The sequence below is a fragment of the Callospermophilus lateralis genome, chromosome 13, assembly GCF_048772815.1.
Source record: "Callospermophilus lateralis isolate mCalLat2 chromosome 13, mCalLat2.hap1, whole genome shotgun sequence".
Lineage (NCBI taxonomy): Eukaryota > Metazoa > Chordata > Mammalia > Rodentia > Sciuridae > Callospermophilus > Callospermophilus lateralis.
The window spans coordinates 107,378,461-107,646,867 of record NC_135317.1 but is presented as its reverse complement, the minus strand read 5'-3'; the positions used below and the strand labels follow the sequence as shown (position 1 = coordinate 107,646,867).

Genomic DNA, 268,407 nt, shown 5'->3' with positions numbered 1-268,407 from the left:
AACAACAAACATGGAAACTGGCCCCAAACCTTTCCTTAAGATGGGCTGAGTGTGCAAATTTACAACTGTCCTGGAAACCCTGGGAGAAGGGCAAGCTGGCCTCTCACACAAAGGGCTGGGCTGAGGAAGGAGCCCAGGCTCTGAAAAGTGACCACGGCGCAAACTTCAAACTCCAAGTGAGAGGGGACGTGAGGCACCCCAGGAGCCACAGCAAAGGAACTCTAAAGAAGAGGCCTCAGACGGTTGAAAGAATCTCAGGTGCAATCTACTACAAGTGAATGGAGCTGGGCCAGTGGCACTCACCTGTGATCCCAGCAGCTCCGGAGGAGGCTGAGGCAGGAGGATCAAGTTTCAAGGCTAGCCTCAGCAATTTAGCGAAGCCCTAAGCAACTCAGTGATATTCTGTCTCACGTTGGCATTCGGCGAACCCTCGAGTCAGCGCGTCATTGTTTTAGAGGGTACAGTGTCAGTCTTGAATTGCTGCTTTGCTGCTTTCAAGAGGTCATGAGCTGGGCAGAGGGGGTGCTGGAAATCAAGGAGTGACAGAATTCAGCGTCGGAGGGCCCACCTAAGCACAGGCCATTACAGATGATGCCAGTCCTGACCTGCATGTGCTTCCCTGCTGTGGAGACGAAGGCCTGGGGCACGTCAGCCATCTGCCAGGAACAGGTGGGTCCCATGGTCCGCTCTTGTCTGACTCCACACTCCCTGGGGTGTCTCCCCCAGTCACCCTCCTCCAGAGAGAGACTTGCAGGCCCAGGGTCAGGAGTACCTGGTCACCTTGGCAGACATAATCTCAGTGTGTCTGAATAGACGGGCCTCCTTGTTTTTACATCCTTATTTTATGAGCTTCATAAGTGCAGGTCAGTGTCACTGAGCCTGATCACCCCTAGGACCCTGGGAAGATTGATTTTCACAGCATTGGTGCATCAGGACCAGACCCGTGGGTTCTGCACCTTTATTTACGTTTCCATAATCTACAAAAGCGTAGTGGAGGGAGACGCTACATTTAAAGGGGGACCTCAAAAGTGTGGGCACAGAGAGTAAAGTTGTGTGTGTGTGTGTTAGTAGTGATAGCCTAGGTGTCCAAGGCCTCGACCACCTGCAGCTCTGAGGCAGGTCAGTTAGCAGATTGTGCACAGCCAACATCTGGAGGATACAAGCTCAGTTCCTGCCATCCATGAACTGTGCGTGAGCAAAAACGACATGGAAGCCATTGGGCAGGAAAGTCTGGAACCGAGAACTCACCGCAGCCACCCTGATGGCTCGAGATGCCCACCACATGTGACTTCCCGCCTGGCTCTAAGTTCAGCACCGGAGATGGCGTGAGACCCCTGGAGCCACACAGCCTCTCCGAGATGGATGTGGCTTTCCAACACGCCAGTCAACCTGTGTGCTGAAGACCCCTGCCACACGGAGAAGCAAGACTCCTCCCGAGGAGAGCTTATCCTGCCTTTGGTGAGCACCCCCTCAGATGAAGGATCAGAGCCATTGTTTAACTGCTCAGTCTCAGCTCCCATCAGGACGGGAAGACCCATCTGTGCCTCCTCTGGCTCCTTCAGTCTAGTTTCTGGCTCTGGCTCATTTCTTACTAATTATTTCAGACTTTCTTTTTCTCAGGCAGCTCACACCTGCTGAGCAGGAGACTCCCCTCCCTGCTCCTCCACTGCAGCCAGAGCTCGGCAGGCCTGGCTCTCCTGCAGCCCTGCCGGCCTCCCTGCTGCTGTCCCTAGCTGGGACGTTCTGTGCAAAGCCAGGGTGAGGGGGTCCTCTTTTCTCCTGTGTGTCACTCTGCCTCTTGTTTCTGAAACGTTCTCAGACACAGGAACGCAGGCTCAGGACAAGGGAGTGACCGTGCAGAACTGGAACGTAGCGGCTCAGGGTGCAGCAGAATCCAGAAGTGATGCTGAAGCAGCCAGAGACAGACCTTAAGCACCCTGGTGGTGATGGGCCTTGGTTACCCTGACCTGTCCTGCTCAATCTGGAGGGGTTTGAAATTGGGGGTTACATGGGTCCACATGGAAAACAGGTTATTCCCATAAACAGAAAAAATTGTGGCATTCAAACCATCATTATAACAAAAGAAGACATTAATTTATTTATTTCAATGCTAATGGTAAAGTATACAAACTGCCACCAGGTCAGAGGTCCCAATAGCGTGGCTACGATCACCCTCAATTGTATTGCTGTCGGGCTGGGCTGGGGCTCAGAGGTGGAGCACTGGGCTCTATGCTCAGCACCACATACAAAAATAACAAAATAAAATCATCTTGCATCTCCATCAAGTCACCAGTGGACATGGAGAGACAGGTACGGGGAGAGACATTAGAGAGGACTGGACCCAAGTGCTACCCTGAGTGGGCGGGTCAGGAAAGGGCTTCCTCTCCTGCTCCCCCTGCCCCACACCTGGAGAACAGGAGCTCAGTGGGGCTCAGTCCCACATGGGCCTGTCCCAGGGGCCATTTCCAGCATCGAGGACTGACGTGTCACCTCTCCCTCTCTCGTCCTGGGTCTGAATGGTCGCGTCGTATGTCCGCATGCTCTCCAGGGCTTCCCACCCACCTGATAAGTCCTGGCCCACTTGGGCTTCACCTTGTAAACCTAAAGCGTCTCCCCCGATTCTGTGCCACGGCTTCGGGAAGCAGAGACCCTCTGAGCTGCCTGGAATCTCTCCTCCCGGCATCACTCCAGACGGAACCTTGGAGGACATCTGAGCCCTGCAGGAGGCCCCAGTCCCCCTTCTGCAGCCTCCTCTAATCTATTTCCTGTTCCAGTGAAATCTTCCTTTTACTCCACGTCTCTGCCTCCCTCTCAGTCTCACCTTTCCTTCAAACTAAGTTAGGAGACGGACTCTGCTATTTATGGTTGACCTTATCCGGTGCTTTGTACGGATGTATGCCAAAGGATTCCTCTCCACCCTTGCCACTGGATTTTAAAATTAATTTTAAAAGAGAACGAACGCGGTTTCTGAGGCTGTCCTTCCTTGAAGGACATCTTTTATTCCCTCTGCAGAGTGTGAACTGGGGACTGGACCACAGAAGAGAATCTCTCTCTGCCTCTGTTCTGCTTTACTCCTGGGGGTGTTTGGGGGATGGGTGGCTTGATGCAGAACTAATTGAGGGGAGCCTCCTCCTCCTTTGCCGGAGCTCAGCGCAGAGCACCATCGGGTTGCAGGGTCTCCTGAACCAGCAGCGGCTCCACACCAACACGTCGCCTCAGGCCAAGCCTGCCACCTTGACGGGCACCTTTGTCGGAGTCTAGCACCCTGTGCGCACTGTGATACCCTGTCCTCAGGGACTGAGGAGAACACGGAGGCTCGCCCCCACCACACACACACACACACACACACACACACACACACACACTCAGAATCTGACAGGAGAGGGCCTTCCAGAAGTTGACCCTTGCATTGCTGCCCAAGCTGGACCTCTTCCTTGAGGACAGAGCACAAAGGAGAGAGGTATCTGACAGTTCTCCTCTGAGTTTAGGGCCGGCTGGTCCCCACCCGGCTCTGGCAGGGGCCTAGGACCAGGGCAGAGGGAAGCGGCCCAAGGAGAGCAGCCGGCTGGAGGGTGCGGGAGGAAAGCGAGCCTTCACTCCCCTGCTTAGAGCCCACGAGGGAGCAGTGGACGGTGCTGGTCTCCAGGTTCCGTTGGGGACCCCCATGCCCTACAGGCAAGGACAGGGCCTGGACTGCCTGGGTCTGACCCAAGGACCTTTGTTGACAGGTGGAGGTCCTGGCAGTGTCCGCGGGAACCCACACTCCTGTCACCGGAGGCTGGCCTGTGGTGTGTGACCTGCGCTCAGCTGGTCACCACTCGGGCCTCCCTCCTCCCCTTCTCCCCAATCTCACGTAGTGGGTCAAGGCCGGGAGGGAATCACTCCAACAACCTGCCACACAGCTCACAAGATGGAGGCAGACCACTCGTGGTCACGGACCTCTGATTCTGCCTGATGGCCCTGGCCATTCAGGATGCAGGCAAGGTACCCACACTCAGAAGACCCCCCCGGAAGCCACCACTGTGAAACATGTGACAGGCTGAATAGTGGTATCCGACTGAATTTTTAAAAGAGATACTTTAGCTGGAGTCCAACCACCCAGTGCTCTTACTTAATTAGGACTGTAAACTGCAAAGAAAAGAAAAAACAAAAAATAACATAAATGTTAAAAATAATAACTACTCATTGTGTCTCTTTATATAATATTTACCCCAACCCTAAGGAAACTGCAAGGGTCAAAGAGGGTAAATAACCAGGCTGAGGACAGACCGCCTTCTACAAGTGGCAGGTCAAAATCAAGGTCACAGGTGTGCTGGACTGATCTTGCTTATTTTCAAATTATCATTCTTTTCTAGAGTTTTACATTATTCATTTGTTTTTATGTGGTGCTAAAGATCTGAGCCCCAGCCCAGCCCTATTATTACTAATGATCCTAGCTCCAGGGGTGGGTAAGAACTTCTCCTCCACTCCGGTGGTTATCAGAGCTGACCACATATTTTCAGATGACCACCCCTGGACAAGGAGGAGGACCACTTCCTGCCCCAGCTGGGAGGACAGAGACACTGTGTTAATTCAGGCCAGTGTGTTGAGTGGAAGAGATGGTACCACCTGAGTCGCCTGGTGGCACCTTGGTCACTGATGGACACCCTGCAGCTCTTCCAAACTGCTGCAGACCCAGCTCCCTTAGCGCAAGTCCTGAAGAGGGTGGCGCTGAGCCCAGCCAGATGCGCCGGTGCCTGAGGTCCGCGGGCCTCTGCTGCCTGAGAGGGGCCCTGCTGGAAAGTGCATCCTGTCCCCCCTGAAGTGGGTGCAACTGACCTTTTTGCAAGTGGAAGATCTAGTCTTACCACCTGGGGGTGGGGAAGAGCCCATCAGTTCCAGCTCTGCCCCTGGGGGAGGAGCGGCAGAGCACAGCCACACCATGAAAACGGGAGTAAGAGGAGTCCTGGAGGCCTTGCAGAGGGGACAGGCGGCTGACCTTCGCCTGGGCTGTCTCTTCACCTGCAAACCCTCAGGGCGTGGGCCTCTGTCCTGCTCTGAGGAGGCCGTGGCCGCCCCTGCCTCCAACACCAGGTGCCCTACGGCAACCCTCCCACCCCAACCCAAGGCCGCTGGGTCCTCTAGCCGGCTCTCCCTCCTCCCTTTAGATCTCCGGCCCTGGAGGCCGTTAGACACTGGGAGGTGGTCCTGGATTCCGCTGCGGTGACCATGCTCTGGCACCCAGCCAGATTGGTGGGGGGAGGATGCTTCTGTTGGGGCCTCACCCTACCTGCCCCCACCCTGCTCCCCAGGAACAAGGCAGGAGGCCCTGCCTCTTAAACCCAGCAGGTGGGTCCACTCACACTCGCTACCCCCAGGCTGGATCAGGCCCGCCATGAGGACGTGGCTGGGGCAGGCAGGACTCTGAGAGCGGCCACAGGAGAGCTCAGCGGTGCCCTTCTCTCTCGCTTACCCCCTCGGTCCTCTCTGTGCTACTCAGAGTGCTGACTGGCACCAAGCTGAGTGCTGGTTTGCACCAGCAGAGCAGTCAACATTCCCTCCTCCATCACCAAAGCCTCACTACAAAACAGCAAGCCCAGCACCGTCCACAGCAGCGGCAGGATGAAGTGGGTCTGCAGAAAGCGCCTCATCTCAGTAATCCAGGCCTCGGGAGGCTGCCGGCTTCGTCACGCATTCCTACCTATTCTGGGCCTCGTGGATGAATCCCACGCCGGCTTCCTTCCTGCTTTGACTTTTGATGTTCAAAGACAGCTTTTGGAATTTATAAAACCTTCCCACTCTCTGGCACTCTGTCCAAGACTATTGTTTCAGCCTTGAGCTAAAACAACCCACTCGACAGCTCACGCCAACTCTTTTGTTCCCACCTATAGCTGCCCTGATCCCGGGAGTGGATTCTAGAAATCACTGCCGAGGCTGGTGGGGAGGGGGCTCATTCCACCTTTGCTCTGTTGGCTTTTAGCTGTATTTCCTGTTCCCTGGTTAGAACAGTGGTTTTTAAAATAGGGATTTACTCTATAAATGAGAATTCATTCTTTACGCATTCAGATTAAAACTGCCAGTTGGAATCTGCTCCCCTGACCAATACAATGATCAAAAAGTTGCCTGATGAATGTGATATTCATCAAGAGTGTGTGGTGACGTGAACAATGCTTTGTACAACAGGAACTGAAAGCAGTGGGTTACAATTGGGTTACAGTGTGTTGTCCCTTTAAACATGACGACGATGACCATCTGGCTATGCTTGGGCAAAAGGAATGGAAATAAATGTATCTATTTACATTTTGAATTTGTGCCATTCTTTAAGAGAAGGTAATTTTGATTTTTTACAGTGGGTGCTCTTCCCTGTTGACCTTCGACCTGGGCACTGGGTTCTTGGTCACATTTGCCTTTTGTTGTTCTTTAGGCTCATCTTCCCAGATTGTTTTCTAAGAATTTTTTTCTGCAAAGTTTTAATAACTTCCTTCCCTGGTCCCATCTCTTGCAGCCTCAGCACCCGTACGTCCTGCACGTCCAGGGAAACGTCCTGCCGGGATGCCTGGTGTTGAGGCCCCATGAGAGTGTACCTCCGGTCAGCATGAGCGGCTCGCGCTGCTCTGTGTGTCCGGTGCAGTGTGTGGACATTTACCCGTCACTGTGGAGGACGGCAAGCCATTCCAAATCCCTTAAACTGGAGATGAAGGGCCAAGAATTAAATGACCGGTGGGACAGACCCTCAGACCCTTGGTTCACATTCAGTTATCAGGGTCGAGAATTATTTTGCAGCTTTTCTTGGGGGAGGAGGAGCCTGGGGATTGAGCTGGGGGCCGTGCCCATGCTAGACCACGCTCCACCTGGAGCCACTCGCCAGCCCTTCCTGGGGCTTTATTGAAATAGAGCTCACGTAGCATGAAGTGCACCTGCTTAAGGGTGCGATTCTGTGGTTCTTGAATGTATGCCCAAGGTTGTTCCGCTGTCAGCGCCAGCTGATTGCAGTCCATTATCACCCTAACCCTAACCCTAACCTCACACCCACCAGCAGTTGTGCCCATTTCTCTCCCCTCCTAGGGCCTGGCAACTATTGATCTACTCTGAATGAATTTGCATACTTTGGGTATCTCATACAAGTTTACTCATGACATCTGCTGTCATATGTGACTAGCATCTCAGCAAGATGAATGGGCAGAAGGAGAGATTTGGGGGAAACAAGAAATCTATTTTTCTGTTCTTGCAGAAAGAATCTCGTGCAAAACCAGAACGTGGTTCACGTTTTCCCTGTGCCCACCCTTCTCTGTGCACTGCCCTGGCTTGGCACCAGGTCCCAGTGCACACTACAGAGCAGGCCAGCGAGGAGCAGGGGTGCCTCACCCTCCTCCCTCAGCCGGCCTGCCCCACCCACCCTGCCGGTCTTCCTTGCTGCAGACACCAGTCAGCAGGGAGCAAGAGGCCTCAGGCCAGCGGGCAGTTAAGCTGATTACAAGTCAGTGCGGTTGCTCCTGCTGCCGGGCTGCTGCAGGCACAGAGGACAGGAGAGAGCGGGTGGCCTGGGAAGCCAGCCCCTCTGCCGATGTAGCCTGGCTTTTATGTTGTGCTGTTAACAAACATGTTCTCAACACATTCCTCCAACCAGTGGCAGGGCTCGGGAAATTGCTGTGCCTTTCCTGGTTGCTGAAGCCAAATAAAAATCAAATTAAAGTTTAATTCACCTCATAATTTCCTCGTGGCAGCTCTGCCTGGCAGCCCTGAGGCAGAGCCAGCTCCTCCTCCTCAGCCCAGGGGCCCAGGGGTCAGCTGCTCCCCTGACCTCCCCGGGCTCCAGGGTGGGTGGTGTGTGCAGCTGGGGAAGGGCTGCACACAGGCCGAGAAGAAAGCCTCTGGAAACCGCTGGACACCGGGAGACCCTCCTTCTTCTCTGCCCAGGGTCTCCCTGGCAATGGGGGAGGGCTGGCAGGCATTCCAGCTATGTGACCTGGCCACCCCTAGGGCCTCTGAGGGGTGCGGCTGCCTCCCACCTCCTGGCTCCCTTGTCCCAGGGCAGAGTCTGGTGGGGTGGGGGCAGGGGGCCGTTAGCGTTCAGCGCCTGTGGGCTGGTTCGACCCTCACGCACAGGAAGAGTGAAGGAACAAGAGACGTCCTTCCAGGGTTCTTTTTAAGCAGCCCCCATTCCTCCTTGACCTCCTTCCTCCTCCCTGTCACACACAGTACCGAGGACTTCCAGGACACTCCAGCCCGAGGACACTCCCGGATGGCGGGGCACAGAGCCTGCCCTACGGACGCACCCGCGACCTCTTCATCTAAACCAGACTCAACAGAAGGGCGGGATCCCAGGGGCCCGAGGTGGCTGAAGAGCCACCTGCCCCAGGAAGAGCCACTGCAGGGCCGGGAGGAGGCCGGGAGAAGTGGCCCTGCCCAGCACTCAGCCAATTTCAGTGCCTGGGAAACAGACTCACGCCCAGAGCAGAGAGCAGAGGCCCATGGTGAGCAGCCGCAGGCCGAGCAGGCCGTGGCCGTGGACTGCACCGCGCGATGCGCAGAAGCTGCAGCAGGGGCAGGTGCAGAGGTGCCGGGAGGGCGCCACAGAGGAAGTGTCCACGGGCCAGGCCGACACTCAGTCTGGCTCGTGGCGCCACACGCGAGAGAGCCTGTCCATCTGTCTCCACCGTGAGGAAGACCAGGGTTCCCCTCCCGACGGTGCCCTCGAAGACAACATTTGTGGCAATGGTGGTCTCTGGGCCCTGAAAGACAGTCCTCTCTCCCTTTTCTTTTTCTTTTCCCTGTTTCTGTCCTGGACTGTCCCCCCCGCCCCCCCCCCCCACACACACATGGGATGGAACTCAGGGCCTGGCACATGTGGCCAATCTCGCCACCACTGAGCCACATGCCCGCGCTCTTCTTTGGCGGACGAGAGTCCCCTTTTACAGGCCAGGGCCTGACCCTTGCACGTCTTCCTGCGCACCGCACCGTTAAGAAAGGGACGGGGAAGTGGTGCCGCTGGTGGGACGCGGTGTTCAGGAACTGGGCCAGCTCAAGGGCTCCTACTTCTCCCCTCCCCGCGGTGGCCGAGCAGGGCGGAGGATGCTGATGTGACCCACGCCCAGGGGGCTCCCTGGCAACCCTGGGGCGTGCTCGGCAGGTGCTCCAGGTGGAGAAACCTGCTCCCGGGTACCCCTCCTGCCCTCCCGGCCCCGCTGCCCGCGTTCCTCAGAGGTGGCAGCAAGTGCTGACACAACGTGGCATCCCCGGTGAAGAGCCGAGAGCTGCTCTGCAGGCAGCCCAGAGACAGCAGGTCGCAGGCACAGGAGGCTCCCAGTAGGGTGGTAGACCACAGTAGGGTGGTGGGCGTCTCTCAAGGGACAGGTTTCCTCTTCCGCCCTTCTCCCCCACCTCTTCTAAAACTTAGCCTGTTCTGGACAGAATCAGTTTGCTCCAGAATACTGTTCAGAAAGACTGATGAATGGAGAGGAGAACAATAGAAAGGAAAAGGGGGAAAGGAGGGAGAGAGATGGGTGAAGCAGGAGGAGTGTGAAGATGAGTAACTGGAGAGCAAAGAGGTTTTTTTTTTGTTTGGTTTTTAATAATAGTGCTGACTTACTGGGGTTGTGAGATGGACTCCTGCCTCAGGACCTTTACATATGTCACCTCTGCAGCAATCTCCCTCTATCCCTCAAATACCCGCCCTGCACAGCGGTCCTGGGCTCCCCAGGTGAGTCCACCTGGCCAGCATTCTCCCAGGGCTTCCCCGGTTCTGCTCTTCTTCATAGCAGTTATTACCCCCACCACAGCCTCCATTAAGGAGTGAAACCTTCGCCAGCCCAGGGAGGTTCTGAGTCTCATGCCTGCTGCAGCAGGTGTCTGACACTGTGCCCAGCAAACCGCAGGCGATGGTGGGCATCGCTGCGCACATGGCCGGATGGATGGGAGGAATGGGAAGTCCAGCTGAAGCAGGACTCAGCACGCCCTCCTTCCTCACCGGGCCTCATGGCATCTCAGGGAAGAAAGAGAATCAGAGTCTTTATCGCACGGGAGGAATCGCTTCCGTTCGCCAGCAGTCGGAGCGGGCCTCCTTCCCAAGGGGGCTCCCATCAGCAGGCACCGGCTCAGGCAGGGAGAAGCAGCCGCGCTCCTGGGCACCCTCCGAGCAAGTGGCTTGCTGCTCCCTGCTCCCTGGGGACTTGGAGTCAGGCTGGCGGGAAGACAGGTGCGCTAAACCAGCTTGGAGGAGGGCGCCGGGGACCTCCCTGTGTGCAGTCTTCACTGGGGGTTCAGGGGCACGGAGAGAGAGGGCCGAGCGGGCAGGAGGCAGGGCCCACAGGCACGAGGAGTCGGCAGGCCGCGCTGACCAGAACCCAGGCCCCCACCGCCCATCAGGCCCGGGGCGCCCAGCCCCTGCTCCAGGTGTGAAGACACGCGGGAGACGGACGGCAGCTATCAGGATGTCCCTGAATCTCCCAGGGACTCCAGCACACAGGGTTTCCATGGTGACTAGGTTTGACCCACAATCTTGACGGGAGGGCAGTTGGGAGCGAGGAACCTCCTGAAGAGACCCCCCAGCGCTCCCCTAGGGCTGGGGGTTGGCACCGCCGCTTTAAGCCACCAGGTAGGGGATCAGAGGAGCTGAGAAGAGGAGCCCAAGCAGGCGGGTGTGGGGAGATGGAGGAGGGAGAGGCCAGGGGAATCCAGCTGGTGGTCGGTTGGGAAGTGACCCCCGATCCACACCTCCAGTGACCCTTCACGGTTTGCTGGGATTTCCTACCAGCACAGAGCACATGGCATGATAGGACTCGCCCTTCTCTCTGCCAGGCACCGACATGGAGCTGAGCACCTCGCCATTTCCTGAGAGCCTAAGTGTCCCTTGTTCTGAGCCCCAGTGGGTCTCATGCCATTGTCATCCTAGTCTAAAGGAGGCCCCGATGGCTTCAGGGTGGGACCACCTGAGGTCAGAAGGCTGGGTCTCTGAGCCAGGAGGAGGGGCTGGAGCGTGGTGGCTTCCTGGGCTAAGGATTCAATAAGTGATGTGAAAACAAAGCCTGAAGCCCCGCGGAGCTCGTGGCGCTGTAGCGCCATGTAGCCCAGCTGCATGGAGACGGGCTCCGACGCTCTCCACCAGGGCTCCAAGACCTCGCCCCGTCTCTTCGTGTGGCCGTCCCCTCTGTGCCCTTTCTAATAAAACCACAACCTCAAGAACAGCACGTTGCTGCATTCTGAGTCGTTGTAGCAAATTATGTCACCCAGGGGGCTCAGTCGGTCAGAAGTGCAGGTGGCCAAGGGACCCCTGAACTCAGTGCCTGGCGTCTTAAGGGGAACTGTGCCTTTTAACTAGCGGGGTCTGTGCTACCTCACGGTGGTCGGTGCCAGGATTCGGTTGCGGTGCGCCAGGGGGAGTCCCTGCCCTGCTTACAGGTGTCGCTCCTGGGAGGCCTCCCGGCTGCTCTGGAACTAGCTGTTCCTCTGTCCTTCCACTGCATTGCGTTAACATCTCTGTGACAGCACACCCGAATTTCTGTACACATACGATTTTTTCTGTTAAGAGGTCTGTTTTCCTCTGCCACCTGGACCCTCAGGAGCAGGACAGTGTCTTTCTCCTCTCAGTGTCCCCAGTGCCCACGCCATCTCTGGCCCACAGGAGGCATCAGTTCATGTCAGAAGAGCTATATGTTAACCAGCGTTCCACCGCTGTAACACGGCACCCCAGGTAATCAGATTAAAGCGAGGAAAGGTTTGTTTTGACTCTGTTCTGAGGGTCTCAGTCCACAGTTCTTGGTCCTGTTACTTCTGGACCACTCGGGAGGCAGCACACCACGGTGGAGCTCATGGCAGAGGAAGCTGCTCACCTTGTGGCAGGAATGAAAGAAAGGAGGGGAGGGGCCAGTGTCCCCTTCAAAGACACACCCTCACGTCACCAGAAGACTTCTAGGGGGCCCTCCTTTAGGGGCTCCAGCCTCTCCCCATAGTGCCACAGGCTAGTGTCCAGGTAGTGTCCAGGCTTCAACACGTGGGCCTGGGGGTGCTCCTCAAAATCATAGCAGCTGATGAAACACGGAAAATACATTTTTAAGTGCCATGAGCCCAGAATGATTAACTAATGACAGAAAAGTGGTTTTCCTGTGACAACTATTTTTTTTAACAAAAACTATCTATCATTTGTTTGTAAATAAGAAAACAAATGAATGAATAAAAAATGAATAAATTTTTACTTGTGATCACAAGCCCATCCCCAAAATTCCCTCTGTGAAAAGAGCTTGTGGGTCATGGCCACCCAGGGTTCACGGAACCACCCGCAGAAGTAAAGGTACAGTGGAGGAAGTAAAGGTACAGTGGAGGAAGTGAAGGTAAAAAGTGAGGAAGTGAAGGTACAGGGAGAGGAAGTGAAGGTGCAGTGAGAGGAAGTGAAGGTAAAAAGTGAGGAAGGGAAGTGAAGGTACAGGGAGAGGAAGTGAAGGTGCAGTGAGAGAAAATGAAGGTGCAGTGAGAGGAAGTGAAGGTATAGGGAGAGGAAGTGAAGGTGCGGTGGGAGGAAGTGAAGGTGCAGTGAGAGGAAGCAAAGGTATAGGGAGAGGAAGTGAAGGTATAGGGAGAGGAAGTAAAGGTGCAGTGAGAGAAAATGAAGGTGCAGTGAGAGGAAGTGAAGGTATAGGGAGAGGAAGCGAAGGTATAGGGAGAGGAAGTGAAGGTATAGGGAGAGGAAGTAAAGGTGCAGTGAGAGAAAATGAAGGTGCAGTGAGAGGAAGTGAAGGTGCAGTGAGAGGAAGTGGAGGTGCAGTGAGAGGAAGTGAAGGTACAGGGAGAGGAAGTGAAGGTGCAGTGAGAGGAAGTGAAGGTAAAAAGTGAGGAAGTGAAGGTACAGGGAGAGGAAGTGAAGGTGCAGTGAGAGAAAATGAAGGTGCAGTGAGAGGAAGTGAAGGTATAGGGAGAAGAAGTGAAGGTGCGGTGGGAGGAAGTGAAGGTGCAGTGAGAGGAAGCGAAGGTATAGGGAGAGGAAGTGAAGGTATAGGGAGAGGAAGTGAAGGTGCAGTGAGAGAAAATGAAGGTGCAGTGAGAGGAAGTGAAGGTACAATGAGAGGAAGTGAAGGTACAATGAGAGGAAGTGAAGGTGCAGTGAGAGGAAGTGAAGGTATAGGGAGAGGAAGTGAAGGTGCGGTGGGAGGAAGTGAAGGTGCAGTGGGAGGAAGTGAAGGTGCAGTGGGAGGAAGTGAAGGTGCAGTGGGAGGAAATGAAGGTGCGGGGGGAGGATGTGAATGTGCGGTGAGAGGAAGTGAAGGTGCAGGGAGAGGAAGTGAAGGTACAGGGAGAGGAAGTGAAGATGCGTGGGAGGAAGTGAAGGTGCTGTGGGAGGAAGTGAAGGTGCGGTGGGAGGAAGTGAAGGTGCAGTGGGAGGAAGTGAAGGGTCGTGAGAGGAAGTGAAGGTGCGGTGGGAGGAAGTGAAGGTGCAGTGAGAGGAAGTGAAGGTGCTGTTAGAGTCTGTAAACAAAATGTTTGAGTCTGTAAACAAGTCTGGATGGCGCCCGACATTTTGCCAGAGGGAGTGGTTTGTGAAGTAACACCAGCGAGCCATTAAGTGTGGAGATTCCTTATTGGTTGACTGCTGTATCTAGTTTATGTTAATTGGATAAGCTGTGTGGAATGTATATATATCCCTCCTGTCCTACAGTAAATGGCTCCCACTCCTGCTGTATCAATGTACACAAGTTGCTCCTCACCCCCAGGTTAGTTTGCTGCAGCTGGACTGCGGCAGGTGCAGTGGGAGGAAAGCTCAGGGAAGATCAAGGCCACCTCTGATCCTCAGTGCTCATGCGGGTACTGAACCCGACAAGAGAAAACTGAATGGTCCCAGGGAATTTCCTGTGCCTGTCCACAGCCCACTGCCCAGCAGAAAATGCCACCCCCCCAGGAAAGTGACAGGCCTTTCTGTCAGTTCTGACCAGCAGCTGCGCCCAGGTCCGCAGCACAGTCCAGCCCCCTGACCCCGACCCTGCCCTGCCCTCTGCAGGGCCTCCCTCCCGCCCCTCCTTCATCCTCCTTCAGAGGCCTCCTGGGAGCCTCTGTCATCCTGTCTACAAGGGGACGGTGTGAGGACAGAGAGGGACAGGCTGGAGCACAGGGAGCACAGGCTGGACACTCAGTGTGGGCTTTTTCAACAGTGTCCAGCTCCCTGAGAGGAGGAGGAGGAGCCTGGCCCCACAGGGAAGGCCGGATTTGCCGATGACTAATGCAATTACCCCTTTGGAATTTAGCTTAAGAAATGAAAGAAATAGACCCGAGGTCACGGGTTTCAACTTTGTTTTTTAAGTCCCCAATCCTCTCCTGGTCAAGAGTGGGAAAAGGAGGGACAGGGAGTGGGCGGGGAGGGAGTCAGGACAAGCCCAGGGCCAGCTGGGGTGCCAACCTGGGTCCCCAGACTTATGCTGCCGAGAGGTACAAGTGGTGGGAAGGCGCTGGACGTCAGGGGACTAGCGGGCGAGTGTCCGCTGCAGAGGAAGGCGGAGTTGGCACGGTGGGAGGAGGACAGCTCTCACCTGAAGAGGACCCTGCTTGGGAAGGCCTGAGGGGCCTGGAGAGGCCACCCAAAGCTCCTCAGCTGCTGGCGAGGTCCCTATCAACCAAGGTTCCTCACTGTGCTGCGTCTCCCTGGCCTGTCATGGTGAGCCCCCCCACCTGGTGGCACGCTCACCATGGGGAGGGCAAGATAGGGGGTCTGATTTAGGTTCTTCCACCAGCTACTTCTGTGGCTCCCCTCGGTCCTGGGAGCTTCATCTAAGGCTAGAGGGTGGGGAGGAGGACCCATACAGCCCACCAGCGCTTTTCAGACCTTAAAAATCTGAGAAACTGTCACAGCCAAAGGGCCCAAGGAGGACATGGCAGCTAATATGGTGAGGTATCCTGCATAGGATCCCGGACAAAAAGAGGGTCATTGGGGAACAGGAAGTCTGAATAGGGTGGACTTCTGTTAATAAAACCCATCAGGATTAGCTCGTTAATTGTAAGATGTCAGTAATGGGAAACTGGAGCTCTGGACTACTTAAAAATGTCCAGCTGAGGTATTGGCACTCTGAAACAGGCAGTTTTCTAAACACTGTGAGTCGCTGGTAGCGTGGCCTCCAAGATGAGGACATTTTCTCCGCAAAGAGTGCAGTAAGATACATGTTTTCATTCTCTCTCTCTCTCCCTTGCTCCCATTCTCTTCCCCTGTGTATAAGCAGGTAACTTTTCTGTAATAAACCACATAAAATATTTTTGCAATGAAGCAGTCCAGTTGGCCCTCTATATCCATACCTTCCATATCCATGGATTCAATCAACTGTGGGTCAAAAATGTTGGAGAAAGAATTGCAACTGCACTGAATGTGTACAGACAAGTCATTATTCCATAATGCGGTTTATGTAATTATTTATGTAGCATTTACACTGAATTAGGTATTCAAGCCGTCCAGAGATGAGGGAAAGTCTATGGGAGGATTGTGCAGGTTATATGCAAGTACTGCACCATGCTGCCTAACAGACCTGTGCATCCTCGGATTTGGGTATCTGGGGGCGGGGGGGGGGGGGTCTGGAACCAGCCGTCCTGGAGACCAACAGACTCTGTATAACAAATTATGTATTAGACGCTATTTGGAGGAAGAGAGGAGGTCGACAAGCGTTTGACAATCATTTCATGGGTCCCCTTAGCGAAGCCGTGTGTAATGACATGTGGTCGGCCTGGCTCTGTTTGGCCCAGGTGTTCGGGGAGATAATGAAATAAACAAGCCTGCAGGGAGAGCAGCTGTGGCATGGTGGAGCGCTGACATGGAGCCCGCGGTGATGAGACAGCCGGGTGACCTCAGCTCAGAGGACCCCACACCACGGGCAGAGCCCAACTGCCAGGTCGGTCGCGCCCTGCAGGGGGACAGGCTCTCGAAGCCTCGCAGGGCTGTTCCCTGTATGACAGCAGCAGTGACGGCAGAGCAAGCCGTTCCGGGTCCAGGGCACCGTCACCTGCCCAGGTCTACCCTGAGTGCACTCGCCTGGTCCTCCCCTCTGACCCATGAGGCTGACACTGCCCTTACGGCCATTCCAGAGACGAGGGGACGGAGGCACTGAGAGGGTCACCGCTGGCCCATGAACGCCAGCAGGTGAGTGGTGGGCCCAGGCCGGAGTCAGCGGCCAGCGCCAGAGTGTGTGCCCTGAGCTCCCGGCAGCTGCCTCCCCCAGTGACCGGCTGTTGTTTTGGAGGAACGCAGGGGCCAGCAGGTGAGGGGGTGAAAACTCTGGGTCTCCTAGACCTCAGGGTGGGGGGGCGCTGACTGAGACTGGGGTCCTCGGCATCTGGTGGGAGGTGGCCTGGTGGGAGGAGCAGTCCCAAGGGGGTTCCCTAGGACCATCAGCTGGGGCTGCCCATACCTTCTCTGGGAGATGTGAACCACAGACACGCCCTCCTCGCCCTGCGGCCGGGGAGGTCCCCCATGGGGGCGCTGGTCCTGCGAGCAGTTGCCCTCTGCAAGGTCCCACCCCCTGACACTGTCCCGCGGGGGGTTAGGATTTCGACATGTGAGGGGGGCGGACACACATACACACGCCGTCCATAATGGCCCGCCTGCCGGCCCTCCACTTCCTCCTCACGTGTGAAGTGCAGGTATCCTTTTCCACCACCCCAAAGTCTCAACTGACCCAGCAGCTGCCCTAAAATCCCAAGTTCAGCTGAACGGGACCTGAATCAGGTACGAGGAGGCCAAAGTTCCTTCCAGCTGGATCCCGTGAGGCCAACAAGCCACGTGCTTCCGAAATGCCGAAATGCCTGGTTGGACGGCAGTCTGAGACGGCTGGTTGAGCACAGGGTTTGCACTCACACCGTCGTGTTCAGGGGTCGGTCTGCCACCCCCTTAGTGTTCCCACGGTTGTGTGTCCGGCTTCCATTTGTCCAGTCCTGGGACCTCAGAAGGGCAGGTCATCCATTCCCACCAACTTGCAGGTAGGACTACCTTGTGTCCCTGAGAGAAGGAGGTGGTCTCTACAGCTGTCCCTCCAAACTGCTGGAGCCGGGGGCTGGTGGGCGACGCTGTGGTTTGTAGGTGGCCTTCTCCTCTTCCCCCGGGGATGGTGGGGAGCAGGGAGGGGTGCGGATCTCTCCTGCCTCCTCCCGCCCCAGGTCTTCATCCCTTGACTTGATCGCCTCCATGCCCTCCCATGGGTGGGAGGACTTCCACACGTGAGCCCGGGACACACGCACGCAGCCCGTGACAGGGATGATCCGTCGTGGATTGTTTCCTAGGAAAGGACCAGAGACCCAGCACCTCTGAGTCACTCCCAGGGGCCAGGGTGACCCAGCTCCAGCCTGTCAGGAGGCAGTGCTCCCTCCTGTCCTCTCTGTCCTCCCAGAGTGACACTGCCTGGCCTCTCTCCAGGTTCTGGGACACGAGGCGCCGGGATCTGGCAGTGCCCATTGCATCTCACGAATCAACTTGAGACCAGCTCTGCAGTGGGGCTCACGCACTGGCTCCTGCTTGGCCTCCCTCCGTTAGGAACTGACACACGTTCTAGGCACCGTCTCGAGAGATCATGTAAGCAACGACTCCTAAGCTGGGAAACACATACGACTTTGCATATGAGTTTGAACTCCCCCCCCCTTCCTCCAGTTGGCCCCTTTCCTAAGAGGATACAACTAGCAGTTGAGTCAATAAAATCTGGATTTTTGCGAGCTCATACCTAAACTGTTCCCCAGCACGACAGGTGGCTATTAGCAGTCACTGAGCTGTACCCACCCAGTCTGGAAAGCACCTTCCTTTTCTGACCTCACCAGCCAGGAAGGATGACTGTTGGTAGCTATTTATGGCCCTAGTGTAAGAGCAAAATAAACAGACAACCCTCAAACCACCTGCACCCCTCAGATCACACAGCCCCCTTTCTCAGACACAAAGGCCTGCTGGAGGGGAGCACGGGGCGGGCTCAGCACTGGACCATGCAATCTGCAGCTCTCGTCCTCTGGACTCACCACACTTACACATCGGACCTCTCCCTGCCTCTAGTAATTCCCCATTAACATTTGCCTCTAAGTAGAATAAAGCCAGTTTGAATTTAATGTGGAATATGGACACTCTACAATGGCGTCAGACAGGACAGGCGGGGTTATATGGCAGTAACAAAACCTCAGAGCCTCAGGGCTCACGACCATGAAGATTTATTTCCTGCCCACATACCACATCCACCTCAGGTGGTGGCTGCACCCCATGCTGCCTTTACTCGGGACCCAAACTGATCCTGATGGCTGGTGTCATAGGAGACGGGGAAGAGAGCTCAGCCACCTGCTGGCTCTTAGTGCACCCACATTGTGGGAGACAGCCCACATCACTACTGTACTGGCCACCCATTGCCACGTAGCAAATCACCCCAGGACCCCAAAACAATGACCACGCATCATCTCACAGGTTCTGGGTCTGAGGCTGCACCATCAGAAGGCTGGCCTGGGCCGGCTGGTGGGGGCTCCGACTGGCCCTCAGTTGGTCTCCCCGTGCAGCTCTCCATGAAGTGGCTTTAGGATCCCCAGTGCAACAGATGCCCTTCCCAGGCCAGATGGTTTAGAGAGAAAGGCAGAGGCCTTTCACAACCTGTCTGCAAGCACAGTGTCCCTTCTGCCATGTTCTATTGGCCACAAGAACCATCCCTGCCTCCGCACAGAAGAGGACTGCCCAAGGCATGGACACCACAAAGTCAGGGTCACTAGGGAGTATTTGGCTGCCTCATTCACTGTTCTGTGGTGGACAAGCTCCACGTCAGCAGGATGGCGCTGCCCAACCCTTCCAGGGGAGCAGCAGCAGGACTCAGCCAGCTGAGACGCCCTCTGCCATAATGGCCCACAGATGGCCTTCTCTCCTTAGCCCATCACTAACCCACGGCTTGTTCCTGCTGCTTGTCAAAGCTCCTGCCTCTGGCAGCAGTACGGCCTGCTCCTGCTCAGCTTTCCAAAGTGAGCTGAGGGGCCACTGCTGGGAGTGCCTTGGAAATGGCAATCAGAGCCGCCTGAGGACAGAGAAGGCCGAAGGTCCTGGGTGTGATGACTCTAAGACACCTCTGGTGAGCCACATCTTGGGAAGTGTGGACAGGCCAGCTAAATCTGTGCGGGACACAAGAGCCTCAGGACTTAGGGGAGCTAGAAATGGGTGTACTGGCCAGGAGCTGGTCACGGGGGCTATAGGGGGAGGACCTCAGAGTCCAGGGCGGAGAAAGTCGGCAAGGATGTAGGCCGAGAAGGCCAGGTGAGCTGCTGTCCACCCTTGAGTCCAGGGTCCAATGGCCAGTCCCATAGAGACCTCAGTTCTGAGGTAAGTTCCTGTCTCGGGACCCCATTGCCCTTGATCTTCTAGATACCTCCCATTCACATTCAGTTCAACTCAGCCATCTTCAGCAAAACCAAGAGTGTGAGTTACCATTCTGCGAAATTCCGTCGGCCCCGGGTGCTCGGTGAGTGTTCTTGATTGCTAACTATTGCCGCCCGCCGTAATAGTCAATATGCCGACATGTGTGACTTCTGTGTAACTTCTCAGTATTACCAGGATCTGGGATCTGGGGCCTGCGTTTCCCTCAGCAACCCAAACAGGCGACCTCACCCGTGAAAGGAAACCGAGGAAGCGAATTAAAGATGGCCTCTAAAATTTCTGGCCTGTCTGTTGAGAGGTGGAGCTGATTTCTCCTCCCGCTGCGTCAGGAAAACCTGGCTGCTTTTATATACAGAGGAGGGAGGCGTGAAGCCTTGCTAGTTTGGACCTGGCCATCAAGAGGACTGTCAACTTCTATCTCGGGATTCTGATGGCGAACTCTGCAACTCCACCAGATTCACCATGTGGAGAGGGAGATTCACCAAGAGGACCTGGAGAGGGAGAGGGGCCCAGCTGAGCCCTCCTCGCCAGCCGTCTCCCCCAAGCGGCCAGGGTAGGGACAGAGCCACCTGGGAGCCCCCAGAGTAGCCCAGCCAGCGTCTGGATCCTACCACATGACAGCTTTCACCCACACAGAAACCCAGTCGAGTCCCTCGAGAGTGCCTGGCCTGTGGGAGTGGGCTGTGGCCTTTTAAAAATGGAGGTCAGATCCACACAGCATGAAGCCAGCCATCTGAGAGTGTTTCATTCAGGGCACTTCACTCTGTCACAACACCGTGCAACTGCTTCCTTCATCTGGCTCTGAAATTTTTCCATCACCCCAAAGGAAGCCCCAGGCCACTAGGCATGGCTCCTGAGCCACCCTCTCCCCAGGCAGCCAGCAACTGCTTTCTCTCTGTGTGGATTTACCTGTTCTGCACGTTTCCTACGATATGTGACCTTCTGTGGTGGCTTCTTGCACTTAATGTGGTTTTTGAGGCTCATCCACGCAGTGTCATGGGTCAGCACTTCAACAGCTGTGTTTTGAACTGACTTTCAGTTGTTCAATCCACAGCTGCAGACTCACAAGAGCACATGGTTTGAGAGTTAAAGCTGTTTACAAAGCTTTCCTGACCAGGAGCCACAGCCGGGCCTCTCAGAACCTCCTCCCATGAGCGCCCTTAGCTTGTGTTTCCACATGACTCGCTTCTTTCAAAAGTGATATAAAGGAGTCAGGAGGCATGTGCAGGTGGGAAGTGATCTTGCCTGTCTATGTGATAATTGCTTCAAAGAAATTACCAGATCTAAACCCGAATGACCCCTGCCTTGTCCGCACAGCCCACAGACTCCAGGTGTGCACATCCGAAAACACAGTGCTTATTTATGTGTTGAAAATCACCTTAGCGTCCGAAGCTGCCTTTCCTGAGGCCCTCTGGATGCTCTAAGTAAGAGGACTGTAATGACAAAGTATGATCATTGTCAAATAGCCCCGGGTCAGGGCTCTACCCACTGGCCAATTCTGCCACCCTACAGAGAAGCTGCATGGAGCTGTCCCAGTAGTAACGCTCCCGCGTGACTGTGTCAGGGGAAATCACAGGCCAGCAACAGGCTGGGGATTGCCATGTCCTCCTGTTCCCAACCTGATTCAATTCGAGAGGACAAGGTAGCTTGCTGGGAAACTCTGGGACTGTGACTGGACAAGCCAACTTGGACACTGAGATCTCCACTTGATGCCTGTTAACAGCTGAGCAACTGCTGCCCGCCATGATTCAGGCGTGGGCCTTTCCTGAAGGGCAGTTCCCATCTGGTTCTCAGCCAGGTTGGCTCTCGAGGATCATGTGGGGAGCTTGGAATTCGTCCCCAGGAGCCACCAGGGAAGACCCTGATGGCTCAGGTCTGGGGCACCTAGAGATGTGTACTTTTCCCGAAGCTCCCCGGGTGGTCTTGGTGCACAGCCAGGACCAGCAGACACTGGTTCCGATGAACATGGGTTCAAGTCAGTCAATCAAAACCACATGCCAAGGCATCTGGGTTTCCGAAGGGCGGGCGGGGCCGGGTGTCTGTCACACAGAGAAGTGAGGGTAGCTACAACGCGTGCTTAGCGAGAATGCTGCTCTGGGCTGGGAAGGAGATACCAGGGACAGGGCTGTGGTTCGGACATGAGGCATCCTGGCAAAGCTCCTCGGAGGTGAGATGGTAGGACGGGGAAAGCCGACACCTGATCAGTCCACCCAGTTTGAATGGCGGACTGGGTGGTAACTGCAGGCAGGTGGGGTGAGGCTGGAGGGGGTGGTCACCGGGGACTGCATTTGGGGTTTGATTTCCCTGGCACCTGGCCTGCTTTCTTTCCGCCCTGACCACCATGAGCAGAGCAGAGCTCTTCCACCTCGCCCTTCAGCCAAGATGTTCTGCCTCACCTCGGGCCAAGGGCAATGAGTGGATGCACCAAGGACAGAACCCCTGAGACCATTAGCCTAATGAGCTTTACCTGGTCTAAATCGTTCTGCTTGGGTATTTTAGTCACAGCACAAAAGTGGACTTGAGACAGATAGTGCCTGAGTGACTGGAACTGAAACTGGAGCAGAGAGGCGGCTTATTATAAGGAAGCAGGAGCGTCTTTCAGCAGCCACGTCCAGGTTAACGTCCAGGAGTAACAGACCAGGGAGAAAAAGCTAGACGGAAAAAGTCGGCTGTCAGCACTCACCTGTGTCTCTTTCTCCCCCTTTCTGTTTTGTGTTTGTTGCTTGTAGCCTGTTCTCCCACATTTTATTGTCCCTGTCCCCTGGCTGGAGCAGGCAGAGGTGACACACTGGTATTCCGCAGTGGACATGGCTGCAACTGTGCTTGCTGTGGATGACATGGTTTTTTTCTTTTCTTTGCAGTGCCAGAGATCAAACCCAGGGTCTGGAGCATTCTAGGCAGGCACTGTATGTTTGGGCTATCTCTCCAGCTCCATTAATTATTTTATAATGTAAAATAACTTCAACATTGTCAAATTGTGTGGTTTTAAATAAAAACGTGAATCTCGGTCTCTGTAAACATCAGGAAGCCCGGTGAATGGGGCTCAGCTGTAGCACGGGCTGGAGGGAGTGACGGCCATCTCTTTGTAGCCTGCCACTGCCCTCGGCATGACACCGTCTCAGTCACTGTGGGCAGCTGTGCCAAGAACGCCAGACACCACGGCTCAGACACGACCTGCATTTCCCAGGGGCCTGGAGGCAGCCGTCCAGGAGCCAGCATGGGCAGGTTCTGGAGAGGGCTCTTCCTGGTTCCCTCACCCAGGGAGGGAGGAAACGGGCTCTTCCGGCCTCTCCTTTGAAGGACTCTAATCCTACAATGAGGCTCCACCCCCAAGAAAGTGCCCCCTCCTAATGCCTTCCATTGGTGGGCAGGACTTCAGCACATGAATTTGGGGAGGACACAGACGTCCCGCCCACCACAGCAGCACCCCACCTGACATCTCGGGTCAATGTGTTTTCCCCAGCCGCTGTGCTGTGGGTTACCGTCCACTCTCCCTCGTTTTGTGACAAAGTTGGCCCTCATGGACCTTTGAAAGGCAGCGCCTCTGAATTTCCTAAGTGCAGGTTCTAAGCACCCCAGGAGAAGTCTTCGGCCACCCAGCAGTGATGGCCATCTGCCTTTCTCCCAGCAGCAGGGCCGCAGTGACACTCCTGTGGCTCAGGATGACTCAGGTCAGGGTGGGAGCAGATGTTTTAAGGGATGAGGACAAGCTTGTCAAGGAAACCACACAGGGAGGGAGGGGATGCCAGGAGGCTTGTGTGCCTGCCACCAGCCGTTCCTGGCTGTCACCTCCCATGGCTCCTCTGGGCATAGATCAGCTCCCAGGAGCAGACCATGGCCACTCACAGAGTGGTCATCAGAATGTGCAGGTGTGGCTGAGTCGGTAGACAGGGCAGAGAGCTCCGCGGGTCTTTGCTTGTCTCCGATAGATGCTACAGCATAATCCCACAGGGCACAGCGGCTTCTTCTGCCACCAACTGTGGCCTCTGGGGCTGTGTGGACCTTGGGCCTGCACCTCGCTTTCTGTAGGCTTGGCTTCCTGATCTATCCCAAGTACCTGGAAGATACCAGAGCCACAAACATGCCCCACGCTCCTCTGGTGAATGCCGGATCCACCAGAGGCTTCGTTGGTGCAGGGAGTGCCCCTCAGAATTACCCCAGGGTTGGAAAAGCATGTGTTCCTGGCCACATCTTGGGACCACTGAAGCAGACGTTCCAGGAGTAGGCCAAGGAGGCTGCGTTCTGAAGCATCCTAGGAGGTTGGCGAATAAGAGTTAAAACAACAACAAACCTCTAAGATACATTCCCAGTCTCTGGGATAACTGCTGAGGTAGGAACATAGGTAGAGGAAAAAAAAAAAGATTAATCAAAAAAAAGGGAAAGAAAAACCAATTTTGAAGATTTTCAAGCAAGTATTTTCAGCTTTAGACTATGTACTTAGCACAAGCTAAATTGCTGCAAATCAGATTTAAAATATATCTGAAAACAACTTCCACTATTTTCATGGTGAATCATCAACCAGCCACTCTATAACTTGTAAAACTTCATTTTTGGCTGAATGTTTCATTACAACGATTTCCTTAAACTGTCCACTTGGTCAACAAGGGTGGGTGTTGACTGTTCTCTCAAACGACCTTTGCACAGGGGAATAAAACACTAGGTAGATATGAATAGATACGAAGAGCAAAAACCGAGTCTACAATGTTGTTTGTGCAGTGACAACAGCAAAAGCCCCGCTCTGGGGTGGGTATCCTGCCCACAGAGCCCATTTCTAAATGACTCAAGTGAACCAGGAGGAAACTCAAGCTGGTCACTGAGCCTGGCTTAGCCTCCCAAGGTCACTGGAGTTAAGTGACCTAGATGGAGTTCTACAGCACACCATGCAGTTCCTTCTCAACACAGCCCAGGAAGTGGACATGCTCCACCTGTTATGGGCAACCATCGCTGAGCATGGGGAGGACTGTGTGTCACTTGCAGAAAACGTCACCTTGCCTCCTTGAGGGTGGGTGACCTCAGGTACAGGCAGGAAGCTAAGGAGCTGCTGAGCACTAGAGTTTGGGATGCAAGGCCCAGGATCAAACCCAAAGGTGGTGAGCAGGACCCTGACAGCAGGTGAACTGGGTCAGGGCAGTGGACACAGACCTCCTAAAGGATCAAAAGTAGGCATGGGAAATTCTTACTGCCCTCTGCTTCCCTCATATTCCATGAACGTGTGAACTGGCTGGAACTCTAACTCTGGAAAACACTGGGCTAGGAGAGGGTGCCAGGCCTGGGGTGTGTCTGGAAGTTGAAGCCATCCCATCTCAGGGGCTTCACACTGGGAGCCTCATCTTGAATTCCCAGGTGGCAGGTCCTTCTGTGCATTTTTTTTTATATATATATGGACAGCTTTCTAGGGTGCATCTGATCAGAATGCATTACAATTCTTATTGCACATATAGAGAACAATTTTTCGTATCTCTGGTTATATACAAAGTATGTTCACACCGATTCATGTCTTCGTACCTGTACTTTGGATAATAATGTCCATCACATTCCACCATCATTAATAACCCTGTGCCCTCTCCCTTCCCTTCCCACCTCTCTGCCCTATCAAGAGTTCATCTATTCCTCCCATGCTCCCCATCCCTATCCCACTATGAATCAGCCTCCTTATATCAAAGAAAAACTTGGCATTTGGTTTTTTGGGGATTGGCCAACTGCACTTAGCATTATCTTCTCTAACTCCATCTATTTACCTGCAAATGCCATGATTTTATTCTCTTTTATTGCTGAGTAATATTCCATTGTGTATATATGCCACATTTTCTTTATCCATTCATCTACTGAAGGGCATCTAGGTTGGCTCCACAGTTTAGCTGTTGTGAATTGTGCTGCTATAAACACTGATGTGGCTGTGTCCCTGTAGTATGCTGTTTTTAAGTCCTTTGGGTGTAGACCAAGGAGTGGGATAGCTGGGTCAGATGGTGGCTCCATTCCCAGTTTTCCAAGGACTCTCCCCACTGATTGCCATATGGCTGCACCAGTTTGCCCTTCTGTGCATTCTTTATCTTCCAGCTTCAGTTGGTCCCTTTCCTCTTTGTAGACCTGATTTCTTCCATCTGGATTCTCCTGGCTTATCCATTTGGGGAGCTTGGACAATTTCTAGGGTGCATATAGATCATCAGGAAGAACTTGTTAAACATGAAAAGTCCGGGGACCCCTCCCCTAGAGACGAGGCTGGGGGAGGGGTGAAATGGGCAGGTAATGAGCACCCAGATGCTGGGAGCCATCAGCCAAGTAGATATGACAAATTCCTTGCCAGCTTACTCCCATGCTGTCTAGTGGAAGGACTTCTGAAAGGTGACCTTGCTCAAGGACCAGGGCAGGATCCGTGTTTAGGGTGTTCCCCCTTTAGAATAGGGCAGTTTAGCATAATAGGAGATTAGGGTGTTCCCCCTTTAGAATAGGGCAGTTTAGCATAATAGGAGATTAGGGTGTTCCCCCTTTAGAATAGGGCGTATCCTGCTGCTGAGTTCCTCTTGAGTGCTTAGGGTCAGACAGTATATTTTTGGGAGACAGAAGCCCATGCGGAGTGGATTTGGGCAGAGAACGTGGATTCCCCCAGAGCGTGTTTGTAGACGGCCGGTGTGAGTTCGGGAATAAAGAATTGCTGTTTGAATCTACAAGCTGTGTGGAGACTCGTGATTTGTGCCCAGCCAGAGACTGCGGCATTTGGGAATGGAAGCCCCCGGGTTATTTTGCCCAGCCAGCCAGGCTGCGGCACCCAGGATTCTAACCAAGTGCCCTGGGCTGCCTCCAAGACCCCAAGGCCCTCCTACTGCTGGACTCAGACATCTGCTGGCCTCTCTGACACTGGAGGGGGACTAGGCAGGACTTGTTGGAGGACACTGAGTGGCCCCTCCTGCCCTCCCTCCCCTTCTTGCTCCTCCTCCAGTGACTTCAATCTGACTGTCTGGAGCCACTGGACCTCTGAGGCCAGAGTCCTTTCTCCTCCAACCTCCTCTTCCCCAGGTGGAGCCAGACCCAGACCAACGAGTGAGAGCCTGACACCAAATCTCCAATTAAAGGAATGGAAGGTAGGTGATCTGGTGGCCCAGGTGACTTCAGAGAGTTAACTGCTCTGACCCAAATAGGAACTGTGTGTTTAGTAATTAAAAAGAAAAAAAATGCCTTAAGTATTTGCTTCCTGCAGGTAATTCGAGTGTGACATTGAGAAGGAAAGGCAGATTAGCATAAGAAAGCCAGCACTGGCAGACCAGCACTGGGGCAAGGAGATCAGAGAGGGACTCACAGGCATACACGTGTGAAAGGGGGTTAGAGAAACAGAGCACTTCACGTTCATAGGCCCGGGCGGCTGATATCGCTCAATGCCTTAAGTGTGGTGAGAGAGCACCTAGACCTATTGTTAAGTCAAAAGCAAAGTGCAGAACCAGACGGATGGATGATAGACAGATGTTAGATGACAGATGACAGATTCGTGTCCACACAGAGTCAGCATCTGTGTAAAAAAGTACACCAACTCACAGGTGCCCATAGATGATGACCTGTCCTCAGAAGGCAGAGATGATGCCCAGGAGTCCCTCACTCTGCCCCTGCCCCAGCACAGCGCCCGGCCCACAGTGGTACTGGGCTTTGATGACCGTTCCCAGGCAGGAAGAGATGCTTCCCTTAGAGCGGACCTGTCTCCCCACACCACCAATGTCTGCAGACAGGGCTTCGGCCTACACAGCCCTCGGGGCCAGTTAGGCAAGTGCTGGCCGCTGGGCAGAGGGAGCCACCAGGAAGCCCACAGCTTGGTGGCAGAGCAGCCTCTGTGAGGCCGCGAGGTACCTCCCTGGGAAGCAGGATGCTCCCCGCCGGCCCTGCTCTCCCTGAATGGCGCCTCTGGAAACCACACCCCTGGATGGCCACAGATGTCCTCCGCTCCCTTCTGGTCTCCATCTCCTTCCCTGGTCATTTACTCCCCGACACCTCCTCCCCAGGGCCCCGGGACCTCTCCTCCATCCCTCTTGCACCCCGCCCTGGTCTCCCCTAGAGAGGTCTTCCTTCCCGTTCCCCAGCCTCACCTCCCGGGTGCAGCAGGGCACAGGTAACGCAGTTCCCCAGGCTCCCGCTGTCCCTTGCCCAGGAAGGGTTTGCTTGTGCCACTTACAGAAAATACACCGAGACTCAGCAAGCTTAGGTAACTCGACTGAGGTCACGCAGCTCTTAAAGAGCAAAGCCAGTGATTTGATCCAAATTTAGGCAACTTCAAGCATGAAATTCTGACTTCTGCTTCTGGCTAGGCTCCAGTGACAGCGACCTGGTTTTATCCATCTGCCTGAAACAACCACCACAAGGAAGAGACGAAGCAAGTGTGCAGGACCCTGGATGTCGGTACCGCAAGAGAGCGCCCGCTGCCAGCCCTGAGGGCATCTGCAGGCCGGCTCAGGTGGGTGGCTGAGGACACAGCTAGGAGTCTGGGGTCACAAGCAGCCAGGTCAAAGGGCAGGCTATCAGGAGGGAGAAGGTGCACAGGAAGAGAATCCCAGGGGTCCGCTGTAGTCAGAATCCTGACGGAAGGAACCATCTAAAGGGAGTAGAGGGAAATTAGAGGAACTGCGCTGAATTGTGCGGTATTTCCATCAATCTGACAAACTTCTAATCCATGGGGCACTGGGCTGAGCTCTTGGGAAGTCTTTGCCTGGGTAGTGAGGAACACTTGGCCCTGCGCTGAATACTACCCTGGACCCACTTAACAAATCATAAAAGTGAGAGCCGGGGCTGGGGATGTGGCTCAAGCGGTAGTGGGCTCGCCTGGCATGCGTGCAGCCCGGGTTCGATCCTCAGCACCACATACAGACAAAGATGTTGTGTCCGCCAAATACTAAAAAATACTAAAGATAAATATTAAAATTTTCTCTCTCTCTCTCTCCCTCTCTCTCACTCTTTCTTTAAAAAAAAAAAAAAAAAGTGAGAGCCGGAAAGACTGAACTACTTCCAAATAACCGTGTCTGGGTGTAAAGCTCAAGGTTTATTATAATACAAAAATCTCTATCACCCACAAGATGTCACTCACCATGCCTGGCATCACATCAAAGACTGCTGGTCAGGCAAAGAGGCCAGAAGACGTGACGCAGGCTGCAGCAGGTGGAGAGGCCTTGGAAACCCGCTGGGGGGTGCGGGGGTCGTGGCAGAGGCCAGCTGCCTCTGTTTCCGTCCAGGAGAGATTTACTTCCTGTGTTAGTCAGCGTGCGTCACTGTGACCAGTGACCGAAATACCTGACCAGGACAGCTGAGAGGAGGAAAGGGTTACTGTGGCTCGTGGTTTCAGAGCTCAGTCCATGGCTGGCCAGCTCCGTGGCTCTGCCCCAGGTGAGGTGGCCCACCATAGCAGAAGGCCGTAGCAGGGGAGAGCGGCCCAGATCCTGGGGGTTAAGAGACAGAGGGAAGCCAGGGAGGGGCCCAGTGACCGCCTCCCCAGCCACAGCCCACCTGCCCTCAGTTACCACCAGTCAGTCCACTCAAACTCCGACAGGCTGACCAGTGAAGGCTCGCGCAGGCCAGTCATTCCTCCTCCCGCATTAACGGAGGAGCTGCTGGGGACACCTCCCATCCAAACACCCAGGGAGGGTCTCAAGCCCCCAGAAGCCCGGGAGAGACAGCCATCCAGAGCCCCCATGATCAGTCTAGAGGGGAAAGCCGAGCAAAACCCAAACCAGAAATGCAAGGGAATATCTCCCTAGAAATACAGGTTTGTATGACTTGTAGGGTAGAAGCAGAATCAATACCTAACCCATCACCGTAAGCACTGTACGTGTAGAAACTTACAAAATGATTACTTTTAATTTATTTTGACCCCATGCTTGTTTGGGACAGTCAGGTATCTTGGTGAAGATATTTGCCCAATAGCCCCTTTTGGGCCTCTGGAAATGTGCTGAATGTATTACAAGCTGGCCTTGGATGCATCACCCTATCTTATTACCTCGATTATGTTGAAGAAAAAATGACCCTCTTCCAACTTGTAGCCCACTAGGGCTGTCAGGCCTTTCTTCTTCCCCTGTCTGCTGGCCTAAAAGGGAGTGGTTACCCCTTTGTTCAACAGACTCTTTTCCTCCCCATTTCTAGAACACAATACTGCCTCCTATGCAAACTTTCACAAACAGCTCTATCCAATTATCCTCTGAAAAAGTAATGAGCATACTGAAAGTTCATCTAACTTGTTGATGAAGATATTAGATGGCTAGAATTAAGTTTTGTGGGACGGTCCTCAACATTAAACCCCTTTGAAGATGACCTCAGACCACCTGGGTAGGATCTGAGCTAGTCTACCCAATAATTCCAAACCAGTGAGTTGTGGACCTTCAAGAGGAGGGCCAGGAAGTTATTTCTAGTTTTCTGTGTATCTACCACTATTTGTAGATTTTTGTAAACATGTTTCATTTCACATGGGTATTTCTACATTAAAAATGGGTCTCGAGGCTGTTAAAAGCAATAAATCACTACTCCACCTAAAATTGGTACTAAATTCATATTACATTTTGGTGATTATGAATTTTCTCAATCAATAGATAGCCTATAAAGTACATTTGTTATTTTGTAAAAATCCTTTAGCAAAATTGCTCCTTACTACAGTTCATAAGGTCCCCAAACTTGGAACTACCTGAGTATAGGTTAGTTAAGTCATTGCTGCATATAATACAATTTTTTTTTCTGAAGCTGGCTTTGAACTCCTCCTGCCTCAGCTTCCTGAGCCGCTGGGATTATAGGTGTGTGCCACTGTATTCTGCTTTTTTTTTTTTTTTTTTTAATTTACAAAAAACTTGTAAAATATCTAGGTGGTGAACTGTTGTTTTACTTTCTTCTTTAATTTTAGTAGATTTTTTCAATGTTAGAATATGATATTTTTAAAGTTGGAGTTTCTACATATAAAAATATTGAGTAAAGTTTGTAGACACCAAATCTTCCTAGATTGGCTATTATGAAAACTCAATGAAATTCCAACCTTCATTGCACATCTACTTCCTGTCCTTGATGACATCACCTGTCACGGAATCCCGCAGGATCTGGGCAGGGGTCTCTCTCCCCTCTGGCCTGCTTCCTGGGGACTCCTACAGCAGACAGACCCCTCCACCCACGGCTCCTCTGTGGAATTCAGCCCTCCGTGGTTCCAAGGCTGGGGAAGTGCATCTTGAGCTCTCAGGTGGTGGAGCTGGCCGGGCAGTGTGACCCTTTCAACGGCAGTTTTTTCAGCTCTGTGTTGTTTTGGTCATGCTATTTGATTTAAAAAAAAAAAAAATTGTAGAAAATAGAACATTGGTGCTTTCTACTTATTGGATTATTATGATTATTATGATCATTCACATAGACTTTTCCATCTCTGTTTCTTCCAAATAAAGCCACAATAAAGAATTTAAAAGGTATAAAACAAAAACAGGGAAAGAAAATGGAAGCCAAGAGGACTCCAGTTGTTGACCCACTTTGGAAGAGGCACTGTGAATGGGTGCATGGTTTCTGACTTAGCAGGAAAGAATTCCTTAAAGGAACACCTTGTGGTTCAGAAACAGAACTGAGATCAAGAGGAAAGGAGGGTGGAGCATCGGGTGACGGCCGTGTAGGGCCAGTGAGACCGAGTCCTGCTCTGCCTGTGTGGCTCTGGGGTGCCTCCTCGCCCCACCACGGAGGGCACTGCTGCCTGAGGTGGCAGCAGAGAACTCTGGGTTCAGAAACCTGCCATGCTAAATGTCGGGGAGGCTCGATACTGAACCCCGGTTAACTGGAGGTCAGTGACAGAGGGTCAGGACCCCCTCCTCGCGATTCAGTTCCAGATGCTGCCAGGTAGGTACGGGCTGGGTTGCCTGCACTCCCCGAGAGATGGGAAGAGTCCGCACTGGAGAAATCAGCCTCCGACACGTGGGCTTCCCAGTACCTAGCAGTTTCCTGTCGTCAGTTCACCAACCATGCCTGCCATGCACAGAAATCTTCCCCTGGGTTTAATGCCGCATTCAAATATGAACGACTGAAAGATATTGGAGACTATCCTCTGACTTTAAAAGCAAAAAGTAGAAATTTCAAGAAAAAGGATGTAGAAGAAAGATGACGCAAGAAGAAGTAAATCTCAAGAAGGTATCAATCATATTTTTAAAGAGACAGAAAGATACTGCACCTGTCAAGTAAGAATATAATGTTATGGAAAAAGAACGTGTAGAAAATGAGAAAGTGCTTAATAATAAAACAACGGACGCGCAGCATCCAAAGCTGAAAGTCGAGCTGGAAAGTGGGAAGATCAGTTTGAGGAAATATCTCTCAAAGAGAATAAAATTACAAACAAATAAAAACTAGAAAAAACAAAGATAAAAAAAATTAATCTCTAGGTACAAAAAAAAAAAAAATCAGAAACAAAAAGAAGAAACAGTGGAGAGGAAATTCTCGGCGAAATAATAAAAGAGAACTTCCCAACTGCAGGGAGAAAGACCTGGAGGTCTGGGGCAGATTCAAGGCGTCTCACATGGGCCTCTCGGATCCAGGACTGGAAGCTCAACGGCACCGACCAGGGCAAAGACTGCCAGAGTCTGAGGGATCTTGGTTTCCAAGCAGGATCTCCAGACCCAGCAACATGATTAGGTCAAAAAGCAGGATCCAGACTGATATGATCTCAAAATGAAAGCAAATGCAGAACCACTTCCTGTGCACTTTTCCTCAGCAGTTCCTGGTGAGCCAGTGTCCAGTGCAGGCCGGCAGGAGGAGAGGGCTGGGAGGAAGGGCTGGGCCAGGGAGCAGAAGGTCAGGCTGCCACAGGCAGAAGAGTGTCCACCTGAAGGGGAGCGAGTGACAGCTGCGGGAACTAAGCAGAGAGGACAATAAAATGGGGTCAAGCAAAGCGTGGTTGGCAGGTGGCCAGATGGGCTGCTGTAGGAGACTGGGGCTTGGCCTTCACCAGGGGAAGTAAGTGAGCAATGCTCAGGTGGAAACCTGGAAAGTGCGCGGTACCGCTTATGTATAAATACAGGAGTGAACGCGGGAGGTGGCCGCAGGCTTACAGGCCTGTGGGGGGAGCAGGCGCTGGAATGGGCACAGGCGAGGTAGTGGGGATGTTTCTAAATTCTTAAAGCTATAGTGCCACTGAGTATCCATCCGTCTACGTGTGTGTGTTTATTCTGATAAATACAAAAAGGTTTTAAGGGCTGGAGAAGGGAGGATGCAAGTGCTTTTGTCAGGGATAGGAAGCCAAGTTCTCACTAAGTGAACAGATGAAGGGGAGAACCACCCTGTACTTTAGGGTCAGGCTTCAGCCTAAACCAGATGTCACTGGGCTTACCGTCGTCAACTATGTTTTGAATTTTAAAGGACAAGAAAGCGTGTATCAAAATAAAATGCTTGAAGATTGTGTCTAAAAAGCAGGGTGAAGTCACAGTCTTTACGATGTTTTTAATACCCAGAAACCCCCTTGTCCACACAGCCCACTGCGAGTGCAGTCCGGGCACAGCTTTAGGGTGCACGTGTGTGTCGGGCACACCTGCAGCCAGCAGCTCATCGGTCCCTTTTTAGTGGCAGATGGCTTCTTCTTTTCACTTTTCAAAGACCCTTCATGAAGACAGCATTCTGATGCAGTTCTACGATGTGGGGGCCCTCATAATGGTTCGTCATTGGGTGTGTACAGCGAAGACTCTCCTTTTGGGTGGCAGGGCCTATGGTACACTTCCAGATTAGGGGAACCCTTCTTTCTCAAACTTCCCGGTGCTCCTCAGCCTCCACCATCACAGCTGCTCCAGCTGCTGGACGGCTGGGTGGTGGCCAGCTCCGGGCCCTGTTCCCATGGCCTGCCCTCCTCCTACCCCAGCACATGCCTTCAGCACTGTGCACTGGCCACCTTAGAGAAGTCCGAAGAGTGAACATCAGCTGTGCATGGTCTGCTAGTCACACTGTGCCCCCCCCGCCCCGTGTTGACCAACAACCGAGCTTCTCCTCGCTGTACCCTGGTCCCCAGCAGGCCATTTCCATCTCAGTTGAGAACAGACGAGGAGGAACAAAGCAAAACACCCCGCGGAAGGCTTGCATGGCACAGAAGTGGGCTAAGCTCGAGCCCTAGAACAGCCCTGCCGAGGGAGGGGTGGGGCAGAGCAGCAGGGAGTCGGGCACTGGGGCTGCCAGGAGATGGCAGGAGGACAGGGAAGTGGCCGTCGCCGGGCCGTTCTCTCGTGAGTTCTTTTATAGCCAGCATTGCACGAGGGCAGGTTTTAGGAGGCTTTTCTGATGAGGCGGGAGAGACCTGTTGTCCTCCCTGCAGTGTGAGTGAGCACCTGCCAGAGCTGGGTGTCTTCCCCCACATTCATGTCAGGGAGGACAGAGCCGAAGGCCGTTCATGATCTCCTGAGCTCTCAGAAATTGCCCAGAAATGTGTCTCTTTCTGTCTGAAAACTGAAAAGTCTCTTCACAAGTACCGAGATCTGGTTCACCTCCCTGGGAACCCTCCTGCCTCCAGTGAGAAGTCCCTCAAAGATACTAAAAGGTCTCATGCAACCCAGCCTTTGGCCCCATGCCACCAGGTGCCTTGTGCACGATGAGCACACAGCGTACGCAGCAGTGAATTGAGATGCTGCGGGGGTTGGAATATGGCTTGTCCCTCCGAACACATGGGCTGGAACTGGAGCCTCAAACTGGGACTGGGCCGTGAAGGGATCAGTGCCTTTCTCGCAGGACTGGGTGAACTCTCACAGGAATGGGACTGGTCATTAGCGCAACAACAGGCGGTCCCAAAGCACGGCCCCTGTGCTGTGTCTTCTGCACCCGCCCATCTCCCTCTGCCGGCGAGTGCGGCCGAGCCCCTGTGGTCCCTGGCTGGCCTTGTGCTCCCAGAACAGCTTCTGGAACTGTGAGCCAGAACAAGCTGATCCCCTTCATTAATCACCCAGTCTCAGATGTCCCACTACAGCAAGAGGGTGGCCAGGACCGATGCGTCCTGGGGAGACGCCCTTGAATGTCTGAAGGTCATTGCTTTCCAGGGTGGGAATCAGGAGTCAGCCAGCCTTCTCCCCGGCCGAGATCCAGAGGTCCAGGTAAAGGGGGGGTTTCCAGAGCTTTTAAATGAACTATATCTAGTAATAAGTTTTCTTCCCCATTAAGTTTAGCTAGAGATCATTTTAAATCAAAACTAGGATTTCAGAGGCATTCGCGATATAGGAAGTATCACAGGCCAATAGCCCTATCTTAGGCGGTTGAGAGCAGATTTCTACAGCGTGCTCCTATTTTCCTAAACACAAGATCAGCTTCCTCTGTCTGGAATGCCAGGCCCTGTCCCCTGATGCACCTCGTGGGCATCTGCTTATCTGCTGAAAGGCAGCAGGGGGGTCGCTCCTCCTTCACTGCCCACCTCCCGGTAAGCCAGCTAGTCACTGCCCCTCTCCTCCGGGCACTGGAACGTATTCCAGTGTTGTCCTTGAGTCACCAAGTAGAAGTTTATTGTTTGTTTTGTAAAATCTTTAAGGGTAGGGATTATGTCATGTTTGTTTATTTTTAGCTCCCTTTGAGCTATTTATATCTTAAGTGTTGGTTGGGTTGAATTGAATGGTAATAGAGAATGTTTTCTTATGGATTAAATTACATGAAGTTTTGCAAATATATAAAATGACTTCATGTTTAGTCATACTTTTAACAGACTGCTTTTATTAAAAAGATAAAATTACACAGACTTGGCTGACCTGGAATGTGGGGGACATGGGGCCCTATGCATCCGAGCTGCCTGGTACCAGCAGTTTGGATTTCTCTAACTTGACAGTGAGGTACTCATTGGCATTTGAAAGAAATGTCAAATTAATTTCAGTTGCCACTGGGGAGTGATTCACTTCCAACAGGTGTGTTCTAAACCCAGTACTATTTTCCTAGCTGATTTGGTATTATACCTTCTAGTTTAATACCTTGGGGTGTTATTTGGCCTTTATCACACAAACACTGAAGAACTCCCTTTTTTAAAAAAAAATTTTTTTTGTTTTATTTGTTCTTTTTAGTTACACATGACAGTAGGGTATGTTTTGACATATTTATAAAAACATGGATTATAGCTTATTCTAATTAGGATCCCAGTCTTGTGGTTACACATGATGTGGAGTTTCACTGGTTGTGTGTTCACATATGAACATAAGAAAGTGATGCCCCATTTATTCTACTGACTCTTCTATTCCTATTCCTCCCTCCCTTCCCTGCATTCCCCTTTTTCTAATCCAATGAACTTCTGTTCCCCTCCCCCTTGTTGTGTGTTAGCATCTACATATCAGGGAGAAGATTCAACCTTTGGTTTTGGGGGACTGACTTATTTCACTTAGCACGATAGTCTCCAAAACCATCCATTTATTGGCAAATGTCATAAAGTCATTCTTCATGGCTGAGTAATACTCCATTGGGTGTGTATACCACATTTTCTTTATCCATTCATCTTTGTGGCTCAGCGGTAGAGTGCTTGCCTAGCACAGGCGGGACCGGGGTTCGATTCTCAGCACCACATAAAAATAAAGGCATTATGTTGGGTTCATCTACCTAAAAAATAAATAAAATAAAAATAAAAACTTTTTTTTTTTAAAAAAAAGGGCACCTAGGCTTGTTCCATTGGTTAACTATTATGAACTGAGCTGCTATAAACACTGATGCGGCTGTATCACTGTAGTATGCTGATTTTAACTCCTTTGGATATAAACCAAGGAGTGGGATAACCAGGTCAAATGGTGGTTCTGTTTTTAGTTTTTTGAGGAATCTCCACACTGCTTTCCAGAGTGATTGCACCAGTTTTCAGTCCACCACCAGAGTGTACCCTTTCCTCCACACTCAACACCATTTATTGTTACTTGTGTTCTTGATTGTTGCCATTCTGACCCGAGTAAGATGGAATCTCAGTGTGGTTTTAATTTGATTTCTCTAATTGCTAGAGATGTTGAACATTTTTTCATGTATTTTTGACCATTCATATTTCTTCTTCTGTGAAGTGCTTATTCAGTTCTTTGCTCATTTATTGATTGGGTTATTTTTTTTTTAAGTGAACAACTCACTTTAAAAATGCCATATTAAAAAACACTTATTATAAGTACTTGCTAATTAAAGAATTAGATTCTCCTAGAGTAGAACTTAGATTTTTAGAGAAACTAAGAGGACATTAGGAGGGAATTGAAAGAGCTAAAGTGATAGGGTTAACCGGGCGAGGGTGGCGAGCACCGCGGGTGGGCCTGCTGTCTCCCAGCAGCTCATCCACTCGTGTGCTTGACCCACGTGAAGCTCCCCAGACACCGCAGAGGTCATAGCACACAGCAGGACCCAAAAAAGTGCTGGAAAGGATGTCCCAGCAGCTTGAAGAAGTCAAGTTCCTTTAGGAACTCAGCTTAATGCTGTCAGGTTGCCGAGAAATAAAACAGTGACTGCAGTGTCTCGGAAGGATGGCTGACCTAAAGTTTAACGCAGTCTCCTGTGAACTGGACTCGCTCTGGCATTGTCTCCCTGAGTGTGCATACCACAAACAACCCAATCTACCAAGAAGCCCAGGTTCATCGAGATGTGTGTGCACCACTTCAGATCTGAGCGTGTGTTCATGAGCTGTACTCTACAAAAACAGGCAATGAGAGGTGGCTTCCAAGATCCGAGGCAGAGAACTGGCTGTAGGCTTTGTCTGGACCGGGGAGCCATCAGCATGGAAACAGGAGTGACTCTGTGCCTCGTAGGTCTGCGGGGCAACAAGCAAGCCTTATCGCATGAGCTGTGGCTTCTGCTGCCCCAGGCTTGTAGGCTCAGAGAGAGGGGTCCACGCATGGAAGGCACACGGCGCCAGAGGAGCACTCAGGATGCCCGCCACACAGACTCCAGGCCCAGGGACGGGCTCTCACCTTGGGCAGGGCGACTGGAGGAGGGGTGGTGAGGGGCCACACCATAAGGGTCACACAGGGAGGAGGGAATGTGCATGGTGTTGGAGAACGATTTATAGACCTGTTTTGCCTATGTGGAGAGTTAGCACAGAACAGACGTTCCAAAGCACAGAACAGAGGTTCCAGTGCCTGATTTGGGGCTGTAGAATATGTGTTGTTTGACATCAGAATCTGGATTCCTGATATTCTCTTAAAGATCTGAAAGCCTGGCAGCAAAGGGCCTGCCCATGTGGTAGGCAAGACTCCCTTGCAGCTGACTCACCTGAGACCTGAGCACCCTCTTGGACGCAGGCTCCACCTGGCCCATTTGCTCCTTCACTTCCTCTGTAAGTATTTGGGTTAGTCAGCTTTGGCTAGGTTCTGCCATGGTAACAAGGACTCTCCAAATCCTAGAGGCTCATGACTAAGTACAAAGTTTTATTTCTCTCTCATTGCATGTCTTCTACAGTCAGTTGTGGCTACGCGCCCTGAGTCCTCCGGGTTCTGGGATCCCGGCAGAAGGAGCAGCCCCTACCTGGGATATAGACTCATGGTGGGGCAGGGCAAGTGTGGGCAATGGCAGGAAAGAGAGTGGTCTTAAACCTTTGCTCAAGGCAGCATAGGTCGCTTCCTCGAGAATACGTGTGGCCAAGCTGGGCACGTGCAGACCCTGGGTGCCAATGATGGGAAAATAGAACCCTACCTACTCCAGGAAGGTTCAGGCTAATGGGGAACGCAGGACACAGTCTTCGACCGTATTTGAAGGTGTTCCTTTCTGACCAGAACACCTTCTGGAGAGAGGCAGGAGTGAGAGCTGGAGGGTCCAGAGTGAAAACGCGAAGCTCGTGGCCAACAGCGGTTTCCACGTGCACAGACAAACAAAGAAAAAGCCCCAAGCAAGGCCTGCGTCCAGGAGCAGGGCTGTCACATTGCCCTCCGAGAAGCACGCAGCTGAACTGACAGAAGCTGACAGATGAGGCGGGAAGGGCTAGACCCTTCTGCTCCTGTCTTTATTTACAGCAAAGGACAGAACACTTTATCACCTTGGAAACAACTCACAAAGGCAGAGTGTGCAAAGCTGTAGGAAACCCACTGCACCCTTGGTGACTGGGGCTAAGTGGTGGGGTGGGGCATCCTGCCACTGGGCTGCATCCTGGGTATTGTGTAGGGAGGCAGGTGGCTCCAGCAGGACAAGAGCCGCCTGGCCTTTGATGGCCCCGCTGACTATACAATATGTTCCTCCTTGTCCTTTGTATTCACAGAACACATCGCCCACCAAGGAGAGCGTGGCCACCGCGTCCGACCCTCCAACCTATACCGGGGACCGGGGACCGGGGACAGGCGTTCTCTGCCGCAAGCCCTTCTTTACTCTCTGCTGCCAGTGGTCGCGCAGTGAGAGCTGCTCCGAGTGAGCCGGAACAACCTGGCCTGTTTTGCTCTCATTCCCAAGGTCGTTTTGTGTCACTGCTTGCAGATGTGTAGTTCCTAATCCTCTTCTGCCTTTTTATACTGATTTGCATACAAACCACAGGAGAAAGTTCTTTGAGAAGCTGACCCGGCTTCTGCCATGGGCTGGAGATTCTAAATTCACTAAAAGACTGGCCACGACCATGCTGCGCCAGCCTGAAGCCCGGAGGTGATTTCTCAGGTCGTGTCCACACCCACTGGCACTGTCCAAACGGTTGTTGGCCTTTATGATAGTGCGTTGAGCTCCTTAGAGGGCCCAGAGATGAGTGAACCAGGCGACCACAGGCCGCTGAAGATGGCCAGCCTGTCTCTCCTGTCTGTGCTGTACTCCCACACCTGAGGCCTTTCCTAATGACTGTTCCTGAATTTTATTTACATTTTACTGTAGAAAATATTTAATTTTGTGCCAGATTAAACTTTACTGAGCTCAAAACTTCATAGTCAATTCCAGTATCTTTGAATACTAAACTTCAGAGCACTAACCTGTGTCCCTGTGCAATGTGGTTTAATGGCAATGACAACAGGTTGAAGGAAACCTGAGTTTTGCTTATGTGACCATAGACAAAGCGTTTATTCATTAGTAAAGAGGACAGCAGGCATTGGACAGTTGTACCATTAGTCCCAGCTCCCTTGTCATGGCAGACATGACTAATCAACCATAGCCCCGATTCTTACTGATTCTGGAATAATCCTCGGAGTTCTCTTCAGTACAGAATTACAATCTGAGAGTTGGCACTGAACTTGGAACCTGCGATGAGCCTAGGTATAGGCATACAGAGAGAAGGTGTGAAAGTGTGTTGCAAGCTGTTCTACATTGCACTAGTTTACTACTATTGTGTTAGCTGGTGTTGCCGTCACAGGAATCTGCAGAGTGTGTTCAGACTCCAAGGGTGTTGATGGTGACTTACATCCTGCCAAGACCACCTGTGACTGTTATTCTAACAGTATGTGTAAAGAGATTTGGCTCCTGGTATTTTTAAGTAAGCATGTTCTATGAAAGCAGCTTCAAAATCCAGGCTACAGACCACCTTTGACAGCCTGGGAGGCTCTGCAGGGACACATAGTGCCTTGGACTTGAAGCCTAGGCTACACCTCCACTATGTGAATGTCGGCACGTCACTCAACCTTTCTGAGCCTTAGTGTCCATGTCTATGAGGTGGACTGTATAACCAACCTTCTCTTAGGTGTTTTAAAATTTTTAAATGTGTAAAATACAAAGCAAAACCCCTGAGAGATAAGCTGTGCTCTATAAAAGTTAGTTTCTGTAGCTGAAAAAGTAGTTTATGATGAGCACTCCAAGGCTTTTGATTTACTTTCTTTTTTTATTAAAAGATTTGTAGGGGCTGAGGCTGTAGCTCAGTGGTAGAGCTCTTGCTTAGTATGTATGAGGCACCAGGTTCGATTCTCAGCACCGCATACAAATAAATAAATTAAATAAAGGTCCAGTAATATCTAAAAACAATAAAAAAAAAAAACGTTTTATAAACCTTTATGGTCAGAAAACACTCTCAGTCAGGTTTGTTTTGTTTTGTGCAGAAGACTTTGCCCTTTCTCAAGCTACCGTCTTCTTTCTAACCAAAGCAAGTGCTGAGTCTGAGCCCTCCCTCCACCACGTTTGCCTCCTTTTCCAACTTTTTTTTTTTTTTCAGTGCTGGGATTGAACCTAGGGCCTGGTACATGCTAGGCAAGCACTCTACCGCTGAGCTACGTTCCCCTCTGTGATTTCTTTTACTTATAACAATTACAAATATTCAAAAGGTGCTAATGCTGTGTAGATGGTATCTAATGAGGAAAAATGCTGTGACTCAAAAGAACATACTTCTTACTCTGTGCCAGAATCTGAATTGTGATGATGCATGCACTGTATTGGGTCATGAAGATGACATTTTTGCAAAGCTGGCTGGGAATGTATATGGGACACCTCTCTGAGTGTCAGGGCTCTGAGCAGCTCAGAAAACTTCTGATGCTCAATGCAAATACTTCTATTTCTATACCAAAGATTAGAATTTCTTTGGAAGCTATTAACTTGAGCAGCTTCCACCCCATCACTATTCTTGACTTATCTGCTTCCTCTATGCCAAGTTTATCATCATTGACGGTTTCTGATTTAAGATGACTTATGATTTTTCAACTTTATGATGCTACAACAGTTGTACACATTCAGTACAAAACACACCTTGAATTTTGAGTTTTGATCTTTCCTCTGGCTAGTGATAAGTGGCAGGATATTCTCTGGACGCTGGGCAGTGGCAGCAAACCGCAGCTCACAGCCAGCCACATGATCTCCCTGTGTCTCAGTTCCAGCCCAACTCAATCATGATCACTGCAGTATAGCCAGCCCAGGGTCCCATCCAATGAGCTATTCCAGAGACCTAGAGGAAGCCAGATCCATCAGCACACTTGGTAATGGGTCCATAGTCAGTGAACATCAAGGGGACCATTATCTCAGCACCTGCCCCACAGATCAAACTCCTAGAGAGAACAATCCCCTCAGGCACAAGATAGCACCTGTACCCCTAGAGACCCTGGGAATAGGCCTGCCAACTATGGTCTGCTGTCACCACATGACCTGGATTAAACCCCACTCAATTGTGATCCCATGGGCGAGTCTGTTAGCCCAGAGACTAAAGGGAAAGCTGTACTTGCAGAAAACAATCTTTAAAGACCGAGAGAAGGGCATGCTCCTTCAAATGCACAGAAACCAATGCAAGGCTACATGCATAATGAAAAATCACACAACCATGAGACCACCAAAAGAAACTCAAAACTCCAATCACCGACTACAAAGAAATGGAGATAAACAAATCACCCAAAAAAGAATTCAAAATAAATATCTTAAAGAAGTTCAATGAAATGCAAGATGACACAGATAAATAACTAGATAAAATCAGGAAAACAATGAATTAACAAAATTAGAAGTTTAATAAAAAAGGTGATATCATAAAAAGGAATAATACAGAAACCCTGAAGCTGGAGAATATAATGGCAGAACAGAAAAATTCAATAGAGAGTTTCAATAGTAGACTCATCATGCTGCCAGACGGGAACCGAACCGTAAAACAGCTGGAAGACAGTAGAGGGGACCCTCCACAACACCTGGAAGACAGTAGAGGGGAATTCTGCACTACACCGGCTTAGGCAAGCATTCCATTTCTTATCTCTCTTCTTCTCTTTTCAACAAAAGGACAGGCAAGGGGGATGCATTGAGCTAAAAAGTCTGCAGTTTGCAAACCCTATGTCTGATAAGGGCTAACAGACACATAGGGAACTCCAACAACTCAACAGCAAGAGAAATAATCCAACTGAAAAATAAGCAAAGACCCTAAACAGACTGTTCTCAAAAGAAGACATACAAATGGTCAACAGATAGATATGAAAAAAATGTTTATCATCACTAATAATCAGGGACATGCAGAGAAAAATCACAGTGAGATATCACCTCACATGTTGGCTTGGCTGCTATCAAAAAGACAAAACATATTGGTGGGGTGTGGCTGGGCAAGAGCTCTTGTGTGCAGTTTGGTGAATGTAAATTAATATAACCATTATTGAAAACGGTATGGGGTTTCCTTAGAACTCTAGAGGTAGAATTGCCATAGGACCCAACAATCCCTCTCTGGTTATACATTTATTCACGATAGCTAAGATAGGGAAGCAATCTGAGTGTCCGTCAGCAGATCAAGAAAACAGTGAATAAAGATACACAGTTGAAAACTGTTGCCTGTGACATGGATGAATGTAAAGACACTATGCTGAATGAAATATGCCAGACCAAAGACAAATACTGCATGGTCTCATTTATGTGAGGACTTTAAAGAGTTGAACTCACATAAGTAGAGAGTAGAGGCCAGAGCTGGGCAGTGGGTGTGGACAGGGAGAAGGTAGATTCTGACCAAGGGAACAAGGTGGCCTAAGGCTGTAGTGGTCTACTGCACAGAGAGTGACTGTAACAAACAGAAACACACTGTGTATTTCAAATTGTTAAAAGAGTAGGTTTAAAACATTTTGCCACAATAAAATAAGTATGTGGGGTGACAGATATATTAATTGGTCTGATTTAATCAGTCCACACTGTAAATATAAGTCAAAGCATTACATTGTTCCCTATAAATACACATAATTATATTTGTTAATTAAAAGTAAAAATGATCTTTAAAACAAGGGCCCACAACTGATCTGTGACACTGACTGTGAGGAAATCCTCATTGCAAAGCAGGGGACACCAGGTAGTTGTTTCAACAAGTCCTGCTGGGGCTATGACATCCATCCATGTGGGAAAGACTTGAAGGCTGACTCCCGCTTCACATGTCAAAACCCAGTTCTAGGGGGATGCTTGATGCCAAGGTGACAGATAAAATAGCAACACTCCACAAAAGGACACTGGAAGACATCTGTACACTCTTCCCTCAAAGAGCAAGCACTGAGCAACTCCAGAGAGGCGGGGAGGCTGAAGCCCACAGGCGTGCTCCTCTTGAGAAGAATGCAAAACTAATTTTTAAAAACACTGGTATTTTTTAAAATCAATGCTCCATGTAATTCTGGTATTTTTTTGCCCCCAAGAACTTAAAAATACCCATTATAGTACTTGATGTTCTAGAATGATCTCAGCCAGATTCAGTTGAGTCTGTCTGCTAAGCCCTGGCTGGTAGCTTCAAGAACCTGTGCTTCTTGCTGTGAAGGGGAGGGGCACTTGAGGAGGGGATAAGAGGGAAAAGAATTAAAAATGGTGTCTGTTCCTTAGGTTGGCCTGAAGACAAAGTAGTTTTCTTCAAGTACTTGGTAGGACTTGAGGCATGAACAGTGATGTTTCTGGAACACAGTGATGGTGGATGCCCTCTCCCACTTCAGCTAGATATCCAGATCACAAGGGTCTGGGGCTGGAGGCTGTGTGGCTTTGGAGGAAGCTTTCTCCTGGCCGGCAGGGTCACAGTGGAATATGAAAGGACAATGTTGGAAGGGGTGTGCCTTTGCCCTGCCATGATGGGGACAGTGCTGAGAACAGAACTTTTGGATTATTTTTTTAAAATTTTTATGTGGTGCTTAGGATCGAACCCAGTGCCTCATGCATGGTAGGTGAGCACTCTACCTCTGAGCCACAACCCAGCCCCCTTTTGGATTATTGACAGAAATTTAACTTCATTTGTATCCAGAGGCTGGTGGGACCGTGAGACATCTGGAGTACTTGGTATCAACATGGTTTTCATGGCCCTTTATTTTAAACTAAAGAAAGGGAATTGGATCATAATATAGAACACCTTTCCTTGTTTTACATGATGAGGAAATGGAATACTGTAAGTCAGTCGGTTTTCTAGATAACCAAAACGGTCTTTTAGATTTGGAATGTTGTAATCTTTCTAATGGAGGAGTGAGGTAAGAGGGGAAAGAATTAAAAATGGTGTCTGTTCCTTAGTGTTTTTTTATTTAATTTTTTAATTTTTATGGAGGGTCTACCAAAATACACTGCGTGCTGTTTTACTAACTTCATTAGTAAAGGGGAAAAATGATTTTGATCATTCCTGGTGGGTCTCCAGGGACCTGAGGCCAGCCTGGCAGCCCCACTGGATGGTCCTGGACTACCACTTGGAGCCACGCCCTGGCTTTGGCCCTTTTACTCTCTTCCATGGTTGTGAATACATTCTTCTTACTTCTCTTAGGGAGGTGGTTCCTTGGCGTCTACATTACCCTCATCACACTTTTAATCGGACATTTTATCTGCTTTGGATTTAGTAATCATGTGACTCTTGTGAAAATCCTAGTTAAAAAAAAAGTATAACAAGCAAACAAAAAAATCCAGGGGTTTATCTTTTTAATTTATTTTTTTGGGGTGGTGGTGCTGGGGATTGAACCCAAGGCTTTGTACATGTAAGGTAAGCACTCTATGAACTGAGCTATATGCTTAGCCAGCGTTTTAACTTTTGGCAGAGAGTTGGCAGGGTTTGCCTATGAGTGAAGTACAAATTCTTAAGTTTTTTTTTTTTTTTTAAATCTGCCTGGAAGTATTTAAACTCAAGTTTTGGCTGGGCATAGTGGTACACAACTATAATCCCAGCAACTCAGGAGTCTGAGGCAGGAGGTTTGAAAGTTTGAGGTCAGCCTCAGCAACTTAGCAAGACCCTATCTCAAAATAAAAAATAAAAAAGGATCAGGGATGTAGCCCAGGGTAAAGTGCCCCCGGGTTCAATTCCCAGTACAAACAACATCAATAACAGCAAAAAAACTTAACTTTTGGTCTTGGCTGTACCTCAGATAGAAGCTACTGGATGGGGGACTTCAGAGACACAGTTTTTGGTATACATATAATTGGGATGCTATGAAGAGGGGAAGAGATGGTTGGATCTATACACATCACTCCCATCAACATTAGCCTATTCATTTTACAGAAATTGTAGTTAATATTCTGAATTAATTAGATTGTATAATCAGTTTCAAAAGCATAATGCGGTGATGTATAAAATTTAATAATGCATAAAACTTGTTATGGAAATTTAAAGTTTTAGGGCCTAGATGGAATTCAAACATGAATTTTGTATGAAGAAATGAAACAAAATAGTTTTGTTAGAATAATTTGCTTTATTACAAAGGAAAATGTCTTCAGCATCATTTAAATACTGTATCATTCATCACATGCAATACTTCCCAGCAAGCTAATTTGAGGAGGACTCCAGGCTCAATAAATACCCAAAGGGTATATCACTGCCACCCCCCTCCGCCTGCCTTCCTTTGGAAGATCAGCAGCAAAACCAGATTTCCTAAAATAAACATTATCATATTCAGAGAAGACTGGAAATCATGAATGATGTGAGCAACTTCCCTAGGCTATGACAGGAAGCCTGCATATGTAATCTTTGTTGCGAATAAACATCTTCAATTTCTAGTATTATATCATCCAATTCCAGGAAAACATTATCATAATATGAAATAGATGAGTAAGTAAATAGCAATCAGAACTCTCTGGCAATGACAAGGACTGGACTTTCCCTCTCCTAGGTTGGGGCAGCTGCCTGCGGGAGGCGAGCTAATGCAAGTGGTACTGTGTTGAGATTTCAGTCCTAGCGACTCAGGCAAGTTACCGATTCTCTGAACTTCAGTCCCTCAGACCACCATGCACTGAAATGATCCTTCTGGCCCAAGGATGGCTAAAAGTGAAGCGAAAGTGTTACATTTACCACCTCCTCCCGCTATATTCCCTCTACTAACACCTGCTGGTCCTTCTTCTAGCCATGACGCTTTTCTTGTGCATTTTCTTCGTGAGGGGAACGTCAGCCACCCAATCAGAAAGCTAGTGGTGGTCCAAGGGTTCTGTTTACTAGCTCTTATCTACTCCTCACCTGCACTGGTGTAAGTTAGGAGTCAAAGGCACCTGCTCTGAGCTCCCCTGACAGCATGTACTTCGTTCATAGTGTGTACTTCATCCATCCTGGTGACTACCAATAGACTACAATGGTCTTGGGGAGAGGTCTTGTAGTTTCTCTCTCTGGAAAGAGAAGAACAAAAGCCCATAACTAGCCCGCTGCTACTTTTGGTTGGTGCTGCTGGTCCCTCTCCCACAAGCACTGCAATCCCGTTTGTCAGAATAGTCAGAGTTCCCCCTTTTGTGTGTTCAACTCTGTCAAAGGGGAATCAGAGCTCCCCTGTCCTCCAAGTGTCAAAGGAGACCTTGTGGACAGGCTGAAATCCATCAGGTGTGCCCCAGTACAGGAACCATCTAGCATGTCCTGACGAAGTACCACAAAACAGAGGTGCCTGTTTTGTCTAGTCACAACACACAACGTGCTACCTATTTTTAATATCATCCCTGCAACTAGAGCTACTTCTCCATAGGACTCCACAGATGAAGGCTTATGGGACTCTGAGCTGGTAGTTTAGCCTCAGGACAGACATGAAGCTCGAATCCTAGTCACCTATTTTTTTAAGAGACCAAAATGGATCCGGAGGCATGGTCAAGTTGGCAGCACCAGGATCACTTGGAGTAGATTTAATCCCAGTACATTCCTCTGGTCTTCAAGAGCACACACTTTCCATTTCTTTCCCTGCCAGATATGTCCAGACATGGCTGCACACTAGTGGTACACACAGTTCAGGCTCAATCTGGACACACTGATTTGATTATAATGATAGGGGATGGGTACCATGGTTAGTTTGTAGTTTTGGTGAAGTAATAACAGTACGTATAATTTCTTTTGTATTATAAACGTCTATGCTTGTGATTTTACTGATCTCTCTTCATAATGGGCAATTTTTATTTTATATTTTTCTAGGTAGGTTGTTAGTTTCATATAATTCATAATTGTTAGAGTCTCTTGATGCTTCAGTTTTTTGTTACAATGAATTTTTATTCCTTTTTGCCTTTAATTGTGTCTTTTCTGACAATAATATTACTGAACTAGCTTTCTTTAAAAAAATTTTAACATTTATATATATATATATACACACACACACACACACACACACACACACATATACTTTTAGTTGTAGGTGGACACAATACCTTTATTTTATTTATTTATATGTGGTGGTAAGGATCAAACCCAGGGCCTCACACATGCTAGACAAGCGCTCTACCGCAGACCACAACCCCAGCCCCTGAAATAGCTTTTTTATAAAGGAAATCATTGATGTTTTCTTCTAGAAGTTTTACTTTTATTTTTCATTTTTAAACCACTGGGAACTAATCCTGGTATAGATTTTAGGTACGAAACCAATTTTAAAATTGGATAAATTGCTTTAATATGAATTGAATATAATTTACTATTTATTAGTATTTAATTTTAATAAAATATTTGCTATGTGATATTAACATTTACACACATTACTTTGAAATATATATTGTTATCCCTGCATACATACATATGTTTTGAACTCTCTCTCATTTGCTGTTTCCTAGTTCTGTGGTCACCTCCATTCTACCTCCCAGATCTCAGGATGGAGGTTGGGGGTCAGGGAGGTGGTTTCACACACTTGCTGTTGCAAGGCTGTGTCTCTGTCCTCCTGCTTGTTCTCCTCTCAACTTCCTGTGAAGCTGCAGCCCCAGGCAGCACTTAGGCAGAGGCTTTACTCAGCCTCTGTTTACAAAGGCTCTTGGGAGTATGCAGTGACACCAGTCACTGTCACAGTGCACCAGGCTATGTTTATAAATACGCCTGTCCACCAAGAGATAACTGGTTGAGTAAAGCATGCTGGACACAGGGAATCACACAGAGCCACAGAAAAAGAATGATAAAGATCTCCATGTCTGGATGAGGAGGAATCTCTCGCAGGTACCGTTAAGTGAAAACACAAGATACAAAGCAGTGTGTAAGTTGCACTAGCTTTTTAAGAAAGGGAGCAAAAGGAGAGTCTATATGTAGATATACATGTATTTTTCCTATTTTGCAAGAAAAAAAAGTTGCAAGGAGAGGTGTTGGAAGGATACATAACAAGCTAATAAAAAGAATTTCCCAAAGAGGAGAGGAAGTGGGGAACATGAAACATGAAACTTCTCTGTACCATAAAATGTTGCAGTTCTGATTTTTATGTAAGACATATCTATTAAGGGGCTGGGATGTAGCTCAGTGGTAGAGTGATTGCCTAGCATATAGAAAGCCCTAGGTTCAACCCCCAGCATCACTACAAAAAAATGAATCTATTAAAATAAATGAAATTATAGAGAGAACCTACCAATTACAAAAGATGTGTGTGGTGCATGTGTGTGTGAAAGAGAAAGAGATGGGGCAGTGACTGGCATCTTTCCGTTCCTTAGTAGCACACCACCTGCTCTGAGCTGCAGAGTAGCAGCCCCAAAGCAACAGACCTGTGCATGGTTTGCACTGGTGTGTTCTGCCTAGCTTGTGGAAATTATTATTTCAGACTTCTTCTTTTTAGTTTTCTCTTTATCTATTTTACCCATCATTGCTGTGTATTTGAAGCAGAGGACTATATGGATGTGTGAACCTGTCCTAATGGAAATCACCATTTTAACCTAAATATTGAAAAGCCTTTAAATGTCTCTTTTCCTGCATTAAAAAAACAACAACAACAAAAACCCACCAGTACACTAAGAATTATTAAACATTTCCCAGTTGATAGAAAATGTTAGAAGGATATTTCTAAATCTTCTCAGAATAAAATACAATATTTCATAGAATTAAAAATATCACTGGTTATAAGATCTTCTATTATTTTATTTACTATTAAAAATACTGCCAAATAGACTATGACAATTACCTTCTTATACAACACATGTTGACTTCAGATATCAAAATATGTGAAAAGTGCATCTTACAGTAGATAAAATATAGGATTATAGATGCTGCTTGAAAGATTATAAGGTTGAATTAAATGTATATTGATTTTAGAATATTACAAAAATCCAAAGAAAATGTTGTGCCTAGAGCAATGCCAGGTACAGGTGACTGATGCTTGTGGATAAATGGAGACTTTTACATGGCATTGGATGGTTACTATAATACAGATGGAAGAATGCAAGAAAGTCTGTTTTAAAAGAGATACTAAGCATAGACTATGTCCAGGCCCTGTACTATAATATTAAAGATAAAGAGATTTTTTAAAATAATGAGGTTAGAGCCCAGTCCTTGCATGGTTTATACCCTAGTAAGAGAGATAAATGTAGCATCATCTGACAATCAGAGAAGAGATAAGACCAACGCTGCAGATTTAGGAGTCACCTTCAGAGAGAGAAGCTGACAACAAATAAGCTTGTCTGCCCCACGAACAGAGGGGCAAGAACAGGTCCCTGGAGAGTACTATGTTAGATGGGAAGAAGAGGATCCAGTGAGGAAAATCAAGAAGTGGTTAGAGAGATAAGAGGAGAGACTGGAGAGCAATCTGTCATTGAGGACAGAGGCAGAGATGGCTTTAAGAAGGAAGGAACCATCGGCATTGTCAAATTGCTGAGATGGGCCAAGATGAAGAGTGAAGATGTCATCAGATCTGGCAGCTGGGAGGTCATCAGTGACTTCCAGTAAAGTAATTTCAGGAAAATGATTGGAGCAGTTGTCAGACTGTCGTGGTTGATGAATAAATGCAGGGAGAGTTTATCTGGAAAAAGCTTATGAGGAAGGATAGGAAGCAGCAGGAAAGGAGAGGAAGAGCAGAAATGGAATCAATAAATGCAGAGAAAAAAAGGGGCACCTCAACACCTGGAGACAAAGTGAAGGACTGAACCTGCAGGTGCAGGAGGAAGGCAGGGTGGGAGGCAGCTGGGCAGGCACCAAGACAGGGAGCAGGGAGGAAAGGCAGTCTGGCTCAATCCCTAGCTCTGTCTCTTACTGTGTGAACCTAGGTAGGCTACTTAACCTCTGCCGTTCAGATGTTAGAGAAGAACCCTCAGAAAGAAGATTCCAAAAACACTCCTATAGTAAATATGGTGCATTTCTAAGAGTTCTTCTTATTATTTTAATGTAGGCTGATGACATAAGTCCAAAGCATGATTCTAGGAAAGACTCTTAGGAGGAAACAAAATTTCTAGTGCATGGCTTTATGACAGTTTGGCTTTTAAGAGTATCTAGAGGTGAAATAGCAAATGGATTTCATGCTGCATGCCAATGCTGATGAGGTGCCAATGGCTGCCTGAAGCTCTGGTTGGAAAAGAATGATGTTTGAGCAAGATTCTAGGCTCAGCCCAAGGAAGGGTTATGGATTAAAGTTGGCCAGGGGCTTTGAAGGTATAGTAGCAAGAGCAGTGTCACGCATTTGCTGACCCTGAACTAGAGGAGAAAATGGCTATGTACCTATTCAGACAGTTCTCCATAAATGTTATTGAGCTTTCTGAGGAGTACTGAATTATAAAGATTCCCGTGTACATTCTCTGAGAAGTAGAAATATTTTACATTGTCCATTAAGGATACAACACAAATTACAGCACTTCGGTACAGTAAGTAGGTTTGACATCCTTTTATGAACGTTAAGACATGCGACCAGTACATATTCATTAATAGACTTGTCTACCTGCTTAAGAACTATGGAAAGCTGGGTGCAGTGGTGCATGCCTGTAATCCCAGCAGCTCAGGAAGCTGAGACAGGAGGATTGCGAGTTCAAAGCCAGCCTTAGAACATCGAGGCATTAAATAACTCAGTGAGACCTGATCTCTAAATAAAATACAAAAAAAAAAAAAAAATAGGGCTGGGGATGTGGCTTAGTGATTGAGTGCAGGAGTTCCATCCCTGGTACCAAAACAAACAAATAAAATGGAAATATCTGAGATATGTCCAAATCTTCCTTGGAAAAATTTCTGGGTTCACTTTACATTCACAAAAAGGAGATTGAGGTCCCAATACTTCATATCTAAAAAAATGGTCATGACCATTTTATTTTGAAAACTTGTAAAATTTACTTTCTTTAATGATGTATAGCATAAGCATCTTCGATCAATGAAATCTCTTGGGTGAAAAAAACCTATAAACTTCAAAATAAATAAATAAAAAGAAATTTCTTGGGTGAATCTTCCCATACAGTAATTTATTTTCCCTTCCCTCTCTCTGTCTCACATACAAATACACACACACACACACACACACTTTTAAAAACAGTGATACCAAAACATGGTAAAGCAAAGCCTTTCTGGTTGCAGAGGAGGAAGAAGGCTTTTCATGTAAGCCAACCCTGAATGCTTCATGGAACATGGCTTGAAAGCCTTTGCTGCAAAATTTAGTGGCTTCCCTAGGCCACTAAACAAATTGTTAAAGTAGAATGTTAATTTTTCTGAACAGGTGAACTGTTGAGGATGTTCATAAAAAATGGTAGTTTTTGTCCCCTGAGGCAATGACAATCATTGAAATACATTTCCTGGAGTCTCTAACAAAAGCATGTGGCAGCACTGAGTGAAGTTCAGTACAAGGAGGCTACCAGTTTCAATCCCAAGCTTCTCCTGAAGCTGTGAAGACCCCATCTGCTTGCTGTTCCTAACATGGTATGAAGATGGCATCTTGAAGATAGCACTGCATATAAAAATGATGCCAGAATTTTGATCTTTGTATCTGCATTCTACACAGCAGGAAAGGGAAAAAAAAAAAAAAAAAGGAAACAAATTTGCTTCTTTTAGGAAATCTCCTGGAAAACCCACCCAATAATATAATAGCCAAAAATTAACACAAGGCCATATCTAGCTGCAAGGGAGCCTTGCATGATGCCCATTGGTAAGACAGAGTGAATCATTCACAATGATACAGGAATGTCTCAGCAGAATTGACCACCCCTCTTCATTTTGCATGTGTTATGTATATTCACTTTAGGTGTATCACAGTCAAGATGCAGAACTGCACTACCTGCCAAAACCTCTCTTGTGCCTATTCCTTACATTTATACCTTTCCCTGTCACTACCCACTGGCAACCACTGATCTGTTTTCCTTCATTATAGTTTTGCTATTTCATTGACATCACATATGGAATCAGATTATGTAACCTTTTGAGACTGGTTTCTTTCACTCAATATAATGGCTTTGAGATTCATTTAGCTTGTTGAATATACAAACAGGTTATTCCTGTTTGTTGTTGAACAGTATCCCAGGATACAAATGTACCAGTTTTATTCATTCATCTTTGAAGGACATTTGGATTATTTCTGATTTTTGGCAATTATAAGAGTTGCTATTTGTGTGCATGTTTTTGTGTGAATGTTTAGTTCTCATTCATGCATACATTTTTATTTTCAGCTTACACACAGGTCGTTAGTGTATTTTCTCCCCACTGTGAACTAAATACACCTCCAGATTTTGCCTGATCCATAGCAAACAGCATAGTACAATGGTTAAGAGTACTGTTCCTTGCCTATGCTTAAATTTCCACTCTGTTATTTAATAGTGATATAACATTAACATAAAAATGATAATTTTTAATCATATCACCTGAGGCAATGATTATCATTGAACTACATTTCCTGGAGATTTTTAAAAATGCATGTTGCAGCACCAAGAGTTCAGTTCAGTACAAGGAGGCTACCAGTTCCAATCCCAAGTTTCTCCTCAGCCTGTGAAGACTGTTACTTGACATCTCTATCCCTCAATTCCTGCCTCCTGGAAAACTGGGACGAGCAGAGTTCCTGTCTTCCAGAGAGTGTTGACAACCCTATGCTTGCTGAGGTCAAGGCAGTGTTTCAACATTTTCCTATCCTTACTACCTAGTAAAGTTCATGGCAGAATATAAGACGCTCCTAAAGTTTTTGTGATTACAAGACTTCAGCAGTTTTAAAAATCCTTATATAACTGTTTAAGTACTATTATGTGTTCGTTTGTGAGCACCTAAGCAGCCCAGGAGATTCTCTAGGCAGTTTGAAACATTTTTTTCATTAAGATAAACATGAAACATGGACATAACTATTTTAAACAATTTTCTCACAGAAAATTTTCCTTAAAATTCACTCCATTAAGATTTCCTTTTATGGAAATGAAATAGTAAAGACTGAAGAGCACATTCACTAGCTTCAGTGCCTTTCTGATGTCACAGTAATTTACTTTCTGAATCAAAGAGTGCAATTAAGATTAAATAGAAGCTATGGATTTAAATAAGGGCATGCGAGTTCTCGGAGGGAATTTCAGGTTCGCTGCCCTGAGGAAGGGCTCTGTACTTGTGTGGACACGACCGCTGACCCTGAGCAGGCCCCCGGTCTGGTCTCAGGACCCCTCTGGCCTGGTTCCCAACAGCCGGCGGTCCCACCGCTTGGCTTCCTAACAGCCGGCGGTCCCACCGCTTGGCTTCCGCGCTCCTGCGCGTCCCCTCGGGCTGAACCACCAGGACCAGTTTCAACCCACAGAGTGGCCGTCAGGGACAGAGCCCTGGGCTCCAGCGTCAGCAGCTGAACCCGGTGCGCGGCTGGCGGTGGCCTGGCCGTTAGGACGACCGCTCTCCCCCGAGGCCCTGCGAGTGGCGGTGGAGACCCTAGTCACCTCTGCAGGACACGTCACCCCTGCAGGACACTTCAGGGCGGGCCTTTTTTTTTTCACCACGAACTACTTTTCTCATTCCTCTTGAGAGAGAACTTGAAAACCCCGGGAGTTTATACTTAAGAAGTCATTAGACAATCGGCCCGAGCCCAGGGCTACCGGCCTCGCAGTCCCGACTCCTCAGGAAGCCAGGGCTACGCCGGAGACCGCCCCTGGGCTGCCCACTACGCGAGGCGCGGCGAGGCCAAGTCCACGGCTCTGGTCAGGCCGTCCCGTCGCGCCAAGAGGCAGGCGACCTGCACGGGAGCCCGCGAGGAAGTGCGGCGAGGCCCCGGGGCCCGAGTGGACGCGGGAGGCGACGCGGCCGGCAGGTGCCTCGGCCCGCGGCGGGCCCTTCCGCCTACCTGCCCGCGGGGCCGGAAGTCACCTAGCGGGCCCGCGGCCCCGGCTTTGTTAGCGCGTCAACCGCGCGGAAAGCGACCGCTGGGCTTCCTGCCCGCCTCTCACAGCGCCGCCGGGGAAGGCGGAGCGAGGCGGGAGAGCCGTAAGAAGATACCGGCGCTCTACACTACACTTTTCGCTGGGGCCGCGCTTCAGGAGGGCGGCAAGGGAAGAAGCGCATGCGCTAGCTGCTTCTCAGGCGCGTGGAGGAAGTCACGCATGCGTAGAGCGGTCGCCAAAAATATGGAACGCCAGGGTGACTGGCAGGTTGAGTGCGCTTTAGGGGTGGTGGAGGCCGTGGCAGTCTGGACGCGCGTGCGCAGAACGCGCGAGAGGGTGGAGCTCCGCCAGGGGGCCGGCGGGGAGTAGTGCCGGCCTCGCGCGCCCCCTGGCGCGAGCCCGGGGAGCCGCGAGCGCGGGCGGGGCGAGGCGGCGCGGACGGGGGAGGGGCGCGGAGCGAGGGAGGGCTCATCGACCGGGCGATTTTGGTTAAAATATTCAAAATGGCGGACGGAGGAGCAGCGAGTCAAGATGAGAGTTCAGCGGCGGCGGCGGCAGCAGCAGGTAATCATTACGGCATTTTACATATTCATATTCATACTCGGCCCGGCTCCCGCGGCCCCCCCGCGACTTAGCATAATTTATTAGTACTCAGGATTATTATAATTAACGGCGGGGAGCTGGGGGGCCGGAGCGCGAGCCCCCGCCGGGCGCCGAGCGGAGGGCAGCGGCGGGCGAGGTGGCGGCGGGACCGGGCAGGGGCTGCGGCCCGCGCCCTCCGCCCTCCGCCCGCCGGCCGCTCCCCACTCCCCGCGCCCGGCGGGCCGGGCCGCCCGGAGGACAATGCGGGCGGGCGCTCCCGGGGTTCGCGGCCGCGGGCGCGGGCGGCGGGGGCGTGGAGGGCGCGGGCGGCGGGCACAATGCCGCGGGCGGCGGACCGGGCGGCGGGGCCGGAGTGCCCAGCTCGGGGTCCGCGTGCGGGTTCCGGCCCGGCCCGGCCTCGGCGGGAGCGTCGCCAGGCCGCGCGGCCCGGGGACGCGGGTGGCGGGGCGCCCACGCTGCCTGGGGGGCGCGGGCCGGTGCGGGGCGCGGAGCGGGGCGCGGAGCGGAGCGGGGCGCGGAGCGGGGCGCGGGCCCGGTGCGGAGGCCTCCGCGCCCGCCGCCGCCAGCCGCGCTCATTTGAATAATGTCTAATTCGGGGAGGTTTATATTATTGAAATGGCCGCCCGGCTTTCCCCGCCTCTCATGTTTAGTAATTCAGACCTTTAATAACAGCCACTCACAGCCCAACGCCGTGTTTATATTCTCTCTTCGCCCATGTGCTCGTGCGGTTCGATATGGCTCTCGCTCCGCGGCAGCCCACGGGCTCCGAGCAGCCGGCCGCGCGGGCCTCGCGCCCGCCCGCCCCCCGCGACCCGCCGCCCCGCGACCCGCGCCAGCCCGCCCCGCGGGCCTGCGGAGCCCCGGCCGCCGCCGCCGCCTGCGCCTCACCCTCGGGGGCCGCGGGGACGGGCCCCCGCCGGGCCTCGGACTCGGGCCGGGAGCGTGGACCCAGCGCCGGCCCCTGCGAGCGGGGGAGCCCGGCGCCCCCGAGGTCCCGGCGCGCAGCTCCCGGAGCCGGCGGCCGCGCTCCCGTGCCCGCCGCGGCGCTGAGCCCCGCGAGGCCGACGCCCGCTCGGCGCTCGTCCCCCGCAGGTCGGCGGGCAGGGAGCCGGGGAGTGCCGCGGTGGGGAGCGCGTCTGCCGCCCTGAGCGACCCTCGGCTCCGCACGCCCGCCCCGCGGCGTCAAGTTGTCAGAGTATCTCGCGTTTCCGTGATTTAGGAGAGTTGGCCCGGGAAGGGCAGATCCACTTTCCCTGTGCACAGGAAACGGGGGTCGTGATTGTTGGTCTTTCCCGGGTAAACTCTGTGTAGACGTGTGTGTGTGTGAGTGTGTGGGTTCTTAAGGTGAGTGTTCAGGGAATGGTGTTTAACATCAAACCCTCCATCACAGTAGGCCACTGAAGAGTGGTGGTAGCCAGATACTTTGTGGGACAGTAGGCTTTAGTTTAACTTGTAACAAAATCTTAAGATTTGATCGACTGAAGGATTAAAGGCAAGCTAACTTAAAATAACCCGTGCTCTCCATCCCGCCCCCCGCCCTTCCAGTAGGTAGGCCCTGAATGCATCAGGGGAGGAAATAACTAGTTTTCTGGAGAATATTCAGGTGAATGACCGCCTTAGAGACCTGAAGCAGGAGGTCTGATGAACAAAAAGCAGTAATATGGTTTTATGCCTTAAATAGCATATGTTTTGCACCCGAGTCCCAAGATGTGGTCAGACTGATGATGTCATTGGACAGAGGACAAGGTGCAGTTACTTTGATTTATTGTCCTGAGGTGAAGTGTAGCAATGAAGCCTCCTCATAGGGAAACCATTTATCTTGGGATAGTTTCCTTTATAGCTGCAATTTAACCACTACTGAGGCTGTAGATATTTTATCCAGGATGATAAAATACACATTGCATTTTACAATTTCAGGTAACACATTAAGTTTCATTGTTAAGATATTTTTAATGTAGAAAAAGGATGGGTGTTGTTAACTAGCCTTATACTGTGATTAGCTTTCCACGCTATAGTAAAAATTCATTTCTTCTCAAGAGAAGAGCATGGATTTTAAATAAGGATAATTATAAAAGTGATTCATATACATGCTTATTTTAGATGGGTTTGTTGTGCTTCCTCAAATTTTTATAAGAAGCTGTGTTTCTTAATCAGAGTAATGTCCAGATTTATGGAGGTGCCATTTATTTTAGAGTTTATTTGAATGCATTGAGCTGAATTCAAGAGAATGAGAGCAGTATATTGTTTTAGGTTGAAGTTAGTGTTTAAAATAAGGTGGACGACCTACAGGAAAGTATGTGCTTTAAAATTTTTGAAAACGTAATTAGAATTATTTTTTAATTTCTCTTAATTAGTCTGGATAAATTTGGGCCTTTTGTTTTGATTGATGATTTTTTAAATAGTTCTATTGCAAGGTAATGATTCCACTTTATGATTTTTGATGTATTAGTAGATTCTCAGGCATTTTTCATCATGTTTTTAACTAATGTATCTTATAGTAATGACTAAAACTGCTGTGGGAATGTGATCAAATTGCTGTGCTTTATTCCTCACCCTGCTTGTGGGCCAAGTGTGGTAGGGTATTTTGGTTGCTGGTGAACCCTTCCGAGCTCCTGCATGGCTGCCTGTCTTCTTTTACAGGCATCTAGAGTGCATCTCACCAGAAAGCCCACCCGTGATTCTTTGTCAGCTTGCCCACCTTGTTAATTGTAATAGTGCAAATCTTGAGTATTTGTATGACCGCTGATCAAATGTAGTTAATTTCCAAAGGACTGTCCTGCTTCCAAGCTACTAAAAGTACTTTTTAACCTCTTTCCCCAAAATAACTTTTTAAATTTCTTTCATTTTGTCATAGTCAAAAACACCAGTAGTCAGGGAAAACACAAACTGTGGCTGTTACTTAGGTGTAAATGATGTTGCGTTCAGTCACAGTTTTAATTTGTTATTCTCTGCATCAGTGTATAGCAAAGAGCAGAAGAAATAAAATGTACTCATTACTGCCTAGGTTGAAGTAATTGTTAATATGTCACTCATCTGGTTAGTGGCTTTTGGAATAATTTCAGGGTTCAGAGTGTCAAATTACTCTCATCAAGCCTCCAGAGATATTTAAGAGAACCTTGAATATCTTAGGTTGGTAGTTCTAAAATGATAAAACTAGATTTTAAAAATTTTTTGAATAAGTTTTTTGTTGTTAAAAAAAGAAGTAGTTGAAATGTTTCTTGAATCTGTATTGCTTGATTTTTGAATCTAGTTGTGTGTGTTTTTAAAATTGATCACTCACTTTCATGAAGTGTTGTTTTTATGGTTGGAGAACTATAGATGTGATATGGCGATCACCTTACTATTTTTTTGTTTTGTTTTTATATTGAAAACCAACAGCCCTACGTTTTGCATTTTAGTCTTCTTTTAAGCACTACTAAAAATAATGGTGTGCAACTGCCGTAACTTGCGTTTACACATCAGTGCTGGTTCAGTGACATGGTTTTGTTGATTAGTATAAAGATGTGTTTCTCCTAAAGGAGGTGCTGCTTTTAGAATTATTCAGATAATTATTGTTTACAGAACAAAACAGGTCATGGACAAAACCTGCCCCTTCCTGGTCACCATGTGCTTGTTTTCTATATCTTCTTCAATGCCAAATGCCTGAACAGGCATTTATTCCTTCAAGGAAATCTAATCTTAGGGTTAGTGTTAAAAGTTGTGGATTTTATTCAGTAACACATCTACTTTGAGTTGTTGTATCCTTTGTGAATGGATCTTTCCCTTTTTGGGGGGAGACCCTTTGGGCCAGAATTTTGCTTAATTTTTGTCTTTGTTATGTTGCCTAAATAGTATAAATGTCTTTGGGGGTGGTTAAAAGAGTTGATAATTAAAGTTCACAAAGAATAGTAGATTCCTTATATATTTTCTTTTGAGAAAAGAAATATACTGTTTATTATTCATCTGAGATATCAGGTGCACTTTTAAAAATTTAAACTCTCTAAACATCTCAATAGATAGCATCTTACTAATTTGGTGGCAGCAAAAGAAACAGTACCAAAGACAAATATTTTGAAAAACATTTACAAAAATACATTGCACAAAGTCCTATCTGCATCTTTAAAAATAAATTAATATTAAGATGTCTTCTCCCCAACTCCCTAATTTAGTTTTATATAGGAAATTTGACTTATGTATATAACCTATAATATAGGAAACATCTGTACACATTTCACCCAATCGAGCTACACAGAAGTAGTTTCCTTATATATCTCTTGCTGAATGTTTTTGCACATTGTTGTTATAATCTTTATGAATAAAGATGACTGAGTAACTGAAGTTTTAAATTGATTTTATTTTGTGCTGAAGTATTTCTGTGTTCTAGACTGACAATGAGCTTTTATACACTCTTGATCAGTAATAGCAATGGCAAAAAAATAGCATGTGGAGCCATTGCCTGGCTTACTGATCTATTCACGGTGTAGAAGTTGGAATATGAAAATTTTCTTGGGTTTCACAAGTGTGGTTTGAAGAAGCTCTTAATATGCCGTGTGTGTAGTTGACAAGATTCTGTGTGTTTCACTGTAGGATGTTAATTCATTGAGTGATGATAGGATATCTTACAGAGCTTTTCTGCGGGACCTTCCCCTATTTAAGCAGACAAAAGTTTTCAGTTTTGCTCAAATTTTGTGACAGGACTAGTAATTGAGCAGAAGAAGAATCAGCAAACTAGTTTTGCTTGTCTTTTGAAGTTCTGTCCAGGAAACTATAGATATTTAGAGAGGATACATTATATTAATTGAAAAAAAATGTGAAAAGTACAAAACTAAGCTTAATATGAGTGTTTATGTCAGCTTTATATAGCCTGCAGTACTGAAAATCATATCAAGTACAGTTTAATTTGTCACATAATTCATAATTCTCTGTAATTTTATTGTCTTAGGTTAGAACTGTAGAAATAGTGTATAAAATTAAATGAATGAAATAACAAATTATGGTAGGATTTATTTTTTTCCCCCTAGTGAGCATTGTCTGTGCAATAGAAAATATAAACTGGAATGGCTGGGAAGGAAATGTGTTACATGTTTTCAGACTCATTTGCTTTAACATGTGATGTGGTGTAAGTATTGGAGTTGTCCTGATGGCTGTGTGCATGCACTGAAAAAGTGACTTGGGTGTCTTCATGTTTAGTGCAGTTGTTTTAATGGTCTGCTTGATGAAAAAAAGTTGCTTCTTTTTGCTGATTTATACTGCAACAAGGTGTTATCTTTAAAAATAGGTGTCTTAAATAATTTTTAGCTTAAAAAATGACCTGCTGTATATGTGGTCCTGTGTCTGTTATTTTGGGGATAACAAGTAAATATAAGTCTGTGAAGAGATTGGTTTATTTATTTAAGCAAGGGAAATTTAAGAACAATGTATATATTGCATATTAAAACATGTGGTAGTGAAAATCAGAGAAGAAACGGGCATGTCCGAGTTGGAACCAACCAGAGCATCCGTAGTAGCCTGTTATGGCCTGAAGGCAGGGTAGATAGAATCTGTAGTAAAGCTTTGCTTCACCCAGGACGGTGTTCTTACCCTGGTGTGGTAACTGACCTGCTGACCTGCCTTCATTGCTGAACTGTTCTGACAGATAAGAACACAGGACTTTGGGCTCCCTCCCACCTCCCTCCCTCTCCTCTCCTTTTTTCTTGTGTGGAGAGCCTAGTGTCTCCATGGAGCCGCACAGGTGCGCCCTGCTGACTCTCCAGCCTCCATCTCTCCCTTTCCTACATTCCTGCTGCTCAGAGTGGCCTTATGTAGAAGGTGAGACTTGAGCTGAGCAAAATGAATTTAGAGGAGTGGGAAAATGGAAGGTTGCTGCAGAGAGACTGTGCTCAGAGGCCAGCAGGTGCTGTCCCTGCAGGGGTGCTGGAGAGTCCTGAAATAAAGCCTGGGGAGATAGAAGTTTTGTGTTAGGATTAACAAGGGGTCTCTGGGAGCCACGTGTGGGTTACAAGTGCTGCCAGGGATGCAGACATCATGGAACAGTGACAGGACCACTGACACTCTGTGAGGGCTGTGAGGAGACTGTCCAATTACATGACTTGGTAGAACAGCGTTTTGTCATAGGAACTGTTTTATTTCTGACCACTGGGTTTGTTTTTAGTCTTGTAGACATAGAATTGTCTAATTGACTTTGTTTCTTTTTCAAATCAAATACAGTATTTAGGCCAAATTTTTCACCTGAAAGGAAGCTAATCCACATGCAGTTGTGGTATGCATTTTTCTTAGTCTCATTCCCAGTTCCATTTTATGATCTTACATTTGTTTTGTATTTCTTTTATTACTTCCATCTTTAAACTCTTGTTATTTTGTGTTTTATTGGGGCTAACTTACCTCTTTTCTGAGCAAGAGAACTATAAATAAAATTACCATAACTGTGACATAATGATAATGTCTGTATTTTTATAGTGCCCTAAAATTTATGACAGCACTCATTTTACATTACCTCAGTTAGACTTTTCAGGCAAGCATTATTATGCCCATTTTAGAGTGGAGTAAAATAATGTTTAGATTAAGTGACTTTCCCAAGATCTTATCCTGTAATAAGCACTAAGTATATTGGAAAGTAAGTAGCCAGGCTTTTGGACTAGCTGTTACCTGGGCTGTATATTGGAGAGTGGAGGAAGGCAGGTTGGGGCATTTCTGTACAGAGCACTGAGTACTCTGCCCTGGTGGAAGAGTTTGCTTTCATTTGCTAGGCAGTAGGGAGTGTTGAAGTCTTTTGTTTTTGTTCTGGACAATGCTGCGCCAAAGCGCTTATTTTAAAGTGTTTAACAGCTAGGCTAGTTAGAGACAAAGAAAATATTAAAGTTTTGAGCTTTGGTTATCCAGAGAAGAATAGTGCTGTGAACAGATAGTTGTAAGGAAGTTGGGAAAGGGTGCTTTTTGGGGAGCAAGGTAGGAATTTCGTTTTAAATGTGTTGTTTGAGACACGATTGGATGGATCTTACTAGGTTTTAAGTTCCTTGTGAAAATTGAAAATTTTTTAGTAAATTAAATGTGATAAGCATATGAGTACTAACTAGGGAGATATTTTGTTCATGCTGCTGCTGCTGTGTGGACTGAGCATTTTATTAAGTTCTAGACATCTTATTTTGACTCTGGTATTGACTTCTACAGTTATTTCCCCCAATAATAAGGTGTTCACAATACCAGTGTAGAAGGGATGCTGTGGGGAGTAGCCAACTGATGGCAGAAGCATTTTTAAAGTACCATAATAGTTCTTCTTACATGAGCACAAGAGTAAAATTAGCAGTTTTATTACTTGTGCTGCTGTAGAGGAGAAGCTTAGAGGCTGATGGAGCTTATACATTTCTGCTTGCAGCCAGCAGCCCGAGGAAAGGGGTGCACCCTCTTAGTGCTTTTCTGAAAACTGTGCAGTGTAAGCATTGCTTTGAAACAAATACAAACTCATCCTTGAGTTCAGGCTTTTCCTGCATTCTTAACCTTTTACTGCTTCCCTTACGGAACACAGCTCAATGATTCTGCTAAGGAAATCCCATCACGGACCCACCTCAAATACAGCATTTCTTTGATCAGATTTTATTCTTAGAAGATTCCCTAAAACTTCAAGACCTGCTTCAGGAGGGTGACTGTGTAATATTTTGAGGTTTTCCTGGGACCTTCTTCCTATGCTCCTCCAAGCTTGTCCCAATTTGAGACCTGTGACATGGCAGTATACCCACGTTTTGGCCTGGCTGTAATGTTTGGGGGCTCTGCTGTAATGTTTGGGATGTTCTGAGAATCTTTACTTGCACTACCGCTGTCCACCTTCCTGTGGAATGCTGGGTGTGAAAAGGGCACTGGGATTTGAGAGACCTGGTTTCTGTATCATTAATTAGTTGCATAGCTTTGGGACATTACTCTATGGATTTAAAAAAAAATCGCATTTGTAAATTTAGGAGCTTGTCACGCTATTTATTTATTTGTTTATTTTATTTTTGGTGGTGCAGGGGATGAGCCCAGGGCTTGCTTGCTGCCACTGAACTACATCCCCAGCCCCAGTATCAGACTTCAAGAAAAAGTAGAGCTTTTTTGATTGAAGTCCAGGGTAGGAGCAGGGGCAGTGTCCTTTCTGCACTTTTACATAGTAGCCCTGCCCTTTACAAGATCCTGAGGATTCCTGTAGAGCAGGGTTTGAAAATTTTCTTATTTATCTTTTTTTTTTTTTTTTTTTTTTGTGGGGGAGATGGTACCAGGGATTGAACTCAGGGGCACTCAACCACTAAGCCACATCCCCATCCTTTTTTTGTATTTTATTTAGAGATAGGGTCTCACTGAGTTGCTTAGCACCTTGCTTTTGCTGAGGCTGACTTTGAACTCATGATCCTCCTTACTCAACCTCCTGAGCTACTGGGATTACAGGTGTACACCACCGGTCCCAGCTTTATTGTTTATTTTAAGGTACCTATTTATCCACATTCTATCTCTGCAAATAGCTAATTTTTTCAAGCCTGGCTCCTGTCCTAACTCTGAATTTACTTCATTTGTGTTCATTTAGCTAATTCAGCATTTCATTATACACAGCCTTATTTTCTTCTCTGGTTAATTATATAAGTAAATCTTGTCTCAAGAACCTTGAGAGCAGAAACCTGCTTCTAGAGACAAAATAGGCATTTAGCACATAATGCTTGATTGATTAAATTAGTGGTTTTTAATCTTTGTCAGGATAAGAATCACCCTTGGAACTTTTTCAGCATAAAACTTGTTTTTACCTGAGTGTATTAATAGAATAATGGTCTTCACACCCATATTCTATAAGGCTTCTCAGGTGATTTGGTTGTATAAATGATTACTTATCATATTTTAAGCATAGAATGCCTTGAACAGTAACTCAGTGGCAGACCACTTTCCTAGTATTCTCAGAGGGTCTGCGTTGGACCCCTCAAACCCCACCCACCCACCAACTCCATGATGGAAAGCAGACTGAGAACTAGGGACCTGTTTCCTTTTCTGTTTTGAGCACTATCTAGCTTTCTGATCCTGAACAAATTGCTTACCTTTTCTGATCCATAGAATTTTTATTGATAACGCTGAGTTGGATTAGATAAGTAGATCTCATACATTTTTTCTTTCTAAAAATATTTATTTCTCTCTCCGTTTAAGCTATGGAATTCTACAAAAACATCTTTGGGATGAAAACCAGTAAGGACAACAGATATGTATGTCTGTGAGCATCTTGGCTTTCACTTTGGTACCATTTTAATGTGGAATATGATAAATTTGATGCTGTTTTAGCAATGCAGCCAAATTATATGTGATGGGTAGTACTGAAAGGTGGGATTTAGATTTTAAGCTTGAAATGTCCTGTTAGGAAGAGAATGAATAAGGGCATAAGCTTATCAAGACAATAAATAGTATTCCATAGTATGAGCTAGGCGGTAATTACCCAGTTTGATATGGTTCTTCTGCTCTCATTTAGTTTAACAGCTATTCACAGAGCTGCTTTCACTCCTTGCCAGGAACCCAGGCCTGGAGATAAGAGTAATGAGTAATGCAGATATGTTTCTGCTCTCCCAAAGCTTGCAGCTGTTGGGGAAGTCACACTGACCCTGCTCATGGTTTAGTCAATCAACTCTAGGAGGTCCAGAGTAGAATGCTCTGGGGTCCCCAGGTAGGGACCCTAATCTGGACAGGAGGTTCTGGGAAAGGCTTGCTGAGGAGGTGCTGGTATCCTGAGCAAGAATACTAGTAGGCGTATATGAGTCCAAGTCTGGGAGTGGGAGGTGTGATTGAAAGCCCTGAGAAGGAGGTAAAAACACGTTAGTGAAAATGCAGTGCTTTCAGGGAACTGAGTGAAGTTCAGCATAGTTGGTTCAGGAAGAGTGAGATTTACCTGAAAAGCTGAGCATGATTTTCAAATTACAAGGCTCTTTTCAAGTTCTTTATACTTTTTTTGTAACCAAATCAATAATCAAAATTTGTGTCAAGAGATTCTGTGCCTTCCAGCAAATGCATTATTTCTAGTGACAATGGTAGTGATATTTACCACGTTTTTGTGCCAGCTAATGTACCACTTTATACAGATTCATAGTAATCACTACAGCCCCATCTTTCCTGTGAAGGAGCTAAGGTTTAAAGAGGCTAAGTGGCCTACTTCAGCTCGGTAATCTGTCTTGGTAAGTGTTGACTTTCTCCTTCTTGCAGTAGGCAGGAAAATTACCATGCTCTTGACCATTCTCTTCGTTAACTTCTGCTTCAGCCAGGTTGAATGATGAAGAAATGTATCAGGTAGAGTGGGGGCTTGAAGAGTTTCTGCTATAGGATTTACATTTTTAAAATTTGTTCTTTTAAATATACATGCAGTAGAGTGTAATTTGATATATTATGCATACCTGGAGTATAATTTATTGTAATTAGGATCCTGTTCTTGTGGTTGAACGTGATGTGGAGTTACACTGGTTGTGTATTCATAAATGAATATAGGAAAGTTATGTCCAGTTCATTCTACTGTCTTTCCTATTCCCATTCATCCCTCCCTACCTTTCATTTCCCTTTGTTTAATCCAGTGAATTTCAGTAAGATTTACATTTTTATCTGCTTTTTTAAAATTTATTTTTTAGTTGTAGTTGAACACAATATCTTTATTTTATTTATTTATTTTTATGTGGTGCTGAGGATAGAACCCAGGATCTCCCACATACTAGGCTAGCACTCTACCACTGAGCCACAACCCCAGCCCCTTTATCTACTTTTTTTTGAGGTGATGCTCAGTGCTCTAGCACAGTTCTCAAGTCCAGATTGTGTGGTATAGAATCAGCTGTGCATCTTTATCTCTTGAAGTTTGGAGAATGGACAGTTGATTTCCATATCTGTTGTTTGCTTAGCTTTCAGACATTTGCTGTTAAGATGTAAATTACTTGTCCTGGTAACTCATAAATTCTGAACATTTGGATTTTTAGTAAGAATTATTTATATATTAGGCTAAAACTAAATACAGATGTGAACATCCAGATCCTTTTCTTTTAGGCCGTCATTTATACACACATATATATTTGGTGATCCAATTAGTGAGATAGGAAATTAGGGCATAAATGGTTATAATAGCTGATCATTTTTAATAAATTTTATTTTATCTTTATGTGGTGCTGAGGATCGAATCCAATGCCTCACGTGTGCTAGGCTAGCATTTTACCACGGAGCCAGAACCCCAGCCCCAGTTACATGTCATTTTAACAAGTTTGAAATATTTTAATGTTTCTCAAATGGGTTATGACATAAAATACAGTCAAATCATGCAAAAAAAAACAAAAACCAAAACGTCGATATGTTTACTACTTTCCTATCTCCCCATCCCATCAAATTGTAATTGAACATATGGTTTTCAGGAGAAGAAGCGTGACCATTGTTCCTGGGAAGCTGGCCATTTAGTAGTATTTGTTCTCAGTCACATACAACCTGTTTAATTCCACCTGCCTTCCCCTGTTTAGTGATTATTCTTCTTGTCTCTGAACTTTTTCCTTTATACCTCCCCCTTGGAGTGCTGCTTCATGTGCTTGGTCAAGGAGAATGCTGTTTGGGTAGACTGAAAGATACATGTACTTGATGCCAGTCAGTGTTGGTTAGAAAGGAATTGGTAAAAAATCCTCTGATGTTGTGAGGGACCTCTTAAAATCATTGTAGTCTGAGGAAATAAATTAACAATTTTACGAGTGTTGCTGGAAGAAATCGTGGTATAATTTCAGGGGATGTAGACTTCTTTAATTTGCTGGGTGCAGCTTTAAGGTTGACTTTCTCCTTTTTTCCCCTTATATTTCATTTGGTGGAATGTCGTCTTCTATTGGCACAAGGACGTTGGTTATTGAATTATTACTTGATCAGTAGCTGATCAAGTTAGAATCTTTTCCTAATTAGAAAAGCCCCATGAGGTTAGTAGAGGAGGAAGTTTTACCTTGTCTTATAAAACTTGGCAGTGTTGATGTTTCTGCAGGCTTTCTTTTTTTCAGGAACTTACCTACATCTTTTACTTAACAGTTTTCACAAACATCTTTCCATGTTTTAATCTTGTCGTTTTTAATGATTGCACAGTATTCAGTTGTTTTGAACTGTCTGCCAGTCTGTTGACTTGATCCCTTTTACTGCACATTAGTTTTTTCCTTACTGTGTTATAAATGCCCACGTACAATGTTTAACTTTTAAAGACAAATTCTCAGGAATGGAATTTCAAGACTAAAGAATTGCCAGAAGACAAAATTGTAATTAATTTAAAGATTGAATTTGTTTTTGTTTGCAATTTTAGAGTCAGGAAACATTCTTTAAAATAGAATGATTCCTTCAATGACCTGAGCAGAGGAGCTTGATTTTATATGTAGGAAAGGACTTTAAAAGGCAGAAATAGGGAACAAGAAGCAGATTGGTTAGTATGAAGTTATTTTCCTCATAGGGTTAAAACAGGGAACTTCCTTTTCATGTTGGCTCAGATACTAAGGCTCCTTCTGGTTACTGTGCATCTCCTGTTTAATGGGAAATGGATTGTTTCAGAGTTAGTATAAGGAACTACACACATTCGCATTTGATGTGGTCTGCAGGGCCCTCGTTCAGACAGGAGGCTAGTGCAACACACTGGCCTGTCATGAGCTTTGTATCACAGGACCATGCATTTAACATTTTTGTACATTTATCAGGCTTTGAGAGTGGCACGGAGTAGTTATATATTTACAGTCCTTGACAGTGTCAGTGTCTCTAGTCTCCAGTGCTGTTAGTTGTCTGTCTTCTTATTGTTTCCTAAGTTGGTAGGCAAGACTCAGCACTGCACGCTGCTTTGGTTTTCATGCTTTTGCTGTAGGTTGGACATCTTGTTACATTTTAATTTCTTTTTCTGTATATTATTTGAATGTAGGACAGTGTTTTATTTTTCTCTTGTTGTACTGCACTGGTTCTGGCCCTTTCAGAATAGTTTTAGATTTCCCCAAAGTTAATGACTTCTTAAATATTCTTCTTCCTTAAATACCTCTCCCTGCCCCACCTACTAATAATTTCTGTGCCTTTTTCAAGCAGCAACTTAGGCAGGAAGGTCGAGCTGGGGTCACTGCGCCCTTTGTCATCAATCTTCCTTGCAAGCCATTTGTTCTGGAGGGGTGGGATGTAGGGTCTGGGTAGGATGGGTCAGCCGTGGCACTGGGCCCTACACTCCACCGGAAAGTGTTTCTTCTAGGCAAGGAGAACTAGAGTGAACATAATGTTTCACTCTGCTTATTCAGAGATTTGGGAGGGAGGGGTGAAGGAAGAATGAAAGGATGGTTTCCGAGGTCTAGTCCAGCCCATATGTCTCCTGCAAGACCAACTCTGGAGTCCCTTCAGTGCTGGGCCGACTGCAGTCTCACCTGGCAAGCTCCTGCTTCTCTGGGACTCCGGGGACAACCCCTTTAAGGAAGTGGAGAGGGAAGGTTTTAAGTGCTGAGTGGAGATGGCTCAGCAGTGATAATGTGTGAATTGTGGTTAGCTTACAGCAGGGACAGGGCTGGAAAGTTCCTTGGTGGTGGAGAGAGGTGACAGTGACCTTAAAGGAAAGAGATCCAGAGTGCTGTGGAGAGAGAATAAAATCTACTCAGGCTGCCTGCCGAGGAGGGGTGTTCGGAAAACTGAGGGGCAGTTTGTCTGCAGAGGCTTTTTCCTAATATTCCGTGGAGGGGCAGAGAGCTAAGAAACAGATTACAGCCAGTCTGCTTTGTTTCCTTGGTTGGAACCCTTTTGGCCAATTTTATCAAGTAACTTTTGTGTTTTCTTTAGCAAATGTCATTGTGTTGTTTCTGCCATTTTGAATGATGTCTGTGGAATAGTAAATGTTTATAAATATCATATGTAACCTTGACTAAGTTTCTAGTCATTTTATACTACTGTTGGTCTAATTTCTATAAATAAAAAGTTATTTGATCTTTCCTTCCCTTTCTTTCCATAATTCTTCTTCCTCTATTTCCCTAGTTGAGAGTTGACTTTTTTTTTTTTTTTTTTTTCAATCTATATACTGTATTCTGGAAATCCCTACTTTCCCTTGACTTTGAATATGACTTTTTCCCCCCTGACCCCTTAATTAAATCTTTTCTTAGATATGTATTAAACATTATCCATTTATTTGTTCATTTTGTTTTTTCCTTGAAACTTAAGTTGGCTTATAGAAATTCATGAACTATAGCAACAAAGAAAAATAATATAAAATATAAAAATATTCAATAAGAAACCTAATATAAAAATCCAACATTTATTTCTAATGGTACAGATTTCTCTAGTAGATTTCATATCTAGTAGATGAAGCAGAAAAGGACACCTGGTGAATTTATGTTTATAAAATTTAAGAACTTTTGTTTTAAAGAAAATCAGCAATTTCTGACACTAAAATTAGAAGGAGATTTTATGAACAGTGTGATAAGCAGTGGTGGGATACTTTTAAAATAGTCGGATAAGCAGTAGTTTTGCTATGGATACCTGAACAGATTTCCTCCCGCCTTGCAGAGCGCCTTCAGATGTCGGCAGGGAGGCAGTGGGTTACTGGTGAGGGCTGCTCAAACCTTCTGACTTAAAAGGAGAAAGGTTTGGAGTAATTAGGATGGAGACACTGCATATTCTTTAGGCATCTTCCATAAATACTTGCTTTGTTCACAGTACCAGGCAGTGTCGGCTAATAAGGAGTGTTTTTCAGAGTGAATACTGGGTTACACTGAGTTCTGAATCGTGTGTATGTTGAAGGTAGAGACAAGATGACCAATGGGGAGATTCATTTTGTTCACTGAGGTGGCATCTCAAAGAGTGATACAGCATCTGCAGGCTCTTTGGCAGGCCTGGTCTCGGAAACTTGGTTTTATCAGCATAGTTTTGGGGACTCAAGTTCAAGGGAACTGACTCTTGCTAACCAGATACATGGTAGACAGAAACAATGCCTGTTGTGCTAATCTATTATGAGAAATACCGTTGTGAAGTAGAGTAGATTAGAATTCTTATCTATTCGCAGTACATTATCTTGGTTTCTTTTTTTCCCCTTTTTGGTGCTGAGGGTTGAACCAAGGGCCTTGTGTATGTGAGGCAAGCACTCTGCCAACTGAGCCATATCCTCAGTGCATTATCTTGTTTTGGAATAAGCTAAATTATAATCAGATGAGTGGCTTGATGACTCTCTTGGACATGGACCTTAATGCTGTAGTCTAATTGTTAGGGTGCACCTCTCAGGCTGACTGGGGTGTACTCTCTCTGGGCTTCCCTTTTTCCTTTCCTGTTCCTTTTTCTTTTTGCAGTGCTTGGGGGTCGAACCCAGCCTTGCACTTGCTAAGAAAGCTTCTATCACTGAGCTATATCCACAGCTCCCCTTTTCTGTTCTTAATCCAGGCACACTCTCCCCTAAAAACCTTCTGTTTATTACTGTCAGAAAAAAAGCACTAGATTAAATAGTCCACTTTTAAATAAGGAGATGAGGTTGAAATTAGATTCTGGATTATTTGTGACTCTCCACTCCTGTGTTCCTGTTTCCCATGCTCTCAGGTGTAATTTACTCCTAGGTATAAGTGTGATGCCTACCTTGTATAGTTTTTGCTGCTTTACTAGAGCAAGATAACATATCTAAAAGTGCTGTCCGGAGGCAACAATTCAAGTGTAATTTTCGGTCACCCTACAATTGTACATACACATGGTAAACTGTGCTGGTGCCTTAATGGTTCTATTTTGGCACTGTAGACAAATTTGATACACTCACTCCCACTTTTTTATTTTTATTCCAGCAGGTGCAGGGAATGCTACCACTCAACATTCCACTCAACAACAATATACTTTGAAAAGTGATCACCTTAATGCAGACATGAAAGTTTTCTGTTAGCATTAAACCAGAGTTTAGGAGCCTGGAATGGATTAGAAGTGACATTAGGTAGGACCAGGTGGTGTTGTGACAGGACAGTTGGCTATCCATTTTGGGGGAAAAATTGTAGTCAGAGCACACCTTTTACCAAATACAGAAGTTAATTGTGGAGAGATTAGATATTTCACTGTTTGAAGGAAAACTTAGAGAAATACTAGGACAAGAGAAGGAATGATTTTTATTTAGTTTGGGCATGGAAAAACTTTTTTTTTTTTTTTTGAGTAATTAGGATGGAGACACTGCATATTCTTTACATATGACACCCAGCTCAACTGCCATAAAAGGAAACAATTTAACTGTGTAAAATATTAAAGCTTCTGTTAGCTAAAAAAACAAAACAGAACAAAACCCCACTACACATAAAATTGTTAATATAATATTTGGTAAGAAAAATATTAGCCTGTGTGAAAGAGGATTAATTTATCTTAATAAGTGCTCTTAATTATCAGTGATAAATGACAGATGCCTCCATATAAAAATGGCCATGGTGTGTGACAGGCATTTCAGGGAAAACAAGGACTGTGAACATGCTGGCCATGATTCAGAACTTTAGAAAGACCCTTATATTAGGTGTTAAGCCAAAGGGTGCAGACAGTGGGTAGAATGTGTATTTTGCTGGGATAGTGGAGAAATTAAAAATATTAAGGAAAGAATGGTGTTGGAAGGAATACTGGCTGTAACTTAGAGGTAATTGAATGCTTTTTTATGACCTTTTGAGTAATTTCATTACTTTGTAGGTAATATTTAAAATCATAAAATAGTTAAATAGAGAAGGAATTTTGCCATTCCTGATTTAACATGCAGTATAATAGCCAATTGAACTTAAACCTTACTTAATTCCTTACGTTTGCAGGAATTATTGATTTCTTCCAAGATCACTTGTTTCCTAGAGTCATGGAAGTCTTCTGCTGTTTTCATTCGCTTTTTCATATGCTTTCCACAAACACCTTTAGTAAATGCTTCTGCTGTCCTAATGAAGTTTCTGTTTTGCAGTGGCTTGAAGCCCTTCCCTAGAATTTTTATTGTTCCTTCTGTGGGGATATCTGTTTTGATTCAGAACTTCTGGAACTTGAGCTTGGGGACTCCTTGTTCTGTAATGAAATTGTCCCCCAAAATTCTCAGCTAGGAGGTAGCAGCTGGCTGGCTCCCCTTTGCTCATCTGCTGCTCATTGGCCAGTGTAAAGCAGGGACCCGGCAGAACCATGTCTTTGGTGGTAACCTATTTGTCTAATTATACACGATTCCAAATTGTCTGTAGAATCTTTTTTTTTTTTTTTTTAATAACAGATGAAATAACTAGAAACATTTGTTTAAAAAGGAAAAAATCAGAACTCTTGATTGCTGGTCATGGATGAGCATGCCTGTAATCCCAGTACCTCAGAAGGCTAAGCAGGAGGATCGCAAGTTTTAGGCCAGCCTCAGCAATTTTAGCTAGGCCCTGAGCAACTTAGGGAGACCCTAGCTTAAAAAATACATTTGAAAATGGACTGGGGATGGTAAAGTGGTAAAGTGCTTCTGGTACTGAAAATAAAAATTAAAACAACAACAGCAACAAACAACTCTGTTCTAGCTGCTGCTAGGCTGTAAAGAATGAGGTCAGCAAAAGTCATTTGAGCATATAAAGTGATACTGTTATGAATTTGAAAGCAAAGTTGGCTATGGATAAATAATTTGACACAAGGCTGTGGCTTGAGCTAAAATGAATCAGCAAACTAATCAACATGTACCTTCAGTTGGCAGTACTATTTTAAGGTGGAATGGTTCTGGATAATGTGGAATAACAAGATATCTAGTTTGTTTTTAACCCTGTGTGTGTGTTTATTGAATAATACTAGCCATGGGCCTGGGGTGTAGCTCATTGGTAGAGCGCTTGCCTAGCATACATAAGGTCCTGTGTTTGATACCCAGCACTGCAAATACATGAGTAATTAAAGCCACAATAATTGACAGCATGCCAAGCACTATTCTAAATGTTCTATGTGAATTACCTTATTTCATTGTCACATCCACTGTGTGAGGTGGGCATTATTATTTTATAGATCTGGAAACAGGCATAAGGAAGGTGTGTAATTTTCCAAAAGTTAATGTAACTAGAACCATAACTAGCACCATGAGGAAGAACATGGTGGAGTTAACTTAAAATAATTTAAGGCTATTGATTCCAGTTTCCATGCTAACTTTGTTGATTCACATGTTACATTGGTTAAGGAAGATATTCATAGCAGAAATTTTTTTGTTATTATTTTTTTCAGATTTTGGAAATTTAAGTTACCTATTGGATGGTGAAATATTTTGAGATAATTATGCTTCTAAATGCTGCTTGCTCTCCTACTTTTATAAAATAATTGTGGACTTTAATTATAGATGGATTAAGCATTGGTTTTAATAACTTAAGAGTTTGCAAGGCTGCAACAGTTGTTTAGTCTGCCAGTGACTCAAAGTAAACACCCCAGGTAAAGGTTTGAGCACGATGGGCAGTGGTAGAAGAGGACCACAAGCAGGTGGTCCCTTCGGCAGGGACCAGTTTGTGTTATAGACCTCATAAAAGACTCCTTTGCTCTTAGTGTCTCTGAAAAGCTGTTAAAGCTGGTACATGAACAGCATCTGGTATAAGAAACCCAGATCACAGAGACTCCAAGATGAGCTTTCTCATCATGGCAGTGTGTTGAAGCAGTGACTGACATTTCTCGCAGGGTGACAGCAAAAGCTGTTTGAGCAGATGAAGTGATGCTATCAGGAATTTGAAAGCAAAGTTGGCTGTGGATACCTAAGTGGACAACAGTCTGTGGCTTGAGAACCTAGATAACTGACTGTATTTTGTCCTGAGATGGACAAGAGGAGCAAGAATATTCTTTCTTCCACACATAAGTAAACTACTTGTTTACCGTTTTTGAAAAATGAGCCCAAATCAGAAGTCATAATTCAACTTTTTATATAAACACATTGGGAAATGTTATTTGTTTTTACTAGCAAAGTAACCAGTGAAGGAACTTTGCTGTACAATGATGCTTTGGATATAGGAAAGTGAATGATATCTTCTTTTGCGTAGGATAAATATTCTACCTGTACATTGTAGGCAGGATGCAGAAACCTGTGTCAATAACGTGATATAAACAGACGTCTATTCTCTCCATGTTCCTTAATTTTGCAAAGTGAACTCTTTTTGGCTCATTAAAATTTTGAGGAATTATCTTTTAGTTGGTTCTTTAGTGCCACTCTGAAACTTTATGTTCATTTCTTTCAACTGTCATCAAATGTTTCAGTGCCTACTGTGTGTTAGGATCTGTTTAAGAAACTTAAGAAAATCTAGACCCTGAGAAGTTATCTGTAAAAGTGCTTCCTCCCATAACTGTGGTCAGAATTAAAGGAGAGGATGTGTAATAAGACTGCTGAGTGCATTACTGGAACACTGAAATCTGCCAGTTTATAGTAGCTGTTATTTTCATACCTTTTCATAACTTCGAACCCTCATGGTAAAAAAGCAAGTACGAACAGGTGCTACAACTTTTAATGTATCATACAAATTTACAAACATAAAAAGCAAATAATGCCTTTATTTTTAAAAGCTTATTTGATTTTAAGATACTGTACCTAGATAAGCAATAAATTGTAGAAGACTAAATGAATTTACTTATCAGAAATATCACTACCATATTTAAAGTTACATGTTGTTCTCATTCCATGCATACTAGATTTTGTTTAATTTCCCTCTTAAGTTCTCCAGTTGCAGGTTGTTATTAGAACTCCTTGAGGGGAGAAGCTAAGTACTATTCATTTTAGCATAGTGTTTAGCTCATAGTGCACACTGATTAAATATTTCCTAGACTGTTTTCTTGAAGCAAATTAGTTTTAGAATCGACTGCTTTCATTATAACATGTCTTGTGTAATTGGTACTGTGACCCCCACTGCAGACATGCTGCTAAACATGTGTAATTGGTACTGTGACCACCACTGCAGACATGCTGCTGGACATGTGTAATCAGTACTGTGACCACCACTGCAGACATGCTGCTGGACATGTGTAATCGGTACTGTGACCACCACTGCAGATATGCTGTTAAACATAGCAGACCCAGAACTTAGCAGCCATTACCTACAGCCGTTTGTTCTTTTGCCCTCTAATCTACATCTTGCCTCCATCACTGACCCAAGCAGAATGTCCCCATGTCTGCCATGCTCTAAATCATATTGCTAGGCTCCTACTCATTCTGAGAATCCTGAGAAAACAAAGGTCCTCTTGTAGTAGGGCTTACAGAGTTAGTTGGAGGGCTGGGGTAGTGTGAGACCAGGTTCTGGATCTCTGGAACTGGGAATACATCTTAGGTTGGAGAGAGTCTCTGTGGGTCAGGAACGTGGGCAAGGCCTAGTTGGGTCCTTTGCTTCAGGCCCCTCATAAGGCAGCAGTTGAAGCTTCAGCTGAGTGGAGACCTGTGTCTAAGCTCACTCACTTGGTGGTTGGCTCTGTCTGATAGACTGAGGTCCTTAGTTCCTTCCTGATGGATGGCGAAAGGCTGCTCTCAGTTCCTTGCCATGTGGCTTTCTCCGTCCTGCTTCATCAGAGCGTGTACATGAAGAGCCCAAGAGCATACTCGCAGGAAGGAGCACTAGCAAATGGAAATCATAGCTCTGCTACAAAATCACAGAGGTGACATCCATTTTGCAGTTTTGTTGAAGGAAAATTACTTGATCCACCCCACACTCAAGGCATAGATAACAGGGGTTGAGAGTACCTGGAAGGAGGACTATCTTAGAAATCTGCTTAACACAGGATTGTCAAATAATATATAAGAGCCTAAAAGAGCCCTGAAACCCAAAAGTTAAGAGACCTGCTTATCTGGATGTATATTCAGCTGGAGGAATATGAAGGGAGGTGATCCCTTCCTTGAGAAGTTTTTCTCCAGGGCAAGGTGGTGGGTGGGCCATGGAAGCCCATGCACAGAGGGTGACAAGGAAGGCTCCCCCTTTTCTAGAGGGAAGGATCTGTATGTTACATAGCTGTCTTCTAGCAACATCTTTCAGAAAATAACACAAACATGACAGGAAAAATAGTGAATGTTAGAAAAACTAAAGTTTCTGGAGCTTACCATTGTCATGAGATTGCGATAGTAGTGGGATGTTGGAACACCTGGTTGACAGAGGAGGACAGAGAGTATCTAAGTGATGTTTGCATTACTTGTAGGGTACAAGCCAAAATGTTTGGTTTCCTGTCCAGCTTTCCAGAAGTTTCCACTGCCAGTTTTGCCACCGTCTGCTTGTTTGATCTTAATTTCTTTGGGCTAAAATTTCTTCATCTGCAGAATACAGCCATGGATTAAGCGATGAAGACAATTCTATACAGCTTCAAATTTTTTTTAGAGAGCTTGAGTTCAGATGGGAAGGAAATAAAAAGGTGAACTTATGTTAAGGATAATTTAAGGCAAACTTTTAGAAATGCACCTGAAATTTCTTAATGACTTCCCTGTCATCTCTCCTTTATCTTTTCTTATTATCTGGTTTTCCTCTCCTGTAGAACCCACTATAGAATAAAGGCAGTGAGGTTATTAACTTTACAGTCTTTATTAAGTATCCTGTATTATGAAATACACTTATCAGAACTCAAGTCAAAAGTCACTGTGTCCAAATTTTCTTTAGCTTTAATCCCTGAAGTTGAGAGAGAGGTTAGGCCTTGGGAGAGAAGAGTAGGAGCACCTTCTTGCAAAGCAGAAACAATACAGGCTTTTTCTTTTCTTTTGAAGATGATTGTGTAAGTTACCTTATAGGAAACTGTAGAACCCAACTGTAAAAGTGAGGGAATTTTGAGTAGTAGTTTTTAGAATAGTTGGTAAAATGTTTCAGATAACAAATTCTAGTAGGCCATTATATGACTCAAATAATTTCAATTTCAAAATATGACACATTTTCTAAGAAGCTATGATAAGATTTTATTATAAAATTGTCTATATCAGCTATTCTGACTGAATAAGAAGCTATTTTTCATACCTTTTCCTTTCTAAAAAGTCCAGACAAAATAATACTTTAAAAAATTTTTGCCAACAAATATAAAAATATAAGCAAAGTGAGCTGGGTGCTGTGGCACAAGCTTATAATCCCAGTGGCTCTGGTGGCTGAAGCAGAGACAGGAGGATCGCAAGTTCAAGGCCAGCTTCAGCAACTTAGCAAGACACTGTCTCAAAAAATGGAGTTGGGGAGGTGAGCAGGGTTTTATTAAGCACCCCTGGATTCAATCCCTAGTAACAAAAAACAAAACAAAACACTCCTTTCTCCTTCACTTTAAAAAGTTAAATTTCTTAAACAATGTTTAAGAAAAATGCATCTATTTGATGGAAGGAGTAATACTGTTTTTAAGAAATTGACAAAATAAAACAATATGCTGGCCTGGTCACTTGTGTCTTACTGAGCACTTCCCCAGTCCTCACCGCCGTCTATGAGCATAGGTATTTTTGTACTACTGTTTTTATACATGAGGAAACAGGTTTGGAGAGCTGAAATAACTCATCTGAGATGACCCCGCTATAGGTGGTAGAGCTGGGGCACAGACCCTGAGCTCCCAGCTCCTTGCCTATGCCTCCCCACTGAGAATTGGTTATTGTATTTTATTTAGAGACAGGGTCTCACTGAGTTGCTTAGTGCCTCACCACTGCTGAGGATGGCTTTGAACTCGTGATCCTCCTGCCTCAGCCTCCTGAGCCACTGGGATTCCAGGCATGTACCACTGCACCTGGCTAAGCTAATTTTTTAAAGTACACCCTTTCAAAGGTACATAGGAAGATATATATAAAAGCCACACTATATTTCTGTGTTTCCTTTCCTTTTCCTGTAAGTTAGAAAGATATGCTTTACTTAGGTTACTGACCAACAACAGAATTCCTACCCCAAAGTTAGTAAAACAAATACAAAAAATAGGGCTGGGGATGTGGCTCAGTGGTTGAGTTCAATCCTGAGTTCAATCCCTAGTACACCAAAAAAGAAAAAAAAAAAAAAAAGAAAGAAAAGTTGGCTTAAACAAAAAATGCAAGTAAAATGCCATTTAGTTTTGAATGTTGTTTAAATTTTGCTGTCTGTAATTTTTTTAGGGTTACATGTGGAGGGAAGTCAGCCAAGGACACTACTCAGTTTCTGATTGGGAGGGAGGGAAAGTATCAACTGCTGGTGATAGGGTGATGTGTGGATTGTGAAGAGGTGTAGTTACCAGTTACTATTTTCCTTTACACTGTAAAAAAACAGCTTTACTCCTTTTAGTTGTTTGTCAGATTTTGGAATGGTTTAGTTATGAGAATAATGTGTGCATATTTTGAATTTAAGAAACACTGGGAAATTGTAATTTTTTGGATGTGCAGTGCTCTTTAAGAACTTGGTAAGTAGTGTGTTTTTTAAGTTTTAGCTATAGTATAGTAATAAATGACAGATAAGATGTTAAGTTTGTAGATCAACTCAAAGGATGAATTTGTTTTTCTTGGTGCTTTTCAAGAAAGCATAAATCAGTCATCAAAGGCTACAGTGACTGGTTAATTCATTTATTTGACATTTATGGTCTAAAATCCATCAGGTGCCATGTTACACTGATTTATAAACATTACTTCACTTATTTTTAATAGTTCCCTGAACTATAATCAGAAAGCTTCAATCCTGGAAGAAATCGGTTCAGTTGAGGGGAGGGACTTGGGGACAGCTAAGTCCACTTAAAGTCACAGTAGCCTGTGAACACACGGTTGAAGGGTGTAGACCCAGTGTGCCTGGAAGAGGCTCACTCAGCCCAGGTGACTAGGAAGGGAGGAAGAGCCAGGGAAGAGTTTTGAGGAAGATAGAAGTTAGGTTGGGATCAGAGCCTTGGGAGCATCAGTAAAATGAATCCACATATATAAACTAGGTTTTTTTGTTGGGATTCTAAAAGCAAAATCAATACTTTATTGTAGTAGCTTCAGAATTGTTTTCCTCAAGATAAGTAAGGATTTAAAAATGGTACAACATTTTCATATAATAGTGAATTGTTGTGTGTGTGTGTGTGTGTGTGTGTGTGTGAGAGAGAGAGAGAGAGAGAGAGAGAGAGAGGTATTATATGAGCAGATCATGGGTTATTAGTCTTAAACCTGAATCCATTTATACTATAATAAATAACATCTAATATTTATCAAATTCATGTATTTATTTTCTTGAGAAAAATATACTGAGAAATATACTTAACCACTAAGTTTGGAGAGGCATTTTCAAAATATTAATGGGGAAGTTTTATTTTCTTTTATGATTTCTATATTGAGTTCTAGGGAAAATGGCCTTTTTCCATTCAAGGGTTGAACTTGGAACCTCGCCTGGGACAGATCTGAGCTGGTTGGACTGGCTATGGGTATGTTAATCCACTTTGCAAAACCCTCTGTGTTGGGTTTTGCAAAGTGGGTTAAAACACTCGTTTTTTCATCACTGAATAGATGGTATAGCAGCATCACAGTGGATAATGTGATAAGACAGTTCAGTTCTGTTTCCAGTTTGCTCTAAATGTCTTGATTATTTAAATCAATGTATTTCTTTTCTGAGGTTTGGCAGTTTTCTCCATGTTTTAAAATGTGTTTTCTTACCTCTTATGAAAGAATCTCTCTGGAAGTTTCTACAAATGAAGGTCAGCCTATTTGCTATTAAGATTATCTGAATAGATCTCTGTAGATAGTATGTTTTAGAACCAAAAACTCAAGGTTTTTTGTGTTATGTCTTTGCAAAAGAGAAGCACAGTCTCTCTGCAGTCTATCTGTAGAATATGCCTACAAAACAGCAGTCAAGAGTAACAGACATATTTAAAGAATTCAAGCACATTTTCCAAAGCCCTATCCAAAATCTTGTTCTTACACAGTTGTTCATATTGAAGTCCATTCAGGAGTCACTAATAGCAAGGGTTTGTAGGGGGACTTAAAGACTCCAATTCTGTCTTTAATGTTAATTTTTTCTTACTGAAAATGAGCCCCATGTTATACTCCATTGTTGATAATATGAAAAATACAAACCAAATTACTATGTTCTGAATAATTATGCAGTTGTTGCAGCTTTTATTATAGTTTTTTTTTACTTTGTTGTTAACTTCACATTAAAGAATGTTCATAACTGAGCCACAAGTGGCAAAATAAATCAAAGTAGTTCTGATTATTAAAAATACTTTTAAATTTCTTTAATCATGATGTTCAGTGTGATAGTTTCTTGCTTGTAGCTGAATCAGATTGACATGTATAACTGGTCTGTGACTTCTGATCTCCTGTGTGATGACAGGAGGAAAAGCGTGCATCCCTCTAGGATGGAGGGTCTGGTTCCTGTGCCCAGGACATGCTGGCTGGCATTTTGCCAGAAGCTTTGGGTATTGACTGATTTATGTGTACATCTAACTAAGTTTACATAATTTAATTGGGCCTTTGGGTTTTTAAAAAATATCTTGTTTTATTGCACCACGGTGTTCATTACAATGCGTATTTTAAAATCTGGTGACCCAAAGAGCACTTTATGATGAATTTCCTAATGAAATGCTTATGAAACTTGGACAAACTTGATTATCAAGGGACAGGTTCACTTAGGAGAACAGAGTTTTATTTCAAAGCAAAGCCTACAGTTATTACATTTAATGGTTTGAATTACTATGTTTTTATTTTTCATCAGCCCAAGAATTTGTACTTGAGGGTTAGGAATAGAAACAAAACTTCTAGCCTCTGTGGATTCTATAATGATTTACTAAACAACTCTTTTGTCGAACAAATTACCATTTTTCCCACTATCCTTTTTCATTCTCTTATTTCTCTAGTTTTATTTTTTTCCAGTGTGAAATTTGGTAAAGTTAGTAAAGTTTTTTTTTTCTTATTTTTGGAGACTCACAAAATTGCTCAAACTCACAACCCTCCAACTTCAGAATCCCAAGTAACTGGGATTACAGGGATCTGCTACTACTCTTGGCAAGAATTTTTTATTTTAAAGAAATAGAGTTCATCTTAGGCTTTTTTGGTTGTTGTTTTTTGTTTTGTTTTCCCTCTTTCTTTAACTTGGTATCAGGTTGCCACTCACTGGGTTGACTGAGGGAAAGTTTTTGTCTTTACTGTGATTAGCCAACTAACCTACCTTCCCTGTTCCCTCCCTCCCTCTTTGCTTTTCTGATGCAACTAGGGGGAAAAAAAAAAAAGGCAACTTCAGGAACATTCAGACTCTAGCTGCATGTAGGAATTTTTATCAGTTTAGTTTTTTCTTTTTCCATATTTTTCATTGGTCTGTTATAGTTGTACCTAATGGTGGGATTCATTGTTATATTTTAGGACATGCACACATGGAATTATTTGGCCAATATCTTTCCCCAGTATTTCCCCTTTCCCTTCCCTTCTCCCTCCCCTGGGTCTCTTTCCTCTACTCTACTGATCTCCCTTGGATTTTCATGAGACCCTCCTCCTCTTTCTTTTCCTTTTTCCTTCCTTCCACATAGGAGAGAGAACTTAGGACCCCTGACCTTGTGTGTTTGGCTTATTTTGCTTAACAGTGTCCTCAAATTCCATCCATTTTCCTGCAGATGAATAATGCCATTCTTTATGGCTGAGTAAAACTTCATTGTGTATATCTGCATTTCTTCATCCACTCATCCATTGATAGACAGTTGGCTGGTTCCATAGTTTGGCTGCTGTCACTTGTGCTGCTCTGAACCTGGGTAGGCAGTATCACTGGAGTGTGGCTGACTTGAATTCTTCAGGGTACATAGGAGCTGTGGTGCAGCTGCTCGTCATAGGGTGGTTCTGTGCCTAGTCTTTGAGGAACCTTCACACTGACTTGCACAGTGGTTGTACCAACTTACAGTCCCACAACAGTGTAAAAGTTATTGTTTGTATTCTTGACAGTCTGATTTATCTGTTTAGTTTTATAAAAAAATATTTAGTTGTTGATGGACCTTTATTTATTTATTTATATGTGGTGCTGAGGATTGAACCCAGTGCCTCACACATGCTAGGCAAGCTCTACCACTGAGCCACAACCCCAGCCCGTCTGTTTAGTTTTGAAATAGAATGCAGAATGGAACTTCTTCTGATTTGGTTAGGTCCTTGCACAAAACATTTCAGACTTATGTATTATATTGTGAAATCATTTGCTTCAGTGACACTTTTTATTTTTTAAAACCTGTTCACACATTATTCAGTTTTTGAAGAGTCTTTTGATCATGCTTTTTCAAACCAGGAAAATGCCTTAGTATTGTTTTTAAAAATTTAATCAGGATAGTAATCTGGCTTAAAGGTTTTGATGGAATACAAGTGAAGCATTCGGCAACCTCATTCTGGGTGATGTATGTTTGTTTGAGTGTTGTGCCAGTGTGCTTGAGCTGCAGTGTTCATTTCTCAGCTTCCTGAGGGCAGCCATGTGCCTCTGGTTTCACTTTACTAGTCCAACAGAACTAGTGTCTGACTCTGAAGATGGGCAGAAAATGCTTAAATTGAATTTTGGTGTCAGAAAAATGGTGTTTCTTTGTGTATTGCCCAACTTTGATTCATGCTATAATTGTGTTTCACATGTATCTTGATTCTTGGCATGCGGCATATGAAGAAGGCAATATTTGTTTTATTATGCCTTGGTAAAAAGCAGCCTGATCCTTAACCATTGAAGAACTTGAAGTTAAAGTCAGGAGCATTATCATCCCTGGCTTCAGCAAATTAACCTATGGATAATGTACAGCTTTTGGTTATCAGAGAAGATGTGATTCAGGTAATTTTTTAAAAAAATCTGTCTCCTCCCCTACTTGTCACCTAATGAATAATTTAAAAAAATTAACTGGGATGCCCATTGTTAGGTCGGTGGTGGCAACTTGGTGGTAAGTTGCTGCCACCGACCTAACACCCATGGTTCATTTTCTTTTCTTAGGTGATTTTTTATGACTATAATTCATAATAATATGAATCTTTAAGCAGGTTATGATTGGTTAGCATTTTTACCTAGAAAATGAAGTTAGGTAACTTGAATCACCCTGAAGCTTTTTTTTTCATAGTGTACAGGTCTGGTTTTTCATCTAGGAGATTCTGGTTTGGTAGGTTTGATATTCTGTGAGCCCAGGCATCTGTATTTTTATAGAAGTTTTAAAATTATTTTGATTCATGCTTGCTTCTGAGAACCACAGGAATAGGGCAAATCTGTGAATAGAAAAATGCTGTGAGAGATCATAGTAAGTCCTTCCTTATTCATGGCCACCTTCAGTCTGAAAATATTAAGTAGAAAATTACAGAAATATTCATTAAAATTGCATGTTAATCTGAGTAGCAGAATGGAATCTTGTGTCATCTTGTTGCATCCTGCTCAGGATGTGAATCATCCTTTGTCCGATGTGTCCACTCTGTATATACTACCCTTACCTTGGTTACTTAGTAGTCATGGACTATCTGGTATCAGAGTGCTTGTATTCAGTACTTACTTGTCTTAATAATGGCCCCAAAGAGCAAGAATGGTGATTCTGTCAGTTTGCTAATGCCTTAGAGAAGCAGCAAAATGCTTCAAATGAAAAAGTAAAATTTATTGATTTAAGGAAAGAAAAATTGTTTTCTGAGATTGCTAAGATCTACAATAACAAAAGACATTTTGAGAAATCACATTAGCATAAATTTTACTACACTGTATTATGGTGGGGGGATGACCAGAATCTCATTAAGGGGTTCTTCTTTCTGCCCAGGATAATCCAAGCTACCCTAAAACTTAGAATCTCAAGTAATTAATAAATAACAAAGCACAAATATTCAGAAATATGTTCACAAAAAGTGAAGCCCCTGATAGATCTAATCCATTGGGTTCTGGAACTAGACAAAGGGAAAATGGCTCAGGTGGTTTATTTAAGGGGCTACATCAAAGGCAGGGATAAGGTTTCAAGGGCGGAATCCTGCTTGATGTCTTGCAGTCAGCAGCTTGATTGACATCTTGGCAGTCATACCCATCTCAGGTGCTGTATGGGCCACGGCAGAGCGGGACAGAGATTCACATTGTCCCTGGGCAGTTGACCAGTGGAAATATCCATTGGACATTCCTAGACACCAGATGTCTCTATCCACAAGGCTTCCACGTGTGGTGACCCACATGCAACCCATGGACTGCCCCTGACACTGTATTGTTATAATTGTTTTATTTTACTATTAGTTGTTTTTCTCTGTGCCCGATTTTAAGTCAAACTTTACCACAGGTAGATATGTAGGGCAGATAATATAGTTTGTATAGGATTTGGTTGGTACATCTACTCTTTCAGGCATCCTCTGGGGCTCTTTGAACATATCCCCTGCCCATATGGGAGGCTACTGTGTAGGTACAAAAAGAATCCTTCTGGGAATCCAGGGAAGATTTCATAAGAGTAGAAACAGCTGAATCTAATTCTGTCAGATCTTTGAGTAGGGGGACCTCTTGAATCCAGAGATTATCACAAGTGAATTCCATTCCAGAGAGTGATTTGAAGAAAAGAATGGAGATATGAAACTGCTTACTGAGTTTTGGAAATTACAGGTAATTGGCATGATTCAACTATAGGGTAAGGGTGGTTGGAAATACAGTTGTTTTTATGCTGCCAAAGGCAAGGAGACCTTAATGAACATGGAAGAGGGAGAATAATAGGAGACTTGAACATCTACTCTTATGACAGAAAGGTCACAGGTGACAGAATAGAGCATAAGTTGTAATGGTGCGAGGAGATTGGAGGCAGGGAGAGGGCTGGAAGTTGATCAGAATGATCCAGGCAGGAGTGAGGCAGAGGTTCTCTGCTCATGGTAGAGTACTGGCCCCTGGCTGATCCCCAGCACCACCCCCCCTCCCCCGCCAAAAAAAAAAAAAAAAAGAAAGAAAGAAAAAGAAAACAACAACAAGAACAACAAACCAAAACAGAACCATTGTTTTCACTAGGGGCGTCACAGTTGGGAAGAAGCAGAGCAGAAAAAAACAAGCAAGGAGGGGGTCTTTTAGCACTGGAGACAGATTACTTTTGAAGATGAGGAAGACAGTGATTTCTCACCCACATGAAGTGCATGGGAGATTTGCCAAACATAAGATGAGGTTTCCAGGGGTTGATTAGGTTTTAAAAGAAAATAATGGGGTCTGGGGATGCAGCTGGTAGGAACAGTGCCCCAGTGCAGGGGTGGTCTTTGGTGAGAGAATGGGAGCCTATCATGCTCTTGCCGCAGGGTTGCTCCCTTTAGGTCTTGCTTACTAGCGGTCCCAGATCACCTGTTGGTTCTGGTGGTCACAGCTGGTCATTGTGTGCTGTGGGATGAAGCATCCGCATTGTAATTAAGCCTTGGGGTCATGAAAGGCAGGAGTGGTGCAGTCACCTGGCCACCACGAGAGGGGAAGCTGGAGGATAAAGTCAATATAAGGAGAAACGGGCAGAGAATTGTGTGCACCTGTGGCTCTGGGAACGCGCTTCACTGTCTGGCATGTGCTCTGCTTGACTTCCAGTTACGACTTTTGCCTAGTTTGCATTGGGGTTTTCTGTCCTTTGAAATAAATTGATAGGTTTCTGATATAGAAATGAAGATTGTTGTTTGAGAGAGGAGAATAGATGGTGAACACAACATAAATCTTTACATGAATAATTTGTGGGGATATTCACACCAAATAACCTTGAGCTCCGTGCCCAAGGTTGGGTGAACCTGCCGTAAGCATGCATCTGCCAGTGACAGCTGAGACTAGAATTAGATCTCACATTTCAGCTCAGTGATGTTGTACCATGAGTCTCACTTAGGCCAACAGAAAGTTGAGAAATGATGGTCTTTGGATAAACTAAGTGCCTGTGTATTCAAGGATTTGTTGTTTTTATATTTGTGAAACTCTTAGGGACATAGCAGCACAGTGACTTTGTAGCTCTGAAGAGGCCAAGTGAATTTCTTTAGTACGTTAGGGTCTGGGTGCACTGGTTATAGCTATACAGATCTTTGTTTTGAGGTAGTCATAATTCTGAGTTGCTTTAGGGAGAGACACACTTATTATAAAGCAGTGAAATTCTGCCTGGGTGTGGCAGTCCCTCTGCATTTTCTGGATGTGCTTGTGGAAAATGTTTCCCTAGGACCTTTAATTTTGTTCCTAAATTTATAACAGAGCCACTTCCCAATGCTCTCTATTGTTCAGGGTACTTCTGGTGATAAGCTTGTTGTTGAGTTGTATGGGGAAGCTGAAGACTGCATCCTGCAGGGGATCATTTATTGATTTGTACAAGAATATGTATTGCTGAGGAATCGTGTCTTATTTGGGGCATCAAATGGTCTTTCACTTTAAAATCTGACATTGACAGTACTTTTTCTTTGATTTAAACAGGGTAGCAAATGTTTCTGTAAGCATGAAAAAAGATAAAGACAACTTCTTAAGGTATTGGCTCTATTTTATTTGCTTTATGAAAAATAAAAAAGGCTATAGTAACATTATATCTATCTATGAGCATGATTAGGCATTTGGCCTGAGCTAGTTATTTTTTTATAATTTTTTCTCCTTAGAAAAATCTTTTGAGCCCTAAAATTGATTTTCAGTTGAAAATGTTGGAAATATTCAAGGCTTAGAATATACAGTAGCTTCAGATCGGACGACATTCTCTGAGAAGTGAAATAAAAGGTTTTTTTTGTTTTTGTTTTTTGGCATTACAGGTATTGTTGCACTACTGTGCAAGGCCCCCATCAGGGATGTCATGTAGAACAGAAGAGAAAACAGATGTCCATACATTTTTAATTAATAGAATTCAAGATGCAATAGAAATTGAGTAAGAAATTTTGTGATTAAGTCTACTAATGACAAGTGTAGGATTATTTTGGAGAGATAACATTTCTCTTAATTGGTGTCTGATGTTGTTCTCCGTCATCGAGTCTGTTGCGAATGTTCTTCTGTAAGAACTGCTCTTATTTGTGGACTCCACACACCAGGTTTTGCCCACCTTGTCATTTTGGTTGCTGCCCAGTTGATACCTGAGGGGCTGTTGATACCTGAGGGCCTGTCCTTATTCTAGGTGCTGGGGCAACAGTGACACAGCGCAAACTCCTGCTCTTGTTGGCTAGTGTCAAGTACCAAGTAGAAAGTGAAGTATGGAAGTGGCTCGAGGGATGTAGAGTGCTGGAGGATTGCAGTTTTAGTTTGGTGGTCGTTTGGTTGGCTACAGGGAAGGCCTCAACTAAGGAGAGCACCCTCTTGGAGGATGTTCTCCTTTCTCCATACCCTGAGGGTGACCACCCTCCTTCATACATGTGTAAGATGTCTCTAACTATGTTCAATAATAAAGCAACTCTTCATGTGCTTTTCGGTTTTTGTGGGCTTTTTTATTTGTTTGTTTTTTAATTTAATTTGGTGTGATTCCGGGACCCCCACTTGCCCTTTTGTATGCTTGGCCTTGATCAACCCCACGCACATTACCACCCCTCTCCTCCTTTATGTACTTTTTGAATTGCCAGTTAGTACATTTTGCCCTTGGATTGTTTTATCTCATTGATTTGTAGGAATGCTTTGGATTCCAATACTTCCTTGGTTACATGTGTTCTAAAAATTTCCCCAAGTCTGTGGTTTGCCTTTGTTTTCAAATAGACTCTTAATGGAAAAAATTTTTTATTTTAATACTGTTGGATGTACCATCCTTTCTTTTATGATTGGTGTGTCTTACTGAAGAAATTGTTGTGTTCCCATGTTCCAGGTTTCCTTATGTTTTAAGTTTTAAATTTTACTTTTTTTGCACTGTGATTATTAATTGATGGTTATTAATCTACTTGGAATTGAGTTTGTGAAGGGTGTTAGGTGGGGAACTAAAAAAGGTGTAAGTATTTCAGTTTTCTCAGCATGATTTGTCAAGGTTTCCCCCTTTCCTCAGCCTTCCTGCAGTGCCAGTTTTGTCATATATTGAGTTCCCATGCACACATGTGTTGTACTTTCTTTTAATGATAATTTCATATGTCTAGCAATAGATCCAATTTTCCCTTTTGAAGCTGGCACCTTTTGTTTACTGTTGTGTTACTGCCTGAGTAGTCCTGACTAAATTAGTGCCCTTAATTACTTTGGATAATAATCATAGGAAGCAGTCTTTTGGTTGCCCACTGTTTGCTAGATTAATATACTTGGTGTTTTAATACACAAATTCATTTGATTTTCACCATAGTACTGAGTTAGCTGTTCGATTCTCCGTTTAGCCACATCCCCAGCTAAACTGGGGTAGTGAACGGAGAATCAAACAGCTAACTCAGTACTCAGTTTAGCTAAACTGGGGTATCGAACCCAGGCTGGCTGCTCTAGGCTCTCCACTGCTTCTCATTTGATGAGTTTAAAAGACTTCTCTGACTTGAAGCATTTGAGCAGGAGTGAGAGCAGCCCCAGTCAGCCATAACCTAGATTTGTCCAGTTGCTAATACTGTTAGGCAGAGGCCATAGGGACTCTTCACAGCTCGTTTTAGAATAATTTAATTGGGTTTTCTAATAGCCAAATTGTGAGCCAGCCTGTGTCCATCACTGGATGAGTAGATAAAGAAAATGTGATGTATATACAACATGAAGTTTTATTCATCCATAAAGAATGAAATTATGTAATTTTTAGGAAAATGGATAGAACTTTAGAGCATTATTAATGAGATAAATGAAACTCAGAAAGCCAAGGGTCGTATTTTTTCTCTCACACAGGGGAGCTATAGAGAAAAGATTGAGGGGGAAGTTGGGGGAGTAGGGTCTCATGAAATCAGAAGGGAGATCAGTAGAGTGAAGGGGAGGGAAAGGAGAGGCTCTGGGGAGCCAAATTGTTAGTAATGTGCATAGATCTTAACTTACTAAAATCTTCTCCATGTCTTTAAAATTACAAGTAAGTTTTCTAAAATGGTCATCATTGAGCCTGGCCCTGTCAGAGCATGTAAAGAAAATATGGGAAATGATTTTGTGTTTTGGAAAATGTTGTATTTTGGGGTTTATGGACTTTTCATGTGTGCACTAGAACCAGACTCCCATGTGCAGACAGTGGTAACAATGACCATGAACTTTATAAGTTGGGGATATGGTGCTTTGAGTGGTTTTTGTTTTGTTTTTAAAGTAAGATATAGGAATGGGTATGACTGTGGAATTACCTGGGAGCACACTGGGCTTATCTTGCCTTCTTGTTCTCTGGCCCAGTCCTTCTAAGCATTCTCCTTTGAGGCTAGCCAGCTTTCCCTGCACTTGTTGTCTGTTCCAGCTTTTGAAATTCATACTCAACTTAGAATTTGGTTATTTGATATAGCACTTTTATTATTTTTTCTGATTGCTTTGGAAATAAGTCTTTTGTTCCTAGGACAGGGATAGTATGGGGGGTTGCTTTTTTAATGTGGTGTGGTTTGCTTGGGTTGGGTTGGGTTGTTTTGTTTCTGTTATTGTGATACTGGGGCTCGAACCCTGTGGTTTGTACATAATGGGCAGGTGCTGTACCACTGAGCTACACTGCCAACCTGGGATAATTTTTTTAAAATAACTAACATTTTAATATATATATATATATTAGTTTTAGGTAGACACAATATCTTTATTTTGTTTTTATGTGGTGCTGAGAATCGAACCCAGTGCCTCACTCATGCTAGGCAAACTTGCTACCACTTGAGCCACATCCCCAGCCGTGGGATAATTTTTTTAATACTTACTTTTAATCATCTCTGCTGTTTCTTAGCTCATAGAATAGCCAATGAGAGTGCTGATACTTGCTTAGTAAAAGTCAGCTTTTAATGTGGCTCAGTGAGGAAGACCAGGGTGATAATGGCAAATTTTATTTTTGACTTAAGATTTTTGACCGTATTATTCAAGTACATACTTTTTACAAAGAGCTCCAAGAAATAAAAGGTGAATCAGAAACAGGTTCTGCCTTTGAAGGGAATATGTTCTTAGAACACTTTGTAAAGGACAAATAACAGTTGTTTGGCCTTGTATGTACATGCCCCATCTTAGTTTTGCAAAAAGAGGGCGTTAGAGGTTGTTTGCAAGGTTATTGGGGAGATCAGATGTATAAGGAAAGAGTCATTCAAGTTTTAATGTGGTGAATTTCAAAGCCCCAGGGATTTGAGAGCACATTTTGTACTTGAGGTGAGCTGGGGAAAGTTCTGAGAATGGTGGTAGCAACTGAGCTGGGCCCTAAAGGGGGAACGGTGGCTTTTGACAGGGGACTTCTGAATGGAGGGTGGGATTGCATTTCAAAAGGAAGAAACAATCTGAAGCAAGGTCTGATAAAAGGAGAAAAACTGGCTATGATGGGAGCAAAAGTAGTTTCCATTTGGCTGGAATTTAGGGGAGTACAAATAAGTTGGGGCCAGTTTGTGTAGGGTCTTAAATTATCAGGCTGAGGTGTTTGGACTTAATTCAGTGGACAGTGGGGAGCCACTGAAGTTTTTTGAGTAATATAATCTAAGCCATGCTTTTGGAAGGTTGATCTGGTATCATGTCAGTAATGAAATAACAAAAAAATGAAAGTATTTTCCATTGTTGGATTACTTTTGCTTTCTGTGTAAGCAGCTAAAATAATGTGAGCTTAATTTAGTTATCAAATAACACTAAGAATCTTCACTAATGAGTATGTATGAAAAAATCATTTATGTTTTCATATCCAACTAGTCTGAAAATTAGTTGAGGCTTTATTCACCTGTTGGTTCTAGTTCTAATTTTTGCATTCATCCTCTTCTTGTGAATTATACACCACAGATAATCTTCCAAAAATATGATTTCTTCTGAATGTTGTATTGTACTGCTGGAAAAGCCTTAAATACTGTTCTTTTTGACTGCTAAATAAAATCCAGGTATTATAACCCAGCAAAAGAGACCCATCCATGTTTGTTTCTCCTGCTCACACAAATTGTTAGTAAGATTGCTTGTGATTTTCCACTTCTTTGTCTCATGTACTCTATAGCTCTTGTGACCATCACAGATGCAGAGAGGAGAAAAACATTGCGTGACAAGAGCAGATTCTGGCAGAGCAAGTACAAAAGTTCTATCATTGTTCAAGTATCTTTTGTACTTGCTGTGTACCAGGTATTGTGCCAGATCAGGGGGATATGTAGGGCCTACAGTCTAAAGAGAGAAACGTTATCAAGGAATAGTGCTTTGGAGCCCTTTGAGAGAGTATAATGGGGGAAGGAGTGAAGCTCATTTGGAATGGTTTGTCAGGAGGGTCTTGTGGAGGAAGTGAATTTTAAACTCAGAATTGAGATTCAAGATCATGCTGGCAAGGCAAAGAGCAGAGAGAACAGTGTTTTTCCAGGCCCCTCAGGGGGAAGAGAATTCGGGAGTATTTGATGACCTGGAAGATCATTGTGGCCAGAATGTATTTTGATTACTGGGGATTAAAATGAAGCTAGAAGAGTAAGAGGTCAGATCATAATAACCTTTAGACCATATTGGATTTTGCATTTTACATAAAGTACATTGGGAAAAAAATGGCATTGGAGAGCTTTTGAATTGAAGATCGACACTATCCAACATCAATCATAGACTGACAGTCTAACCACTTACCAACATCTCCACTATGCCTACCTGAGTCTAAATCTATGAGTTAACTAGTCCCTGCTTCCACCCTTGCAGCCCTGCAGCCTATTCTCAACATAGCTCTGTTTTATTTGAAAATGTTTGAGCATGGCTCCCTTCTCTTTCTGATCTTCTATGGGTTTCCCATTTCATTCAGAGTAAAAGTGAGAAGTATGCTCTCCCCTCAGGCACTTGTTTATGTTTTACCTGGGATGGTTTTTCTGTAAATATACATGTGTTTCACTTCTAGCCTCGTTCTGGTCTTTATACAACTGGGGAATCCATCCCTGGCTGCTGTTTAACACCACATCCCACCTCTGCCTATCTTTTCCTACTTCTTTTTGCACCAAAATGCTTACTGCCCTCTGCTGTAACACTTCATTCTAGAACATAAGTTTCACTAAGTGAAGGATTTTGTCAAAGTTGTGTGTGTTCATGTAGAGTGCTGCATATTACAGGCAGTCAGTAAATATTAGTTGAGTGAATTACTGTACTAATAGAGTATGGCTTGGCAGTCTAGAATGTAAGCTGGGAGACAAAAGCTTCTGAATCTAGAGGAAAGATGATGGTGGAGGATTCAAGGTGTATATTGGAGATGGATTCAACAGGATCGTTCATAATAACAACTCAGGTTTTTGCACAGATTCAGTGTTTCTTACACTAAACTGCTGGGAAACATCAGTGTTAGCTAGTAATTAGTCATCATTTGGTTTGTGTCTATTGGATGTTGCTGTGTTCTCTGATGGCTCCAGAGCATGGTGAAGGCTAGTAAGAAGTTGATACTATTTTAACTATTTAAAATATTCAGATCTCAATCTTTATTTATTTTTTTAAATGTGGTGCTGGGGATCAAACTCAGGGCCTCATGTATGCTACGCAAGAGCTCTCCCACCCTTGTACACTTTTAAAGTGGAGCATAGTGTGCAGTTGTAAAATGTGTGTGATGGTTAATTTAAGCACCCTAGGGTGGTGGGTCTCAACTGGGCATGAACTTGCCTATCCCACCCCTTTGCTCCCCAGGGAACATTTGGCAACATCTGGAGACATTTTTTGTTGTCACAAATTGTATATTGATGCTAGTAGCACCTGGTGATTAGATGCTTAATACCCTAAGTGTACAAGTTAGCCCTCCTCCCTTCCCCCAACAGAATCATCTGATCCAAAATGTCAGTAGTGCTGAGTCGAGAAACCATGTTTTAGGAATTAAATTCTGGCTTCATCTTAGGTCAGTGCTAAATCATGATGCTGCAATCCATAGACTTGCATGGTGTCTAGATAATAAGAAATTATATACCTGGTCTTCCTTAACTTTTACAAACATACCATAACTGATCCACTGTTGTGTACATGCACATAAATCCACTTGAAAGTTCTACTTTCAGAATGTGGGAAGGTGTTCATTCATATGGTCTGGCTGTCTTGACAGTTGTCTTTGGGTCTCACAGCAGAATTTCTGTCTCTTCTTTGTGCAACACTGTCTGCTGAGGGTGGATTTTTGTTATCTGAAAGCATTGTGATGAGTAAGTGATTGGGAAATAATTCCAGGATGAAATTGAAATATGACTGCCAAATAATATTTGGTTGTAAAGGTAGTTTAAAATTATTACTTCTTTTACAAAGTTTTTTTCAGTAAATATTGAGAATAAGTGTCATATTCTCGGTTTCAAAGAAAATTTATGTAGATGTTCTATAATGATTTATCAGATGTCACTGTTTAAAAAAGATTGCTATTGTCTTGGGTCTGGGGAAACACTCTTGCATCATTATTAGGAAGTTAGATGGCACAAATTTTGAAGAACATTTATATATTAAATTTTAAGTATTTTTCCCTCTCACTTAGGAATTCTTCCCCTAGCTATTTGTTGACAGAAAAATTTTCACCAGTAAGAAAAGATATACCTACAGTGCTCTTTCTAGAAGCTTTGTTTATAAAGTGGAAAAAATAGAAATAATTCAGTACCTCCAAGAGCACTTTGGTTACAAGCAATGCTGTGTACTCCCCCAAATTGAAATGTTTGTATACTGATAGAAAAGAAGATAAAATATATTAAATGGATGAAAATGGAGTTCCAAAAGAAAAAGGGCCACAAAAACTAATATGCATATTATAAAACACACAAAATCACACATGTAAAACATGTATAAAAGAGAGACCTGGAGAAATGCCAAGTCAGTGGAGTAGGGCAAATGTCCATATTTCACACTTGGTTGATTGTTTTATGATGAGTGTGTGTTTAAAGCCATGGGTCAGTCACTTACTTTACAGCCCAATGTTTTAAAAAAAATTGTTTTGAAACAGCCTTTTGTATTAATACATAACAGCTAATAATAACTTTTCCGTGGATCTTTTTTAATTATATGCTTGAATACTTAAAGTTGGCCTGAGATTCCTAGGGCTTTGTCTTCCATCAGAAGTTATTTGATATATATACATATATATATTATTATTATTATTATTATTTTTTTAATTCTTGACTTCAAAGTCCTTACAGTTTAATTAATTTGTCTTAAATCTTGGGCTTTGAAATGTATTGTAGCATGCATGCCTGTATTCATCCTGCAGGTGGCGCAGGTGGTTTCACGATGTTTCTTCTGTCTCTTGATCACTTGTTAAAATTCCCCTAAGCTAGGAAATCATTTATTTACTGGTTCTGCTTGTAGAATGCTTATCATTCATGTAGCTGTTGAAAAGTAAAACTGTTTTATTACTAATATTTCAAAAGCACGCGTAGCAGAAAAAATACATCAAGTTCTCAGTACATAATAATGTTGTACCTTATTAATTTTATATTTGTTATCATCTCTGGGAAAACTTAATCTATTTTAACACTGAATTACTTTCCAACTCCTTTAAAATTCCAAAACTTCATCAAAACTGGCAGTAGAACTGATTTTTTCCATTAGATTCTGTTTGAAGTGCTTCCTTTTCCCGTCTCTTTGTGTGTCTGACTTCCCCCTTTTCCCTTCCTTTCTCTCAGTCTGTCAAGTTCAAGAGCAGCTCAGATGCCATGAATTAAGTGAAGCACAAAAGGGGAAAAGGAGACCCTTTTGAAGAACAAAGGCCTCCCATTGGGCTGCCATGTTCTTTTTTGACCAAAAGCGCACCCTGCGTGGTTTCCATTGTTGTCCACATGCCCTGCACATAAGGTAAATACAGCAGATCCTCATTACCTCACGTTTTCCTCCTCTTCCTCCAGTGCCACACACATCCAGTGAAGCTCTAGGTCTTTGATGTTTTTAGGCATTCTTGTACAGTTGCTTTAACTCCTGTAAAAAAACAACAGGGTAGATATGGAAGTGGAGAGCAGTGTATACTAAGTTAAACCCTGCAAGGAGGGAAATTAGCTGTTAGAGAAAGTGTAACCCAAGAATGCAAGGTAGGTGGAGGAAGCTGGAGACTCTGCTGTGATCATGCTCTGTGCATTTTTTTTTTTTAACCCCCTCTCCTTGTAGTTGTAGATGGATAGCATGCCTTTATTTTATTTATTTTTATGTGGTGCTAAGGATTGAACCCAGTGCCTCACACATGCCAGGCAACTGCCCTACCACTGAGCCACAACCCCAGGCCAGAAAGAGCTTCTTACTTCCCATAAATGTGGAGTAGCTGATGACTGGAGGTTTAGACTGTGATTTTGCTTATTTTTATTCTTTGAATCAATAAGTGGCTTGTAATAGGTTGGGAGTGGCAAAGAGATGGAAAGAGTAATAAGAAGAGAAGAAACATTTTTAAAGTGTTATTTTAAAATCAAAAAGACTTTCAATATACTACAGAACAAGAGTTGAATTTCTGGCAACAGGTGTCTTTTTTGTTTTGATCTAATATTGAACTAGTGGTGGGCAATACATGACTTGATATTCAGTGACCATCTTGAATGCTTCCTGAGCCCTGATCTGCCCTTTTAGGATCATAGAGTTCTATAATGATATTCAGTGAGGGTTAAAAGAACATTAAAGAATCAATGAGATAATTCCTTGCAGAAAGTGTAGTAGTAACAGTTTATTTTGAAAATTCCATATTCTTACTCTTCTCCCCTACATGGCATTCAAATAAAAATATGTAGCACATTTGACTTTTTTTTTTTTTTTTGTAATTTTAAGGATTTCTTTTAACATTGAATGTTTTGACTTCTCATGAACCCTGAAAGTTGCCATTCCTCGGTTTCATGGTTTTGGAGCTACAGTAGCCTGCAAGAATCCTTTGGTTTGTACACTGGGCAGCATAACAAAAGACAGAGCTTCTTGTTTTGTAGTGTGTAGGAAATTGCCATTCCTGTGGTCTGTGCAAGATATTGTAAAGATATGACCAGGAGGCTCAGGAGACAGACAAGCTTGGGGTTCTGGTCTTTTCTGCTTTTGCTTTTGCTCAGATGTTGGCTTGTTTTTCTGGTTTTGCTCCTTGGGATGGCATCTGATAATAGGAGAATTTGCCATTAGGTTGAAATAGCCAGAAACAGTTTTAATACAGGTGCATTTAAACTCTTGCTTTACAGATGGGACAGTTGCAGAGTGACAACTGTGCTCTCCCCCCCCTCCCCCAAAAAAAAAGCAGCCTAGGTTTTCCTAAGACTAGGATTGTTTACCATTAATATGTTTGCTTTTTCTGTTCTTGTATTTGCTCAGGAAAAAAATGCTTTTTCTAGTGAATAGTTTTATTTTTTTCTGCAAAATGCCAACATAGTGAATATTACTCCCCTTCCCACCCTTTTTTTGTCTGATAATTTCTAACTCAGCTTCCTTGAGTATATTACCACTCAATAGGATTTTGAAAACTCAAACGATAGAACTCAAGCTAACTCCCTGTTCTAAGTCTTCTTTAGAGCATGGGAGATAAACAGAAGAGCAGTTTGGAAAAGTTTAAGTACTTAGATTTACACAGGCAAATTTTGTTCCATTTGAGCTGTGTATGTTGAGATGCAGAGTCTTTCTTAAAAAGTATTAGGACTTCTCAAATTTATAACCTGGGCATTTTTTGTTTTTGTTTTTGGTGCTGGGAATTGAACTCAGGGGCACTCAACCACTGAGCCACATCCCCAGCCCTATTTTGCATTTTATTTAGACACAGGGCCTCACTGAGTTGCTTAGCACCTCGCTGTTGCTGAGGTTGGCTTTGAACTTATGATCCTCTTGTCTCAGCCTCCCCAGTTGCTGGGATTACAGGCGTGCACCACCATGCCTGGCATAACTTGGGCATTTTAAGATGCAGAAAGAAGTCGCATCTGGGCTTGTTCTTTAGGACGTGGCTTCTCTTTCTCTTGGTCTCTGGCCTGTATCTGCTATGCTTCACTGTCCTGCTGAGAAGTGGGGCAGTTGTTGGGAAGACACCTGGAAGCACTCCTGGGCTTCTGCATCAAAACCTAGTGTAACCTCTGTTACCATTTCTGACTTGCCAGGTTGGGGGAGCAGTGTATGGATAAGGATTTGAATTTACAGTCCATTTTTTCTGATTCCTCTTTCTTCCTCCCTTTAATTGGCTTTACATGCTTAATACTGTAAACTAGAGCTTCAGAAATGTTAGAATGAAAGAAATGATGGGGTGTGGCAAAGGTAGAACAGTCAGTTAGAGGTTAGTGTTTTAATTTTCCTTGCCTTCCTTCACCTCCTAAATAACCAAGCCTGAACCAGCAGTGTGTGGTTTGTGATTTGTTTCTACACGAAAAAGCAAAGGTATTAAGCTTCTGATTTATTCTCAGTGACCACCAGCTGCTAACTAAATTTGTGACCTCCCCTCAGCTACATTTTCTTATTTCTTATGATATGGGGAACTAAAAAGGTTGATAATTTCCTGACTTCCTTGTGGCTTCTGTACCCACTTTATAAGGCATATTTTATGTTGAACTCTTTTTGACTACTCTGCATTAGTTGTGTACCTTTTTCTTCAGTTATAATGTCTAGCATGTAACATTTTACTGTTAATCCATTGCTTTTAAGTCGTCGCCCCCCCCCCCCCCCCCCCCCCCCCCGTTGCTTTAGGTAAGGTTTAGGTGCTTAATGTAATGTAGTGTTTGTGGTCAGAGACTGGAACTCTGAAAAAATCTGTGTGACCACACACCTAATAACAGAAATCAGTTGGGTTATTTTAAATAGTTCCTTTTCCTAATTTCTTCCTTTCCTCTCCTTTTTTTTCCTTCTAGGTCTTTGTGGAATTTATTCTTTCTGATAAATTTGTGTAGGAGAGAGAGATGATACTATTCAAGAGGCAAGTTTCATTTTAAATAGGTAGTTACCCATTCATTTTATGCCACTGTCTTTGTTTCTGATGAGTTTGCTGTGTAATTGGTCTGTATTCTGCCCTGGAAACCAGAAGTCTACCCATTATTCTGCATTTTAACCCAGTTAGTACCTTTGGTAGGCTTGAGTCTTTGGGTCCAACTGTGTTACCCAAAGGGTTGGGAGTTTAGTACTTATTTTGTCATTTGTTGATATATTCCATTTTCTGGACAAACCATGACTTACCATAAAGTTATGCTTTCTTACAACTCTAGTTCTTTAAAGAATTCTGGTCACTTTTTATAATGCTTCCATGCTTTTCTTTACGGTCCTTTCCTGATTTCCACCTGGGGCACCCTTCCAATCATGCATGTCCTGACTTTAGTTGAATTATGATGAGACCATCAGAAGCAGATACTTTGTGGCTTATTTTAAATCTTCATTGTGGCTATAAATTATATTATTCTAAGACCCAATGGCTATGAAATCTCCCTACTCACTTTTTCCCCCCAAAAAAGTTGGAAGATGGGGCTGAATACTATTTCTGATTCAACTGTTCCAATTTTTCCATTCCCACTTTAAAATGTAAGTGTTGCCTGAGCCTAACTATGCCAATAGGGTTACAGGATCTTTATTATTATTTTTTTGATTATTTTAAGACATTGATGGACCTTTATTCATTTGTTTATATGCAGTGCTGAGAATCGAACCCAGTGTCTCACACATGCTAAGCAAGTGCTCTACCACTGAGCCACAACCCCAGCCTAGGATCTTTATATTTGAGTCACCTGGCAGAGCTCTGAAAGTTTAGGACAAGAACATCTTTCTTGAATTCTTTTATAGGAATGGTGGGTTTAAATTCTGTCATTTCCTTTCCTCCACAAAGAAAGGATGGAATTAAGAATAATGTTGGTTAGCCGGTTAGCTGGGAATGGGGGTGCATACCTGTAATCCCATCTACTTGAGAGGCTGAAGCAGGAGGATCTCAAGTTGCCTTAGCAAATTAATTAAAAAAAAAAAAAAGATTGGGGGGAGGCTGGGGTTGTAGCTCAGTGGTAGAGCGCTTGCCTAGCATGTGCGAGGTACTGGGTTCGATCCTCAGCACCACATAAAAATAAATAAAAATATTGTGTCCAACTACAACAACAACAACAACAAATTTAAAAAAAAAATAAAAAAGACTGGGAATATAGGTTAGTTGGTGGAGTGCTTGCCTAACACGTGTGAGGCTCAATTTCATTCTCAGCATTATAAAAATGATGATGGCGGTTGGTTAAATAACACACGAAGAACTGTTAAACCCTGAGGAAGACTGATTTGGGAAACACGACCTCTGTCTTCTGTTCTGAATTCCTGTACAAGAATACCTTATTGCCCTACAAGTGGTCCGCAGAGACTGCTTTAGATGGACCCTATCTAGCAACTTAAGATTCTATAACAGATGGTGGTTTGGCCACATAACATCCAGAAATTAGTGACATAGGAGCAGAGCATTTCTCTTATAATAGAGAACTAATCTTGTATGAGAAGAGTTCAGTTTTTCAGGAAATTCTTTTCTGTTGGAACCATTGACATACTGTGTGAAAGAAACCATTTAAGTCTTCTATGCAAGTAAAGATATTTTACCACTACCACTACCCCGACAATGTTGAGGGCCACGGCTGAGTCGGGATGACGCATGGCATTTTTGCCAGAAGTAGTGGTTGAGAGATGATGCCAGCGAGCCATTAAGATGATGACTTTTTAGTTCTCTAGGGAGTTCCCGTTGAGTTCCAGTTGGGGAGGTGCCGGAGGAGGGATTTTCCGGTTGGTGGTTACTGGAGGAGCCACGTGGCGTTTGGGAGAGTTCCCGGGGAGCGTGTGTGGAGTGTGCTGGTGGAGTTCAGAAATAAAGTTTGTCCTGCTTGAGTGGCTCGAGATTTGTGCCCAGCCAGACTGCGGCACGACAAATATGTATATCCAGTGTTAAAACTGAGAACAGAAAGAACAGAAAATATTCAGGAAAAAGCAAAATGTTTGAAACACTACATGGTACTCCATTAACATGTAGTATTTTTTTTTATTTATAACAGTTAAAAATAAATTGAATTTAAATTTTTAAAAAATGAGATGTTTTTGGTTCTACTTTGTAATCCAGTAAAGGATGGAAAAGTAAAGGCAGAAATCAGTAAAGAATGGAGAGGGGTGAGGCTGCATAGTTAGAACACATGTCACTCTTCACTCTTTATTGTTAGATTCCATAGAGGAGAGGGAAAGAGTGCCCAGGAAGGAAGTGTGGACCAGAATAAGGAGGGGTGAACAGGGCTTGTCCCGTTCTGCTCTGGGAGCTGTGAAATGGCTTAGTGTTCCTAGGTAGATTCTTACTAATAGAAATCCAAAGGGCATGGTTCAGACCATCTCTTTTTGAAACTGTCCTCTCATTGGAAATGGTGACCTCATGCTCTCTTAGCTTCCTTTCACCCCTCTAGTAACTCCTTTGTTCTCCTAGATGTTGGCCCACATTCAGTGACTCAAGAGGCTGAGGCATGAGGATCACAAGCTCAGACCAGCCTCAGTAATTTAGCAAGATCTTGTCTCAAAATAAAAGGTCTGGGGATGTAGCTTAGTGATTAAGTGCTCTGGGTTCAATTACCAGTAAGGGGGCGGGGAGAAAAAAGAAAGATGTTGACATGGAAGGCTCAGTTGTACACCTGCATTTCTTTTCATTCTACAATGTAGCATTCATACCCATCCCTGTGGCCTCCTCCTTCACTGATGCAGCTGCCTGGATAGTCCTGAGTCCTGCATTCCACCAATTAACATTTCGGTTGTGAGTCATTCCTCTGCCCTCTCCCTCAGAGGTTCCCAGGTCTATGTCCTCTGCTGTCGTAGTGTAAATGATCATCTTCCTCTTGGAGCACAGTAGCAACCCTCATAATCTTCCTTTAATTTCTTTCTCACTGAAGCTCTGCTAATACATTTGTAGAAAGTATAAACTTAATTGTGTTTTTCTCCTACTTAAAGTTATTTCCCGCTGCCTTTAGGCTAAGAAATATACTCCCCAGGCCTGCGGCACTGCCCTCCCCTACTCCGTCCCTGCCCCTCCTCTGCCCCATCTGCCCTGGAGCCACTTAGGTCTTAGTTCACATTCTCATAGCTGCTGTGCTCTGACCCTCCATATCTCTTTGCCTAGCCTATTCCCATTTATTCTTCACATCTCTACACAAAGATGGTTTCTTGATGTATGGTTTCTTTATAGCATTTATCATAATTTGTCATTGTATATTCTGTGATGAGACTGAGAACTGAAGGGGATGGACCCCTCTGTTTTACTCACTGTTGTATTACCTGCACCTGGCGTAAGGTAGGCCGTTTATAAATAGTGGTTAAATATCCAGAGCCTGTCCTTTCTGTGGACTCAAGGTATCCGTCACTGGTCCATGCTTAGGCACAGCATAATCTTTGTAGGCCTCAGAGGTCATTGTGATGTTTATCCTTTAATACAGGTTTAGGAGATTAGGTAGGCCAGCCAGGTCCTGGGCTGGAGTTGAGTCTGTTCAGATTGTCTGGGAAGCCCATTTTCCTGTTCTTATTTGCCCCTGCCAGGAAGACAGGTGACTTGTAGGGATTTTGCTCTAGATTAGTGAACATTCAAGCACTTACAGTGTACCAGGCTTTTGGCAGACTTTATTTGGCTACCCGCTGCATGTATCTTTCTATGATAATGGAATTTAAAGTGATTTTAAATGTAGATTTGGTTTTCAATTTTTCTATTTCACATAGGTAATATGTATGTGTGTTGAGTGTGTTTATTATTTTAAGACACTTTACAAATAAAATGAACACTTGATTTTTTTTCACTTGACTGCAAATTAATGAGAATATATAATGATGCACGTTAAAGGTTCCCAAATTCTGTTGGGAAAAGGTTGCTGTCCCCTGTTCTTCTTCCTCCTGATTGTATTATCATGGCAGTGTTTAATGGTTACAATTTTATGTAGAATACTTCCTAGGTGTGTGGTAGGTGATGGTGTGTGACTGATAAGATATAGTGATTTACAAAAAAAAAAAAAAAAAAAAAAAGAAATTCATCAGTTCTTCAAATGTTTCACAAACATAATGCAACTGACTTCTACTCTGGGTTGCAGATGAGAGCCTCTGCAAGTTGTTAAATGTCGATTTGTGCTGAATTGCTTCCTTTCTTGTAGGCCTTGTGCCCCATGACCTACCCTTGCAACCCAGATAAATGTGCGTGGTTTTCACAAGAGCTTGGGGAATACTTTAAAGATGAGAAGAGATGCGACAGAGCAGGGGAGGAATGCAATTCATAGAGAGGGAATTGCAGCGTTTGGGAGGGAACAGGATAGATGTTGATGGACCAGGTGAGTCTGAGACTGAGCAGAAGGCTGATCCGTCCAGAGTGGTGGAGAGTGCTGATTAGTGGGGACTGGAAATGCAGGACTTGGATTCTGAGTTGGCAAAGTGGTTTGTACTGAAAGCATATTGTAAACTTGGAGTATTGGAAATACAGCTTCTGTTGGACTGAAGATAGGATGTGGCAAAGATGCCATGAGTTTGACTCCAGTTGGTTTTATATATTTTTTAAAGATTTTATAACTGATAAGTAGGGTTTTTTTGTTTGCTTTCTTTTTTCTTTTAGCTTTTACAAGTAGTCTGTTCATGTAGAAAATAAGCCCGCCCCGTTCCTATTAGTGAGCATGCTTCCAGGCTCTTGGCATTGAGGTTTTATAGTCACTGTGCCAGCATCATCAGCCAGAAGCACTTGAAGGCACACACAGTGCCAGGAAAGTCACTAAAGGGACAGTCAGCATTGACAGTAGGGTTTCATAGGATCTGACCCTTGCCTCATGTAAAGGTGAAGATCAAGGCATATAGCAAATCATTGTTTCTTCTCTTCTCTTTTGAAATGATTTTAACTTGGGCTTCTATGAACCTTTGACCTTTCTTCCCTTTTCACTGAGAGTTTCCTTTGCATGGTCTTTAAGCAGTCCCACCCCCTCCTCTGACTTTTTCCCCCCAGTCCCTTTTTTTCCAGCTTTTGCTTTCTAACACTCCCTGAAATTAATTGTGCTAAATTCAGCTTCTATTTCAAGCAGTCCTCAACCAAAGGCATTTATTGAGTGTCCATATGTACTTGCTACTGTGCTGTGTTGCTCCAATAAAAAAGGAACAAATGACACTCACATCTATGAAGTGCCTTTTAAAATCCAGGTAACAGTATGCAAATCAAAATTTCCAAGGCGTTCATAGAAATAGTTTCTTGTTGTTCTGTCCCATTACCTCTCCCCTCAAACGAAATGTTTTAAATGCCTTAACATTACATCACCACGGAGGAGGGGTGACATGCTTTGTCTTCATTTTGGCTGGGTTTAGATGAAGAAATATAAGATACAGAGTTCTGCAGAAATCCATTTTGTAGACAAGTCTTAACTTGAAGTAAATATAAAGTATTTGGTAATGCTATATCATCAGTTGTTAAATGCCTGAGAATGACTGAGTATGGAAAAATAGCATAAGAACTATAGTGTGCAAGTTTAAAATAAGGCATCAGTGAGAAAATAACCTAGTTTATATTTATAGGATAATGGATTTCAAGCAGTTATTGAAGAGAATTCAAAAGTCATTGTCATTTATTATTTGAAGGTTGATATACTGTTCACTAGAAGACTAGTTCTGGATTTTAAGAGAAAGTTCATGGAAACAAAGTATGTTTCTGTCCTTGTCTGAAATGAACTCTGTGTGCTGTATGTAAAATTTATCATAGTGTTTGAATCATTTCTTTACCAAAAGGAAAATCCAGAAATGGGATGATTAAGGGTCAGAGAGTTAGACTTTCAAGCTGAATCTTTTGAAGACTTGCCATGTTTAAGCATTCATTCAACCAGTATTCACCAAGGAGCAGCTGTGTCCTAGGTCCTGTGCTGCTGTGCTGACACACAGAACGATGCCTCTATCCAAGCAAGTGCTGGCTTCGCATGCGCCATGTCTCAGCTTTTTTTCCTATTGCTTTTATAGGAAAAACGAAAGAACAGGACATGCAGAGCAAGCAAAACCTTGAAATTGTATATCATCTCAGGTTTTAAATTGAGTAGGTAGAAGAGATGCAGTTGTTTACTTACATTTAGAGGCAGGAGGTATTGGGGTTTAGAATGAGTTCTTGAGCCAACTGGGCTTAAGTCCTGGCACCTTGATTCTCTGGATCTCTATTTTCTGTAAATTGTTTGTTAGTTTTTTGTTTTTTACTATAATGTATGCAAAGTGCTTGGAATAGCTATTGGGCCCAATAAATGGGTTGAAGAATCAAGTTGAAGAATGCTGGAACTTCTTACAGACTTAAAGTTGAACAAATGAAGGTTATTAGAAGAGCCCCACAGTTAACCAGCATGTCATTAGGCAAATTCACTAGCAAGTTAGAGCTCCAATTTAGTGAAGATGGACATAAATGTAAATGTTCATCCTTGTGGAATACTAGGATGTCATTGTGCTGCTTGAGATTGTTTTTGGAGGAAGCTTTGGGAGAGTTGTTTAACTAACAAAAAGTTGGTCTGCTGAAAGTGGAAGAATATTCTGGGAGTCAGAAAGAATGAGGAACTTTCAAGGTAGGAAAGGGAAGCAGAGAAGAGGTGTTAGGCAAGTTTGTGTCTAGAGCAGTGTTCTCAGCCAATAGTGGTTTTGCCCCTGGAGACTTGGCACTGTCTGGAGACATTTTTTGCTTTTTGAAACAGGGTCTCACTATGATGCCAGGCTGGTGGTGATCCTTCTAGCTTATCCTCATAAGTCACTGAGACTAACAGTGCCCAGCTTTGAGGACAATTTTTGATTGCTGCCCTTGTGGAGAAGAAAGGTACTAGTGGCATCTAAGGCTGTGCCACTTCTTAGCACAAAGTAGCAGAAACCTGCATTTATAATATTATCTCTACCCCAACATTCCCCAACAGTCAGATATAAGTACAGATTTAGTTCAGGGTTATCTAGTTCATCATCATGCACACAAGCCAGCCGCCCTGCTCCTTGCCTTTCACCTTTATAAAGAAGCCATCCTTCTCTAAGCTGCCCTGCTGGAGGGGAAACAGGTGAGAACATAGCTGAGATTAGAGAGAGCAGCAGATGCCTAACAGCAGCCCTGCCTCTTGCAGCCCTCCCCACCCCACTCCACCCCTCCTTTTATTTTTGGGTGCTGGACATTGAAGCCAAGAGTATTCTACATCTGAGATACAGCCCCAGCCGTTTTTAAAATTTTTATTTGGATACAGGGTCTTGCTGAATTGCTGAGACTGACCTAGAACTTGGATTTTCCTGCTTCAGCCTCCCCAGTTACGAGATTACGGGTATGCACCTCTGTGCCCTGCTTTAGGTGCTCTTTGTGTATCGGGCAAGGTAACTGATGAATAAAAGAGTGAAAAAGGAAACCAAGCCTAAAGAAATGGGATCTCAGTTTTCAACAGTGCAGGTTTAAGAGAGTTGTGATATGGTGGGAATGATGGATAGAAGTGACGATTTCCAGTGAAATGGAGGATTGTCGAGAGTGTGGCCTCCTCCTGGAGTGAGTCACTGTGTGAAGAGTTGTGTGCTCAGGAGTAGCACAGTGGTCTCTCTTCTGCCCTGTAGAGCCCAGCTGTTTTCCTGGCAGTGCCTATCTCCTGGGTGGCCCCAGCCTTACGCCTGCAGCCCTCTAGCTGTCTTCACTGTGCTAGCATTTTAATTTGTCCCTAAGACTGTTCACATTCATCTCTTCCCTTTGTTGTGGTTGCTGTTTTCACACTTGCCCCTCTGATCTATTCATTTTGTTAGGTAAACTACAAAAAAAAAAAAATTATTTTTGTTATGTCTTGCTTAAAACCACATGGCTGTAAGGATAGAATTTAAATTTTAAGTTGAAGTTGGAACTTTACAAGAGGAACTGGGTAATGTGGTGCTTGCCTGGCTTTCTGACCTTGTTCCTACTGCTGACTTGCTTGTCTTGTCACTGTGATTGTATACTGCCATTTGCTGTTCCCCACACTTGTCCTGTGTGTCACACCTCTTTCCTTCCCATGTCCTGCTTTTCAAATGCCTCCCTACCTCATGTTCTTGGTCTCACTTGTTTCTGCTTCTTTTGGGACCTGACCTTCTTGTCTGACACAGATGTTGAGCCTCTTTGCGCTTTAGCCTCTTAGCAAATAGAATTTCGTGATGGGAATGGTTCTTACATTTTTAAGGCACTGTTAAAAAAAGAAGGGCAAGGTGACTATGTGGCAGTATGAAGTTCACTGGAATCCAAAACAGTCCCTTTCTCATCTGGTGACATGGAACTAGATTACTCTTTGTGGGTGGGGTTGTTTTAGGGTCCTGTGTCTGTCTTTTGTGTTTCAAAGTTGGACTGAAGACCTGTGTTCAGATGGCTGGTTGTACCACATGGTAGAAGATAAAAACATGCTGGTTTCTGGAGTTTGTGATAGTGACAAGTTGAAGAAGTAGTCTTTCACGTGTTGTGAAGGAGAGGGCTCCCTGCTCTGGGTATACTTGCCCTTGGGGTAGACAGTAGTAGCACACACTTGAATTTTGGCTGGCCTGTGCACCGGCTATGAAGTCTCCCATGTAAGCTGTCAGTGAGCTACTCATAAGGTCCTTGCCAGAGCACTTCATTCTCTAACTGCTCTATTTTGTATTTATGGAACAATTTCTCTTCCACTATTTTTATTTCCTTAATTAATGATTTCAACTTTCTATCTGCTCTAAATGATGTTCATCTTAAAGCCAATGTCCAAATTTGTAACGGATGATGGTGTTTTTCGTATTAACTGAAAGTTGGTTGGGTGTTTCTAATCTGGACAACCGTGGAGTGTTCAAGACAGTGCTTTGACCTCACAAGTGGGTCAGTTGCGTTCCTGGTGGTAGACTGGAGGAGGAAGCCGTCTTTCTGGCTCCCCTATGTGGCTCCTAGACAGGCTCTGCTGCATCTCCTGCTGTCCTGACTGCATTTTCACCTGAATTGTCATGTTAAACTTGGCACTCTTTCCACTGCTATTTGACAGAATAATAATGATCAAGTCTTAAAATCCATTTCTACATTATTTTTCAGTAATTTGAAAATATGCCACTCTACTCACTCTGCCCTTCCCCCGTGAATGGTCTAAGAAGCTTTTTAAAAACTGCTCTTTGTAACTAGATCCATTTTTAATATACATGGTCTTTGCCTTTCCATCTTCTGATCTTGAGGCATGATATACAGTTAAGTCATCATGTGGTTAAAAAAAAAATTACCCTACTACTGGAAACAAATTATTGGTGGAGACTCAGAAGGGCAGCATTTTGAAAGTTCATCCAGTTAGTCTTTGCATTCGTGTAAAATGAGGCTGAAACTCAGTCCAAAGAGAGAGATGGTCAGTTTCATTTCTAAATAACTTGACTTTGTATTTGAAATATCTTCCTCTGTATTTTCCTGTTTCCCCTTAATTACAGAACTTTTTTGTATCATATCAGGTTCTTGTATTTAACATCAGTATCATCATTCCTGCCTAAATAATTCTTACTTATTTTCAACCTTTCCTGTAATTTTCCCTGTTGAATTTAGTTTTAGGATCCTTTCTGGTTTATCTTAGATCTTTATTATCTAAAGCAGAAAAACTTCTTATTGTAATGAGGTAATAAAAATGACTTCACAGCATTACATCCCCTTAGTTAACTTTTTTGTTAAGTGAAAGTATTTGTTCAGGAACAGGGGTAATCCCAGCAACTCATGAGGCTGAGGCAGGAGGATTGCAAGTTTGAGGCTAGTCTCTGCAATTTAATGAGGCCGGAAGCAACATAGTGAAACCCAGTCTCAAAATAAAAAAATAAAAAGTGCTGGAGTTGTGCCTCAGTGGTAAGGCTCCCCAAGGTTCAATACCCAGTACTTTTAAAAAAGAGAAAAAAAAAAATTGGTCAGATTAAAATTTTTTTAATATTTTATTTTTTAGTTGTAGTTGGACCCAATACCTTTATTTTATTTATTCTCTTTATGTGTGCTGAGGATCAAACTCAGGGCCTTGCACTTGCTAGGCGAGTGCTCTACTGCTGAGCCACAACCCCAGCCTTCAGATAAAATTTTTTAATCAATAAAAAGAAATTTACAAAACCTTTTTTTGTGTCTCTCCAAAAAATAGAAACAAAAAAGATAGAAGTGTATATGGTGAATATTAACCATTTGGTGTGGCCTAAAAGTTCTTTTTTTATGAACACAATATATGTGTAGTTGTAGTTACAAATGGAATAACTATCCAGCATATTCCAAGCACTGTCAAATAAAATATAGGGACTATTTGCATTTTAATGATAAGTACCATGAAGAATGATTTTTGAAAAATTATAGGCTAGAAACGTTGGTACAGATCTGCAAGTATATGACTAAATTGATATGCAAGAATTAAAAGAATAGTTGAAACTAAAATCTATAACTTAATAACTGATTATGCACTAAAAATAGGACCAGATTTTGGAAATTCTGGCTTGTACATAACAAGCATGTATAATAGAACTTTTGCAGAGTTGACAAACATCATGTGGCAGTCACAGTTATTAGCAGGAAACGGAAATAAATAATCCATAGTAAACTCTGGTAACTTCTAAGTTTTGAACACAAAATTAATCACTCTTGATAACTTGCATATTTGCTGTTGATAGGTTGCTTTCTGCCTCAGGTTATTGAAAATGACTTAAACACAAAGGTATTATTTGGCTCCTGTGATTGAGAGATCTGATGCTTCATAGCAATAGGAGGACTGTCTTGACTCTGCTCTTGGTTGTTTTCCTCGTGGTTGCAAGATAACTGCCAGCAGCAGTCAGGAAACAAGCTTCCTCATTCATGTTGAGAGAAAGGAGAGCAACCGCACGGTGCAGTTTTAAAACTGAGGGGTGCTATCCCAGAAAAGTGGCAGGGGCTCTTTTTTTGCCTAGATAGTTACTCCTGAACCAGGCTCTTCCCTTGAGCTGAGGTCATTTTCTACATGCCCTTGTTCTTACTCAGGAAGAGTTAGAGTGGCAGCCAACATGTCCTGCTGGGTTGTGGCAACAGAACTAACATTTTTGGATCAGTTCTCTAACATTGCTAGTGGCACAAAGACTGCATTAGCAATTTCTGCCATAATAAAGAAGTGGGCTAAGTGTGGACCCTAAAGAACACTGACACTTAACAGAGGTGGAGAGGTAGGAGCCTGTGAATCTGTTTTGTGTTTATTCTGATGCTGCTGCTGCTTTTAGATGATAGTGATCACCCAGGATTCGTTTCTTTTGCATTTCTTTTTCCAAGAGTAGAGTAAATGCTGGCAGCACATTAAGCTTAAAAATCAAGAGTTGTATTTATTTATTCCTTAAGTTAAAAAGGCTCCTTAAATATTTAGATAAAACTGAACCTGTGATACAACCATTTCCTAATTTAAGAAAACAAATATACACTTTTTCTATTTCCTACTTTGTTTGTAAAACCAAGAATCTGACCTTTGAGAGATTTTCATCATTATTTCTTATCATAAAACAGATTACAAGATAACTCAGGGAATAAGTAAGTAAACACTTCCTTTGAATTTTTTTTGGGGGGGTCTTTTTGTTTCGTTCTATTTTTCTTGTATGTCTGGTTTTCAGTTTCACTGAATGTCTATCACAGTGTTGGTGATTACAGTGTCAGGACCTTGTGCATGCTGGGGGCAAGTGTTCTACCACTAAGCTATACCCTTCTTCAAGTATGTATGTATACATACACACACACACACACACACACACACACACACACACTCTCCCCCACCCCCTGTAGTACTGGGGATTGAACCCAGGGATACTCTACCACTGAGCTACATCCCCACCTCTGGCCTTGAATTTACAATCCTCCTGCCTCTGCCTCCTGAGTTGCTAGAATTACAGATGAGCACCACCTGCCAAATATAATTTCAAAAGTATATTCTCCAAATGTAACGCCAAAAGCATTTAGCTGTCTACTTAATTGTGAGCTTCAGAAAACTATTCATTTGGGTTGAATTAATCAATTTTAATCAATTGATTTTAACAAAATCAAATATGCCATATTTGATTTATCTAGTGTTTTTTTTTTTTTTTGCTCTTAAATTTGTGTGTCTTTGGTCACTTTAATGTCACTAGCTGAGCTGTTCTTTGAAATGTTTGCTGCCCATTAGAAATATGGAAAGAAAAGAAAAGTGGAAGAAGTTTGTAATTGAAGTTAAAGGAAGAACGAAAGGTGTGTTTTGTAATCCATAAAGGCTGTATCTCATGAGTTAGATACTAAAGTGTGTCCTTGCATGTTTTAAGGAATTCTTAGAATTAGTGAAGGGTGTTAAAATCTATTACTCAGACTTCATACTCACCCCTCCATGTGTTTATTGTCTTTCTGCCCTGTGAATGAAGGCTGGCCTCAGTGATCGGGCATGGGTTGTGAATGGAGGTGGATTGAGGTCCTACTTGAACAGATGCTTGGTTCCCCTGATGTGTAGGAAGGAGGATGTGCTGACCACTGCTAATCTCTGGACATCTTTTACTCAGAGAGGGGTACTAGCCCGACTCCATTCAGGAGGCTAGTGAATTCTTTGCATTTTATTTTGTTTGCATCCTCAGTTCCCCTGAGGAATGGGCTAAACATTGTCCTTCTCTGGAGTCAGACACTGCAAACCAGTAATTCTCACACTTGAATGTGCATTTGGTTTTTAAAACACAGATTTCGGGAACCTTTATCTTCAGGGTTTCTACTTCATTATATCCAGGGGAGGGCTGGAATTTGTGTTTCTAGTTAAGTCTCTGAGTTGATGGTGCTGCTTCTGACCCTGGTGCTGCCTTTTGAGAATCACTGTCATTGAAGCATCTAATTAAAAAAAATTCTTTTTAAATAAAACCAAGGAATAGTCATATCAAGGTCACATAAGAAACAAATATACTGTGTTTACTACTATCTAGAGCAGACTTCATATTATTTCTCCCTCTCCAGACGTTGCTTATTGCATTAAGTGACCCTTGGGGAGTACTTGCTTAAAGTTCTGTTTCTTTAGTCAGAATCATTACTAAGTTTGATGACTGGCATCTTGTAACTTTTTACAGATCTATTACTTACTGCAGCTAGGCCGAAAGACTCTTTTGGACTAGCAGAAAATGCTTTGCTTTATTTTGCTTGATATTTCTAGCAAAGAATTTTTTCCTGTGCGTTGTATTTGTTCTTTACTAAGAGACTTTGCTCAGGGAGTGTTGAAACGTCTTAAACCAACCAGGGCCTTCTCAGCTGTGCTGTCCCTGTGGGAACTCAGTGGGGACTAGCAGGATTATTGTTGTAAGAACCACACCTGGCTTATTTGCATCCAATTTAAGTTGGGGGGAATTTCAAAAAGGAGACAGCCAGAAAGAGCTTGTCCTTTTGCAACCATATATTGGGAGGGAGGTGGGATTTCCTTATTCATCACAGGGCTTCTCTGGGGTAGTAGATATGTAGTAGAGTGTAAATTTGTGTTGTGTATGTAAATGTTTCAGTGTCTTGCTCCCCTTTTCTTAAATTGTTATTTTGTTTTGCTTGTGTTTTAAACTTTAAAGCTTTTTTGTTTTTATTGTTATAAAGAATTTAAAGTACATAAGAACTTAAAGTACAAAAAACAGATCAGAATTTTTCAAGAGAGATATAATAAAATTTTAGAAACTTTTGACCACTATAAGAGACTTACAGCAGATTTTTATGTTGATCCCTGCTTTCCAGTATTATAACCCACTGTAATCCCCTTCTCACAAAAATTCCTTTTTAAGAAGTTTATTCTCACTAAACAACCTAAAAGTTCCATTAAATTTTACACTTAGAAAAATTAGGAAGCTACGTACTTTTTTGAGTTTCTAGCTACACAGCATTCTCATGTCTAAATAGGACAGTGCTGTAGGAGAAAACTTTGAAAAACATTTCTAATCTAACTCAACATTATAGAAGAACATAATTAAATTTCAGTCTTTGTGATTCAAGTTTGAGGCACTTTATCACATGAAAAAAGTTTCGCTCAGTTTAGCGCAGCCCAGTCCCTTTGCCTTCAATTCTCTCCCTCTAGTAGATGTCAGCAGACCTTCTCCGAGTCATTTTAGCCATCTGGACCTTAGCACCACTATCCACAAAAGGGGAATAATATCACCCAACTCACGGAGATTTTGTAAGAAGCAAATGACATGGCACATGTGAAAATATCCTAAAAATATACACTCAGGTCTCAAATATATAAAACTGCGTGGGACTTTTTTGTGTGTGTGTGTGGGGTGGAGTGGGGTGGTGTCAGATTGCTGCTTGTTCAAGTATGGCCTAGTGAAAAGGTAATTAAAGCAGCTACATCTAATGTTAAGACTCTTGCCTCAGTAAATTTGATTGAATGTTCTGGGGGAAAAACAAAAGAGAATTTGAACTATTTACACATTTGATTTTGTTTACATCATTGAACCTACCTGTTAGCTCTGAGTTTCATGAAAGTAGGAAATGACCTAATGTATAGGGAAAAAAGGCCTGGACTGGTTGTATGACTGCTGAGTTTGGTTATGTAAGATTTAGATCATTTCCCCTAACTAGTTTTACCACTCAGACAGTTATACTAATTTTATACTAGTTATTCTAGTGATACTAATTCAAAAGTAGATATATAGTACAGGTGTATGGCACCAGTACTGGAGTACAGGTGTAGAGCCGGTGCATATGCCAGTTGCTGTCTTGGTGGAGGCTGTTGAGCTCCCAGCTGGTCAGGGTTCTGAGACTTCCTGATAAGGGTTTGAAGGTGACTTTCTACATCAGTGTTTGCCGAGTGTTGACCTTTCCCTTCTTCTAAGCAGAAACTATAATCCTGTATTTTTTCCCCAGAATACTTTACAATGATAGCATTAGTCTATCTATACCTGTCATATTATATGTATATAAAGCCAATTAAAGTAGGTTCTTATAAATTTGGGAGAGAGACTGCTAGGATTAGAAGTTAGTTTGTTTGTTATTAGTAAAATGTGTCCTTTAAAGAATAGTGCCCATACAAGAAGCACCCATTTACTCTGTGTGCCTTTAGCAAGGGCCAGCACTGGTGTCTCTGCTCTGTGAGGGTGGAATGGGCCCAGGACAGGTGCCTCTTAAGGGAGCCGAGTGTCTCTTTGGGTCCTCAGTGTTCCCCCTGTGCATAGTGCCCCCCCCCCTTAAAGTGAGAGGTTATTTTATGCAGCTCACTCAGTTCTGCCTTTGTTCTCTTTGTATTCATAGACTGGAAAAGTAAGGAAGAGCTTTCCTTCCTTTTTATTACCAAACTACTCTCAGTTTTCAATGAATCAGTTCAAAGAAAGAATGTAGTCTTTCTGTTCCTCATAAATATTTTCTGCTAAATAAAGCTGTTAATTTGGTAGCTACTGATAAATCCAGGTGCTGATAATGATGATTGCCTTTTAGTTTGTGGAATGACTATTAAAATGACTTATCAAGTTTTTCTTTTCATTTTTATCTCTGAAATTTGTTTGCTATTTGCTGTTATGATGGAGTGGTGCTTGGGATGCCTATGGCTTAGTCAATAGTGGAAAAGGGTCTGGGGGTTGGTTCCTAGTAGACTAAGTTCAAAGCCCATTACTGAACTGTGAGCCTTTTCGGTTTTGGAATTAAAGTTTGTCCAGTGTTAAATCCAGTTCATTATGAAATCATTTCTTCTCTCAATTCACTTGTGAGAAAACCTAAACATTTTAGAAATAGTCATGAGGTAGTGCTGAGAAACTATTTTTCTGTAATGATTTTAACTAGAGGAATTATTAGCTGTTTTTATAATGTGATTTAAGATTAAGTCTTAACTCCCCTTTAAAAAATCCTTATAAGTGCCTGTGTGTTACAAAGATGTTTAAACTAGAATAAATTAACCTGAACAGGTCCAAAAGGAAATTTAGTGTGACTCATCTCTTGGCTCTGTGTTTTTACCTTTTTTTTTTTCCTTTCTTGGTAGCGGGGATTGAACTCAAGGGCACTCAACCACTGAGCCACATCCCCAGATCTATTTTGTATTTTATTTAGAGACAGGGTCTCATTGAGTTGCTTAGAGCCTTGCTGTTGCTGAGGCTGGCTTTGAACTCACAATCTTCCTGCCTCAGTCTCCCAAGCTGCTGGGATTACAGGCATGTGCCACTGTGCCTGGCTTGTTATTACTTTTTGTAGTTGATCACCAATGATTATTTTCTTAAAACATTTTTTAAAATGGATCTTTCAAAATTAGCTGAGATATATTTAATGAAAAATTTAGATATTGCGGCAAAAAATATCATTCAGAAATTAATACAACATTTCAAATGTCTAACTGGCTCTGGGATAAATAAAGGCTTATTAATGAAAACTAGCAATGCAAGTATAAAGAAAATCCCATTTCCCTTATTAGTAAAATGCTTAAGTTTGCCAAACTCAGGAGACTTTTTACCTTCAAACCAGACTTGACCCCCATATTTCCCCATGCCTTGCCTTGCTCCATTGAATTACCACTGCCATCTGGCTGGTGGGCGCTCCCAGGAAATAGGCAGTGTGACACTGAAAATATATCTTTTAATAGCTCATGTCACTTAAGTGTTTTATTCCTGGTTTCAGTTTAGTACAGGGGGAAAAATCAAGTCAAACTCATTTTCTAATATAGTCTTAAATCTGGGAGATTTTATTTAAAATTAACTGAGTTTCTAAGATATTTAATAGAATTTGGGGGTATAATAGTTTCTGAGCTTTGCTTCTTTCTTCAGATAACAAATGTGATGACATCAACTATGAAAAGTTGTTCCAGGCCCAGTGCTTAGATCTGAGTCAATGTGTGGACTCTTCTGTAGCTCTTGTGCTGTCTGTGAGCACTGTGCACGTTGTTGCAGGTGCACTCTGATAATAGAGCACTCATGTTAAGAACCCTGGTATTGCCAGTGTCAACATCTGTCTTCCCTTGTGATCAGGATTTCTTAGGAATGGGGAAGGCAAAGCTACATAGGACAATAAAACCAGCACTAGCTGAGTTTGTTGACCAGTTTATTTTTTCTTTGCTAATTTTAAAATAATTGCAGACTTAACAGGAAAGTTGGAAGAATAGTGTTGTGCCTTCTGTGCAGTTGCTGTGACTTCACTCTTCTCCCATCTAGAAGATGGTTCTCAGCCTGCTGGCTTCCAGGACCTGAGCTTTGGAGGAGTGCAATCTATAGGTGCAGCGTTTGGGATCATCCTGTGTTTGGAGGCAGGTGCTGCTAGCTGGTAGGTGTCCCAGAAATGGCCTGTATCCTCATCACACCCTTCCAGTGGTGCATCAGTTGGATTTACCTTGCCCTGTTAGCTAGCTTTGATCCCTTGGTTAAGGTACGGTTTGCTGGCTCCTCCATGGTGAAGTTAACTGAAGTATTTTGTAGGGCAAGTGTAAATTTTCATCATCCAGTTTTCACCCACTAGATTAGCATCTGTTGTTTCTTGACTGAACTAATTATTATTATGGTTTGTTTTTTTTAAGTTGTAGATGGACACAGTACCTTTATTTTAGTTATTTATGTGGTGTTGAGGATCAACCCAGTGCCCCATGCATGGAAGGCAAGCGATCTGCCACTGAGCCACAACCCCAGCCCTTATGGTAGTTTTCAAATGTCAATTTTCTAATTTTAGTTTTTTTCTATATTGTTTGGCATTCTGTAAGAAAACCTTTCTATCCATCCATCCATCCATCCATCTATCCATCCATCCATCCATCCATGTCAGCATAGACTCATGAGTTCCTGCAAGTAAGTATTATGGTTATAATTCATTCATCATTATTTTTATTTATTTTTGTTCTGGTTATCCAAAATCTGATTAGAAACCCTTTATGCTGGCTTCTGTGTCTTTTCCATGTATTATCATATTTTCTCCCTTTATTTTTTAAAGCACTTCAACTAGTAGTTTCTTTGAATGGAGAAAGTGATTTCTCATATTGGAGATTCATTTATAGTCACCACAGGGCACAGCTGTTCTCAGGTCCTCAGAGGACAGCCAGAGAATGGCTATGTGGCTATGTGTGAGTCTCTTTATTTCTTATCTGTATACTTTAAAAAAAAACATGAGTTCATACCAGAACATGTATTTCCAACTCAGTATTGTAGAGTCCATTCTAGTTTTTTTCTGCTTTCAGGGTTTTAATTCTCTTCTCCAGCACTGATAAACTTAAGTCATGTTGTCTTAACACATTTACTTACTAGATTAATCTTTGAATCTAGGCAATATCCTGGTAAGAACAATGAGGACCTTTTAATGTTTTGTAAGTTGATTCTGGTCCAAGTTACCTTAGCTCTGAATTCTTTTCATAGGACATTATTTATGAAAGAAATATACCAAAGTATAAGATGAATTCCAAAAAGCTCAAGTAGTTATTATATGTGTAAAGATAATTTATAGAAGGACATTTTCTTACTAGGGAACTACCTAAAATTGATTACTTTAGCATTATTAAAGAAATAAAAATTTCCTTTAGTAATTAAAGCAGTCAAAAAGAATATAGAGAAAAATTAACTCCCAAACTATTAGAAGGAGATAAAAGAAGACTAAAGAAAATGCCTCTAATATAAACCAGGGAAGAAGGGCAAAGGGAACAGCAACAACAACAAAAAAATAAGGCAAAATAAAAACTATAAAGTTTTTTATAAGATGACAAAAGGCCAGCTGTATCAATAATCACAAAGGAAATTATGGGCTAAAGAAGCCTAGTAACAGCACATGTTCAGGTTGGATTCTTTAAAAGACATACCTAAAACCAAGTGACATAGAAATGATGGTTAATAAACCTACAAAAATATACCAGGCAACATCGGAAGGAAGCCTGGTGTAGCAGGAAGTTCTGAAGCCGGCGGGGGGGGGGGGGGGGGGTGGAGAACAAGGATAAAATAGGTTCACTTTAAAGTGAAGAAGGAGCAGTCTATTAACAGCCCTTGCCAAAAAAATAGAACTAAAAATATTTATAGCAAATCCCAGTTATTCCAAAGAACTATTGATGAATTATTTGTTCCAGTGGGGAGTTTTTGTTTTTGTTTTGGGGTGCTAGGGATTGAACCTAGGGCTTCATACATGTTAACTATACATTCTATCACTAAGCTACATCCCCAGCTCATGGAGAATTTTAATGATCTGTTCTCTACAAATAAGTACATGTGCTCAATTTACAATGGGGTTATTTCCCAGTAAATCCATCGGAAGTTGCAAATATCATAGGTTGAAATGCACTTAAGATGTTTTACTGAATTACCATCATGGCGTGGCCTAGCTTACCTTCAGTGTGCTTGAACACTTAGAGTAGACAACATTTGAGCAAAATCATCTAACAGAAAGCCTTTAATAAAGTGTTGAGCATTCATGCAGTTTATCAAAGGTGTACTGAAAATTAAAAACCCAAACAGTTATATGAGTTCCTTTTTGCACCATTGTTAAGTCAAAAATCATAAATGGTTTAATTTGTTGATCACCTTAGAATAATATCATTAACTTTGTCCTTAAAAAAACATAATAGCATTTTTTTGTGTATATATGTGGAACATTTTAGAAACATTGAGCTCAAGTATTTCATAAATCTTAGCAAGTTCTTAAAAAGTGATAAACTACATTGCTTTATCACAGGTCATTAAAATAAAATGGCAACAATACAAGGAGCTCAAGGGAAAAATGTACTCTTAGGTATCTCATGGAAAAATAATGGTCATTATTAAAAATGTACAAGTGAGTGACAAAGGAAAACTGTCTGGACCATAGCTAAAAATGATTTTTGGAGAGAAATTTTTGGCCTTAAGTGTAGTCATTACAAAACAGAACCCCTGAAATTAAATAAATACAGTTCTTTTAATAATTTTCTATGATTTATATTGACTCAAGAAGCAATTAAAAATTTGAATAAATAATAATCATGAAAGGAAGTGAGGTGTGTCAAGAGAAATTCTCCTTCCATCCCTGGGAGCCATCAGCCCTGTATCAAGGGAGGCACCAGAATCAACTGTATCCTTGGGCCAGTTATAATAATCCTTCAAGATGCAGACAGTACTTTCCCTGCAGGAACAGAAGGGAAACTACCCAGGTTGTTTTAAGGGACTAGGGTCACTATGGTAGCTCACTGAAAAAAGGACAAAATAATTTCAGTCCACAGCTAGCTGTGTTGATAAGAAAAGTGAATTCAAGGAGGCAGGCAGGACTCTGCCTCTGGAAGGGGAGTGAGGCTGTTGAGAGGCACAGTCCACATCCCTGGATACTGTGCATAGGCAAATGTAAGACTTAAGAGCTGGAGAGTAATAGAGACTTGGGGACCCAAGGAGCAGCTCACTTGCACTCCCAGGTCTTGGTTGGTTGGTTTGTTTCGAACATCCCAGGCTTGGGGTGGGGTGCAGGGCTCAGCAAAAGCTGTTTTTTTCTCCAACCAGAGGAGGAGGAGAGGTGCAGCCTTGTAGCAAGGTAGAAAACCTTAATAGTCACTTGTCAGGTCAAATGCCATATAGTAGAACTGCAGCTCCTCTATCAGCACAGGCCCAGTGGCGAGCCTGCACCTGACCTCAATAGGCTGTTCCATGGGGCCCCAGCCCTCCTGTTAGGGTGCAGCCAGGGAAGACACAGCAGGGAGCTAATGAAACCCCCAGGTGCTAGATAATTTGGGAAGCCTGAACTTCATCTTTTCTTCCCTGGGGTACAGTAGGAGGAGGTCTAGAGGAGAGTTAGGACATCTCCATCTCCCTGACGCACAGAGACCATGTGGGAGCACTAATGAGACATGCCTGTCCTTCCCAGCCAGGACAACTGTCAGTGGAGTCCTGGCAGGACACCAGAACTTCCACCCTTGCCTGCTCCTAACAAGGGATTCCTTCCCCTTCCCTTAGTGTACTGGGAGACAGGGTGGGGAACCTGGAATACTACTCCAACCTGGATGGAACCAGGTGCTTCCTCTCCTGCCAGCTGGATTGGTGGTGGTGTTAAGAGGATGATTACAATAGTAGACTTAGAATCCGAAATCCAATTATATGCAAAATCTGCATTTTAATTGATAATTGCTTGTTTTATCGAGAACCCAGAAAAATCTCAACTTGAATGAGAAAACTCATCAGTAGATACCACCTACACAGAAATGTTGGATAATCTGACAAGGATTTTAAAGCAGCTATCAAAAAATGCTTTCCTGAGTAATTATGAGCACATTGAAACAAATGAAAAAGTATCAGATCTCAGCAAAGAAATAGAAAGCCTAGTGAAGAGAGAAAAATATGAACAAGAACTAAATGGAGATTTTTAGAACAAAAATGATAACAACTGAATTTCTTTTAGAAAGTCACTGGACAGGTTCACAGCAGAATGGAGGGGACAGAGTGAATTGGAAGATGGAACAAAGTAAATTACCAGTCTGAATAAGAAAGAAGAAAGGGAACCAGGTCCTCAGAGAAGAATCCATTTCCCCAGTTTTACTTGAATTGACATATTCAACAATGGAACAGAATAGGGGACCCAGAAATTGACCACAGAAGTATTGCCAACTGATTTGTGACTCAGGTGCAAAACCAATGCAATGGAGGAAGGAAGGATAGTCTTTGAAAAATGATTAGGGTAGGAGGACTCAAACTAAACCTTGCAAAAGGGGAAAACAGAAGAACATCTCCGTATCAATATCAGCTTTCTGGAATACAGGGGAAAGATGGTAGCCATCCCTCCCCAAGTCCCTAGTCCATCTGTAGAGGCTGGGACAGACTTTTGTATTTGAAAATACCCTCTAGAACTCGCAGGATGCCTGCATCAAGTATAGCAGGAAGGGCTTTTTCTGCACATCCCACTGTAGCAGAGTCAGCTGCCTATAGTGAAGGTAAGCAGAGTCCCACTCTGGACAGTGGCTTGTGTGTGTTGGTAAGCTTTGGCCTTCTTGCAGTGCAGAGGCCCTGTGGGACTCTCTTGGTCTGTTGTGGCTGGTAACTATGCCACCAAGGTGCTGCATCTGTGGAGTACCAATCAGCAAACACAGTGATTGACTCTAGGCCCAAGCCATCCCTGTCTAAAGATGAAAGACCAAATTGGCAAAGAAAGGGTGCGTTGAAGGTGTCACTGTGCAAAGTACAAAAGGGCAGATGATGAATGGTGGTGCAATTCTATAAGTAGTACAGGAGGTCAGGGTCAGCTCACAGAGGAGGGAACAGGACAAGTGTCAGTGCTGCTGTGTTCTCTGTCGTCATTGCACCTCACCTTTTCTCACGGTGCCTTACACAGTCTACCTCATTCAAAATGTGTTTTCTGTTCTGTGATACATTGTTGCTTATTTTGATACAAAGTGGTGTGAATTCTTCATGAACAAAAGTGATGATTTTTAAAAGCTGTCCCATGTTTATCAAGTGACTCCATGTCTCCTTGTGCAGCTGTGCAGCTGTCTCTTACTCTAGACTGAGAAGCATGAGCACACTTACCCAGTAGCAACCTTCTCAGCATGTTAGAGAAGAGTACATTCCGACTCCAGAGGGAAGGAGCTTCAAGGAAATATTTTTAAGGGCTCCTGATTTTTTTTAAAAAATTCTTTTTCATTTCCTTGTATGCATGTGAAATTTAATTTCATCCTTAATGTTCAGGAAAGCTATATGCATATTTTAAAAGTTAGATGTTTGGCATGCTTGAAGAGGGTTTCTAAATTTTAAAAAGCAGGTCATAGTGGGCTGCTCCCCATGAGAACTCTATCCAGGACCCTTTTACATGTATCTGTGCACACCTGACTGTGGAACACAGTGCCTTGGCCACAAGTGACTAGTCTGCTTCCTCATTACACAAAAATTCTAGTGTGGCCCCTGAATGTGTTCCTTAGCCACAGTGTATAGTAAAAGCCAAGAACCCTGAGTTTGAAACTAGCAAAATCTCATTTTAAACCCTGACCTCAAATTATTAATATAATATTGCATAAAAAGGGTTTTAGTTCTCTGTACCTATTTCCTTATTCTTAAAATGGGTAATAGTGCTTACTTTATGGACTTTTTATAAACCTTCTCCTGAATTGTCTGTGATGATTAGGATATAACATTATTGTGTAATGCCCAAAAGGTTTTATGTTGATCATTTACCTTGTAAATTGAATCAGCCTTGTTTGATAAGGATGTAGAAAGGAAGGGAGAGATCCATCAAGTGAAATTTACTTGAAAATACTGAGTAATTCCATAGTTTGCTTAGCCCTTTTGCTGAAGATCTGTACTCTGGAGTAGCATACTGACTTCTTTCACGTGAGATTGGTTTTCATGAGAGAAAGGACACTGCTTAATTTGTGGCATTCCACTAATCTCTTCTGTTAATTTGGTAGTATAAAAAGATTTGCAAATAATGAGTTCCATACCCTCAAAGATACTTTCATACACTCTGTCCTGCTTCCACATTTGTACCGTTGCCATGTTCTAAGTAGGACTTTCTCCTGACTGTGTGTTAATAACTGGAAAATTCCCTATCAGTAGAATGGCACCATCTTGACAGCCCTGGGTTCTGCTTCTACCTTGCTAATTGTTTCCTTGGGATTATTTGGATTGTGTGGAAAAGCTTTTTGCAAATCCTCTTATTACTGAAGTCATTGTTGCCAGCAGGAATAAGATTAAAGGTGCTTAAGTCTGTAGAGTTGTTTCTAATTTGTACGTGTCATTTCAGTGGCATTTTAACAGAACTCTGTCTCCTGTCCCTCCCTTCTCCCTTGGTACTATCTCAAGTTAAGTCCAAGAAGCCAGACCATTGGAAGAAATCACATTTTATCCTCCTAATAATTATGCTGGCACTCAGGAGATAATTTTTCCCTTCATGCACTGCCAATTAATATGCAAATGAGCTGATAAATATTTATGCAATGATTTAAATTATGCAGGGAGTGCTTTCAGTGTATTCTGTAAATGAATTGTTCCTGGACTTCAAAGTGCTGGCTGCTGTGCTAACGAGGAGAGATTTGCATAAGGCCCTAATCACGCGCATACTGATTAAGCTTCATTATGGAAACTGCCAGCTGCAATCTTTGTTTCTATTTTATTACAAAAAGGGGAACTTTTCATGCTTCAGTTGCCTTGACAATGTCAGTCCTAGCTGGTAGGAGAGACTAAAACTCCTCTGAGCAACTGAAGTTTCCTTATTCAGCTAAAGATTGCTATGGTGTAACTGAAGTTGTATTTTGCTTCTCCTGTTAATCCACTTTCCACTCCCCACCCTGTTCTCTGAAGAACATGGTGCAGATTTGTTAGAAATAGTGCTACCTTCTTTCCCCCACCCCAGACCGCTACCTGTTTCTTGCTTGCTTTGGATTGTCCACACCTCTAGAAGACTTCACAGCGATGCTGGACTGCAGTGACTGTGTTCTAGGTGGGTACTAGCACAGTTCTTTCTTAGAAGCTTTAATATGGAAATAGCATGTGAGGGGTTGACTATGCTTAAATGCTTAATCACATGCAGCCAAGGCAAGGGAGGGGGAGAGGTGGTTGAGTGGGGAAGAAGGAAAGCATTTGCAAAGCGCTGTGTGTGCTTGACTGAGCTGTGGTCCCTCCCTATGCTGCTCTTCTGATTCCGAGGGTACTTTGAATAAATAGTGTGGATTGAGAATTTGACCTCAGTGGAGGACATTTTTTACTTTTGGGGGACTTCTGTGGAAAGCATTTAATATAAATTCTAAAAAAAACATTTTTAAATCAGAAACAAGGTTTGAACTGTACCTAAATAATATAAAATGTACATATTAATAAAATTTTTGCAAACCTAGTATCTCAGTGAAAAATGAAGTGGAGCCATTCTAGAATTGTTTCTGTACATACTATTGCAACATTGTAGTGTTGACTGCACTTTATGTATTGACCCATTTTTAGATTTTAGACATTATGAACTTTTAAAATTCCAAGATTAGTCCTTATTTTTGTGTTGAAACCAACTATCTTTTGTAGAAAACTGTGGTTTTAAGTATTGGAAAGCTTATCTTAAAAGAGTTTTCCCTATAGACAAGCAAGCCTTTAGAGAGGGAGGTATCCTACTTTAATTTTAATGTATACACCGCCTTTGGTTGACTGAGATTTAAAATAGATAGAGGCATTCTGGTATTGAGGCAGATGGTGGCTCCTGGTGGCCACATTTTGTGTGGAGTTTTGTTTATTTCTCTATAGTATTAATGAAACCTTTTTAGGTTATTGTAATCACCAGAAAAGTCAGGGGATAGAAACTCCGGGAGTTGGATACCTTAAGTTTAAAACTTCTGCTGATGATTTTTCTTTTCCTGTGTGTCATTTTCCCTACTTGAAAATTGAGGCTACTTCGGTCACCTTCCCAGTTGCCAAGGGAAAATAAATTGATCATTCTGAAGATGGATGAATTCTTATGTAGAAGGCATGGCCTGAACCCAAGGTAGTAGTTACATGGTCCCCCACAATAAAAATCCCCATCTAAAGGGCACGTGATGAGCAGTACATGGATGTCAGGAATTCAGGAGCAGCCTGTAGACTTCGTGTTGGTCTCACTGTGTCTAGTCAGCTCAGGGGCATAGACGTGTATTTTTTATACTGGCCAGAGAGAAGATGATTTCAGATGTCAAAGAAGAATTTACTTGTTTTTACTCTTTCTTGGAAACTCAAGAAACAAAAGGAAAATACCTTTTTGAGATATTTTTAACATTTATTGTTGAATTAGAAATTATGTCTACTACTTTCAACTAACAGTCAATATCATTGAAATAGTCTTATCATTGTTGTTGCAGTTAATCAGAATTTTATTGTTTTATTCTCTTTGGTATGTTTGAAGTAATTTCATTAAATGCCCTTGAAACTCTTTGACAATTCAGTGATTGGTCCTTAGGAGATTCACATAAAATACCTGTGACATAATTTTTAACTTATAAATGTGGAAATAAGGACGTGAATTACGCAGGGTCAGGCTCGTGAGTTGTTAACGATTTGTGCTTGCTTTGTTTCTATGATGTCCCTATATGTGGGAAATCGTTACCCTTTTTATCAGTGTTAACTTATTTATTACTTTTTCTACTTTCCTTTAAAATACATTCTAAGAGAAGCATTAAGCCATTTGCATTCCTAATGGCATTTCTGTTTAACTTGTGATCTTTGTTAACTTTCATAAGAGTTTGGGTAAGTCATTCAGAAAGCTGTTTTTCACTAAGTCACACACCTGTTTCTTTCAAACCTTAGTACGCTTTCAGATGATATTTAAAATTTTCTGGACAGTGGGGAAAGGAAGTTGTAGAACTGTCCTCATTTATGACCACAGACACAAACTTTATGCCTTTGAATATCTATAGAACAAACCAAGGATACACTATACCGTCTAAGCCCAAAAGACAAACATGAGGCACAAAAGCTTACAGTTTGAGAGGCTGTTACATAGCCTGTAGATTGGACATGAAATTTTATCAAAAAAGGGCTCTTGATTTTTTTTTCCTTAGCACTTTGTGCATGTGGATGCTGCAGCTTAATGGACACATGGTCAGGACTTCAAATCAATGCTGTCATTCCTAGTTGAAGTGTTTATTCTTCTCTAATAGCTACAGTTAAATAGTTGAAAAGGTAGAACTTTTTTGTTAATAAACTTCTTTGATTGTAAGTATTCCAAGTTTTAGTTTGCAGTAAATATAGAACAAGATGTTTACTTTAAAAAAAAAAAAAAAACCCTTTTAAAGAGGTAGAATAGCATTGTTGTTCTTGACTCTTCTCCTGCATGTTTTCTAGGACACTATTTTATACAGCTTGGTGAAAATCCTGGTGGAAACGAACTTGTTTACATAGATAGCACTGAAAGAAGTTCAACTCAAATTAGCAGGTTCATTTGAGATGTCCGCTTGATAAGATTCTAAGTGGGCATGGTTATGATTCAGTCTTGAAGTCTAATTTAGAGATTTCTGTTGTGTCTGCTGGTATAACTTTTGTACTGGTTTTTGCTTGAGGTATATATTTGACATAATATTATTTTGACTTAGATTAGTTTGAGGAAGGGAAGAAGTATATTTTTCTTAGACATATTTTCTTTTGAGTTACTATCCCATCTATTATCCATATTAAAATTCTTTAGAAAGGTAATTAATTTGTGGATGTCATCAGGATCCCAGAGATCCTGAATTTCTTTCAGGTTCCTTCTATTACAGTTTGTAATGTTTAACTTGATATGTCCCTGAACTAACTGTATGAATGTGACATTAGTTAACCCTTTTCCTTTTTCTTTTCTTTTTTTTTTTTTTTTTTTTTTTGTGGGGGAGGGGTGCCTTCTTAGCCCATCTTTACCCCGAGTTAAAAATCGTATTCCCCTCTGCTTTATTACAGACTCAAGAATGAACAATCCGTCAGAAACCAGTAAACCGTCGATGGAGAGTGGAGATGACGCTACAGGTAAGAAGTAGTCTCTGATCTAGCTTTTTAATTAGATGAGATAGAGCTGATAGAAGAAACTTTCCACATCACTTGGACGTATATTTGGCTTGTACAGAACAGTTTGCACATTGAGTTGTCAAATATGATTTAGTAGTTGCACCAAGCGCAGTTGTTTATTTAATATTTTCTAACTTTCTTCTGCAGATTGCTTTATCTTTCTGCTTCCATCTATCAGAAACTACAGAATCGTTATGGGAATAGTTGTTTGGGTCAGATAGTTCAGGGTATGAATTATGGATTTACCACTTAATGACTGTGTGACTTTAGGCAATTTCCCCAATCGTTTTGAGACTGAATTTATTCAATTATTCAATGGGAATGTTTCATAGGTCATTAGGAGTATTAGATGAGAGAATGTACGTGAAGTGTGAAGCATAGTGCCAGCTGCACCGTGATCCTGCTGTTCAGAGTGTCGCTTGTTACAGACTTTGATCAGAATAGTAAATCTCATCCACCCCATATTGGTTATAAGTTATGTTTAAAAGTCCATATTTTGTTAAGTAGTTATAAACACACTCGTTTCTAATACATTCTCTTATTTCATTTTTTAAAATCTACACATGATTAAACCTTTGATCAAGAGAAAATTAATTATCATTATCATATAAATGAGAAAACTCAAGCCCCGTGAGAGAAAGGTGAATCCATTAAAAGAATGTTGGTCTCCACAGCCCATACTCATGTTAAGTCAGTATATTGCTCAGAGGACATTTGGCTATGTATCTTTATCATCTGCTAGAGATGCGCAGAGACTCCCATTTCTAGAAGAGCTTGGATTCCAAGTATTAGGCTGCATTGAGAAGAGCACCATGGGTAGGATGCACAGGAGGTGGCATTTCTAGAGTAGACAGGTTTCCACTTGCAGAGAGACCTCCCTCTTAGGCTGTTTTTTTAAAAAATGTGCCTGACTCTGGGAGATGGCAAGAATGAGGCACCCTTTAAACTGTTTTCTATCTCTATTGGCCATAAAACTTTTTAACTGGTGGTAGATGGGTGGGTTGAACCAATGTTCCTGCCTGTGTGGTTTCTACTATAGGCTATCCTATACCTGGAGACACCTATTAACCTTGTCATCTCTAAAATGTTTCTACCTCTTTGTGTGAACTGAGCTGTAAGGTTAACATGTGCAACTGGGTTACATTAAAGGTGTCTCCTGTCACTCTGACTGAATAATGTGGTAGACTGCTTTAGGTTCCTGAGAAGGGGTGTGGGGGGTACCATTGAATTCTGCCTGAATCATCAGCCATAGTCTCCTTCCTGTTATTCCTCTAACCCTGTTTTTGCCCCATCTTCCTGTGTGTTGGGGCATTGGTGCCTGTGCCAGTGTGGGTGCTTTGGCCACAGCCAAAGGTACATACCTTTGCAGAGAGAAAAAATGCTGTTGATCACACTGGGAGGTCAGAGGAGAGTGGGTGGGACACACTTGGCTAAAGAATAGCTTCAAAGACAAGGCTCGGTTTTTCTGTCAAGGGAATAGAAACAGACAGACTGACAGAAGGATTGGAGAATACTTAAAATATTCATTATATTGGCCTCATTAGAATGCCCATGTTTGTCATGTTCTTCCTCCCTACTCTATTTTGAGTCACCTCTCTTATATCAGAGAAGACATGGGGCATTTGGTTTTTAGGGATTGGCTAAATGTGTGATATGTCAATATCATTGTATTGTCATGAGCAACTAATTAAAAAAAAAAAAAGAATCCCCATATTTGCCTTAACATTACAGTTTCAGTGCCTGCCATGTCTTATTGAGCAGCTACAAACTATAATAAAACCTGGTTGCTTGTTTTAGAAAATCCTAAGCACTGTACACATTCCTGATAGCAGTTCTTATGACAAGTTATATGTTATTTCAGGGACTAGGAAATTGAGACACCAAAGCAACTAGGAAATAGAGTATTTGTACCCTGAATATGATTTTTCCCCATGAAGTGTAATAAAATAAAAATGAAAATTTAAGCCATACTTTGTATTCGTTCAGTCCTAAACCATTTCCACAGCTCTGAGATAACTCCTGGCTGCAGCACTCCTTGAAACAGTCTTGTGAATTTCTTGCCTGTTATCATATTCTGTGCTTGACAGACTTGTTCTCATTATGGAGCTGAGCATTATCAGTTTAGATAAGGGGGAGCTAAGAGCTGGCACTTTCATATAAGTCTTTATTCCCAACACCACTAGTGGAACTTGATTTCCTCCTTACAAAGAGAGTACATTATTATTGTTTTTGATTTTGTTTTGTTTTGTTTTAAAAGAGCTTTTGCTAATGCAATAACAGGTAGCTGGATCAAATGTGACATGATCAGCCATCAACTCTGAACTAGAGTAGCTTACTTCCCATTTGTCTCCTGGGGCATTTGCTGCTTTAGTAGAGTTATAAATTACTTCCACTTTATGGGTCTTTACATTCACTTGAGAGCAACAGAAGTCTTAATTATCTGTTTCTCTGATGTTTAAGTTCCATTGCCATATTGAAATCTGATATTTTCTGGATTCAGAATACTTTTGTGTTGATCATCTTTTCTCGAATGTTTATAATTATTATGATATTGACTTGTGAGATTTTAAGGAGAATGATCTTAAAAATTATTTAAGATTATGTTGATATTATGCTTGTTTGTCTTTCTCTATGACTTATTTAAAAAAGCAAATCTAACAGTGCATTTTAGTCAGATGACCCTATGTGTTCACAGAAAATCTGTAGTTTAGACTTGTTCAGGTTTGTGTCTTCTGTATGTACCATATCATTGTTGGTGTTATTAGGTCCAGTGCAAAAAGACCAGCCTCTTTCAGTCTTCAAGGGGTTAGCAGCCCACTGATTCTGGGTAGGTGGTGGTAAATAGTTCAAGAGCAGATATGGAGGGGTGCAATGTGTTGGTCAGTGGGAGTTTCTCCGGGGAAATTTGAGTATGTTGGTGGAAGGAACCATCATGGGTGAAGAGAGGGAAGAAACCTAACTGACAGAGGAAAGGCTGTGATAAAGGAAGTACAGAATGAGGATAAATTTTGAGAATGAAAAAATGTGCACCCTGGACTGGGGTTGTAGCTCAGTGGTGGAGCACTCACCTAGCAGGTTCAATCCTCAGCACCACATAAAAATAAATAAATAAAAGGTTTTGGGTCTATCTACAACTAAAAAAAAATTTTTTTTCAAAAAAATGTGCACCCTTTTTCTACAGTAGGGAAGAATGGAAGACTTGTTTTTGTCTCCAGTGCCCAGTCTGCCCTAGTGTACTTAGTGGGAGTACTAAACCTTGAATAAGATAGTGATTTTGTTCTCAAGAAATTAATGTTGTAGATGTTTGAGAATACAGCAGAAATTGAGAATTTTCATAAAAGGTATATGAGAATCCACTGTAGGGAGAAACTGTTTCTGACTTGGAGGACCAGGGAAGGGTTTAGAGAAGGTAGAGCCTCCGGTGTGCCTTGAGGGTAGCATTTAAATGAGATGGTGATGGGCAGGATTTGATCCTTCAAAACAGCAGGAGTCCAGTTAGGGAGGGAGAGCTGCCAGCTGCGTCCTGAGGTCTCCCATTCCTTGAGGGTGCTGCTGCTGTGCCTTGATGCCCAGACATGTCCTCGGTCAGCCATCCTCAGAACCAGTGACCATTCCAGGTCCTCCCACTGCAGTGCAGCCACTGCTCTTTCCTCTAGCTCATTGTTTTTGTAAATTTACCTTGGCTTTTTAGACTTAGTTTTGATATTGAAGGAAGGTAAAAAGGACCTGTTTTTAAATATCAAGTTTTTATGTAATTTTTTTCTGATAATATTGGTTTTGAAATATGAAAACTTATTTTCTTGTAAAGCAGTGTACCTGTTAAGTCACTGACTTTCTAGTCGGTTAACTCTACCTCTTTTCTTACCTGAATTATGATAGATATAAGACTTCCATATCCTGTTCTGTTTTACTTCATTTTCTATCCAGAGGTCTTCCCTCCCCCCACCCCCGATCTAGAGAAAATGGTAAGATTTTTTTTGGGCAAATGAAAAGGCCAAAGAAATTTATTAATGTAAACTAATGTGCATTTATGAAGTAGTATTACAAAAATATCATTCATGAGAAGTTCTTAGTAACCAGTGATGTTTGTCTTGTGGAATTTACTAATACCATGGCTGATGTTAGGAATTATATTCATAAAGAGAATGATCAGAGACATTTTCTCCAGAATGAGGAGAAAGGATCCCGAAGACCAGGGTCCCAGTAAATAAACTAGTATTCTTCTTAATAATTTGATGCCTTAAACTGGCACTTTGGAAACATTTCCAAAAATGTGCCTGAAAATACAAGCGTTTTCAGGAGTAACATCTGAAAATCACTAGAAAACAGGCCTCAGGTAAAAATCTCATCAAACCAGAGTAGAGCAATGGCAGACTTTAGATTCTGAAGGACTAGCTTCCCTTTAAACTTACATTTACTTAGAGGCCGTTTCTTTTATTATCATCATAATCTTAATGTTTATACATAATTTACTGTGGCTTTCATTCTGCACTGAGTAAGATACTCCTATAAGCCTGAGGGTAGAAATCCCAATACAAAATTTTTTGGAGTCCTTCACAGGGACGTTTTAAATAATGGGTAATTCCAGGGGCCACTGACAGTAGCTGACCACTCCCAGAGGACCTCAAGAGCACAGTGAAGGGTCTGTTTATCACGTGTCAGAACACACATCAGAAAGGTAGGCCTTCCTCCAGGGTTTGAGTTGATAGGGGTTATAGGTTTTTTAACAGGTTTTGGCCACCGCTTATTGAAAATCTGGCCCTGGTGCATGTAGTTGGTTGGTTGGTTAGTTAGTTTTTAAGTATAGAAGGGGGAAAGGGAGCTATCACTAAACCTGAAAGAACAGTAAAAAGTACCATCTGAAGTATGATTATACCTTTGTTAACTGAGAGAGTGATCAGTTGATCCTATTGCCAGCAATAACCTAATAATAAATTTTAAAAGTAGTATCTACTTTCATTCATTACTACTATATGAATGTGGAACACTAATGAGAGGATCTGTTTCTAAAAGACTGCTTTAGGCACAAATTATTAGAGATTGTCTATAATTTTCTCTTTTCTCCCTTAGAGGGCAGCTGACTTTTGTGTCATGTCGCTCTTGTCATAATTTTTTCCCAACAGGAATAAAATAATTTTTTATATAAAAGAATTTTCTAGCCCTGTTACACTTTACATCTTGGCTTGAAGCAAAAAACTATACTCTGTTACTCATTCAGTTAGATCCATTCCAAAGCATCCTAGCCTAGAGCAGCAGTAGTAGAAATTGGGGGTCAAATATAATGAGCCATTGGGGGGAAGAGACTAAGGGTGGGTAAGAAAAGGAAGAGGGAATAGGCATAAAGCAAAATGAATGCCTGTGCTTAGTGTGGGGTGAGCTGGATATGGTGTCATTCTCTGGGGAGAGACTGCCCAGGGGGAGAGTGGACTTGGCAGTGAGGTGGCACACTTCAGTTCTGAAGTGGTGCCTTGTGGCACTGCAGGTGATGGTGTGGGAGGTAGAGTTGTGTTCATGCAAAGAGAGGTCTGCGTTACTGCAGAGGCATTGGGGAGGCTATGGAAAGAGCTTCAGATTCTCCAGGCCAGGGCTGGCAGAGCAAAGGGAGTTGTGCACTGTCACTAGGAAAACCGCTGACTGCAATGGACCATGTACGTTTAAATTACATGAAATTAAAACTAGCTCCTTAATCACACTGGCTAAGTTATGTTTAGTGCCTGGTGGCCTTGTGTGGGCCAGTGGCTGCCATGTTGGATACCAGGTACACATCACAGGAAGTTGTTGAGCAGTGCTCACGTTGAATTAAGAAAGAAAAACCATAGAGATCAGAAGTGAACCAGACAGGGAGTTCATGAAGTTAGTATTCAGTGTGGTCGAGAGGTCAGGACTCTTGGATTTGACAGTAGGAGTTACTGGTGTTCTTTAAAGTGGTTGTAACAGAAATTGTGTGTAGGGAAGCAAGCAAGTGCTGAAGAAGGGGAATGGTAAAGGTAGGCACCAAGGAAGTATTTCTTTGCTTTCTTATTTGTAAAATAAGGAGTTGGCTAGTTCTTTTTAAAATAGTCCCTTCCACTTTTACCTCTTCCGAAATGTCCTATAATATCATCCAGTGTAGCCTCTTGAGTTTGTCGTCTTTGACCAAGCATAGTTGTTTGTGATTCACCTATTCTATTAGCTCAATTTTATTTCTCTTCTTCCTTTCCCCCAAAGGGTGGAGAGGTTCCAACTGTGTTTTTGTAATAAATGGGAGATATAAACTGTCACTGCTGTGTTAGAGAGTTGGGAACAAGGACAGAAGCTTTCGGGCTGCTGTTTAAGTGCCTAAAACCTGTGCAGAGCTGAGTCGATGTGATCTGTTCACACAGGGAGCAGATAAGGACTTTCCAGTTCTCTAATCCATGAAAGTCGGTCTTAGCTGGACCTTTGTTATAACCAGGACTGTCCTGGGATTCACCTCATTTCATTCCCTGCCATATACATCATTGCATATGCCCAAATATTTTCTATATGCTTTGCTGTTTCTGTGTTTTGGAAGTGACTACCCTCTGATTACTGGAGAAACTCTAGCTGTCTAATTGAAGCCCACCACCTCCTTCTTCATTGGGTTTGTTTTACCCACCTCCTTTTCTTTTGCCTCTGGCTGAGGAATATTCTTCTTTTCCATTGGTAAACCTCTGCTTCTCACTCATAATTGAGTCCCTTCTCATACCCTTTAGGTTCCTGCCCCACCTTTTAGCCCCCTGTATCCCTTACACCTTCAGTGTCTCAGTCTCCTAAGTGTGCTCAGGTTCCTGTGTCCTCTCCACCTATGCCTTTGAACTGCCATCCTCAGGCTCCCACGCTCCCCTGACTGACTGGCCTGGCTGAAGGAAGTCATGCCATCACCCCCTACCTTGGCTTTTCCCTTGGTTCCTGGAAGTCTGGATGTGGACCTAAAATTTTCATGCACTGTTTTGTCAATCTTGATGCTTTATTTTGTTATTTTATATAAAACAATGAATGTGTGCATGACACTACATTGTATATGTGACATGGATGTTTTCTTAACATGTATGTATTGTTGAAGCACTTGTGTATCTGCCACTCTGGCCAAGAAATAGAATGTGATCACTGCACAGAAGTTCTCTGGAGGTCTGCCTGGTAACACTTCATTCTTCTCCCCCAAGGGTAATCCCTGTCCTAAACTTACTGTCAGTGCTCATCTCTTTCATTTTTTTTTCCCATCTGTATTTATCCTCAAATAATGCATTACTTAGATTTGCCTATATCCATTTATAAATTGAGTCATACTGTTTATAGTCTGTGGCTGGATTATGATGTTTTTGAGATCTGTGTTAGTATGTTTATCTGTGATTCATTTTCACTGCTATAAGATCCCATTATATGAATATTTCACAATTTTCCTGTCCATTCTATTATAGATGAACATTTGGGTATTTCCTCTGTAAAGGAGGAAAAGTTTATTTAGGGCACACGTTTTGCTGTTAAGAACAGTATTGCTATAAATAATTTTGTACTTACTTCACATATGTGAAAAAGTCTCCAAAGTATTTTCTTAATAGTGTAATTGCTGAACTTCTGGTGTTACCCAAGACTGCCAACCAGACTCCCAAAGACTGATTTCTATTGCTCCCAACAACGAACAAGAATTTCAGTCTTGCCAGAAGTTCATATTAACCAGCTTTGTAATTTTAGCCAATTTATTGGATGTTGTTTTACTCGGCTTTAGTACTGCTGTGCCCAGAATACCTGATGGGAACGACTTCGAGGAAGAAAAGTTTATTCAGGCCTCATGGTTTCAGAGGTCTCTACACGTAGACAGCCGCCTCCATTTGCTCTGCATCTGAGATGAAGCAACAAATTATGGGGGGAAAGACCCAGGGGAGGAAAGCTGCTCAGCTGTGGACTGCCCCCCTCCAGCCCCACCTGTCTAGAGTCACCACCAGTCGGTCCCTTGGACCCAGTGTGGACTGATCAAGCTATAGCACTCACAATCCAGTCATCTCGCTTCTGGATGTTCCTGCATTCACACGGGAGTTTGGCAGTGATGGGGGGCTCATATCTAACAATTACAAGTAAAAATGATATCTTATTGGCATTTTAATTTGCATTTTCTTAATTTCCAAGGACATGAACATCTTCTTGCCTGTTGTGTTTATGGGCCATTTGTGTTTCTTTTGTGAAATTCCTATTCATTTTTTTTTTTGCCCACTTTTTCTATTTAATTGACTTTTTCTTATTGATTCATAGAAGTTCTTTGTGTATTCTGAACACTAATCCTTGTTGTTTGCATGGATTACAAGTATTTTCTCCTTTTCAATCATTTTTGTACCCTTTGATGAACAGAGCCTTCAATTTTTTTTTTTTTTTTAAAGAGAGAGTGAGAGAGGAGAGAGAGAGAGAGAGAATTTTTTGATATTTATTTTTTAGTTATCGGTGGACACAACATCTTTGTTTGTACGTGGTGCTGAGAATCGAACCCGGGCCGCACGCATGCCAGGCGAGCGCACCACCACTTGAGCCACATCCCTAGCCCGAGCCTTCAATTTTAAAGCAGATAAATTTGTCCTTTCTCTTTGGGGGCCTGATAGAAAAACCCTTTCCCAAGGTCCCAGTGATATTCTCTTGTGTTGTTTTCTTAAAATATCATGGTGTTGCATTTCACGTTTCAGCCTTTAATCCTTCTGAATCTTTCTTTCTCTTTCTCTTTCTTTCTTACTTTTTTCCCCAAAATAGATACTTAGTTACTCATTTATTGAAAACTGCATCCTTTCCTCACTGATGGGTCATAGCTCACCCTTTCCTCACCTCTGTGTTGTTTCAGCTGTAGCTGTTTCTGGGCTCTGGTTTATTTGTTTATCCCTGTACTAATGATTATTGCTGTCGGTTATGGTTTGGATGTGAGGTGTCCCTCAAAAGCTCACATATGAGACAAAGCATGAAAGTTCAGAGGAGAAATGATTGGGTTGTACGAGTCTTAACCCAATCAGTGAATAATCCGCGATGGGATTAATTGAGCGGGGGCTGGAGGCAGATGGGGTGTGGCTGGAGGAAGTGGTCCATTGGGGGCATGTCTGTATTGTATATGGAGAGTGGAGTCTCCTCGTCCCCCGCCCCCCTGATCACCATGTGAGCTGCTTCCTTCTACCACATGCTTCCCCCATTATATTCAGGCTCACCTTGAGCCCCAAGGAGTGGAGCCATCCTTCAGTGGATTGAGATCTCTGAAAACGTGTGCCCTGAATAAACTTTTCCTCCTTTACATATGTTCTGGGTGGATCATTTAGTCACCACAGAGCAAAAGCTAACTAAAATATTGTTTCTTAGTAAGTCTCAATCAAATGATCATGCAAGGCCCTCTAGGTTTTAATAACATTTTGGTCCTTTGCCCTTCTATTTAAATTTTAGAATCAGCTACCCCTCTGTTCAGAAAAAGAGAGAAAAGAAGACATAAAATGACTTGTTGGAATCGTAATATTAAATTTCTCTGAATCTATAGGTCAATTTGGGGAGAACTGACCTATTTACAAGGTTGAGACTTCCTGTACCACACATTTGTCTTCTTTATCGTATCTAGGTAAAGCTTTATAATGTTTTACTTATAGAACTTGCAGTACTTTGATATATTTATTCCCAGAATTCCATAAGTATTATACATAAACTCTTGAAGTTTTTTCATTCGACCTAGACAAAGGCAGCTTTGCAGTAGACTTCTGTGCTGCACCTTGTTAGACTTGGGCTTCTGTGACAGTATTATTGTCCTTGGGATGTTCCACATCTGCAATCAGACCACCTAAGAAGAGTGACTTTTCCAGCCCAGGTGTCTCCTTCCCTGCTGCTTGTGCTGGCAAAGCCCCCCTCGCGGTGGCTGTGGAGGTGGCCTTAGCACGCTGACCTTAGTGACTTTCGGTGTTTGGCCATCACCTCAGATTCATTTGTTTATTTGCATTACTTCATAGTATAAAGTTGAGAAAATTTATATTCCTGTACCTTGAGTTTTTAGTGGATATTGCATTTTATCTAAGTATCTTTTGCATCCTTTGAGATGATGCTATAATCCGCCCCTTTGCTTCTGCCACCTCCCACTCTCCCTCCCCCATTAGTGAATTTGGGAATCCTATTCATTTTTTATTTGTTTGTTTGTTTAAAAAAACCACATGCCAACCTTGTATTTCCGGAATAACCCACTTTACACATAATGCATTATCTTTCTAGATAAGGTTTGCTATTGCTGTTAAGATTTTACCATATGTGTTTATTAATTGAACTAGTTTGTATTCTTTTTTTTTTTTTTTTTTTGTATTTTTTTCTGGTTAAAGTTATTTCGCCTCATTAAGTGAATTAGGAAGTATTTCTTGTTTTGTTTTGTTATTGTTCTCTAGAAAAGTTTGGGAAACACTGGAATTACATGTTCCTTGAATTTGAAGCACCCTTAGATACTCAAATTGTATAGGCTTTGTATTCTCTTTTTCAGATTTTTACCTACTAATCCAGTTTCTATAAATGCTGTGGGACTCTGGATTCTCTATTTCTTGAGTCATTCTTATGTTTTCTGGAGAGTTATTTCTAAGTTTTTTAGGTTTTTGTTTTGGGGTTTTGTTTTTGAGACAGGTTCTCACTAAATTGCTTAGTTCCTCAGCCTCCTGAGTTGCTGGAATTACAGGTGTATGCCACTGCTCCTGGTTTCCATTTCTGTTTTAATTTTATTAGCATGAAGTGGTTTATGATACTCCTTATCTTTTTGTTATCTGTAGTATTTTCTTTTTTTAAAATTTATTTATTCTAATTTGTTATATATGACTGCAGAATGCATTTCAATTAATAGTACTGTAGTATTTTATTGACCTTTTCTTGATCCTTGAATTGTTTACTTGCTCTTTCTCTCATTTTCTCATTTCATCTAACCAGAAATTTGTAAGTTAAGTTGATGTCTTTCTATTATGTTTTCCCCTGTTTCATCAATTATTAGTTTTAGCTATATTATTGCCTTTTCTCTATTTTCTTCAAATTAATTTCTTTTTCAGTACCCGGTACCACTTGACATTAATTAAACTATGTCTTCCTTGTAGCTCTTTCTTCCTGCTCCCGAGACTAGTCCTGAACGTTTTTTCTGCTCTAATGGTCCTTCTCTGGCTCTTTGTCTTTCTGGCTCCTATTATAGGTACCCTCATCTTTAGTCTACTCTTCTTTGTACCCATTCTTTATTGATATGTATCCCCCCCTCTCTATTTATGTGTGCATGCAGTGCTGTGGAGTGAGTCCAGGGCCTCACATGCCAGGTGAGCACTCCACCACTGGTTACACCCCATCTCTTCTCTCTTAATTTAACTATCACTTTGATGTGAATAACTAGACAGAATCCAAAGACCTGGTCATTATAACTTAGCCCTTTCACTAACTAGCCTTGTTCACTTAAGGTTTCTAGAAGCTCTGAACTAAGATCTCTGAGATTTAGTTCAGTAATACTGTTTTAAGTGACAACCTTACAGAATTTTTAGCCCTGACCTGTCATTTCTAAATGTCATCTGGGCCATTTTTCTTAGATGTTTTTTGAATTTCTCAGTCCTTAGATGTCTATATTATTCATCTTACTGATTCACCTTTCCCCCCCCAACAATTCAACCCCCTGGTTCTTTTTTCCAGTGTCCCTATTCTCCCAGGCAGGCAAGGCATGTATGACTTGACTTCTGCCCTCACACCCTGTCTCCTGCTACCATCTCACACTGAAGTTCATTTGGGGGCAGGAGTGGGAGGTACATCTGTTCCCCTCTCCATTCCTTTTAGTCCAGTTTTACAAGAATGATGTCTATGTAATATCTATTTACTTCTACCCTTACAATGAAGCCTTAGCACCTTGTTAAAAGAAATTGTCTGCCAGGCATGGTGGTGCAGGCCTATAATCTCAGCTTCTCAGGAGGCTGAGTCAGGAAGATTTTTCAAGTTCAAGGCCAATCTCATCAATTTAGCATGGCCCTAAGCAATTTTGTGAGAACCTGTCTCAAAACAAAATATTTAAAAAGGACTAGGGATCTGGCTCAATAGTTAAGGGCCCCTAGGTTCAATTCCTGGTCCTCCCCTCAAAAAGGAAAGAAATTCTCTGCTTTTGCATCTAAATCTCTGTATTGATCTCAGATATTGTCTGAGTGTTCTTGTTGCCTTTGTGCCTTGGAATACTGTCTTGTGTTCTTTTAGGAGATGGTCAGTTAGTTACAGCCACAAAAAGGGTCACAGTAAATAAAGGCTCAGGATGACAAAGTTTATTACACTCACAGGTCCTAGAAATAAAAAGCATGGCACTCTATTCAGGCTCACATGAAAAAGACACCAAGATGGCCCAGAGCCAGAGAAGAAAAGGGCAGGGAAGTTAGGGCCACTGTCTATATTGGGTTTCCCATGGAGTGTTCTCTGGTGGCCTGGCACCTGGTCTAGGGTGACTGAGACAGAGGAATGTTGTCTTCAGAGTCTGGGCAAATGTGGCTCAGGACTGGTCAGTTTGGGCTCTTAGAATTGACAGGAGAACAGATTCTTCCCAGCCAAAAGGTTTTTGTAAGATGTCAGAACATCCTAATATGTAAAAAAAGTTTACAGTCAAAGTCCTTACCTTAATCCCATCCCCCAGGAGGCAGAACCCCAGCTGAGTGCTGCTACTGTGATCAGCAGCAGTACACTGTAGAGCAGTGGCCGCTACCAGAAACGAGTCTCTTGTTGTGTGGTGCTTTGTGACTTACAAGGAGTTTGTCATCATTTTTATGGGAACTGGAAGGTGGACTCAGGGTGTAGAATTTTTTTAAAAAATAAAAAATATTTTTTAGTTTTAGGTAGACACAATATCTTTATTTTTTTTATTTTTATGTGGTGCTGAGAATCGAACCCAGTGCCTCACGCATGCTAGGCAAGCATGCTTCCACTTGAGCCACATCCCCAGCCCAGTGTATAGAATTTTGACTCCATAAGAGTGAAATAGTTGACTCTGGAAGACTTCTCATTGAAATGAATCTCTAAGTGCTCTGGTTTTTCTGATCTCATCTTTTAGCCATGTTGGCTTATTTAGTATGTTTTGAGCAGATTTCTCCAAAAGTACACAGTCTTTTCACCCAGTTTTGCTGAGTTATGATTGACTAAATAATCTTATGGTGTACAACTTAAAATCTTCTTGTAGGTAATGATTTCCTGCATAGAGAGAAAAGCAGCAATTAATGATAAAACACAACTTTAAAATAGTAAAACTTCTGGATTTGGCTATGGAAGTGACTCTAATTACTTTAAAATTTATTTCATGCTAGTTTCTAATTAATTGACACAATTGTACTCTTAAGTGCATTAACTGTTTTGTATCTAGGTAGTCCTAAAGTTTCCCAAAGTGGGAGACTTCAGGAAAGAAAATCACAAGAAATGATCCGTGAGTTTTTCAGGAAGTGAAGTGTATGTGTGTGTGTGTGTGTGTGTGTGTGTGTACACACATTTCTCTTGTGATTATCTTAAGGAGACCTCAAATAGCTCTTCCGGGTCATGCAGTATACCTAAGAAATTAGGGTGTGTGGTGGCAAAAATGAGAGCTCTTAACAGTGATGCAGTCAGGTTCTAGCTCTGTTCTACTGCCTGCCCAGGGCGTGGCCACATTGTGTAAGGGTAGGAAGGTGAGGTGTGGGAGTTGTAGGAAATGTCCTTGTACCAAAAGACTTTGGAGGCTCCTGGTCAGTTATACTTTATTCAGTACAAAGTATTCTGGCTTTTTAAAAATGATAACTGGATATAGGAGTTTGAAAACAATGTATTATATTCCTGAGAAAATATTTCTGGGTGTTAGGGTGTCATATCCTTCAATAAAATCAGTTCTGTTCCAACATGAAATCACAGCATAAGAGATTTTTTAAAAGCACTGGCAAAACATTTTGAAAAATATGATTAGAGCAGAGCCCTTGCTAATAGATGTGTATAGTTGGCTAGGATGTAGGTCAGTGATTGGAGTGTTTGCCTGGCATGCATGAGGCCCTGGATTGGATCCCTGGGGTGAGTGTGGGGTTGGGGGATACCGTATGGAGTAATCCATACTTTGGAATTGGAGAAATCAGTACAACTATTTTGTTTTCATTATGCTTACTGGGTAAAGAACTTCTTTTGCCATCAGAGGCGTCATTCATTAAAGGGTTTAAATCAATAGTAACTCCTTGCTCTTACAAAATCATAGTGCTTTTCTTTTGTCCAAGCCAAATATCAAGTATGATGAGAGGCTTGGTGCCTCTTTTGGAACTCTGTCTCTACCATTCTTTACAATAGTGAGAATGATATAGTGCCACATAATGGCTGTAATTCATTGTTTATGTTACATACTTGTCTTGTAGTCCTATATTCTGAAGAGAAACCATTTTACTATATTTTCTTTTCTTTTTTTTTTTTTATTCCTGTCTTCTCCTTGGAGGTATTTCAAAAGTGCTTATGCAAAGTAAGTTCCTAGTGAACAGTCAGTTACATTGGTAACTGAAGTCTGATACTCTCTTCAATTTGAATTTTTCTGTAGTAGTTCTAATCATTTCGCTTGCTTTCCAGGCACACAAACCAATGGTCTGGACTTCCAGAAGCAGCCTGTGCCTGTTGGAGGAGCAATCTCAACAGCCCAGGCCCAGGCTTTCCTTGGACACCTCCATCAGGTAGAATGTTCTGCTCAACCATAAGTGAGAGTAAAAGATGGAGACCTGAAGTGCTAGGGCCTGGGGAAGTGTTTTCAGAATGTGAGACTTTTAAAATTAAGTAAACCCTATACTGATCACATCTAATCGTGTCATCCAAATGGTCAGCATGGAATCAGTACATCTTAGTTGACTGATAGCCATTGAGGCCACAGGCGGGGGCTGGGGGATTTCTTGTTGAATGGAATGTCTGTAACATCTGGATCATTGGGTCTAGATTCTGAGAATGATGTGAGTTTGTGGTGGCCTACTGAAGTCAGTCCTCCAAAATGGCAAAATTACTGCTGCCTGTGACCTCCGATATAGGGCTCTGGGTGCAGTGCTCCTATCCCTTCTTTGAAACAGCTTCCAACCTTTTGATTCAGGCAACTACTCAGAGCCTTTTGCTCGACTGTGACCCCCTAGCTTGAGGTTTAAAAAGACCTGCCTCAGCTTTATTACCCAGACACCAGAGGATTTTTTTTTCATGAGTCTAAAACAGACCGTGGATTCTCTTCATCTGTGTTATAGCTATAATGTAAAGGGGAAGAGAGCACAAAACAAACATTGGCCACCTAAGAGTTTTGGGATATGAGAGCTGATTGACAGTGGAAACAGTTAGGAGGTATATGATCAGAGCATCCCACTTCTTGATTTATGTTCACAATTATGTATTAAGAAACACACTTCACATGTTAGTGGTTTCTCCTCAAAACCTAGAATTAATTTAATGCTTACAGTGTATTTGCTAGTAGCGATGCTGGTAACAGTATGCCTAATGGGGGCGGCAACTCAGTGACAAGCCCACATGAACCCTCCCAGGCTGCATATTCTCATGTTAAGTTGCTGTGAATGGATGCATATCATGCTGCTCTACTCTTCTCATAAAAATACACTATAAGACTATCTAAACAGTAAAAGAAGTTTTTCTCTACTTGAAAACAGATGAAATTCAGGAAAGCTACTCCAAAGCCTGTGATTTGTCCACAGATGCAGAGGGGGTTGTTGGCAACAGCCAGCTGCTTCTCTAAGGCCAAGCCTTGTCCATGCTGTGCTCAGCATATGGCTTTGTCTGTGCTGTGCCCCCTACCCACAGTCTCTGTTATCCATGATGGAAATTCCAGAAACAGTTCACAAGTTTCGAATGATGTGTGTTGCAGTATGTTGTTTTAATTGCTCTATTTTGTTTCTAATTTTTTGCTAATCTCTTACTGGCCTAATTTGTAAATTAAGCTTTGTTGTAGCTATCTCTGTAGAAAAATTCTAGTATACTCAGGTCTGGTGTTATCTGCAGTTTCAAACATCAGTGAGGGAGCAACATTGGAATGTATTACCTGTGGATAGGAGGGACAACTGCATCTTTGAATCAGAGAAACGTAACATAATCTATAAAAATCTTATCATGTTTATTTTCTTCTAAGAACATATTTAAACTTCCAACAAGTTCTCTGACATTAAAGGGAGTCACATTTTTTATGCATGTAGTTAATTATGTTGTACATAGAAAGCATCTTTTATTGGCTTCTATGTGTGTCACTCTATATTAATCAGATTTCTGTAACTGTGACAGAACTCCTGAGCAAAATCAACTAATGAAGGAAAGATTTACTTGTAGCTCACAATTTCAGAAGTTTAGTCCATGGTTGCTCGGCCCCGTTGCTTCGGGCCAGTGATACAGCAGAGCATCATAGTAAGGAATGTTTGGTGGAGCAAAGCCACACACCAAAGGATGGCCAAGATGCAAAGAGGAAGGGAAAGGAAGGGGCCAAGGTCCTAATATCCCCCTTGACAGCATGCCCTCAGTGACCTAGCTTTCTTCCACTAGGTCCCAAGCCTTTCAACACATGGTCCTTTTGGGGTACATGTAGCATCCAAGCCATAACATGGTCCAAATGTACAGTTTTAACAGTTGGTGGAGGTACATGGATGGCATGCAGTCTTTTCCCCTTGGTCTAGATTCTAAGATGGTTGCAAACCTTGAACCAGCTCTGGGGCCTCCAAGGTCACAGACCCTCCAATACCTCCTAGCAAAAGGATGGAAGCCAAAGAAATGTCCTTTTCAGCTGAGCCTGGAAAAATGTGAAAAACTAGCAAAATCAAGTGTTAAAGGGAAGCTCTCTTTTTTATTTTATCCTTCTGTTTTGAAAACTTTCAAATCTACACAATTGCAGTAGAACAATATTTGTCTGAAATCACCAGTGTTTGCTGCTTTACCGTATTTACTTTTTTGCTCTTTGTGTTTGTGTGTGTGTACATATATACACATAGAAAATGTGAATTTTTTTCCTCAAATCACTTGAGAGTACATTGCAGGCATTGTGGCTGATTGCTTATAAACACTTAATATGCTTTTCCTATAAACAACATTATCTTAAAAACTACAATTCAAATTTCAGAAGTTCAGCACTGATGAGACTGTTTTCTAATATATGGTTGCTATTTAAATATTTTCTGTCCATGATCCAGTCCGTACTTTGTGTTTAGTCTTCACATTTGTTCAGAACAATTCCTCAGCCTCTTTGTCTTTCATGATACTGACTATTTTGAAGAGTAGAGAAAGGCCAGCTATTTTATAGAATACCTCTCATTTGGGTTTGTTTGATGTTCTCTCATGACTGGAGTGGTTTTGAAAGAAACACTCCTAAACATTGTATCCAAAGGCATAGGATATTGCCTTGTCCTATTTTTGTAATACTAAGTTTGATCATTCAACTAAGGTCTGTTTGTCCCATTGATCCACTGTAAGTCACTGTTTCCTCCTTGTAACTAATATCTGTGGAGTGATTCTGCAAGACTGCATAAATATCCTGTTTCTCAACAAGTGTTAGCCCAGGAGCATCACATCATGGTTTAAATAAAGTCACATAGAACTTGATCTCCTTTAAACCTCTGTATTGAAACCCCTTCCTCTGCTGGGGCTCGCCTCTCCTGGGCTGCGTGCTATAAACATTCTCTCTTCAGGTTGGTCTCTTTGAGTCCAGTGGATCTAAAATGTGTTCTCCATAAATCTCGGCAGGGGGAATTTCTGTTGTTATTTCCTTTGGGGGAGTCTTTACTAACAGCACTGTTAGTAGAGTCATTTCAAATAAAGGATTTAGCGGTCAGTGAATCTTAGCGCTTCACTCCATGAGCTCCATATCCAGGCTTAGATTAACTCCAGAACATCTTAATGCTCTGTGGTATATCCAGAGCGGGACTCCTGCCTTCCCTGTTGGTGACACAGCCATTTCCCAGTCTCTCAGGTTTGAGCCCTGGAGTGATTCATGATGCTCTGTTCCTCCAGCGTACAGTCCCTTGCCAGAATCCTCGTTTGGTGGGAGCACTCTTGTGCTCCTTTCTCTCCCTACCATGCAGGGAGTGTGTGCTCCTCACAGTGCATCCTAGCAGGAGGCACAAGTATCCTTGCTGACAGCTCTGTGCTTGCTTGGTCACTGCTGCCCACAGCCCTCTGTAAAGGTATGAGTTTGCCCTTGTCGTTAGCACTTGGGGAGCAGTAGTTGAGACCTTGTCAATTTCCTGTTACTCCTCAAATCTTGTGCGTAGTTGATCATCCAGTGATGACTCCTGCCTGAGACCGTTTTCACAGTTGCCAAACAGTGGCTGTCTAATTCCTTGTGTGTGTATCCATATTCTTTGTGTGTGTGTGTGTGTGTGTGTGTGTGCGCGCGCACGCGCGCACTTGTGGGGGTGGGGGGAGTGGGTAGGATGGGGTGGCAGGTATCAGGAATTGAACTCAGGAGCACTTGACCGCTGAGCTACATCCCCAGCCCTATTTTGTATTTTATTTAGAGACAGGGTCTCACTGAGTTGCTTAGCCCCTCCCTTTTGCTGAGGCTGGTCTTGAACTCTCCTCCTGCCTCTCCTGCCTCTCCTGCCTCAGCCTCCTGAGCTGCTGGGAGTAGACTGGCTCTATACCCATATTTCAACATAACCGTGATTTTGAACTTTCTGAATGTGTGAAATGTAAATATTATGACAAACTTTCATGTGTGGTTTATAGGACAGATTATTTTAGCTAGAAATTTTAAGTTATGATGCTAAATATTTTAAGGATTTACCTGTGTTGGTGTGCATATATGAAAGTTTTACTCTGCTATGTATGATCTATCAAAGTGCATAAGTGCCTTCTACTGTCATGTATAACTAATTAAAACAGATAAAAAGATTTAAAAGAAAGTTTTACTCTGTATACGTGGAAATTATGAAAGAACCTTATGGTTCTCATTTTTAATGATAAACTAATATGTTAGGGAGCTTATTCTTATGTGTTCTTTAACATATGTGGAAGGTGAATTAAGTGCTCAGGATCTAGGCATCCTGTAAATACAGACATGTTAAGTAGGCACATCCAGTACAGATGTAAAACCCTGTGATACTCATTTAGGGTGAAAACAGCTTCAGAAAAAATCAGCAACATCTTTTAGTGAGATGGGGACTGTGAACTTTCCCATGACGTCTTCACCCAGTAAGACGAGCTCGTTGTACTTACCTTTTCTCTCAGCCACACGCCTTCAGTGGAGAGTCTTATAAAGTGTTGAGGACACCTCTGGTGATGAATGCCAACAGTATTGGCCTAGAACCTCCCTTTATCACTTTACTTACAGGTCCAGCTCGCTGGAACAAGTTTGCAGGCTGCTGCTCAGTCTTTAAATGTACAGGTAAGCTGGGACATGAGATAATGGGTCAGTTTTTCCATTTATTTTTTTCCAAAATTTTCTATAATGAGTACATAATAATTTTATAATAGGAAACAAAAGTATTACTATTTATTATTTTTAAATTTTCTTATTATTTATTTCTATATTTTTATTACTGAACATCATAAAGATACAAATGATAATTATTGCCATTCATGAAAATCAATTTTATATTCTATGCATGAATCAAAGGTGGATGAGAAAAGTCTGCCTTCAAAGTTTTATATGTAAGTTTAGTAAAATGTTTCTAAGTCACACTGTACACATATCTAATCACCAAACCATATAATCTCTTAAATGCTCTTTTGTTTCCAAAGGTCTTTTTATTTTCATTTTTCATGTCTCAGGAAAACAATGCAGAGAGCCCTGGACTGAGAATTGTGGAAGTCTTAGGTGTGAACTAACTGTGTGACTTTTAGCAAGTCTTGTCACTTGAGGGGACCCAGTTTTTTTTTTTTTTCCTTTATCTTCATTGAAATGTGGATATTTGTAAGATTGCCAGAGTTCCTCTCTACTCTAAATGTTATGCTTCTAAGAATTGTAACTAAACCTGTTTATGGATGTTGGTGTGTAAATAGACAAAAATTTAAAGCAAAACTTAAATCTTGTAAGTTTGCACATGTGAACATGTGGTATGTGGCAGAGCGTGCAGAAATCAGGTGTCATGCACCCCTCCTTTGGCTTCTTTTCATTATAGTGTTGGGTGACTAGCAGTCAAGAGGTAGCAGCAGTACTGTGGTGGATTGATTTCAGTGTTGCTAGTGACTAAAGACCTTGGGTTGAGCATTCCATGAAACCCAGTGGAATATGGACCTTGTAACACATGGAAACAAGGAGAGAAAAGAAAAGAGATAATGTGATCTTCCTTTCTGAGGGAGAGGAGGTAGAAAATTGCCTTGGTTGCCATGGTAAACTTTCATCCCTTAGAGGGATGTTGGCAAACAGGCTGTATCTCCAGTGCAGAATGTTTACAGTCCTGCACTGTAATTATCTTTCAATGACTGGCAGAATTAATCAGAGCTTTTATGTTAATTAGCCCTGCTGCAGTCCCCAAAACAGGTGGTGGGAAATATGCAAATCTATGCAGAATTTTAATGCTCTGCATAACCAGTTTTAATTACCATAAAATTTTCTCTCTGTGCCCCTTTCAGGAGTGTGTGCTCTTTCTTGACTGCGGTATTTCCCCTCAAGCTTGACAAAGATGCTAGATTTACAGGTCATTTAAAATAGTACAGGAGAAACCCTCTGGGTCAAACAGTGAGCCCCTAAGATGGCCTATGAAGAAGCTTCAGACTGCCAAGTCTGTGTCAGGATGTTAGTATGGAGGGTCTGACACAGAAACGGATAAGGATTTGCGGTTGTAAAATTTTCTTTTGATAAGTGGAGGATCAATTTAATTTTAAAAATTATAATTGCAACATTGCTGGCACTAGAATAAAAACTAAGAACTTATATGCAAAACCAGGAATATATAAGTGAATAAGAAAGAAAAAGAAAATAGAGAATTCATCATCAAATAACCTATATTTTAAATGATTCTTAAAATATGGAGTTACTAATACATTTCTTTTAATCAACTGTTGTAATCTTTCATTTCCTATCCTTCCCACCTCAGTCTAAATCTAATGAAGAGTCAGGGGACTCTCAACAGCCAAGCCAGCCTTCTCCGCAGCCTTCCGTGCAGGCGGCCATCCCCCAGACCCAGCTCATGCTTGCTGGAGGACAGATAACTGGGGTAAGTTTCCACTGAGAACATCTTAATAAACTCCCCCTGTGTCACAGGTGCCATCAGCCAACATCCGATCAGCACTGTTTACTGAACATGGCATTGTTGTGTCTAAGGAACTACCAGTGCTGCAGACAGCTCTGAAAAAGGGCTCACCTTTGTCACAGGTTTTCAGGATGTCTTTTGTTACAGTTGCAGATAACCTGAGGAGTTTCTAAACCCATGTTCAGGTGTTCCTTCATCATGAGATGGAGTTGTGTCAAGACCATTCATTATATTGGCTAAGTGGCAGTTGTCAGTTTAGAATCACGACGTCCCTGCAGGAAGAGTGGATTAGTACCAACAAAAGGAAACGTTTTCTCCTAAGTGACTGAGTAATGTTCTAAAATACATGGTCTCATACCAGGCTCTGCAACATACTGCCTGGGCTGACTACTCATCTCCCTGAACCTCAATTTTCCTCCTGTAAAATGGAGATGTCGGTAATACCTATTCCAATACTGTTATTAGGATTAGAGATGATATATGTAAAGCTCATAAAACCGTGCTTGGCACATAACGTTCAGTAAATTTATTTTTACTGGTAACAAATTAGCCTATGTGACTGCAGTAAATTTCCAGCTTTCTTTAAGACATCATTTATATCACGTCAAACCTCAGAATAAAAAGATGCATGCATATATCTGTATACATATGCATCTAGGTAATGAGTAGTTTCATTTTTATTCATCGGGGTTTTGTGTTTTGGTTTTTGGTACTGGAGATTGAGCCACTGAGTTCCATCCCAGACCTTCCCCCTGCTCCCTCCCACCCTCCACCTTTTTTATTTATTTTTGGAACAGGGTCTTGCAAAGTTGACCAGGCTGGCCTTAGCCTCTGGAGTTGCTGGGATTACAGGCTTGCATTGCCATGCTTAGCTCGATCTTGTTTATAATGCACAGATTGTGTTAGAACCTTTTAGAAGGAGGGTTGTGCCTCTAAGTGATTCTTAATGCACTTCAGAATATTACATGATTTCTTATTTTTTTAATTAGAAATGTTTCCAAAATGGCAATTCTGTAGACTTGCAACTTGGATTTAAGCTTATTTTAAATAAGTTGCTTTACGAAAGCAAGTGTAAATCGGGTCTACATACATTTCCCACTTTACCATATGCAGCTTTTTGGTGACTGGTGTCTACAATAGTAAGAGGCACTTGAGATTCCAGGTTCTTGTGGCTGGACTTTCTATTAAACCTGGGCATTAAGGTTCATTTGCATGTAAAGAAAGTGGTTGTCACCACCTATTTCACAGAGATAATATGTTGGAAGGGGATGTAAAGTTGCAGAGATTCAGTGCTTTCAACACAGAAAAGATTGTGTGAGAGGGGCCTGTAGGGAGATTTAGAAAAGAAGCAAATGGCCTCATAGTCTTTAGTCACATCTTAGGACATAATGGGAATGCTGGAATATGGTGGGGTTTGTGCCAGGGGGAGGCAGCTGGGCCTTATCAGTTCTTTTCCTGGTAGTATCCAGCATCCCTGTTCCTCATTCATCTGACTCATCACTTGCTGTTCTGTTGGGTGTAAATTTCTTTTCATATCCTGTCAGCATTAATTCTTTTTTTTTTTTTTTCCCTTGTTTACTAGTTAATTACTTTCTTGCCTGAACCCTAGAGCCCTGGGCAAGCTTGAATGATTAAGTCCTGAGTGAGAACTACCATTTTAATTCAAATGTTCTGCTAGTGATGGTCATTTAATCACTAGTAAACATTTTAGCTGCAGTGCTGATTGTGAAGTTGGGTAACTAGGGCCAGGCACCACTTGAGTCACTTACTTAGAGCAGTTGTCCTGTAGGAGGCCAGCTTCTTCAACCCACACCCTGTGTCTGCTCTGGTCCACACAGCTCACCTTGACACCAGCCCAGCAGCAACTGCTGCTGCAGCAGGCCCAAGCCCAGGCCCAACTACTGGCCGCAGCTGTGCAGCAGCACTCCGCCAGCCAGCAGCACAGTGCTGCTGGTGCTACCATCTCCGCCTCTGCTGCCACGCCTATGACTCAGATCCCCCTGTCTCAGCCCATCCAGATCGCACAGGTGAGCGAGGATGAAGTGGTGGGTTTTATTTAGTGTCCACTTAGCTTTATGATGGTTGGTATGGAACTCCAGATAGTGAGTTAACAGAGTTCTTTCTTACTACTGAGTTCACAATAATTCATTTGTTTGCTTGTTTGAGTTGGTGTTATAAACACATAGCAGATTATTTGAATAACTGACTGTTTATATAAGCGATGATCTTGAATAAGCAGCTGGTGAATTTCTGAGGCAGGGGATTACTGCGTTTATCTTAATTAGCTAATTGCAGCAGGCGTGCTTCTTCACGTGCTGGCAGTGAACGGCCACCATGTGTGGGAGACAGCAAGCCATCTCTGCTCTGGAGCGATTAGCACTGTGGAGAATCACAGTACAGTGTTATTTGGCTGATTTTTCTCATTTTAGGGCGAAGAATCCAAATACAATTAAAGAAATTATTTAAGAGGCATAAACAGTAGGACCAAGGAGGAAAATAAATCTTTTATCTCACAAAGAGGAAAAAGGTGAACTTTCATTCAATGAGTAAAATATATGAAGAGTTATAAGTCTAATTCTGGACTATTACCTTTACCCCCAGAGAAGACTCAATAGTGGACTTAAATTGTTGCAAGAGTTTGACTAGAAGTTTAAAAAATGATGTCAGACTAACCTTTATTACTCTTTGTGCAGTCTTTCTTTATCAAGATAGTATTTCAGTTTGGGTTGCTTTCTTCATCACCAAGCTTTGTGTGTGGACATGAATCTGGGCAAGGCAGTGTGTCTGAAAGCAGTCTGATAGCCACAAGACCTAGAGACCATCAAGGCTATTGTTATGCTATGGACCAGATTTTTGTAGGGATAGCTATTTTTCTCTTTTTAGTAATTTAACCCTGCTTTCTCAGTTGAGTTAGATAAACTGGTGTCAAATTTCATGAGTCATTGATCTTAGTTTATTGTTGGAAATTTAGACATAACACTCAATTTTTCTTAACAAGAACAAAATGAGTCATGTTTAAAAGCTGTTTTGTCACAAAATGGGAGTTTTAAAACCCATGTTGGTCTCTATACATTAAAAAATAGAACTGTAACCATTGGTTCAGAGTGGATTTTATATCATTTGAAAATCAGGCTGAGCATACTCTCTGTATGCCCACAGAAATAGTAAGGTCTTAGGAAGCCCCACTGTCTTTCCATGCTGTGTGAAGCATATTCATGGCACACACCGTTGGGACATGAAATAATGCTAGATGTTGACTCTTCTCTAGGTGGAGTGACAGAAGTTGTCGGCTGGGAAATTTAGGATTAAGAGAGCTTTGGTTTCAGAATTTCCATTCCATGTTTAATTCTGATTTTTCAGGATCTGCAACAGCTGCAACAGCTACAACAGCAGAATCTCAACTTGCAACAGTTTGTGTTGGTTCACCCGACCACCAACTTGCAACCAGCGCAGTTTATCATCTCACAGACGCCCCAGGGCCAGCAGGGTGAGATTCTCCTTAGGCCTGAGCTGTCCACTTAATGTGACACGCACACTGAGTGTCATTTTCACACTACAGCTGGCCATTAGGACAATGGTTTTCATGAATATTGATTTTAAAATATCATTATGTGTGTAAAGAAAGATATGCTTTTTTTCTTATTGGTCATATACACCCCATTGTTGAAGATTGCCTCCCTTGTCAACATTTCATCACTAAAGAGGAACCAAGGCTTTGGCCAAATATCTAAATGAAACCACTCAGCATGCCAAACACAAATTGGATAAATTGCTTTTATTGCTTCCATAGTTCATCATGGGAATGTATTCAAAGGCTGTATACGAAGCCTTGAAAGTATATGCTTCCAACTTAGTTTCTTTTAAAGAAGGAAAGGGTGCTGTATTAGAAACTGCCCACATTCTGTGAGTGGTTAAAGAATGTCTTTGAGCTGGGCACAGCCGTTGCACCTGCTGGAACCCGGAGGCAGCAGAAGTGCAGGTGTAAGGCCAGCCTGGGCAGCTTAGCAACACCCTGTTTCAAAAAATTAAGGCTTGAGATGTAGCTCAGCAGTAGAGCACTTGCCTAACATGCACAAGGCCCTGGGTTCACTCCTGAATACTAAAAAAAACCCTTTATGTAATACATATTGTTGTATAATTACTGTATCAAACAGTAAAAAAAAGTTCAGTCATGTTTGTAAGGACTGGTTCATGTTATCGGTGTAGAAAAGAAAACATCAGGGTATCAAGAGCTCAACCCAAAAACATTTGTGCAACTCTACTGATTTTTTAAAATATTTTTTAAGCTGTAGATGGACACAATATACCTTTATTTTTATTTGGTGCTGAGGATTGAACCCAGTGCCTCACCCATGCTGTACCACTGAGTCACAACCCCAGCCCCTCTACTAATGTTTTAAGATATTATTTTAATTGTACATATTTATGGAGTACAATGTGATAACTGGTACAGTGTACAGTGCATAATGATCAAATAATTGTACGTATTTATGTGGTACAGTGTAATATTTATACACATGTATACAATATGCACTGATCAAGTATCAGTTCTTCATTATCTCTGGAGCATTTGTTTTGGTTTGATTTTTGCCTTTTTTCTTCTTGGTCATTGCAAAATCTTTTGTTGTATAAATACCTATTTTAGCATATGTTCAAAATTAAAAGAGGGATAAGCCAATTTTTACTTTCAAAGAGCTCACAGTCTGGTGGAAGAGAAACAGAACTGTTATGAGTGTTAGAACCTATGTGCACAGAATGCGGTGGGAGCTGAGCAGAGAGACCCCCATATCTTTGTTCCCATAGCAGCCTTCAGAGATGGGATAAGGCTTGGCATGCACAGGATGACAAAGAGGAGGTGAACAGCTTTGCAAAGCTCAAAGACATGGAGGAAAATTCATATGCTGTGTTCAAGAACTGTTAAGTAATGCCTTAAAAAACCATAAGTTGCATGTTTGAATAATAATGAAACTTAAGGACAGAAAGATTAAGAGAGACCAACCAGATCATTCAAGAAACTAACATGGTATTCAGGAGCTTGACCTTAAATCTAATAGCTTAATTCTTTCCAAGGTTCTTTTTTTTTGCTAGTCACTTGAAGAATTAGAAAAGTAGATTTCTGTTAGTCTGTAAACAAGTCAGGATGGCGCCTGGCATTTTGCCAAGGGGAGTGGTTTGTGAGGTGGCGCCAGCGAGCCATTAAGTGTGGAAATTTCTTATTGGTTGACTGCTGTATCTAGTTTATGTTAATTAAGATAAGCTGTGTGGAATGTATGTATACCTCTCCTGTCCTAAATAAACTGCTCCCACTCCTGCTGTATCAATGTACACAAGTTGTTCGTCATCCCACCCCCCGGCTATTTTGTCCAGCCAGGTGGGCTGCGGCAGATTTCTGAGCCCCACACCCAGAATTTTAACCAGCAATTTGGGGAGTCTAATGTGAATGGGCCAATACCTTCCAATAAAGAAATCTTCTGTAGGTTATACAAAACTGCAGAAGCTTTAAGCAAAAAGTGGCATATCATATTTTGTATTTAAAAAGCTCATGCTGAAACTTGGAGAAGAAAAATTACAATGGATAAGAACAGAGTAATACCAATTAGGAGAACATTGCGATGGTCCTGCTGAGGCTCGGTGAGGGCTAAACTAGTGGAAGTAGGAAGAATTAGAAGTCAAAGCTGGTGAAGAGTTGTAGTCCCAATGGAAGGGAATTCCTACAGGAAAGGAGGAACATTCTGGAGCAGGGAGACCTTGGAAGGTCAAGACAGAAGTGCACTCGTTAGACATGGAAACTTTTGAAGCTTCAGGTTTGAGTGAGAGCGCTGTTATTGACTCTCGGCGAATCCAAGAGCGCTGTCTTTCCTCTTTCAAATCTGGTACTGCATTTTATTTATTTAAAAGAATAAAATTCACCTTAATATAGTTGTGATAACAAATGAGTATTCATTTTCCTGTTTTTTATTTGCCAAGGTTATCTATGTTCGTAACCTCTTCCCTCCAAACCTTAGATTGGGAAGGAGTGCAGACAGTGGAAGGCTGATTGGCTTTAGAGCCAGTGACATTGGACAAGTCACCTACCGTTTCTTGAGTTTCATGTATTTCCTTTTCATCTTTCCCTTTAAATGGGTCTGTTTTGAAGAATGTTTGACCAATGTCAGGAATGTCATTGTAGTTAAGAGGACAGACTCCAAAGGGACACTGCTGCTCTCTTAATCTGTGCTCTGCCTCATTGCCTGGGTGCCTTAGTCCCCTCCCCTGCAACAAGAGGATACTGTCAGCCTGTACCCAAGGGTTGCAGAGGGCTGGTGAGTAAATGCACTGAGGCACTTTGCTAAAGGAACCTCATAGATGGAAACCTCTGGGTCCGGGCTGCTGTCGCAGCAAACCTTGTCAGCTATTTCGGAAGCTGATAGCTCCTTGAACAGTAAAGACCAGCTCAAAAGTAGCTTGAGTCTGAGGGTGCCATTGCTGCCAAGTCATGCTGGTTCTCCAAGATGGCTGACTTGCAGCATGTAGGGTCAGAACGGGGTGGGGGTGTTAGGCTTTCCTGAGTGGAATCCATTGTGGTCAGCAGCACCAGGAGCACTGAATATCTGAACAGCTCTTACTTTTAACTATTAGTGTTGAAAGGGACAGATTTAGTTTGTAGGGATTTTAATAATAATTTCCAGAATGAGATTAGCCTGAAATATCCATTTCTTCTGATTTTTTTTCCTTTCATTTATTAATCCAGAACTTTTGAAATATAGTTCGTATTTTTGGCAATATTGCTGTTATATAACTAACTGTATAAGATTTAATTTCTGACAAGGGAGGGAAATCTAAACCATTTTCCAGAATTATTTTTATTATTATTTTTCTTAGATTTTCTTAAGAAAATTCTTACTAATACATTTCCAAACTTGAGTTACAATTTATTGGAGGATTTTCTGTTTGTTTTTTGGTACTAGGAACTGAACCCAGGGGTGCTTAATCACCAAGCTACATCCCCAAGGCTTTTTATTTTTTATTTTGAGACAGGGCCCTGCTAAGTTGCCAAGGCTGGCCTCAAACTTGGACCCTACTGCCTTAGCCTTCCAAGTTGTTGGATTACAGGTGCAAGCCACCAAGCCTGGTATATTGGAAATCTCTACTCTTAACCTTTCTACTGCCTTTTCTACTCTCTCCATTTATTCCAAAAGTATCAAAGAAATGTTCCTCTTGGGAAACTGTTGAATACATTTGTGTTTCATTTATTTGACTCTTTGAGGTTGGGGGAGGTGGCAAGTGTTGGTCCTCAGGTAAATTTTAAACCTCTGTGGGCCCTTCTAGCATTTTTAGCTGTGCTCATTTGGAGGAAAAAGATCTATGGTTTGAATTTATTCATAGAACATGCTACTAGCAACCAAAATGAATCATTTGGGATTATAGTTTATGATTGAATAAGAATCGTTTTGGAAATATATTCTTTTGTGAATAAGTAACAAAAATCTAAATTTCATTGCCAAACTAAAGACACTCACATGTTGAAATGCCTAAGTTTAATAATGGGGTCTGATTTCTGACCTTCATGCTTTCTTCTGTTTTATTTATTATCACTATTATTTTTTTAAATTTTCTTGACTCTTAATCTTTTTATAAATAATTTTATTTACCAGGTTGCCTTTAATCATTGTCATAGAATGTAGTTTTTCAACATTGAGTACATCCAAATTCAATAGCCTAGAAAATCCTAATTAGGAAGATTTTGTTGCTCCCAGCTAATCTTATATATACTTAATGGCTTTGTTTGATGTACCATTTTGGAGAATTCCTACCACTGCTCTTATAGATCATCCTAAATTTAGTATTTTAGCAATAGCATTATACTTTAAACTATATACCCATATTAAATCTTTGAATACAAGTATCGTGGGTTGGTTCTTTATTTTTTAATATTTTAGTTGTAGATGGACAAAATAGCTTTGGGGTTGGTTCTTTCTTGACAAGGTTGTGAAAGTAACAAATCCTAGACTCAGGTGCTCCTCTGAGCATTACTATGAACACATTGGGATCACATTTCTCCTCAGGAGTCAGTTGTCATCGTGTAGTATTGCTGCTATTGCTATTTTTTCCCTTTTGCGCAGTCTCTTGTGAACTCTGCACTCATGGGATCCTGCCTCAGCCTCCCCAGTAGTTGGAATAACAAGTATATGCCACCACACCCACCTATCAGATAGAGTTTAGAGTTTACATTTCCACCTTATTATGTGGAAGGCAAATGTTTGTTAAAGAGAACTTAAAAGCAGCATCTTTTTCCCACTTAAAGAATAGCCTGGTTCTTTCATGAACTGGGTATTTCTCTGGTACTGGCAGATTCTAACAAATGCGGGAGTAAGAGGAGGAGCTCTTGTTAGAATTTTCAACTGCTTCCATTTAGAATAACTCTACATTTTCATCCATTCCTTGCTAAAATAAATAATTGGCTTATCAGAGAACTTATTCTGGTTACACTAAAGACACATACATTCATGTTTATTTCTACTTGCCCAGTTTGTATTTAACAAGATTGAATTTTAGACAAACAGGACGAGTTTGACTATTAGAAGATTGGTTAGAAGTTTTCAGTTCACATCCCCGTTCTTTCTTTTGCTGTGTGTTCACAGTGCTCGTTAGTGATCCTGTGTAACATGTCCGTGTTTGCCAGGTCTCCTGCAAGCGCAGAGCCTTCTAACACAGCTACCTCAGCAGAGCCAAGCCAGCCTCCTGCAGCCGCAGCCCAGCACCACCCTCGCCTCCCAGGTCAGCTCTTTGTTTTTTAACATCGTTTTGAGAAATTTTTGGACTATTTTAACTTAATAAAAAGAATCCAGTTTTCAGAAACTAGTCAAAAATTCAAATCTGGCTTGACAAAGCAATGCTATCAAATTGATGTGGTATTTGAAAATTTTCAGAGTCCCTGTTTTCTCATAGTTCCTAAGGAGTAACTGTTAGCAATAAATGAGTAATGAATTTTGGCTGTTTGTTACACACACGTAGTTGACAGTAGATATTACTACTTGAACTGGAAACCTAATGCCTCAATTAAAATCTGTCATTGTCCTTTGCCCTTTCTCAGAAACTGCAAAGAGGTCAGATCTCTATATTTTCTCTTGTCTCAGTGCTTAAATGTTACTTTAGCTCATTTTTATTAGTCCATATACCCATACAAAATTCACAGATCTTCTAGAAGGTGTATAGAAGTGTAAGCATTGACCTACCTTCTCCTTCTAACCTAGCAGTCACTTTGAACATGTCTGTCTTTTCACCTCTCAGAACCTTAGTCTACTCACCTGTAAATTGACTGAACTGGCTCACTCTGAATCCCAGTTCTGGGTCTGATTCTATATCTAAAGTATAAAGATTAAAACTTATTACTAGCACATTGCCAGACTTGGCCCTTTTATAAGTAAGAACCCTTTCCTGTCCTAGTCCTACTAGGAGGTAACTTTAAAGTGGGGAGGGGCATGCTGTAGGAATGCCCTTTACCAGATTAAGAAAAAGGAAGAGCAATCAAAAATCCCACCCATATCATACCTAACAATGAAAGCCTGACCACCTTCCTTCTAAGATTATAGCAAGACAGGGTGACCACTGTTGCCACTATTTATAGTGCACTATGAACCTAGCGGTACAGTAACACAAGAAAAAGAAGGACAGCCAGGCACGGTGGCACACGCCTATAATCCCAGTGGCTCCAGAGGCTGAGACAGGAGGATTGTGAGCTCAAAGCCAGCCTCAGCAATAGCAAGGTGCTAAGCAACTTGGTAAGACCCTGTTTCTAAATAAAATACAAAATAGGGATCTGGGATGTTGGGGATTTGCTCAGTGGTTTAGTGCCCCTGAGTCCAATCCCAGGTACTCTCTCCCAAGTCCCCTACCCCCACACAAAAAAAAAAAAAAAAAAAAACAAGAAAAGAAAAAGAAAGGAATACAGAGTTGTAGCAAGTATGTAGCATACAAAGTCAGTATACAAAAGCATTTATGTTTCTGTACACTAACAATGATCATTTGGAAATTGGAATTAAGAAAATATAACATTATATCTTTAAGGTCTGAACATCAAGAACTACAAAATATTGCTGAATGAAATTAAAGACTTATGGGTCAGAGAGAATTAATGTGTTTGCGAGTCAGAAGATACAAGATGTTCAAATGTTGATTTTCCCCAAATAATAATCAAACCCAGAGCAGCCTTTTTGTAGAAATTTGTGTGCTGCTTCTAATGTTTATATGAAATTGCAGAATTCATAGAACAAACAATTTTTAAAGTAAAAAAATTTGAAGGATTTTCTTATGTCAAGAATTAGCTTAAAGGCCAGGTGTGACGGTGAATACTTTTAATTCCAGCTACTTGGGAGGCTGAGGCAGAAGGATTCAAATTCAAGGCCAGCCTCAGCAACTTAGTAAGACCCTGTCTTAAAATAAAAATTAAAAGGGCTGGGGTGTAGCTTAATAATAGAGCACCCCTAGGTTTAATCCCCAGTTACACAAAAAATTAACATAAAGCTATAGTAATGAAGATAGTGTGGTATTGCAATGTAGATAAAAGTATAGCTCAGTAGCACAGAATAGAGAGTCTAGTAGACCCACATAAATGACCAGCTGATTTTCCAAAGGTATCAAAGGATTTTAATGGGGAAAGGAAAATCTTTCAACAAATGATGCTGAAACAGTTGGCTGTCCATAAATAAAACAAAAACAAACCTTTAATCTTATTTAAGTACCTAGACCCTTATTTCATACCATATGCAAAGATTAATTTGAAATGGGTCATACACCTAAACTTCCAGAAGAAAACTTGGGGAACAATTGTTATGCCTTTGGGTAAGGCAATGATTTTGTGAAACAGTGCACAAAGCATTAACCATGAAATAATAAAATTGATTAATTGCATAAAAATTAAAAGCTTAAGAGGATAAAATGAAAAAGCACAGATGGGGAGAAAATATTCTTAAAACATATCTGGTAAAGAGTTTTTATTCTGGATACAAATCTTTACAACTCAATAATAACACAGCTGGATTTAAGCCAGTGAAGAGGCAAGAAAATTTGAAGCCTTTTTACCAAAGAAGATGTGCAAATGCCCAGCAAGCAAGAAATCATGCCCAGTATCTTGAGTCATCAAGGAAATGCAAATGGAGTATCCCTGCACATTCACTAGAATGTGAGCCATGCTTAGTACCAAGTGCCAACAAAAATGTAAAGCAACTGAATGTTTCATGCATTGCTAGTGGTTTTGCAAAGTGGTATACACACTTTGTAAATTAGTTTGGCAGTTTCTTATATGTGTCTTATGACTCCTAGAAATGAAGGCAGAAATGAAAGACCCATGTATATTGGTTATGCAGATTTGTTCATAATCACCCAAAGTGGAAATAAAGGAAATGTCCCTCTGCTGATAAGTAGGTAACATAAACTTTGACTCATCTCTGTGACAGGTTTCTGCTCAGCAGTAAAAACAAGTACTTCTGATAATGTAACAATGTGTATGAATTTCAGAAGGCTTAAGCTAAATGAAAGCAGCCAGATATAAAAGACTGCATGCTTTATGATTCAGTTCACATGATATTTTAGAAAAGATAAAACTAGGTATTGAGACATTCTATCAGTGGTTTTCAGGGACTGGAAGCTAATGATGGAGGTTAATTGCCAAGGCACAAGGGAACTTTGGGGAGTCATGAAACATGTTCGGATCTTCATTGTGTTAGTACTTATGTAACTGTATTCAGTTTCCAAAACAAAATACACCCTTTTATAAGTCAAGTAACAGAAGTAAGGCTGAGATTTTCACAAACACCTACCCTGGAGACTTCTTCCTGGTGTGCATGCTCTGCGCATGATTAAGACTCTCATGGCTTCATCCTGGCTCCTGCTTATTTTACTCCACTCTGCCATTTGTAGATCTGGCCCGGTCCAGCCTGAGGTTCTTGAGTTGGGTATCTTATCTGTAACTCCACTTGGTCCTGTACTATTTGGAAAAGAGGCTACTTGAAACCTGGAGATTAAGTAAAATCTGATAGTTGAGACATACCTCTACCTGTCAGCCAGTGTCACTGTGGGAAATGTGAGGTCATGTAGAATTCTGGTGTGGTTGGTGCTGTGTTCCGCTCCACCAAAACTGCTGAATATTACCCAGTGTCCATATGTCATGAAGATGAACTTCATTACCTTCATGGAAGCAGATAGAAATGAACTTACCCAGTGATGGTGTGGTGCCTGTTGTAGTTTTCTGCATTATCAGTTCCTTGGAGAGAGCCTTGACTAACAAAATCAAGGTCGGGTATATGACTCATCTGAATTTCACAAAGGGAAATTCATAGTCTTTATCTGCAGCCTTGTTCTGTAATCCTTCACCTGGGCTACTGTTCAGCAAGCTGCTGTTCAGCTGAGTAGTCAGGATACAAAATAAGAACAGCACTTCCCGTTAGTGAGTACTCACAGGAGGTTCTAGAGAGTCCTACTCAGGGCTTGTGAGGAGAACACTAGCCTGGCGTTTGTAATAAGAAACTTTAATATTTTCCTTTTTAAGAAAGAGAGGCAGGCAGTGGTGCACCAATTCAGGAGGCTGGGCAGGAGGATCACGAGTTCAAAACCAGACTCAGCAATTTAGCCACTTAGTGAGCCACGTCTCAAAATATACAATAAAAAATAAATTTTGAAAAAGGGCTGGGGATATGGCTCAGTGGTTAAGCACCCCTGGGTTCAATCCCTGGTACCAAAAAAAAAAAAAAAAGACACACAGACAGGGATTAGGGGTAGCTCAGTGCTAGAGGCTGGAGCATGTGCTTAGCATACTCTAGGCCCTGGACTGAGTCTTTAGCACAAAGAGAGATAAAGAAGGTGATAGACTATAATTTTATGTCCCAGACTAAACTTTACATGGAAATAAGTAATTAAACAAAATATAAAGAAGGTGGTAGCAGATTATCAGAAGGAAACTTCTCAGTTCAGTGTTTGAAATAAGTGGTGCTTTCTCCCATTTGAACTACTGAAGATACTGGAAGGTAGGAAGACTTCTCGAACCAAATGATCATTTGACGTTTACGTGCATTAAAGTTAAAAGAAAAAAAGCACATTTGGAAAATTATTTTCATTAATATGATTACACTAAGGCACACACTGCCACATTTGGTAAATGTTTGACAAATACCTTTAAGAACAAGAATGAGGATATCATTAATATATAAGTGGTTTAAGGATATAAATCTAGTTCACATCCAAGAAAATGCAGATAATAATTAACACATGGGGCGATTTCTACGTAGTAGAAAGTAGTAAGGAATACAAGTTACAGCAGAGGTGACATTGAATGTATACCCTGAGGAACAAAACATATACACACTTTGTAAATTAGTTTGGCAGTTTCTTATAAGGTGAAATATATATGTGTCTTATGACTCCTAGAAACGAAGGCACATGTCTGCAGAAATGAAAGACCCATATATATTGGTTATGCAGATTTGTTCATAATCACCCAAAGTGGAAATAAAGGAACTGCTGACACCATCCATGTGGAGGAAGCTAGGTGTCATGTAGTAGAGACTACAGTAGCATATCAAAACCAGGACATTATTTGTCCATTGCCAGAAAAATCTTGTGAATTGATCTTGAGGAGCTGCTTACACATAGATAACTAGATGTGCAAAGTTTTTCCTTGTGGTATTTTCTGTATTATAGAATGAAACAAATGAAAAACTGTCCAGCAATTAAGAAATGGTTAAATAAATTATGACAAAACTGCCTCACTCTTTGAAAAGGATAATCTTGAAGACTAAATCACCATAGAAAAAAGTTAAAACATAATATTACCTGAGAAAGTATAATATAAAATCATGTATCACATGATCATAATTACAGGTAGGGTTAAAAAGTAGGCCTGTAGGTAAAAATTTAATAAATACTCCAAATGATGCCTGTTTAAGTTATTTTAAAGTACAGGCAATTTGTTTAAATTCTCCCCTAAAATGGTCTTGATAGTCTTATAATACTGTCACATTTGGAGATGGAGTGAGTCAGATGTAGTCCCTGCTGTTTTGCCAATCTGTGTGGCAATTCATGAGATACATCTTTAAAGAGACATAAGGATCATGTGCTCATTACAGTTGATTTTATCTGTATGTTTTCAGGTTTTCTCCCTAGACCTGCTTTGCTTACCCTTTGCTGTGATTGCCCCGTGCCTAAGCCCAGGCCGGCCGCTCCCAGTGAACTGTGTGCTACACCCTCTGTAGTGCTCCCTGGTCATCCTCATTCTCCACAAGTCAACTAGTGTCTTAATGTGTTTGGTTGGAGCACGTCACTGTTGTAAATTAAATGTCTTTTGCTTGTTTGTCATTTTGTCCCTTCACAACAGCCAGCAACCCCAACACGCACAATAGCAGCAACCCCTATCCAGACACTTCCGCAGAGCCAGACCACGCCAAAGCGCATCGACACTCCCAGCTTGGAGGAGCCCAGCGACCTTGAGGAGCTCGAGCAGTTTGCCAAGACCTTCAAACAGAGGCGGATCAAACTCGGCTTCACTCAGGTAGGAGGAGACCCCCAGACAGCCTCCTGCTGTGAGTCTAAGGCGCTTCAGGGAACAGGGTGTCCCTCGGCCATGGTGGGTTTTGATTTGACTAAAGATTCTTGTCATATTTAGCATTTGTAAGTTTAGAACGGTATGCATTCAGCTATAAGTTACAGTCATACATTTATGATTTAATGTTAGATAAAACATCCAAGATTCATCCCACAGCCCAGGCCTCTGAAATCACAATCACATTAATAAATTATGAGCATTTGAAAGATTTTATTGGGGGGATGATATAACTGTACTGAAGGTTTTATTATTTGAAGAACATCTGGTTGTGACCTTACTGCTACATTATCTAAGAGTAAAACTTACAGTGTTTATTTATAATAGCTGAAATGGATATGTTTAAAAGGCTCATTTAAAAATGGTTTTTTTCCTAGTGACTTGGGAGGCTGGCACAGGAGGATTGCAAATTCCATGGCCGCCTCAGCAGTTTAGCAAGGACCTAAGCAACTTAGTAAGATCTGCCTCCAAGTAGAAAGTACAGCACAAAAGGGCTGAGGAATGTAGCTCCATGGTAAAGTACCCCTGGGTTCTCTTCCCAATACCAAAAAAAAAAAGGAAAGAAAAGAATAATAGCTTTTGGGGAAGAAGGTGGGGGTAGACACACACAATCTCTCTAAGCCTGTGTTGAAACCAATTAATCAAGTAAGAGTCTATTGAAAATGAAAAATACAAATTAATCAAAATCCAAATTAGTTTTTTCATGTCAGCTAGCAGCAGACTCCCCATTGGAAGGAGGGTACTCGGCAGTCATCTGGGCATCCTCCATTTTCACTCTGAGCACTACCCCGAGTCACACCTTTTATCAGAACAGGAGAAGAGTTCACCTGAATGACCTTGGTACAGAGTGTCAGAGGTTATGAGGTGGAGGTTATGGGTGTTTTTACGGAGTCCGGAAAAATCCTAAAATTTTCTTTCCAGAGAATATAGTTATTATTTGGAATTTAAGCCAACATTTATATAGTACCCTAATTATTTTGTGTTGAAAGTACGAAATGCACCATCTGCTCTGGTGGATCAAAAATCAAGATGAACATCTCTGCTTATAATATTTTAGTTGATGTTTATTTATGTTTTTATAAATGGATTTCTGTTATATTTATTTGGGAATTTATTTTTGTTCAAAGAAAGTACGCATTAGGAACACAATGATTTTTTTAAATAGATGTAATTTTAGGTGAAATTTTGTTACATTTTTGAGGAGTTTAGTTATAAAGAAACAAATTACAATCCAGAAACATTTTAGTACTTTTTAAGCACCTGAGTGATCTGACTTGTTTTAAAAATAAAGCTCAAGATTAAACTGGATTGAAAGGATTAAAACTGGATTGATTGAAAGGGTAAGTTAATAAGCTGAAATAGGTATTAGCATGTTTAGCAGTGTGCCCAGTTTTAAGCTATTAGCACAGCATACTCTTGGGTTTCCTGGGAGATTTTTGCTTAAGTAATATGCCAAGGCTTTTATTTTTTAACATTCACCCAAATCATGGTTCACCTTTCTGCAGCATATGACCCGATACATTGCCAGTGTTTTTTGTTGTTGTGTTTTTGTGTGTGTGTGTGTGTGTGTGTGTGTGTGTGTGTCCCTCCCTCTCCAGGTAAAGGAGTTCTCCTGTGGGCCTGTGTTCTGCTTTATAGTTCCATCCTGTGTTTTGCATTACCATTCCTTATTTTTCAAAATAACTTGGACATAGCAGTTATAGGAGTTTGCAAACCTTGATTAGGTGGATTAAAACACACGTACTGCTGCAGCATGAGAAAATCAACTTAGCTTTTAAGTTACTCACCTTTGTTGTAGTTGTGCAAAGGCAGAATTGTATCTGGTTATTATATTTATACACAGAAGGAAAGTTAAACATTATTGAAACAAATTCAATATTTGTTTGAGTAAATATACATTATTAGAACAATCATGTTCTAATTACATAAGTACTTACTAAAGGATTGCTGTGGGTTTTATTACATTATTATAAAGCATGTCATAAGGTATAACACGTTTACAAAATGTAGTGGATTCATTATTTCCCAGTCCCAATCTTTCTTTATTCCTCTTGCTCTTTTTTAAAAATATTTAGGGGATATAATATAGTTCAGATCATGTATGAATCGGCTGTTTAAAATGTTTGACTTGTGGGGAAGAATCCAAGAGTTTCAAGATCATTTATCCAAGCACATAGCAGAATTTTGAAAATTGATATGTTAACTAAAGAACATATTGATATTTATTCCACCAAACAATTTAAGAGTGGAGTAACATTGTATTATAAATCTCAGTTAAGTGAATTTGCCGTTTATTGGCATGGTTCTAGTTGATGGCACAGCTTTACCAGACACCAACTGAAAGTATTTTTTTATACTTGCTATGATGTGATGGTTTTTTTTTTGGTTTGTTTGTTTTGTTTTTTTGGTACCAGGGATTGAACACAGGGGTGCTTGTCCACTGAGCCACATACACAATCCCCACCCCCCCCCTTTTTTTTTTTTTAATATTTTATGTTCTTATTGAGTTGCTTTGGGCCTAAGTTGCTAAGACTGGCTTTGAATTCACAGTCTTCCTGCCTCAGCCTCCTGAGCCACTGGAATTATAGGCCTGCACCAACACACCCAGCTGGCATGATTTTTTGAATAGGTATTTTTTGCTTACTTGTCAAAATTATTACTTTCATGATTAAATATTACAGGTATTTGTAAAAAATTCTTAGTGAATTTTTCCACTGTATTTCAGAAAACATTTTTTTGTCATCTAACTGCTACTCAGTGTCATACTCAAAAAATTGCAAGTTTAAGTTGCCCCAGTTTTTTTGAAACCATAAACTTAAATGGATGGAGTGTCCCTGGTGTGAATGTGTAGCAGCACATGGGCCTAAGGTCAGTGCCTGACCCGCAGCAGACACTCCAGACACTCGGGAGTGCCCCTGGTAGAGGAGCGCTCCCTCTGTGCAGCCTGCCCCGTCCGGGTCCCTCCCTCCCGTCTAATTGGGAGGAAGGTGAAGAGCAGTCCACTGCAGTGGAAGCCACAGCGTCTGCCCAGCACCAACAGAAAGGGAATGTTCTGATGAGCTGCAGTTTTAGTTAATTTGATGTTAAAGAATTTTAATGTAAATAGCCTTGTATGGCTTGTGGCTTTCATATGGGAGTCCTGGGCTGTAGATCACTTGAAGTTTAAGTATTCTCTATGCCTCATTTTATTCACATTTGTGTTCTGTGAAACTTTTTGTCAGGAGTACTTCACCTGTAAGAAAATGGAGTTGGGCAGGGGGAGTTCTTTCTTTTCCTCAACTACTACCTGATGCAGATGCTGATAACAGTATAGTATCCAGAAGATGATGGGGTGGGTCACAGGTAGGACAGTCCAGTTCAGTACCAGTGTGGCCAGGATAGCTGGGAGCAGGCTGCCTCTTGGGAGAGTTAGCTGCTGTTGCCTTTTGTCCCTGTCACTGAACTAATTGAAATGAGTGGATACCTCATTTAAACTCCATGAGCTTCTGCCTGTTAACACCCGGCCTTTTCCAGCTTGAACAGGGAAAATCCAGCTGGAAGAAAGGCACGTGCACATTTCAAAGGTTCCAGGTGCCTGGTGAAAGACACATTCTGTAATACATTTAGGAATCATTGTTCTCTACAGCCACCAGGTTTCCAGGACCCATGAAGCTTTGACTAAATGGGTCAGACCTCTCTACTGTGAATTTCTGTCTCTACAATGGTTACAAAAGTGATCTTTTTGAATACCTGTTTTTGTAACCAACTTTGAAATCCAAACTAAGGGTGAAAATTGATCCCCCCCCCCCAGAGCTTCCAAAAATACTTTATAAGAAAAAAATAAAAAGAATGAAGGATCATTTGTAATTTTTGAAGTGTGTTATGGGAAGTTTGATTAGCTCAGAAATGCCTGGGGTTATCTGGACAGTTATACCTAATCCTGGTAGGTGATACAGGTGAATTGATTTTTAAAGATTACTTATATTACTTTGGTTGCATTGATTAAGAATATCACCCTGTTTTAGAGACTTACAGAAGTTTTGTTATCATGATTATCATATAAGATAGCAAAAAGAGATTCAAAATGGAAAGTATATGGGGCAGAGTTGAACACTGACATGGATTAAAGCCCTGCAGAGTCCTCCTTTATAATATTGTGCTCAGCTTAGGGGTGGAACTTGTGCAGGACCCAGTAAAGAGAATGACTTTTGATTCTTTGTCTAGAGCAGTTATTGGAGCATCCCCCCAGAATGAAGGATTATTAATGAGATGAACCTCTCTTCTTCTCTCCCCATTTCCTGCTCTGGGTTGTGCAGGGTGATGTTGGGCTTGCTATGGGTAAACTATATGGAAATGACTTCAGCCAAACTACCATCTCTCGCTTTGAAGCCTTGAACCTCAGCTTTAAGAACATGTGCAAGTTAAAGCCACTTTTAGAGAAGTGGCTAAATGATGCAGGTAAGTGAGGTATAAAATATTTCTTCAGTGTTCATTGGAATTTTGTATAAACTATAGAGTTTTTAATTTTTACTGTACAAGTAGTACTACAATTTTTAAAAATATTTTAGTTATACAAGGACACAGTATCTTTATTTTGTTTACTTATTTTTATTTGGTGCTAAGGATCAAACCTAGTGCCTCACATGTAAGAGACAAGAAGTCTGTTTCACAATCCCAGATGACTACAAGATTTTGAAGCCCACTAATTCTGGGAGGATCATAAACTATGGCTATGTAAATCAGAGAGCTAATTCTTTTAAATATTCTAATAATGACAATGTAAATAATAAGCAATAATTTTCAGCTTTCAAATATCTGTTGTGTTTGAGCCAGGATTGCGACGTGCACTCAGATTTGAGGAAGAGGAGAAGGCGGCTGTGTAGTTAGATAAAGTTCAACAGATTTGTTGCTTCTTCCTTGGGGTATTATCATAGAACTTGTTCCTGGTAACACTTCTGCTTTTATTATTAAAGATGGCACATATTTTATACAAAAATTTGGGCTTCTAGTCTTAACTATTTTGTGCCAAGATTTCCTTTTGGAAAATTGGGTTTTAAACCATAGAATGATAAACCATGAGAGCCAAAGGGAACCAGAAAGGTGCCCTAGATTATGGTTCTCTTTGTAGATGTGAACAAAAATCAGGCCTTTTGAAAACACAACTTTGGTCATTTCAGTAGCCTTGGGTGAGCCATCATAGTCCTCCTGAGTATCCCAGGTGAGAGCTGCTGGTCTGCTCTATCTCGTTCTCCATGTAGTAGAAAGAAGTCCAGAGATGAGTTTGCCATACTGTGGGTCGTTAAGCTATTAAATGACAGAACATTATTTTAACTAAGGAATTTACAAGTAGTCTTTCTCTCCCCGCCCCCATATCATATAAATAAAATGAAAGGTCATTTATAAGATAAATATTATATTAAACAGTCAACAATTTCCAAGAGGCTTTCTCCCTTTTATCCCCTTTTATCGGTTTTATAAAAAGAAGAAAACATAAGAACAGAACTGAGAGAGATCTGAGTCAAAACATAGGAATAGTAAACTTGTACATTCTCAGAAAGAGAACCAAAGTAGTAGTGTGGTGGCTCTGTAGCCAGCCATCCTGGGCCAGACAGAGAATGCCAGTACGAGCACTGAATCCATGTGGTGTTGTGATGTAGCTTGGGTGAAGACCTCTTATGCTAGGATGTAGTTTAAAATGTTTTATCCGTTTTGTTGGTGGGGTTAACATATGTGTTGTGCACACATGACTCACATCTGAAATCTTATTTCTATTTTATTAATTCTTACAGAGAACCTCTCATCTGATTCAGCTGTCTCCAGCCCAAGTGCCCTCAATTCCTCAGGACAAGGAGTTGAGGGCTTGAATCGTAGGAGAAAGAAACGCACCAGCATAGAGACCAACATCCGTGCGGCCTTAGAGAAGAGTTTCTTGGAGGTCAGTAAGGGTCTGCTTTTCATGTGCATGGAATTGTCTGTAGTTAATGTAGGACACTTACAACATAGTGGAGAAAATGAGACAAGCCAGCTTATTTACCTCGAAGACAGACCAGAGTATGTGGACTCGAGAGAGTTGGTGGCAGCCATGTGTATGTGTTCTGTGCGCAAGAGGTGGCAGTGACCTGTAGGATGCATGGCAGCTACCTCTACAGCCTAGAGAAGATGGTGAAAAGCACTTCAAGTTGAGGAACTGCCTGGGCTGCACCAGTGAGACACCAATGGTGGTTGGATTCTAGCGTCTGTGTGCTTACAATGGTAGTTTGGGGCCAAATACTAGAGATCTTGAAGTTCAAAATAACTCTGAAGACATTCATTATGTCTTGTCTATCTCTCTCTCTCTCTCTCTCTCTCTCTCTCTCTCTCTTTAGTTATACATGGACACAATTTCTTTGTTTTGTATTCAAGTTTATGTGATGCTGAGGATCAAACCCAGTGACTTACATGTGGGAGACAAGTGCTCTGCCACTAAGCCCCAATCTCAGCCCCTCTCAGCATCTCTTTTGTACTAGGGAATATTATAATAAAAGCTTCCAACAGAATTCTGACTTCTTTTTTTTTAATATTTATTTTTTTATAGTTGTAGGTGAACACAATATCTTTACTTCATTTTTATGTGATACTGAGGAGCAAACCCAGGGCCTCACATGTGCTAGGCAGGCACTCTAACACTGAGCCACAACCCCAGCCCCCAGAATTGTGACTTCTCTAGTTCAAAGGATTGAGAGTCAGGTGCAGTGATGCGCACATATATGATCCTAGTGACTTGGGTAACTGAGGCAGAAGAACCAAAATTTGAAGGCCAGCCTTGGCAAATTAGACCTTGTCTCAAAATAAAAATAATAGAAAGGGCTGGGGATGGAGCTCACTGGTAGAGCACCCCTGGGTTCAATCCCCAATATCACACCCACTCCCAAAATTAATGCACCTTTATAAATAAATATTGTATCTAAATATTCAAGAATAGCCTATTCTAAGTTAACATGAGCAGATCATTAGAAATTGTATCTATATCGAAAGTGGCCTAATATGGTCATAAGTTCCCGACTTCATTTTCTGACTTGCTTTTCTCTATGATTGTATCAATATCATTTGTTCAAAAAGTTATTCCAAAAGATGGGATTTTTTTTTTTTCTTCAGAATCAAAAGCCTACCTCGGAAGAGATCACCTTGATTGCTGAACAGCTCAATATGGAAAAGGAGGTGATTCGGGTGTGGTTCTGTAACCGCCGGCAGAAGGAAAAAAGAATCAACCCACCAAGCAGTGGTGGGACCAGCAGCTCTCCTATCAAAGCAGTTTTCCCCAGCCCAGCCTCACTGGTGAGAGCAGAGATGGCAGATGCGGGCTCGGGGCTCACTTATGATTTCACAGACGGCTTCTGGCGTCAGTTTATTTTCTAACAGGAATTTATTGTATATGTACAGCATTCATATTGAATAAGTGTATATAAATTTATATTTCAGATATTCCCAAAACAGTGAAATTGGACATTCTAATCCAAGAAGTTAATGGTCTTTCTTATTTTTTAAAATGAACAGTTTTAATTCTTTACCTATTTCATTGCATTTTCATTGTTTTTGTCTCTGGTATAGTTTATTGGGTAACCAATAACTATAACTATAGTGGTAAATTTTTTTTAATTATCTCAAAAAAAATTAATTACTCTTGACTTATATTAAGGCCTAAAGCCTAATGTTCTACAGTTATTATAATTGAGTGATAGTAAGTTCCCAGGTAAACTGTGGCCTTGGCTGTGCTCCAGCAGTCGCCCCAGACCTTCACTCTCACATGCATGGTTCTTCATAGACTACCTCCTTGAGTAACTCCTGCTGTCCGCACTTAGGATGGTGTTCCCAGAGGGGAGGAAATGTAGTAGCCACATGGCTCCCCTGATTTCTAGGGCAATCATAAATGTGACTGCCCCTGAGGGTTCAAAAGGTAAAGATTGTCGAGTTTGCATTTCTCTTTCCTTTATTGTTAATTTGTTATTTAAATAACATTGCATTTAGGAAGGTGTTTTAACCTAAAGTCAGCATTAAAAGCACATGTTTGGTTCTTAAATGGCACGGCTAAAACCTTTAAGTTAGGGTTAGATAGCTGTTATGAATGAAGAAGATGGGCATTAGGTAAGTTTTATTTTGTGTATGTGACTATTTGTTGTTTCACATTTATTTGTATTAGAAAGAAGACAATATTTTTTTATTTAAAACTCCAGAATTATTTTGTTATTTCAAAAAGAAAGTTTTTTAAACATTTGCTTTGCAGTCTTTTTGTATGGTATCAAAAATGAGACAATCTTGCCCCCACAGAATCAAAAGTAAAAGTTATACAAGAACTTCAGATTCCTGATCCTGCCAAGTCATTTTCTTGTTTAGGTAAAGTGGATAATTAGTATACCATTTCTTACTGACTTAGCCTGTGTCTGACTCAACATTATTGAAACCTAAGCATGTCTCAAGGTTTGAGTTTGAGTGCTTTCTTTGTGTCTTTGTGTCTGGCCTGTAGGTGGCAACCACACCAAGCCTTGTGACAAGCAGTACAGCAACTACCCTCACAGTCAACCCTGTACTCCCCCTGACCAGTGCCACAGTGACCAATCTCTCTGTTACAGGTAAGCAGTAGCCACACCTGTGGTTATTAGCACCTAGTCAGCCTGTGATAAGTTTCCCTGATAGTCTGCCACTAAATTGTCAATTAAGGCTCCAACTAAAGACACACATTGCTTTTTTAAAAAGTTATTTATGGTCAAATGCCTGGGCACTTGCCCATAATTCCCGCTGCTCAGCAGGCTGAGGAGAAGGATCACAAGCTTAAGGCCAGCCTGGGCAACTCTGGAAGGCCCTGTTTCAAAGTAAAAGAGCTGGGGATGTGGCTTGGTGGTGGAGCACTTGCCTAGCATGTGTGAGGCCCTGGGTTCAATCCCCAGTGCCTGCCACAAAGAAAGTTAACCTGAACTTCAAAAAAGATCCGGTATGATCAATTTTCGTCGGAAAAAAACAAACGCTTTCACCCAAGGATTTTCTTACCTCTTCTTTTTTTTTTTTTTTTAAACATTTATTTTTTAATTATAGGTGGACCCAATATCTTTATATCATTATTTTTATTTTAATGTGGTGCTGAGGATAGAACCCAGTGAGTGCCTCATGCATGGTAGGTGAGTGCTCTACCTCCGAGCCACAATTCCAGCCCTTCTTACCTCTTCTTTCCCACATTAGTTCACCTCCTACATTGTTCCCAGCATTATCTTTTAAAAACACAAACATTTTTTTCACAACAGTCCTTTCTTCACAGACCTTTAATATCTATGGCTTTTTGTATTCCTCAAAACCTCCAAATTCATCAGTTCATAGATTATTTTCATTCTGGACCTTGGCCCATTCCAACCAGCACATGGGAGGCCTCCATCTATACCTCTGTACACTTTCTTACAGCCTGAAATGTCTGTCCATTGTAGTTTGCAGTTTTGGTCAGATTACAGGTCAGTTCTTTTTAGAAGTGTTCTTTAGCTTGCCAAGGAAGCTGTTCATTGCCACTTACCTGTGTTATATTTTAAAAACCTGCCTTTCCCAGTGGGCCTTTGTACTTCTCAGAAAATCTCAGCACTGTGTTCTTTTTGATGCCTACCTGACTCTCACGGTAAAATGAATAAATGTTCTTTTCTCCTTTTGTCCTCCTTTAAGAAATAAATTTCCCAATACATTTAAGATGATTTCATATTGTCATCAAATATTTTCATGACACATGATGTATAAGATATGCCATAATTACTCACCAAGTCAGTGACATGCTAGTAAGTCACTGGGTGGTTTGTGATCTTTCACTATCAAACTTGATTTGATCTAGAATTGAGGTCTTTGGTTTTCTTCACTCACGTTTTCGACTGTGTTAACATGATATAAAAATTCAAAATGGCTTTATGCTTTATTACATTTCTAAGTTATTAGAAAACTTTATTTTTTTTTATTTTAAATAGCACTTGTTGAATTATTTTGAGTGTTAGATCTCTTTGAGAATTTGAAAGCTGTGGACTTTTCCCTCCCTCCCATAAAATAGACATACTCACAAGTTTTAGTAAAGTCTAAGGCAGTGTGTATGTAATATCCCCCGTCAGTGTCCTCCCTGTCTCCAGCTATTCATGGGTGCCTTAGGAGCCTACACACTCCAGGTTCAAAACCTTTGGTCAATATGTCCACACTATTCAATACTGTGTCTTGCTAAGCAAACTGTTAGAGGCAGATTGGCATTGTGCTAGGCATCAGCAAAAGTGCCTGCCTCTGATAAACTGTCTCACCCTACTGTTATCTGGAAATTGTGAACTGGACTTCACCTTCCCAACTAGTTATAAATCACATTGTGTTAGACCTAAAGATAATTCATTTTCTGCATAGAGACTCCTAATGGTCCAGATATTAAAAACACATAGCTAGGGCCAGGTATAGTGGCACTTTCCTATAGTCCCATCAACTCGGGAAGCTAAGGCAGGAGGATCACTGGAGCCCAAGAATTCCAGGCCAGCCTGGGCAATATTATGAAAAACCAACTTTAAAACACACACACACACACACACACACACACACACACACACACACATATTTACAGATTTCTTAAAATGTGAAAAAAAAATCAAAGTAATTTTAAGAATCTGTATATACTCAAAATTAACTGTAAACTATAAATTTGTATCCATTTTTGGATCACATTTTCTTGAATTCAGTTACTCAGCCCATGTATGTGGATTTAATGGTAATTGTTTTATGAAAGGTTGATAACTCTTCTTGGAACGACGAATTTTTCTTTAATTATTAAGAAATTTATCTTACAGAAAATTCAAACAGGGAAAAACATCACAGCGAATACTATTCTTGCTTTTTCTTCAAAATGTTTTATACATAGAGTCTCAGTGATCTTCTCCCAGTGTGGCATTCACATCCTTATTATGATACCCTAAGTAGAGGACCCAGCTGTGCTGGGCCTGAACATTTGCCCCACAGAAACTGTGAGATGATGAATCATGTTGTTTTAAGCTACTGAATATGTGCTACTTTGTTATACAACAACTGAAAGTAAATATAATAATATATTTGCCTAGGTATTGTACAAGGCCAGGTCATAATTGAATCTACAGGAGGAAATGTAATCTCATAGCATTGTTGCATTATAAAAAGATTACAAGAATTGGAGTCAAATGAGTTTTGCCTTCTTATCAGCTATTGCTCAAAGTCATGCCCCATTTTAATTTGTTATTCCTCTTTGGACTCTTTCTTTCTTATTTAACCTCTTTTCCTTGGACATTTCTATATGCCTTTTCTTTTTTTCTGTTGACAAAAAAAGTAGTATATTCCTTCACCATGCTATTTATTAAGGACATCAAGTGTCATCTTTGTACAACCTGTCTAATGCAATCCATCTCCTTCTTGCAGACTTTCTTCTTGGGTTCCTACAATTGCTTGTTTTAATTTCAGAGAATTCCTAAGTGTTATAATTTATATAACCAGTGTCCCCTAGAAGCTCATATAAGAACATTCAGAGGTGAATGCCAATCGGTGATGGGCATTAGCTGAGTGGTAACTGAAAGTGGTAGGATGTGGCTAGAGGAGGTGGGTCATGAGGAATGTGCCTTGGGGTATATATTTTGTGTCTGGCAAGTGGAGACACTGTTTCTTGGTGGCCCTGTCCTGACCTGCTTTCCTCTGCCACACTCTACTGCCAGGATGTTCTTTCCGCCATGATACTTTGCTTCACCTTTAGATGCAAGGAATGGAGCTAGCTAGCTGTGGCCTGAGACTTCTGAAACTGAGCCCCCAAAGCAAATATTTTTTCCTCTAAAATTGTTCTTGTTAGGTCTTTTAGTAACAGCAGCAAAAATGCTAACTGAAACACTAAGTTAAAGTAAATGTCTCTTACATCCCATGTCTTCCTCTTTGATTCCTTTTTGTTCAGAACACATTCTCAAGTGATCTTTTCCTTTACTTAGACTATTTGGGAAGTAAAATGTATAAGTACAGGCATACCTGAAAAGTATTTGTCTTCATGATTTTTATTTTTTTTGGAGTTTGTCTAGTAATAGAATTCTAGGTGAAAAATTATTTCTCCTTTGAACTTTGAAGATGTGTTATAGCATCCAGTGTTGCCAGTGAAGTCTTAACTTCAGTCTCTTAATAGGTTGTTTCTTTCACTGTGAAACATTGAGGAGTTTCATACTTCAGCGTTCTGAAATTTTCCTAGAAGGTTTCAAGCTGTAGGTGATCTCATGAAATCAGAAGGGAGAATAGAGGAGTACAGGAAGGGGAATGGAAGGGTGGTGAGAGGCCAGAATGAAATTAACCAAACTGCATCAAGTGCCATGAATCTATCACCCTGAATTCCACTCTTGTGTATAATGCACTAATTTTAAAAATAAATTAATAGAAGGAAGACCAATAGAGTAGTGGAAGGGGCTCTGGGTGAGGGAGGAAGGTGGGAAGGTACAGTACTGGGAACTGGAATGGAGCAAATTATGTTAAGAATGACTATAATGCACTAATTAAAAATTTTTTTAAAATGAAGTATGGATACTTAAATTTTATCCTCATTGGCTGTCAGCAAGCACTTTCAATCTGAGTTCGTGTCATGTTCTATAAACAATTCTGGCCATTTATCGTTGTTTATAAAAATTGTTCCTTCTGGCACTAGCTGCATTTATTCATTTTGTATCATTTCTTTGTGCTGTTCTCCCCCCCCACCACCTTTTTTTCTGGTATTTTTGAGTTTTTTTTATACTGATGAATACAGGGCCATATTTCTTACTGTCAGTAGCTTGTGGGTTTTTCCTGCCATCATGTGGCTTCTGTTACTCAACAGTCTGCCCCCTGAATGGAAGGGCTAGCTATGAGTGTGACCAAGACCAGCCAGACTATTTCGGGGTATGCAGGTGGGAGTCAGGAGCAAGCAGGGCTTCACACCTGCACTTCCCCCAAGGCTCTTTACTTGTACATGCTCATGCCTGCACCAGGATCTAACCGCCCGTCCTCAGGAGTAGATGACGTGTGGGAGGTCCTAGAGAGAGAGAGGCCCAGTGTGGGAACAGTCCTTCAGTCACCCTCTTCTCTGGTCCTGTTTCCTACTTCTGCCTCAGCAGTACCCAGGCTCTGAGTTTGGACTCTTCTCAGGGCTCCCTCTAAGCGATTCATTCCCCCTTCATTCCGCAACCTTCTCCTGCGCCCATCTGGACCATCCTTAGTCTCCACCACCCAGTTTCTTTCTTCTCATTTTTGCAAAAGTATCTAAATCTTATATCTCATATCTAACCCCAGAACATATTCCCTTTTGTGTTGCTTTGCTATCATTTGGAATTAATTTCAGAAGCAAAGAGAAAACACATATACTCAGTCTACTCCTTTTAAGAAAAATCTTGTTTGATTGTTATGGTCGTCTTTATTTTCCCATGGTGCTTGGCACATAAAAGGCCTTGGTAAACATTTTTAGAATGGATACAATGATTAGGATTATATACTCTTCCAGAAAGACACGTATCTTAGAATCTTGCAAAAATGCCACTGTCGTTGATAATCTGAACTAAATATGCTCTGCCTCCATTTTTTTTTCCAAAATGTGTTTTATAATGGACAAAAAAAGTTTATTATTGAACAATTTTAATCATTTAGTTACTTAACAACAGAGTCCCAAGATGCAGGAAGTAAAAGTGATAGAATTAAAAGGAGAAATAGGCAATTCAGCAATGTAGTTGAAAGAATTAACATGGCATTTTCAATGCTTGTACTATGTACAAAAAAGTTTCAAGGATATGCAAGACTCGAGCAGGGCTGTCATCCAGCCTTTCCTGACTGCCGTGAATGTGAAAGCGCATTCTTTTCAAGTACACAGAGAACATACATCTCTTCCAGGAAACAGAGGAAGAAGGACACTTTACTTGTAAGAGGCCAGTGTACCCTAGTACCAAAGCTCAATAAATATGTCACAGGAAAAAATATTACAGACTCATGTTGTTGGTAAAAATAAATCCAAAAACCCTAGCAGAATCTTACCCAAGAGTGTATGGTTAGTTTAACCTGAACATCAGTTAACATAATAGATTTGTGGTTATGTCTGAACTGTCCTCCAGGGTTCATGTGTTAAAGGTGTACTCCCTTTACAGCAGTGTCCACAGGTGGAACATTTGGGAAGTATTTGGATCATGTGGACTTTAACCTCATTAGCGGATTAACCCTTTGGAGGTGGTAGAAACTGTAGGAGGTGGAGCCTCCTTGGAGGGAGGGGTCCTTGCTGGTATGCCCTTGGATCTGTATCCGATCCCAACCCCTCCCTGTTTCTCTAGTCCTCATGGAAAGCTCCATACCTTTCCTCTGCCACACCCTTCCGCAATGATACTCTGCCTCGTGTCAGGCATGAAGCAATGGAGTCAGCCTACCATGGACTAAAACTTCTGCATCTGAACCAAAATAAAGCTTTCCTCCTTTAAGTTATCATGTCAGGTATTTTGGTCATATTGACAAAAAGCTGACACAACAGTAAAATAATAGAAAAGGGGCAAAAACAGCAATGATCATCCTAATAGATAAAGGAGAAAGTATGTGATAGAGTCCAAATCCATTTATGATAAAAATCCTTTGGCCTGGACCAGAAGGAACTTGCCTCATCTGATAAAAAGCATCTCCTAACCCTGAAGCTCACACTATGAGAGACTGGTAAAAGACTGATGCTCCTCCACCCTTGAGATTGGGTACTCTCAACGTTTAACTGGAGATAGTAGCCAGTTTAGTAAAGGAAAAAAGGATTAAAGATATCCCATTTGGAAGAAAAGTTAAATTGCCTTTACTTACATTATCCTATGTGTATAAAAAAAATCCCAAGGAAAAATGTACGTCTTAAGAATATTGAGTCATCTAACCTCTGAAGGGTTGCTATTGCGTATCTTTAGTTAATTAGGCCTTTAATTCCTCTTGGCTGCCGCAGTCTGGCTGGGCACAATTCAGGAGCCACTTGTCAAAAGAAACTAACTTTATTTTTAGAACTACACACGATAAACAAAACAGCTCCTCAGGAAAAAACCCTCAGAGCCCAACTGCCACCACCGGCTTCCCACAAGCCACACACCCCAACAACCTCTTCCTCCCACAGTCCTCCTGCTCTTGAGGCCGATTGGCTGGGTCGCATGGGCGGAGCCAAAAAAGTCCCCCAATGAGCAGCTCCGTGGTCTGAAAGGGCAGGGAAACAGCCCAGTGAGCATCACCGCAGAGGAGCCAATCAGCTAGATGTTGCTGGGGCCGCTGTGAGCCAATCATCAGCTGGCAGTCTGAAAGTTTGCTGGGGCCCCTTCGGCTGTGGCTCTCAACACTTGGCAAAATTTTGTAGTTTTTATTTCAGAAGTTTTGTATGTCTTTGATTAACTTTATTCCTGGAAATTTGGAGTTTTTCTGTGCTGTTGTGTGTAGTAATTTTAATATGTTTATCTCCTGAGTGATTGTTCCTAATATGTAAAAACTTCATTAATTTTTCTTATTTATCTTGTATCCAGCCATCTTTGCAAAATACAACTTGTTCCTTCCAGAAATTTTAAAAATCCTAAGAAATTTATTATAAAACTACTAGGATTTATCAATAAATTCACTATTGCAAGACACAAGATCAGTATATAAAAATGAAACACATTTGTATATGCATACTATCAATGGATGGTCTGAAAATGAAATTAAGATAATTTATACACAGGTTCAGAGAATAAAATAGTTATAAATTTAATGACGAAAGCATAAGACTTATGAAAACTATAGGTTGTGGAAAATCTAAATAAGTAAACATTTCATATATCATGTTCGTGGTTTGGAAGAGTCGGCATTCTCAAGAATGACTGTTTCTTCAATTTGATTTATAATTTCAACACGATCAGGTCACAATTCCAATAGATTCTTGTTTGTTTGTTTTAGAGAAATTGATATGTTCATTGTAAAATATATGAAAGTGACCCAGAATAGCCAAAATAACTTTGAAAATAATGAAGTTAGAAGACAAGTGTGTCCAGATTTCAAAGCTTACCATAAAGTTACAGTCATCAAGACAGCAAAATACTGGCACAAAGGTGGATTTGGTGGAACAGAAATACAAAACCAGAAACAAACCTTTAAATTTATGCTCTGTACTTTGGTATTTTTTTATCTGTTTGTTTTTTGTTTTTAACACAAAAATGAAAGAGAAAAGAGCCTTCAACAAACATTTCTAGGACAATTGGATACCTGTATGCACAAAGATCAGTTTAGACCTTTACTTCTCATCATTTACAGAAATTAACTAAAATGGGCCAAAAGCATAAATGTAAGAGCTGAAACCTATAACCTTCTATAAAAAGGCAAGAGAAGATCTTCACAGTTTTGGGGTTAGGTAGGCAAAGAGCTCCCACAGATGCTGCACCAAAGCATAAGCCATTAAAAAAACGCAACAACAAAAATGAAAGCCCAGCCTGGTGGCACACACCTACAGTCAAACTCATAATCCCAACAGCTTGGGAGCCTGAGGAACAAGGATTGCAAGTTCGAAGCTCTCCTGGGTAACTTAATGAGGCCCTAAGCAACTTAGTTGAGACTCTGTCTAAAAATTAAAATAAAGCAGGGATGTGGCTCAATGGTTTAAGCATCCCAGTACCAAAAAAAAAAAAAAAAAAAGGTTAATTGAGTTTCATCAAAAGTAACATCTTCTGTACAGCAGAAGACACCGATAAAAAAGTGTAAACACAAGCCAAAGACTGGAAGAAAACATAAGGAATTGGAGCTATTCTTTTTTGGGGGGTGGGTTGAGGCCCTAGAGATTGAACAGAGCTTTGAGGATGCTAGGCAAATATTCTACCACTGCCCTGGCAACTCTTTTTTTTTTTAATGAGCAAAAGACTTTAATGTGCATTTTACCAAAGAAGATGCATGGCGACTAGTGGGCTGTGCTGGGCTTTGCACACAGTGTCCCAGCTTCTGCCTGCCTACCTGCCAGTCAGGTGATGGCACCTCCCGTGGTTGTTAAAGACATTGAGGCTCTGTAAGCCTAAATTCACTGATCAAAATTGCCCAAGTAATTCTGTTGCCAAGACGCTGGGGCCATAAAAAGTGTCTTTGAGTTGAAGCATGACTCACTGGCTGGGAGAATTAATTTGAAGATCATGTTATACCATGTTGCTTGTGTGACATTCACATTGGAGATACTAGACTGTGCTTTTAGAGTATTACAGCCAAAAGTAAAACAACTCCAAATAGTTTTTATTTCTAGTCCAGATTAAGTTCACCCAAAAGAGATGGCTGCAGTTTCTCTCTGTAAACCTATGGATTTTAAGGAGATACTGGATGATTTGAAATCGGCAAAAGGAAACAGCCATTTTAAGCTATTTGACCTGAAGACATAAAATGGACAGTTTTAGTTTCAGAACTTTGAAAGGGGAGTGGGTCTGTAGGTAAGATTGAACTAGGTAAGGTGAAAATTTGTTCAAGAAAAGATTGAAAGTACATTCAAACTTCTTAGCAGTGGAAGAAAAATAAGAAGAGACACTTACCTTCCTATAGAACCAAGTCTTTGGGGAAGAGGATCAAGTGGAGGAGTGTGTAATGAGTCTGCCAGGCACAGGGTGCAACACAGCCACAGGGCTCAGCGATAGGTTTAAAACTGAAGAGAGATCAGTGAAAATGGAGTGAATGATGCTTCCAAAGATGTTATTGCACTAGGGCAGCTGCAATAAGAAGGAATCACCTTTTTCACATTTTCCCAAAGGTAGAAAGGAATGAGTCCTCTTAGGCGTGCAATGATATGGCTGGCCCATGGAGCCAGAGGCCACAGAAGTGCACGGGGGCAGCACTATGGGAAGTGGGAAGGCAGTCCCTGCTGGCACAGGGACACCCGAGCTCACCCTAGCCCTGTGACAAGGGAAAGAGCCTGGGGAGGGAACATGAGAGAACTGGCCTTGAAGGTGTTCAGAAGACAGCTTCAAACAGATCTGGAAAGACAAACCCTGTTCTACACAGGATTTGGGATGAGGCCATTACAGGAGAAGAGAGTCTCCTGCAGCTCAAATAGAAACAAAAAATTACTTTTACCTGAGATTTTTTCCATTTAGGTCTGAGATACCTATTTTGACTGGTCTGGTTCTATTATACTGCATTGTCTTCCGTATATAATTTTGTTTGTTTGGTTTTTGGTGTCGGGGACTGAACCCAAGAGTACTTCACCACTGAGCTACCTTCCCAGCCCTGTTTGTTTATTTTTTAGATAGGGTCTCTTGAGGCTGGCCTTGAACTTGCAATCCTCCTGCCTCAGCTTCCCAAGCTGCTGGGACTACAGGTGTGCCCCACTGTGCCTGGCTTACATATAGTTTTTGGGAGATTGGGTTTTGTTTTGTGTGGGTCGGTTGGTTGGTCTTTTGGTTTTTTAAGTTCTTTATCCTGAAAAGGTCCCACTTAGGTTTTTCTTTACCCATATATGTAGTTGCTCATATTCTAGTGCATAAAAGGTTTCGCCAAATTAAACCCTGGCTGGCTTTAGACAGCTGTTTTTGTCCTGTGTCCCGTTTCCTGACAACTGACGTCAGAGGGCCTGTCCTACACCGTCTCCTATAGTGAGTGTCTGTAGGTCAGTTGGCGTCTTCTGCATGGTGGGAGGTCAGCTTTCCTGCTTCAGGCAGGGTGGCAGCATTCTTTAAGTCACGCTCGCCTCTGCGCCCCAACATACCAGCTCCGAGATGTATTCCAGACCTGTGGTGTCCAGCGTGACGATCTAATTACATATGGTTTCATTATTTTTGTTTTGTTTTGTTTGGGACTGGGGGTTAAACCCAGGAGTGCAACCACTGAGCCACACCCATTTTTATATTTTGACACACAGTCTGTCCTTGAACTCGGCCTCCTGACGGTCTGGGATCACAGGCATGTGCTGCCTCCCTGTCCAGAATGTCCTTCTCTGACCAGCTCTCTTTTCAGGCACTACAGACAGCACCTCCAGCAACACAGCAACAGTGATCTCCACCGCACCTCCAGCTTCCTCAGCAGTTACCTCCCCGTCTCTGAGTCCCTCCCCTTCTGCCTCGGCCTCCACCTCTGAGGCATCCAGTGCCAGCGAGACCAGCACAACACAGACCACCTCTGCTCCTTTGTCCTCCCCTCTTGGGACCAGCCAGGTGATGGTGACAGCATCAGGCTTGCAGACAGCTGCTGCGCTCCAGGGAGCAGCACAGTTGCCAGCAAACGCCAGTCTCGCTGCCATGGCTGCTGCTGCAGGGCTCAGCCCAGGCCTAATGGCACCTTCACAGTTTGCACCTGGGTAAGGAGTGTCCTCATTTTGTTCACATCTGAGAAACAACTGGGAAGTTGTCCAGGAATTGCTTATGAGGGAGACTTTTTATCACTGTCTTTTATGGTGTGGGGGCTCTTTAAATGGCCTGCTCTGTGGTCATACAAGGACCTTGGTTCCAGAGTTGAGCCCAGGTTGCTCAGCACTCAGGTAAGGGCAAGAGCCACACCTTTCTCTCCACTCGAAGACCCAGAGCACCTAGTCACTGAGCATCTCAGCATCTCAGTGATGGGGCTGGGAAGGAAGCCCAGAATTCCTGACTCTCTGTGCTTTCTCCACTAAACACTCAGCTATCTTCTTTCTAATTCTCAAACATGGTAAGAGAAGCAGTAAGAAGATTCCTGATTTTATGTTATTTTTTTAAATATTTTTTTAATTGTAGGTGGACATAATAACCTTTATTTTATTTTTATGTGATGCCGAGGATCGAACCCAATGCCTCACGCATGCTAGGCAAGTGCTCTACCACTGAGCCACCACCCCAGCCCAATTTTACGTTATTTTTGTTGGGCATATTATTGAGAATTCCTTTCTCTGAAGTTTTTGTGTTGTTTGTTTGGATTTTTTAATTTACTTATTTATTTATTTTAAGAATGACATAATTCAAAGAAGAGTCAAAGTAACTGTAAAAGTCATGTGTTTATGCAGACCATATAACTTTATGGCAAGTAAGCCTCAAGGAAAGCAGGAACTCAGAAGCAGCCAAGCATTAGTGTAGGGAGAACTGCTCCATGTACTTCCCCACCCCAGTTTTTCTTTCTTGTTCTTTGGGGGTGTTGTTGAGCTGACACTGCATCTGTGTGTAATAGTGTGGCCCCTATTTTGACTTGCAGAGGTGCCTTACTCAGCCTCAATCCAGGGACCCTGGGCGGTGCTCTCAGCCCAGCTCTGATGAGCAACAGTACACTGGCAACTATTCAAGGTGAGTCAGGAGTCTTTCCTTGGTTAGCTTGTGCTGGGGAGATGGGGGCAAGGAGCCTGCTCTGCTAGAGGTGAGCTTGATGGAGGGATGGTTGAATGCTGACTGGCTTTTTCTCGAGGACTATTAAAATATCCTTGTGAAAAAGGTTTGTGTTAGTTTGTAAGAAGAATACCCAGTTTGGTATATTTTAAGAAACCAGGACTTTATGCTGATGTTTATTTTCTTATGTGAATAGACTTGGAGGCAGATTTTTTTTTTCCTCCAGATAAATTTATCCAAGTGCTCATCTCAAATCTTTCTCAAGGCAAATTTGGCCAAGTAAAAGTCCCAGCCCCACCCTGCCCCTGAGACCGTGGGTGGACAGTCCTATGGTGAGTGGTCAATAGAGCACATGGGGCGGATTTTCAGGACATTTTTATTTTATTTTATTTTATTTTATTTTTTAATTTATTTTTTAGTTTTTGGTGGACACAACATCTTTATTTCGTGCTGAGGATTGAACCCAGCGCCCCGCGCATGCCAGGCAAGCGCGCTACCACTTGAGCCACATCCCCAGCCCAACAATTTTATTTCTTGAATGAACATCAGGGTAGAAGGCTCATTCGGGTTGTAGTGTTGCCTCCAAGCCTGTGCTGGGTCCCTGTATGCCCTTCGAGGGGCATGCATTCCACATCAGGAAGGGGTGGTTGGTCCTGCTCTGCATCTGTGTTTCATGTCTGAAGGGGCTGTGTGATTTAGGAGAGCATCTCCATATTAATCAGAACACTGTTTTCTTGACTACTTAGTGCTCATAAAACATTCTTGGAGCCAAAAATAAGGTATTAGTCAGCTTGGATCAAGATTAGTGTGCCATGGGTGTGTCTAGCTGCGTACTGTAGAGAATGTTGACTTGCAGAAAAAACACATCATAACCCTGATTGCCTGATGTTATTTTGACTTTCTGTTTGACTTAAGTTCTATCTAAATTGATGGTCAGATCTAAAGCTTTTTGTTATACAAGGATTTCTTTTTGGACTAAATTTATGATAAATCACTTTTTCTCCTATATTAGGGAGTATCTCTGGGCTATGGGGATACTACAGAGGCGTAATGCCTGACCACAGATAGTCTAGGAAGATCTAGAATTGGTCTGTGACCCTAAGCCTGGAATATCAGGAAACTTCAGGGTACACCAAGTCTCACTGTTGTGTCGTATTTCTGTGGTCACATCCAAAGTCGGGAGCATTCCCTTGAGCTATAGACTATGTTACCAGCCAAAATTTTAGTACCATCAGAAAAACCCTGAAATCCACATATGGGGTGAGGTTATGTGACTGGGAGTGTGTGGGAGTGTTGTCAGGTAATAGGATACGCTATAAAATGGAAGTCCTAATTATTTTATTTTATTTTTTTAATACTTTTAATTATAGATGGACACAATACCTTTATTTTGTTTATTTAGTTTTTTTATGTGGTATTTGGCGTTTGAACCCAGGGCCTCACACAGGCTAGGCAAATGTTCTACTGCTGAGCCCTAGCCCCAGCCCCTAATTATTTTAAATAAGATGTTGATGATAGAATTTGTGGAGAACAGCAGCATCCTACAGAAATCCTCCCCTGATGATCACGTGCTGGCCTTGGCCAGCCACCGAGGCCATGTGCCTCACTGCCTCTCTTGTCTCTGCTACAGCAGCTATCTTAGGTCTGCCCAGGAAATAAGAATCAGGCAGACCTTTCACTTTATTTGATAACTAAAGCCTTTTATTTAAAGACTGTTTTCATTTTGTATGAAGAGTTTGCTCAAATTTATCAATAATGCCAGTTGGTTTAATAAAAACTTTTTTTTTTTCCCTCATGCTGGGGATAGAACTCAGGGTCTCATGCATACTAGGCAAGTGCTTTACCAATGAGTGACATCCCCAGCCCAACAAAAAAATATATTTTTAATGCTTTAATGACTTTAGCTAATTTGTCTTTTGAACGTAGGTAGTTTAATATCAATTTCATTGAAGACAAAATTACTGGCTTTAATAAATATTTGTAGGTTAAATGAAATAAACTTAATTTAAAGATAAAATATGACTGAGTCATCATTAGACAGTTCTTAAAACTCTCCTTAACCTACCCTGCTGATACTCAATAAGTTATGTTTCTCAGTCCTTTACATTCTTCAGAATTATAAATAGATTCCGGTTGGTATCAGTGTAGCTCTGTGAGGAAGAAAAGTCAGCAGAGGCTCGCACTTTTTCCTGAGCTACATGAAAACGCAGAGCTGTGACGAATGTGATCCAGCTTCTCCAGGATGACGTTAACCTTCTCCTTCCTGCCTGTTTCTCGGGGTCTGTGTCTAGCCCTTGCTTCCGGTGGCTCTCTTCCAATAACGTCACTGGATGCAACTGGGAACCTGGTGTTTGCCAATGCCGGAGCAGCCCCCAACATCGTGACTGCCCCTCTGTTCCTGAACCCTCAGAACCTCTCTCTGCTCACCAGCAACCCCGTCAGCTTGGTGTCTGCCGCTGCAGCCTCCACGGGGAGCTCCACACCAGTCGCCAGCCTTCACGCCGCCTCCAGCTCGGCAGAGTCCATGCAGAACTCGCTCTTCACAGTGGCCTCCGCCAGTGGGGCTGCCTCCACCACCACCACCGCCTCCAAGGCCCAGTGAGAGGGGGCGGAGGTGCCACCAGGGCCTCCACCTCTCTGCAGTGTGGCTAGGCTGCCAGCCGGCTGCCCTCACCATCTGGTGAGGGGGGGCAGGGGAGAGGGGCTCCACATGCCAGAAGAGAACAAGGATGGAGATGGACAGCATCTGCCTGGTTTTGTAATAGAACACTGTCTTTCCAGGATTGCTTCATGGATTGCAGAACTTTCTAACCAAAAATTTAAAAACAAAAAAATCAAAAACAAACAAAAAAAACAAGTGGAAGGACTACTTATCATCTCCAGCAGTCATGATGACAAGCTAAGGTGGGTACCAGTTCCAGTGTAGGAAGGGATTTCTGATTTGACTAGATTTCTTTTTTCTTAAAAAAAAAAAAAAAAATCATTTTTATGGGTCTGTTGTACAGGCCATTAAGTCATAACAAGGTGTTTATAATCGTATCAATTGCGTTGGGGGTTCCTTTCTTAACTGGTACAATTTAGGCTGGCCTGTATTACTGTATCTCTATGGTTGTTGTTGTTGTTTTTATATATATATATATATATATATATATACACATATATATATATATATAGTTTGGACATGTTTGTCTCTTGCTCCTGGATCCTGTTTCAGTGAGCTCCCACACTGTGGGGAGGGAGGGTTTGGGGCAAGGGAGGTGTATGCTCTTAACTGCGGGGAATGTTCTTGCTGGTTTCCTTATCCTCCACGACTCTTACAGAGGTGCTAGAAAATGATTTTCTTTTGCCACTTATGCAAGAGGCTGGTGCAAAAGCTGAAGGCAGTGTGTGCAGACACTCCCGCCCAACACGCCCCTCCCCCAGCAGGCGTGCCTTTGGAGCACTTTTGTGTAGGAAGGAATTCCTGCTGAACTGTAGCTCTCACTCACCCAATCATGGACCGCCCCCGAGGCCCAGATCCTGTAGTGCAGCAGCTGCTTTCCGCTACTCTCCATGGGAACAGCTCTATGTGTTGCAGGCAGGATTTGGTTCCAAAGAGCAAAGACTACTGCAGACACCTGACTTGGTGGTTCGCCTGATTTCTTATCTCCTGAAAAATGCTCCTACTGTTGGTGTGTTTGTTTGTTTGTTCATTTTATGGGAGTTTCTCATCCAAACTTCTTTTAATTTCGTTGGCAAAGAACAAATTGACTTACTGGTATCGGGGAACTTTTCCCTTTTTTATTTTCTAAAGGACTTCTATTAGACTGTTGTCCATCAATTGATATATCCAAAAGAGTCCCTGAGAGGAGTCTGAGGTCGCCACCTTTTCCTCTAGAGCACCACAGACTTCCTTTTCCACTGGATGGCTCATTAGGCCTAACCTGAACTCTCTGGATTCTCTGACTGACAAGGTACTTGCTGGTGGGACTTGGGTTCTGCAGAACCTCTGAAGAAACGCTGAGCAGGAACATGGTGCACCCCTGGGGGGCTGCCCCTGCCAGGAATTCCAACAGCAGTGCACATCTCTCTATTCTTACAGAAAGAGATCAGCTCTGTAATTGTTTTCAGGGTGTTTCTAGACCACATAAATGAGCCAGTGGAAGGGAGGAGCTTGTGAACATGGATCAAGAGGAACAAGGGCAATATAGAGGTTCAGTTCCCATTTTTGCCAATGTACTTTTATAATACTCTGTGTACCAAAAACTTTCCTCCAAAGACTGCCTTCCCACCTTGTAGCTTGATCTAAGTTTCCCTTCTTTTTGGAGGTAGAGGTTCCCATTTGGTGTCCCTGGGCACTTGCTTCAGTCTCGGGTGGTCCTAAGACTGCACTTTGTCCCTCTTTGAGCTGGGGGTTGAGAAAGAGCTTTCCTTCTGATTGCTCTGCTTGTGTCCTCAAGGGAGCTGGGATTCGCGTATTTGCCTCTCCTCACCATTGTTCGGGAAGGCAGTAATATTGACACAAATGTGTACGTGTGTGTGTGTGTGTGTGTGTGTGTGTGTGTGTGTGAGAGAGAGAGAGAGAGAGAGAGAGATTCAAGTGGGAGACAGTCAAATTAATATTAAAGGTCAGAAACATTTTAGTCCCCTTTTAATTCTTTAGTTCCTCTTGTTTTATTTCACAAAGTATTTAACTACCACCCCTAAATTTCCTCTTACCCGTCATTTTCCCTAAAATCCCTCTAAAATCAGTGAACTGCAAGCAGGGAAACTAACAAATGTCTGTCCACCTTTCTGTGTGTGGTGTGTGGTTTTGTTTTGTTTTGTTTTGTTTAAACTAAGCTTGAACCAAAGTCAATTTTTTAGCAAGCTGCTGTACTAATGGACTAGTTTATAATGTGCAGTTCAGACACATGGAGGAGATAGATGCTACTGACAATTTCTTTTTTCATTTCTTTTTTAATTTTATATAAAGGTTGCTGCTTGTTTTTAATCTTCTATGTTGGTTAATTGTAATATCCTCTGGGCAGACTTACCTTGATTTTTAAATAGTTTATTTAGGTTGGTATGTAAATAGAATGGCTCTGTTAGTTACTAATTTCTCTCCACTCCATCAGCTTTTTCTCTGTTGTAGTTAAATGTAATATAATCTCTTATTCTGACTTGACATGTCTAATTTCAGTCTGCGTAAATGATTTTAGGACTATTAATAATACTGTGGCTGCCCATAGTCACAAGTCCCTCTTTTGGGAGTGGTGGAAGTTAGGAGGAAGGATTCCAGAAGAGAAATGCAGATAGCTACCATACTGGATCCGAAGCTGTAAATCAGTTTCCCAAATGTTACCAAAGGAAGCATAGAGCTTCAGGGGACTCTGGCTATGCCCAGTGAGTTCAAAGAAAGGCTGTTTTTGTTATTGTTTTCTGTGTAGCTAAAAATATGATCCCTTTCCCAAATAAGCTTCACCAACAAACTCCAGTACCGAAGAAGATGCTAAGCTTTAACTGTCAGCACAGTGATCTTTGAGTCCCCCACCCTGTCTATATTCTAATCACTTTGGAATATGAGGATTCTGTCTTTTTTTTTTTTTTAATGTGAATCATTTGATGAGGGTAGACCTTAAGCCAGCATAAAAACCTCTGTTGAAAAAAGTAAATCTTTAGACAAAGGTAACTTTAAAACTTTTTTCTTTTTTTCACTTAAGTTGTGAAATGAAAGGTACTTTTATGCATGTACACATGAAACACTAATAGAGCTGTTGGTGGGGGTCTTGTTTAGAATCAGCTCCCCATCATCATCATCCCTGGAAACTCTGCTGATCTTACTGCTTCATGATCACCTTAGTCCTTGTTTATTTTATATCATTCCTTTTTTTTTTTATCATCTCAAATAATGCTCTTTGAATTGAATGAACTATCTCCTAAGGTACGGTACTCAGACTTAACTTTTGGCCACCTTTTCTGGGAACAGTCTTCAAACTAAAAGGTCCAGTTGACCAAAAAGAAATATTTGATAGAGTTTCTGCATCTCAGAGAGGAGGAACAAGTAGATCATTACAATGCATTGCATTGTTCTTTTTTCCCCTTAATGTTTAGACAAGTTTTATTTCATCCATGAATTTGCTTAACACATTAAGCCAAAGACTAATTTTAAATGCATTTATAACAATACTGTATTTGCCCATGGTAACAGGCCATCCCTAGGGGTGGTGAATGTAGTTGTTTAAATCCTGCTTATCATGAGCAATGCAATTTGGTCATGAACTTTATTTATATCCCATGTAAATCTGAAGGACAGAGCAGAAAGACCCGAAGGGGGCCTCTCACAGGAACAGTATTATTGTTCTAAGAAGTAAGTTGAGTGCTGTTTCTGAAGTTCAAAAAAATAGGCAGCTTTTTAGAATTAAGAAAAAAAATATTTATATCACTTGGCTGATGTAATACACACTCCCATTTATTTATTGTCAGAAAGGTCAGTACCTTCCCAACATACTCAGCTTGTTGCTTAAGAATGGAACCAAAGGAATCCAACTTCCCTCTTATGCAGGAGCATGCCTATTTGTACTTCGTGGTAGCATTATTAGAAGTGAACTTTTTTTAGCAAAAGGGAAAATATCGATTAAAAAGTTTTTTGTTCATCTTGCCGATTCATTCTATAGCGTTTGTTGGGAAAGAAAAAGCACAATTATGCCTCTTTTTAATGTTATTTTGTCCATCATTTTTCATTTATTTAGGAAGATGGGGAAATAGTCTGTGTATTATCCAGAAGCACAAATATTTGCTTGACACAACATCTAGCCCAATCTTTAAATTCTATTTAACGTGCTGGAAAAACCGAATATATTTGCAAATATAGGTAATTACTGTTAGTTAAAAATCCCAATTGAAAATGTTGCAATTAGGATAATAAATACTTGGTTCACAGAGAAGCCCTCTGAGAGTTCATGTCTAAAGTGGTTCCCAAGCTATATCATCCTCACAGTCTTTCTTAACGAAGAAAGAAATAAGATCCTTGAGCTAGGAAGCAGAGGAGAAGCCTCTTTCTTTAGTTCCCCCCGCCAAAAAAAATGCTGCCCAGGTATGAAGAAGTGAGGACCCTCCTGTGGGCAGCCTTCTGTGGCCTGGCCATAAGGAACCCCCAAAAGCCAGCCTGTGGTCTGAAACCCTTGGTCAAGGAAGGGCTGCAGCGATTCATTAGGAGAGTTTGGCCAAATACCTTCTCATTAAATCCGCATTTGAACTTGAAGAATTTAAAGTTTATTTATTCTTTACTCTTTAGACTGCCAGTACTGATGGAAGAAAAAGACTAAAAGGTCTGAAATTTTAAATTACCCAGAAGGAACAGGAGTTGGTGGATGAATTTGCTTGTGACCACTGTGAGTTCACTGTGTGTCTGTGTCTGTGTGTGCGTGTGTGTCTGTGTACGAAGCACTTAATGCGTCTCACTGCTTGTGTAATCATAGCCCTGGCCATTCTGAAGTCATTTTCAGTTTGTAACATTTTGAAGATGATACTTTATAAAGTGGTAAATCTTTTGGGTTTTTATCTTTAGTTTTGAGAAGGAAAAAAAAAGTCCCTTGACATTCCTCTGAGAACAACTGAGGTGAGCTGTGTGCAAGCTGGGTGGCACCTCGATATGCACCCAGTGGGGGACAGACGGCAGCAGGGTCATCCCTGACAGCTGACTGGAGCTCTCTGCCGGTTCTGCCCATCCTTTTCTTACTCCAGAGAGATTCAACAGGACAGCCTTGACATTTGCAGCAGGACTTGAAAGGGTCCTACCAGGAGGTCAGGGAACATGTTTCTTGAGTTGTCCAGTTTGCATCCGGTTCTCTGGGCTAATGGCTGTCGCTTTCTATGGCCCTCCCTATTCTTGAGGCACAGTTACTTATTGGACTCTTCTGCCCTGGCCTCTGTGGGACTCTTAGGTGGCTGTCTCATCTGGGTCTCCTTCCCTCCCCTCCCTCCTTCTCTGTGAATGTGGTACCTTAGTCTGTGAGGATGATTGATGCTTGTGGGTAACCGCTGGCTTCTGGCACCTTCATAAAATACCTCAGCATAGCTTACGTGTTGCAGAATTGGTTTAAACTAAAAACCAAATAAATAAAAGAAAAAACTTTATAAATAGTGGAAATAATTCTAGCTGTAGTATTTAGTTGAACTAATGTTCATTATCATTGATAAACATGATTGATGCTGTATGTATTTGGGATCCTGTTTATAGGTTACAATTTACAGGGTTAGGGAGGGTTGGGGTCGGGGAGAAGATGATTATGTTAGAAGGAAAATGTTGTTGTGTGTGTTTCCTTAAGTCTGTCCTGCCGAAGGAAGCCTGGTGTCCCTGGGACTGGGCTTGGGATTTACAGCCCTTTGAGGTCTGGTGTGCAGGGCAGGGCAGGGCAGGGCACAGTGGTGTGTGGGAGTTGCCACGGGAGCATTTGCAGCTTTTCTATGGCTGCCATGCTCCCAAACATGCCAGCCTCTCCTAATGACCATTACCTCTGTACATAGCAGACACTTAGGCAAAGGATGAGTGTAGTCATCCGAGTGTTTGGGGAGAAGTAGAGACAGAGGAAGATGCACACCAACTCACTGAGAGACAGCATTGAGCAATGGCCCTGACCTAGGACAGTTAAGGTGGTTCTTCGTGTCATCCTCTGTCAAGCTGTTGAATGTTGTGCTAGCAGCCCAACATTTAAAACCTCACTTCCTTTTCTCAAAGAATAGTTCTGTCTAGACCAGAAACACAAACAGAAGAAAGACCACCAGCCTGCTCCTCACACCTGTGACAAGGTGCGGCCTTTAAGGACCGGTTGGTTGGTGGGATGGAGGGGAGTTCTGTTCCAAGTGGGGGCGTAGAGGAGAAACAGTGGTGGTCAGGAGAATTGGGAGCCCTTTCTGCCCATGCTCCCGGCTCCCTGAGTTCAGATGTAGCACTCCAGAAAGGCTTTTATTTGAATAAGTGATCCATCTCACAGAACTTACGTGGGGTTTGGTCTGTGACCAAAGACACTGCTGTGTCACTGCTTATCTTTGGTTTTCAAAACAGGCAGAGAGAATAGGACCAAAAAGCTGGAATTTAGAAAAGTTTGACCTTGTCTCTTCTTCCCCTTCTTCCCTCCTCCCCATTTTTTGAAAGTCTTACTGGTTATTCTGCCTTTCGAAAAGAGATTGGTTTTGTATCCCTCTGCTGGCTCTGTGAAGATGGAGTTGCTCCGTGTGGCCGAGATATTCTTGGAATTGCTGAGAAATTTGGGGAGGGCAAAAGATGGGGTAAATTCTTTATTTCCCTTTATCTAATCCTCATAAATAGAACTGTAGAGCCTGTTTGGGTTCAGACAGTGTTTAGATGTGGTGTCTGTCCTGTCTCTCCTATGAAGCAGCATTTTCAAGAGCAGGATTACAAAGGAAACAAAAGCTCTTCCCTTCTCCTGTAGAGCTGTTTTGTTCCCAGATGACTTCAAAATATATGGTTCTGGGAAGTTGAGTAGTCCTGTCTCAGTGTCCTCCAGACAGGGCACGTGCAAGGGAGAGGGAAGGGAATAGGAATAGTTGCTCTCTTAATCATCCCTCAAAAATGATCAGGGTGCAGAACCTCATAATAGCTTTCCTAATAATCTTATTGTTCTGACATTATGTAAAGGTAGTCTTAATAATGTGTGACTTTTTTTAAAAGCGCTAGGTAGGTTTCTAAGTAGGTGATAGGGATATTGAAGATAAGAGCACTTGAAACAAAGCTGTGGGAAGACAAGGTGTGCATAAGGACCGCGTGGAAGGAAGGCGCTTACTGTTGCTGTGTCCCTGAGTCTGTCCATATGCCCAGTGTCGGCTTCTGGTTCAAACCCAGGATGCTGCCAAAAGTTAAGACCCCCAAACTAATTTAGTGTAAAAATGTTGAGGTTTGCTGTAGGGTTTTCCCTGTTCACTGGATCGTTGTATGTAAGTTGGCCACAACCTCACAAGAACAGATGGAGGCTGCTTCTGTAAACTGGCAACAGCTCTGACTTCTCCACCATTGTACCCCAAGTCTGCGGGCGGACAGCTGGGGACAGTGCTATTTTAAAACAAGACATCTGGAAACCTTAGTTCCTTGAAACCGGAATCTCTTACAGCAGAGCCCGATCCCGTCCAGCCCCAGCCATCCTGGAGTCTAAGAGCAAGGGAGGCAGGAAAGCACTTTCAGAGGCTCAGGTGGCAACCTAGGGACACTACATTGCAGGCGATGGGGGGTGCCCACCTCCAGTTCCATTCCCACATGAGTCTGTAGAAGGCGCCCACTTCTAAGAGCAGAGTGAACTAGTGGGGCCTGATGGTGGTTAAGACTGTAAACAATGGGAGAAAGAGGGAGGGATCGTAGACTACGCAGATGCAGGGCACGGACTCTGCAGCAACCAGTATGTCTCCTCGAAGGTTGGTGGTGGGTAGAAAGAGCCTTCTCCCAGCTCTTGGCTCTGCTCGCCTGGGCACGTGCGAGGGTCCACCAGGGTTCTGACCCTGCAGGTCACCGCCTGCACGGGACAGCAGTGACAGAGGCGAGTGAGGAGCACAGAGTTCTGCCCACCTGGCGTGGGAGCTCTTGTATACCTCATTGCTAACTCGTGACTGAGTGGCTTGCTTTAACTTCCTCTCAGCCCCACAGAGCTGCCCAACCCACCCTCCCCTTTCGGCAGTGCTGAACTCTGGCCTATAGCATTGTGGGACCTGTGGCTACGGTGGGACCCTAGGAGCCCCTGAATGCCGCTGCTCAGAGGCTACTGCGAGCTGGGGCTGGTCGCAGCCCAGGGTTCCTTTTGTTGCCAGGGTCTTCCCAGGTCTCATAACCTGGTTGTCCTGCCACCTGCCTTCAGGGTGCCAGCTGTCTGCGCCCCGCCCCACCCCGTATTTCTGACACTGGCCACACATTGACTTCTGTCCTTGCCTCTCCCCGGGTGGGGTCCAGGCCGTCTCCTTCCCCTGAGACCTGGGTGGAAGGGAAGACACCAAAGGTCCCTTGGAGTGGACTGCTGCGTACACATTTCACTTTTTTCCTTTGACATGACCCAAAAAAAAAAAAAAAATCCAAATATTTAAGTTGTTTTCTATTATTATTATTATTATTATTATTATTATATTATTTGACAATCTTATATTCAGTGGGCTCTTCAGAAGCTGCATCCCCAGCCCTTTCACCTTTTCTTTGAATGTAGTGCTTGGCCTCCAGTTCCCACCCGTAAAGCTGAAGACACCCTTCGCCAGGTCCTCAGACTGCTGCTATAAGCCAGGGGAGGGTGGTTTCTTTGTTTTGTTTTGTTTTGTTTTTAAATTTCCAGCCAAAACCAAAGATTTCTTAATGATTGTATAAACTCAAAACAAACAAAAAAACCAAAGAAAAGGGAAGTAAGTCTTCAGCATCAGCCAGTCCGCCACGTCCTGGCACTTGGCGCAGTGGGGCCGGGCAGGGGCCTGGACTCTAAAGGGCGGGGAGCTGTTTTCCACGCCGGGGGTTTCGTTCAGGTGTGTCTTGGTGGCTTTGGCGCTTGCCAGCTTGTGAGCATGCCAGGAAGCAATTGGCATTTCAGATTTCCCAAACCCCGTCACACCATACTCCATCCAACTGCAAGCAGGGCCACCAGGGGGACTTAGCACAGGGACTAGGGGGCCAGAGCCGCTGCTGGCCAGGCCACAGGCCCCGCAGAGTGGGGGAAGTTGGGACACTGGCGCGCGGTGGTCCGCTCTGCAGGGCTTTCGTCAGGGCCTCGGAGCTTTCCTCTCTCCTTCACTGAGCTGTTTGGGGTGGCCGGAGGCCGCAGGACGCCCATCAGGCGTTTTGCTTCTCGCCATTGCGGTTTGTCTCCCCTCCCAGCACCACTGTGCAACTATGCATTGTACTTCACAACCTCTCGCGCTAGGTCGATGCCTGTGACTTTTTAACCTGGGGGGTTGCAAATGAAGGAACTTTTTACATGGATCTTTTTTAATCTCAGTTAATTGGGGGAGGGGGGTATTTGGTTCTAGGGTCATACAAGCTCTATCCCAAAGCAAAATCCAAATGTTAATAATATTAGCCTGATGCAGATACCAAAGAAAATTTCTTTCCTGCAGAACCTTAGACTTGTGTATTAAGTACGATTACCCAGCACTTGCATTAGTCTAACCTCAGTAATTCCAAAGCTTAGATGTATATTTTGGTATATTTCTGGGATTTAAAAAAAAAAAAAAAATGTCGTTTAACTTCTTGTTTGTTTCAGTGTAATGCTCTTCAAGTCATAGCATGGAACTAATTGAACTGTCCTATTCTTAGTAGTTTGAAATAATAGTATTTTTGTATGTTTTGGGTGTGTCTGTGTATGTATTAACGTAACAGTTTTCACTGCCTAGGTGTTCATAATAAAAAAGAAAATGAAAAAGTTGTGAGTGTACATAATATTCAGTAATAGTCCTCCACCAGGTGTCATCTGGATCACATCGTCACTGATGACTGTGCCCAACTGGGTTTTGTTTTGTTTTAAAGAAGCAGTGATTGTGTTTTTCTAAAGATGCTTTCTTTTTCTCTGTCTTCAAATATCTTAACTCCCCCACCTTTTCTTCCTTTTTCTTTCTTGTTCTTTTTTAAATTACTGATTCAGGGGTGTTTTTCCACTGTTGTCAAGGGAGGGTACAAGGGGAATTGTCCCCTGACCTCCTAAAACTTCTTGTTTTATGTACTTTAAAATGTGAGTTTGAGTTCTTCTTTGTGGAAACTTAAGACATGGTGTAAATGATTCTTTCCAAAATTGTCCAGCAGCTTTAATGAGGCAGTGACAATTCCTAAGTAGTTTACTGGGAGTCCTTTTACATTTCTCCTTAGATGACTTTGCAGTCTGGGTGGCTATTGTATAGCCTCACTGCCCCAGAGCCCTGTGTAGCCATTTCCCCTCGGGTAGAAATATTTTGTAAGAATCAGCTGATGACTTGGAGCACTGGGCCTTGTTATCTGTGCCCCTGGGAAACAGAGGTTTCCTGGTTTTGGAAACCTCAAACAAAGCGACTTTACCTGCTGGGGAAATAGCTAGCCGAAGCCTCCCAAGCCTGCGGAGGTGGTGGGGACTGTGAGAGGTGCTGTCTCTTCAAAAGTGCCCTTTATGTGACCCCCTCCTGCTGCCCGCAGGGCTGAAGGCTTGGGAGAGACTGCATAGGTGCCAGTGAATCAGAATGAATTGGTAGATTTTGTGTAGATGCATTTGTCTGCTGTAATTTTTATATATATATATTAAACTTACTGTAACTGTACAGTTCATTTCTGTTGTAAAACATCATTAAACCATTTTTCAAGTGTTTTCACATGGTTTCTGTGAGGTTGCTGTGTTGGTATTCTGGATCCTTCACCCACCTTCTCGCAGATGACTCATATAACCCTTCCAGGCTGCATTTCACAGCAGGTGCTCTCGGGAGCCCCGAGTCTCCATCCACTCACACTGGCTTTGCTCCTACCCTCGGGTTCCTGTGCACACAGCTGGGGAGCTGTGGCACTGAGTTCCCCTCCCCAGGCCCTCAGGGTGGTCTAGAAGGGACCCTGTGTTGAGCACAAGTGCTTTGTGTCATCAAACATGCAGGCTCTTGCTTGATGATCCTGACAGGGGACTCTTCAAAGCTCCTGTCCTGCTGTGCAGGTGGGACTGCAGAACTTGGATTGAACTCCACTTCCCTGAATGTATCTTTGGCTGGCACGCCCGTCGGGCACATCTTGCCAGACCCTGAGCATCTGGTCTCCCCGGAGTCCTCTGAGGGAGGCTGGTCTCCTGTGTGAGGGAGCGCACACGGCTGCCTCTGGCTCACTGTGCCCTCAGCACTGTGTCTTCATGGGCCACTGCAGGATTCCATAGGAAGGAAAGTTGAAACTAAGGTGAATTTTCCAGAAATTCTGACCTTGTCAGAAAGCTGTGGGGTCAGATCAGAGAAAGCCTGACCTTGTCAGAAAGCTGTGGGGTCAGATCCCCCAGGACGACGTCCTGCGTTTGTGAGTTTGCAGAAGAGAGTGCCTATCTCAAGATGAGGCCACTGTCTTACAGAAGGTCCGAAGCGAGGAGACACTGGGTTCCCTTCTCGCACTTACAGCTTGTGTGTAAATTTGTAAAGTGTCTTCCTAAAATAATTTCAAGTTCTTCACAGAAACTCTCTCCTTGGTAAAGACAACATAAGACAGACTTCAGCACGTGAAAACCTTGTGTCACGTCCTGCGGAATAGGGTGAAGGGATGGACCTGAGCCTGCGTCCCGTTTCGTGAGGTAGGTCTCTTCTGACGGCTCCTGGGGAGGGCGTGAGCAGCAGTGCGAGGGGCTGTCACTGAGACACAGACATGGTCAGGACTTGACTCTGACTCACAGAAGTGACTGCCAGCTCACCGAGACCCCCGGGGCCGCTGGCAGCAGGAAGCCCACACACCACAGCTGGCCAAACACCAGGCATGGCCAACCCCTGGAGGTGTCCTCCGTGCTGCTGCCCCAGTTGACAGACTCTGGGCTGCCCATGCAGGTCCAGCTCCTTGTTTCCTGGAATGGGAGGTGTGTCTCTCTGTGCCAGCACGAGGAACAGGGCAGGGTCGTAACAGTCATGTCCTGGGGTGGAGGGCGCTGCTGGGCCTCAGGAAGGGCAGGGGCAGCCACGCGCGCCCTGCCCACAGGGCCTCGTTCTCCCAGGAGCTCTGCTCTCTCCACTCCCCTCTGTGGGCAGTCTGCTCCTCTCCCAGCCGCGTTCTGTGCAGTTGTGCTGTTGGGAGCCGTCCAGTCCCCCAGCGCACTGCTGGTTCCCACCCGCCGTCTCAGACGTGTCTGATGGAACTGGGTCAGTGCAGGTCCACAGCCTGTGTGTAACTCTGCTCCTCCTGGAGTGAGGTGAGGTTAGGTTAGCGCAGCCCTGGGTACGGCTCGCTCATTTCAACAGACGGAAGCAGCCGACTTCAGCGTTCCAGGCTCAGGAGTGGATTCCCCTGCGAGGCTGCTCCCAGCTGGAGGTTCTCCTCTCTCTGGGCTGTCCCCTGTGCCTGGCAGCGTACAGAGTGCTGTGGGAGTCCCAGATTTTCAGGGGGTAGGTGGCTTTGGACTTCTTGACCAAGCCAAGGCTCTGGCTTCAGAGTGACCTCACAGTGTTTAACAGGTGGGCTCGACGAGTTGGGGCTTCACAGAGAGCCACCGCTATGGGCAGGGCCACCTTCCAGAGGGAAACTGACCTGAAGACCTCTCACCCACTACCCACCTGCAGCCCTGTGGGCTGAGACATTCAGTGCATGTGCTACTATTGACTCCCGGGCACCCTCTGCCCACAGCATCACCCACTTCTGGCCTCCAGGAGGGAGGGTCTCCTGCCCTCCAGAGCTGGGCATGATGATGCAGGGCTCCTTGCCCGTTGCCCTCTCTGGGCTGGGGCACAAGACTGGGCCAGCACTCCTATACTGGGCACTGCCCTCTCAGGAGTGGATTCGGCCACTACCTGAGGTGCCCTGCTTGGCCCGCACTGACCCCATGGCAGCACTCTGGGCTGGCGCACCTATGTCCACCTGCATGATCCTGGCAGAATAGGCGGTTCCCCCGGAGCAAGGGTGACACTGCTTTCCCAGTGACCGACTGCATCGCCATCCCAGATTGACTGCTGAACAGAGCTTAGGGGACAGCACCGGTTTCACTGAAGCATTTATTATACGAAATGGGCTTTAGCGAGCCAGTATAAGTTAAAACCAAGCAGAGCAAAGAGGGTTTTTGCCACCCACGGCCACGTGTCCTTTAGTCACCAGGACGGGCTTGCCATTCCCGGGAGGCTGAGGGACGGTGCCCGGGAGCAGGGCAGGCAGGACTCCTCCCTACTCACTTCACCGCTTTGTTCATGATCTTAGTGACACTCCGTGTTCACACTCCATTTCCTATTTTTTAAACCAGATTGTGCACAACTCATTTTCCCTCTAAGAGTGTGAACCTGTGAGGGCAAGGACAGCCTTGCACGTTTTTCCACCCCCCACAGTGCCTGGGATGCGGCTTGGTGATGCAGAGGCATATCTGATGGAGGACTGCCCTGCTGGCCCTTCTGCCCAGCCCTTCCACAGAGTGGCCCAAGCACAGGTTACCTTGAAGTGGGGGTGGGGGGAGGGTGGAGTTGAGAGCAGGAGCGAAGCCACTCAGATTCCTGACAGCAGTACAGACGGGACATGTGCTGGCACTGGGGCCTGCCCTGGACTTCACAAGGCAGACCTAACCCAGCTGTGAGGGAATTGTCCCCAACCCCAGGTTAAGACATGGAGCCAAGGGAGAGGGCTGCTCTCCAGGCACCAGCAAGTCTGAAGTCCTAAGGGCAGGGCCTTGCCCATGACCGTGGGCTGCACTCCCTTGGAGCCCAGGGACATGTTCTTTGTGCCAGGGCTTGGAATTGGAGATCAGCAAATGTCACAACTGGGAAGCATCCTGTTTGTGGAGGGGAGTACTTCAGTGGCTGAGAAGTATGAGGGAAGGCGGTGGTAAAGGGCTCATCCTGTCTTACAGTCGGCATCAGCAGGTCAGGCCTGGGGCTGGTGAGACCCACACTGTTAGCGAGGGGGCAGGGCCTGCATGTGGAGAACATTGTAGGTGTCCTGGGTGGCTGGACTGAGGCCCTGGTGAAAGCAAATGGGAAGAGTGGTCAGAACCCGCAGCCACCTCCCCATGCCCTGCCCCTGCCTCCAGAAGCCATAGGTGGGCCCCTGGCTGGAGGAGCTGCTGGAGAGAAGGCTCCCCTCCAGCTGGGTGCTCACCTCTCCCCAAGCTGCATGCCAGGTGCCTGGACCAGGCCCCCTTCCTGTCATCAAGAGGAAGAAGTTCCCCCACCTCAAATACTGAGCTGCAGTCTCAGGAAAGGGCCAGGCTTGCTCCAGAGAGTCTGTTGGTCTGATACCTGAGGACTAGACCTAGGGAGAGAGTGGCTGGCTGCTGTTCCCAGACCCTGTCACTACAGTGTGTTTGCCAGTCATGTAATAATTGACACTCAAGGTGCCCCCACCCCACTCTGGTGGAAGGCCACACCCTTTTCCCAAAGCCAAGCAAGGCCACTTTTGGTATCACTGTCCTGTGGCAAGCCCGCACCAGGAAGCCTGGAGAAACTGGACCCCTGATGACCCTGGTAGAGAAGTAGGTTGAATATGCTAAGTTTGCATAGGCACCTCATTGTAATAACAATCTTCCTTTTCTTCAACCTTCCTGCCCGTCCTCCCTGACCAAGGCCGACTGGAGGCAGAGAAGGCCTCTGCCAGGATCCAGCCACAGATGTGGACAGTCAGGGGTCACTTGTGTAGGAGCCTGTGCCCACAGCTGTCTGTTCCTTTGGGGAGCCCCATACCCTCTGGGCAGCGGCCTCCTGCATGGGGTGCCCACAGCCTCCTGGCTGGAGCCACATAATCTGGTGGAGTGGCTGGGTCCCAGCCCTGCGCAGGGGCTTAGGGCAGTGGGGTTGCCGCTGGGCTTGCAGGAGCCCCTGAGCGCCTGCCCTGCTGTTGGCAAGAACTGGTGCCACTAGCCGCGAACCCTGGGCCTCAGTCTGGCCCCCCAGGAAGGAGGCTGGGCTCACCTGGTACAGGCCGTCTTGCGCCTTGCCTCGCCGTCGCTGTGGAGAGAGGAGTGTGTGGAGTCAGCATGGGCTCTTGCTCAGGCCCCACCTCTGGGAAGTCAGGTGACTGTCCAAGCTCACACCTACCCCGCCCTCCACCCCAGGGAGAAGGGGCCCTGCAGAGTAAGGTCAGGCACGAGTGGCTCTGGTGAGGGCCCCACGCAGACCCTCACAGGGGCTCCCTGTTGCCCACAGCTTGGAAATGGCCCCCTGCAGCTCTGGAAAATCTCGCCTGCTGTCCGCTCACCAGGAGTGGCTCTGCAAGGTGGTCATGAGCTCCCGGGGAGTCGTGGAAAACCCCACTCCCTGTTTACTGCGTGACCTGGGGTGAGCCATTTACCTTCTCATGCCTCAGGCACACACACAAGCCTCACCAGGTCTGTGGGGACTTCGTGGAACCCCCAGTGCGAGGTGCTGGCCACGTGGGCATCATGGACACACAGCGCCCGTCAGAGGGACTCGGCATGCCCTCTCTCCATTTTGAAATCCTTGATCACTTATGAACAAAGGCCCCTGTGCTTCCATCCTGCCCTGAGACCCCCGTCCCAGGCAGTGACCGCTTGGGCACACCTGGGGCCCTCAGTGCTTCCTGTCAGGAGTGAGGCTTTGACTCGCTTCTGCCTCATGTACTGTCCTCCTGGGGAGCCCTGGAGTCATATTGCCCCTGGGGGCAACCACATGGGCTTCCGTAAGTCTCAGGAGGAACAGGCGGGAGAAGGATCCTGTGGCAGGCATGTGTGGAGGACACTGAGGAGCCCCTCAGGAGTCCAGCAGCACACTCACCTCTCCTTTCGTCCCAATCTCACTGTAGGCCTCCGCCATCTTCTCTCTCTGCAGAGCCTGGAGGAGAAGGCAGGAGGCCCTGATTTACTGCAGAAGAGAGTGGGCTCTGCCGCCAGAAAGCCTCCGGATTCCCCAGGGACAGGGTTGCACCGTCCCACCCCATCCTCTCTCCACCAACCACTTGCTCCTCAGCCTCTGGGGATGTAGCTCTTTGCATGGTAGAGTTGTAGGCCACGGCAGGGACACCGCACAGTAAAGGACTCGCCAAGTCCCTAATCATTTATTTGAGCAAGTTGTCTCTACACAGCCAATGACACAGGCTGTGGATCGGCTTTCTGCAGAGCAAGGACAGGAAGCTCCGAGGGTGGTGGAGTGGATCTTTCAAAAAGAAGCAGCACTCCGCACACCTGTAGTCCCAGCAACTCGGGAGGCTGAGCAGAATTGCCAGTTCAAAGCCAGCCTCAGCAAGACCGGTTTCAAAAAGGCTGAGGTGGAGCCCAGTGGTCAGTGCTTGCCCAGCATGGGGAGGTGTGAGTTCAGTACAGGAAAAAAAAAAAAAAAGCACTCAGGAAAATGCCAGCCCCCAGGAACCGCAGCCTAGGAGGGGCTCCCACCCAGCTTGGCCTGCCTGTGGCCTCCCTCCCCACAGGCCGGTGGACCTGGGAACTCCAGCAGCAGGCTCCAGGCTAACAGAGCCAAGGCAAGGGCAGGGGACAGGGGCGACACCTTTCCTCAAGTAGAGGCACTGCAGGCTGCAAGCAGAAACCAGGCGCTGGACCCAGGGAGGGACACCTGTGGAGGAGAGCCCCTCGGCCCTCCCGCTGCCCTGACGTGAAGTCCTTCCTACTCACGTTGTACACGCCATCCTGAGGATTCTTCCTCCTCTGCTAGGAAAGAAATGAGGGAACCTCAGGAGGGGAGGCTCAGGCCACCAGCGAGCCACAGCCCACCCTGCCCCCACCTACTTCACCTGCGAGATCTGCCACCCGCCTCCCTCCTCCCTGCCCGCCACAGCCCAGGGAGGCCACCTTCAGGCCCCTGCTACACCAGGCGGCTCATGCCTGGTTGCCAGCACTTAGAGACACACTTCTCCCGTCTTGCCCAGGGTGGCCTCAGGGTGTCTGCTGGCAGTCTGTTTGACCTCCAGAGTAGTTCATGTGTGTCCAAAGCATTCTATGTGCCCAGTGTGGTGGTGGCGCACTCTAGTCCCAACAACTCAGGAGGCTGAGGTGGGAGGATTGCAAGTTCCAGGCTAGCCTCAGCCACTCAGTGAAGCCTCATCTCAAAAAGTAAAAAGGACTGGGGCTGTCGCTCAGTGGTGAAGCATCCCTGGGTTCAAAACCCAGTACCAAAAATAAAGAAGGCTTACAAGTGAGACTGTGGCTGGGGACAGAAATATTGCAGGCCACCCCCTGTTTGCAGGTCCTCTCTTCATGCAGAGAACAGCCCCTCCTTTCCCCCTCCCCACAGACCTCCTAGTCCAGGGAAGAGGAGGAAAGAGGATGGGAGTGTTCAAGGAACTTGGTGGCCCACTCTATTACCCATTCCTTCTAGCAGTGCACACCCAGCCCAGGGCTCCGAGGGGCTAGGGAAGGGCTGATGGCAGGTGTGACCCAACACATCAAGGGCCACAGGGCAGTTTCTGCCTCTGTTGGAAGCCCTGCTCCTGAGAGGACTCTGCTCTGACCCTGTTGTCTGTCCCGCTTGCCAGCAGGGGTGGAGTTGACAAAGCCACCGAAGCCTGGCTCTGAGGAGGCCCTGGAGGGTACTGAGACCCACGATCCTCACTGAGTGATCGTAGCCCTTTCTCTGTGGACCTTCTCGTCAGGTCTGTCCTGGGGCAGGTGGTGACCCCATGTGCATCTCGAGGTGGCCAAGGAGCAGTTCCCAGGACAGCTGGCGCTTGGACACAAGGCCCACAAGTATTCCTGAGCTCGAGGCCCCTTGTAATGCAGAAAGGAGCCAAGGAGGGGGACGAGAGCTGGCAGCCAGCCAGCCGCCACCTCCCCCCAGCCCCATGTGTGCTGGTGCAGGGGACCCACCCACAAGCCCACCTCCACACAGGCACAGAGGTGCTGCCTACCTGCTTCCCTCCCATCTCAGGGTCCCGGCCCCGATGCTTATCCAAGACATCATAGTCCTCTCTTCGTCCTAGATTGAGCTCCTAAAATAAAAAGGTGTCAGACATGGGGAAGAGGAACCCAGGGAGGACGGGGCCAGTGGCATGGGGGAGCCTGCTTTGCTTCTCGGTAGTGCTTCACAAAGAAAGGGAGCAGGGTGGAGGAGGTGGTGGGACCTGGTCCATCTGGATACTGAGAGAACCTCTCAGAGCACAATTGTTACCATGACCGTGGGAGGGACCCATAGTCACCAGATGCTTTTCTTACTACATGTTGGTCAATCAAATGGGACAAGTAACAACATTCCCACGAGCAAATAAGGAAGTCCAGGCTGCTAGAGGGTCATCAGTTGGACCAAAGTCCCACTGAAAGGGACATGTGATTGTCATCCTCTGCTGGGAGGATTCTCTGCAGCCTCTATCTAGCCTTTGCGAATCGCTGAAGGCCGAGCGGCTCCCAGGAGGCTGGCTACATCTTTGGCTACACCGTGCATCACATGCTCACGGCACCCCTGCCATGTCTCATGGGTCAGAAAACGGCAAACTACTTGCCTGCAGGTGACAGACAGACAGGTGGACCAGTGGACTTACATTGTAGAGCTGGTTTGAGCCCTGCTGCAAGGCGGCGACGTCTGCACTCCTGCCAAACTGCAACAGAGCAGCGGGTTAGGGCTTCATGGTGGCCCTGCCCTGCCTGTGCTGCCTGCAGGGGTCTGAGGCGGCAGCCCTCTCCTGAGCTCAGCTGCCCTTTCTGCGCCTGCCTGTGACTTTGTCTCGGAATCTGAGGTTTCCTCTCCCAGTCAGTCGCCCTTGCCCACAGAGGTGCAGGGTGGGCATTCCAGGGACTCGGAACAATCACAGTGGTTGTGACTGCACAAGTTCCTGGCTCGCCCCCTGGGCCAGGGCTTTTGTAGTTCCCCTACCCTGGCCCTCTACCTTAGCCCTGCAGCACCTGAGCAGGGGCTCAAGCACTTGGAGCATCTGCCCCAAGTTTAGCACAACTTGGCTCTTTCTCCAGGCCAGGCCACCTCAGTGGAGGAACTTTGAGGCATTAGAGTCAGGGCACTGGAAAGAAACTTGGAGATCAGCCAGGGCTCCTTTCCAAATTAAAAAAAAAAAAAATAGTAGAAGAAAAGAGTTTTGTTTTTTTTTTTTTTTTTTTTTTTAAGTAAAATCTTATGTCAGAGCACAAATTCCAAGGGGGAAATGGGTTAGAGGGCACTGGAGTGATGGCAGACAGTAACCTCCACCCTCTGTCCACACCAGGTCCAGCCCCTCTAAGAAATTTGGGGTCTCTAAGAAATTCACCAGCCCATGGTGAAATCAGGGCTCTGAGCCAACTGAGGTTTCCAGAGAAGCTGACATGGCCTCAGTTGGCAGCTGGCAGCAGGACTTGGGAAGAGGCTGTGGGTCCTCCACCTCCTGACCATGACACCTGTGCATAAGCCCCTTGCTCTCCAGCAGTGGCCCCTGCAGGGGACGCTGCCTTTCAGGCACTGGTGCAGCACCAGCTCCCCCACCCCCATCAGGCTCAGCCCCAAATATACACTTGGGTCTGGCCCTGCTCTGCTGTGGGAACCAAGCCCCAGGTACCACCAAGCCTGAAAATAAGACCAAGGCCTCTCTGCACTCTCCCCAGGTGGAGAAGCCTGCACCCTCTCCAGAGCCCTGGGTACCCACCTTCGCTCTCAGGAACAGGGCAGTGACGATGACACCGTAGATAAAGAGGATTCCATCCAGCAGGTAGCAGAGTTTAGGATCCAGCAGGCCAAAGCTCTGTGCCTCTGCCAAGAGACCCTGGTCAGCCAGGCCCAGGATAACAAGAACACGTCCCACACCCAGAGTAGCCCTGTGACTGGGTGGCCAAAGAAACCATGACAAGGACATAGACCCCATCCTGCCATCCCACCTCAGCCAGCTCCTGGAGCAGCTTGCCGCCTTGGTGGCTATGTGATACCTGCAGGAGTCCCAGAGCCTGGGAAGATGGGGCAGGCACCCAGGACTGCGAAGCTGTCCACCACAGGGCTTGTGCCCTGGGAGCCTGGCCCCAGCTGCAAGTGAGCCCAACATGAGCCGCGAGCTCAGAAAGCCTCAGCCAGATGCCCCCATCTGGATGACTAGGGTATGTGGCTCTCAAGGCCACCCACAGGAGAGAGCAGGACTCTGGGGCCTGGGAAGGGTGGGCTCAGAGACTTAGTGGTCAGGTGACGTCAGGACGATGAGAACCAGGGTCAGCTCTACCCTCCTGACTCCCAGCTTCCTCACTGCCAGGACTCTCCACCCAGGTGGTGGCTCTGGTGCTTGGCTTCCTACTCCCAGGCCCCAAGGGACCAGAGGTCCACCTCCCTCTGGGGCCTGAACTCCCTGTCCACCAGTCCTGGCCCCCTTGACACATCTCTGTGCCGTTGCCCACACTGCCCACGCTGCTCCTCTTCCTCCTCCTCCCTAAAATCCTGCCACCCTGCCGTTTTAGCTCGGCAGTCCTCTGTTCAGCCTCTCCACTCCAAGTTTCCAAGGGTGCGCGGCTCCTGCTGCCGCACTGACCTTCTCACACTGCCCTCGGTGCACCCTGAGCTGGTACTCGGGTACAAAGGACAGGAACATGGTCCAGTAAATGTGCGGCTTACATTTTTATTTAAAAGATTCTGGCACCGTTAGGGAGGGGACGCAGCTGGACACAGCAGCTGGTCCCCCTCCCTCCACCCCAGCCAGGTGGCCTCTCCGGACGCAGGCGCCCTCTGGTGGCCGTAGAGGGCTCAAGCGGGCACAGGGAGTGGACAAGGTCCTGAGGAGCGCGCAGCCTTACTAGCTGGGTGACTTGGGCAGGTTGACCCCTCCGCTGCCTTCTGTCAAGAGCATGGGACTGCCACATTCCTTCAGTGAGCGCGCGGCCAGCGCTCAGCGCCATGGTGTGGTCTCCCTCAGATCCTCCAAGCGGCCCCAGGCGCCAGAGCTCAGGAGAGAGCTCACAGGGAGGACCCTCCCTGCCAGCCACCCTTTGGCTCCCCCCACAAGCCGTGGAGCTGGGACTAGGCTGCCCCCTGTCCCCATCCCCACCACCCTCAACACCTCTGTCCACAGCCTTTGGTGCCCACCCTGATTCAAGACCCCTCCTGGCCCCAGCCAGCTGATCTTTTGGTCAACTTCCCCAGTCCCTGCTCAGAGACAGATGACCCAGGCCCTGGCAGGGAAGCCCAGCTCCTGCCACCAACCAGGGCCACCACCCAGGTCTGCCTCACCACCCCAGGCCCAGACAGCCCTGCTCACTGCTGTCTCTCCTGACTGCACAGTGTGGTCCTGCGCCGGCCTTTGCTGGAGCCAGTGCCCTGCAGGCCTGCCAGCCCTGGCACTACGCCCTCCTGCAACCCCACCGGACCCACCTTCTGTGACTGGCTCTTGTCGGGGAAGGAACAGGAGTCAGGAGGGCGGGGACTGGCCCACTGTGCCACCCCCACAGCCCTTTCTTTTAAAAAGCAATTCACCTGCAGCCCCCTGGCTAAACCGGACACCATGCTCCTCAGCAAACTACCCGCTATCTACAGAAGTGCAGGCCCAGGAGGTCCCTCCCCACCAGCTACCTCACTTCTGCCACCCTCACACATTCCAGAACTCAGGGACATAAGAATGATTCCTCCAACCATAAAATCTGCAAGAACAACTTCCCATTAGAATTGCTCAGCATGGGCCAAAGTGACCCTTTACCATGCACAGCGGGGACTAGGAAGTCTGAGACAATCCTACTGTCAAAAGTCAAGAGGTAGGGGGCTGGGGCTGGCGCTCAGAGGTAGAGAGCTGGCCTAGCATGGGCAGGGCACTGGGTTCAATCCTCAGCACCACAACTAAAAAATGAATAAATAAAGGTATTATGTCCACCTACAACTAAAAAATAAAGATTAAAAAAAAAAAAAAAGTCAAGAGGTAGCTGGGCGCAGTGTAAATCCGACAGCTTGGGAGACTGAGGCAGGAGGATTGCCAGCCTCAGCAACTTAATGAGGCCCTAAAAAACTCAGTGAGACCCTGTCTCTAAATAAAATATTAAAAAGGGCTGGGGTGTGGCTCAGTGGTTGAGCACCCCTGGTTCACTCCCCAGCACCCAAACAAACAGAAGTCAAGAGGTGGACCCGGATGGGACTCTCTGGAAACTTTCCTGTGACCCTCCCAATAACACTGGAGGGCAGGGGGAGTGCCCCTCCTCTCTGAGAGGACCCGCCCTCCTTGAGATTGACCCCTTCTCCGTCGTCCTCTCTTCTAACACATTTTGCCGTTCTTTCGCTAAGCTGGGGTCTTGCCAGAATCCTTGGGCAAGAGCACAGCTTGTGAGTGGTGACCCCGGGGTGCCCAGCTCGGCTGTGCTGGCACGTCTCCTGGGCAACACCTGCAGCCCACAGAGCACTCCAGGACATAGCAGGACTTGCGTCCCTCCTTGGCCAGGCGCACCAGGACCACTGGGTGCATCTCCACAACACTTGCGCTGACCCTCGGCAAGCCCCTGGGGGCTCAGAGACCCTCCGCCCCAGCCCAGGTCCCCACAGCTGGGGCGTTTTGCCTTCTGGGCTGGAGAGGAGCCGCTGGTGGCAATTTATGGGGTGGTTGAGATTCCTATAAAGGGCTGAGAGAAACGCAGAACAGAGGATCACTGGACATGAATTTAGAACAGATAGGAAGCAGCGTTTCTTTGTGTTGTGTGGACGCGGCACAGAGGGGGCAGGGGATTGGCCGTCTTCCTGGACATGAGCAACTGCTCAGGGAGTAGCAGAATCTTCCGGCCAGGGCAAGTGGGATGCTGCCCCATTCCTTGGGGAGGAGAAGGACAAGGACGGCACACCCCTCCCCGGCAGGCTCCCCGTCCTCCGTCCCTGTGCTGTGCGGGGAGGCGAGGGCCCAGAAAAGGCAGTGAGAGCCAGGACCCAATTCAACTACATAATCAGATGATTCGGGGACATCAGCTCTGTGCCCGGGGCTGTTGAGGCTGAGGAGCCCCAGACCAGAGACGGGGAGACCCTAGTTCCTCCCCTGCCACCTGTTAACTGCATGGTCTGGGAAAGTCACCTCACGCTGAGCCTCAGTTTCTTCATCTGAATAAGAAGGCACCAGCAGGCAACCTGTCAATGACGGCTTCCAGCTCCTCCGCCCGGACAATGGTGTCCAGAGTCTGGGTGGGGCTGTCAGCTTAGCCCTCAAGGCCACACATGCAGGCTGCCACACATGCAGGCTGCCCCCCAGGATGCCACCTCAGGGCACGTGCAACCCCTTGCTTCTCAGCCCCAGACAGAGCCTGTTCCCCTCCTTCCGGGCCTCCCTGCCTCTGGAGGCACAGCCCTTGCTCTCTGCCCGACAGCCATGGCAGGCTCAGGTCGCGAGGCCCTCGGGCAGCCTGGCGGGTGAGTTTGGTACCCTTGCTGCCACCTCTTCACTGGCCTGTCGCTGCCCTCGAGGAGGAGAAAGGACGCAGCCCTCCGTCGGGAAGACGCGGTCACACTGGGTTCGACTCTGACTGGCATCGGGGGCAGCTCCCTTAGCCCTTCCAGCATCACTTCCCATCCACAGAAGCAGTTTGACAAGGGCATCCCAAGGCAGAGACAGAGAGCAGGTGAGACCAGGTGTGTGGGGACACCTGCCATCTCTGGCAGCATCTTACTCTGCTGCCAGGCTGAGCTGGAGCTTGCCAACCGCCTGCTTCAGCCTCCCTCCCGAGGAGCTGGGATGACAGGCGCACAGCAGAGCACTGGCTCCAGGGCCCTCTGGCCACCCTAGAGGCTCTGCTGGTGCAAACAGCAGGAACCAGCAGGCCTCCCCTCTGCCACCCCTTCCAGCCAGAGTTGGGGTGGAAGCTGCCAGGCTCCTTGGTTGGCGATGGGAACACCTGCCTTTCAGGGGTGTGAGCACCCAGTTGCTGGTGACTGTGGAGGGAGGGCTGGGTGCACAGGAGGCACTCGGCAATGTGGGTGTGCTGAGAATCCCAGCCTCACCAAACGATGCCCTCATGGCAGGACGCACCCTGATGGTCTACAGCATGCTTTGCCCTCCAGTGATCCGGCTGCACGCTCAGACAGATCTTGTTAAGGCCAAAAGGTTGCACTACGGGAAAGCTCTGGAGGGCACCTGATGCAAAGTTCCTCTTCTCTCCTGTGTGTCCCCAGGGACCTGAGTCCTTCTGCAGGTTTCCCTGAGCTGCACCTCTCGCCTCTGCTTGAACAGCTCTGGTGATGGGGAGCTACTCACTTCCCACCCAAGAAGATGGAGAGCTCTAATTTTCAGAGTGTAAGAAAGTCACTTTGGTTCCAGTTCTGTCTCCAGAAGCACAAATTATGCAGAGTAGGCCATTCTACAGGGCAGCCTTTCCCGGCCTGCTCCCGTCCAGTTCATCTGCCCTTCAACAGGAAGCACTTCGGCGCCGCAGGTGAGGACGAGACCTGGCTCATCTACCACGTGACCCGGAGCAACCCTGGCTCCTTCCCAGGGCGTGCGGCCCTCAAGTGGGGTGGACTTGGCCCTTGGTGAGTGCTCAGTACACAGGAACTAATGTCACCAGTATTAATCACAGGAGCCCACGACCAAGGTCGGAACGGCCATCTTCCAAGCCTTCTGACCTTCTTACTTTGTACCCCCAACTTTGAGCCCGGGTCCCACTGCTGCTCAACCCCACTCCCAGTCTCAGACGAACTGACAATGACACTGCAGGCTAAGAATTTAGAAAACAGGAAGTCACATGTCCTCAGGAAGCGGTGGCAGCAGCTCCGGGGGTGCCCGGGCTGGGCAGGCTGCTGGGTGTGACACCAGCCCACTGTGTCACAGGGCACCCAGACTTTCCCCTCTGGCGTTGCCCCCTCCCTGAGGGACTTTCACAGCAGTGGCCAAGCTGCAGGCCAGACAAACAGAGTGACGATGACAATCACACGCCGAAGGGGTCCTGTGCCGGAAATCACGTGTGAGTTCTCCCATTCACGCTTCACAGTGATTCTGGGGAAACTAGGCCAGACAATAACATGCCTAAGGTCAAGAGCTGGGGCTGGACCCAGTTACCTGGAGCCATACTCTGTGTTCCAAGCCACCATGTGGCCCTGCCCGGTAGATGATACATGTTCCTCAGGGCTGGGGATGGACCCCCACAGGCTGTGGGGGTCCTTCCTCCTCGGGGGTCAGCTGCACAGCCGGCAACATCCTGACTCTACAACTGGTCTTCCTTCTTGGGGGGCCAGTGTGCTGAGAGGCCTAGGGGAGCTGGCTGCAGCTGTAAGGGCAGGACACACATAGCCAATGCCCTGCCAGGACCCCCGTCACCCTGCAGGGTACGTCACTCCTGCTGTAACTTGCCCAACAGCTCCACCCCTTCCTCAGATTTCGGTAGTCTTGCTTTATTGTACAGTGGATCATCTGGTCACAACCACCTACAAGTTCCATGTGCTCACAGTCAAAGATTCCAAGGTAGGAGGGAAGAAAGAGGCTGTTTGGTACCTTAGGGGTAACAGGACTATGGGTGGGTATTTCCCTTCTTATATTTTTATTTCCATTAAGGTTGTTATGTTCTGTGCAATACTTCTAATTTTTATGTGATCGTCTTTCTTTTTATTTTCAAGTAAATCAACTCATTCTGAAGAAAAAAAGTAGAGAAATCAAAATCACCCATAATTTCCTGTTCAAAGATAATCACGACCAACATGATACCATGTTGCTTTTTCAAATTTGCTGTTTATGATTTGTAATCATTCAAAAGCAAAAAAAAAAAAAAAACAAAACAAAAAACAAAACTGTCCTAAAAACACCTTGGGAATATATATACACATGCATAAAGCAACGTGTGCAGAGAGAGAATTCTGACGCCAGCTCGGGCTCCAGGTCTCCCAGTCCAACAATCGTATCCTTCGCAACATTTGCTCCACACACTTGGTTGGAAAATCCTTTGATATTTCTTATTTCATTTGATCATAATGACACTTGAGTGAGGTAACTGGCAGATCTTATTTGCTCCACTTTTCAGATAAAGAGACCAAAGGTCAGTAGGGCAAAGTGACTCCCCTGCAGTCCCATGGTAGGTGTGTGGCAGAGAACAGATGAGGGCCAGGCTCACCAGGCCTTTGTTCTTTCTCACAAGCACACGACCCTCACGTTATGCTCTTGAACATTGGCAGCGTTTAAAAGAAATCCACCGTCTGGGCATGGTGACCCCAGCAACTGGGGAGGCTTAAGCTGGATGGAAAGTTCGAGGCCAGCCTCAGCAACTTAGCAAGACCCTGACTCAAAATAAAAAGTTGTAAAAAGGGGTGGGAATGCAGCTCAGTGGTAAGGCCTCCCTAGTTTCAACACCCAATGCTGCAAGAAAAAAAAAAAAAAAACATACATACAGAAAAAAAGAAGAGAAAGAGTCTGCTCCAGACCAAGCCCCTTTATGTCAAAATTCCAGGAAGGATTTTGCCATTTCTTTGAGAATTTATTTTACCGACAAACCCTCACAGTATATAAAGCTATATGTACAAAAATGTTTGTTCAATCTTCATCTATAGAAGAAGAAAAACTAACTTAAAAGTTCACTAACTGGGAATCTGGTACGTTTTTGTTTATTTATTTATTTGGCACTGGGTACTGAGCCAGAGTGCTTCACCACGTAGCTGCTTTCCCACACCTTTTGTTTGCCGAGACTGAGTTTTGTAATCCTGCCTCAGACTTCTAAACTGCTGAGATTACAAGTGTGCACCATCTTGCCCAGATAAGTTTTGGTATATTTATGCAGCAACTACACACACATACAACAAATAGCTCTATATGTGCTACTATGAACAGATTTCCAAGACAATTATGTTAAAAATTAACAAAGCAAGATTTAAAATGGTATGTATAATATTTGTATATAAAAAAGGAATGTTATGTAGGTTACATATGTATATTTCTATATTCATAAGAGTGTCTCTGGATGGAGTTTGGGTTTGGGGTAATGGAAGATGGAGAGGGGGAATGGACAGTGGTGGTCCTACAACATTGTATCTCATGCTGCTGAAAATGTGTTAAATATATGTTTGTCTGTATGGCTAAGGGCACACAGATCTCCCTCAGCTACCTCTGCAGAGAAGCCAGATGAAGAGTGTTTGGGAGAATCTTTCATGTCTTTCACTTTGCACGGTTTGTGCTGTGTGAAACTCTATGACAGTGGTTGTATTTTAATATAATCCCCAGCTATGTGACCTCTTCAATCCAGGAAGGCGTAAACACCACTGTTCTGGCAATGCAGAAGTAGGGTCAGACATAGGGTCAGTCTAGCAAAGGTCTTTGAACCTGGCTGAAGCTGGGTGTGTTTCTTTTTGTTTTTGGGGTTTTTTAGATGGGGTCTGCCTCTGTTGCCTGGGGTTGGTCTCCTTCTCCAGGGCTCAAGGGATCCTCCCGCTTCAGCCTCCAGTGCTAGGACTGCAAGCGGCCCCTCTGGGAGGGCTGGCTTGGGACCTTTCTGTTGATGATTCGCCAGGTTTGGATGCACCCTAGCTGTACGGAAAGTGTTTGTGATGGCGTTTGTGGAGTAGGATGACGTTTTCGCTGAACTCAGACCACAGTTGCTGGGGCCCATAGCGTGCTGGTTCCTGTGCTCCTTCGTTATGGGTTACTATCCGGTGCTGCAGGAACCAGATGCCTGCCCTGCAAGCCCCCTCCACCCTCGCTAGGTGAGCACCCGCAGAGGGGCCGGCGGGTGGGGCGGTCCAGGTCCACGAGGCACACCAGCCGGTCCCTCCCCTCCGCAAGTTGGGAGGCGACGGCCAGACCCGTCTTCACCAGACGGAAGACTGGGGGCCGGAGGGGGCCAGGCGTCTGTGCCCTCCCGGCGGGGGGACCGTCCGGGCCTCCGATGGCCCATCGGGGCGTGGCGAGGCAGAGGAGCCCTGTCCACGGCCCCGCGCTTCCCCAAGGACACGACGCCTCGGGGGACACTGTTCACTGGGCCTGGAGGGAGGGCGGGGCACGCACGGCCGTCTGTCCAGCCCACCGCAGCCCGCGGCCACCTGCGGGCGGGCTCCGTGCGCGTCCCGGGAGCCGGGCCGGGCTGCGGTGGGCTGGACAGACTGCCGAGCAGGGTGGGCTGTGGCAGGTCGCCAGCTAGAGGCTTCCTGTCGGCGGCCGTCCCCGCGGGTTATCGCCGGCGATCTCGCATCCGAGCCGCTGGCGCACTCGGGCGCCCGCCCCCACTGCGGTCCCTCGCCCGACCGTGCCGCCCCCGGTTAGGGTTAGGCTGCAGCGCGGGTCCCCCGGGGGGAGTGACCCGGACGGCCGGCTCCCCCAGCACAGCAGCCCACGCGCGCACTCTGCGGGCACAGCCAGTGGGGAGAGGCCAGGCCTCCTCTGAAGGCCCCAGAGAGTAAGCCTGCCCCGCTGGGCCTCTCCCCGCCCCAGCATCCTCCCCCGTGGGAGCGCGGGCAGGAAGCACCAGGGGTCTCCGTTCTCACACAGGGGGACTCCAGATGTCGTCAAACCCGCGCTTTCCTTTCTCAGCCCGGCGCGCACCAGCTCCAGGGCTTTCCGGCGCTCGTACCCAGCAAGGGGAGAGCCCGGAGTTTCATCTCCCCTCTCAGGGACCTTTTCTGCTGGAGTTAGGACTGTGAGCTGCTGCACCTGGCTGAACTGTGGTCTCCCACCTGACTGCAGAAGTGAGGCCGCTGTGGGGGAGGGGACACCAGGCAATGGCCGTGGTCAGCCTTTCCTGGCTTCTCTGACTTGAGCTAACCAGATCGCATGCCACGACTCGTTTTAGCTACAGACACGGAGGATTTTGCAAATTTTAGAAAGACAGGAAAAGGTGGTTGAGCTAGTTCCAGAGCAAATGGCAAATGGGGGGTTTCTCTGTTCCTCTTGGCAGAGCCCACCTCCTGAACAGTGCTCCAGAGTTTGTCCTGAATCAGAATTCCTAAAGCTGCTGAATCCGAGTCTTGCCAGAAGGCCCAGGGCCCTGCCTTCTAAAGAGGTATTCTCATGTGTACTACTTTTCCTGGACCCACTGCTCTGGGTTGGTCCAGCTCCAACTGAACATTTGTGGCCAGGCCTTGCAAGGGGGCCTGGAGTCTACTGTCCAAGCTCCATCTTATTTCCTCTTTCCTCAGGGTCCTGAGCAGTCTGCTGAGTCCCTCCATCGCCCAGAGCAGCTTGAGACTCTGTATCAGAAAGGAAAGCACTGCGAGATCATGCTCCTAGAGGACGGCAGCCCCAAAGCTCTCCCCGAGGCACACCGCAATCCCACAGGGACTAGAGCCACTTGCAGGCTCCTTTTTTTATCAAACACCCAAGTGAGCTGTGACTTTGCACTGTAGGGCCCTCTTGTGCTTATTCTCCATGTTTCGAGGTGTCAGGGTGGATGGACATCTTGCCATCCTAACACAGCGTACTGAAGAGCTACTTGGTTTAAAATATATCAATGGGCTGAGGATGTAGGATGTAGGTCAATGGTAGAGCTTTTGTCCAGCATGTGATTCCCAGCATCATGAAAAACGAATGAAAAGGAAAATAAAATACACATTGTAATGGAGACAGTCCTAGAACTGATTGTTCTTCTTCCAGCCCCGCTTTCTTCAAACCTGGCTAAACTTTGAGGACAGCTGGGAGGGCGCAGTGCCTGTCCTGAAAGACCTCACTCCACGTGTGTCTTGGGAGATTCTGAATCAGGTGTGCTCTCAGCCTGTGGGCCAGAGCCTGGGTCGGGGCTCGCCAGCATCAGCATCATCTCCATCTTGGCATGCTTTTGCTCCTGGTACAGAGCCGCCAACTGCTCTGGGCAGGTTCAGTGGATGCCCCAGGCCCTGTGGGAATGGGGGGGGGGTGCCTGGGCAGTTTGTAGCACGCTCCACTCCCCCTTGCACAGTTCACTGACTGAAGAGAACAGGCCAATTTCCCAAGACCAGAATGACAGCAAAAGAGAAAAGAACAAAGAAATGTCACAGGCAAAATGGAGTGGAGTCCTGCCCCTACCCCACGGTTTTATCTGGATGGAGAAGGGCAAAATTACCCACCAAGCCTGGACGGAGAGCCTTGTGCCTGGTGAAGCCAAGGTGGGGGCAGTGGGATTGAGCGCTCCACCTGGTACTGCCTCCCCCCCACCTCAGCCCTCCTCAGCTTCCCTGGCCCAGGACCATCCAGACAGCAGTCCACTCAGCCCACTCCGAACCAACGGAGTCCATGTTTTCAGGTGCAAAGAGCGCTCGGCTGCTCTGAGGTGTGGATTCTTCCCTGTTCCACGCACCTGCGGGCTGCTCAGGGCAAGCCCAGGGTTTCAAGTTCTTTTGTTTCCATCGCCAGAGTGAAGCGCAGTTTTAGGTAACACCCGGACTCAGTACATAATTGTTTGAAGGATTGAGAGATTGATCGAAAAAGTAAAATGAATTTTGCCCCTTACATTTCGAAGTGCCTACGAGTGAGAAGAGATTTGAGGGTTTTTTGTTTTTCTCTTTTGCAGTTTCTTATTTTTGTGAGGACCACCGCAAAACCTATCACCCAGTGTGACCTTAGGAAAGTTTTTCACCCTTAGCTTCTCTGCCTCCAAAATAAGGGTGCCCCAACCCCAGCTCCTGAACTGGGGATCGAAGCCAGGAGGGCACCACTGAGCTACATCCCCAGCCTTTTATTAATTTTATTTTGAGGCAGGGTCACTCTAAGGTGGCCCAGGCTAGCCTTGAACTTTCAGTCCTGCCTCAGCCTCCCAGTAGCTGGGAACAATTACAAGAAATGTGCCCAGTACTCATGGTTTTCTAATGAGCAGCTACCACAGATTCCTGAGCCCTTGGCTGGGCCTGGCATGGGCTTGGGTGGTGGACAGAGGGGAAGGCGGGTGAGGCTGTTCTTTCTCCTCTGTCAGGCCCAAGCTGTGAGCAGACCTCTGCCTTGCGTTTGACTCAGGCCTGGGCCCTGGTCGGGGGACAATGCTCCCCTCCAGGAGTTTCTTCTGATACCTGAACAGAGAACAGCCCTGGGCTCACCTGAAGGGAGCTGCCATGCCCTGGGAGGGCCAACCAGCTGCTTCCAATGAGACAGTGTTCGACTGGCCCTCCCATTAAAATCTTCACTTGACAAACTTCTATTTCTCTCTCAAGGGTCAGCTCACATGTCACCTCCTCTGGGCAAACTTCTGTGCTATGTTCAGGCAGAACCAATGTCCTTCAGTGGGCTACTGTTTCTATTCCAGAGTGAGTTAAAAGTCAGGAATGGGGGGGTGGTAAATTGATTGTTAAACAGAAGGCTATCGCAGCCTGGGGGCATGGTAGTGGCCTGCAGTTCCAGCTACTAAGGCAGCTGAGGTGGAAGGATCTCTTGACCCCAGGAGTTCTAGACCAGCCTGGACTACACAGCAAGACCCCATCTTATAAATAAGTAAATAGATGATGATGATGATGATAAAACAGCAAAAAACCCAACAAAAAGATGCATTTTCAAATGATATATTCAGTATGTTTTCCCTCAACCTTCAGATACTTTTCAGGCAAAGAACTTCTAAATAAGAAATGATCCCACTGTCAATCTTGTAGAAGGGTAGAAGTAACTCCCATCTCCTCCGTGTTTCAGGCTTTGGGGCACCTGTGCCCTACCTGGGCGCCTTCCATGTGGGGTGCTCCTGAACGGGAGCTGAACAGCCGCACTGGGTCTGAGCACTTAGTCACGGCAGGGTTTGGGTGCTGAGCACTGAGCCCAGGACCTTGCTCTGCTCTACCACTGAGCTAGCCTCCAGCTAATGTTCTACTTTAAAAATAAGTCTGATATTATTTCCGACTTCTCACCCTGTTGTTCTTGCACATTTCCCACTAATTATTTGATTCCAGGTCTGTCCCTGCTAAACCCACAATGCGGGGACAATTCATTTCGACTCCGCAGCCCCTAGCTAGCGCACGCAGCGGGTGAGCTGGAGGGTGTAACACGAGGACGAGGATAGTGCATTTCCCCCGGGGTTCTTGCCCGGGGGCTGAGCCCAGAGGGGCCACCTCCGTCTTTCTGTTTTGAAGAATCCCTTCCAAGTTCCCCCACACACCTGCCAGAGGGAATGGGAGCGGGGCTAGCGCCTGTGTCTGGGGTGGAGAGTGTGGGTGAGCCTCTGGAGACCGCACGGTGTAGGAGGGACCTGGCTCCTGCCAGCCCCGCGGTGGCAGCGCAGCGCAGCGAACCCCCCGGGCGGGGCGCACCTGCGGCTCGGCGCTGGGCGGGGCTGCGCGAGGCGGCTTCCCGGGAGCGCTGTCTGTTCGGCAGCCCCGGTGCCCAGCCCACGCCGGGCAGCGCTCGCCTGTGACGCCCGCTCGCAGCTGCCGCTCGGGGACGCAGCACGTGGGCGGCCGCGGGCTGGGGGCCACCGCTGGGAGGGTCACGCCCAGTCCCACGCCCTCCCTGTGGGCGCCGCCCTGGAGCCCCGGCCTGTCACCGCCCTCCCGCTCCCGCCCTCTGTGACGGCCACACCTGGGTCTTCGGGAGGCTCACCTGCACCGGCAGGTGAGGTGGCCCAGGGCCCCTGCGGCGCCTGCCCATTCCATCCGGTTCTAAATCTAGGTTTGCTGTGGCCAGCTAGAGGAGCAGCCTGAAGAAAAAGTGCAGCAAAATGCTAACGCCGGCTCCAGCCCTGGTTTGTGGAATGAAGGGCGATTTAATTTTTCTTCATGCCTTCCCTTATTTCCCAAGTTTTACGACATGTGCGAACATATAATTTTGAAATAAGAGAAAATAATCAAAACGCATGTTTATACCTTGCATTAGTCTCCCTCCTGCCAACCCCCAACCCCTATTTGCACTTTAGGTCAATGAATATCTAAATAGCTCTACATTACAGACACCAGCTCGCCCACACAGGGAGCAGGGGACTGGCATGGAGGGCAACTGAGGGGAGGGTACTGGAGTTAAAGGTTGGTCCTGACCAATTCACAGAGTAAATAAATGCCCACAGCAGGAAAGCTGAAGGACCAGCATGGTATGAGTCCCACAGGACTTGACCATGACCACAGGCCAGTCAGTGCCAGACCTGTGTGGAATCCAAGCCCTCTGCCCACCTGGCTCTGATCCAGCCATGGAGAGTGCCGTGAACACATCGACTCATCCAACCCAGGGCCTGACTTTCCCTTTCACATCCCAGAGCAAGGACCAAGCTGGGGCTTGAGGTGCTCTGGGGTCACTGGCCAACATCCCTGGAGCCTCTCCCAGGTGCAGCTGGGACCACAGAAGTTTCAGGTGCCAGGCGGGGGCAGGCTCTGCAGCTGGGCTGGCACGGTATGGGGACCAGGTCTCAGCAGTGGGGGCCGTGCTGCAAGGCTGTGGTCTCTGCATGTGCCTATGCAGGAGGCTGTGTGTGTGAACCAGTGTGTCACATAAGAGCTCAGCAGTGTGCAAGGTCTGCACAGGGGCACATCTCGCCTCTCAGAAGTGTCTGAACCAGGAAAGAAGTACTTCACAGGGCAGGACCAAGCCCTTGCTAGGAGCGGTGTGCAGGGCCCTTGGGACCGCCCTCTCTGCTCCAGGCCCTCCGCAATGAAGAAGCACCGGCCACTTCCCCTACCCAGGCTCCCTCTGTAATGTCAGAAGAAAATCGGCCAGGCCAGTTCCCCACCCTGCAAAGACCTGCTTCCCTGCCTCAAAGCTCGCCCCTCCTGAGCATCCCTCCTCAGGCCCGTCCTGGCCTCCCTCTGTCTTCTCGCCCGCATCTTCTCCCCGCACTGTCGCGGCTGTCCTTCCTACCAGCCTTATTTTCCCTTCCGACATTGCTCTTGCTCCTCCGCCTCTCCCGGGTTACCACATGGTCACCGCCAGAGGAGCCTCAATGCCACTGCCCTTGGATAGCCTTGGGTGGGTGACAGCCTGGCACCCTGGCCTGAAGGACTTGGGGGCTCCAGGTCTCTGGAGGACAGGCAGTCACTGGTCATCCTGGCCACCCTTCCTGGCCTCGGCGAGCAGCCTCCCTGCAAGGCCACTGAGCATGAGCTGCTTTGGGCTGTTGAGCACAGAAAGTCTCCCGTCTGCTCTGCAGTCCGAGCCTCAGGGGATTACCATCAGGTCGGCTGCGTGATCTGTGACCTGGGGCCAGCAAGCCTCCTTAGTCCCCAGACAGGCCGGGTGCGGCAGTGTACTCAGACACCCACAGTTACATAGCTGCCCTTTAGATCACGCTCGCCAGGGCGCTCCCAATTAGCAGCGTTCATTCCTGCCTCCCTTCTGACTTCAAATAGCCAAAGCCTTCGTATTAGAAAGCAGAGACCTGAAAAAGTCATCATTTCTCTTTCTCCCTTTGAAAGGAAAAGGGGAGAGGGAGGTAACACACAGACACTTATTCACACACTCACAAAGGATGATTTTGTGAATTGGTCCATCTGCGAGGATATCTAGAATCTAGGTTTGCAACTTGCATCCTTTTCTCTTGATTCCCAATTTAGTTGAAACTTGAACAGAATTGTGCTAATTTATTAGTTGAACACTAAATTCAAAGAGCCATTATTTTGTGGAACAAAGTGAAACTTTCAACAGTTCAAGAGTAGACCTCATTGAAATGACTGGTTAGAATTGGCTCTGAATCTATAATTCCCTAAAGCCATTAAATTAAGAAAAATGTCAACCTATTGCCTGAATTAAAACTGGTAATTCTTTGGCTAACAAATTTCCCTTTTTCTAGCTGGGTGTGTGAGTACACACCTGTCCCCAGCTGTTCTCCAGAGGTGAGGTGGGAGGACTCCCTGAGCCCAGGATGAGACCTACCTGGGAAACACGGTGAGATCCTGGTTTTTGGTTTTTTTTTTTTTTTTAATGTTCTACACATTTACAGGAGATGGTCAGGAAAATGGTGAAGAAGAAGAAGAGCATTTCTTTGTTTTTAATGTTTTGTTGGCTGACTTAAAAAGCACACAGCCCTGGAGTTGGCCTCTCATTATTGGAGACAACAAAACACCCCCAGAACCCCTGACACTGGCTAACGAGACGCAGGCTTTCAGCAGCCGGGGAGGAAGCCGGGAAGCTCAGGCGGACACTGTTTTTCTGCAGAATGGACCAACTGTGTCGGCAGCAATTGTCTTTTCAGTGAGCAGTAATAAAACGCCTTTACCTTCCCTTCAAGGAGCCTAACTTTTAAATGGAAGTAAGTAGTTTATAATTCCCCCCAAGCAGATGGGGCTCTCCTTGAGCCGAGGCCACCTGGGGCTGCAGTGGGGCCCAGTTAGAAGCTCCCTTCCCAGGCTGGGCTGCGGGGGGGGGGGGGGGGGGGCAGCTTCTGTATTTCCCAGCCTGCGTTTCTGGTAAGCTTTTCACAAACACTTCTCTCCTTGGACTCCTTGCTGGCTCCCCACTGCGTGGTGGGCTCCTAGAAGCCCTGGTTCTCTTCAAGGGAGGACGGATTGAGTTCCACTTTTGAACTTCTCTGGGGTTGCCCTCCCTGAGAGTAGCTCCAACATCGACCCCTAGGAGACTGTGGGCAGCACTTCTCAGGACTGGCTTCCCCTGCTGTGGGCAAGGGTTCGGGCTCCTAAATACCTCCACCTCCACCCCCAGCTAGTTTTTTCTCTTTCTCAGCCCCTGCTCGTTTTCGGAGAGCAGAAAGCTGGGTGAAGAGGGTGAAAAGCTGGGAACAAAGGGAGAATTTTGCCTGTGGTTGTTCTAGTGCTGGAACAGAGGCTGACAGCACTAACCCCAACTTCAGTCGACTCTATTTTAAAGGCAAAGTTTCTATCTAAAGTACAAAAAGCAAAAGGAAAGGGTAACGGTACAGTCGCTGAAAAGGTTCCAAGAGTGCAATATTTATCCGCTACGTATACTCTGTAAAGCAAGAAGCTTAACAAATCTCCCTTGAAGAGAACTAGTATCCAATCACTCCTGTCTCTCCATCTTTATTTCTTTTTATTAGTTTTATGGCGTCTTGTTTTTCTCCTCTCTCCCACCCTCAATCTTCTTGCCCACATATCTCCCTCCCTCCCTCCTTCCTTCCTTCTCCACCTTCTTCCTCCCTTTCCAAGAACTGTCCAGACACAGAAGCCCGTTTGCCAGCCTCGCACACAGACGCACAGGGCTCTTGGAAGCAGAGCCCGCTGGCCGCCCCCGGAGCCCAGCCCCCTGGGAACCCAGATCAGTGAGCAGTACCCAGGGCCCCACCACCTCCTTTCCTCTGCACGTGAAATGCTCTTCCAGTCCTTGGAGCTCTGTGACTGGGAAGGGAAAGAATTGGTTTCTCTGAAATATTTGGGGCCTCCATTTATTTCTCAACAGTAGGAATTGTTTTCCCAGCCCAGGCTGCCGGGGAATTCTGAGCGCCTAGTCATTCGGAGGTCATTGATGACTGGCCGTGCCCTCGCCATATTTCTCTGGCTGCAGTTAGAGCAGTTCTTTGAGCAGCCAGCTGGGGGACATTAACTGTCTTTCTCTCCTGCTCATCTGAGTTGGGGTGACCCACGGTCGGGCGCGCACACAGTCCTGACAGCACTTGCCAGGGAATATTGCTTTTTTGGACTTTGACACCAGCTCCAACTTTGAGAGGAATTTAAGTGATATTTACTGCATAGAAATTCCTGGTTGGGGCTCTGCTCTCTGGGTGCTGACAGCACACTAGATTTATTCTGGCACCAACCAGCTGCGGATTCTGAGACTCAGACTTAATTAACTTCACCAGGGGCTCGGGAGGCAGCTTTGGAGTTTGCGGCTCAGCACAGACCTCATTATTGCTACCAATCGAGACACTTAGGAGACCAAAAATCAAACAAATTAACCCCCCAAGAGCCCTCCCTTTACAGACTTTCCTGACCACTTGCCAGAGTGAGCTCAGACCCGCGTCAGAACCAGCAAACAGCCAGTTTGTCTTCAGACGGACCAAGCTGCTACATGGTTTTGTGTGTTAAATCTGAGTCCATCTTTATGTTGTCTTGCATTAGTTTTTTTTGGTTGTTGTTTGGTTGAATATTAGAATTCGGAACTAATCTTGTTGAGGAAATGTCCATCTTGAGGTAAACTGCAGACTGTTCCCTGCCCTGATGTTTTCCATCTCCAATTTTCTCCTAAGTTTTAAGAATCACCCAAATATTGAAAATAAAGTTTAATCCACCTTCATTCACAAGGGAAACCCATGAGGGTGTGGATGTGTACGTGGGGTGGATACGCACAGACGCAGATGTACGGCATACATGGGGATAACGTGTGCTGGGCAGCAGCTTCAATTTCTGAGCTGGTGGCCATCAGTCAGCCCACGCCCAGCCTGCTGGGCACCTTGGCGAGCTAGCCAACACGCAGAGGCCTGCGAGGGCCTGGGTCTTGCTCCAGAAGCTTTATCCTTTTCAGTGTCTGAGCAGAACGCACAGGCAACTGGAGATTTATTGCAGATGCTCATCGCGGCACACTCTCACCTTGTAAAATCTATCATGGGCTCCCAGCTTGTTAGCAAGGATTTGCCATTTGCTCCTGGCCAATTCCCAGGGTAACAGCATCTGCTCTGCACCTGGCCTTCATGTGCAGGGAAGTGCCTCCCAGGGAGCCTCTGGCAGGAAAGTGAACACCTTGCTGCCTCCGCCCCTTGGCCACCTGAAAACGCCCCTCTCTGTTTGGAGTGCTCGAAGGACATGAGTCCCACCGAGGCATTTTCTGTTGACAGATGATTCTGTCGCCATGGATTATTCCCACCTCGTAGTCTGCACTTTGCAGATAAATAAGAAATGCAGGGAGTGTTGGCAGTCCCTCCCCCAGGGGTCCTGGAGCAGGCTGGCACCGCTCTGACTGCCACTGGAGAGGGGTGTGGAGCTCAGACCTAGGCGTCATGCTGACTGTCACCCGCAGCTTCACCTTGCGCTCACCTGGCTTTCAGTCCTTTTCTGGACAGTGCAGGGGTTCTGCTCAGTTCTGAGTTATTGGTCTGCCTGCCCGTCCCCCATCGTCCTCGCCCCATCCCCCCAACCCAGCTCATATGGCAGTGACCTAGGGCCACTGTCTGGCCGGTTTAATATCGGCGTGGTCCAGCGGAGGGCTATTTCCCATTGTGGACACTTCCTCGTTCCAGACAGTTGGTAACAAATTGAAGTACGGGAACCCTATTACATGCCACAGTCCTCCAATCCCCTCAGCCAATTCGTAATTGACTTTTAAATCATTTAGGTGCAAAAGCAAATAATAATAGCTCCACAGTTCAGTAGCTAATAAATTCTAGCTCATGAAAACGGAGGGAGAAGGCTTAGACCATAAAAATTAAATATTTATGTAGATACTACAGCCACATTGACATATAAATGCACATACACACACATTTTAGGCATCACTATTCATTTTTAATTCCTTATGTGATATCCCATAAGAAAAGATTACCAGTGGAGGAAAAAAATGAGAGGAAGATTTATTGCCTCCAGATTAATACACGAAAGCGTCCCTGTAATAGCCGCCCTCCTCTCAGTAACCGGGCAGAAAACACAAAAATATTGAGTTGACAAAATGATCGCTTCTCTATTCTGAGAAAGGTGAGTTAATATCCATAAAGAACAAGCTCCCTTGGTGGAAGGTGCTCTATAAACACTAAACATCCTCATGATTTATTACTGAGCAGAGTCCATTTTTTCATCCAAGTCATTTTTCAAGTCTCTGGAGCTCAGGCCCCTCTGATGGGAGCGCTGATGCGGAGTCACGGGGAGGCCACCTCGGTCCAGCCTCCTCAGAGCCAGCTGGGTCTGCTCTCAGCCTGGGCACAAGGTCAGTGCTCACACAGTCGGCCCAGGTGGCCCGGCTGGTCTCGCCCCACCCTGGCGTGCAGGGCTGGCCTTCCGCGCCCCCACTCCTTGCTCCCAGGAAGGGCAAACCCAGGTAAGGAGGCCTCTCTTTTCTCTTCCCACCTCCAGGCCCACCCTCTCTGTTGGGCCAGTAAGCCTGCAGTGATACCGTCTCCCTTCCCGACAAGCAGTTCTCCTGGACACTGTCCTCAGCCCAGCTGAGCCCTCCAGAGTGGAGGGGATGGAGAATGAAGGGTTTTTCCCTACCAGCAGGGGAAGGAGCCCCACTCCCAAGCACTGAGCAGAAGGAAACAGGAGTTTCTACCAGTGGATAGTTGTGACCTGCTCTGAAACGAGGCTTCTCAGGTGTGGCCTGCTAAGCTCACACGTTTGTGACATGTGGGACTGAGTCCATTTTAACAGTCTCAAGAGGCCAGTCCCAGGGCCCCCAGGATGATGAGTTGGTCTGGAAGGTGGCAACTCACTTGCTCTTCAGTGAAGAACCTACTAAACATTTGATCAAGGAAACCAAGTAGATGGAGAAGGGAAACGGGTCTCATCCAGCACCACATCATTTCCCCGACACTCCAGTGGTTATTAACATGCTCACTGTAAGAGTCACAAACTTTAACTCGGTGCTTTTTAATTTTGAAATTCTTATCAAGACACATTTTGTGTGTGTGTGTGGTGTTGGGGATTAAACCCAGGTTTTATGCAGGCTATCCATCCGCTCTATCACTGAGCCTCATTTCTAGCCAAGACATATTATCCTCAAGAAGAATACAGACAACTGGGCGCCATGGCGCACACCTGTGATTCTGCACTTGGGAGGCTGAGGCAGAAGGATGGCAAGTTCAAGGCCAGCCTCAGCAACTTGCTGAGACTATCTCAAAATATAATAAATAAATAGAAAGGACTGGGATGTAGATAAGGGATAAAGTACCCTGGGTTCAATCCCTGGTAGTGAAGTGGGGGAAATATCCCCTACCTACACACAGTTCCCAGCCACCCAGGACTGGGCCTTAAAGGAGAGAGAGGGGAAGGAGAGGGCAGGCACACGGTCCGAGGTTTTAGAATACGTAGCCCTGAGTTGTCAGTCACTGCAGAACTGTCCCCAGAGCCCGCCAGGGCACCCTGGGGCTTGCTGGGCCGCTGTCTTTCTCCCTGATGTCTCTGAGAGACAGGAGTCAGGTCCTGGACCATCCCTCTGTGATGTCCTCCCTCATTCTCGGGCCTGATGTGCCCCCTAGGCCGTGGCCTGCAGCCCCAGCTCTGCTGACCTCGCTCTGGGCCTCTGCTCTGACGCCCTGAGGATGGCTCAGCTCCACTTGTGCTGGCCAACTGCTCACCGCTCCCCACCACACCTGTTCTTCTGGGGTCATTGGGTCACATTAGGAGGAATCTGGTTTCTAAATTCTATATGAGTTTTACAATGATAGGAATAGAACATTAGTCGTAGAAAAATTGGAAAATACGGGACAGGGTGAAAAAGAAAATCAAAATTACCCATAACCCCACCCTGGAACATAGTCACCGTTGACACTGGCGATGCTTTCTTCCAACGTCTGTTGAAATGCATTTTTAAAAAATTAGGATCCTATCTTTAGGGTTGTTTTTTCTGAATGCTCTCTATTTTGAACTATCTTGGGGCATTTCTATATATAATAATATAGTGAGCCACCTATATACTGTTATAAATATAGACTATTACTGAATTTTTAGTATTAGGATATTACAATCAACATCCTTGAAAATAGGTGTTTTTATCCTTCTGTTATTTCTAAAGAATAAAGTATGACACATGAGAATATGTCATCTTAAAAAGAATAATGCATCTTAGGCTCTTGAAACTTAGGGCTGAATTATTTTCCAGAAAGACGGTGCTAACTTACACCCAGGGGTTTCTGGGCTCTGATGTGCTATCCAACATGGGTCCAAGCACTGACCCAGGTCCAGCAGAACCACACAGCCCCCCAGGAAGCAAAGTCCAGAAGCTGGCTTTGAAATCCCCACTCGATGAGGGATGATGATGGATTTTGCCAGGGACTTTCTTCCCTGTGTAATTTCTTGTTTTACAAATTATGTGGAGGTGACTTTCGCTCCTTCCTCCTTGGAGAAGGTGATTTCTACAACCCTGCTATGCTCTGGGGATCTCTGCCCTTCCCCACCGTACACACTGTGGATTTTCCCACTTTGCTCTCATTCATTTAGTGGCTTTGGCACATAAAAATTGAGATTTAAATCATCATTTTTTTTTCTTTTTCTCATATGCTTAGAACATCTTGCCTCATTTTGAGATCAAATATATATTCACTTATGTTTTCTTGGGGGTGCTAATTTCAATAATGTTTTGAAAAAACACAAACAAGAATGAGGAGATGTTCAAGGCAGCAGCCCAGCCTGGCGGGAGTCTATGTTAAATGTGTTTGTGCACAATCTCACACGCACGTGCTGTGTGCCCACAGGAAAGCAGGTCTAGCAAACCCAACCTTATCTAGTTCAACACAGTAAAACGAACAAGGCAAACTTGTGGCTCTTTTCGAGAGGGCAGTGCCGGCACCCCACGCTGCTCCGTGGTCAGAGGATAGGTAGGCATCGTCCTGCTTCCTGTACAACTTTGCCACCTCACAAAGCAGGTCCCCTGCAGTGTGTATATTTAATTTATCACAGTTTTCTTTAAGAAGTGAAGTCCCAGGGGCACTGTGTGCCATTGTATGTGCTTGTACAGACACCGAGACAGCACCGTCCCTGGGAAAAAGGATTTCCTAGGACCACCTCTGCCTCTGTGGCCCGTCCTTGCTGGGGACGCTCTTGGACAGCACTATGCTGCATGTTCTTCGTGTGTGTGTGGCAGTGTGGGGACCGGGGGCCTTGTGAATGCCGAGCCATACCAGCCCCTGTATGTTCTTGGGTGAGGTGTCTACTGTCCTGTCTGATCACATTCTCTGCCCAAGTGCCATCGGGCTTGGTGGCCTTCTGGCCTCCTGACCTGCACGTCCGCAAGGAGGTCGTTGGTCCACACCTGTGGGGCCTGCAGGAAGCAGCAGTGCACACCTGCTGGTGCATGGAAACCTGGACTCTGGCTCCCAGTGGTCCCTGCAGGCCTGGGCCTCGCCCGGCTGCCTTCCCCCGGCTGCCTTCCCCTTCAGCCCCTCACGTGCCCAGGAATTCTGCAGCTCAGCCTGGGAGGTGCCGGGCGTCCACTACGCTGCCGCCTGCTGCCGTTGGCCTTCTCTGGTTTCACACACATAAGCGCCTCTGGCGTCTTTCAGGACACCTCTCCCGAGGCCTTTCCTTGGGCGCAGTCATTCCACACTGAGACTCCGGATGGTTCTGACCTGAGAACACCGGCCGCCTCCTCTGCCTGCCACCCCTCACGCTAGGCCTTCGGTCGACTTCCTTCTGAGAGGAGCTGCTCTGGGAACAGGCACGGTTCTCCCTGGCTGTCCACAGACTCCCGTGCTCGGGGATCAGAGGAGAGACTTGAGGACCCCTTAGCCTGACTAACCCCGATCCTCAGAGCTCCTCAGCTCACCAGCTCCCCTCGCCCCCACCACAGCCTTGAGAACGAAGTGGGGTCCCCCTGTACACAAGATAGGAAAGCAGCCCAGACCAGGCCCGTCGGGCGTCGAGCTCACCGCCCTGGGCCCTCAGCCCTGCACACCCGCAGCCTTTGAGCTCACGGGTTCTTTTTTCTTTGGGGGAGACTGAGCCCAGGGGTACTCTACCACTGAGCTACATCCCTGGCCCTTTTGAGTTTTTACTTTGAGACAGGGTCTTACTAAGTTGCCAGGCTGACTACGAATTTTCCATCCTCTGGCTTCGACCTCCTGAGTGGTCCACCGTGCCTGGCAGTCACCTGCTCTGCATGAGGACGGTGTGCCTAGCAAGTCCAGGAGGACCCTCCTGGACACAAGGCAGCCCTCCTGGGAAGGGCCCCTGCTCGCAGCACCACTGGCTCCTCCACCCGGTGGCCTCCTAGTCACAAGGATCCACGGGTCACCCAGCTCTGCCCTAGGAATTGGCCAATGTGCTCTGTCCCTCTTTGGACTCGCTTTGGTCTTGGTGCTGGGTTTGGTGGTCCCTGGAGGGCTCCGTCTGCTCTGTGCGGGGACCTCTCCCCCCGAAGATCAGATAAAGCTCTGTGAACCAGAGGTACACACTACCTCCTCCCCAATGCCTCCCTCTGATGGAATTTGCGAGATTAATCTGCCTAATCATCGATCGAGGGAGATACGAGCATTCTCATGCCCTCCTTCCCTTCTCCCGGCACTGGCCCTGGGGGTGGGGCCGGCTGGGGAGAGGGAGCTAGTCTCAAGCAAGATGCTGCCTGAGCCTTTAAAGTCAGATTTTAATCTCCTTCCCCTCCACCCACCACCAGCTCCTTCAACGCATCCTGACACCTGCTCGGGTGGGGGTGGGCGTGCAGCGGTAGTGGGGTAGAGGGTGGCAGAGGCAGGCCGGCTCGGGTGTGGGGAGGAAAATCCTGCTTCTGGCCACAGAATCTAGCTGGAGCCTGAAGAGATCTTTCTAGATGGTAGAGGCCAGGCAGGAATGAGGAGGCCAGGCAAGGCAGAGGAGATCCTGCGTGGAAGAGCTGACCCGGCGCACGTGGGGGCAGGAGGTGTGCGACATGGACGGGGTACCTTGTCATGGAAGCACAGGCTCTCGGAGGTGCCCGGTGTGTGCTGGACGGAACCAGGGTCCCCCCTGAGAAGCCCCTCGGGGCCAAGACAGAACCCTCAAGCACTAATAACCCTTACAAGTGTCTAGGGCCGTGCACCCATCATGACCCTAAAGCCTCACCTTTGAAGGTGCTGGGGAACCAAATTTAAGTTTTTACTGGAAAAAAAAAATCTCCTTTCATTATAAAATGTTAACACTCGCAGAAGGAGAAAGTACGACGGAGCTCGGGGACCTCTCACTTGACACCAATGGTGGACTGTGGCTGCCTCCAGGCTTTCATACCCACAGCCAGTCTCCTCTCCCTGGATCATTTTCAGTCAAACCACAGGCATCATCTCACTTCATCCATAAATATCAAATCACCGTGAATAAAGGGAAGAAATCTGCGTTTATCCAGGGAGTTTATCAGGACAACCGAGTCGTCAGAGAGGGAAGTTCCTCTCTGTAGAAACATCCCAGAGAATAAATGAAGAAAGAGGTCACCCCTAATGAAAGAGGGCAATCGGGCGATGACCGCGAATGCAGGACCCAGGAGCCTCCCAGGAAAGCACACAGCAATGGGCAAGTTTCTGCCCAGCTCCGGCCTGAAGCCCAGGCAGCCCCCAGGCCCAGGAGCCAGGTGAACCAAGAACGGGGAGGAGAGGAGCGTCCGTGGCACCACGGGAGGCCACAGGGATCCAGGCTGCGGGGTTCTGTGGGACGAACAGGGTAGCCGCTTCCGCACAGAGGGCTCAAGGAAATAGGGGGTGGGCCGGGGAGGAAGCCAGAGACACCAGAGAGACTCAGTGCTGTGTTGGCTGGGTCGAGACAGAGAGGGGGCTGGGAACTGGGACTCCGACCAGGTGTTTGATGATAGTAAGAAAACACTGCGAATTGTGCAGGTGGGATGATGGGATTCTTCTCTTTGGAAAAAGTCCTTGCCCTTTAGAAACACATCTCAAGTGTGCCACGTAGTTCATTATAGGATTTCCTCTACTTCTGTATTTTTTTTTTTTAAACAGAAAAATCCTAGACGATCATCCTATTTCCTCTTCTAGGAGACAGAGTGGCCTCGCTGGTGACCAGAACCTTCCTGTTGACCGCCTCTCAGGCAGCTGGCGCCTTCTCTGAGGCCCTGGGTATAGGGCCTCTGGCTTCTCCGGGACCCCCTGGGGCACAAGGCTCCGGGCCGGTCCACCGTGTGCTCTCCAGGCCCTGAGAGGCCATGGGCCCATGGGTCCCCCTGGGGGCTCGGAGCAGGACGCTGGCGCTCTGCTCCCTTTGTCTAAGACTTAATTCAGAGGGATGTTGTGGGGATGAAACGGCAGAATATTTGTGAATTCCTCTATAATTAGAAGAATGATTTACGTCATGACCGTGGCTGACAACTGATGTACGCGGAAAGCCTTGTTCCAGACTTAGTTCCAAAAGCATTACATACATTTTCTCAGGTAGTTCTTATAAAGCCCTCGGAGCTGTGTGCTGTGATCATCTTTGTCTCCCGAGTGGGGAGGGTAAGGCACCGGGGTAAAGGTTGCAGGGCTGGGCTTGTCCTTGCTGCCCGCAGGTGGCAGAGGTGGTTGGCCACATCACTGTGACCTGAGAAGATCTCTCTGGATGGAGGCATTTTGGTCTCCATCTTGAGCAGCAAGGTCGCTGTGCAAGTGTTAATTACCCTGAGAGTTAACACACTGGCTTCTGCCCCACTCACCCTCAATATGGAGTTACTTATCTGAGCGCTTCACCTCCTATCTGGACCCCGAGAGCAACGGTGGTGTGAAGCCAGGAGACGCCAAGGGGAGGTGGTGCAGAAGACCAAGTCCCTGCCCCAGGCCCTTTTCCCTGACCCCAACCTCAGCAGACAGTGCCAGTCGACAGGCAACCAGAGCTGCCTTGCTTCTCCCCGGACAGGCCTGGAGATGGAGAGGCCAGGTCCTTCCTCGCTGACCCCACCAGCCTGCTCAGCCTTGTGCAGACGGGTTCTCGTGACTTCCAGGAACTTCTAGGGACATCTTGGTGCAATTCTTGGAAGCCATCTGGAGAGCTGCTGGTGCTTCGGAGGCACCTGCTGGTCCCACTGCTGGCCCCAGGCTTCTTCTTGTACCCATGGCCGCCGGCAGGCCAGACTCTGCCCTTTGGTTCCCACCAGGACATCACAGAAGTTCTCGACCCAGGCTTGCTAAGGTCTCTGGCAACCTCATCCTTTGTTCATGAGCTCTGCCCTGTAGGACCTGCAGAGGACCCGGCGCTGGCCAGGCGAGCCATGGCGCTGTGGACGAAGGACAAGGGGAAGCAGTGCAGCTCAGCCGCGTGTGGAAAAGCCAAGCCCTCCGACTGCGGGGACAGACCGCCGTCCAGCACACACAGTGCAGCGGTCACTCGGGCCTCCCCTGGGCTTGCCTCTGTGGCCACCCAGGTGGAGACACAGAAGAGCCAGACCTGGGGAGTGGGCAGTAGGCACAGGCCTTCCAGCCACAACCAGCAGAGATGAGGGTGTCAGACCTGGGGGGACTCGGGACTCTACGATGCTGTCACACGTGAAAGGCTGTCCCATGGAAGAGAGATTGGACCTGTGTGTGTGTGTGTGTGGGGGGAATCTCTCTTTCAAAAAGGCAAACGCAAGGGGTCACAGGGGACAAATGGAACCATTCAGACCTGCAGAGGATATATCCTAAGAACCGGTGGGAGAGGCCCCACCACGAACAGGAGGCAGGCCCAGGAGTCAGAGCACCTGGCTCCAAACCCCAGCTGCTGTGCCTCCCCTACCCTACCTGGGAAGGGGGATAAAACAGCACTGTTCTCAAAGGGTTGCTGTGAGCCCTGGACAGCCCGGCTCCCACTACGTTCCCCACACATGTTAGGTTACTGTTAATGACTAAAACACGGGCGCTTCTGTGGCTTGCTAAGTGAAAGCCGCAAGGTCCAAACTGCATATGGTGTGACTCCAGTTTATCTTTACTTGTTTATTCTTTTATCACTGAGACGGGGGTCTGGCTATGTTTCCTAGGCTGGCCTCAAATCCTTGGGCTCAGAGGGTCCTCCTGCCTCAGCTTCCCAAGTAGCTGGGACCACAGGTAAGTGCCACCATACCCAGACTGCTCTAATTTTGTGTTTAAAATACACATTGTTTTGGAAGAACACTAGAAGAACATATCTCAAGATATCAACCATGGTGATTTCTGCACAAAAGGACTCGGAGTGATTTAAATTATTAACAGTTTTAAATTTTGCATATTTTCCAGGGAAGCTTATATTATTTCATAATTAGAAAAGCCTTGAAGCGTAATCTCTCTTTTAAAATGGCAAACACACCTAAAAATGTCACGAGATCCTGGGAACCAGGAGGGTTTACGTCTCCTGCCACTAACAGTGACCCATCCAAACCCATGTGGCTCATGGTGGTGGTTGTTGATACTGAACCCCACTGTGAAGAAACAAGTTCAGGTCAATTAAGCAGGAAATGGGGGGCTCTGGGGAGGTGGGTGACGAGTTGGGTTTGTTCCTGTACTTTCAGAATTTTTAAATTAAATGTCCATTGTTTTGAAAATGGAGGCCTGTTGGGGATTAACCTGAAATGGAAACCAGCTAAGAGGAAAAGAGGTCAGATTAGCTTGTCTGCCTGGAGACCTGCTAATCTGGTTTCCTCGCCCATGGTTCTGCGACCACACGAAGGGGACGTCCACCCGCTGCACACTACAGCCTGTTGGCGGCCATGCCCCCCGCTCAAAAGCCACCTAGGACTTGGGTTTGGTTTGTGTCACATCGAAACCCTCCTCCCGTTGTGTGGCTTCAGAGCCTGCTGCTCTGGTTACCCAACGTCCCCCTCTGTCCCCTCTCCACTCTCTTCCCTCCACCATGTCCACATCCCTGGGGACTCACCGACACCTGCCCTCACCAAGCTTGGAAGCTTGGATGCCCACTGCTGACCCCTCACCTGGAGTAGCCCCTTCCACACTGGTCAGACACCGCTCCTGGGAATGCTGAGTGTTCACCAGCAGCGGCGGGCAGCTGAGCACAGGCACACTCTCCCCGCTGCCTGGCGTGACGTCCCTGGACTGCGGAGCCACATTTTCCACCTCCCGGGCCTCACACCAAATCGTCTAGCTGAGTGCTCAGGACCCAAAAACAGAATCCACAAACTAGGACTCGGCGACCTCTGCACATGTCCAAGAACACAGCTGCCCGTGGCCAAGAACTAGCCAGGCGGACCCTCGGCGGCTCTGAAGGACAGCAGAGCTCCTTGGCCTGTGCCGGATGGAGAACTAGAGCGAAGGGGTCATCTAGCTGGAAAGACAGAGTGGCCCAGGTTGGTCTCCTGGGTGAGCATGTGCCAGGTGCAGGTGACTGCCTGCGTCAGCTGTCCCCCACCCTGGGCCCTGGCACCAGAGCTCTCCTCCTGCCCAGCCCACACAAGGCCTCTCCTAGCTCCTACCCTGAGGGTCTGGGGCATGGAAACAGGGCTACTATGGTTTCTGAGGATGATTTTAGGGACAATAATATGTACTCCTGCAGATGTCATTGTTAGTTACAGTAGCTGAGCACAACTCTTGGAAACACTTCTATAAAAGTTTGAAAGTGCAGCCAAAGCTAGCCTCCACTAAAATCCTCTGCACTCCTTTGCCTTCCAAAAGCGAATGCCCCAGGGGAGAAAGCTGGGAGGAGGGGCAGAGGGCGTCAGCGGGCTCACAGGACTCACTGTGGGCTGGAGGGTGGTCGGTGAAGGGTCTGCTTCTCCCTGGACTGGCAAGGCGGCAGTGAGCAGAGGACCTCAGAGCGCTCTGGGGGAGCCTGCACCTCGACCCTGGCTCCCCAGGAAATCGTCTTGTGAGGCTGCCGGGGGGTTGCTGCTGGTCCGGTTCATAGGGGACATGGAGGCACAGAGCAGGTGAGGACCAGAAGCTGGGTGGGGGCCGGGGTCGAGGCCCGTCCACTCTGGTCTGGGTGTTCCTCAGCAGGCCCATCTGACCCCACTCCCCGCCTCTGGAGCAGGACTTCCGGGGGCCCTGCTCTCTTCATCCTCTGAACAGCTCTTGGAAGGAGGCCCACCCCTCTGAGCTGACCGGCCCCATGAAGTCCCCAGGCCTGAGGATAATTGTGGAGCCCAGCAGCTTCAGCCCCCACGCTGCCCTTCAACACCACCCTGCCACTCTGGAATAAAGGGCCAAGGTGACCCACCCACCTGCCCACTCACCCACCCTGAAGGGCCACAGTGCTCATGAATGGTGCCGAGATAAGGAAGATGGCCGGTCTCCCCTTCCCCCATCCCCACTGCCAGCCAGGAGGCTGCTTGAGGGCCAGGTCTCGGGTTCTGCCTGGATTCGGTTCACACCTCAGCCGGCCTCTGTGGGCAGGTGGAGGGGCTGCTCCCCTCCCTGTGTCTTGGGTTGGTGCCTCCTCCTCCCCTCCCCTACCTCCCGCCCTCCCCAGGAGCACAGGCCCTGCAGGACCGGGCCACTGCTGAACTGCTGGACCCCAGGGGCCAGAGGCTGTGCTCCTCACCCAGGGACACCCAGCGGCTGCTGGGGACGCAGCAGGACAGGACGGGGCCTCAAGCATACTGGCGGGCTCAGAGTTACTGAGGGACCCTCTCAGAGGCTTGTGGACGCGCTGTCTTCTCCCCCGAGAGAGGAGTCTCAGCTGTCCCCACCCTGGGAAGGCAGGCAGGCGAGGTGGCAGGTGACTTGTCCTGCGCATGCCACCACGGCCCACTAGACAGAGACCAAGTTTGCTTCCAGGCTGGGCACAGAGCTAGCCGGAAGGAGGGGGAGACGAGAGTGGGAAGGAGGGGGAGGCCAGGCAAGTCCTCGTCTGGCTCCTGGTCTCCACCTTTTCTGGGATGCCCAGTCCAGCCTAGTGACCACAGGTGGACTGCTGAGGAGCTCAGGGACCCCAAGGCCTTCGGCTCAGACGAGAGTGCCCATGGAAGGACACTGGGAGCCCCTCAGGGGCTGTGTGTCGAGACCTAAAAGTAGCCATCTCCCCCTACCCTGCTTCCCCACCGACCTTGAATATCCTTATGCCCTTAAAAAAAATCATGCTAGTTTTTCCCCCCAAGGGAGCTGGTATTCATTACTATCTTCTATGTCCCCAGAACTTGTTATGTGTCTTGTTGGATCCTCACAGCTCACGTAGGGGGATAGGCCATGTTCTGCCCATCTTATAGACAAAGAAGCTGGGGCTCAGAGAGATTTGGTTACCTGCCCAGGAACACACAGCTGGTAGGTAGGGACTCCATTCTGGGAGACGGCATGATTGCCTAGGGATGGTACAACCGTGACAGCATTGGACCCGGGCACTGTTCTCCCAGCAAGCCTTCTGGTCTGAATCTGAGGCACACACAGAGTCCCCTGCCCCAGCACAGGATCCTCTGGCTCCCTTCCAAGGGACACAAGCAAGGGCTGGACCCCCAGGTTGGCCACAGTGCCATTGGGAGACTTCCTAAAGACACCCAGACTGCCCAGGGCCAGTGGCCCCCCGTCTGCTTCCCCCAGCACCCTGGGGAGGGAGACTGGGAGCCGAGTGGGGGCTGGGCGGGCAGAGGTCTCTGAGGCCGTTGGTGTGCAGCCTGCAGCTGCAGCTGTCTAGACACAGGCAGGCCCGGTCCCCCCTGTACTCCCTCCCGTTCCCCTGGAGAAGTTTGGTGTCTTCAGAGATGCATCTTTACTTCCAAAGGTCGGGCCCCTGCTTTCTCCCCTCCCTGGGTGGGAAGGGAGGCTCCCAAGCCCCATCCCAGGCACAGGCACAGCCCCCTTCTGTGCCCCAGTGCCTTCCGGGAGCTCGGAGGACAGGGTCCAGGTCCTGGAGGACGAGGAGTGACTAGAGCCCTTCAGCGGGCATTCCAAGAGCTGTGTCCCATACCCAGCACCTACACACTCGGCCAGTTCATTAAGCAGCCCAGGGCTGGCTGCTGACCCGCCCCCGGACCACTTGCGGATGGCCAAGGCGGTGGTCAGTGGCTCGACACCTGTCCTCCTCACTGCCCCCCACCTCATCACAGGGCCATCTCTGCATCCAGAGGAGGTGGGGTTGTGGGTGCGAGTGGGGGAAAGAAGCCTAGGGGTGGACAAGGAGCTTGACCAGCCAGGTCACTAGAAAAAGCAAGGGCCTGGAGGGCCAGGGAGGCACGAGTCCCCGGGCTGCCTTCCAGAAACCTCTTCCACATGGCCCTGCTGCCCACGCCACTGCTGACCCTGGCAAGGCAACACGGTCATGTTCAGAGGGGCCGGTGGCCTCAGCTCCCAGCTCCCCAAACGCAGTGGGAGAAGAGGCTGGGCCAGGCCAGGAGTGAGTGCCTGGAACAGCATCGGGAAGAGAGTGCGTTTTAACCACAGCATAATCAGGAAGCTGGCTGGCTTCTCCACACACCTTAGTTTTCAAGTGAGAAATCAAATTCCGGAAGGACCCGGCCTGCTTGGGTCACACGGCTCGTGAGAGGCAATGTGGGGTGCAGAGCAGGGGCCTTGGGGGCAGAGGTGCTGTGGGATGTGGACCTCCCTGAGCTCCACGCCACCTGGTGGGCAGGCCAGAGGGGGCTGTGGGGATGGCTGCTGCTCCTAGGGAGATGCCTGTGACCCCAGAGGTGAGAGGAGAGGCCGGCAGCACAGCTGGACGGAGCCCAGGCGCCCTCGGCCCCCACACCCCGCTGGGGCCTAGCAGCACACAGCACATCGGCAGGCGGGTACCCGCCGCGTGCAGACCGTTTCCCACGCTGGGAGCCAGTCCCCACTGCTACCACATCCCCTGTCTCTGGTTTGTGGCCTGCTGACGGTCAGCATCACACGGCCCTCCCACCTGGAGCTGCTGCTCCAAGGCCTGTGTGTGAACAGGAGAGGGGCAGTCCATGCAGGGCAGGTCAGGGCTGGGCTGCTTCCTCCAGGGGCTCCTGGCCAGCACCTGCAGACCTGGAGGATGCCGTTCCCCTGCCCAGGGCTCAAACCAATGACCACACTTGGAGGTACCGACCCAGGTGGCTCCGACCTCCCTCTGTGCCCAGGCCTCACCCGTTGTCCCAGCAACGCTGCCTTCTCGTGACCAGGTCGCATGCCCAGGGCGGCAGGCACCTGACTAGTGGCAGCAGAGGCGGGACGGGTCCTGGCCTCACTTGGTTTCCCCTCCCTGTCAGGAGGGATGACCGCCATTCTCCCCAAGGGCCTACAGGAGGCCATGAGGAGGTGGAAGTCGGGGTGACCATGAGGGACCATCATCGTATCTTCTCACAGAATCTTTAAAATGACTTTATTGCTAAGATGGGTTAAAGGAAAATTATTCAAAATTACTTGCTAAAGCACGGTAGAGAGGACTTCATTCAGTCTGTGCGGGGGGTCTTGGGGAGAGACGAGACGGGGCTCAATTCCAAACTCAGCATGAGCAGGGTGGGGCCAGAGGACAGTTTCCTGGGGACACCTCCAGGCTTGGGGGGTTCTGGCCAAACTGACTTGATACTCTGACAGAAGACTGGCCAGGTGGGCAGATCTCCCCGGGGAATGGTGGGGAACCTGGGCTCAGCTGTCCAGGGAGGGGGCCTCTTGCTAAAACTGGATCTCACAAAGTCTCCAGACGGGCTGCAGACGGTTCAGAAGCCTGACTGCAGTGGGGTCCAACAGAGCGTCTCTGCCAGCGGACACGATGGTAATACTAAGGCTATTTTGGAGAACCAGAGAGTCACCTCTGACGCAGAGCACATGCTTCCCCTCGGCACGCGCACGCCTGATCCCAACGCCACGATCTGAGCCTGTTCTCGGCTCTGAAGCGGAGGGGGCTCTCTGTGGGACCAGGCTCCCGCACCTGCACCAGGGCAGCTGCTCCCCAGCGTTTCCTGAGCCTGCAGCTCACGGGAGGCAACTTGAAAGCAGGGTTGAGACGCTCAGAATGGATTGGTGAGGTTTTAATACCCAACAGCCTACAAAAGACTAATAAGAATCTGGGGCAGGCTTTTCCCAAGAGGGACGCGTCACTGTGGAAAAAAATGAGAGCGCGCGAGCTCCTGGGGTTTCCTCCCCCATCCGCAGGTCAGAGGCACCGTGTGCTCTTGTGACTGTGTGGGACCGACGTGGCGCTCAGCCAGCCTCCAACAGCAGAATTAAAAGTGCTCCTGCAGCACCTTCTTTGAAAATGTGTGTTGAAATAGGAGGAGATGTTATGGGGCCTTGGTGTCTGGAACCAGGGTAATTAAGATCTCCTGCCTGCTTTGTGAGAGCTGACCCGTCAGGAGCCAGCAATGCCCTGTTGGTCCACTCTGAGTGTTCTTTCAGTTGGTCGGGCTGGGGTGGCGCTCCGTGGACACCCGCCCTCTGTTGGGACCTGGGACATGGGAAGGCAAAGCTGCTGTTCCCCTAGATGCCTTGGCCCAGAAGACAGGGCATCAGAGACGCAGGGACACAACCCAGAGTGTCGTGGTACGGGGACGTGGGTCTCCTTTTCTGTGATCTGTGAAATGCTGTGGCCATCCACAGCAGGGTCAGGGGTCCTGGCCAGCTGGTCCTGAAGGGCAGGGGCTGCGGCAGCTGTGAGACCCCCCTCACACAGAGCCCCAGAGCCGCCCCTGGGCCCAGCCTCCCGCTCCCCTGAAGTGGAAGAAGCGTGGGCCTTGCTCGGCTCCCTCACAGGCGGTTTAGAGACGATGAAGGCCAGGACTGAAGGCCACCCAGGCTGGCCTCCGACGGAGCAGGCAGTGCTGAGGGTTGGGCAGCCAGGGCGGAGGCTGGCCTTCTGGCCCTGAGAGGCAGACCTGGGTTAGCTCCAAACGCCCCCCACCCCACTCTTCTGACCTGCTGGCCAAGTAGGGAACGGTGCTTGTTCACCTGTGTCCCTCCCCGCACAGAGACACTGAGAGCCATCAGGGTCCCCAGGCACCTGTGTCCCTGTGGGAGGTGCAAGGCTTTGGGGGTTCCGTGTACAGGAAGGTCAGGCCAGGCCTTGCGCTCCAGAAAGAGCGTTCTGGTTGCTGCCCCATTTTACCTCGTTTTTTTCTCACATTTTCTTTTTTAAAATTAATTTATTAATTCTAATTAGGTTAATTAGCTATCTCCCTTTCTTTTCATCTTGCCCTCTCCTTCTTAGGAAGCCATCTTTAAAGGAACTTATATAAGCAGCGATTATTTTTTTAGGGGGTGTGTTAAAACCGTGAATTTGTTAAATTAATTGACTGCAATAGTATATTTTATATTCATAATTTTTGAAACCTTTTTTTTTGGTCATTTTTGCCTTCTTAAAAAATGTAGGCCCCTCACCCTCATTAGAATGGCTATTACCACAGCTGCTGTCGGAACCACAGCGAGCGCTGGCGAGGCCAAGCTGGGACGCCGAGTGCCTGGTGGAGACTGAAGACATTGGCCACTGTGGAGAAGGGTTCGGCGGTCCCTCCAAAACTCAAGATGCAGCGACATGGGACCCGGCAATCCCACCATTAGGTCTGAAGCCCAAAGAATTGGGAGCAGGTTCTCGAGGAGGTAGTCATACACCGATGTTCATAGCGGGGCACCACGGTGGCTGGGGGGGAAGCCTCCCACCTGTCCATCGGCCAGCAAAGGGCAGCGAGTGTGGTCTGTGCCCTGCATGAGTGGTCTGCCGCTCAGTCTCAGGAAGAGAGGACGCTTGAGGACTTAGGCTGGGGAACAGCCAGAGCTGTTCCACTCATAGGCAGTATCTAGAGTCTCCAGATCACAGGAGAAAGTCGGGGGGCTGGGGGGGGGGCGTCCAGGGCAGGGTAGGGGGTAGGGGGATAGGGTTGGTGGGTTAGGGCTTCAGTTTTACAAGATGAAAGGATTCTCGAGAGGATGGCTGGAGGTGACGTTTGTGGAGCAAACGAACCCACTTAACCACCACCCCGCACTTCAAAAAGGGTTAAGGTGGTGAATTTATATTTGACCACAGTTTTTAAAAACTTGGGGAAAATTCAGAAGCATTTGTGATTAAGTTTGTCTTAGGTGCTCGGGCGATCCTCCCTGTACTGTGCCCACGTTGTGAGTTTGGGGGGGTCGGTTGCGGCCAGGGCTGGCGTCAGGCTCAGGCTGGCCCTCGCCCTCACTCTCCTCCTGCCTGTGAGTCCCATGGTTTCCACTATTTTTGGAGGTGAGGGCAGCCACAGCTTGTGTTTCGGAGCTTGTAGGTGCACCCAGGGAAGAGAAGAAGAAGACGAGAACAGGGCCGGCCAGCTTCAGAGGGACCCAGGTGGCTCCCCTGCGGGAGGGGTTTTCCAACGCGAGCTGCCCCTTCAGTTTCAAATCACAAACAAGCCTCCCCAGCACCAGGTGGGACACCTCCGCACAGCCTGCTCCTGAGCTGACGGTGGCTCTGAGCGGAGGGGAGATCACTCTTCCCCCTCAAAGGGATCCCTCCGTGAGAGTGGGGGAGGCAGAGGTGACTCCTCCAGGAACACCTGGGGATGGGACAGGCCAGGGGCAGTGTCAGCTGGTGGAGTGGGCCCCAGGGTCTGCGGGGCAGGGAGGAAGGAGGCCCAGGAGGGGCCGAGTGCTCTTTAGAGCCCTGCTTGCTCTCTGGGGCAGGCGAGAGTCACCCTGGTGGCCACCTTTCCTGCTTGCCGGCCAGGTTTCCGTTTCCTAGTCCTTCTCCCTTCCCTGCAGCGGTCTCCTCCTGCATCAATCCCCTCTGCCCCACAGGGCCTGCATGTGGTAAACAGCTGTCCTTGTGCCCAGAGCTGTCTTGGTGCCAGGCCTAGGACGCCCATGAGACAGGTGTCACACGGTGCCCATTTTACCAGGGGGATGCTGAGGTGCAGGAGGGCTTAGATGACTCCTCCAAGCTCACACACCTAAATGTGGCAGAGCAGGGTTTGACCCTTGAAGGTCTGGCTTTGGAGCCCAGACATGTCACCAGGGGCTGGGATTTCTTTATTTATTTTTGCAATCTCCCCACTGTCCCCTGTCATTCCCCTGGGCAGCTCCCTCCTCCACCTTCTCCAAGCCAGGAGACCTCAGCCTCAGCAGGACAGAGAGAAGCTCAACTGACAGGCAGGGAAGAGAGTGGCCAGGACAGGGGGTAGGGGCCTTTGGGCTCATTTCTTCCCTGCCTTTTCTACAGTGACTAGGTTCCAGGGCCAGAAGGGGCCTCACTGACCATCTCTGTCCCAACCTGCCATAACGCACAGAAGAAATCAGGAGCAGAAGCAATGAGCCTCATGTCAGGGGCACAGCCAGGACCAGAACCAGCCTCCTGATCCCAAGGCTCTTCCTGTTCTAGAGGCTTCTCTGCGGGTGAGGGTCCCCAGAGTGACTTATCTAGAATCAGCTCCAGGAAGCGCACAGCGCGCACTCACCCTCTTCCACTCAGGCAGCCTCTGCAAAAGGCCCACCAGAGCTCTCACCAGAGCGGGGGCCTCGGGGCTTCCTGGCCCAGCTGCAGAGCAAGAACACAGCTTGGGGCGGTGGTGGGTGGTTAGGCCCGAGTCCCCAAGTGGCTAGGCTGGCAGGACGGAGGGCACTGCTCAGGCGGCAGTGACTGTGGACGGGGTGGGAGGCGGGAGCACACTCCCCGAGTTCTGGGAGTCACTGTGCTGACAGCCCAGTGCAGCCCAGGCCCATTCAGCCAAGCCGCAACAGACGGGCAGGTGCCCCACCTTTTCTGAAAGGGTCAGATGGTCTCCTAAGGGGGACTGGCCAGGTAATTGGAATTTCTACAGCACTGTCCCCTCATTTGTGATTTGAGATGCTCTCCCAACCTTGGGGACCTTGAGGGGGTGCTGCCAGGGTCAGATGGGGAAACGGGTGGGGGGTTCTGAGAGCCAACAGCACTGCTCAGAGGTCCAGGACGGGGGCACGTCAGGTTTCATTTTGCCCCCTGGCTGCACACCGCGACGTCACTGGATTGTTACAAGGATCAAAAAATATCACAAATTGTGTGTCCCTTAAAGGGCGGGTGCTTTCCTTCGCATTTTGTGGGTCCCATAGGTCCTGGATGTGGAGAAAGAGTCATTAAAGATGAGACGTTCTCTCAGGACACAGATGGGCTGGCCGCCTTGCGGTCCCAGCACCTGGGGAGGCTGAGGCAGCACCGAAACAGCAACAGTGACGTCAAAGCAAAACCCGGGCAGCAGCTGCATCAGCTCATGGACCTGCTGAGTTTGTGGGCTGGAAAGGGGTTTGGAAATCCGTCCCCAGACCTGTTCTACAGCAGAGACTCGCCCCGGCTGGGCAGGCCAGTTCTGCTGGCCCCCTGGCTCTTGCATCGCAGGAGCCGTGCAGGCGAGCGGTGTCCACTCAGGTGTCCAGGAGGGTAGGTCCCAGGAGGGGCTGGTGGCCCGTAGCCACCTAAAAGTTCAGCGGACTCTTTATGCCATCTTAGGGGAACTTTTCGGTCTCGTGATTCCAACAATATAGGGCCTGTACGGCAGGCTTTGCCCGGACATTCGGCGCCAGGTTTAAACCCTGGCGGGACATTTAGTAGTCTTGGACAAGGTACACAGCCCTCCAAGCCTCAGCCTCAGCCTGTAAAGTAGGCTATCAAGGGACTGCAGCTTATGAGCTGCTGAGAGGACAAAGGCAGGGGCCGGGGCCGCTCAGCAGACGTGTGCTTGGCATGTGTGAGGCCCCCTCGCCCCCTCCCCACCAAGGCAACAGCCACGGGTGTGTCCAGCCCGCAGGGGCCTGGGCAGAGCTCATCACAATCCTCATGTCCTCCTCGCCTGCACACGGGGCCTGGCACGCAGGAGCCCAGACGTGTGTGTTGGGCAAACACCACTGAGTAACAGAGCGGCCTCCCTGGGGCGCTGACTCCGGGCCCCTGCCCACCAGACCCTGGGGATGCTGCCGACCCTCGTGTAACAAGGCACCGCGTTTACCCGTGACAGTACGAGTGCCCCCCCAGATCCCTGTGGCACCTGGTGCCATCTGAACGCTGAGAGGCTGACGGGGCGTTATACAAGGATGCCCGAGGAAGAACGACCACAGGAAGCACCGACCCGCGCTCAGGACAGACAAAACCACGTGGCCCCGCCGCACAGAGCACCAGGGAGCTGTGGGGACAAAGAACACCCACCCTTGGGCCAGAGAGCCTGCCGCCCACGAAGCAGCCGGAGGCCACATCACTGCACACCGTGGTCCGGTGGCACATCAAGTTCAAGTTTTCCTCTTGGGAACTTTCTGAAATTTCTAAGAAATATTTTGTCTGAAGTTGGTTAGTCTGCGGCTGCAGGACTGGCTCTCCCGAGGGCCGGAGAGTTGACCGGGCTCACTCTGCCCTTCCCCCGCCCAGCGCCTGACCCATCCTGCTGGACCGTGGAGCCACGCCCCTCATCTGGCCTAGTCCAGACCTCCACCTCACTTGGAGTCAAATGTCCCTCAAGCCTGCGGGCGACTGTCACTCTCCGTCTCCACCCCTGAACCCAGGGCCCCGAGCTCACCTCTGCCGGGCCTCCCGCCCCTGTCCACCTCCAGGCATTCCAGGAACCAGCAGCCTCTGGGCGCGGAATTTACTCCAAAGAAATGACCACAAGCGTGGACACAGACGTGTGCAGAGGAGTGTCCATGGTGACATTATTTACCATGCGTCCAGCTGTGAGGCCATCTAATGCCCCACAACAGGCAGAGGGAAAGTAAATCATGGACTCCACAGGCACTAAAACCCGTGCCGAGAAATACTTGGTGACAAGAAAGATGGCTGTGATTTAACGGTGAAGTGAAGGAGCCGCGAGAGCCAGGCCTGCAGCCTGCCGTGGGGGAGTGGGCAGCGTGCTCCTGCGGCCTGATGGCCACATTTAAAGAAAATTTTTCTTTTTTTTTTCCTGTATTTTCCACATTAAAAATGCTTTGAGTTTGTAAAATATGATAAACGTTGTCTTAGGGGGTGTGTGATTTAGGGTCTAGAAATGGCGGGTGTCCGCAGGGAAGCTGGGTGGGTGCAGCGGCCCCACCGACTCCCAGCTCCGTGGTCTCTGTAGTGGTCTAGGGTGGTGGAGGCCTCCTTAGTGGTAAGTGACCATTAAGGTGCAGCATGAAGTGAACAAGGACACACAGTGGTGACTGTGGTTGGCACTGGATTTGCAAACAGTGCAAGTTAAAGTGAGACGCAGGCCTGGGACAGGCAACCTGGCCCCGCAGGGCAGCGCTGGGCTGAGAGCAGACCACAAGCCCCCAGCTGGAACCGGCCAGAACGTCCACGTGAGGGCACCCAGCCCGCAGGACCTGAACTCCACCTGCAGCCTCTTCTGGCTCAACCAACAGCCTTGCCTGCTCAGGACCCTGGAGTAAGTCTTCAGGCTCTCGACCGGCAGATTCCTGACGCAGAAGCGGGAGGAAAGAGGGCTCCAGAAAGCCCCTGGGCAGCTCTGCCCGTGCTGTGCTGGCCAGCTGAGGTGCTGCCCTTCTCCCTGCTGCCTCCCACGGTCCTGCTGCTATGGACTAGGGGTCCCCTAGCTCAGCTGAGCCGCCTCCTGCCGCCCTCCAGTCCTGTGGACTCTCCTCCCGCCCTCAGCACGGCAGTGGTTTCTGGGGTGCTGATGTGGTGGAGAGCCACAGTGGTTCAGGCTGCGCACCTGCTCACACTCATGGTGAGGCAGCTTGGTGACTCGCGTGCTCTTCACGCCCCAGGTCCCTTGCTGAGGCCTGCCCGGCGTTGGCATCCCAGGTGACTCCCCCTTCCCGGCTCCCCTCTGGGATGCTCAGGTCCTTCAAGGGCAGACGAGCAGGGACGTGGGGTGAGGCCAGCTGGAGAGGGCCTCCCGGGAGCTGGAGATGAGCATCCGCTTCCGGCACCATCAGAAGACTCCGGGCTTCAGCCACAGACAGACCTGCCACTGGCATCCCCACCAGACGCCTGGGGCGCTCCGAGAGGCTTTCTGCCATCCCTTCAGCCACATTCTTTTAAAATTCCTAGTTCTAGAAAACACCGACTAAGGTTGCTGCTGTTTTCCTGGCTCCACCAGGGCCATTACATGCACTCTTTAATTCTCCCCACAGCCCTTCAATGTAGGCGATCTTCACTTCGTATAGGAGAAAATAGTTTCAGAGAAGTCGGGGAGCTTGCCCAAAGTCACAGAGCTAAATAGTGATGGAGCCCGAATTTTAATTTAGGTCTGGTTGCCTCGTAAGTCTATCTGTTTTCACTTCCTGCCTAAACTGAGTTCCTTCAACCCTACTATCTAGATGGAGCTGCAGATAGAAGACAGAGGAGGAGCCGCACCGGGACACCCAAAGCCAAGGTTGCTCTCTGTGGTTTATGACTGTCCTCCTGGAGCCTTGTTCACGGGCACCCCCGAGTCAGCATGGCAGTTAACAGCTTTAGTAGGAGACAGACCGCTGGACTCCTGGTCAGTGCAATCACCAAAATGAAGTCAGATAAACTGTCCAGCATGGGCTAATCGTCACTGAGTGACTGACCAAGGGGAATTATGACTCCAATTTCTAGTCCTCAAACAGCAGTGGCTCCCCCACCCCCAGGGATATGTGGCATTTTTTAAAGTCATGTGTGCTTGTCACACCTGGGGGAGGGTGCTACTTGCCTCTAGTGGGCAGAGGCAGAGATGATGTTAGCATCTGACCGTGCAGAACAGCTTCTAGCAGAAGAGTTCCCGGCCCAGATGTCAACAGTGCCAAGCCAGGAGCCGGCTCCAAGCATCCAACCCCCAGGGCGAGACCAGCTAGAGGCAGACCAACACAGCAGAGGACAGCGGTTGTGCCCTGGGGAATTGTGGTGGCACAGAGCTGGCCATGCCCGAGGGGTCCACACCTTGCGGGGCGAGAGGGCACCAGGAATTTTGTCCAGCTTGCTTTATTCAAGCATGGCCTGATGGAATCGACTTAGTCTTTCTTTGGGTTAGAATCAGGAGTGGAAAATGTAACCTCTAAGAGGAAAACACACAGAAAACGAGAGTTGTGTGTAATGGGGGAAGCCGGTGCAAGGCCTGTGCGGGGCGTTCTTTCCTGTAAGACCGCTCACCCTGCACCCGCTCCCCAGGCCGGAGACAGGCGCATCCTGCCCACCGCAGCCATGTGGCCAGAGGGCCTGGACCTGGATCTCCAACACTGGGCTTCAAATCTCAAGTCCACTGGTCACCAGCCTTGAGCAGATCACCTTCAACTTCGTTCTCCATCAGGAAAACGGGGCCAGGCCTACCCATCCCCCAGGCCATGGACTCTTCATGACATGATACACGTAAAAGCCCTGGGCCCAGCTCTAAGCTGACCTGAGCGCTCCCCTGGTGACCGTGGCGCGGAAGGTGTCTGCTACGCTGGGCACGTGGCTCTCGTCCCTAGAGGCCCCAGGCACAGAGCTCCTCCTGGAGTCTGCTTCCTAGGCTGCGCTGGGGACATAGTCTCTACGTCAAGAAATGGGTCCAGTGAAGCATTTTACTCAGGGAACTCGCTGCCTCCCGAGGACGGCTTAGGATGAGGGGCACCCACGCTGCAGACCTCCCTTCTCCCAGGGCTTCCGAGCCCCACAGGGACTCCCGCCACCCCTTTCCAGACTCGTGTTGTTCTTGGGTTCTAGTCTCTTTGCATCTTCCCTCAACAGGATGCTGGAGTTTTACTTTCCAAATCAACATGATTTCTAAGGTTTTACACCAGCTGAAGTAGAGTTCGCCACCCTTGATTACAAGCAGAGACAGAGAGGTGGCCGTCCACCACGCGCAGGTCATTCATCAGCGTCACTGACCATCTGGGTTCTGTGGCTCCTGCAGCACATGAGATTTCTCCTAACTGCCCCCTGCTCTCCTGGGCACACCAGAATCATTTTGGAGATGAAGGTGCTGTGTGTTGTGATGTGCTGTAGGTTCCTGAGAATAGAAACTGCGATGACTAAACTCTCCGTGGACAGAGCAAACCAGAGAACGACACACGCCCTGCCATCCGGCCAGCTGGGGCTCGCTTGGTTTTCCATTTCGCTTTGGGGACAGGGTTGCCTGACTTGAGGGTGCTTCCCCTTCAGCGGGTGCCATTTTTTAAGCTTGGCCACCACCCACTCCAGCCACGTGGCTACCTAAGGAGGGGTCCTCAGTGTTGGTCTGTTACAGGATGGAGCCACAGAGGTGGGCAGATGCTTGCTGGTGGGATCACCTCTCAAACGCAAAGGTGGACACCAGGAGGGAGACGTGCTGGAAGCGCCGTGGACGCAGGCCTCTGGCTCTGCTCCCATCGCTCCCCACCAGGGGTGGGTGGACGCCTTATCGCATTTGTGTGTGTGTGAAGGAAGTGTCATTGGACCTGACCCTTGGCGAAGAGCCCGCTGACCATGCTTACCCTCCGCGCGACCCTTCAAGGGGTCCAAAGCCGAAGGCTCCAGGCACAGAGAAACAGACACCAGGGTCCCTGCCTGGAGAATCTTTCAGCCGGAAAAGCAAAGTGCGACTACCTGAGAAGTGAGCAGTACAGAGCTGATGAGGACGAGCCGGCCCTCGTGACAGCCCTGTGTGAGGACCTGGAGCTGGCTGGGTCCTCGGGCCACCTCCCCAGCACTGGGACATTTGCTCTCCATGAGACGCCTTGCAGGGAGCTATTACGGCCCAGACCCAGATGCTCCCACGTGCCCTGAGGACACAGAAGTCCTGGCCCTAGTAATGGGGCTCCAGAACCAGGCTCACAGCCACCGTCCAGCAGTGCTGACTGAACATAGCCGCTGTCCCCTGCCACAGCAAATGCCACTTTGTTGGGGTAAAGCAAAATCAGTGTCGCTGCCAATCAATAGTCTCCCTCACAGTCCTGTGTCCAGGGCTCACCGTCAGCGCTGCCCACCAAGGAAGGGGAAAGGAGCCGCGGAAATGCAGGTTCTTCCCCACGGTGGAAAGGCCTCTAGCAGGGCTCCCTGTCCCTTCCCGTCTCCAGTCCTCTCTCCCTTTCCCTCTCCTTTCCCTAGAGTGCCTCTCAGTGTCCCCTCCCAGGGAAACACCTGTTGGCAGCCTTTCTCGTCTCAGAGCTGAACTGGAGCCACAGCCACAGGTGGAGGTCCTGGCAGCTGTGACCTGGAAACAGACCTCCTCGCGCTCCCTCCCAGCCACGGAGCCACAGAGGGCGCAAGGGCAGCCCAGCCGCCACACTGGCCTCTCCTCCTCTCACAGTCCCTTGCCAGCTCCCTGCTACGCAGCCAAGATGCCAGAGTCGGAGCAGGGAAAGAGGGTCTGAAGCACCATCTGAGGCGCAGAGGAGCCCCGCGGCCTGACTCACCAGCAGACTCATTCCGAGACTGCCGAAGGCGCTGCTGATGTCTCTGAAGGGCAACCCCGGGGCTCCCGGGCAAGAGGTGCCCTCCCTCTGATGCGCACCTGCCCCATCTTGGGGGACAAGTGGGGCCACCTATCAGCAGCCCCAGAGGCAGGAGACGTGGGAAGCTCTGTCCCCAGTGCCGGCCATTCAGCAGGGATTCAGGGGCCAGCAGGAGGGAGAGTCCTCCCTGAGGGACATGCAGTGAAAAGACCCCTGCTGCCTGCCAGCTCTCCTCTCCTCTTCCCCATCGGGCCACGTCCTGGTGACACCATCGGCACTCTCGCAAAGAAACCAGGCCACCTAGAAGTGCCCTTGCCAGAGCCTTCAAAGAAGTCAGGAAGCGTGTTCCTGCACTGAAGTGAGAGATTAAGGCATTGACTCAGATCGGGATTTCTGCAAGGGGCTTGCACGTGGTGCTAGGAAAGTCTCAGTGTCTCTGCACCCTGAGGGGCATCATTCAAAGGGCATCCAAGTTTGAGATCCTCTAGAAGCAGACCCAGGGGCACAGGTTAGAGGGCAGAGTTCTTTGGGAGAGATCCCAGGAAACAAGTTTGGAAGTAGGAGGTCGTCAGGATGGGCCCTGACCCCACATGGTGGTGTCCTTATGAAATGGGGACGCTTACTTGCACAGGGAGACCCCCAGGGGAGCCCCACATGAGAAGGCAGGCAGGCCAGGGAGCCCCAGCGCCCCTCCAGGAGCTGGGGGAGGCTGCAGCGGACCTTCCTTTTGAGTCAGGAGCTGGCACGGCCAGCACCCCGAGTTTGAACCTCCAGGCTCCAGAACTTGCTTTCAAAGCCACGGTCATGCCCCAGGAAACTGATATGGTAGGTTCTGGGAATGTAGCTTCTCCCCTCGAAATCTCATGTTGGAGCTTACTCCCCGGGAGGACTAAGAGGGGGGCATGTGATCTGACATGGGCGTAGAGCTGAGGCCTTCAGGAGTGGTGACATGGCAAGGTCCTCAGGTGGGTCCCCTGGAGAATGGTGGGGCTGTGTAGGGAGAGGAAGGGAGACAGGACACACAGGCCACGTGTGCCCACCCTGCTCTCCACATGTGACGCCTCGTGCCACCCGAGGGCGAGGCAGCCCTTGACCTAGGGCCAGAACTGAAGCCCAGCTACGTCTGTTTGCCCTGTCACCACCCCGACTGTGACCTGAGCGGGACTGAGGTCGGAGGCTTGGGGAACCGAGGCAGGCAGGAGGAGACCTCAGCGATGAAGCACCGGGAAGCCCCGTCCCCAGCTGGGACCTCGCCCTGCGGCCATTCCCAGGGGCACAGCGCCTCAGCGCCCCACCGGAGAGCAGTGGCTCGGGAGTCCAGCCATCGGCTGAGGGCTGCTCCTGCAGGACCCCAGGGTGGGGTGGAGGCCCCTGCCACCTGCTGTGCCCCAGAGCACGTGGCTTCCCCTTCCTCTCTGTGCAGATCTACCATCTGATGGTACCTCCAGGATGCGTCCCTTGCTCCTCCCGCAGCCCCCCAACCACTCCCCCGGGACCCTCCTGACGGAGCCACTTGAGAGTCCTCCCCGAGCCCTTCCCACTACTCTGAGAACCTCTTAATGGGGTTTTAAAGACGGTCAGGGGAGAGGGACCCAATCTGCCCAGAAGCGAGTGATTGTACGTCCCTCCCTTCCCCCTGAGAAGGGGGGAAGGCTTGGAAAAGTCCTGCAGTCCAACAACAAGCAAAGCGCTCCTTCAGGGACCTTAAACCAGCATTTCCAAGATGATGCCTCTCTCAGGGCATCCTAACACCCTGAGGGGCCCAGCCTATCCGAGCAGAGGGCAGCCCGGTCGGCCAGGGGTGGGACGGGCAATGCCGTTCCTAAGCCTAGGTCCATCAACAGCACCTACGCAGATCCCCAGACGCCCCTGTGGACAAGCACCCGCCCTGCTGACCTGTGTGTGCACAGCTTTCTTTCTGGCTGGCTACTTTCTTTCTGCCTGCCATGTTCCTGGGAGAATCCGGTGGACGCCCTCCCAGGTCCTCGGGCCCCTATTTCCTTATGGGAGGCCAGGCCAGAGGGCCTAGGAAGGATGGACAATGGCCTGAAGAAGCTGGAGCGGGCGGGGAGACCAGTGACTCTGCTGGGTTGACGCTGCCTGGGGCTCAATGCCTCTTTGCACCCCGCCCCCGCCTGTGGAGGGGGTAGGCCCGCCTCGGCCTGGGCCCCAGGGTAGGTGTCTGAGCCCACGCAGTGCAGCCACCTGCAGCTCTGCTGTGGCTGCCCTCCCAACACAAGGCCCCTGGTGCACATCTGAGACCAGAGTGGCCAGGTCCAAGCAACGGGCCTCTTTACTGGCCCAGGGAGAGGACCAGCCACTTACTAAAGTCATGCTTTGGTGATCATTCTGCACCAACTTCAGGATGACTGGCCAACTGGGAGGTCATCTTTCTGTTTTTAGCTGAGATGACTCCAGGCTTGGACACTGCTAGGAAATGTCCAACCCAAACCTCAAAATGCCTGAACAGCCAAATCCTCTCCTCATCCCTCGGCATGCAGGAGCCGCTCCATGCTCTTCCAAATGGCCGGAAAAGGATTTTCTGAGTAAGTTATGAACTGAAATCAGGAGTTAGATCAGCTTGGAGCCTGAGGCTTTGATTTAGAGCCACAGCTAGAAACTAACGATGTGTTTTCTAAACTAACGAAATCAAGAAATTGCTGAGAAGATCAAAACCGCTCCCCGAGTCCCCCTCACTCCTCCCCCTCGTCCCCTTTGGATTTGGGGCATCTGTGACTGTAGACTATTCGCCGTCCACTTCAGCCCCCAAGGGGCTCCCTCTCCAAAGTGAGGTTCCGAAGCTTTGAAAATTAGAGACGCACCCCACCCCCACCCAGAGAGCTGTCCCCTGACGCGCTGCTCTGGTGAGGGGACAGTGCTTCAAGCCGCCTCTCCTGGAGTTACGGACAGGCACACTGCACAATGCCGCCTTTGCAGTGGGCAGGTGAGAGCCAGCCAAGAGTTTAAAAGGGGATTTCACAGGCCAGGTCAGCAGGGGGACGGGTGGGTAAGCGGTGGTGGATACAATTATTGGACTTTCTGGGCTGTTCTTTTGAAGCCTCAATGCTTAATAAAAAGAAAAAGGATAATCCTCTTTGCCAACCTTTTGTAGCTCAATCTTTATTGTTCCCATCGAAGCCCAAAGAAAATGGACAAGATTCATTTTGTCCAGAAAGCATTTGTGTATTTTATATAGGTCTGGGCTTTGAAGCGTTTATCATTAAGTGAGAGAAAAGACAAAGATTTCTCTCTGCCCGGAGGAATCAAAGGAGGAATTTCTGAAGCTCTTTAGTCTCACTCAAAATAGTCCCGGGTGGCATCCCTCAGTATATGCTTCCTCTGCCTCAAAACTCAGCATGAAAATTAGCAAGCTCGGCCGACGAACGGGGAAATTAGACCAGCCACGTGGGCAGGTTCAGTCTCTTGTAAAACTGAGAACATGGTCTCCAGAACCAGGGAGGCTCTCTTGCCAGTGGGCTCCCCACTCATTGAACGCCATCTCCAAGACGTGGGCCAGTCAAGGGCTGACACGGCTGACCGCTGCAGGTCTGTGTTGACCAGAGACATGAAGAGCTTCGTGAAGCTCGACTCATGACCGGCTGAGTGGCCCGCCAGGCGGTTTCCAGGATCAGAACCAAGTGCCCCTGGTCATGTCCACCGTCTCCGTGGTCAAACAGGCCACCAGCAGCCACCATGTTGGATTGCTTACAGAAACAAAGGCATCAAACGCTCTTTGTTTTGGACAACACACACAGGATGGTCACGGTGGGGAACACTGGTGAGAATCTGGGGGCTTGGTGGCATTTACTGCTGACGCCTAAGTTTCCTGAAACTCCCATGCACTGGGTCTCCGCTGTGAGAAGAGCTCATCCCCGAGTTCTGAGAACAGTGATTTTCCACCTTCGCTTTAATGCCAGCCGTGGGTCTGGGGGATCCCCACACATCTGGGCTTACGTGAGGGGTGCATGGGCTTCCACAGGGGGCAGGGGGATGCAGTCTGTCCTGGGACCTGGGGCAGGAAGGTGCCGGGAAGGAGAGACGCAGGCTCGCCTGGGAGCAGGAGAGGGTGCGGGCCCTGTCAGCCTCAAGTCCTAAGATCCGTTAGGGGTCACTTCCCTCTCGAGGTCCTAGAGGCTCTCGTCTGGACAGAGTGCTCTTGTGCATCCTCAGAACCCTGGGGGACGCCCAGCCACGGCTTCACCCTGCTGCTCACTAGCTGTGACGGCAGCTCTGAGCTCAAGGGCTTCGCCTTCCACAGAGCTGTCCTGCTGCCCCCAGATGCCTTGTAAGTGCACAACCACACACAGGGCCACTCGCCTCACACACACACACACACAGAGCCACCCACCTCACACATACACACAGGGCCACCACCAGCACACACACAGGGCCACTCGCCACACACACACACACACACACACACACACAGGGCCACTCGCCACACACACACACACACACACAGGGCCACTCGCCACACACACACACACACACACACACACACACAGGGCCACTCGCCACACACACACACACACACACAGGGCCACTCGCCTCACACACACACACACACACACACACACACACAGAGCCACCCACCTCACACATACACACAGGGCCACCCACCAGCACACACACAGGGCCACTCGCCACACACACACACACACACACACACACACACACAGGGCCACTCGCCACACACACACACACAGGGCCACCCACCAGCACACACACAGGGCCACTCGCCTCACACACACACACAGGGCCACTCACCACCACACAGGGCCACTCGCCACACACACACACACACACACACACACACACAGGGTCACTCACCCCTACAAGGCTACTCGCCACACACACGGCCACTCACCACACACACAGGGCCACTCACCACATACACAAGGCCATTCACCACACACACAAGGCCACTCACCCCCACAAGGCCACTCGCCACACACACAGGGCCACTCACCACACACACAGGGCCACTCGCCACAAACACAAGGCCACTCGCCACAAACACAAGGCCACTCGCCACAAACACAAGGCCACTCGCCACAAACACAAGGCCACTCGCTGAGACACACAAGGCCACTCACCCCATATAAGGCCACTCATCCCCACAAGGCCACTTGTCACACACATAAGGCCACTCACCCTCACAAGGCCACTCGCCACACAGAAGGCCACTCACCCCCACACAAGGCCACTTGCTGGTGCACACACACCCACACCTCAGACACAGCACAGGCGAGCACGGACATGCCACGCACATCAGCACGCACACTGGGCACCCACCTACCTGGACAGACCCCTGGGCTTGGCTCAGGCTGTGCATGACGGAGTCGCCGTCCTGGCTCCCTCCCCAGCCGGCATCTGCAGCACAGGGGTAACCTGGCCCCCACACCCTCTGCCCGGCTCTTCCCACAACAGCTCTGTCCAATTCTCCCCGTCACTCCCAGCCCAGACGGGGACAGGCAAGTCTAACTGAGACCGTCGTTCATGTTACGTCTTAGAGCGAGCCCGATTTGGGGCGGTGGGAAGCTGCCGAGTACAGGATGGGGGGGCTCGTCCCCTAGATGTTACAGCGTAAGGGAGGCAGAGGGGTCTGTGGGCCTAAACGACAGAGCCTTGTGGCGCTACGTTCCTGGCCAGCCGTCCCCCACCCCCTCGGTTTGGCCAGGGCAGCAGTGGCTACAGACCCCCGTCCCTGTGAACGTCCTGCTGCAGGGTCTGAGCTCTGGCCTCGCCCTCCCTCCTCCCGTTCCCTGGACCCCTCTCCAGGCCACAGGTGTCTGCACATCTGCCTCCGGGCGCTCGGTCACTCAGCCTTCGCAGCGTGGTTTGCTCTGCTCCACCAGGAGCACGGGGGGCGGGGGGGACCTGTGTATTCCACTTCACCCCTAGGTCCAGTAGGAAGATGCGAATTCTGGCATAAATAGAAGACAATTTCTTCCCCTCCTTGAGGATTCAGTAAAAAAGCCAAGTCTCCACTCCAAGTCTGTGTCAGGGAGCTGTTCCTTTAGGAAATCTCATACGCAGGCCGAGGAAGGCCCATGCCCACAGCAGCTAATCACAGGCACTTGTTCAGGGCCAACACCCCTCAAGTGTGACTTCATTTACATTTGTATTTCTACCTCTGCAGAAGGTGAGGGAGCCGGAACAAACTGAACACACACTGAGTTCCACCACATGCAGGAAAGTTCCAAAATAGGCATGTTTATTAAAAGTAAAATGGAAAATACGAGTTCACCGGATTTGGGGAAATGCGAGTTCAAAACTATAATAACATGTCAGGGAAAAACAGGTCTTTATTGACAACCCAGTATTCCATGCTCAGCAGGAAAATGTGTAGTAAATAAAGATATTCAGCAACAGAATAACCATTTCTTACTTCAAGAATTGAGAGGAAACTAGAAACAAGTGCTTACTAAGGAGAATTCCATAAAATCTGCTTTGGAATGCAGCGGGCGGACTCAGGATGGAGCAGATCAGCTGCAGAGGGTCCCGGGTAGGCCAAGAGGCCCGGGGAGGGTGTCTGGAGCCCATCTATCCTGGGCATGTCACCAAGCCTCACGAAAAGACCCTTCTTCTGCCTTTGCTGCCACTTGCCCCCCCGAAGATCTCTACTGGACTCTGCAAATGACCGGCGGCCAGCGGGGCCAGCACCCCGCCTGCCCTGCTTTCTCCCGGTTTTCTTCCCCTCATGCCTGAAAATTAGCTGCCGAGTGGCATGATCCTCGCAGACATGATCCTCACAGCCCAACGGACACTCCTAACACCTCCAGCCCTGCAACTCGGCCACCTCCAGCAAAGCTGGGCCTTCTCCAGCAGTCCCAAGTGGCCCCTCAAACCTGCGGCAGATGCACAGCCTGCGGGGCCAGCGGAGAGCTCCGAACCCCGCCCTTGGCTTTTCCCAGTCGGGGAGTCGTTTATAAGACAACCAGAGCAGTGAGAAGGCAGCTTACATGCTGCCCCCACAGCCTACCCAGGTGGGGCGGGGCGGGTGGAGAGCTCGGGGATTCAGTGTTCTCAGAAACTGCGATTTCAAGACCACGGACGATGCCTTTTGTAGCTAAAAGGAATGTTCAGCCCCCTCCTCTTCTCTCGTCTTACTGATGAGGACACTAAGGCGCAAGGGGAAATTAACTGGTTTACAGTGACGGGAAGAAAACGGAAGCCAGTTAGGCCAGTGGTCCTGCTCTGCTGCTTCAGGAAAATGAGGCCGTGTCTGCGAAGGTGGGGAAACTGAGGCACGCAAGATCATGGCCGTGGATTTCCACGCACCCTGCACACAGGCCCTTCTGGACAGCATCTCCTCCACACTGCCTGTGGGAGACAGGCACCACCTCCGCATCTCACAGAGGAGGAGCAGGGCTCCAGGCGGGCTGCTGGCCCCGAGGAGGGCTGTGAGAGGCCCTGGCCTGCGTCCCTGTCCTCCTGCCTTCCCAGCCTCCTTCAGACGGACACAAACATCTGCAGATGGTCCCCGAGAACCAGAAATCACCCTCTCTGCTCAATCGGATTGTTGTCAACAGAAGTCGAGGGTCCTGTGAAATGCTTTTTTATTTCAGCCCATTCTTTTAATTGTCAATCCTAGATTTGCCCAAGTAATTAACAAAAGTTACATTTGTAAAGGTTTTCCTGCAGGCTCAGCTATCATGACCAACCTCAGAAACGGCTTAAAAGTCCAACAAGCAAATGTCCAACAGCCAAGAAAAGGTGATGCTGGTGCCCGGAAGTGCCCAGAGCACTCAGAGCAAGAAGGCAGGCCGAGCGCGAGAACAGCTCACACCAATGTGCAGGAAAGCAGCATCCGACACGCTCATGAGGAGAGCCAAGACCAGCAGCAGGAAGACGCTGGCGTGGGGCGCAGAGAAGGAAAGGAGAGCCCTGGGCTGGCTGGTCATGGATTGAAACAGCTTTCACGCCCTTCCGTGATCTCATATTTTTATTAAATATCTCAGATTAAGAGAGGAAGGAAGTGATAGGTACCCGGAGCAGTTATTTCAACGCTGATCACACGGGCTCTCCTGTGAGACGGCTCTAACCCTGTGTCTTATTTCCGTGTTTTGAGGCAACGGGGCAATTGGACGGTGTGACCTCGGCTACGATCTACAAAGTCTCCGTTTCCCCTTGGCACCTTTAATTATTTCATTAGTCCAGGGGTGAAGGCCTGATTGTTTTCTGCTTTTCCCTAGAATTAAAGCCAAATCAGAAAAATGAGCTTCTATCTCTATTTCTGAGATACGTTAGTTAACCAAGTGGATTCATCTTCTTTATGGATCCAAAATAAACAAGTAGGGGCTGGGATGTGGCTCAAGCCGTAGTGCGCTCGCCTGGCAGGCGTGCAGCCTGGGTTCGATCCTCAGCACCACATACAAACAAAGATGTTGTGTCCACCGAAAACTAAGAAATAAATAGTAAAAAATTCTCTCTCTCTCTCTCTCTCTCTCTCTCTCTCTCAAAAAAAAAAAAATAATAAAACTCTCACTGTGGCCTACATTAAAAAATAAATTAATTAATTAATTAAAAATAAATAAACAAGTAGCAGAATTTCCCATTGTCCGCCAAGAAAGTTTTAATGACAGCAGGATTTTACCTTAAACCAACCCGATCTCACCTTAAATCACGGTCCACTCAAACTGCCTGTCCCCTTCCAATTTCATTCCTGGTTTTTGTTTGGTTTTGTTTTCAAAGCACTTTGTTGAATACTAAGTTGTCCAGAGGAGAGGGTCACAGGACGCCGATCCAGCAGGCCCAGCCATTAACGTGAACCTGACGGTGGGGACGTCTGGATCCCCTGCTCTCAGCAAGCCCTGATGCTGCTGGGCTCCAGGTGCTGTCCTTGGGGCTCCAGGAGCAGGACGGCTCGTCCCTCAGGGATCACTGTGTTTCAACTAACAGGTTAAAGGACTGGTTTAATCATTTTCTTTAACCAGATGGAATGATTGCGTGTTCCAAATTGATTAAATTGACCATTACTCTCATGCTGACAAGAAATAGCTTTTCCAAGCAGAATTAAGAAAGCTATTTTGAACCATTTCCGAATACTGCTCACCCAGGGGACCCACAGGAGAAAAGGGATTCCCGACACGTGTGTCCTAATTCAGGACAGTTGTTCTGGTGCCTGGACCCTGCTAGGCAAAGCCCAGGATGCAAAGCTGGCCACTGTTGGAGGTAAAAGCGTGGACATCCAAGAAAACCAAATCTGGTTGTTAGAGAACAAAAGCAAAGCTGAGAAGAGCAAGTGACTACAGCCGGGTTCCATGCCTCGGCCAGCGCCCAGCGCCGCTCTGGGAGGTGGTGAGTGGCAGCAGACGTGGTCTGTCACCGCAGGACAGGCACCAGCAGCCTCTCTGGGCACGCAGAGGCCAAGGCAAAGGGACGGCGGTGAACTTGTGCTGCGTCACATCCACGCTCCTGCCGGTCCTCCAGCAGCCTGACCGAGGCTTGGTGTTGCAGATGGACACACTAGACACGCAGGCACCCCGCACCACCAGGCTGCCTGGGCAGGTTCTGGGCAGACCAGGTGGTCCTGGCTAGGATCCCAGTGAGATGCAAACGGGTGTCCCTTATCCTCGGGCCACCCTGAGGAGGGTCATGGGGCTCCGCTATTTCTGATTTTCTCCCCTTTCACTATTGACATTATATATTGTTTTCACTTTGAGGAAATCTTTTAAAAATTTAAATTCAAAATTCCATGAACATCCCAAGCTCCAAGCCTCCTTTCCCCCGGGCCTATGTGGGATCATGGAGTGCACACAGAATTCAAAGAAGGGGTGAGCTGGGTGCCAACAGATGGGGGAGATGCCGCTGCGGCCTTACAACACAATCAGAATGAATGGAGAACCCCAGCGGCGGGTTTCCTCTCCAGTGCCTAGGTTTACAAGAGCTCAGTCGAGGTGAAATAGTACTAATTGGTGCAATTCTCTAACTGGCTCACATACGCAGGGCATATTGCATTCACTTTCCACCTTCACATCTCTACGACCTTTACTTTAGAGATAAGAAAACTGAGGTCCAGAGAGGCTCAGTAACTTGCTAAAGTTGCCCAGACAGAAAATGCTGTGGTTGGCCTGACTCCACCAGGTCCAGTGACTTCCTAAAGCAGAGCTGCTCACAGCCCTGGGGCTTCATGTCCGAGCTACGTCTTCTCACTAAAGAAAGCACAAAAGCTGCGTAGACCCCCATGCATTCTTGGCCACGGTGGAGCAGGGAGTCGGGCACCAAGAAGCCAGGGCCACAGCTATGTGCTGCGCACCAGGCAGGCCATCCTAGTCCTTCCGGCCTAGGCCCTGGAGGCCGCCTGGGCAGGTTCTGTACAGACCAGGTGGTCCTGGTCAGGAGACGCAAACGGGACAGGCCTGGCAAAAGCCCATGTTTGAAAGCGGCTCGGGGACAGGTCACAACAGGGCCCGGGCCGGGAAGGCCCCACTGCTGCTGCTGACAGCCTTCCTGCAGGGGAGCACCGAGGCGGCCTTCAGGCGGCCTGGGGCGTCTGTTTATCAGCCTCTCTAGAAAGAGCTGATGTCCAGGCTCGGAGACAGCAAGGTCCTGAAAGCGAGAACCCTTGCCCTGCTCTCTGGGAGTGGGCGGCCTCGGTCCTGGGGCTTTGCTCCCAGCTCCTGGCAGCCGCGGGCCCTCGCAGTCTCCTCTGTTCCTTCTGACTCCACTGGGCCTGTCCTCAGCCCAGAGCCCACACAAGCCGACCAGCAGGGAACTCCCTCCGCAGCCTCCCCAGCCTGAGGCCTCCAGCTGTGCAGGATCCTTCCTGGCTGTTGGGACCTCCTTTGTCCCCTGCACACAGGGAGGGGCTGCCCGGCTCCACCTGGTGCCCTAACCCCACAGCTCGCTGTGACTCACACCCTTTCTGAGAAAAGCTACAGTATCAGAGAAAACCCCACGTCCTGCAGCCCTCGCAGCCGGTAAGGTGCTAGCCCAGGGCCAGGCTCCCTCGTGGAGGCAGCCCCACTGCAGAAGGACGGTCCTGACTCCCTTCCCTACTCCCCAGACCCACGCATGTGAAGCTCGCCCTGTTGGCAGAAGCAGCCTGACGCCCTCTGGGCAGGCCGCGGCCTCCCTTCCCCTCCAGGGTCTGCACTGGGGAACACGGGAGGCTGGACACAGATGACCGGCCCCCAGAACCCAAGTCCTCACGGTGGCCACTCGACAAGGCCCGCGCTCTCGTGGTTCCCTGCTTCTGTCTCTGGCCGGGGAAGGGTGTGTCCTAGTGCGGCCCTGGCCGCGAGCGTGACAGGACCCTCTGGGTCCAGAGGTGGCAGGCGCTCTGTGAGGCTGCAGCTCCTACTTCCCACACCTGCCACTTCCCCCTCCTGGGCCTCTCAGTCCTGGCCAGGAGTTTCAGGCCAGTGACCAGTGCCACTGGCTGTCACCCTGCCTGACTGGCTGGTGACATGTCCTCTGTTGGCAGAGTGAGGGTGCCTGCTCAGGATGACGGGAGGGGTCGGTGGCCGGAACGTCGCAGTGTGAGGCAGCCTCGCTGACGCTGGGCTGGCCTCTGCTCCACACTCCCTCTGTCCCAGCTGGCCGGCCTGTGGCTCTCGGGCCTCCTTCCCTCGCCCCCCTCTCCTGTCTCTTCTGATCACCAGGCAATCCATGCTCTGGGCAGCTTGACCCTGGGCTGCAGTTTGGAGCGCAGGGCTTCCCTGCCCTGATTCTGGGAGCGCAGGAAGGGGCAGACACCAGGCCCTCACGCCCTCGAGGACCCCAGCACACGGTCTGAGCTCGTGCCGCCGGGCAGCACCTTACCTGTAACTGGGCACCACACCTGCAGGATGGCCGCGATGGCTAGCGCCTCCCACTTCATCTTGTCCTTTCTCCCAGGAGATGCGGGGCAGAGGACGATGGCAGAGCAGCCTGGGCTCTGAAGGAGGCCCTGCCGCTCTGTGGGCCTCCGCCTCAGGAAGTGGAGGGCCGCGGGCCCTGTGAGAACTCTGCCTGGCTCACGGCAGGAAGCTCCGAGGCTTGAGGTCGGGGGCGTGTTTACATCAGCCGGGCTGAAGCTTGCTTTGTCTCTGGTCTGACCCCCGTTCTGTCTCTTTATTGCTTGCTGGTTCTTGTCCCACGTGTATCCAATTCCCACCTTGACGGCCAGGTCAGTCCCAGCGCTCGCACGGGAGCAGGGTCAGCCTTCTGCCAGGCCCTCGACTGTTTGGTGGAGGTTGGGGAAAGGGCAGAGCTGGATTCAGAGTCGGGCTAAATGTAGATGGACTGCTGGGCTCTGGGGACATCTCCACCTGCCCCTTGCTTGTCCCTTCAGAACCACCCGAAGGCTGCGGCCCCGGGAGCCACCCAGTGGGCCAACAGCCCATCCCACCCACGGGTCACGGGCAACTAGGAGATTGTTGAAGGGACAGAATTGACGGCAGTGTGACTCGTTGATAGATAATTAACACACTCAGTGCCCCTCGTCAACCTCGGGGAAGCTCTGGTGGCCCAGCACGGGTCACACGCTGATCAGTCATGGACTTCAGGAGGACAAGACACGGCCCTCACAGAGCCTCTGTGACAGGAAAGGGAGGGGAGGATGGGCCCACAGAGGCAGGGCTCTCCACTCTGCCCCGGGCCCTGGGGAGCACTGGGGGCTGGTTGGCTCCTGGAGCGAGGCCCACACTTTGCAGTGGAGGAATCAGGCAGGGGCAGGAGGGAGACCCTGGCGGACACCTGGCCAGCAGCTGGAGCGCCTTCCAGTAAGTGATGCAGACGAAGCCGCTGTTGGCCTGCCCGCCTCTCCTGCGCACCTCTCGGAAACTGCGACCTCATTCCCCTTCAGGAGGCCACACTCCCATAAGCCTTGGTGGAGGACTTTGAGAGCGGTTCCCACTGCCATGGGCTCCATTGTAGGCCCAGTCCTCCCACCAGCCAAAGCACCAAATTCTGCTGTTTACAAGGACAGTTCAGAGACAGGCTCCGTGGCCCACGCCCACAATCCCAGAGACCCGGGAGGCTGAGGCAGGAGGATCCCAAGTTCCAGGCCAGCCTTAGCAATTTCGCAAGACCCTGTCTCAAGATCAAAAGGGCTGGGGATGCAGCTTGGTGCTGAAGTGCCCCTGAGTCAACTCCCCAGGACAGTGAAAAGGAGGATTGGTTCAGAGGGGCAGTGGAAGCAGCTCCTGGGAGAGGCACCTATTTCTTGGAGAACAGGAGCGGTGGGGACAGCACCACAGCCATGGCCAGGAGCCAGGAGGAGCAGGCTGACCCTCAGGTGTCTCCTTCTGAGGTCCTCAGAATCCGGAGGGAAGCCTAACCCACAGCGAGGCCAGAGGCTGTCTGAGGAGTAACAGGGTCTTCCCCAAGGGGGCTCTGCCCCTTCCCACAAGGCCTTGCACTTGAGAGTCCCTCCCTGGCTTCTGACACTCCCAAGTGCCCACTGTGAAGACCTTTGTCCAGGCTGTAGGGACAGCAAGCCACCTCGTAATTCCCTGACTCCCAGGTCATCAGAGACCATGCACAAGAGGGAGGGCTGGCTTCTGTCCTCAGCGTTACGGAGTCAACCCCTCCTGGGGCCCCCTGATGGGACAGTACCACCCGAGCCACCCACCTCTGGCCAACATCCTGAGCCGGCGTCCAGGGCTGCAGGCCACGGAGGTCCAGTGCATGCTGTTTCCCTGACCAAGTGCTTTCCCAGGGGCCACCATGCGCAGGGACGGACCCTCTGGGCCTGGGTGCTTGCACTGTGCTCTGGACCCCCCACCCCCAGGGGTCCCTCCGCCTGAGGCCTTTCTCTACTCTCCTCCTGAGGAGCTCCTTTTCAGACCTGGTGCCAACGCCCCTCACTGTGCAGCCTCGTCCACACCTACCAGGCCACGCTGGCCAAGCCTCAGAGTCCCCTTGGTGCCACTGCTCTGCCTGGGCAGCGTGCTGAAGGGTGTGACCCCCCAAGCTCTGCCGAGGCCTTAATCACTGTTCTCCAGGACCCAGGGGGCGGTGGGATTTAACAGGGTGGAGAAAGGGACCCCCACTCCCACCCGGGGGAGGGTCAGTCCCTGGGGCCAGAGGCCAGGCCTTAGGCAACTCGAAGGCCCAGAAGTGAATGCAAGCTCAGTGGGCACCCAGGGCTGTTCACCTGGGGTCCCTGCATGAACCAGCGCAGGAGCCCACCACTGTCACAGAGACGGAGGGAGGGAGGGAGGGGCAGGCTGGGGAAGGGGACCGGCCTAGCGGCACCGGCTCTCTAAGGTGCTGAATTCGGGCTACACGAGGCTCCTGGCCACTTCCATGACCCTCTCCTGTCCTACCAGAGCTGGAGGAGGGGCAGAGCCCAAGGGGTCCCCACCAGCTGGGACTGAAGGCTGAGACAATGGCCAGACTGTCTGCCTGGCTTGTGGTGTGGCCCATGGGTGGCGGCGTGTGGAATGTGACTTCAGGCTCCACAAAGGATCTCCTGGCCCTGAACAAGACGGCCACCCTCACCCTTCCCACCCACACTCCGAATCCACACTCGGAGAGTCACTCTTGTAACGACAGTTGGTGGCATGCTGGAGCTGCCTGTGTCGGCCCACGAGCTGACGGTTAAGTTCCCAGGAAAGTCTCAAGCTGGTTGTTGCAACCCCGGCAGCTTGAAACTGGCCAGGGGAAGCCGACACCAGACCCACCCCACTCCCTGGTTCTTAGGCCCGCGCAGCACAGCGCCGATGGAGGACCCTGTCCTTCCAGCCAGGAAAGCAAACCTCATCAGTCCCCCACCCGCGTGAAGGGCCTAGCATCCTGCCATGGATGGTCCGGGTAGATGGGACGGAATTATCTAGTCGAACCCCTTGTTTTGCAAGACGAGAACCGAGACCTGGAAGGTGAAAGGGCTTGCTGGGACCCTCAGCCGCGTCAGAGGCCAGCCTGCGTCTCGGTGCTGGCTTCCCGGGAAATGGGCTGTGGGGACGATGGGTTTCCAGGCCCGGCACCCCTTCTCTCTCTGCCCCCATCCCGATCAATTCTGGGCCAGGCGAGGGGTTCAGGTGGCTCAACTCACAGCCCTGCAGCCCAGGGTGGTCCCGTGACCCAGGCCTGGCCAGTCACAGCTCTCTGTCCATCCGGCCACTGCGATGGTGGTGGGGAAGAGCACACAGTGTGGGATGCTTTTGCCTGTCCAGCATTAACGCCCCCATGTCCTGGTGACAGTGCCAATTTTGCTTTGAAGCATTCCCTGGTGGCCATGATCTTGGTGGGGAGGCCAGGTGGAGCCAACTAGCCGCTTCCTCTCTGGACTCTAAATCTTGAGGGAAACAAAGCCTGGGAACGCCCCTAGCTTCCCCATGCTCAGGTGGCCCCAGGAGCTGCTCCTGGGCTCTGTGGTCACGGGGACTCTGCTCCAGTAGCCCTGCTTTTTGTCTAGTCCACTGAGTGGCTTTCTGTTGCTTGCAACCAAAGAACGGGAATGTGCACGGGGTTTGGTGGCTGCATTAGCTTTCCATTCCACACAGCAGATGCCCACATGCCTAGTGGCCCAAAGCCACTCAGGTTTACGACCTCACGGTAAAGCAAGTCGGGAGTCCTGGCCCAGCTGGGCTCTCGGCTCAAGGAGTCCACCAGGGCTGTGCTCCACTGAAGCCGAGTTCTCTTCCCTGTCACCTACACAAGTGAGGTCCCTGGGTCCTGCTAGCTGTTGGCCAGGGGCCACCCTCGGATCCCAGAGGATCCTGCACTTCCTTGCCACGCGGCCCCCTCAGCAGTTCCCAAGGGGGACGTTTGCTTTCTCCCCATAGCTCTGACTTGCTGCCAGCAACCAGCTGGACCAAACTCTGCCTGGGAAGGGCTCACCTGATTAGGTCAGGCCCCTCCAGCTACCTTGCTCCACAGAAGCCCAGGAGTGCTAGCTCTTCTGTGGACGGTTCCTCTCCCAGCCAAGGAGATCACGTGGGCATATGCAGCAAGGCAGGAAAGCTCGGCGGCCATCCCGTCTCCCACAGAAGGCCACAGGAAACTGTACTCCCTCGTCTGCGAGGACGCGCTCTGCTGCTCTCCATCTTTCTCTCCCAGCAGAAAGGTGCCCAGGGACGGGCCACACAGGGGACAGCAGAGCAAGAGCCGTCAGCCCCAGGGCACACACCCACAGAGACCCTGCTGGTCCAGGCCAGCAGCCTGCCCCACGGGCATCCCCACTCCCCAGCCGGGAGCTTTGGTCTCAGGTATCCCAGAAGCCGGGATGCCTGGTCCCGTGGGCACCCTGCACACTGGCCTGGCCCCTCACCCCGTGGGTCCAGCGCTCTCCACTGGAGGCAGGTCTCCCAGGGAAGCGCAGCCCTGGTGGACACCCCAGTCATTTCACACTGTTTGCCAGTGAATCTTCCTGATGACGGAGGAAGGCAGATCCTCCCCGCGAGTCCCCTCGGCAGTCAGGAAATGAAAGCACGTCCAGGTCACAGGGCTGGCGGTGGCTTTGGAGGTGGGGTCCCACATGTCCTGGCCCTCGGTCGTGGGGCTCGAGCTTTAGAGCAGGCAGGTGTGAATTCCTGCCCAGCACCTGAAGGCCTCGTCCACGGGCTCTGCCGGCCACCGCCCGGCGCTGGTGCAGGAAGGAACGGAGTGAGTAGGTCCCGTGCCAGGACACAGATGCAGGGGAATGTCGGCCCCCGTGTCCCTCGGGAGAGGAGAACACCAGGGACAACAGCAGGGGCTTGTCCAGAGTTCCTCAGCAGGAGGGGGCAAAGACCTCCCCGGAGTGCGGGCCCCGAGGAGGAGTGGCCGCCGTCTCTGTGCAGCGTGGGAGGGGGCCCGTGTCCCCTGAGCAGGCCGCTGTGTGCCTCGCCTGTGCCTTCGGCTTGAGCCCAGGCTGGACTTGAGTGTCCGCCTCACTCTGGTAACAAACAGATCAGCCCCAGGGCACCCAAGCACGTACCAGCTCACCCTCCAAAATGAGGCCCCCAGGGCAGCTGAGGGTCACTGGACACCCTCACAGGGGTGTCTTAGCAAGGTCCTCGCCTCTCCAGGCCGTTTTATCCCCTGCTCTGACTCCTCCCGCTCCCCGTTTCGGGAATGCACCAGCCTGGGCCAGGGCCCAGCTTCTCCTTCTCTTGTGGGCAACCTTGACAAGTCACTTTCCCGCTTTGGGCCTCCTGGTCTCCACTGAGACGCTGGTGGACAGGACAGGACACTGACCTAGCAGGCCAGTGCTGTGTCCACCGCAGGTATCGAAGCTGTACTCTGCCTGCCTCTCCCTCCCTGTCCCCTCCACCCCACCAGCTGTTCCCCCTGCAGAGGGAAGGGCCACTGTGTGTCCAGGGCTGTGTCCCAGGCTCTGGCCAGCTCAGGGCAGGAGCAGACAGCTGGGCTTCCACGCAGGGTGCAGCTCCATGCAGGTCACATGTTTGTCACTCCCAAAAGGATGACAGAGGCGAGGTGGCTGGGAAGTCCTCACTGACCTGACCTGGTCCCCCTGGAGCTGTGGAGAGGCCAGCGTAGCCACCTCACACCGAGGACAAGCCTGCGGGGCCACCTCTGAGGACTGCCCATCAGGGTCCCACGGGTCCCAGCACCAGCCCTCAACACCTCCTGGGGATGCCCACCAGCCTGAAGGGGGTCTCAGGAGATTGGGATGAAGCCCCACTTCCAGAGGAGCAGGGGTCTGACCTGGGAGGTGGGGCTGGGTGTGGCCTTCCACTGGACCCTAGTGGCTGCGGTTCACACGGTGGCCCTGGGCTCCTCCCAGGCCCCGCCTGGCAGACCTGAACGGGACCCCACACCTGCCCACTTCAGCTGTCCCCACAACACACACAGCAGGGTGGGGGTCCCTGGTGCCCCGCCGGCAGGCAGGACCTTCCTACTCAGCGGCCAGCTCTCCACTGTGAACTGTGGACTCCCCTGGCCGACACTGGGCGCCCCTCCTCTGGGCAACCAGAACACAGCGTGCGTCTGCCTATGTCCTGGGCTGGTCGCAAGGGGTAGGTGACAGGCCGCAGCTGACCGCAGTGGATACACCTCAGTGCTCTGGCGATCTGACTGTGGCTTTCGAGAAAGTTACCAGCTGCCGTGGGAATCGGAGGGAAGGAAAGCAGATGGCGTCCACGTCTTCGAGTCTTTGCCAATTCCTGCTCCGCTGTTGCAGACGGGGTTGGAACCCGGGCTCCTGCAGCCTCAGGGTCCCTAACCTGTGCCGCACCGCTGCCCGCCACCAGGGGCCTTCCTCCCACAGCCCAGGGCTCCCCCTCTGCTTCACCCCTCGAGGCTCCGGAGCCCCGGAAGCAAAAGCACGAGGTAGGAAACGCCTCGGGTGTGATCTCAGACGGGATGCCCAGGATGCTGCTCACCCCGGGCTCCGGCTGCCTCAGCCTCGTGCCATCGTGGGGGACAGCAGGGACACAAGCACACCTGAAGCCTAAGGTCTAGGACCAGCCTAAGAGGTGCCGGCTGACTGCGCGCAGCGTCAAAGCCTTTTCTCAGGAGAGATGACTCGCTGAGCCGTCCCTCCCTCACCCACCAGGCACTTTGAACAGCATCCAACTACCAGGTTTCCAGAATGAGAGATGCAGATGTCATCCCTCAGGTCTAAAAAACAAAGCCACGATAATTGACTTTCTCAACATCCTCTGCTGCTTCTGCTCTCCCCCTCTGGGCGGAAAGTGGGGTGCTGAGGATTGAACCCAGGGCCTCACACACAAGTTCTGTACCTCTGAGCTGCACCCAGCCCCAACCTCCGGCTTCTGTATGGACCATCCGCAGTGCAGCCGCTCGGTACGTCCATCAAGCAGACGCCTCCATCCAAGCTTGGAACAGGGAATTTGCTCCTTACAGGAGCCTGACTTCTGAAGTCTCAATGGAGTTTGCCAAGCTTGGGTTTCAATGTGCTTTCACCAAAATAAATGACTTTATTCTAAGTCACAGAGCAAGTTAGTCTACCTCCACTTTTCACTATATTCACTAAACTTTTAAGTAGAAAGTTTGCAAGCAAAACATCTGTTTTCCTTTCACAGGGGCTGTGACATGTGACGGAGTATCACACTGGTGTGACGAGGCAGGAGCGGCAGGTCCCCTGAGCCTCTGCTGTCAAGGCCAACATGCTACTGAGGGTGGGAGACGCTGGCGGGAGGGGCCTGGGCCCGGGCAGAGGCTCTATGAGAAGGTCTGGGGCACGGCCAGCCCACTTTGGTCACAGCATTGACACACTCTGAGCAGTGGTGGAGAGGATGCTGAAAGCCGGCCAAGGCTTCCCTGGGGGAACCTGAGGCTTCAGCTAGGATGTGGGACCGCCAGAGGCCACCACAGGCGCATGTCCGCAGGGCCTCGGCTCTCTGCCAGCGGGTCCCCAGCTGAGGGTGGCAGAGTCGCCAGACACACTGTCCTGCTGACGGCCACACAGGCCAAGGAGCAGCGCCAACTCAATGTCCTCCCTACTGTTGAGAAATCCAAGTTCAGATTTGGGTTCACAGCTGGACTAAAAGATCTCAGTTCTAAAGTCCATTAAGGAAGGGATGAATAGCATGCACAAGTGCTTTCTAAATGGATTGAGGAGTTTAAGAGTAAAAAATTAAGCCATGAAAATGGAAGAAAATCAGAACTGATACTTGTCCAACAGAAACAGAATAAAGTTTAAAGAAATTATTAAGCTATTTAAATTTGCTATAGAAATGTGAAAATCTATGAGGTTTTTTGTTTGTTTGTTTTTGTATTGGAGATTAAACCAAGGGGTGCTTTACTACTGAGGCACATACCAGAGATTTTCATTTTTTATTTTGAGTTGCTTAAGGCTCTGTGAAGTTGCTGAGGCTGGCCTCAAACTTGCTATCCTCCTGCCTCAGCCTCCTGAGTAGCTGGGATTACAGGTGTGTACCCCTGTGCCCACCTTTGTTTTCAAAAGAAAAATAAACCAAGAATTGGCACCAAGTTGAGTAACTCAATGGTTTCATATACTTAACATCTAGCGTTTACCAACATCAATTTTTAAAATTATCCTCAAGGCCTGGGAATAAGCTCAGTTATAGAATCTGTGCTTAGCATGAGTTAGGCCTTGGATTTGATCCCCAATACTGCAAATATATATATATATATATATATATATATATATATATATATATATATATATATATATATATATATATAAATATATAAATAAATATGATAAAAGGATCCCCAAAAGATAACTGGGTAAAGAACACAAACCGACAGTTCACAAAGAAAAAAAATCTACTAAAAACTTTTTCACTGTTACTAGTAACCTAAAAACTGCCAATTACAAAGACACGACATTCTTTTTACTGTCAAACTCAGCCCAGAGTGAGCACTGTGATGTACTCCTTGCAGGACTGTTAATTGGTATAAATTCTTAGAAGCAATTTGTAGCCTGTACCAACAGCTTTTGGCTTGGGAACTTCACTGCAGGGAATCTAAGGAAACAAAAGCAATGCCGACAACACGGGCAGACATCTCCTTTACGACAAGGAACGCTGAAGTAACCTAAAACACTGGGAGAGTGGCCAGAGCTCTTAGTGCTTGCCTGCCCCGGGTCCCTTCGGTTGATATAACTTCTCTTTTCCTTCCAGAAGCTAAATTCCCCGTCCCTGAGGTTCAGGTGGCACAGAGCGGAACCCCCGGCCCCAGAAAAGGTCCTGCAACCCAGGCTGGACCAGGAAGGACACCATTCCCAGACACAGACCCAGGCTCAGTCAACCAGGACACAGCTCCCAGACACAGGACCCAGGCTCAGTCAACCAGGACACCACTCCCAGACATAGACCCAGGCTCAGTCAACCAGGACACCACTCCCAGACACAGGACTCAGGCTCAGTCAACCAGGACACCACTCCCAGACACAGACCCAGGCTCAGTTAGCCAGGACACAGCTCGCAGACACAGGACCCAGGCTCAGTCAACCAGGACACCACTCCCAGATACAGACCCAGGCTCAGTCAACCAGGACACAGCTCCCAGACACAGACCTAGGCTCAATCAACCAGGACACAGCTCCCAGACACAGACCCAGGCTCAGGCAACCAGGACACAGCTCCCAGACACAGACCCAGGCTCAGTCAACCAGGACACAGCTCCCAGACACAGGACCTCAGTCAACGAGGGTGCCCTATTCCCAATGCGGATTGTTCAGGAGTGACTCGGGCTCAGCTAGGAAGCATGAACCCTCCTTGCCCTCTGATAGCTGGCTGCAAGCAGAACCAGCAGAGCAGAGAGTGCAGCAGAGGTGAAGACTGAGTCCTGAAGGCATACTTTAAGATGGGTGAATTCCTCTTTTCTGCTTAAATTGCCTTGATGGGGGTTCTGCTTCTGTCACCAGCACAGGGGGCTATTCTGTAGCTGGGCATCAGATCTGAGGAAAGACTGCAGCCATTCTGTCGCCCTCTCAGATGGTGCCTAGGAACACAATGTGCTTGCAAGAAAGCAGAAGAGTGACAGCGATCAACATGTGCAAGGTCCAGCCTCGCTCAAACATCACAGCAAGGCAAAGACTGGAAGAAAACACAAAATATTAGCAGCCGTGCTAGCCAGTAAGATTATGGATTTAAAATCTTATTTTCATATTTTCTACACAAATATATAATTCTTACAACATGAAGGGGAAAATAAGATTGATGGGTATCGAGTGGAATCCCCTTGACTTCCTAAAGGGACTGAAGCTGTACTGTGCACCTGAGAGCTGACACACACCTGTGTTGGGGAGGCAGTTTGGAATTCCCCCGGGAACACTGACCTCACTCAGGAGCACTGTGTCCTCAGCACTGAGGCTGAGCAGCAGGCCCTTAGAGGACAGTGGCCTCTTTAAGGACCTGGTGATGAGTCTGAGTACTGCCCTGAGTATAGCATGACACTCAACAGGAGAACACGTGGGCATTATTTCACTTGATCTTCCTCATTCCATAATGGCTTTATCTACACCCCACTGCACACCTGCAAGAACTTCAAGCCTGCTAGAAGACAGGAGCACGTTGACTATTGGCCAGGGTTTGGTATGGACAAGTGGCCTTGGCCAGCAGAGCAGATGGATGGCCCAAACCTGCCAAACCAGGCATTTGGGCTCTGAAGCTTCAGGTGCCTTGGCGTCCCCTCTCCCCACTGCCAGCTGCGGGGGGCTGGGGGCCTCTCGAATGCTGCACAGATGCTTCACCACTGAGCTACACCCCAGCCCTTTTGTTTTTGAGACAGGGTCTTGCTAAGTTGCCCGGCTGGCCTTGAACCTGTGAGCCTCCTGCCTCAGCCTCCTGCATCGCTGGGAATACAGGTGCCCCAGCATGCCTGGCCCCTTCTACTTGAACCTGCCGTTGATCAGGATCTGCCTTGCTCTCGGGGCCAGGGCTGTGTCCCTCAGGGCAGCAGGAGGGTGCAGGCTGGGAAGCCTGATGAGGCTGACAGCACAGGGGATCTGCCAGCGGCAGCATGGCCCTTGCCCTCTGCCCGTACTCCAGGGTCGCCATCAAGGCCGTCCACCTCTAACCCAGCCCAGGGCATCCTTCTCAGAGGCCTGATTGACTGCCCGCACAAGAAACCCGCATCAGGGTAAAAAGTGGTCTACGGTGCCCTCTCATGGCCAACAGATGTAACAGCAGCACGCCTGCACCGAGACTTAGAGGGCCGTCCAGGGACCTGCCGTGGACACCTGGCCGGCTTTACTCTGTATGATGGATCTGACCTGAGCACGGGTCTGTGTTCACAGCGTGCCAACTGCTGAAGACAAAGCTCACAGAACAGGCAAAGGGCAACCTGACGGACGCTCTCGACCTGGCACTCCAGTCTCTCTGGTACCGAAGCACCTGCGGTGAAGCCCGAGGCTGGCCGTGCCCAGCCCAGGACAGTGAGCCCTTGCCAGTGGGAAGTGGGGTTTGGGTACTGCTCAGGCCGACTCAGAGTGAGCTCAGATAAAAGTGCAAAAGGGTCCCAACAGCGGACTAGGGAACTGCGTGGTAAATACCGCGCTGAAGAACGCAGTCCCAGACGCTTTATTAAAAGCACGCTCTAGTTACCGATGCTTGAGAAAGACTACTTTATTGAGCTAAATACAAATCAGTTTTTTAAACAGAAGCTGTTTGCTGGATTTCAGTTCATTTTCTAGTTTTCAAACACGATGAATCATATTCTTTTCTGTTTGCCACTTTGGGATACAGCAGCCTGCTGAATCCTGACACCTCTTTAAGAGAATCTAAAACTAAGTGGTGGCT

General features: G+C 46.5%; 3 protein-coding genes across 5 annotated transcripts in view; 1 reads left to right on the top strand and 2 right to left on the bottom strand.

The window, feature by feature from the left end:
- Positions 1-54,482: 54,482 nt before the first annotated feature.
- Pou2f1 (POU class 2 homeobox 1) lies at positions 54,483-183,476 on the top strand. 2 transcript variants are annotated; one of them, XM_076873029.2, is made up of 16 exons: positions 54,483-54,529; positions 124,318-124,383; positions 138,967-139,067; positions 143,690-143,743; positions 145,398-145,517; positions 147,392-147,580; positions 148,914-149,040; positions 154,216-154,310; positions 159,901-160,074; positions 164,421-164,562; positions 165,894-166,039; positions 167,239-167,418; positions 168,605-168,710; positions 179,044-179,383; positions 180,247-180,335; positions 182,666-183,476. In XM_076873029.2, the coding sequence occupies exons 2-16, from the start codon at positions 124,326-124,328 to the stop codon at positions 182,974-182,976; spliced, it is 2,232 nt and encodes a 743-aa protein (XP_076729144.2). In that variant the 5' UTR covers positions 54,483-54,529; positions 124,318-124,325; the 3' UTR covers positions 182,977-183,476. The 2 variants fall into 2 exon arrangements, with proteins under 2 accessions (XP_076729144.2, XP_076729143.2); XM_076873028.2 differs by lacking the exon at positions 54,483-54,529 and adding an exon at positions 121,320-121,372.
- A 13,122-nt stretch (positions 183,477-196,598) lies between these two features.
- Cd247 (CD247 molecule) lies at positions 196,599-257,152 on the bottom strand. 2 transcript variants are annotated; one of them, XM_076831746.2, is made up of 8 exons: positions 257,066-257,152; positions 202,513-202,616; positions 201,424-201,480; positions 200,797-200,877; positions 199,565-199,600; positions 198,714-198,770; positions 197,892-197,927; positions 196,599-196,944 (listed from the first exon to the last, which is right to left on the bottom strand). In XM_076831746.2, exons 1-8 carry the CDS (start codon positions 257,121-257,123, stop codon positions 196,879-196,881), a joined length of 495 nt encoding a protein of 164 aa, XP_076687861.1. In that variant the 5' UTR covers positions 257,124-257,152; the 3' UTR covers positions 196,599-196,878. The 2 variants fall into 2 exon arrangements, with proteins under 2 accessions (XP_076687861.1, XP_076687862.1); XM_076831747.2 differs by having other exon boundaries at positions 199,565-199,597.
- Positions 257,153-268,215: 11,063 nt separating this feature from the next.
- Creg1 (cellular repressor of E1A stimulated genes 1) overlaps positions 268,216-268,407 on the bottom strand; it is an 8,979-nt gene continuing 8,787 nt past the window's right edge. Inside the window, exon 4 of the mRNA XM_076831353.2 lies at positions 268,216-268,407. This exon is cut by the window's right edge and continues 950 nt beyond it. The gene's annotated coding sequence lies outside the window, so the exon portion shown is untranslated.

Bases quoted from the DNA above. Each gene is read 5' to 3' on its own strand.
- Pou2f1 (XM_076873028.2), top strand. From the start codon at position 121,345: ATGCTGGACTGCAGTGACTGTGTTCTAG. The intron at 167,419-168,604 runs GTGAGAGCAGAG...TCTGGCCTGTAG, and splicing joins TCCCCAGCCCAGCCTCACTG to GTGGCAACCACACCAAGCCT. The intron at 179,384-180,246 runs GTAAGGAGTGTC...TTTGACTTGCAG, and splicing joins CCTTCACAGTTTGCACCTGG to AGGTGCCTTACTCAGCCTCA.
- Cd247 (XM_076831746.2), bottom strand. From the start codon at position 257,123: ATGAAGTGGGAGGCGCTAGCCATCGCGGCCATCCTGCAGGTGTGGTGC. The intron at 200,878-201,423 runs GTAAGTCCACTG...TTTTTATTTTAG, and splicing joins GCTCAAACCAGCTCTACAAT to GAGCTCAATCTAGGACGAAG. The intron at 199,601-200,796 runs GTAGGCAGCACC...TTTCTTTCCTAG, and splicing joins CTGAGATGGGAGGGAAGCAG to CAGAGGAGGAAGAATCCTCA.